At 51.6% G+C, this 273,277-nt stretch overlaps 13 protein-coding genes, 6 long non-coding RNA genes, 1 other non-coding gene and 2 pseudogenes across 69 annotated transcripts in view; 8 read left to right on the plus strand and 14 right to left on the minus strand.

The window, feature by feature from the left end:
- Positions 1-620: 620 nt before the first annotated feature.
- On the minus strand, positions 621-50,494 carry ACER1 (alkaline ceramidase 1). Of its 5 annotated transcripts, none has more exons than XM_077979616.1 (9): positions 50,251-50,387; positions 44,999-45,063; positions 43,533-43,630; positions 17,264-17,387; positions 7,674-7,788; positions 7,438-7,579; positions 4,305-4,442; positions 2,817-2,954; positions 621-1,936 (listed from the first exon to the last, which is right to left on the minus strand). In XM_077979616.1, the coding sequence occupies exons 5-9, from the start codon at positions 7,750-7,752 to the stop codon at positions 1,768-1,770; spliced, it is 666 nt and encodes a 221-aa protein (XP_077835742.1). In that variant the 5' UTR covers positions 7,753-7,788; positions 17,264-17,387; positions 43,533-43,630; positions 44,999-45,063; positions 50,251-50,387; the 3' UTR covers positions 621-1,767. The 5 variants fall into 5 exon arrangements, with proteins under 5 accessions (XP_077835742.1, XP_077835743.1, XP_028695697.2 ...); XM_077979617.1 differs by lacking the exon at positions 17,264-17,387 and adding an exon at positions 19,640-19,722; XM_028839864.2 differs by lacking the exon at positions 17,264-17,387 and having other exon boundaries at positions 50,251-50,494.
- Positions 49,668-58,788, plus strand: CLPP (caseinolytic mitochondrial matrix peptidase proteolytic subunit). Of its 4 annotated transcripts, none has more exons than XM_077979614.1 (6): positions 49,668-49,909; positions 50,007-50,078; positions 50,554-50,650; positions 53,477-53,664; positions 54,999-55,104; positions 58,422-58,788. In XM_077979614.1, the coding sequence occupies exons 1-6, from the start codon at positions 49,712-49,714 to the stop codon at positions 58,592-58,594; spliced, it is 834 nt and encodes a 277-aa protein (XP_077835740.1). In that variant the 5' UTR covers positions 49,668-49,711; the 3' UTR covers positions 58,595-58,788. The 4 variants fall into 4 exon arrangements, 3 of the variants coding, with proteins under 3 accessions (XP_077835740.1, XP_077835739.1, XP_077835741.1); XM_077979613.1 differs by lacking the exon at positions 58,422-58,788 and adding an exon at positions 56,543-57,022 and having other exon boundaries at positions 54,999-55,376; XR_013409629.1 differs by lacking the exons at positions 54,999-55,104; positions 58,422-58,788 and adding an exon at positions 54,318-54,573 and having other exon boundaries at positions 53,477-53,949.
- LOC144337036 (uncharacterized) lies at positions 58,037-62,784 on the minus strand. Its single transcript, XR_013409632.1, has 2 exons — positions 62,094-62,784; positions 58,037-59,062 (listed from the first exon to the last, which is right to left on the minus strand). It is a non-coding gene; the product is annotated as an uncharacterized LOC144337036 (long non-coding RNA).
- Positions 62,561-64,740, plus strand: ALKBH7 (alkB homolog 7). Its single transcript, XM_001087443.5, has 4 exons — positions 62,561-62,792; positions 63,943-64,116; positions 64,205-64,329; positions 64,523-64,740. The coding sequence occupies exons 1-4, from the start codon at positions 62,589-62,591 to the stop codon at positions 64,683-64,685; spliced, it is 666 nt and encodes a 221-aa protein (XP_001087443.3). The 5' UTR covers positions 62,561-62,588; the 3' UTR covers positions 64,686-64,740.
- Positions 64,741-64,859: 119 nt separating this feature from the next.
- Positions 64,860-66,481, minus strand: PSPN (persephin). Its single transcript, XM_001087562.5, has 2 exons — positions 65,414-66,481; positions 64,860-65,328 (listed from the first exon to the last, which is right to left on the minus strand). Exons 1-2 carry the CDS (start codon positions 65,706-65,708, stop codon positions 65,006-65,008), a joined length of 618 nt encoding a protein of 205 aa, XP_001087562.4. The 5' UTR covers positions 65,709-66,481; the 3' UTR covers positions 64,860-65,005.
- Positions 66,482-69,231: 2,750 nt separating this feature from the next.
- On the minus strand, positions 69,232-83,990 carry GTF2F1 (general transcription factor IIF subunit 1). Of its 18 annotated transcripts, none has more exons than XR_013408570.1 (13): positions 83,737-83,919; positions 83,606-83,652; positions 82,659-82,731; positions 79,316-79,509; positions 76,957-77,127; positions 72,936-73,111; positions 71,344-71,497; positions 71,201-71,259; positions 70,993-71,112; positions 70,758-70,831; positions 70,488-70,676; positions 70,214-70,351; positions 69,232-70,126 (listed from the first exon to the last, which is right to left on the minus strand). XR_013408570.1 is itself a non-coding variant. In XM_077976043.1 (13 exons), the coding sequence occupies exons 1-13, from the start codon at positions 83,746-83,748 to the stop codon at positions 69,922-69,924; spliced, it is 1,542 nt and encodes a 513-aa protein (XP_077832169.1). In that variant the 5' UTR covers positions 83,749-83,919; the 3' UTR covers positions 69,232-69,921.
- Positions 75,708-76,360, minus strand: LOC144337037 (uncharacterized). Its single transcript, XR_013409633.1, has 2 exons — positions 75,923-76,360; positions 75,708-75,787 (listed from the first exon to the last, which is right to left on the minus strand). It is a non-coding gene; the product is annotated as an uncharacterized LOC144337037 (long non-coding RNA).
- Positions 83,672-83,737, minus strand: MIR6790 (microRNA mir-6790). Its single transcript, NR_128350.1, has one exon. It is a non-coding gene; the product is annotated as a microRNA mir-6790 (primary transcript).
- Position 83,991: 1 nt separating the features above from the next.
- LOC114674141 (adenylate kinase isoenzyme 1) lies at positions 83,992-101,322 on the plus strand. Its single transcript, XM_077979894.1, has 5 exons — positions 83,992-84,057; positions 84,424-84,607; positions 86,966-87,165; positions 100,636-100,830; positions 101,188-101,322. Exons 1-5 carry the CDS (start codon positions 83,992-83,994, stop codon positions 101,254-101,256), a joined length of 714 nt encoding a protein of 237 aa, XP_077836020.1. The 3' UTR covers positions 101,257-101,322.
- A 702-nt stretch (positions 101,323-102,024) lies between these two features.
- KHSRP (KH-type splicing regulatory protein) lies at positions 102,025-113,707 on the minus strand. 5 transcript variants are annotated; one of them, XM_077979602.1, is made up of 20 exons: positions 113,349-113,707; positions 111,203-111,299; positions 110,512-110,550; positions 110,153-110,192; positions 109,298-109,347; positions 108,949-109,020; positions 108,083-108,140; positions 107,598-107,772; positions 107,385-107,483; positions 106,880-106,978; positions 106,650-106,752; positions 105,905-106,005; positions 105,661-105,805; positions 105,420-105,580; positions 105,228-105,337; positions 104,737-104,825; positions 104,539-104,664; positions 104,310-104,387; positions 104,071-104,231; positions 102,025-103,049 (listed from the first exon to the last, which is right to left on the minus strand). In XM_077979602.1, exons 1-20 carry the CDS (start codon positions 113,595-113,597, stop codon positions 103,041-103,043), a joined length of 2,061 nt encoding a protein of 686 aa, XP_077835728.1. In that variant the 5' UTR covers positions 113,598-113,707; the 3' UTR covers positions 102,025-103,040. The 5 variants fall into 5 exon arrangements, with proteins under 5 accessions (XP_077835728.1, XP_077835726.1, XP_077835727.1 ...); XM_077979600.1 differs by having other exon boundaries at positions 104,464-104,664; XM_077979601.1 differs by having other exon boundaries at positions 102,574-104,231; positions 104,464-104,664; positions 113,349-113,445; positions 113,578-113,707.
- A 1,218-nt stretch (positions 113,708-114,925) lies between these two features.
- On the minus strand, positions 114,926-126,183 carry SLC25A41 (solute carrier family 25 member 41). 3 transcript variants are annotated; one of them, XM_077979612.1, is made up of 8 exons: positions 122,447-122,723; positions 121,729-121,884; positions 120,194-120,291; positions 119,546-119,698; positions 119,264-119,371; positions 116,223-116,390; positions 115,991-116,138; positions 114,926-115,449 (listed from the first exon to the last, which is right to left on the minus strand). In XM_077979612.1, the coding sequence occupies exons 4-8, from the start codon at positions 119,645-119,647 to the stop codon at positions 115,277-115,279; spliced, it is 699 nt and encodes a 232-aa protein (XP_077835738.1). In that variant the 5' UTR covers positions 119,648-119,698; positions 120,194-120,291; positions 121,729-121,884; positions 122,447-122,723; the 3' UTR covers positions 114,926-115,276. The 3 variants fall into 3 exon arrangements, with proteins under 3 accessions (XP_077835738.1, XP_028695696.1, XP_001091089.2); XM_028839863.2 differs by lacking the exons at positions 120,194-120,291; positions 122,447-122,723 and adding an exon at positions 126,054-126,183; XM_001091089.5 differs by lacking the exon at positions 120,194-120,291 and having other exon boundaries at positions 122,447-122,784.
- Positions 119,317-122,325, plus strand: LOC144337038 (uncharacterized). The gene is made up of 3 exons (XR_013409634.1): positions 119,317-119,454; positions 121,843-121,922; positions 122,188-122,325. It is a non-coding gene; the product is annotated as an uncharacterized LOC144337038 (long non-coding RNA).
- Positions 125,955-151,672, minus strand: SLC25A23 (solute carrier family 25 member 23). 5 transcript variants are annotated; one of them, XM_015122625.3, is made up of 10 exons: positions 151,353-151,672; positions 150,073-150,199; positions 149,051-149,138; positions 147,964-148,075; positions 146,128-146,286; positions 145,892-146,044; positions 145,549-145,656; positions 143,566-143,733; positions 134,507-134,657; positions 125,955-126,342 (listed from the first exon to the last, which is right to left on the minus strand). In XM_015122625.3, exons 1-10 carry the CDS (start codon positions 151,506-151,508, stop codon positions 126,194-126,196), a joined length of 1,371 nt encoding a protein of 456 aa, XP_014978111.1. In that variant the 5' UTR covers positions 151,509-151,672; the 3' UTR covers positions 125,955-126,193.
- Positions 149,995-155,800, plus strand: LOC106994620 (uncharacterized). Of its 3 annotated transcripts, XR_003725139.2 has the most exons (6): positions 149,995-150,320; positions 151,985-152,202; positions 152,520-152,640; positions 153,661-153,700; positions 153,796-153,906; positions 154,284-155,289. It is a non-coding gene; the product is annotated as an uncharacterized LOC106994620 (long non-coding RNA). The 3 variants fall into 3 exon arrangements; XR_013409631.1 differs by lacking the exons at positions 149,995-150,320; positions 151,985-152,202; positions 154,284-155,289 and adding an exon at positions 155,672-155,800 and having other exon boundaries at positions 152,282-152,640; XR_013409630.1 differs by lacking the exons at positions 149,995-150,320; positions 151,985-152,202; positions 154,284-155,289 and having other exon boundaries at positions 152,282-152,640; positions 153,796-153,936.
- Positions 155,801-156,106: 306 nt separating this feature from the next.
- CRB3 (crumbs cell polarity complex component 3) lies at positions 156,107-158,682 on the plus strand. 2 transcript variants are annotated; one of them, XM_015122628.3, is made up of 4 exons: positions 156,113-156,228; positions 156,987-157,060; positions 157,906-158,049; positions 158,391-158,682. In XM_015122628.3, the coding sequence occupies exons 1-4, from the start codon at positions 156,147-156,149 to the stop codon at positions 158,460-158,462; spliced, it is 372 nt and encodes a 123-aa protein (XP_014978114.1). In that variant the 5' UTR covers positions 156,113-156,146; the 3' UTR covers positions 158,463-158,682.
- DENND1C (DENN domain containing 1C) lies at positions 158,649-174,707 on the minus strand. Of its 8 annotated transcripts, none has more exons than XM_077979593.1 (24): positions 174,553-174,665; positions 174,002-174,103; positions 172,973-173,037; positions 172,845-172,888; positions 172,655-172,704; positions 171,405-171,524; positions 171,248-171,317; positions 169,737-169,817; positions 169,577-169,642; positions 169,433-169,486; positions 169,209-169,319; positions 168,205-168,305; positions 168,074-168,119; positions 167,852-167,953; positions 167,642-167,767; positions 164,915-165,019; positions 163,440-163,530; positions 163,303-163,343; positions 162,334-162,405; positions 161,656-161,700; positions 160,593-160,700; positions 160,324-160,391; positions 159,978-160,185; positions 158,649-159,862 (listed from the first exon to the last, which is right to left on the minus strand). In XM_077979593.1, the coding sequence occupies exons 5-24, from the start codon at positions 172,696-172,698 to the stop codon at positions 159,248-159,250; spliced, it is 2,274 nt and encodes a 757-aa protein (XP_077835719.1). In that variant the 5' UTR covers positions 172,699-172,704; positions 172,845-172,888; positions 172,973-173,037; positions 174,002-174,103; positions 174,553-174,665; the 3' UTR covers positions 158,649-159,247. The 8 variants fall into 8 exon arrangements, with proteins under 8 accessions (XP_077835719.1, XP_077835720.1, XP_014978119.3 ...); XM_077979594.1 differs by having other exon boundaries at positions 174,002-174,066; positions 174,281-174,650; XM_015122633.3 differs by lacking the exon at positions 174,002-174,103 and having other exon boundaries at positions 174,553-174,707.
- A 9,108-nt stretch (positions 174,708-183,815) lies between these two features.
- Positions 183,816-192,131, minus strand: TUBB4A (tubulin beta 4A class IVa). 5 transcript variants are annotated; one of them, XM_077979665.1, is made up of 5 exons: positions 191,855-192,131; positions 191,333-191,509; positions 190,692-190,800; positions 190,464-190,574; positions 183,816-185,736 (listed from the first exon to the last, which is right to left on the minus strand). In XM_077979665.1, exons 1-5 carry the CDS (start codon positions 191,885-191,887, stop codon positions 184,679-184,681), a joined length of 1,488 nt encoding a protein of 495 aa, XP_077835791.1. In that variant the 5' UTR covers positions 191,888-192,131; the 3' UTR covers positions 183,816-184,678. The 5 variants fall into 5 exon arrangements, with proteins under 5 accessions (XP_077835791.1, XP_077835792.1, XP_077835795.1 ...); XM_077979666.1 differs by having other exon boundaries at positions 191,333-191,491; positions 191,855-192,020; XM_077979669.1 differs by lacking the exon at positions 191,855-192,131 and having other exon boundaries at positions 190,692-190,757; positions 191,366-191,486.
- Positions 192,132-206,163: 14,032 nt separating this feature from the next.
- Positions 206,164-219,357, plus strand: LOC144337039 (uncharacterized). The gene is made up of 3 exons (XR_013409649.1): positions 206,164-206,256; positions 216,722-216,788; positions 219,248-219,357. It is a non-coding gene; the product is annotated as an uncharacterized LOC144337039 (long non-coding RNA).
- Positions 219,358-220,742: 1,385 nt separating this feature from the next.
- TNFSF9 (TNF superfamily member 9) lies at positions 220,743-225,182 on the plus strand. Its single transcript, XM_001088828.5, has 3 exons — positions 220,743-221,101; positions 222,495-222,525; positions 224,577-225,182. Exons 1-3 carry the CDS (start codon positions 220,844-220,846, stop codon positions 225,041-225,043), a joined length of 756 nt encoding a protein of 251 aa, XP_001088828.3. The 5' UTR covers positions 220,743-220,843; the 3' UTR covers positions 225,044-225,182.
- A 2,208-nt stretch (positions 225,183-227,390) lies between these two features.
- Positions 227,391-237,991, minus strand: LOC703145 (LON peptidase N-terminal domain and RING finger protein 1 pseudogene; annotated as a pseudogene). Its single transcript, XR_013409642.1, has 2 exons — positions 236,222-237,991; positions 227,391-227,704 (listed from the first exon to the last, which is right to left on the minus strand). The product of XR_013409642.1 is annotated as an LON peptidase N-terminal domain and RING finger protein 1 pseudogene (transcript).
- Positions 237,992-257,033: 19,042 nt separating this feature from the next.
- LOC144337074 (chloride intracellular channel protein 4-like) lies at positions 257,034-264,450 on the minus strand (annotated as a pseudogene).
- A 6,021-nt stretch (positions 264,451-270,471) lies between these two features.
- The window catches only part of LOC144337040 (uncharacterized), a 3,787-nt gene continuing 981 nt past the window's right edge, over positions 270,472-273,277 (minus strand). Inside the window, exons 1-3 of the long non-coding RNA XR_013409650.1 lie at positions 273,156-273,277; positions 271,062-273,052; positions 270,472-270,822 (exon numbers count right to left, since the gene is read on the minus strand). The exon at positions 273,156-273,277 is cut by the window's right edge and continues 981 nt beyond it. This is a non-coding gene — a long non-coding RNA (uncharacterized LOC144337040). The remainder of the gene's footprint in view (positions 270,823-271,061; positions 273,053-273,155) is intronic.

Below are 273,277 nucleotides of genomic sequence, written 5' to 3' on the forward strand. Positions count from 1 at the left end.
GATGGATGATTCAATGGATGGATAGATACATTAATGAATGAATAGGTGGATTAAAGGATAGATAATAGGTGAAAGAATGGTTGGATAAATTATTGGATGGGCAAATTAAAGGATGGATAGATGGATAGTTCAATGGAGAGTTCAATAGATGAATGGATGGATGGATGGATGGATGGATAGATGGATAGATGGATAAATTAATGGTGGTTGGATGAATGGATAAAGTAATGGATGGGTGAATTAACGGATGGATGGAAGGATAGAGAAATTAATGTGTGCATGAATTAAAAGACAGGTAGATGGATAAACTAATGGGTAAATAAATTAAAAGATGGGTAGGTGGATGGATAGATGGATAAATTAATGGATGGATGAATCAAAGGATGGGTAGATGATGAATGGATAGATGGATAAATTAATGGGTAGATGAATTAAAGGGTGGGTGGATGAATGAATGAATAAATCAATGGTAGATGAATGAAAGAATGAATGGATGGATGGATGAATAAATTATGGGGCAGATGAATTAAAGATGAGTGGGTGGCTAGATGTTTGTCAAACTCTATGCTAAGCACTTCACACACATTCATTTGTTTTAACCACACAAAAACCCCCACAAGACAAGGAATATTATGTTTATTTTACAGACAATGTCCTTGAGCTTCCAAGGAAGGAAAAATCACTTCCCCAAGATTGTACAACTAGAAAATGGTGGAGCAGGAATTCTAACTTAGGTCTGCCTGACTCGAAGCCCTGTGCTCTTAACCATCATGAAAACTGCCCTTCCCCACCATCCCACCACTGCTTTAAAGACCATCTTCACTCGTCTCTCATGTCCACATGCCCCCAAAGCACACAGATTGCCCAGTCTGGGACTCTGCTTTCCTCAGCTGTGAACCTGAGGACCTCACAAGTACATGGGAGGAGGTGGGTGGGTCTGCGTGCAACGTCTCCACATGTATGTGCGGATGTAGAATGAGGTGACTGGAAGTCATGTTCATTCACTGGGGTGCCCCACAAGAACCAGGGACATTGCCATGGTCAAAGATAGATGAGGGAGTCTGGTAGTGACCACCAATATTTAGAAGCTAATATTTATTTATTTATTATTTTTTGAGATGGAGTCTCGCTCTTGTCGCCCAGGCTGGAGTGCAGTGGCGCAATCTCAGCTCACTGCAACCTCCATCTCCTGGATTCAAGCGATTCTCCTGCCTCAGCCTCCCAAGTAGCTGGGATTACAGACGTGCACCACCACGCCCGGGTAATTTTTGTATTTTTAGTAGAGATGGGGTTTTGCCATGTTGGCCAGGCTGGTCTTGAACTTCTGACCTCAGGTGATCCGCCCTCCTTGGCCTCCCAAAGTGCTGGGATTACAGGCGTGAGTCACCACGCCAGGCCTGGAAGCTAATATTTAGATGCCACATCCTTCAGTCACCCCAGTACCTGGTGACTCAGCCCCACTAGCTCGTGTGACAATGGTCACTGGGAGGCTGTGGACACAGAGGAGGAAATGAAAGAGGGTGTGGGGGATCATGGAAGGGAGATGCGCGAGACAGCCCCCCACAGTCACCAGGCTGCTGCTCAGAGATGTCACAAAGTCCATCCTCGGCCTCAAGGCAGGGCAGTGCAGGACAAGGAGGACACGGAAGGGGAAACAGAGGAAGGAACCATGAGTGTCCCTCAGGCGCAAGTCCTGACCGGGGCTCTCTTCTCAAGACACAGGCAAGTTGAAGGGTGGTGGTTGGATAGTCAAGAGGCTGGCAGGTCTCAGCAGTTCTTGTCATCACCCCGGATTTCCACATAGGGCAGCCCCACGGGCCAACTGTCCCGAGGCCAGTAGCGGACTTTGAGGGTTTCTCCTGGCATCTCATAGTTGGCATCCACCAAGGCCATGGTGACCATACCATAAGGGAAGGTGATGCTGATGAGCACGTGCCTGTGGAATGCAGAGCGAAGGTGGTGACGGCATAAGATGCCCATAGCCTCACACTGGCCCTCTTTTTATTTCTCATGGATCTTTTTTTTTTCTGAAACGGAGTCTCGCTCTGTCACCCAGGCTGGACTGCAGTGGCACACGGTCTCTGCTTACTGCAAGCTCCACCTCCCAGGTTCACGCCATTCTCCTGCCTCAGCCTCCCGAGTAGCTGGGACTACAGGCGCCCGCCACCATGCCCAGCTAATTTTTTGTATTATTTTTAGTAGAGATGGGGTTTCACTGTGTTAATCAGGATGGTCTCGATCTCCTGACCGCGTGATCTGCCCGCCTCGGCCTCCCAAAGTGCTGAGATTACAGTTGTGAGCCACCACACCCAGGCTTTTTTTTTTTTTTTTTTTTTTTTTGAAGCGAAGTCTGCTTCTGTCTCCCAGGCTGGAGTGCAGTGGCAGGATCTCCGTTCACTGCAAGCACCGCCTCCCGGGTTCACGCCATTCTCCTGCCTCAGCCTCCTGAGTAGCTGGGACTACAGGCACGCCTCACCACACCCAGCTAATTTTTGTATTTTTAGTAGAGACGGGGTTTCACCATATTGGTCAGGCTGGTCTGGAACTCCTGACGTCGTGATCCACCCGCCTCTGCCTCCCAAAGTGCTGGGATTACAGGCGTGAGCCACGGCGCCCGGCCTTTCATGGATCCTGACCATCCAAAGGGACCTTCTGGGTCTGGCCTTCTGACTGCAGCCTTCCCCTACTGCCAGGACCCAGTATCTGGCTCTCCTCCCTCTGCTCCTCGACCCCCAGCCCCCAGGCTCCTACTCCGAGCTCTGGCATCTAAGATTCTCTGACTCTGGGCCCCTCACAGCCTCAGAGCACGCGCTTACCAGATGCTGTGCAGATAGAAGAAATGAATCCTCTGCCAGAAGCTGCAGAGCAGACGGTCACTGATCCAGCTGGTCAGAGCAATAGCCCATAAAACCACGGAGACCTCAATCAGGTGCCGAAGCTCCTTATTGCTGGTCCTAGAGAGGGGAGAGGGGGATTAGAGAGTAGCACCTGAGGGGGCTGATGGGAAATTCCTCCTTCCACAGTGATGAGGCTCAGAAGCTGCGAGAAGGGCAAGAGCAGGAATTGAGGGTGCGAGCAGGGGGGGCCCAATCTCGTGCTTAGAACTAACACTGAGCATTGCCAGCACACCACGTGCAATTTCAAATGTCCTTCAAGCCAGGCAAAGTAGCTCATGCCTGTAATCCCAGCACTTTGGGAGGCTGAGGTTGGGAGGATCGCTTGAGCCCTGGAGTTTACAACCAGCCTGGGCAAAGTAGCAAGACCCCTAAAAAACCAAAAATTAGCCAGGCACGGTGGCATGCACCTGTCATCCCAGCTGCTCGGGAGGCTGAGGCAGGATAATTGCTTGAACCTGGGAGGCGGAGGTTGCAGTGAGCTGAGATTGCAACACTGCACTCCAGCCTGGAAGACAGAACAAGACTCTGTCTCAAAAAATAAATAAATAAATAAATAAAAATAAATAAATAGGCCGGGCGCGGTGGCTCAAGCCTGTAATCCCAGCACTTTGGGAGGCCGAGACGGGCGGATCACGAGGTCAGGAGATCGAGACCATCCTGGCTAACACGGTGAAACCCCGTCTCTACTAAAAATACAAGAAAATTAGCCGGGCGAGGTGGCGGGCGCCTGTAGTCCCAGCTACTCGGGAGGCTGAGGCAGGAGAATGGCGTGAACCCGGGGAGGCGGAGCTTGCAGTGAGCTGAGATCCGGCCACTGCACTCCAGCCTGGGGCACAGAGCAAGACTCCGTCTCAAAAAAAATAAAAATAAAAATAAAAAATAAAAAAAATAATAAAAAATAAAAATAAATAAATAAAAATAAATAAATAAATAAATATAATGTAGGGTGGATGCAGTGACTCACTCCTGTAATCCCAGCACTTTGGAAGGCTGAGGTGGGTGGATCGCTTGAGCCCAGGAGTTCAAGACCAGCTTGGGCAACATGACAAAATCCTGTTTCTACAAAAAAAAAAATAAATAAATATAAAAGTTATCCTGGCGTGATGGCATACGCCTCTAATCCCAGCTACTTAGGAGGCTAGAGTGGGAGGATCGCTTGAGCCCAGGAGGTAGAGGTTGCAGTGAGCCAAGATCACACCCCTGCACTCCAGCCTGGGCGACAGAGCGAGGCTCCATCTCAAGAAAAAAAAAAAGACAAGCTCTGCAGTCAGTCAAGTTCAAATTCTGGCCCTGCCACTTGTTAGTGGATGATCTTGGGGAAGGGACGTCCCCTCCGTGAGCCTGGAGTCAGGGGTGCCAGGAGGGGGATGGCAGCCCCCTGCCCAGGCACCTGCAGTGTTCACTCACTTCCTGTACTCCTGGCACACGATGTAGACAATGTGTAGGGCAATGCTGTTGAGGACGTAGGCGTTGACCGTGGGCCGCAGGAAGGACAGGGGGGTGCTGACCACGGTGGTGACGAAGACCAGGCGGATGAACTGGGACCTGGGGAGGAAGGGCCTCAGCTGTAGGTGGGAAGCAACGTCGTGGGGTTGTAGGCAAGGTCACTTGGAGATCTCGTGGCCCAGGTGGGTGAGGAAAGGAAAGGATTCTGGGGGGCCCAAATAGGCTCAGCAAAGGGTCCTAGCCAGGCAGGGCACAGTGGCTCATGTCTGTAATCCCAGCACTTTGGGAGGCTGAGGTGGGAGGATCACCTGAGGTTAGGAGTTCGAGACCAGCCTGGCCAACATGGTGAAACCCCATTTCTATTAAAAATACAAAATTTAGCCAGGTGTGGTGGCAGATGCCTGTAATCCCAGCTACTCAGGAGGCTGAGACACAAGAGTCGCTTGAACTCAGGAGGCAGAGGTTTCAGTGGGCCAAGATCATGCCACGGCACTCCAGCCTGGGTGACAGAGGGAGATTCTGTCTCAAAAACAACAATTAAAAAAGGGTCCTAGCCAGGCACAGTGGCTCATGACTGTAATCCCAGCACTTTTGGAGGCTGAAGCAGGAGGATCGCTTGAGCTCAGGAGTTCGAGACCAGCCTGGGCAACATAACAAAACTCTGTCTCTACCAAAAATACAAAAAAAATTAGCTGGGTGTGGCGGCATGTGGCTGTAATGTCAGCTACTAAAGAGGCTGAGGCAGGCATCGCTTGAGCCTGGTAATTGGAGGTTGCAGTGAACTAAGATTGTGCCACTGCACTCCAGCCTGGGAGACAGAGTGAGATCTCATCTCAAAAAAAAAAGAAAGAAAAGAAAACAGGTAGAAGAAGAAGAAGAAGAGGAGGAAGAGGAAGAAGAGGAAGAAGAAGGAGAAGAAGGGGAAGAAGAAGAAGGGGAAGGAAGAAGAAGGTGAAGAAGAGGAAGAAGGAGAAGGAGAAGGAGAGGAAGGAGAAAGGGAAGGAGAAGGGGAAGGAGAAGGGGAAGGAGAAGGGGAAGAAGAAGGGGAAGAAGAAGAAGAAGAAAGAAGGAAGAAGTAAAAAAAGAAGGAGGAGGAGAAGAAGAAGGAGGAGGAGAAGGAGAAGAGGGAGGAAAAGGAGGAAGGAAGGAAGAAGAAAAAGAAAGAAGGAAGAAGAAAAAGAAGGAGGAGGAGGAGAAGAAGGAGGAGGAGCAGGAGGAGGAAGAAAGAAGGAAGAAGAGGAAGAAGAAAAAGAAGGAAGAAAAAAAGAAGGAGGAGAAGAAGGAGGAGGAGAAGGAGGGGAGGGGGAGAGGGAGGAGGAGGAGGAAGAAGCAGAAGGAGGAGGAAGGAAAAAGAAAAAGAAGGAGGAGGAGGAGAAGAAGAAGGAGGAGGAGGAGAAGGAGGTGGAAGGGGAGGGGGAGAAGAAGAAGAAGGAGGAGGAGAAGGAGGACGAGGGGGAGGAGGAGAAGGAGAAGAAGAAAAAGAAGAAGAAGAAAAAAAGAAGAAGAGGAGGAAGAAGGAGAAGGAGGAGAAGGAGGAGGAGGAGAAGGGGGAGGGGGAGGAGGAGAAGAAAAAGGAGGAGGAGAAGAAGGAGGAGGAGGAGGGGGAGGGGGAGGAGGAGAAGAAAAAGGAGGAGAAGAAGAAGGAGGAGGAGGAGGGGGAGGAGGAGAAGAAAAAGGAGGAGAAGAACGAGGAGGAGGAGGAGGGGGAGGGGGAGGAGGAGAAGAAAAAGGAGGAGAAGAACGAGGAGGAGGAGGAGGGGGAGGAGGAGAGGAAAAAGGAGGAGGAGAAGGAGGAGGAGGAGGGGGAGGGGGAGGAGGAGAAGAAAAAGGAGGAGAAGAAGAAGGAGGAGGAGGGGGAGGGGGAGGAGGAGAAGAAAAAGGAGGAGGAGAAGGAGGAGGAGGAGGGGGAGGGGGGGGAGGAGAAGAAAAAGGAGAAGAAGAAGGAGGAGGAGGAGGGGGAGGGGGAGGAGGAGAAGAAAAAGGAGGAGAAGAACGAGGAGGAGGAGGGGGAGGGGGAGGAGGAGAAGAAGGAGGAGGAGGAGAAGGAGGGGAGGGGGAGAGGAAGGAGGAGGAGGAGGAGAAGAAGAAGGAGGAGGAGGAGGAGGAAGAAGCAGAAGGAGGAGGAAGGAAGAAGAAAAAGAAGGAGGAGGAGGAGGAGAAGGAGGAGGAGGAGGAGGGGGAGGGGGAGGAGGAGAAGAAGAAGAAGGAGGAGGAGAAGGAGGGAGAGGGGGAGGAGGAGGAGAAGAAGAAGGAGGAGGAGGAGGAGGAAGAAGCAGAAGGAGGAGGAAGGAAGAAGAAAAAGAAGAAGGAGGAGGAGGAGAAGGAGGGGGAGGGGAGGAGGAGAAGAAGAAGGAGGAGGAGAAGGAGGGAGAGGGGGAGGAGGAGGAGAAGAAGAAGAAGAAAAAGAAGAAGAAGAAAAGAAGAAGAAGAGGAGAAAGAAGGAGGAGGAGGAGAAGGAGGGGGAGGGGGAGGAGGAGGAGGAGAAGAAGAAGAAAAAAAGAAGAAGAGGAGGAAGAAGGAGGAGGAGGAGAAGGAGGGGGAGGGGGAGGAGGAGAAGAAGCAGCAGGAGGAGAAGGAGGGGGAGGGGGAGGAGGAGAAGAAGGAGGAGGAGAAGGAGGGGGAGGAGGAAGAGGAGGAGAAGAAGAAGAGGAGGAGGAGGAGGATTTCACAGAGGTCAAGTGTGGGTGTGGGGATCAATTAGATCAAGAGAGGGACCCAGGGGTCTAAGAAGATCAGATGAAAGATGCCAGGGGCCCAGGTGAGAGGCTCAGGGAGCAGTCCCTTGGGGCGAGGTAAGTGTAGACATGAGGTCCTGGAACTCCTATTGGATGCAACAGAGTCTGAAGAAAGTTCCAGGTTGTACAGGTAGGATCAGGGGAGGGATTCCAAAAAACCAGGTAAGCTCAGGAGTGGGGTCTCCAAAAGCCCACGTGAGTCAGGCAGGGTCAGGAGAGAACCCGAAGTGGTCAGGGGAGGAATTCCAAGGGCCCCAAAAGGGGTCAGGGGTGGGGACCCAGGGGACTCAGGTGAGCTCAGGTAGAGTCACCTGAAGACTCAGACCCCACCCAGTCCAGATGGCCAGCCCCTGACCCACCTGTTGCCCCCCAGGAAGGAGGGGAAGTAGCAGCGGGGCATCCATATGCTATAGCCACTGCCCAGGAGCCACAGGATGGCAATCTCATCCAGCAGCTGGCCCAGGAAGCTGAGTGTCATGTGGAAGTACATGGAGAACAGACCTGCAGCGACAAGGGCAGGCGGTCAGTGGGGTCTGCCACCTCCTGCACCCCCACTGCCTCCCGACTATCACAGACCTGAACCACACCTCCCTACCTATGATCATGAAGAGGACCCAGAAAACGTAGATGTAGCGGGAGCGCTTCTGGGCATAGGGGTGCATCAGGAGCATCATCAGTGGCCCGAAGATGAAGAAGGGGATATTGGTGAACTGGAGCAGAGACAGTCATAGGGAGGAGCTTGTCAGATAGAGGAGGCGGAGGAGGCTGCCCTCTGTCCAGACCCTCAGTCACCAGCCAGTCGGTTACCTGCTGCATTTCAGGCAATTCATCAACCCAGGATTTGTCAATCACTCACCTGTCAACCTTTCAGCCGACCTCTTTTTTTTTTTTTTTTTTTTTTTTAGATGGAGTCTTGCTATGTTACTCAGGCTGGAATGCAGTGGTGCCATCTCGGCTCACCGCAACCTCCACCTCCCAGGTTCAAGTGATTCTCCTGTCTCAGACTCCTGAGTAGCTGGGATTACAGGCACACGCCATCATGCCCAGCTAATTTTTTATATTTGTGGTAGAAACAGGGTTTCACCATGTTGGCCAGGCTGCTCTTGAACTCCTGACCTCAGGTGATCCACCTGCCTTGGCCTTCGCAAGGGATTACAGGTGTGAGCCACTGCACCTAGCCACTTTTCAGCTGATCTTGACCATCAGTTGGTCATCCACAGATCAATTTCTCAACCTGTTATTGGTTCATTCATTCATTCAATGAGTGTGGCAAAGACTATCCACTAAACTTCCATATATATTCTCCTTCTTCTCTTTTACTTTTTCTACTTATTTATTTTACAGGCAGGGTCTTGCTCTCTGCTGCCAGGCTGGAGTGCAGTGGTGCGATCACAGCTCATTGCAGCCTCAATCAGGTGAGCTCAGAGGATCCTCCTGCCTCAGCCTCCCAAGTAGCTGGGACTACAGATGCCCGCCACCCCACCTGGCTAATTTTCTTTTATTTTTTGTAAAGAAGGGGTCTCATTATGTCACCCAGGCTGGTTGCAAGCTCGCAGCCTCAAGCGATCCTCCCACCACAGCCTAAAGTGTTGAGATTACAGGTATGAACCACTGCACCCAGTCCCTTTTCCTGTAGAAATAGTATCTCCCAAGTTTCAGCTGGGCACACAGCTTACCCAATGAAAGACTACATTTCCCAGCCTTCACTGCAGCTCACTGTGGCCCTGTGACCTCCTCTGGCCAATGAGATAAGAATGTAAATGATATCTACTACTTCCAGGTCAGTCCTTTCAAAAACCACTTAAGGAAAGCTTGCCCCCTTTCCTCTTCCTGTGGACTGAAATGTGGATATGGGAGTCATGAGTTGACCTTGCCCTTGCAGACAAGGAAAGATGATGCAGTACCCTTTTGATAAACAGCATGAAGCAGAAATGATACTGTGTGACTTCTGAGGTTAGGTCATAAAAGGAACTGTGGCTTCCACCTTTCTCCATCTCATAGGACAAGACGTCAGGCCCTAGGCCACCATGCAAGAAGACTGGCTACCCTTGAAGCCACCATGCTAGAGAAACCATGTGTAGAGACTACACTGAGATGGAGGGAGATGCCAGAGGAGGGCCAGTGGTTCAATTCTTCCCCATACAGTCATCAGACACATGAGTGAATGAAACTTCAGGTGATGGCTGGACGTGGTGGCTCATGCCTGTAATCCCAGCACTTTGGGAGGTTGAGGCAGGTAGATCACCTGAGGTCAGGAGTTTGAGGCCAGCCCAAACAACATAGTGAAATGCTACAAAACAGTATGTGAATATATATATAATATGTGAATATATATTTCACAATAATGTTAAACAATACAAAAATTGGCCAGGTGCAGTGGATCACACCTGTAATCCTAGCACTTTGGGAGGCTGAGGCAGGCAGATCACTTGAGGTCAGGATTTTGAGACCAGCCCAGGCAACATGGTGAAATCCCATCTCTACTAAAATACAAAAAATTAGCTGGGTGTGGTGGTGGATGCATGTAATCCCAGCTACTGAGATTTGGGAGGCTGAGGTGGGAGAACTGCTTGAACTCAGGAGGTGGAAGTTGTAGTGAGCTGAGATCGCACCATTGCACTCCAGACTGGGCAACAGACTGAGACTCCCTCTCAAAAAAAAAAAAAAAAGTCACAAGAACATTTGCACCAAAATTAAATGGCTCAAGACCCTGACGTGCTGACACCAGACTTCGACTCCCCACAAAGTCTCTCCCTGATATGTCTGAGCCACAGCAAGTCTCTCACATGACAAATACTTATATAGTATTGGTGGAAATGTAAATTGGTACAACCTCTATGGAAAACAATATGCAGAATTTTTTTGGTTTTTTTTTTTTTTTTTTTTTTTTTTGAGACAGAGTCTCCCTCTGTCACCCAGACTGGAGTCCAATGGCGTGATCTCGGCTCACTGCAAGCTCCACCTCCTGGGTTCGCGCCATTCTCCTGCCTTAGGCTCCCGAGTAGCTGGGACTACAGGTGCCCACCACCATACCCGGCTAATTTTTCTGTATTTTTAGTAGAGATGGGGTTTCACCGTGTTAGCCAGGATGGTCTCCTGACCTCGTGATCCGCCCACCTCGGCCTCCCAAAGTGCTGGGATTACAGGCATGAGCCACTGCGCCCAGCCCCAGTTATTCCTTTAGAGCAACACAAACTGAACTAAGACAGATATAGAAAGAAAACCAAGCGATTGATATGAAATGGACAACGTCAGTAAATAGATTACTACAACAATTCTGGACTGTAAGCCCTTCTTGTCAGTGGTCCAAGAACAGATGGGACAGGGCCATGCCAACGTCTCCATGGGCCTCTTCTCAGCCCGTGACCCTAGCTCAGTTACCTCCATTTGTGCTGATGCACACATACTCCCAAACAAACCCAATGTTCCCTCTGCCTCGAGCCAAATACCAGCCCTTGGATATCAATGCATGCCTGAAGATACTGACCCAACCACTTTCCCAGATTCAAAAGCATCCATTAAAACATGTCTGGGCCTTCCATAAATAAAGTCTAAACTCTTAAACTTGCCTTATAAATTCCTTCCATAACTCATCTCCAACTTTTTCTGTCGTTGTTTTGTTTTTTGTTTGTTTGTTTTGTTTTTGTGTTTTTGTGTTCTTTTTTTTTGAGACAGAGTCTTGCTCTGTCACCCAGGCTGGAGTCCAGTGGTGTAATCTCAGCTCACTGTAACCTCCGCCTCCCAGGTTCAAGCAGTTCTCCTGCCTCAGCCTCCCAAGTAGCAGGGATTACAGGTGCTCGCCACCATGTCTGGTTAATTTTTGTATTTTTAGTAGAGGCGGGGTTTCACCATATTGCCCAGGCTGGTCTCGGACTCCTGAACAAAGTGGATCCACTCACCTCAGCCTCTAAAAATCTCCATTTAAAAAGTGTTCAAACTGGGCGTGGTGGCTCACGCCTGTAATCCCAGCACTTTAGGAGGCCAAGATGGGCTGATCACCTGAGGTCGGGAGTTCGAGACCAGCGTGGCCAACATGGAGAAACCCTGTCTCTACTAAAAATACACAATTAGCTGGGTGTGGTGGCACATGCCTGTAATCCCAGCTACTCGGGAGGCTGAGGCAGGAAAATGCTTGAACATGGGAGGCAGGAGTTGCAGTGAGCTGAGATCACATGATTACATTCCAGCCTGTGTGACACAGTGAGACGCTGTCCCCCAAAAAATAAATAAAAAATAAAAAATAGGCCAGGCACGGTGGCTCACACCTGTAATTCCAGCACTTTGGGAGGCTGTGGCGGGCGGATCACGAGGTCAAGAGATCGAGACCATCTTGGCTAATACAGTGAAACCCCATCTCTATTAAAAATACAAAAAAAAAATTTTTTTTTAATTTAAAAAAAATTAGCTGGCTGTGGTGGCGGGCACCTGTAGTCCCAGTAGTCCCAGCTACTCGGGAGGCTGAGGCAGGAGAATGGCGTGAACCCAGGAGGCAGAGCTTGCAGGGAGCCTAAATCGCGCCACTGCACTTCAGCCTGGGCGACAGACGGAGACTCCGTCTCGAAATAAATAAATAAATAAATAAATAAATAAATAACAACCACCAAAAAAAAAACATGTTCATGCCTCCTGTAAATAAAATCTAAACTCTTTTTTTTTTTGAGCTGGAGTCTCACTCTGTTGCCCAGGCTCTAGTGCAGTGGCACAATCTCCGCTCACTGCAAGCTCCGCCTCCCGGGTTCACGCCATTCTCCTGCCTCAGCCTCCTGAGTAGCTGGGACTACAGGTGCCCGCCACCTCACCTGGCTAATTTTTTGTATTTTTTTTAGTAGAGACGGGGTTTCACCGTGGTCTCGATCTCCTGACCTCGTGATTCGCCCGCCTCAGCCTCCCAAAGTGCTGGGATTACAGGCCTGAGCCACCGCGCCCAGCCAAAATCTAAACTCTTAGACATGCCATATAAAATTATTCCTAAGTCATCTCTCCCCGACTCAAAAAAAGAAAAAGAAAAAAAAAAAAACAAAGGTGGAAAGACTAGATGGGTGGTGGTGATTAAGAGGGCGCTCCCCTGCTGCCTGACCCTGTGACTAATGCCTCTTGGTTTCTCTTTGCTTGTATCAGTAAAAGCAGAGTACATCAATGGTACCTTGCAGGCTGATGCGGGGCATGCACAAGACAAGGCATTGCCCAGGATGTGATATGAGCTCAAAAAATAGCTGGGGTTGCTGCTGTTGTTATTGTTGAGGGAGAAAATAATAACAACAGGCCTGTTATGGGTATCATTATTCCAAGTTTAGGGGCCAGCAGAGTCCAGCCAGGGATTATCAACAGTGCTCCCAAGCGCTCAGAAGGAGGACAGAGCTGTGGGTGGAGAAACTGACTAAAGGAGGGCCCCAACTGGCTCTGGAGTCTCTGAAAACATCAGAAACTGCCCGGATGCCAGGGCCTCCCTCCCTGTCCTCTGGGGCTCAGCCCCCACATTCCCTGCTTCTCACCCCACCCAGGCCCTGCCAGGCAGAGGAGACACCTGTCTGGGATCCCATCCGAAGCCAGCCCAGTCCTGAACTCTGGACACAAGTGAGCTGGACCTTCTGGGTCCCAGCTCCAGCAGGTGACATCACCTCCCTCCCTTCATTCATTCATTCATTCATTCATTCATTCATTCATTCATTCATTCGTTCAAGCATCCCTTGAGTACCTACTATGTATGTGCTCAAGGACCATACCAGTGTCTGAAAACAAAGTCCCTGCATTCTCGGGGTGCATATGGTCAGGACAGCAGGACACGTCCTGTGCCTGATTTTCCGGCTCCTACTTCCAGAGGCTGCTATGAGGATTACAGAGTTAAGTGCCACGGGACCAGGGAGCTCTGTGTGTTTTGCCCCCTCCCCACCCTGTATCTAGAACAGTGTCTGGCACACAGTAGGTGCTCAATACATTTTTGTAGAAAAGAATGCACGTAAATAATACAAATGGGGCCAGGCGTAGTGGCTCATGCCTGTAATCCCAGCACTTTGGGAGGCTGAGATGGGCAAATCACTTGAGGTCAGGAGTTCAAGACCAGCCTGACCGACATGGAGAAACCCTGTCTTTACTAAAAATACAAAAATCAGCCAGGTGTGGTGGTGGACACCTGTAGTCCCAGCTACTCAAGAGGCTGAAGCAGGAGAATTGCTTGAAAGTGGGGGCTGCAGTGAGCCGAGATCGCACCACTGCACTCCAGCCCCCGTGAGAGAGCGAGATTCTGTCCCAAAAAGAAAAAAGGAAGGAAAGAAAATTTGTTGAATACATCTCTAACATCTCCTCATTCTTTGTCCTCGTTACCAAAGCTCAAACTCTCTCCCACCACCCACACCTGGCCTCTGTCACCAGTTGGGGACAGCCACCTGAGTTCATTCCAAATGTGCCTGCTAATGTTGGAGGGATGAAGCGTGCACCGGCCATAGCACAAGACTTAATTGCATGAATTAAAATGCACATATCTCGCTCTGTCGCCTAGGCTGGAGTGCAGTGGCGTGATCTCGGCTCACCCACCACAACCTCTGTCTCCCGGGTTCAAGCAATTCTCCTGCCTCAGCCTTCTGAGTAGCTGGGACTACAGGTGTGCGCCACCACACCTGGCTAATTTTTGTATTTTTAGTAGAGACGGGGTTTTGCTATATTGGCCGGGCTGGTCTCGAACTCCTGACCTCAGGTGATCCGCCTGCCTCGGCCTCCCAAAGTGCTGGGATTACAAGTGTGAGCCGCTGCACCATCCAAAATGCACACAATTAATTCCTAATCACCCAGTAATTAAGTGGTCTCACCCCGCACTGTAGTTAAGGGAGAGACTCTTAGGACCAGGCTCTTGGAGAAGCTGTAACTTTTGCACAACTGTAATTTGCATACTGTGTGGCTCTGGGAAATAAATATACCCTCTTCTGAGCCTTGATTTCCCCATCTGAAAAATGGGGAGCATAATTGTACTTACTTCATAGGATTTTATGAGGATTATAGTCGGTGCTAATTATTCAATGAAAGGAATAAATACGTAATAAAATTAATGAATGTTACTTTCACATCTCTGGGTGCTGTATTCACTTGTAATAATAATAGCTACAATGTATTCAGTGCTTAGGATGTGCCAAGAGCTGTGGGCTGTGGGTTTTTTTTAAAACATCCCTATTTTTAAAATCTAGACATAAATCACATACTATAAAATTCGCTCTTTTAAACTATGCAATTCAGTGGGTTTTAGTATATTCATAAGGCTTGCAACCATCACACTAGCTAATTCCAGAACATTTTCTTTTTCTTTTTTTTTTTTTTTTTTGAGACCAAGTCTGGCTCTGTCACCCAGGTGGGAGTGCAGTGGCGTGATCTTGGCTCACTGCAGCCTCCGCCTCTTGGGTTCAAGTGATTCTCCTGCCTCAGCCACCTCAGGAGTTGGGACTACAGGTGCCCATCACCATGCTTGTTTGTTTGTTTGTATTTTTAGTAGAGATGGGGTTTTGCCATGTTGGCAAGACTGGTCTTGAACTCCTGTGCTCAAGTGATCCACCTGCCTCAGCCTCCCAAAGTGTTGGGATTACAGGTGTGAGCCACCGCATCCGGCCAAAATACATTTTTCAAAAAAAGAGGGTGAGAGGCTGGGCACAGTGGCTCACGCCTGGAATCCTAGCACTTTGGGAGGCCGAGGCGGGCGGATCATGAGGTCAGGAGATCGAGACCATCCTGGCTAACACGGTGAAACCCCATCTCTACTAAAAATACAAAAATGAGGTGGGCGTGGTGGTGTGCACCTGTAGTCCCAGCTACTCGGGAGGCTGAGGCAGGAAGATGGTGTGAACCTGGGAGGCGGAGCTTGCAGTGAGCCGAGATCGCACCACTGCATTCCAGCATGGGCGACAGAGCAAGACTCTGTCTCAAAGAAACAAAAACAAAAACAAAAAACAAGAAGAAATTAGCTAGCCATGGTGGCAGGTGCTGTAATCCCGTCTACTCAGGAGGCTAAGGCAGGAGAATGGCTTGAACCCAGGAGGCGGAGCTTGCAGTCAGTCAAGATCGCGCCACTGCACTCCAGCCTGGGCGACAAAGCCAGATTCCACCTCAAGACAACAAGAACAACAACAACAAAAACCTTTACATATGCTATTCCCTTTGCCCCCAAAGCCTTGAGCTGGGCATGGTGGCTCATGCCTGTAATCCCAGCTACTCCCAGGACTGAGGCAGGAGGATCACTGGAGCCCAAGAGTTCAAGGCTGCAGTAAGCTATGATCACACTGCTGTACTCCAGGCAGGGCAACAGAGCAAGACCCTATCACTAAAACAAACAAAATTCAAAGCCTTAGAGGACATCTACTCATTCTTTTTAGACTTGGTTTCAACGGTACTGTTTGTTTTCTGTTGTTGAGCCTGTTTTTGTTTTGTTTTGAGGCAGGGTCTGGTTCTGTCACTCAGGCTGGAGTGCAGTGGTGCAATCATAGCTCACTGCAGCCTTGCACTCCTGGGCTCAAGCAATCCTTCTGCCTCAGGCTCCAGAGTAGCTGGGACCACAAGTGTGAGCCACCATGCTCAGCGTTTTGGTTTTTTTTTAGAGACAGATTCTTACTCTGTCGCCCAGGCTGGAGTGCAGTGGCGCGATCTTGACTGACTGCAAGCTCCGCCTCCTGGGTTCACCTGCCATTCTCCTGCCTCAGCCTCCCAAGTAGCTGGGACCACAGGTGCCTGCCACCACACCCGGCTAATTTTTGTATTTTTTTTTTTTTTTTTTGAGACGGAGTCTCGCTCTGTCGCCCAGGCTGGAGTACAGTGGCCGGATCTCAGCTCACTGCAAGCTCCGCCTCCCAGGTTCACGCCATTCTCCTGCCTCAGCCTCCTGAGTAGCTGGGACTACAGGCGCCCGCCACCTCGCCCGGCTAATTTTTTTTGTATTTTTTAGTAGAGACGGGGTTTCACTGTGCTAGCCAGGATGGTCTCGATCTCCTGACCTCGTGATCCGCCCGTCTCGACCTCCCAAAGTGCTGGGATTACAGGCGTGAGACACCGCGCCCAGCCAATTTTTGTATTTTTAGTAGAGATGGGTTTCACCATGTTAGCCAGGATGGTCTCAATCTCCTGACCTCGTGATCCGCCCGCCTCGGCCTCCCAAAGTGCTGGGATTACAGGCGTGAGCCACCGTGCCCAGCCTTTTTATTATTATTATTATTATTAAATTTTTTGTAGTGATGGAGTCTCACTATATTGCTCAGGCTGGTCTGAAACTCCAGCCACACCCATTTATCATACAGCCACACCCAATTATTGTCATATAGCCACACCCATTTATTTATCTATTATCTATGGCTGGTTTTCAGCTACAGTGGCATAGTTGTGTAGTTGAGACAGAGTCTGGATGGCCCACAAAGCCAAAAATGTTGACCGGGTGCAGTGGCTCTTGGCTGTAATCCCAGCACTTTGGGAAGCCAAGAAGGGTGGATCACCTGAGGTCAGGAGTTCAAGACCAGCCTGAGCAACATGGTGAAACCCCGTCTCTACTAAAAATACCAAAGTTAGCCAGGCGTGGTGTCAGGTGCCTGTAGTTCCAGCTACTCGGGAGGCTGAGACAGGAAAATTGCTTAAACCAGGGAGACGGAGGTTGCAATGAACCAAGATAGAGATTGCACCACTGCACTCCAGCCTGGGCAACAGAGTGAGACTCTATCTCAAAAGAAAAGCCAAAAATATTTACTAGCTAGCCCTGTACAGAAAAGGTTGGCACTGGGTGCAGTGGCTCATGTCTGTAATCCTATCACTTTGGGAAATGAAGGCACAAGGATTACTTGAGCCCAGCCTGGGCAGCATAGCAAGACCCCATCTCTATACAAAACAGTTTTTTTTAGACAGGGTCTCACTCCGTCACACAGGCTGCAGTGCAGTGGCACCATCGCCACTCACTGTGACCTCCACTTCCCAGGTTCAAGCAATTCTCCTGCCTCGGTCTTCCGAGTAGCTGGGACTACGGATGCGTGCCACCATGCCCAGTTAATTTTTTTTTTTTTTTATAGAAATGGGGTTTCATCATGCTGTACAGGCTGGTCTTGAACTCCTGAGCTCAAGTGATTGAACCACCTCGGCCTTCCAAAGTGCTGGGATTACATGTGTGAGCCACTGTGCCCAGCACCCATCTGTATAAAAATTTAAAAATTAGCTGTGTTTGGTGGCACGCACCTGTGGTTGCAGCTATTTTGAAGGCTGAGGCAGGAAGATCACTTAAGCCCAGGAGGTCAAGGCTGCAGTCAGCTATGATGGCACCACTGCATTCCAGGCTGGGCAATAGAGTGAGACAGTGTCTCTAAAAACAGTAAAATAAAAATAAAATAAAATAAACATGAAAAGAAAAATTTTGCCACCCACCCGACCCTTTTGAACTGTATGATTTATTAGCTATAGGTTTGGGATACTCAGAAGTGTATTGGAGGAGAAGGTCTTGGGAAAGCCCTTTCTCACATAACTCTGATTCTATTCCTCATCCCCTGACCTGTTTGGATAGAGGCTTTTTTATTAGAATAGAATAGAATAGAATAGAATAGAATAGAATAGAATAGAATAGATCCGGGTGTGTTTGTACCAGGGAAAGGTAAGTCTCGTTTTGTGCAACTTTTGTTTCTGTATGATACACATCTGGAAAGGCAGGTATGGGATGATGATGATGTAAAATCTCTTTCCTAATAGGTGTCATGATCAGAGGAGTTTGACACCTGCAGCCTTACCAGGTAGCTACAGGTGGCTCAATTTATTTTATTTGGGGACAGGCTACAGGAGAATCCAGTGGAGGACAATTTCGCATGCAATAAGAACACACAGCTATACTCGGGCTCAGCACACACCTGAATCAGCCCTTTCTAGGTGCCTTTTATTTTTTAGAGACAGGATCTCACTCTGTTGCCCAGGCTGGAATACGGTGATGCAATAACAGAGTACTGCAGCTTCAAACTCCTGGACTCAAGCAATCCTCCTGCCTCAGCCTACCAGATAGTTTTTATTTTATTTTTAATTTTTTAATTTGTAATTTTTGGCTGGGTGCGGTGGCTCACGCCTCTAATCCCAGCACTTTGGGAGGCCGAGACGGGTGGATCACGAGGTCAGGAGATTGAGACCATCCTGGATAACGCGGTGAAACCCCGTCTCTACTAAAAGCACAAAACAATTAGGCAGGCGTGGTGGCGGGCGCCTGTAGTCCCAGCTACTTGGGAGGCTGTGGCAGGAGAATGGCGTGAACTTGGGAAGCGGAGCTTGCAGTGAGCTGAGATCAGGCCACACCTGCCTGGTTGAGCAAGACTCCATCTCAAAAAACAAAAACAAAAAATTTTTTTTTTATTTTTTTATTTTTTTTTATTTTTTTTATTTTTATTTATTTATTTTTTTTTTGAGACGGAGTCTCACTCTGTCACCCAGGCTGGAGTGCTGTGGCCGGATCTCAGCTCACTGCAAGCTCCGCCTCCCGGGTTCCCGCCATTCTCCTGCCTCAGCCTCCCGAGTAGCTGGGACTACAGGCGCCCACCACCTCGCCCAGCTAGTTTTTTTTTGTATTTTTTAGTAGAGACGGGGTTTCACCGTGTTAGCCAGGATGGTCTCGATCTCCTGACCTCGTGATCCGCCCGTCTCAGCCTCCCAAAGTGCTGGGATTACAGGCTTGAGCCACCGCGCCCGGCCAAAAAATTTTTTTTAATTTTTAATTTTTTGAGATGGAGTCTTGCTCTGTCACCCAGGCTGGAGTGTAATGCTGTGATCTCAGCTCACTGCAACCACCACCTCCCAGATTCAAGTGATTCTCGTGCCTAAACCTCCCCAGTAGCAGGGATTATAGGCATGCGCCACCATGCCCAGCTAATTTTTGTATTTTTAGTAGAGATGCGGTTTCACCATGTTGACCAGGCTGGTCTCAAACTCCTGACTTCAAGTGATATACCCGCCTTGACCTCCGAAAGTGCTGGGATTACAGGCATGAGCCAGCGATGCCCAGCCCACAGCTAGTTTTTAAATTTTGTGTAGGGACCGGATCTTGCTATGTTGCCCAGGGTAGTCTTTTTTTTTTTTTTTTTTTTTTTTTTTTTTTTTTTTGAGACGGAGTCTTGCTCTGTCGCCCAGGCTGGAGTGCAGTGACCAGATCTCAGTTCACTGCAAGCTCCGCCCCCGGGTTCACGCCATTCTCCTGCCTCAGCCTCCCGAGTAGCTGGGACCACAGGCGCCCGCCACCTCACCCGGCTAGTTTTTTGTATTTTTTAGTAGAGACGGGGTTTCACCTTGTTAGCCAGGATGGTCTCGATCTCCTGACCTCGTGATCCGCCTGTCTTGGCCTCCCAAAGTGCTGGGATTACAGGCTTGAGCTACCGCGCCTGGCTGCCCAGGGTAGTCTTGAACTTCTGGCCTCAAGTGATCCTCCTGTCCTGACCTTCCAAAGTACTAGGATTAAAGGTGAGAGCCACCACAGCCGGCCTCCCAGTGCCTTCTGCAGGGGGTCTCATCTGGAGGTGGGATGAAAAAAGAACACTGTACCGCGGTGGATGCTGGGGACTCCAGAGAGAAGAGCTCTAGAGCCCTTACCCATCATCTCAGCCTCCGAGGACCAATCATTCAGCTCCCTCCCACGTTACAGGTGGAACTACTGAGGACCGGAAACTATATCTCTGGCCAAGGAAGAGAAAAAATCAGTGAGACCATGAGGATCCCGGAGTCTCATAATCCCACTTCCCAGATATGGGAAACCCCGGGGTCAAAGGTAACAGGATCAGAGCAACCTGAGCATCCTGGAACTAAGCCTCCGACCCTCCTCCCAAAAAAGTCTCCTGGACTCACCAAGTTTTAAGTCCTGGCTCTAATAACCAGGGTGACCCTGAGCACAGCCTTCAAACTCCTTGAACACCTGTTTCATCACCCGGAAAATGGGAAGAAGTCTATATCATATAGATTGCGTCTAACTCCCAACGTCACTGTGCACATTAAAGGAGGTGTTTCATGTAAAATGTTTAGGGCCATGCCTGGTACACAGCAAGCACTCTTTTTTTTTTTTTTTTTTTGAGATGAAGTCTCACTCTGTCGCCAGGCTGGAGCGCAGTGATGCAATCTTGGCTCACTGCAAGCTCCGCCTCCTTGGTTCAAGTGATTCTCCTGCCTCAGCCTCCTGAGTAGCTGGGACTACAGGCACCCGGTACCACGCCTGGCTAATTTTTTGTATTTTTAGTACAGACGGCATTTCACCATGTTGTCCAGGATGGTCTTGATCTCTTGACCTCATGATCCACTCCCCTCGGCCTCCCAAAGTGCTGGGATTACAGGTGTGAGCAATTGCACCCGGCCAGCAAGCACTCTTTTGCTCACCGAGCAGGGGCTATGTGCAGGGCATAGAACTAAGCACTACGAGGCCAGGCATGGTGGCTCATGCCTGTAATCCCAGCACTTTGGGCGGCTGAGGTGGGCGGATCACCTGAGGTTGGGAGCTCGAGACCAGCCTGGCCAACATGGTGAAACCCTGTCTCTACTAAAAATACAAAAATTAGCCAGGCGTGGTGGTGGGCACCTGTAATCCCAGGTTGGAGTGCAGTGACGCAATCTTGGCTCACTGCAAGCTCCGCCTCCCGCTCACTGCAAGCTCCGCCTCCCGGGTTCAAGTGATTCTCCTGCCTCAGCCTCCTGAGTAGCTGGGACTACAGGCACCTGCCACCATGCCCGGCTAATTTTTGTATTTTTAGTAGAGACGGGGTTTCACCATGTTGGCCAGGCTGGTCTCAAACTCCTGACCTCAGGTGATCAGCCTGCCTCAGCCTCCCAAAGTGCTGGGATTACAGGCATGAGCCACCGTGCCTGGCCTTTTCCTTTTTTTTTTTTTTTTTGAGATGGAGTCTCGCTCTGTCGCCCGGGTTGGAGTGCAGTGGCCGGATCTCAGCTCACTGCAAGCTCCGCCTCCTGGGTTCACGCCATTCTCCTGCCTCAGCCTCCCGAGTAGCTGGGACTACAGGCGCCCGCCACCTCGCTCGGCTAGTTTTTTGTATTTTTTTAGTAGAGACGAGGTTTCACCGTATTAGCCAGGATGGTCTTGATCTCCTGACCTCGTGATCCGCCCGTCTCGGCCTCCCAGAGTGCTGGGATTACAGGCTTGAGCCACCGCGCCCGGCCTTTTTTTTTTTTTTTTTTTTGAGACAGGGTCTCCCTCTGTCGCCCAGACTGGAGTGCAGCAGTATGACCTCAGCTCACTGCAGCCTCCACTTCTTGGGTTCAAGAAATCCTCCCACCTCAGCCTCCCAAGTAGCTGGACTACAAGCACGCACCACCACTCCCAGCTAATTTTTAAGAACTTTTTGTAGAGACACAGTCTTGTTATGTTGCCCAGGCTAGTCTGGAACTCCTGGGCTCAAGCGATCCTCCTGCCTCGGCCTTCCAAATTGCTGGGGTTACAGGCATGAGCCATGGCGGTAGGTACATCCATGATTTTTTAGCACTTCCCGTGTGGTGTTTTAACAGGGAAAAAGAAGACCACCGAGAATGCCCAGAACTGAGGGGTTTCCTAGGAGGTGGGATTTTTTTTTTTTCTTTGTGAGACAGAGTCTCACTCTTTCACCCAGGCTGGAGTACAGTGGCACAATCTCAGCTCACCGCAACCTCTGCCTCCTGGGTTTAAGCGATTCTCATGCCTTAGCCTCCTGAGTAGCTTGGACTACAGATGCCTGACACCGTACCCAGCTAATTTTTTATTTTAGTAGAGATGGGCTTTCACCACGTTGCCCAGGGTGATCTCGAACTCCTGAGCTCAGGCAATCCACCCACCTTGGCCTCCCAAAGTGCTAGGATTACAGACGTGTGCCACTGCGCCCAGCCAAGAGGTAGAACTTTTTAAATACAGAAACCAGGATAGTCCCGGGCACACCGGGACAAGTTGATCAGAGGGTACAGCTACAAACAAGACAGACACAGTCACCTCTTCCAGGAAACCTTTCCTGATTGGCCCATTCCCTCTGGCTCAAGGGCGCCCTCTGCTTCCCCCAACCACAGCTGCCTCTTTGCCCCCCAAGAAGACACCATCCATCCCGGTTGCAAATGCCTGCAGTCACATCAGCGTTAGCTTAGGCAAGACAGAAACCGGCTCTTTTCCTGGCCACCGATGTGTCTCTAAAACCTACCACAGAGCCTGGCATCAAGTAAAGACGAGTAAATGAATGAAAGCTGGGACTCTTTGGCTAACAGATGAGAAAACTAGGGCTCAGACAGGGGAACCACTCCAGCAAGATTCCCCAGTAAGGATGTATGGGGAGGAACCAGGACTCGAACCGGCAACTGGAGAGAGTCCTTCACACACCCGCGCACTCACCGTGTTGTAGAACTCAGCCACCAGCTCCGAGTACTGGAAGTTGCTCTCACACCAGTCCACCTCGGAGCTCTGATAGGCGAAGATGCTAGGCATCTTGTCTCAGTGGCCACCGCCAGCCGGCTGTGCCCGGCAGAGAGGAGAAGGCAAGTTTGGGAAGGCCGGGCCCTGGTGAGGCGGGGAGAGGACAGCCCGGTGCCCCGCGGCAGGCAGACTGAGAGGAAAAACCTGCTGGGCCGCTCCCCAGTTGCACCAGGGCAGCCTGGCTGTGCAGTGAGAGCAGCCCTGGGCATAAGCCATGGCGCTAGCACTGTCCAGGCAGGGCAGGGGGCAGGAGTATGCAGGGAAGAGGGCTCCCATCCAGACTCCCCAGGAATAGGAATTGGGGTGGGGGGCAGTGGAGGGAACTGTTTTTATCTTTTATGTACTTATTTATTTATTAGAGTTAGGGTCTTGCTCTGTTGCTCAGGCTGGAGTACAGTGGCATCATCATAGCTCACCGCAGCCTCAAACTCCTGGGCTCAAACAATACTCCTGCCTCAGCCTCCTACGTAGCCAGGACTACAGGCACATGCTGCGACCACGCCTGGCTAATTTTTTTGTTTGTTTGTTTTATTTCGTTTTGTTTTTGTTTTTGTTTTGAGATGGTGTCTCACTCTGTTGCCCAGGCTGGAGTGCAATGGCGCAGTCTCCCAGCTCACTGCAACCTCCGCCTCCCGGGTTCAAGCAATTCTACTGCCTCAGCCTCCCAAGTAACTGGGATGACAGGCACCCACCACCACACCCAGCTAATTTTTGTATTTTTAGTAGAGGCAGGATTTCACCATGTTGCCTAGGCTGGTCTCCAACTACTGACCTCAAGCAATCCGCCTGCCTCAGCCTCCCACAGTGCGAGGATTACAAGCGTGAGCCACCACATCTGTACTATTTTTTATATACTTATTTGTTAGAGTCAGGGTCTTGCTCTGTCAGCCAGGCTGGAGTGCAGTAGCACAGTCATAGCTCACCGCAACCTCAAACAACTGGGCTCCAGCAACGTTCCTGCTTTAGCCTCCCAAGCAGCTGGGACCACAGGCACAGTCTGCCACCATGCCTAGCTAATTTTTTATTTTTTTTATTTTATATTTTGTAAAGTCGTGATCTTGCCATGTTGCCAAGGCTGGTCTCGAACTCCTGGGCTCAAGTGATCCTCACGCCTCAGCCTCCCAAGATGCTGGGATTGAAGGGAGGGGACTGTTTTTAGAACTGTCATTCAAAAATAATAACGTAGAGTCCATTGAGATGAGTAGCATGGCTATCCCAAGTTTACAGACGAGTAAACAGAGACACGGAGCACAGTCATTTGAGAGGGCACACAGATGGTAACCCTAGGCTGGCTCTGAACTCAGGTTTTACTGTCCTGGCACCATCCAAAGCCACACGTTGCTGCTGCCTAGGTTGGGGCAGCAGCTGGACACCTACCCCAGTGGGCTCAGCTCAGCTCCCCTGAAATCCTTGTCTCTGTAACCTTGACATTCATTTCGCCTTTAAGGACCTCTGTCTTCCTGTTTCGGCTAGGGAAAGTTGGGCTGGATTGAGGCCCCCAACTCTTAGAGTGAAGACCTCATCTGCTCAGAATGTCCCATCTTCCACCAGAAGCCACTTCAAAGCCTCTGTGAGGAGAGGAAACCTTTGGGGTTTCAGGTCTAGGATCCGCAGTCCTGGCTTCCAAGGGTTGCGGAAAGCTCTGAGTGACATAGGCTTGGGTTTGAATGCTGAGTTCCTCTACTTGCCTTTTTTTTTTTTTTTTTTTTAATTGAGATGGAGTCTGGCTCTGTCACACAGGCTGGAGTGCAGTGGCACAATCTCAGCTCGCTGCAATCTCCGCCTCCTGGGTTCAAGCGATTCTCCTACCTCAGCCTCCCAAGTAGCTGGGATGACAGGCACCCGCCACCACATATAGCTAATTTTTTTGTATTTTAGTAGAGATAGGATTTCACCATGTTGGTCAAGCTGGTCTCAAACTCCTGACCTCAGGTCATCTGCCCGCCTCAGCCTCCCAAAGTGCCGGGATTATATACGCATGACCCAACTCACCTGGCCTGAGTTCCTCTGCTTTAAGCTGTGTGACCTTGGGCGAGTGAATTTACCTCTCTGATCCTCTTTTTGCTCACCTGTCATACGGAGAGGATGGTGACAGAACCAACCTCAACAAAGGAAGACGGAGATAAAGCATGTCAAAGGCTTAGCCCACTGCCTATGTCAGAGTAGGCGCTCGATGGATGGTAGTGAGTTTTCTTACTGAAGCTGGCCTTGAACTTTAAGTCAACTTTGTGGGAATAATAACAATTATTATTATTATAATTAAAAGAGCCTGGCCTTAGCAAGGAGTTAGCAAAAGTGTGAATAACAATACTATTATGTAATTACTTATTATATAATAGCAATATTATATCAAAATATAAAATTACCATATTAAAAATAATATTTTATATAATATATTAAATATTTTAGTGTGTTATTTTTAATATAATAATGTTATATAATAATTAATTAACATATAATTTAATAACTAATTAATTATATTACTTATTATTTTTCTTTAAGTGCTTGATGTTCAGTATCATCTCATTTAATGTTCTTTTTTTTTTTTGAAATGGATTCTAGCTCTGTCGCCCAGGCTGGAGTGTAGCGGCACGATCTCCGCTCACTGCAAGCTCTGCCTCCCGGGTTCACGCCATTCCCCTGCCTCAGCCTCAGCCTCCCGAGTAGCTGGGACTACAGGCACCCGCCACCACACTCAGCTAACTTTTGTATTTTATTAGAGATGGGGTTTCACCATATTGACCAGGCTGACCTCGAACTCCTGACCTTGTGATCTGTTTCAACTTCCCAAAGTGCTGGGATTACAAGCGTGAGCCACCGTGCCCAGCCTTCATTTAATGTTCTTAACAATTCTTGGCCGGGCGCGGTGGCTCAAGCCTGTAATCCCAGCACTTTGGGAGGCCGAGACGGGCGGATCACGAGGTCGGGAGATCGAGACCATCCTGGCTAACACGTGAAACCCCGTCTCTACTAAAAAAATACAAAAAACTAGCCGGGCGAGGTGGTGGGCGCCTGTAGTCCCAGCTACTCGGGAGGCTGAGCCAGGAGAATGACGTGAACCCGGGAGGCGGAGCTTGCAGTGAGCTGAGATCCGGCCACTGCACTCCAGCCTGGGCGACAGAGCGAGACTCCGTCTCAAAAAAAAAAAAAAAAAAAAACAATCCTACCCCAGACGTGGTGGCTCACGCCTGTAATCCCAGCACTTTGGGAGGCTGAGGTGGGTGGATCATGAGGTCGGGAGATCCAGACCATCCTGGCTAACACGGTGAAACCCCGTCTCTACTAAAAATACAAAAAATTAGCTGGGCATGTTGGCGGGTGCCTGTAGTCCCAGCTACTTGGGAGGCTGAGACAGGAGAATGGCATGAGCCCGGGAGAAGGAGCTTGCAGTGAGCCAAAATCGTGTCACTGCACTCCAGCCTGGGTGACAGAGCAAGACTCTGTCTCAAAAAAAAAAAAAAAAAAAAAAAAAAAAAAAAAAAAAAAAAAAATCCTAAGCGCCAGGAACTATTGTTATCCCTTTTCTTTTTTTTTCTTTCTTTCTTTCTTTCTTTTTTTTTTTTTTTTGAGACAGAGTTTTGCTCTTGTGGACCAGGCTGGTGTGCAATGGCATGATCTCAGTGCACTGCAACCTCCGCCTCCCGGGTTCAAGCAATTCCCCTGCCTCAGCTTCCCGAGTAGCTGGATTTACAGGCACCCACCAGCACATCCGGCCAATTTTTGTATTTTTAGTAGAGACGGGGTTTCACCATGTTGGCCAGGCTGGTCTCGAACTCCACCCGTCTCGGCTTCCTAAAGTGATGGGATTACAGGCGTGAGCCACTGCACCTGGCCTCTTTTTCTCTTTTGAGACAGGGTTTTGCTCTGTTGCCCAGGCTGAAGTGCAGTGGTGCAATCATAGTTCACTGCAGCCTTGAAATCCTGAGCTCATGCGATCCTATCTCTTGCTAGTAATCACTAGCAAGGAAACTAAAGCCCAGAGAAGTTAGGGAACTTACCATAAATCACACAATTAGGAAATGATAGAGACAGGCAAGCCACACCACCTGTCTGACGCCTCAGTTTCCTCACCTATAAGGTGGTGAAAATAATGATGGTACTGCCCTCTCGGGCCTGTTGTGAAGATTTAGTGAGCTGACACGATGTTTCCATAGAAAGATAAACTGTGGGCCGGGCGCGGTGGCTCACACCTGTAATCCCAGCACTTTAGGAAGCCAAGGCGGGCGGATCACGAGGTCAGGAGATCGAGACCATCCTGGCTAACACAGTGAAACCCCATCTCTACTAAAAATATAAAAAATTAGCCAGGCGTGGTGGCGGGTGCCTGTAGTCCCAGCTACTCAGGAGGCTGAGGCAGGAAAATCGCTTGAACCTGGGAGGCGGAGGTTGTAGTGAGCCGAGATCATGCCACTGCACTTCAGCCCGGGTGACAGAGCGAGGCTCTGACTCAAGAAAAAAGAAAAGAACAGAACAGACAAAGAAAAAGAAAGAAAGATAAATTGTGGTGCTATGTTGCCCTGCATTCCAATCACTGAACTGGGCCAGGCGCGGTGGCTCGTGCCTGTAATCCCAGCACTCTGGGAGGCTGAGACAGGTGGATCACTTGAGGTCAGGAGTTCAAGACTAGCCTGGACAACTTGGTGAAATGCCGTCTCTACTAAAAATACAAAAATTAGCCTGGTGTCGTGGCACACACCTATAATCTCAGCTACTCAGGAGGCTGAGGCAGGAGAATTGCTTAAACCCAGAAAGCAGAGGTTGCAGTGAGCCAAGACTGTACCACTGCACTCCAGCCTGGGTGACAGAGCGAGACTCCCTCTCAAAAAAAAAAAAGAATAATAATAATAGTAATACTAATAATAATAATGGCCGGGCGCGGTGGCTCAAGCCTGTAATCCCAGCACTTTGGGAGGCCGAGACGGGTGGATCACGAGGTCAAGAGATCGAGACCATCCTGGCTAACACGGTGAAACCCCGTCTCTACTAAAAAATACAAAAAACTAGCTGGGCGCCGTGGCGGGCGCCTGTAGTCCCAGCTACTCGGGAGGCTGAGGCAGGAGAATGGCGTGAACCCGGGAGGCGGAGCTTGCAGTGAGCTGAGATCCGGCCACTGCACTCCAGTCTGGGCGGCAGAGTGAGACTCCGTCTCAAAATAAATAAATAAATAAATAAAAATAATAATAATAATCCCTGAACTGTCTGAAAGTAATCAACTTTTTCAATTTCCAATTCTTGGAAGAGAGAGGCTCAGTCAGTGCTAATATGTTTTATGTCTCTTAACACTTAATGACTTTGACAAAAAAGAAAATAAAACCCTTCATTAAGCAACAGTACTCACTTGGAATTTAGTAACATGATTTGTTTATATTGTATTTATTTTTTGATAAGCTTGTATTCATGGTAAGCCATATCTACTTTCCATTCACAGTAGGGTTACAAAGTTTCCTTTATTTATTTATTTTTTTTGAGATGGTGTTTGCTCTGTTTCCCAGGCTGGAGTGCAGTAGCATGATCTCGGCTCACTGCAACCTCTCTGTCTCCCAGGTTCAAGCGATTCTCTTGCCTGAGCCTTCTGAGTAGTTGGGATTACAGGCATGAGCCACCCAGCCCGGCCAAAGTTTTCTTTTTCTTTTCTTTTTTTCTTTTTTTTTGTGATGGAGTCTTGCTCTGTTGCCCTGACTGGAGTGCAGTGGCATGATCTTGGCTCACTGCAAGCTCTGCCTCCCGGGTTCACACCATTCTTCTGCCTCAGCCTCCCGAGTAGCTGGGACTACAGGCACCCACTACCATGCCCGGCTAATTTTTTTGTATTTTTAGTAGAGGCGGGGTTTCACTGTGTTAGCCAGGATGGTCTCGATCTCCTGACCTCGTGATCCACCCACCTTGGCCTCCCAAAGTGCTGGGATTACAGGCGTGAGCCACCGCGCCCAGCCCCAAAGTTTTCTTTTTAAAATAATAATATTTTGGCCCAGTGCAGTGGCTCATGCCTCTAATCCCACCGCTGCACTCCAGCTTGGGCAAAAAGAACGAAACTCTGTCTCAAAAAAAAATTAATTAAATAAAATAAAAATAAAATAATAAATATATATATGTATTTTTAAGAGATGGAGTCTTGCTCCATTGCCTAGGCTGGAGTGCAGTGGTACAATCCTAGCTCACAGCAGTGTCAATCTCCTGGGCTCAAGCAATCTTCTCACCTTTGCCTCCCCAGTTGCTGGAATTACAGGTATGAGCTACTGTGCCCTGGCCAAAATAAATTTAAGTTTTACAATTGTGGTTCGTCCGGGCGCGGTGGCTCACTCCTGTAATCCCAGCACTTTGGGAGGCCAAGGCGGGCGGATCATAAGTTCAGGAGATCAAGACCATCCTGGCTAACATGGTGAAACCCCGTCTCTACTAAAAATACAAAAATTAGCCCGGCGTAGTGGGTGCCTGTAGTCCCAGCTACTTGGGAGGCTGAGGCAGGAGAATGGCGTGAACCTGAGAGGCGGAGCTTGCAGTGAGCCGAGATCGCACCACTGCACACCAGCCTGGGCGACAGAGCGAGACTCCATCTCGAGAAAAAAAAAAATTGTGGTTGTGTTTGCACAAATCTATACATGTGATAGTATTGCATAGATTTGCTCCCATTTTTCTGAGAATATGAAAAGAAAATTGCCTAACACATGAATGCATGGGAAAAGCTGTTGAAATCTGAATATGGCCTATAGGTCATATTTATGTCACCGTTCTGGTTGTGAAATTGTATAGTCATAAAAGAGGTACCACTGGGAGAAACTTAGTGAAGGTTACCTGGGATTGTTCTATACTATTATTGCAGGTTCCTGAAAGTTTATAATTATTCCAATTTTTTAAAATGTTTTTGATAGACGGTCTCACTCTGTTGCCAGGCTTGAGTACAGTGGTGCAATCACAGGCCACCGCAGCTTCAAACTCCTGGGCTCAAGTGATCCTCACACCTTCGCCTCCCAAGTAGCTGGGACTACAGGCCAGGCAAATGTTTTCTATTTTTTTGTAGAGACGGGTTCTCACTATGTCTCCCAGGCTGGTCTCTAATTCCTGAGCTCAAGCGATCCTTCCACCTCAGCCTTCCAAACTGCTAGGATTACATGTATGAGCCACTGCACCTGGCCTAAAAATCTTTTTTTTTTTTCTTTTGTTAAGACCGAGTCTCTCCCTGTCATCCAGGCTAGAGTGCAATGGCGCAATCTCGGCTCACTGCAACCTCCGCCTCCCGGGTTCAAGTGATTCTCCTGCTTCAGCCTCCCGATAGCTGGGATTACAGGCGCCCACCACCATGTCCAGCTAACTTCTACATTTTTAGTAGAGATGGGATTTCACCACGTTGCCCAGGCTGGTCTGGATCTCATGACCTCAGGTGATCCTCCCGCCTCAGCCTCCCAAAGTGCTGATTACAGGCGTGAGCCACCGTGCCCAGCCTAAAAATCTTTTTTTTGTTTTGTTTTGTTAAAGGGATTGAGTTAGAGTTTTAATTAGTACATGAATGGATAAACACAATGTGTGTGGTTCATCCATACCATGGAATATTATTCAGCCCTGAAAAAGGAAGGAAGTTCTGACACAGGCAACAACATGGATAAACTTTGAGGACATCAAGCTGGGTGAAATAAGCCAGATACAAAAGGACAAATCCTATGTGATCCCACTCCTAGGAAGTCCCTAAAGTCCTCAGAGTCACAGAGACAGGAAGTAGAATGGGGGGTATGAGGGGCTGGGGAGGGGGATGTGGAGTGTTTCTTGGGGACAGAGTTTCAGTTTGGGAAGATGAGAAAGTTCCAGAGGGGACGGTGGTGACGGTTGCACAGACATGTGAATGTGCTTAATGCTGCTGAACTGTGCACTTGATGATTAAAATGATCAGTTTCCTGTTATGTATCTTTTACCATAATTTTACAAAGTATTGATTTAGGTTTTTAAAAGAGGGGTTTGGGGCTGGGCATGGTGGCTCACACCTGTAATCCCAGCATTTTGGGAGGCCGAGGCTGGCGGATCACTTGAGGTCAGGAGTTCAAGACCAGCCTGGCCAACATGGTGAGACCCTGTCTCTAATAAAAATAAAAATAATAACAGCGTGTGGTGGCGCGTGCTTGTAGTCCCAGCTACTCGGGAGGCTGAGGTACGACGATCGCTTGAACCTGGGAGGTGGAGGTTGCGGTGAGCCAAGACCGTGCCACTGTACTGCAGCCTGGGGGACAGAGCAAGACTCTGTCTCCAAGGAACGGCAAGTCAAGGCAAGGCAAGGCGGAAAGAAGAAAGGAAGGAAGGAAGGAAGGAAGGAAGGAAGGAAGGAAGGAAGGAAGGAAGGAAGGAAGGAAGGAAGGAGGGAGGGAGGGAAGGAGGGAGGGAGGGAGGGAGGGAGGGAGGGGGAGGGGAGGGGAAGGGGGAGGGGAGGGAGGGAGGAAGGGAGGGAGGGAGGGAAAGGAACTAAAGCTTGACCTGGCTCTGTATAGCACCCCTCCACAAACATACACCATTTAGCCACAGCCCTAGCCCCCAAATCCCCTCCCCAGGTGGACCACGAGGGCAGACAGACACCACCCACCACTGCCACCCCGGCTCCCTAGTAGCGACCCTGACTCCTTCCCCATGGAGTAATTTTGAAACAGTCTCCGCTCTGTGTGTAGGTGGAGCAGATGGTCTCTGAGGCCCCTTTCTGCTCATAGCTGGAACAGGACCCAGCTGCTGAGATCCTGAATCTTGGCGAGGGTTTAATAGCAGGCAGTAAGGTAGTGACTGACGCCCACGCCCAGCCCAGACTGGAGAACTTGGGCAATCATGGTGCTGACTGGGGAGGACAGAGCAGCCAGGCAGGTGGGTGGGAGCCCAGAGAGAACTCTGCCTCTGCTAGGAGGAGAGGAGGGGCTAGAGAGAGGGTGACAAACAGAGGCGTGTGAGCTCTCAGTGGTTATTGTAACAGATGCCACATATTTAATGACTTAGAACAACACACACTTACCATCTTACCTTTCTACAGGTCAGGACCCTGAAATGAGTCTTACAGGCTAAAGATGTCATCACAGCTATGTTCCTGGTCGAGGCTCCAGGAGAGAACCCATTTCCTGCCCTATCCAGTGTCTAGAGGCCACCCATGTCCCTCAACTCGGGGTCCTGTCCTCCACCTTCACAGCCACAGTGCACTCTCTTCCAGTCTCTCTCTGACTTTCTTTTTTTTCTTTTGAGACAGAGTCTTGCTCTGTTGCCCAGGCTGGAGAGCAATGGTGTGATCTCGGCTCACTGCAACCTCCACCTCCAGGGTTCAAGCAATTCTTTTTTTTTTTTTTTTTTTTTTTTTTTTTGAGACGGAGTCTCACGCTGTTGCCCAGGCTGGAGTGCAGTGGCGCGATCTCGGCTCACTGCAAGCTCCGCCTCCCGGGTTCCCGCCATTCTCCTGCCTCAGCCTCCTGAGTAGCTGGGACTACAGGCGCCCGCCACCGCGCCCGGCTAATTTTTTGTATTTTTAGTAGAGACGGGGTTTCACTGTGGTCTCGATCTCCTGACCTTGTGATCCGCCCGCCTCGGCCTCCCAAAGTGCTGGGATTACAGGCTTGAGCCACCGCGCCCGGCTCAATTCTTGTGGCAGGAGAATCCCTTGAACCCAGGAGGTGGAGGTTGCAGTGAGCCAAGATTTCGCCACTGCAATCCAGCCTGGGCAACAGAGCGAGACTTCATCTCAAAACAAAACAACAACAACAACAACAACAAAAAACAGTCTAGGCAACATGGGGACCCTATTTCTATAAAATATTAAAAAGTTGGCCAGTGGGGGTACACACATGTGGTCTTAACTTCTTAGGAAGTTGAAGTGGGAAGATTGCTTGAGCCTAGAAGGTCAAAGTTGCAGTGAGTTATGTGTGCACCACTGCACTCCAACCTGGGCCACAGAGTAACACCTTGTCTCAAAAAAAAAAAAAAAAAAAAAAAGGAGTTATACCCATCTTAGCATTGGGCTTTTTTTGTTTTTTTTTTTTTTGTTTTTTTTTTTTTTGTTTTTTTTTTTTTTGAGACGGAGTCTCGCTCTGTAGCCCGGGCTGGAGTGCAGTGGCCGGATCTCAGCTCACTGTAAGCTCCGCCTCCCAGGTTTACGCCATTCTCCTGCCTCAGCCTCCCGAGTAGCTGGGACTACAGGCGCCCGCCACCTCGCCCGGCTAGTTTTTTGTATTTTTTAGTAGAGACGGGGTTTCACGGTGTTAGCCAGAATGGTCTCGATCTCCTGACCTCGTGATGCACCTGTCTCAGCCTCCCAAAGTGCTGGGATTACAGGCTTGAGCCACCGCGCCCGGCCTCTTTCTTTTTTTTTTTAATTTTTTTTTTTTAGGATGGAGTCTTGCTCTGTCACCTAGGCTGGAGTACAATGGTGTGGCCTCCACTTACCACAACCTCTGCCTCCTGGGTTTAAGCGATTCTCCTATCCCAGCCTCCCAAATAGCTGGGATTACAGGCACCTGCCACCACACCTGGCTAATTTTTTTAATTTTTAGTAGTGACAAGGTTTCACCATGTTGGCCAGGCTGGTCTCGAACTCCTGACCTCATGATCAGCCCGCCTTGGCCTCCCAAAGTGCTGGGATTATAGGCGTGAGCCACCACACCCGGCAGTATTGGTCTTTATACCTGCTTTCTATTTATTTAGTAGCTTTCCATGTAGTGGAGCAATATAAAATTTCCTTTTGAAGTAAAGGTATGCGTTAATGTTTTTGGAAAGTGAACTTGTTTAAAGACAATGTTTAAGTCAATAATGGTTACCGTACAGATTGGCAAAATTTTAGTCTGACAATGCCCAAAGTCACAAAGAACATTATTGGGTAATTGGTGAAATTTGAATATGGAATATAAAGTAGATAATAGTATTGTGTCCGTGTTCGTTTTCTGAAGTAGATAAATGAATTCTGGTTGTGTAAGAGAGTTTCTTAGTTTTTGTTTTTGTTTTTGTTTTTGTTTTTGAGATGGAGTTTCCCTCTGTCGCCCAGGCTGGAGTGCAGTGGCTTGATCCCGGCTCACTGCAATTTCTGCCTCTGGAGTTCAAGAAATTCTCCTGCCTCAGCCTCCTGAGTAGCTGGGATTACAGGTGCCTGCCACCACACCCAGCTAATTTTTATATTTATAGTAGAGACAGGGTTTTGATATATTGGCCAGGCTGGTCTTGAATTCCTGGCCTCAAATGATCTGCCCGCCTCGGCTTCCCAAAGTCCTGAGATTACAGTCATGAGCCACTGTGCCCAGCTCTTTTTTTGCAACCTCTGCCTCCCGGGTTCAAACGATTTTCATGCCGCAGCCTCTGGAGTAGCTGAGATGACAGGTGCCTGCCACCACACCCGGCTAATTTTTTTTTTTTTTTTTTTTTTTTTTTTTGAGATGGAGTCTCGCTCTGCCGCCCAGGCTGGAGTGCAGTGGCCGGATCTCAGCTCACTGCAAGCTCCGCCTCCCGGGTTCACGCCATTCTCCTGCCTCAGCCTCCTGAGTAGCTGGGACTACAGGCGCCCGCCACTGCGCCCGGCTAGTTTTTTGTATTTTTTAGTAGAGACGGGGTTTCACCGTGTTAGCCAGGATGGTCTCGATCTCCTGACCTCGTGATCCGCCCATCTCGGCCTCCCAAAGTGCTGGGATTACAGGCTTGAGCCACCGTGCCCGGCCCCGGCTAATTTTTGTATTTTTTTTTTTTTTTAGTAGAGACAGGGTTTCCCCATATTGGTCAGGCTGGTCTTGAACTCCTGACCTCAGATGATCCACCTGCCTCGGCCTCCCAAAGTGCTGGGATTACAGGCATGAGTCACCGCACCAGGCCAAAAGATTTTTCTTTATTTTTTGAGACGAAGTCTCGCTCTGTCGCCCAGGCTGGAGTGCAGTGGCATGATCATGGCTCACTGCAAGCTCCGCCTCCTGGGTTCACACCATTCTCCTGCCTCAGCTTCTCGAGCAGCTGGGACTACAGGCGCCCACCACCGCGCCCGGCTAATTTTTTGTATTTTTAGTAGAGACGGGGTTTCACCTTGTTAACCAGGATGGTCTCGATCTCCTGACCTCGTGTTCCCCCGCCTCTGCCTTCCAAAGTGCTGGGATTGAAAGTTTTTTCTTTAAGTTGCTGATGCCGAGTACTGGTGAGGATGGGAAGTGGGGGAGTGGTAGAAACGTGAGAGGCCAACCACTTTGGAAAACTGTTAGAACAAGACAATTCAACAAATATCTGTGTCCTGAGAGTTATATCTCACATAAGCAAAGAGCATGGAGGGTGAAGTCATTCCAGAAGGCTCAGGCAAGTGAGAATTTAGCAATCCAGGCCCCTTCCTTCCTTCTCATGATGCTTCCATCCCAGCCTGTGGCCTCCATCCCAACACGTGACCTCCACTCACAAAATGTGGGCCTCCTCCCAACCTGTGGCTCTCAATCCCAACATGTGCCCTTTGCTCCCAACATGTGGCCTCCATACCCATCATGTGGCCCCCATCTCAACATGTGGCCTCCACTAACAAAACGTGAGCTTCCTCCCCAACTTGTGGCTCTCAATCCCAATATGGCTTTGGTGTACCTCCTATTGGTCAGAACTAGTCACATGACCTCCACTAGATGAAAGGGTTGCTGGGAAATGTAATCTCTAGCACAGCAGCCACTTCCTGGTACCCACTTTACCCTGTGGGAAAGGAGTCTGAATCTATAAACTACAACAGGCTGCCTCCATCACATTTAGTAAAGGTGAAAATGAACATGTCCTACAACCAGGAACTCACTTCCTGGATTTATATCCCCCTGAGAAACTCCCACAAATGGACCCAGGATTCCGGTACAAGATTATTCAGAGCAGCCCTGCCTGCAATAGCAAAACCATGGAACTATTCACAAACATGACTGAGTTAAAGAATTGATAAGTAGGCCAGGCATGGCGGCTCACGCCTGTAATCCCAGGAGCCCAAGATGGGTGGATCACCTGACATCCAGAGTTCAAGACCAGCCGGGTCAACATGGTGAAACCTTGTCTCTACTAAAAATACAAAATATTAGCCAGGCAATGGGAGGCAGAAGAATGGCGTGAACCCGGGAGGTGGAGCTTGCAGTGAGCTGAGATTGCGCCACTGCACTCTAGCCTGGGTGACAGAGCGAGACTCCATCTCAAAAAAAGAAGAAAAGAAATATTAGTCAGGCGTGGTGGGGTGCCTTTAATCCCAGCTACTCGGGAGGCTGAGGCATGAGAAGCGCTTGAACCCAGGAGGCAGAAGTTGCAGAGAGCCAAGATCACGCCATTGCCATTGCACTCCATCCTGGGCATCAAGAGCAAAACTCCATCTCAATTAATTAATTTATTTATTTATTAAAGACTCGTTAAGTAAATAGTGGATTCTCCTGCCTTGGCCTCCTTAGTAGCTAGGACTACTGGCGCCCACAATCATGCCTGGCTAATTTTTTTGTATTTTTAGTAGAGACAGGGTCTCACCATGTTGGCCAGGCTGGTCCTGAACTCCTGACCCCAAGTGATCCTCTTGCCTCAGCCTCCTAAAGTGCTGGGATTGCATGCGTGAGCCACCGTGCCCGGCCTGTGCAGATATAAGTTTTCAACGCATCTGGGTAAATACCAGGGGGCACAATTGTTGGATTATTTTGTTGTTTTTTTCTTTAAACCACATATGTTTGTTATATATCCTCTTGTGAAGGTATATTTCACAACAATCAATTTATTTTAATTTTATTTATTATTATTATTATTATTATTATTTTGAGATGGAGTCTCGTTCTGTCATCCAGGCTGGAGTGCAGTAGCGCAATCTCAGCTCACTACAAGCTCCGCCTCCTGGGTTCACGCCATTCTTCTGCCTCAGCCTCCCGAGTAGCTGGGACTACAGGCACCCGCCACTGTGCCCAGCTAATTTTTATATTTTTAGTAGAGATGGGATTTCACCGTGTTAGCCAGGATGGTCTCGATCTCCTGATCTCATGATCCTCCTGCCTCAACCTCCCAAAGTGCTGGGACTACAGGTGTGAGCCACCGCGCCTGGCCTTTTTATTTTATTTTTGAGATAGAGTCTTGCTTTTTTGCACAGGTTGGAGTGCAGTGGTACGATCAGCTTATGCAGCCTCCAACTCCTGGGCTCAAGCCATCATCCTGTTTCAACTACTCCCAAGTATTTTCAACTACTAGTACTCCAAGTAGTTGAAACTACGAAAGTGTGCTACCACTTCTGGCTAAGTTTTGTATTTTTGTGGGGTAGGGATGAGGTTCCACCATGTTGCCCAGGCAGGTCTCCAACTCCTGGGCTCAAGTCCACCCACCTCAGCCTCCCAAAGTGCTGGGATTACAGGCCTGAACCACCATGTCTGAACAACAATCAATTTAAAAATTAGAAGTGTGAGCTGGGCGTGGTGGCTCACACCTGTAATCCCAACACCTTGGGAGGCCAAGGCAGGCAGATCACGAGGTCAGGAGATCGAGACCATCCTGGCTAACATGGTGAAACCTCATCTCTACTAAAAATACAAAAAAATTAGCCGGGCGTGGTGGCGGGCGCCTGTAGTCCCAGCTACTCAGAGAGGCTGAGGCAGGAGAATGGCGTAAACCCGGGAGGCGGAGCTTACAGTGAGCCAAGAGCGCGCCATTGCACTCCAGCCTGGGCGACAGAGTGAGATTCCGTCTCAAAAAAATCAAAACAAAAAAACCAGACGACTTATAAACAAATGGATGTGGCTGTGTGCCAATAAAAATTTATTCAAACACAACTTCATTTACAAACAATACGCTGAGGCCAGGCGCGGTGACTCATGCCTGTAATCCCAGCACTAGCACTTTGGGGGGCCGAGGTGGGTGGATCACCTGAGGTCAGAAGTTCGAGACCAGCCTGACCAATATGGTGAAACCCCCATCTCTACTAAAAATACAAAAATTAGCCAGGCGTGGTAGCGGGTGCCTGTAGTCCCAGCTACTCAGAGAGGAGGCTGAGGCAGGAGAACTGCTTGAATCCAGGAGGCAGAGGTTGCAGTGAGCCGAGATTGCGCCACAGAAACTCCAGCCTGGGTGACAGAGCGAGACTCTGTCTATAAATAAATAAATAAATATAAAACAAAATAAAACCCAAACAATACACTGGTTGTAGTTGCCAACGCCTGGCCTAGATTCTACAATTAACATTTTGTTCTATTTGTTCAATCACATAGCTGTTAATATATCCATATTTTCATCTCGTCATCCCTCCATTTTATTTATTTATTTATTTTAATGATTTAATTATTATTATTATTGGAAATGGGGTCTCCCTGTATTGCCCAGGCTGCTTTCAAACTCCCAGGCTCAAGTGATCCTCCCACCTCAGCCTCCCAAGCTGCTGGGATTCCAGGCGTGAGCCACTGAGCCTGGCCATCACATTATCTTCCGAGGTGGGTTAACTCCATGACTTACCAGAAGAAGGGTTGCCACATAAAATACAGGACACCCAGTTAAATCAGAATTTCAGATAAATGAGGGATAAGTGTTTAGCATAAATATGTTCCAAATATTGCATAAGATCGGATTATCCTCAAAATTATTCTTCATGTATCTGAAATTCAAATTTAAATGAGCCTCCTGTATTTTTAGGTGCTAAATCTGGAAGCTCTAATCTGGAAGTATCTCTTCAACTGAGTCTGTCTCATTCCTTCCTCCAAAAAAGAGTTTGAAAAAAGTTTTCATTAAGTGGCATTATGTCATTTCTATTGCCTCCTCTACCAAAATCCAATAACCTCAAATGGGTACTCTGAGGTTAACCTTTTATTTCACTCATTCTTTCCTCCTCCTCCTCCTCCTCCTCCTCCTCCTCCTCCTCCTCCTCCTCCTCCTCCTCCCCCTCCTCCTCCTCCTCCTCCTCCCCCTCCTCCTCCTCCTCCTCCTCCTCCCCCTCCTCCTCCTCCTCCTCCGTGACAGAGCGAGATTTCGTCTGGAAAAAAAAAAAGATGATTAAAGACTGAGCCCTGGAGCTCTCCAAGACAGAAGGGTCTCTTAAAGGACCAATCTGATGAGAGGGAAAAAATCTTTCATCACAAAGAAAACATCCATTTACAGGGGACTAGTTAACTAAATTATGGGTTTTGATATCATGGACATGGAATGCTCCACAGGCATTTAAAAAAAAAAAAAAAAGATGACAAAAGTTCTGAGTCACCATTTGGATTCTCCAGAACAGATCCTGAGAAATAATTTGGGGTGTGAGATTTTTATTGGGACTCACAGTTGTCAAAGAAAGAAGCAGAGCAGGCCGGGCACGGTGGCTCACGCCTGTAATCCCAGCACTTTGGGAGGCTGAGGCGACTGGATCATGAGGTCAGGAGTTTGACACCAGTCTGGCCAATGTGGTGAAAACCCATCTCTACTAAAAATACAAAAATTAGCTGGGCATGGTGACGGGCGCCTGCAGTCCCAGCTACTCTGGAGGATGAGGCAGAAAAATCGCTTGAACCTGGGAGGTGGAGGTTGCAGTGAGCTGAGATAGCACCACAGCACTCCAGCCTGAGCAACAGAGTGAGACGCTATCTCAAAAAAAAAAAAAAAAAAAGAAGCAGCAGCAGGGCTGGGTTTGGTGGCTCACGCCTGTAATCCCAGCGCTTTGGGAAGCAGAGGCAGGTGGATAGCTTGAGCCTAGAGTTTGAGATCAGCCTGGGCAACATACGGAGCCCCAATCTCTTCAAAATAAAAGAAAGAGAGAGAGAGAAGAAAGGAAAGGAGGGAGGGAAGGAAGGAGGGAGGGAGGGAGGGAAGGAAGGTAGCGAGGGAGGGAGGGAGTGAGACAGGGAGGGAGGCCAGACAGGACTGGGCAAAGGGAGAAGTTAAAGTGGTGTTGAGCATGGACAAAGCCTTGGCTAATCAGCGAGGGACTCTAGAGCCAGTGTGCCTCATCAGAGCATCCCACGTGAAGTCAGAATACCCAGACCTTTATTCTTCTGCCTTGCCCAGTCACTGGCTGTGGGCTGCCCTGGGACAGATGGGGCTTTGAGGGAAGTGGCTCTCTGCACCTGAAGGTGACCCTAACCATGGAAGCCGGAGGTTTCTGCTCACAATACATCCCTTGGCTGGTCAGCAACTCCCTCCTTGAAAGGGGATCTGGGCCCGGGCATGGTGGCTCATGCCTGTAATCCCAATACTTTGGGAAACTGAGGTGGAACAAACACTTGACCCCAGGAGTTCAAGACCAGCTCAGGCAACATAGCAAGACCTCGTTTCTACCAAAAATACAAAAAGTAGCCCACTGTGGTGGCGCATGCCTGTGGTCCCAGCTACTCCGGAGGCTAAGGCAGGAGGATCGCTTGAGCCCAGGAGGTTGAGGCTGCAATGAGCCATGATTGCACTACTGCACTCCAGCCTAGGCGACAAAGTAAGACCCTGCCCTGTGTCAAAAGAAAAAGGAAAGAAGGGAAAGGAAGGAGAGGGGAGGGGAAGGGAGGGGAGGAGAGGGGCGGGGAGGGAAGGGGCCAGGCAGTGGCTCACGCCCATATTCCCAGCATTTTGGGAAGCCGAGGCGGGTGGATCACAAGGTCAAGAGATCGAGATCATCTTGGCCAACATGGTGAAATCTTGTCTCTACTAAACATACAAAAATTAGCTGGGCATGGTGGCACACGCCTGTAATCCCAGGTACTTGGGAGGCTGAGGCAGGAGAATCGCTTGAACTCGGGAGGCGGAGGTTGCACTGAGCCGAGATCGTGCCATTGCACTCCAGCCTGGGCGACAGAGCAAGACTCCGTCTCAAAACAAAGACATAAAATAAAATAAAAGAAGAGAAAAGGAAGAAGGAAGGAAGGAAGGAAGGAAGGAAGGAAGGAAGGAAGGAAGGAAGGAAGGCGAGAAAAAGGAAAACTCCGTGAAAGCAGGGATTGTTGTCTGTTTTTCCTTGCATTTGCTTGCTTTGTTTTATAGGAATAAAAACATCAGGAGCTAGGCCGGGCGCAGTGGCTCAAGCCTGTAATCCCAGCACTTTGGGAGGCCGAGACGGGCGGATCACAAGGTCAGGAGATCGACACCATCCTGACTAACATGGTGTGAAACCCCGTCTCTACTAAAAAATACAAAAAACTAGCCGGGCGAGGTGGCGGGCGCCTGTAGTCCCAGCTACTCGGGAGGCTGAGGCAGGAGAATGGCGTGAACCCGGGAGGCAGAGCTTGCAGTGAGCTGAGATCCGACCACTGCACTCCAGCCTGGGCGACAGAGTGAGACTCCGTCTCAAAAAAAATAAAACAAACAAAAAAACCTCAGGAGCTCTACCCCAATGCTGTGTACATAGTAAATGCTCAGTAAATATCAATGGAATAAATAAACAAATTTCCCAGCTCCTCTGCAGCCAGGTGTGGCCATGTGAATAGATCCTAGCCAATAGAAACTTTGTGTGACACAATCACCCTACCAACTCTGGATGCCAACCTCAACTGTGACTGGGAGAGAAAGACATGTCTATCTTATCTAAGTCTTTGGTATTTCTCTCCCTCACAGTCATATCTAACCATATAATTAAACCAGTGAAGGCACTCCATAAATATGAGTTACGGGCCAGGCGTGGTGGCTCACGCCTGTAATCCCAGCACTTTGGGAGGCCGAGGCGGGCGGATCATGAGGTCAAGAGATCGAGACCATCCTGGCCAACACGGTGAAACCCTGTCTCTACTAAAAATACGAAAAATTAGCCGGGCATGATGGTGGGCACTTGTAGTTCCAGCTACTCGGGAGGCTGAGGCAGGAGAATTGCTTGAACCTGGGAGGCGGGGGTTGCAGTGAGCCGAGATTGCGCCATTGCACTCCAGCCTGGGCAAAAAGAACGAAACTCCATCTCAAAAATAATAATAAATAAATAAGAGTTATATTCCATACTATGGATGCTTGATAATTTGGTTTAAAATTTGGCCAGGCACAGTGGCTCATGCCTGTAATCCCAGCACTTTGAGAGGCCGAGGCAGGAGGATCGTTTGAGACCAGGAGTTTGAGTTCTGCCTGGACAACATAGCAAGACCCTGCCCTTACCCCCCCAAAAAAAATTAGCCGGGTGTATCGGCGTGCACCTGTGGTCCCAGCTACTCAAGAGGCTGATGCAGGAGGAACACTTGAGCCTGGGAGGTCAAGGCTGCAGTGAGCCATGATTGGGCTACTGCACTCCAGCCTGGGTGACAGAGTGAGATGCTGTCTCCAAAAATTAAATAATAAACTAATTTTAAAATTCAAGCCATTCAAGTCGTCCCCTCTTACAAGGCATTTATTTGCAATTCTTTGCTAATATGGGTATGATAGACTATCTCCAGAGACACTCGCCATCACTTTCCATCCTGTTATGCCCCTGCCACTCCTCCCCCGAGTCTATTTCATCTCCTCTTCCCCTTGAATTTGGGTTGGGCCATGTGACTTGCTCTGACCAATGGAATGCGGCGGAAGAGCTACCATGTGGCTTCCAAGCCGATCATTTAAGAAGACAAGTAGCGGCCGGGCACGGTGGCTCAAGCCTGTAATCCCAGCACTTTGGGAGGCCGAGACGGGCGGATCACGAGGTCAGGAGATCAAGACCATCCTGGCTAGCACGGTGAAACCCCATCTCTACTAAAAAATACAAAAAAAAAGGCCGGGCGCGGTGGCTCAAGCTTGTAATCCCAGCACTTTGGGAGGCCGAGACGGGCGGATCATGAGGTCAGGAGATCGAGACCATCCTGGCTAACACGGTGAAACCCCGTCTCTACTAAAAAATACAAAAAACTAGCCGGGTGAGGTGGCGGGCACCTGTAGTCCCAGCTACTCGGGAGGCTGAGGCAGGAGAATGGCGTAAACCTGGGAGGCGGAGCTTGCAGTGAGCTGAGATCCGGCCACTGCACCCCAGCCTGGGCGGCAGAGCAAGACTCCGTCTCAAAAAAAAAAAAAAAAAAAAAAAAAAAAACTAGCCGGGCGAGGTAGCGGGCGCCTGTAGTCCCAGCTACTCGGGAGGCTGAGGCAGGAGAATGGCGTAAACCCGGGAGGTGGAGCTTGCAGTGAGCTGAGATCTGGCCACTGCACTCCAGCCTGGGCGACAGAGCCAGACTCCCTCTCAAAAAAAAAAAAAAAAAAAAAAAAAGAAGACAAGTAGCTTTTGCTAACTCTCTCTGAAGTCGGTTGCCATATGGGGAACAAAGACCACCATACCGTGAGGGAGCCCAAGCAGCCACGTGGAGAGAGAGAGGACTCACTGGGGCTCCAGATATGTGAGTGGAGAATGTTCCTTGTGGATGTTCCAGCCCCAGGAAATCCTAGCTGAGCCCAGTCCAGATTCTCAAATTATGAGAAATGATAAACTGTGGTTGTTTCAAACTCCTAAGTTTAGGAGTGGTTTGTTACACAGCATTAACCAACTGAAACACAGGTGATGAACAACTCTGCCATAAGCAACTCTGTGGTCAAATCTTAGCGCACAGGTGCACACCTTTGATCATTTCCTAAAAACAAATGACTAGAAGTGGGTTCTGTGAATTTGAAATTTGGTGTCAACTTGATTCCCAGAGAAGCTGTAGCAAAGTCCATGAGCCATTTATTGACGCATCCATTCATCCACAGCCTCTTCAGCACTGAGAGTTTCCTTTTCTTTTCCTAATTTTCCATTTCTGTCATTTCAATAGGCCCATTTGCATTCATTCCAGAGAAGGTAACAGCGATGACAGCTTCTCTCTGATCATGGAGTGATAACCAAAAACCAGTAGGGCAGGTTGATTTGCAGCCAAGAGCCAAAATACTCATTCATTCAGAACTTACTGAGCAAGGTTTAGAGGAACAAAAACATTAAATATTTATGGAGTCCAGGTGTGCTAGCTCACGCCTGTAATCCCAGCACTGAGAGGCCAAGGCATGGGGATCATTTGAGGTCATGAGTTCAATATCAGCTTGGACAACAACATAAGAGAAATTCTGTCTCTACAAAAACAAAAACAAAAATTAGCTGGGCGTGCTGGCTTGCACCTGTAGTCTCAGCGACTTAGCAAGCTAAGGTGGGAGGATTGCTTGAACCCCGGAGGTCAAGGCTGCAGTGAGCCATGTTCACGCCACTGTACTCTAGTCTGAGTGACAAAGCAAGGGAGACAAACTCACCTTCAACTCCTTCCCTGTGTTGACATCCCAGCGCTTTGGGAGGCCGAGGTAAGAGGGTTGCTTGAGACCAGCCTGGACAGCATAGTGAGGCTCTGCCTCTACAAAATAAAAATCAATAAATAAAGTTGCTTTTTTTTTCCATCTATTTCAGATCACTATCCACTTTCATCTAAATCGTGGTTCTTGGCCAGGTACAGTGGCTCACACCTGTATTCCCAGCACTTTGGGAGGCAGAGGCAGGTGGATCACCTGAGGTCAGGACTTCGAGACCAGCCTGACCAACATGGTGAAACTCCGTCTCTACTAAAAACACAAAATTAGCTGGGCGTGGTGGCATGTGCATCTATTCTCAGCTACTTGGGAGGCTGAGGCAGGAGAATCGCTTGAACCGGCAAGGGGGAGGCTGCAGTGAGCTCAGATCATACCATTGCACAACGGCCTGGGCAACAAGAGTGAAACCCTGTCTCATAAAATAAAATAAAATAAAATAAAATAAAATAAAATAAAATAAATCATGGTTCTCAGGCCAGCTGTGATGGCTCACACCTGTAATCTCAGCACTTTGGGAGGCTGAGGCAGGTGGATCACCTGAGGTCAGGAGTTTGAGAACAGCCTGTCCAACATGGTGAAACCCCATCTCTAATAAAAATACAAAAATTAGCCAGGCACGGTGGTGCGTGCCTGTAGTCCCAACTGCTTGGGAGTGTCAGGCAGGAGAATCGCTTGAACCCAAGAGATGGAGGTTGCAGTGAGCCAAGATCACACCACTGCACCCTAGCCTGGATGACAGAGCGAGAAACCGTCTCAAAAAAAATAAATAAGTAAATAAATAAATAAATAGTGATTCTCAGATGGGAGCGACTCTGCCCCCTGGGGGATACTTGGCAAATGTCTGAGACACTTTTTATTGTTAGGGGAGCATTTTTTTTTAATTGATGGGGGTAGGGGTGGGGTGCTCCTGCTATCCAGTGGGTGAAGGCCAGGGATAATGCTCAGCACCCTACAGTGGCCTGGGTGGCCTTTTGTCCTCTCAAAGTATTCTCCAACTCAGATTTTCAATCGTGCCAAGGTTGAAAAACCCTACTTTAAGTGAAATGCAATAGAATAGGATCAAATAGAATAGAAAATATCAAAGGACATTGCTCAAATAATAAGTTTCATTTCATAAGACTTTTGTATTTTTGTATACTCAGACACTATATCAGATACGTTTCTCCTTGTGAGCCCGAATCAAAAAGCTTTAATTGACTGAGTGCAGCAGTACACGCCTGTAATCCTAGCACTTTGGGAGGCCGAGGCAGGAGGATTGCTTGAGCTCAGGAATTTGAGACCAGCCTGAGCAACATATTGATACCTTGTCTCTGCAAAAAAAAAAAAAAAAAAAAAACTTTAAAAACATTAGCAGGCCCTGTTGGCGTGTGCCTGTGGTCCCAGCTACTTGGTAGGCTGAGGTTGGGAGGATTTACCTGAGTCCAGAAGTTTGAGGCAGCCGTGAGCTATGCACCAGAGCCAAACAAGATAGCAGAATGTTCTGCAAATAGAAAAAGAAACAAATGAATTAATGCAATTGTTTATGATGGCAGTCACACCAAAATGAAAATTAAACAAGGCAAATGTTCTAGAGTGCCTGGGATATTAGCAAAGGTGTTCAGGGAAGGCTTCTCTCGGGGATGACATTTGAACTGAGATTTTTTTCTTTTTTTTTTTTTTTTGAGATGGAGTCTCACTTTGTCGCCCAGGCTGGAGTGCAATGGCGTAATCTTGGCTCACTGCAACTTCTGCCTCCCGGGATCAAGCAATACTCCTGCCTCGGTCTCCCAAGTAGCTGGGACTACAGGCACGGGCCACCATGCCTGGCTAATTTTTGTGTTTTTAGTAGAGACAGGGTTTCACCCTGTTGGTCAGGTTGGTCTCAAACTCCTGACCTCAGGTTATCTGCCTGCCTTGGCTTCCCAAAGTGCTGGGATTACAGGCATGAGCCACTGTGCCCGGCTTTGAGTTGAGATTTACATGTTGGAAGAAGCCGGGACTCCAAGCAGAGTAAAGCAAAGGCTTTGTGGCTGGACTGAGCTTGGTGTGTTTGGGGCATGAAAAGCGGACCAGGGTAGGGAAGGAGATATGGGGAGTCGGCAGGGGGGATGGGAAACCGTGGTTCAATTCAGCTTTCTCAGCTGAGCTCGGTGGCTCACACCCGTGATCCGAGGACTTTGGGAGGCCGAGGCGGGGGGATCACTTGAGGTCAGGAGTTGCAGACCAGTCTGGCCAACATGGTCAAACCCTGTCTCTACTAAAAACACAAAAGTTAGCTGGGCGTGATGGTGGGTGCTACTCAGGAGGCCAAGGCCTGAGAATCGCTTGAACTCGAGAGGCGGAGGCTGCAGTAAGCCAAGATCGTGAGCGAGAGACCCCCGTCTTAAAAAAAAAAAAAACAAAAATTGGCTTTCTCGGGGATCTCTTAGAGTGAAGAATGAAGAAGAGACAGTGTGTCACAGTGACATGGGCGAAACTGGAGTACCTGTTAGGGAGCTATTAACAATGAAGAATGTGAAAAGCAGTTGCAATGCAGAGAAATGAAGCTGATTAAACAAAGGGAGACAGGGAGGGCATCTAAGAGGACCTCGCCACCCCACGTCAGAGGTTGGGCAGACAGGGGGTGCAGGGCAGCGTCTGGAGGAGTGGAGGAGTGGCTGCAGGGATGATGGCAGCTGCTGTCCTGGCCCTTCTCCCCAGGGCGGGGGCAGGAGCTGGGGCCCTGGGGGAACCGGCCCGGCAGGGCCACCCACCTGACTCACAGTAGAAACTGGGACAGCGGCTGTAATCCCAGCTACTTGGGAGGGTGAGTCAGGAGAATCACTTGAACCCAGGAGGCAGAGGATGCAGCAAGCCGAGATCACGCCACTGCACTCCAGCCTGGGCATTAAGAGCAAAAGTCCATCTCAAAAACAAAACAAAACAAAACAAAACAAACAAAAAAACGAATCACAGCAGACTCCTGAAGTGGATTTTGATGTATAAGAAGGAGTTTACCAAGCAGTAAGTGGTAGACTCTTTTTTTTTTTTTGGTGACAGAGCGAGACCCTGACTCAAAACAGAAAAAGAGTCTACCGGCCGGGTGCAGTGGCTCACGCCTGTAATCCCAGCACTTTGGGAGGCAGAGGCAGGTAGATCCTGAGGTCAAGAGATCGAGATCATCCTGGCCAACATGGTGAAATCCCATCTCCACTAAAAATACAAATATGAGCTGGGCAGGCCGGGTGCGGTGGCTCACGCCTGTAATCCCAGCACTTTGGGAGGCCGAGGCGGGTGGATCACGAGGTCAGGAGATTGAGACCATCCTGGCTAACACAGTGAAACCCTGTCTCTACTAAAAATACAAAAAATTAGCCGGGCGTGGTGGCGGGCGCCTGTAGTCCCAGTTACTTGGGAGGGCTGAGGCAGGAGAATGGTGTGAACCCGGGAGTCGGAGCTAGGAATGAGCCGAGATTGTACCATTGCACTCCAGCCTGGACAAGACTCCGTCTCAAAAAAAAAAAAAGAGTCTACCACTTACTGCTTGGTAAACTCCTTCTTATACATCAAAATCCACTTCAGGAGTCTGCTGTGATTCTTTTTTGTTTGTTTGTTTGTTTGTTTTGTTTTGTTTTTGAGACGGAGTTTTGCTCTTATTCCCCAGGCTGGAGTGCAGTGGCGCGATCTCGGCTCGCTGCATCCTCTGCCCCCTGGGTTCAAGTGATTCTCCTGACTCACCCTCCCAAGTAGCTGGGATTACAGGCATGCGCCACCATGTCCAGATTATTTTGTATTTTTAATAGAGATGGAGTTTCACTGTGTTGGTCAGGCTGGTCTCGAACTCCTGTCCTTAGGTGATCCACCCGCCTTGGGACCCCAAAGTGCTGGGATTACAGGCGTGAGCCATTACAACATCTTGCCTGAACCTGCTGTGATTGGAAGGACTGCCCGGGGAAAAAAACAAAACAAAACAAAACAAAAAAAAAAAACCCACTTCAAATAGACCCCCATGTGGGAGGACTTGAGACTTCCATGGTCCCTGATCTAAGACATCAATAAATAATTCAGACTGGGTACTTTTTACACATTTTTGGACCCTTTCTGAGGACCTTCTGCACAAACCTAGGAGGTAGGTTATCATTATCCCCACTCTGCAGATGCCTCCAAAGCCCTCTGCCTTTTACCTATCTCCTTTATCACCTCTTCATCTCTTGGTTCAATGTGTATTTAATGAGCACCTACTGTGTGTCAGGCACCATTTTAGACTTTGGGGATGAAGTAGTGACACTGGCTTTCTCGGGGATCTCTTAGAGTGAAGAGTGAAGAAGAGACAGTGTGTCACAGTGACATGGGCGAAACTGGAGTACCCGTTAGGGAGCTGTTAACAATGAAGAACGTGAAAAGCAGTTGCCATGTGGAGAAATGAAGCTGATTAAACAAAGGGAGACAGGGAGGGCATCTAAGAGGACCCCGCCACCCCACATCAGAGGCTGGGCAGGCAGGAGGTGCAGGGCAGCGTCCGGAGGAGTGGAGGAGTGAAGTCGTGACACTATCTTAGATAGTGACATTGAACTGAATGATGCAAAAAAATCTGCCTTGAGAAGGTGTGGCAAAAAACCAGAAGTCCCAACATTACCAGGAATCTTCCTACTTCCACCCTTTTGCCCATTCTTTTTCCTCTGCTGGAAATGCCTTTCCCCAGCTAACAAACTCCTACTTATCCTTCAAAGCCCAATTCCAATACCCGCTTCTCCTAGGAAAGCTTTCCAGTCTGATCTCCAGGCAGAATCCGCAACACCCTTCTCTGGGCTCCCACAGACTGGGGTCCCTCGCTCTACTCCACAGGTGGCCAAAAAATGAATGAGGAGGTCGGCCACAGCAGGCTGGAAGCTCTTCAAGGCCAAGATCCAGGCTAAGTCCTCTCTGGGACCCCTCTTCCAAGATGAGCTGTGGGAACACTGCAGCTTTTTTTTTTTTTCTTTTTTTTTGAGACAGAGTCTCGCTCTGCCGCCCAGGCTGGAGTGCAGGGGCACGATCTCGGCTCACTGCAAGCTCCACCTCCGGGGTTTACACCATTCTCCTGCCTCCGCCTCCTGAGTAGCTGGGACTACAGGTGCCCATCACCTTGCCTGGATAATTTTTTGTATTTTTAGTAGAGACGGGGTTTCACCGGGTTAGCCAGGATGGTTTTGATCTCATGACCTCGTGATCCTCCCGCCTCGGCCTCCCCAAGTGCTAGGATTACAGGCGTGAGCCACCGTGCCCAACCCTGCAGCTATTTTTAAAATAAGGAATAAGTGGGGTGTGGTGGCTTACGCCTGTAGTCCCAGCACTTTGGGAGGCCAAGGTGGGAGGATCACTTGAGGCCAGGAGTTTGAGACCAGCCTGGGTGACATAGTAACACTCTATCTCTAATATATATATATTTGCCAGATGTGGTAGTGCACAGCTGTAGTCCCAGCTACTCTGGAGAGCAAGGTGGGAGGGAGGGTCACTTGGGCCCAGAAATTTGAGGCTGCATTGAGCTAGGATGGCGCCACTGCACTCCAGCCTGGGCCACAGAGTGAGACTCTCTCTCAAAAAAAATAAAAATAAATAAAATAAAGCAGAAACAGTAGAAAACGAGGCCAGGCGCAGTGGCTCATGCCTGTAACCCCAGCACTTTGGGAGGCCAAGGTGGGAGGATCACAAGCTCAGGAGTTCAAGACCAGCCTGGCCAACATGGTGAAACCCCGTCTCTACTAAAAATACAAAAATTAGCCGGGTGTGGTGGTGTGTGCCTATAATCCCAGCTATTGGGGCAGCTGAGCCAGGAGAATGGCTTGAATCCAGCAGGCAGAGGTTGCAGTGAGCCAAGATCGTGCCACCGCACTCCAGCCCGGGTGACAGAGCAAGACTTCGTCTCAAAAAAAGAGAAAAAAGAAAACGAAGACGAATTCGTCGGTAAGGGGACTCGAACTGTAGACTCTAAAGCTTCTCCAGCCCCGCCCACTCTATTTACTTCACTGGCTCCTCCCTTTCAGGTTCCGATCCTAGCCCCGCCCCATCCTTAACGGCGCCCGCCCACACTCCCGGAAGTGGGCGGCCTAGCGAGCGCGCTCCTAGACGCAAAGCACGCCGGAAGTTGTAGTTCCGCCATCGGACGGAAGCCGACCGGGACGTGTGGAGGGATGTGGCCCGCAATATTAGTGGGGGGGGCCCGGGTGGCGGCATGCAGGTACCCCGCGCTGGGGCCTCGCCTCGCCGCTCACTTTCCAGCGCAGCGACCGCCGCAGCGGACACCCCAAAACGGCCTGGCCCTGCAGCGGAGCCTGCACGCGACGGCGGCCCGGGCTCTCCCGCTCATTCCCATCGTGGTGGAGCAGACGGTACGGCGGCCGGGCGGGGACACGGCCCGGGGGCTCCGGGCTGGGTGAGGATCGGGGGGCTGCCCGCGACCCCTCACCTACATCTTTCTACCCTCAGGGTCGCGGCGAGCGCGCCTATGACATCTACTCGCGGCTGCTGCGGGAGCGCATCGTGTGCGTCATGGGCCCGGTGAGCGCGCCGGGACCCTCCCCAGGACTCTCCCAAGCGCCTGCCCAGACCCCCTGCGCCCCTCCTTCCCTGGCCCCAGACTTTCTTTCCCCAGGCTCCGCTCCCCTTCCAACCCCCTTCCCTCTCCTTCTGACTCCCCTCTTGGCTCCCGGTCTCCCCACCCGCTCCTCACCTCTTCCCCTCTGCTCCTCGCCTCTTGAGCTCCCACTGCCTTCCTGACACCTGGCACCGCTCTCCTCAATCCTAGGCGCAAGACTCTTCGCAGGTGTTCTGACCCTTTCCTTTCCTGTGTCCTGAGCCCCGCCTGGGTCCTAGCCACTACTCTCTCCCCATCCGCTTCTGGGTCCTAAATTCTTCCCCACCCCTTTTATTTGGGCCCTGGTCCCCCTTCCTGGTTCTCTGACCCATCCCCCGCAGCCTTAAAACTCTCTCCCCACCCCGAATCTGGGAACACCCCTGCCCTCTCCACCTGCAGATCGATGACAGCGTTGCCAGCCTTGTTATCGCACAGCTCCTCTTCCTGCAGTCCGAGAGCAACAAGAAGCCCATCCACATGTACATCAACAGCCCTGGTGAGCAAGCAGGGGCTTTCCTAGGTGCCAGGGGCGCTCGTCAGGGCGCACGGGTGACTCAGGGGACCAGAATCCCGGGTCAGGGATGTTCTCTCTCTGGGAAAGGGTGCAGAGCGTCAGAGTTCCAGAAGTGGCTTGAAACCGCCAAAAGGTGCCTGTTGCTGGCTTTTGAGCCTCGGTTCACAAGTCAGGATGTGGCCTCTTTGATCCTGCACATACTGTTCTGCCAACCTGACCCGGCTAACATTTAAAAATTGTAGATTTAAAAAAAAAAAGGCCGGGCGCGGTGGCTCAAGCCTGTAATCCCAGCACTTTGGGAGGCCGAGACCGGCGGATCACGAGGTCAGGAGATCGAGACCATCCTGGCTAACACGGTGAAACCCCGTCTCTACTAAAAAATACAAAAAACTAGCCGGGTATGGTGGCGGGTGCCTGTAGTCCCAGCTACTTGGGAGGCTGAGGCAGGAGAATGGCGTGAACCCGGGAGGCGGAGCTTGCAGTGAGCTGAGATCCGGCCACTGCACTCCAGCCCGGGCGGCAGAGCGAGACTCCGTCTCAAAAAAAAAAAAAAGGCCGGGCGCGGTGGCTCAAGCCTGTAATCCCAGCACTTTGGGAGGCCGAGACGGGCGGATCACGAGGTCAGGAGATCAAGATCATCTTGGCTAACACGGTGAAACCCCGTCTCTACTAAAAAATACAAAAAACTAGCCGGGCGAGGTGGCTGGCGCCTGTAGTCCCAGCTACTCGGGAGGCTGAGGCAGGAGAATGGCGGGAACCCGGGAGGCAGAGCTTGCAGTGAGCCGAGATCCGGCCACTGCACTCCAACCTTGGCGACATAGCGAGACTCTGTCTCAAAAAAAAAAAAAAAAAAAAAAATGTAGATTTTAGCCCGGGCACGATAGCTCTCACCCGTAATCCCAACACTTTGGGAGGCTGAGGTGGGCGAATTGCTTGAGCTCAGGAGTTCAAGACCAGCCTGAGTAACATAGTGAGACCCCATCTCTACAAAAAAAGTACAAAGATGTGGCGCATGCCTGTAGTCCCAGCAGCTCGGGAGGCTGAGTGAGAAGGATCACTTGAGCCCAGGAGGTCGGGGGCTGTAGTGAGCCCGTCTCAAATATAATAATAATAATTGGTAGATTTTTCCCCTCCCCCAAAAAAGTGGTCAGTTTGGATTGACCACTTACAATTGAGGCTTTTTTTTTTTTTTTTTTTTTTTGAGATGGAGTCTCGCTCTGTCACCGAGGCTGGAGTGCAGTGTCGCAGTCTCAGCTCACTGCAACCTCTGCCTCCTGGGTTCAAGCGATTCTCCAGCTTCAGCCTCCCAAGTAGCTGGGAATTACAGGCATGTGTCACCATGCCCATCAAATTTTTTGTATTTAGTAGAGATGAGGTTTCACCATGTTGGTCAGGCTGGTCTCGAACTCCTGAGCTCAAGTGATCCACCCACCTCAGCCTCCCAAAGTGCTGGGATTACAGGCATGAGCCACTACGCCTGGCCTGATTTCTAGTTTCTCTTGGAAATTTAGTAGATCTGGTCCCGTGGGTCCACTGGCACATGTGGCAAGAGTCAGTACACTGTAAAGCAAGCACTCTCCCTTTTGCCTGCACCTGGCCTGTGTCACCTGTTTTTGTCACCTGCCAACCCCTGGAAGCATTTGTGTTGGTGAACCCTGCTTTAAAGAGCTGCTTCTAGGCCGGGTGCGGTGGCTCACGCTTGTAATTCCAGCACTTTGGGAGGCCAAAGAGGGCTGATCACTTGAGGTTAGGAGTTTGAGAGCAGCCTGGCCAACATGGTGAAATCCCATCTCTACTAAAAATACAAAAATTGGCCGGGCACAGTGGCTCACGCCTGTAATCCCAGCACTTTGGGAGGCCGAGGCAGGCAGATCACGAGGTCAGGAGATCAAGACCATCCTGGTTGACATGGTGAAACCCCGTCTCTACTAAAAATACAAAAAAATTAGCCGGGCATGGTGGTGGGTACCTGTAGTCCCGGCTACTTGGGAGGCTGAGGCAGGAGAATGGAATGAATCCGGGAGGCAGAGCTTGCAGTGAGCCGAGATCGCGCCACTGCACTCCAGCCTGGGCAACACAGCCAGACTCCGTCTCAAAAAGAAAAAAAAATTAGCCGAGCGTGGTGGCGTACTTGTAATCCAGCTACTCGGGAGGCTAAGGCGGGAGAATTGCATGAACCCGGGAGGCGGAGATTGCAGTGAGCCGAGATTGCACCACTGCACTCCAGCCTGGGTGACAGAGTGAGACCCTGTCTCGAAATATATATATATATAGCTGCTTCTGGCTAGGCGTGGTGGCTCACATCTGTAATCCCAACACTTTGGGAGGATCGCTTGAGCCCAGGAGTTCGAGACCAGCCTAGGCAACATAGTGAAACCCAGTCTTAATTTTATTTTATTTTTTTTGAGACAAGAGTCTCACTCTGTCGCCCAGGCTGGAGTGCAGTGGCGCGATCTGGGCTCACTGCAAGCTCCGCCTCCCGGGTTCACGCCATTTTCCTGCCTCAGCCTCCCGAGTAGCTGGGACTACAGGCACCCGCAACCACGCCCGGCTAATTTTTTGTATTTTTAGTAGAGACGGGGTTTCACCGTGTTAGCCCGGATGGTCTGGATCTCCCGACCTCGTGATCCACCTGCCTCAGCCTCCCAAAGTGCTGGGATTATAGGCAGGAGCCACCGTGCCCGGCGGTCTTAATTTTTAAAAAAGGAAGGGGGCTGCATCTGTTCCACTCTCCCCAGGGTTAGGAGATGAAATAGGAAAAGGGTTGGGGGAGCTGGTCCAGCCCCTCACTTGCTCCCCCACTCACAGGTGGTGTGGTGACTGCGGGCTTGGCCATCTACGACACGATGCAGTACATCCTCAACCCTATTTGCACCTGGTGCGTGGGCCAGGCCGCCAGCATGGGCTCCCTGCTTCTCGCCGCCGGCAGCCCGGGCATGCGCCACTCGCTCCCCAACTCCCGTATCATGATCCACCAGCCCTCAGGAGGCGCCCGGGTGAGTGCCAGACACACAAGCTGCTGTCAGGATTCAGGACAAGGTCTAGACAGAAGGACTGACTGGGCGGAAGTCAGGTGTGGGAGTGGATGTCTTAAAATGTGCAGGCTGGGCTGGGTGTGGTGGCTTAGGCCTGTAATCCTAGCACTTTGGGAGACAGAAGTGGGAGGATCATGTGAGCTCAGGAGTTCGAGGCCAGCCAGGGGAACATAATGAGACCTCGTCTCTATTTAAAAAAAAAAAAAAGAAGGCCCAGCATGGTGGCTCACGCCTGTAAATCTCAGCGTGATTTGGGAATCCAAAGCAGAAGCCAGAGCAGGTGGATCATTTGAGGTCAGGAGATTGAGACCAGCCTGGCCAACATGGTGAAATCCCGTCTCTACTAAAAATACAAAAATTAGCTGGGCGTGGTGGTGCGCACCTGTAATCCCAGCTAATTCGGGAGGCTGAGGCGGGAGAATCGCTTGAACCCAGGAGGTGGAAGTTGCAGTGAACGGAGATGGCACCACTGCACTCCAGCCTGGATGGCAGAGCAAGACTCTGTCTCAAAACAATAAAGAAAAGAAAAGAAAAGAAAGTACACTCGGGAGTTGTTTGCTATCTGTTAAGAATTAGCTTCCGCCGGGTGCAGTGGCTCACATCTGTAATCCCAGCACTTTGGGAGGCCAAGGCAGGAGGATCACTTGAGGCCAAGAATTTAAGACCAGCCTGGGCAGTGGTGAGACCCCATCTCTACCAAAAATTTTCACATGACTCAGGCGTGGTTATGCTTGCCTCTGGTCCCAGCTACTCAGGAGGCTGAGGTGGGAGGATTGAGCCTGAGAGGTCAGGGCTACGATGAGCTATCTTGCACCGCTGCAGTCCAGCCCTAGGAACAGAGCAAGACCCTGTCTCAAAAAAAAAAAAAAAGCAGGATTACAATTGGGCATGACGGCTCATGTCTTTAATCGCAGCACTTTGGGAGGCCGAGATGGGAGGATCACTTGAGGCCAGGAGTTTGAGACCAGTCTGGGCAACCTAGCAAGACCTCATCTCTTAAAAAAAAAAAAAAAGGTTTAGCTAATGCAAGACAGAGAGACACTGTTCCTCCCAGTCTGCAAGGCTTCAGATGCAGAAAATAAGAAAACATACTTAATCCAGTCAGAAAGCTTTCCTGGTGGTGGGTGGCAAGATTGAAGCAGGATATCAGGGGATTTACACAACCCCAACCCACCAACCTCAAACCAAAAGCCCAAAGCCCAGGGAGGGCTCCTGAGTACCACCTCCGACCTCCCTGTGAGGGGCTGACACTGATGCCAACCTTTACCCCCTCGCTCCCCTTGGACGTCCCTCAGGGCCAAGCCACAGACATTGCCATCCAGGCAGAGGAGATCATGAAGCTGAAGAAGCAGCTCTATAACATCTATGCCAAGCACACCAAACAGAGCCTGCAGGTGATCGGTGAGCACCCTCCTTTATTTCATCCTGGTCCGTGCACAGGCGGACTAGGTGTTATTCTAAGCCAGGGCTTCTCCACCTGGGCCCTGTGGACTTTCAGGGCTGGATCATTCTCTGGGATGGGACCATCCCAGGCACTGCAGGATGTGTGGCAGCGTCCCTGGCCTCCAGCCACTCCACGCCAGTACCCTCCTCCAACTGTGACAACCAGAAATGTCTCCAGACATCACCAAGTGTTCCCTGGTGGGCAGAATTGCCTGCAGCCAAGAGACACTGTTCTAAGCCCTTTAAAAATATCCTTGGGCGTGGTGGCTCACGCCTGTAATCCCAGAACTTTAGGATGCCAAGGCAGGTGGATCACTTGAGGCCAAGAGTTCAACACCAGCCTGGGCAACATAGCGAAACCCCATCTGTACTACAAATATAAAAATTAGCTGACCATGGTGGTGGGGACCTGTAATCCCCACTGCTCTGGAGGCTGAGGCACGAGAATCACTCGAACCCGGGAGGTGGAGGTTTCAGTGAGCTGAGTTCGCACCACTGCATTCCAGCCTGGGTGACGGAGCAAGACTGTCTCAAAAAATAAAAGAAAAAAATCAGCTTAGCCAGGTACGGTGGTACACATTTGTAATCCTAGCACTTTGGGAAGCCAAGGTAGGAGGATCACTTGAGCCCAGGAGTTCAAGTCCAGCCTGGGCAACATAGGGAGACCCCATTTCCGTAGAAAATTTAAAAATTGGGCACAGTGGCTCACGCCTGTAATCCCAGCACTTTGGGAGGCCGAGGCGGGTTGGATCACCTGAGATCAGGAGTTCTAGACCAGCCTGGCCAACATGGTGAAACCCCATCTCAACTAAAAGTATAAAAATTAGCCTGGTCTGGTGGCAGGCGCCTGTAATCCCAGCTACTCGGGGGGGCTGAGGTAGGAAAATTGCTTGAGCTCGGGAGGCGGAGGTTGCAGCGAGTCAAGATTGCCCCATCGCACCCCAGCCTGGGGGACAAGAGCGAGACTTCGTCTCAAAAAAAAAAAAAAAAATTTTTTTTTAAATTAGCCAGGCATAGTGGCTCATGCCTTTAGTCCCCAGCTACTCAGGAGGCTGAGGCAGGAGGATCTGTGGAATATGAGAGTTTGAGGTTACAGTGAGCTAATTATTATTATTATTATTATTTTTTGAGACAAGGTGTGGCTCTGTTGCTCAGGCTGGAATGCAGTGGCATGATCTCGGCTCATTGCAACCTCTGCCACCTGGGCTCAAGCAATTCTCCTGACTCAGCCTCCTCAGTAACTGAGACTACAGGTATGCACCACCATGCCTGGCTAATTTTTTGTATTTTTTGTAAAGACGGGGTTTCACCATGTTGCCCAGGCTGGTCTCAAACTCGTGAGCTCAAGTGATCCAACTGCCTCAGCCTCCCAAAGTTCTGGGATTACAAGTGTGAGTCACCACGCCCAGCCATAATTTTATGAAAATCAAAAAATGAAGCCAGGTGCGGTGGCTCACACCTGCAATCCCAGCACTTTGGGAGGCTGAAGTGGGAGGATCACTTCAGTTCAGGAGTTCAAGACCAGCCTGGGCAATATAGTGAAACCCCCATCTCATTAAAAAAATAGGCCGGGCACAGTGCCTCACGCCTGTAATCCCAGCACTTTGGGAGGCTGAGGCAGGCGGATCACCAGGTCAGGAGATTGAGACCATCCTGGCTAACATGGTGAAACCCCTTCTCTACTGAAAATACAAAAAATTAGCCGGGCATGGTGGTGGGCACCTGTAGTCCGAGCTACTCGGGAGGCTGAGGCAGGAGAATGGTGTGAACCCGGGAGGCGGAGCTTGCAGTGAGCAGAGATCATGCCACTGCACTCCAACCTCGGCGAGAGAGCGAGACTCCGGAGTGTCTCAAAAAAAAAAAAGAAAAAAAAAATTTTGCGGGGCGCCATGGCTCATGCCTGTAATATCAGCACTTTCGGAGGCCGAGGCGGGTGGATCATGAGGTCAGGAGTTCGAGACCAGCCTGACCAACATGGTGAAACCGTGTCTCTACTAAAAATACAAAAATTAGACGGGCATGGTGGCGCGCACCTGTAATCCCAACTACTCAGGAGGCTGAGGCATGAGAATCGCCTGAACCTGAGAGGCGGAGGTTGCAGTGAGCCGAGATCACACCACTGCACTGCAGCCTGGGCAACAGAGTAAGACCCTATCTCAAAAAAAAAAAACAAAAAATGTGAATGTACCACAGCATCACGTATGAATCTTGCAAATATAATGTTGCATGAAAGAAGAATAAACACTCTGTGATTCCATTTATTTAAACCATAAAAACAAGCAGAGCTAATTTATGCTGTTAGAGGAGTGGTTGCTTTGGGGCATGGGGAGGGAGTGGCAAGGATTTGTGACCGTTGTGGGCCCAAGTAGGGTTTCAGGGGTGCTGGCAATGTTCCATCTCTTGGTCTGGGTGCTGGTCCTGTAGGGTATGTTCAGTCCAAAACTCCATCCCACCAGACATTTACGAATCATGTCCTTTCCTGGGTGTATATAATACATCAATAACAATTTTTTTTTTTTTTTTTTTTTGAGATGGAGTCTCACTTTGTTACCCAGGCTGGAGGGTAGTGGTGCAGTCTCAGCACACTGCAACCTCCACCTCCCAGGTTGAAGTGATTCTCGTACCTCAGCCTCCCTAGTAGCTGGGATTACAGGTGTTTGCCACCACACCTGGCTCATTTTTGTATTTTAAGTAGAGACAGAGTTTCACCATGTTGGCCATGCCTCCCAAAGTGCTGGGATTACAAGTGTGAGCTGCCGTGCCTGGCCCAGAAACAATTTTTTAAAAAACAAAATTGAAATTGGTATTTTACTGCTACCTAGGGGAAACAGAGGCACTGCAGAATGAGGACATATCTCAGTCAGCTTGAGCTGCTTAACACAACACCACAGACCTCCACAGAGATTTATTTCTTACAGTTCTGGGGGCTGAGAAGTCCAAGGTCAGGGTGCTGGCTGATGTGGTTCTCGGTGAGGGCTCTCTTCCTGGCTTGCAGACAGCCGCCTTCTCCCTGTGTCTTCACATGGTGGAGAGAGAGCAAGTGCACTCGTGTCTCCTCTTACAAGGCCACTAATCCCATCAGGGGGCCCTGACCCCATCTCTCCCTAAAGACCTCCCAAGGACCCCGTCTCCAAATCCCATCCCACTGGGGGTTGGAGCTTCAACATACGAACTTGGGGTGATGGGCACAAACATTCAGGCCAAAACACGAACCAGACCTGGCCCCGGGTCTCTGCTATTACCCTAATGTGTATCACCTCCTGCTTCCCCACCAGAGTCTGCCATGGAGAGGGACCGCTACATGAGCCCCATGGAGGCCCAGGAGTTCGGCATCTTAGACAAGGTTCTGGTCCACCCTCCCCAGGATGGTGAGGATGAGCCCACACTGGTGCAGAAGGAGCCTGTAGAAGCAACGCCAGCAGCAGAACCTGTCCCAGCTAGCACCTGAGAGCTGGTCCTCCTCTCCAGAATCACATGAAGGGGCCAGAGGCCAGCCAGACCCCCAGCTGGGCCCTGTTCACCCCTTGCTGCTGGGCCCGGAGGGGCCCCTTGAGGAACTTTTAATTTGCAAGGGTGCCCCCTATGGATGGGGCATTCCAGCTGAGACACTGTGATTTTAAATTAAATCTTTGTGGTCTTTGCTCTGCGTCTGGGACACCCTCCCTCTCTGCACGACGACAGCGTGTACACATCTGTATTTCACAGGCCCCTTGTGTTTTTGTCCTGACCCCAAGAGGTAAGCCATGTTTCCCTTCAGCAGATTCTCCTGATCATATCCTATATTCTAGGCAGTGTTCTTTTGTGAAGAAGACACAAGCAACCATCCTCAAAAGAGCTCCATTCTTGTGGCAGTAGACAGTTATTTAAAAAAAAAAAAACAAAAAAGGCCTGGCGGCTCATGCCTGTAATCCCAGCACTTTGGGAGGCCGAGGCGGGTGAATCACAAGGTCAGGAGATCAAGACCATCCTGGCTAACATGGTGAAACCCCGTCTCTACTAAAAATACAGAAATTAGCCAGGCATGGTGCACCTGTAATACCAGCTACTCCAGAGGCTGAGGCAGGAGAATTACTTGAACTTAGGAGGCGGAGGTTGCAGTGAGCAGGATCACGCCACTGCACTCCAGCCTGGGCAACAAAGCAAGACTCTGTCTCAAAAAAAACAAAAAACACAGGAAAGGTGGCATGCAAGTGTGAGGGTGAGTGTGTTACAGTTTTCTATGGGGTAATCAGGGAAGCCCTCACTGAGAAGGTGGTGTTTGAGCAAAGCCTCAAAGGAGGGGAGGGATGGAGCCTGTGTCCAGGCAGAGGACACAGCCAGTGCAAAGGCCCTGTGGCAGGACGGTACCTGGCATGTGAGAGGACCTACGAGGAGGCCCGTGGTTGAGGGAAGGTGGAAGAGATGAGATCAGAAAGTAGAGGTGAAAATTAGCCAGGCATGGTGGTGTGCTTGAACCCAGGAGGCAGAGGTTGCAGTGAGCCAAGATCACACCACTACACTCCAGCCTGGGCAACAGAGTGAGATTCTGTCCAAAAAAAAAAAAAAAGTGGAGGTGATTGAGGAGACTAGATCATAAAAGGCCTGACATCTAAAAGGAGGGAGGTGAACCATGGCGAGTTTTTAGAAGAGGAAGGAAAATAAGGATGACTGTGACTCCTGAGGAGTGCACCCTGGACGGAAACTGGAGAGCAGTTAGGAGAGCTGGAGTAATCCAGATGAAAGCTGATGGCAGGCCTGGCCGAGGGGTGAGACAAAGTCAGATTCTAGCTAGGTGGGATGTGACAGAGAGCAGTTTCCAGAAACTCCGAGCTGATGGCCCAAAGCAGGAAGATGGAGACCTGTCACCTGAGATGGGAAGTGTAGGGAAAGGAACAGGCTTGGGGAGGGATCGGGACTTGATTTTGGATATATTATACCTGGTGTTTGTTATGTCCCTCGACATCAGGGTCAAGAGGTTGAAATAAAAATGTAGGCAGCATTAGCATGTAGGTTAATTACCAGTCAGACTGAGAGATGGCTATTGGATTCGGTGCTGTGGATGTCACTGGTGGCCTTAAATCAGGGCATTTCTGGTACTGTGGGAGCCAAAAGCCAGGCTGGAGTGGATCCAGAAAGAATAGGAGGAAATATCAGACATAGACAAGTCTTTCGAGGAATTACACTATCTCCTCGATAGTGTAATGATTACTACACTAAGCGGAGCAGGGAGTTGGGGGACGGATGTAGCCGGAGGGAGAAATGGGGTCAATAGTTTTCAAAATTCAAGCATTCAGGCCGGGCGCGGTGGCTCACGCCTGTAATCCCAGCACTTTGGGAGGCCGAGGCGGGCGGATCACAAGGTCAGGAGATCGAGACCACGGTGAAACCCCGTCTCTACTAAAAATACAAAAAATTAGCCGGGCGCGGTGGCAGGCGCCTGTAGTCCCAGCTACTCAGGAGGCTGAGGCAGGAGAATGGCGTAAGCCCAGGAGGCGGAGCTTGCAGTGAGCCGAGATCGCGCCACTGCACTCCAGCCTGGGCGACAGAGCGAGACTCCGTCTCAAAAAAACAAAACAAAACAAAACAAAACAAAAACAAAAAACAAAATTCAAGCATTCGGGAGGGGGGCGGGCTATGCTTAGCAGTTACAGTGTTGCACTTTGCATTATGGACATTAAAAATATGTAGAAAAGTACCCTGAGCTTTGAGAGGCTGAGGGAAGAGGATCTACCTGAACCCAAGTGTTCGAGGCTGCAGTGAGCTACGATCCTGCCCTTGCACTCCAGCCTGGGCAATAGAGGGAGAAAATAATAAAACATTTTATTATTATTCTGTAAAAAAATAATAAAAAAATATAGGCCGGGCATGGTGGCTCACTCCTGTAATCCCAGCACTTTGGGAGGCCAAGGCAGGCGGATCACCTGAGGTCAGGAGTTTGAGGCCAGCCTGGCCAATGTGGTGAAACCCCATCTCTACTAAAAATACAAAAATTAGCCAGGCGTGGTGGCAGCTGCCCATAATCTCAGCTACATGGGACGCTAAGGCAGGGGAATAGCTTGAACCTGGAAGGCTGAGGTTGCAGTGAGCCAAGACCGCACCACTGCACTCCAGCCTGGGTGGCAAGAGGGAAATTTGGTCTGAAAAACAAAACAAAAAAAGCTGGGCATGGTGGTTTGGTGCCTGTAATCCCAGCTATTTGGGAGGCTGAGGCATGAGAATCACTTAAACCCAGGAGGCAGAGGTTGCAAATCTCCAGGGCCCAAGATCGTGCCACTGTGCTCCAGCCTGGGCAACAGAGTGAGACTGTCTCAAAAATAAATAAAAATAAATATAAACAAAAGTAGAGAAAACAGGGTAATGAGACGCCACGTACTTATCACACCAGTTCCACAATTAATTCACGGTCAAATGTGATTCTTCCCTACCCGACCCCATCCCTGCCTCCATAGCCTGGATTTATGTGGAAGCAAATCCCAGAGATCTTTTCATCTGTAAATTTTTTTTTTCAGTTTGCATTTGTAAAATACGAGGACTTTTTTTTCCTTTTTTTTTGATACAGAGTTTTGCTGTGTCACCCAGGCTGGAGTGCAGTGGTTGGATCTTGGTTCACTGCAACCTCCGCCTCCTGGGTTCAAGCAATTCTCCTGCCTCAGCCTCCTGAGTAGTTGGGATTACAGGCGCGCGCGCCACCACGCTCGGCTCATTTTTTGTATTTTTAATAGAGACGGGTTTTCACCATGTTGGCCAGGCTGGTCTCGAACTCCTGACCTCAGGTGATCCACCCACCTCGGCCTCCCAAAGTGCTGGGATTACAGGCATGAGCCACCACGCCCGGCCAAGGAATAAAAAAGACAACCATAATGCCATTTTCAAACCTAAAGCAAAGTAATACGGAGACAGGGAAATGAATGAAGAAGCCTTGCTTTGACCTTTGACCATAAGCCCTAACTCTGAATAGCTGGCCCCACCACACACCTAATCGTGGCCTTGACGTCAGTCCCCTAACCCCGGACCCTTATCTCGGCCTCACTGTACTCTGCCCTTAACCTCTAGCCCTAGTCGACTCTATAACTGTGGCCTTAGCCCCAGTCCCCGTGACCTCCGGACTTCAGACCAGATACTGCCCATATCCGCTTGTGAGGTCTTGGTCAAGCAACACCTGGGTTGTACGTTTTCTCTTTCATCATTAAAAAGGCGGTGCTAAGCTGCAGACGGACTTCTGACTCAGCCAATGGTGTAAGCCAGTCCGGAGGTGGCGTCCAATAAGCTCAAGAGAGGAGGCGGGTTCTGGAAGGAAGCCAATAGCTTGTGAAGGCGAGTCTAGCAGCAACCAATAGACATGAGGGAGAGGCAGGACTCCGAGGGAGGTCAATCGCTGGAGGCGTCTGGCGCAGCTACAGCCAATGATTTTTGGCGGAGGCGTTCCCCAACCCTGGCCTCTCCCATGACCCCGCTCCGGGGCTATGGCCGCGACTGGGCTGCTGGCGCTGCGGACGCTGCCAGGGCCCAGCTGGGTGCGAGGCTCGGGCCCTTCCGTGCTGAGCCGCCTGCGGGACGCGGCCGTGGTGCGGCCTGGCTTCCTGAGCACGGCCGAGGAGGAGACGCTGAACCAAGAACTGGAGCCCGAGCTGCGCCGCCGCCGCTACGAATACGATCACTGGGACGCGGTGAGACTGGCAGCGCGGGGGGCGAGGGGCGGGGACTCGTCGTGGGCGCGGCCTGGGGACGTGGAGCACCGGATGGGGCGAGAACACGCTGGGGGCGGTACCTAGAGCGGGGATTTGGAGCGGGGACAGAGGATACGAGCGCCGGGATGGGCCAGGGTTACACTGGGGGCGGTTACAGTGCAGTCTAGCGTTGGGGCGGGGCTACAGTGCTGGGTGGGGCGGGGCAGGGAGTCGGGCGCAGGGATGGGGCGGGGCCACTCTGGGGGCGGGGACAGGAGTCTAGCGTACGGACGGGGCGTGGCCACGCTGGGGGCGAGGACAGTGGGGACCTGTGCTGGGATGGGGCGTGGTCACGCTGGGGGGCGGTTACAGCTCAGTCGAGCGTGGGGGCGTGGCTAGGTGGGGGTGGGGCCAGGGAGTCGGGAGTGGGATTGGGGTGCGATTATACGCTGGCAGCAGTTACAGGGCGGTAGAGCGTGGCAGTTGGGATTGGGGCGTGGTCAGGTCGTCGTGCGCATGGATGGGGCGGGACCAAGCTTGGGGCGGGGTCCGAGGAGTCAAGAGCATAGATGGGTTGGGGCCGTGCTGGGGCTGGGGGCCGGGAAAGTCGTTTAGAGACGGCAGAACCAGGCTGTGAGCGGAGATAGTGGAGACACACATGCTGGGATGGGGCAGGGCCTTGTTGGGGTCGGTAGCTAGAGCAGGGATTTGGGAGCCGGGCTATGGTGGGAGCTGGGCTGAAACTCAGGCTGTAGGAGGGGTGGGACCTGGGGGATGAGGACATTGGGGTCAGGGAGAGCACTTTTGCGATCTGGGACCAAGGTTAGGATCAGAAACGGATGTGGAACCAGATGATGAGAGACAGAGACACGACACTTGGGTGGGGTCAAGTTGTAGGGAGACTCAGCCAATTGAATATTGCTGCCGGGCCAGCATTGGGGACCTGAAATTGTAGCCTCAGGGTGAGTACTAAGGGCTGAGGTCACACCTAGGTAGGGCCATGGTTGGGGGGCTAGGGGAGTTTGAGTTGAGGGCAGGGTCGAGAGTCACATTAGGGAAACCAGCCCCTTGCCCTGTTTTCTGCCCCTCCATGCCTCCATTTGCTTGTTCCCTCTGGGAGCTCCCAGGCTTGACCAAGCTCTCTGTGCAGGCCATCCACGGCTTCCGAGAGACAGAGAAGTGGCGCTGGTCAGAAGCCAGCCGGGCCATCCTGCAGCGCGTGCAGGCGGCCGCCTTTGGCCCCGGCCAGACCCTGCTCTCCTCCGTGCACGTGCTGGACCTGGAAGCCCGCGGCTACATCAAGCCCCACGTGGACAGCATCAAGGTGGGCAGAGGCCTACGCCTTGGCACTCGCAGCCAGGGGGTAGGCAGGCCAGACCAGAGCCTGACCCATCCCCACGCCCCTTTTGCAGTTCTGCGGGGCCACCATCGCCGGCCTGTCTCTCCTATCCCCCAGCGTTATGCGGCTGGTGCACACCCAGGACCCGGGGGAGTGGCTGGAACTCTTGCTGGAGCCGGGCTCCCTCTACATCCTTAGGTACCTCCAGCCAGGCAGCTGATTGTGCCATCCACCCCCCCAGTGCCCTGGGTACCTTCCCTCACTCCAGCCCTCCCCAAAGAAGCCCTTACCCCAGGGCCTGTGTGGGAGGCAGCAGGGGGCTGGAATCCAGGTCTGCCTGGAGCAGGGGCTGCCCTCCTTGCACCCAGTCACAGCCTGTTTCCTCCTGCAGGGGCTCAGCCCGTTATGACTTCTCCCACGAGATCCTTCGGGACGAAGAGTCCTTCTTTGGGGAGCGCCGGATTCCCCGGGGCCGGCGCATCTCCGTGATCTGCCGCTCCCTCCCTGAGGGCATGGGGCCAGGGGAGTCTGGACAGCCGCCCCCAGCCTGCTGACCGCCAGCTTTCTACAGACACTGGATTTGTGAATAAAGCTGGGGAATGGACAGCCTCACTGGAATATTGCAGTGGCTGCTTGCTGGGGCCGGGATCTGCAGGGGAACCCAGGACTGCACTGGCCCACAGGGAGCTCCAGGTGTGGCTGGCTGGACACACGGTCAAGGTCACAAGGCCGGGAGAGTGGTGTCCTTTATTGCATTCATTGCTGGTCACCCCAGCCCACTCCCCTCCTTGTTGTCTGTGCATCCAGGTCTCCAATAAATAAGTCAGCCGAGCTCCCCCAGCACTGCAGCTCCTGGCTGCCAGGCCGGGCACTCTCAGCCGCCACAGCCGCAGGCAGCCGCCGAGAGCTGGGGCAGCCGCTGCCAGCGGTGGCGGTCGTCAAGAAAGGCCACGTCGGTGTAGCGAGTGGGCCAGCAGCAGGGCCCGCCGTGGGCTCGGCCCTGGCCCTGCAGCCGGGCCAGCGCCAGGCCGTGCTGGGTGCGGGCACCACGGGGGCAGCTGCCGGCGCAGTAGCGGAAGATGACCTTCTCCTCTGAGGCGTAGCCCAGGCCCAGCTCTGCCACCGATAGGGTCAGGCTCCACAGCTGGCATGGACCGGACGGGGCTCGGCGCAGGCGGGCGAGGGGGCGGTGGGTGCCTGTGGGAGAGAAGGGTGCTGACAGTGAGCAGGGTCAGGGCTGGGGGAAGTTGGGAAGTCACAGAGGGTCCCTGGGGCTTCTTACCCAGCCAGGTCCCTCCAGCCTTTGCCACCTGCTCAGACGAGAACTCTCCATCGGCCACCGGAGCCCCACGGGCATCAGGGCCCCAGCCCTGTCCCAGCTGCAGGGACAGAAGCAGCAGAGAGCCCAGCAGGACCTTCCCCACAGCCATTGTGATGGGCAGGTCCTGAGGGTGGGAGCTGTGCCCCGAATTTATGCCCTGCCTGGGCTGGGAGCTAACCTCTTCACTGCCGGCCCCTGCAGCCAGGAGGCCCCACGTCTGCACCAGCCCATCTCCCGCACCCTGGGATCCAGGCATCTCCTACCCCACACCCCACCCTTCTAAGAGTTAAGGGCTCACCCCCAGCCTACCCCACCCCGACATTCCACACACCCATTTCCTACGCCCCAGACACCCCCTGATTTACGAGTGCTGTGCTGGCGGCCAGGGCAGGCAACTGGTGTTCCCCCGACCTGCTGCCTGGAGCAGAAGTCGGGGGGCTTCGTGGGACCCCATTGGGGTCCCTCCCCACTAAGTCAGGGTGCTGGGGCTCAGGAGCCCCCACATGTATCATGTGCCAGGTGGGGCGTATGTGAGTGCTGGGAAAGGTGGGTTGGCAGGGGACCGGGTTGGCAGGGGACCGAGGCCACGGGAACTCTCCATGGTGGCTCCCGCCTGGAGGATTAGGACATCATGCCCCTGTCTCCGGGCCTGGCTGAGCCAGCATCAAAACAGGAAAAGGGAGAGGCCTGGGGACAGCCAAGGGTGGGGACATAAGGGGACAGGGACGCCTGTCTCGGGAAGGCCAACCTAAGACCCCCATAACTGCAGCCCCATCCTGGGATCTGAGCGTGTCAGAGCCCCTGGGGTGATGGAGGCCGTCCAGGTCATGGTAATGTCTAGCATGATGCAGCCAGTGAGGATAAGGGCTCTCCAGGCTTCCATACCCAGCCCTGTGTGAGCCCAGTCCCCTTCCCAGTACAGGGGAGCTCCTCAGGACCCGTCCTACTCAGCTTGGTGAGGAAATAAATGGGTACTTATAGAGTGTAACGCAGTACCCGTAGCTTTGAATGCAAAAACAAGCAAACAGCTTGTGATTGTCCGAAGGGGTACTTGACCCTAATCACCCACAAGATTGGTGAAAATCAGAAAACCCTCACAGCCCGTGTGTGACCCAGGCGCGCCCCCGTGCTGTTGGTGGGGGTGTAAAATGCTAGCAGCTCTTTGGATGAACAGCTGCTACTGGGGAATTGTAAATTACACCCTCTGCCCCAGGAGCCCTGTTTGTGGGGTTCCTCCCACACAGGCCAGTGAAACAGCTGGCACAGGGACGTCTGATGCCTTCTTCATATTAGGAAAGACTGGAAGTGACTGCAACTCCATCCACGGGGGATTGCGTCGATGATGATGATGTGGTTTTTCTTCCTGAAGTGCTTATTGAGATAATTTTCAGATGGAAAGAAAAGCCTGGGCTTGGCATGGTGGCTCACTCCTCGGGAGGCTGAGGCGGATGAATCACCTGAGATTGGGAGTTTGAGACCAGCTTGACCAACATGGTGAAACCATCTCTACTAAAAATACAAAAATTAGCCGGGCATGGTGGTGGGCGCTTGTAATTCCAGCTACTTGGGAGGCAGAGGCAGGAGAATTGCTTGAACCTGAGAGGTGGAGGTTGCAGTGAGTTGAGATTGTGCCATTGCACTCAAGCCTGTTCAACAGAGTGAGACTCTGTCTCAAAGAAGCCTGGCCGGGCCCAGTGGCTCACACCTGTAATCCCAGCACTTTGGGAGGTTGAGGTGGGAGGATCATTTGAGGTCGGGAGTTCGAGACCAGCCAGGCCAACATGGTGAATCCCCATCTCTAATGAAAATACAAAAATTAGGCCGGGCGCAGTAGTTCACGCCTGTAATCCCAGCACTTTGGGAGGCCAAGGTGAGCAGATCACCCGAGGTCAGCAGTTCAAGACCAGCCTGGTCAACGTGGCAAAACCCCATCTCTATTAAAAAATTAGCTGGGCGTAGTCCCAGCTACTCAGGAGGCTGAGGCAGGAGAATCACTTGGAACCCAGAAGGCAGAGGTTGCAGTGAGCCAAGATTGCACCACTGCACTCCAGCCTGGGCAACAGAGTGAAACTCCATCTCAGAAATAAACCCAAAAAACAAAATTAGCTGGACATGGTGGGGCGTGCCTGTCATCCCAGCTACTCAGGAGGCTGAGGTAGGAGAACTGCTTGAACCCAGGAGGCGGAGGCTGCAGTGAGCCGAGATTAGGCCACTGCACTCCAACCTGGGCGACAGAGTGAGACTCCATCTCAAAAAAAAAAAAAAAAAAGAAGCCTGAAGTTACCCAGAATTAAGCAACGGACCTGGCATTTGAACCCAGGCAGGTCCTACCTGAATGCAAAGCCCCTGCTCCTAACCACGGGGCCACACCACCCAGCCTCCTTAGATGAAGGTCCATGAAGTGGGGATGGCTGGGGTGAAACTGCTGAGGCAGCAGCTCCCTCTAGAGCTGCCTCTGCTGCCCAAGAAGGCCTGGTGGGAGAAGCGGGGGAGGGGGGGAGGTTGGCCTGAACTGGGACATTCCGAGGAATTAGCCGGACATCTCAGGCATTCCTGCTCGGCAGCCAAGGGCTGCAGAACTGGGTGGGGAAGACTTCCACCTGCAAGTTTCCAACCACCAGGAAGACGGAAGGGATCGCCCGGAAGATGGGTTCAAAAGTAGTGGCTGCAGCCAAATTCCATTTCCAGCTACATTACTGACCAGGAACTGGAAAAGCCCTACCTTACAGAACGCCTGGCAATGCCAGATCAAATATATGCACGACCAAGCTTGTAAGAAGGGAAGGAAGCCCCCCAAAACATCACTGGGAACCTGAAACATAGGGACCCACAACTGTGGGGGAGGGGGGTTGGCTTTGGTGGCCACCTAGGGACAAAGTCTGCAAGCCGAGAACCACACACAAAATGAGCTGGGTAGCTAGCGAAAACCAAGGCGGAACCATCTGGAAGGACTGCCTGCTAAGTAGGCCACCCCGGATTCCCACAGAGCCCCCAGCTGGCCATGAGCATCCGATCCCAAGTCACAAGAAAATCTATCACCAAGGGTAGTCACAAGAATCAGAAGGCTGCCTGGGAACTTCAGCTTCTAGGTTTATCAGACTACAAAGTCAGGATGCGTAAAATAAAAACATCAGCCAGGCGTGGCTGGGTGCGGTGGCTCACGCCTGTAGTACCAATACTTTGGGAGGCCAAGGCAGGCAGATCACCTGCGGTCAGGAGTTCGAGACCAGCCTGGCCAACATGGTGAAACACCATCTCTACTAAAAATACAAAAATTAGCCGGGCGTGGTGGCGGGTGCCTGTAATCCCAGCTACTCGGGAGGCTGAGGCAGAATTGCATGAGCCAGGGAACTGGAGGTTGTGGTAAGCCGAGATTGCACCACTGTACTCCAGCCTGAGCAACAAGAGTGAAACTGTCTCAAACAAAACAAAACAAAAACACATTAGCCAGGCATAATCGTACATGCCTGGCTGAGCCATGAGTTCAAGGCTGGCCAGGGCAATACAGTGAGACCTCACCTCTACAAAAAATTAAAAACTTAGCTGGGCGTGGTGGTGTGCACTACTTGAAAGGCTAAGCGGGGAGGATGGCTTAAGCCCGGGAGGTGGAGGGTGCAGGGAGCTGAGACAGTGGACACTGCAGTCCAGCCTGGGCAACAGAGCAAGACCCTGTCTCAAAAACTAAAAAATAAAAATAAAACCATGAAAGTTGGGACCAAAACATAAGGAACAAGACATTTATCCCCAGCAGAATAGCAGATCTAAAAAGGAAACAAATCTCAGCAATTTGTTTTTTTATTTACTGAGACAGAGTCTCACTCTGTTATCCCGGTTGGAGTGCAGTGGCGTGGTCTCGGCTCACAGCAACCTCCACCTCCCAGGTTCAAGTGATTCTCGTGCTTCAGCCTACAGAGTAGCTGGGACCACAGGTGCCTGCCACTATGTCTGGCTACTTTTTCGTGTGTGTGTGTGCCAGGATCTCGTTCTGTCACCCGGGCTGGAGTGCAGCGGCACCATCAAAGTTCACTGCAGCCTTGAACTGGGCTAAGAATCCCAGGTAGCGGGGACTGCAGGCGCGTATCATCACACCCAGCCCAAACTGAAGACTTCCTGGGCTGTGCGGTGGACAAGTCACGGCTATAGAGAGAACTAGGGGAGTGGAAGGGAGAACTGTGGAAGTGGGGAGCACGGGCCCTTGGTCAGTGTGAGGGAGGCTGAGCCAGGAGAAGGAGGACAGTAAGGTCTAACAGGCATCTGAAGATTCCAGGAGGGGCCAGAGGAGGAGATGGCGTAACCTTTCCAGAATTGCTAACTATGGGGCCCTGGGAGTCAGGGAGCAGGATAGTGAAGGGCAGTGAGAGCCTGAGTTCTGGGGGCAGGGCTGTGTGCCAGACAGCGCCTCACTCTAGGATGGCGAAGGGGCAGTGAGAGGCTGAGTTCGGGGGCAGGGCCGTGTGCCGGACGGCGCCTCACTCCTTGAGGGAGAAGTGCATTTTGTCGTTGACCATCTTGCGCTCGGGGTTGAGGCGCTTGAGGATCTGGGCCAGCACGTTCACCGTCTGCTCGCTGCTCAGCCCTGTCTTCTTGGTCTGGAACTTTTTCAGCAGGTCCTTAGTGGTCATGGGCTTCCGTGTCAGGTAGCGGCGCACGGCATCCTCAGTCACCTGCACGTCGCTGAGGATGGGAGGGCGGGGAAGGTGGCATCAGTGAGCTTGTCCCCGGTAGCCCTTGCCCTGCCCCCTGCCGTCCTCATCAGCTTACCCGCTACTGGGTGTTGACTTGCCCGATGGCGGCTGGGGGGTCGACTTCCCGGACAGGCTCTGGGGCCCCGCGTCCAGCCGCAACCGCTTGGCTGCAGGCATCTCACTCACCCGCTTCCCTGTGGGAGTGGGGTCAGGGCTGAGTCTTGGGGGCAGGAGGCCGAACCCCTGAGCAGGACCCCGGGCTGGGCAGTGCCAGGATGAGGGTTCAGGGGGATTGGGGACAGACAGGCCTCCACCCCCATCTCCATCTCCTCTCTGTCTTAAGCCCCAACAGAGGTCGGGAGGCCGTGGCTGTGGGAGTGGGGAGGCCACAGGCGCTCACCTTGCTCGAGCTTGCTGGCAGCCGCCCGCAGGGTGGAGGAGGTGCTGCCGCCCTCTGCGCTGGGCGTGCCTGGGCGGCTGTTGCCCCTCGAGCTCCCTCCCGACGGCTTCCGCTCTCTCTTGGGTGGCGTCTTCTTCTTCTGCGGAGGTCAGGGTGGGGTGAGGGGTGTGAGTCTGGAAACAGACGCCCAGGCCTCCCCTGTCACCGGGCTGGGCCTTACCGCCATGAAGAGGGCCGAGGAGGCCTCGCTGTCAATGTCGCTCTCCTCTGAGCTGTCCGACTCCTCGCTGCTGTCTGCGGGGCACAGGAAAGGGGTCAGGGCCAGAGCAACCCTGGGACCCGGCATCCACCGGTACCTCCACTGCAGATGAGGGAGGCCTGCAGGGGAGAGGGGAGGAGGCAGCAGAGCACCAGGCCCTGACCCGAGCCTCCAACATGGGCCACACCGGGCGCACCTTTCCTGCGCTTCTTCTCCTGCGGGGTGGGCGCCTTCTTCTCCTCCTCCTCCTCCTTGTCCTCCTCGGGTGGCTTCTCCTCCTCACTCTCCTCGCTACTGTCACTCTGCTCATCAACACCTGGGGGGACAGGGTATGAGCAAGAGCAGAGACGCACTGCCCGCATCTCCCCCCGCATCTCCCCGGGGCCCGCCCAGCCGCCGCCTACCCTTGGGCCCCTCCTCCTGCTGGGGCGGCTTGGCCTTGCTCTCAGGCTCGTCCTGGGAGCTGCTGTGAGACAGGGACGGCAGAGGGTGAGTGCGCGCCCGCAAGGCCGCACGGGGTCTCGCAGCCGCCTCGCGTCGGCCTCACCTGGAGCCATCCGACATGTAGTCCACCTCCTGGCCCTCGAAGTCCCCATCGTCGCTGTCCTCGAAGGCCTCGTCGTCAGAGCCCTTCTTCTTCTTCTTCTTCCTGCCACCCTTGGCCAGCGGCACCTTCTTCTTGGCCTTGGGGGCTCTGCCGCCTGGGAAGGGAGGAAAGGAAGGAAAAGGAGGGGGAGGCAGTGGGTATTTTGTGCAGTTTTGACATCCTGGGGGCCTCACTGACTGGGGAGACTGCCCCACCAAGGCCAGCCCAGGAGCTCAGCTCTCCTAAACAAACTCCTGGTCCAGACCCCACACCCCAACCCACGTTCTCTAACGCTCACAGACCACTCCCCACTCCCAGACCACCCCAGGCGAGGCACCTGATAACCAGGGACAGCCCCTACAGCCCAGAGCGCACAGGAATTATTGAAACTGGCCAACCCAGAGTTGCAGTTTCTCATAGGAACCCCCGTAAAGACCTCAGCCAGGCCAGGCGCGGTGGCTCATGCCTGTCATCCCAGCACTTTGGCAGGCAGAGGCGGGAGGATGGCTTGAGCCCAGGAGTTTTCAGACCATCCTAGGCAACATAGTGAGTGAGACCCCAGTCTCTACAAAAAATACAAAAATTAGGCCAGGTGCTGTGGCTCACACCTGTAATCGCAGCACTTTGGGAGGCCAAGACAGGCAGATTACCTGAGCTCGGGAGTTTAAGACCAGCCTGGCCAACATGGTGAAACCCCGTCTCTGCTAAAAACACAAAAATTAGCCAGGCGTGGTGGCGCATGCCTGTAATCCCAGCTACTTGGGAGGCTGAGGCAGGAGAATCACTTGAACCTGGGAGGCAGAGGTTGCAGTGAGCTGAGATCGCACCACTGAATTCCAGCCTGGGCAACAGGGCAAGACTCTGTCTCCAAAAGAAAAAAACAAAACTTAGCCGGGCATGGTGGTGCATGCCTGTAGTCCTGTAGCTACTCAGGAGGCTGAGGTGGGAGGATTGCTGGACCCTGGGAGGTCAAGGCTGCAGTGAGCTGTGATTGTACCACTGCACTCCAGCCCTGGTGAGAGAGAGAGATCCTGTCTCAAGAAAAAAAAAGAAAGAAGGGCCACAGCTCAGTTCTCCCGGGCTCTGGCTTTGCCTCTTGACTGACATCACTGCTCCTCCAGGCAGCCTCGCCTGACTCTCATTCTTTTTTTTCTGAGACGGAGTCCCTCTCTGTCGCCCAGCCTGGAGTGCAGTGGCGCGATCTCGGCTCACTACAACCTCCATCTCCCAGGTTCAAGCGATTCTCCTGCATCAGCCTCCCGAGTAGCTGGAACTAGAGGCATGCACCACCATGCCCAGCTGATTTTTGTGTTTTCAGTAGAGACAGGGTCTCACTGTGTTGGCCAGGCTGGTCTCGAACTCCTGATCTCAGGTGATCTGCCTGCCTCAGCCTCTCAAAGTGCTGGACGACAGGCGTGAGCCACCGCACCTGGCCCCAGGTGCCTCGAATTCTAGGGCCACTGTGAGCGACGGTAGACTGTGCCTTCACTGGCACCGCCTGGGCAGGTACCTCTGTAGCCTAATGCCCGGGCCCCCGTGCTCACCCTCCTCACCGCTGGCGTCACTGGCATCAGACGACATCTCCAGGTCATCCTCCAGGTCGTGGATGCGTAGCTCGCTTGCCTTCCTGCGGCCGCGTTTCTCCTTCTCCTCCTCGTCCTCATCCTGGTCCTGATCCTTGAGCCGCCGCTGCTGCATGATGCTGAAGTGGTTCAGCACCTTGTTCCTCCTGGGGGCCAGGCACAGGGTGGCTCATGCTGGGCCTGGCACCACCCTGCCCCTGCGCTTGCAGGGGGCGAGCCCTAGGGCACCACCCACACAGCCTTCAATGTGATGTGGACCCCGGGGACTTGGGCTGTGGCCCAGGACTCCCTGAAACCACACGGATAGAACCGGCCCTTCCTACCTTCCCTTTCCGCCCCGAGTCCCTCAAAGACAGGGTCCCCACGTGCTGCTGGAGTCTCAGCACCTCCCTTGGACTCAGAGTCTGGCCCCAATCCAGTCACACTGGTTTCTTGCTATTTTTTTTTTTTTTTTTTGAGACAGACTCTCGCTCTGTCGCCCAGGCTGGTGTGCAATGGTGCAATCTTGGCTCACTGCAACCTCCGCCTCCCAGGTTCACACCATTCTCCTGCCTCAGCCTCCTGAGTAGCCGGGACTACAGGCACACACCACCACGCCCAGCTAATTTTTGTAGTTTTCATAAGGACGAGGTTTCACCATGTTGTTCAGGCTGGTCTCAAACTCCTGACCTCAGGTGATCCACCTGCCTCGGCCTCCCAAAGTGCTGGGATTATAGGCATGAGCCACTGCACCTGGCCAGATCTCTTGTTATCTTAATTTATAGATGTCTTTTTCTTTAATGACAAAACCTACTGTTTCCACTGGAACAATGTAACGTTGTCTCATTGCTCATGGAAGCTTCAAAAAACAGGACTGCAGGCCGGGCTTGGTGCAGTGGCTCACGCCTATAATCGCAGAAATTTGGGAGGCCGAGGCAGGTGGATCACCTGAGGTCAGGAGTTTGAGACCAGCCTGAACAACATGGTGAAACCTCGCCCCTACGAAAACTACAAAAATAAGCCGGGCGTGGTGGTGGGTGCCTGTAGTCCCGGCTACTTGGGAGGCTGAGGCAGGAGAATTGCTTGAAGCTGGGAGGTGGAGGTTGCAGTGAGCTAAGATTGCACCACTGCACTCCAGCCTGGGTGACAGAGTAAGACTCTGTCTCCAAAAAACAAACAAACAAAAAAGACTGCATGTAATGAGAAGTGTTAGGAATACATGTAACACGGGCAAAGCCCAGGCTGGTGTGAAAGATAATGAAACTGCTGCATAACACTGTGAGCGGCTTTACCCCACTGAGCGGTGCACCAAAAAAGTGACAGTTGGATGCAGTGGCTTAAGCCTGTCATCCCAGCACTTTGGGAGGGGAGGCCGAGGCTGGATACTCGCTTGAACCCAGGAGTTTGAGACCAGCCTGAGCAACATAGCAAGACCCCATCACCATTTTTAATTTTTTTCTTGTTTTTTTTTTTGAGTCGGAGTCTTGATCTGTCACCCATGCTGGAGTGCAGTGGTGTGATCTCGGCTCACTGCAACCTCTGCCTCCCGGGTTCAAGTCATTCTCCTGCCTCAGCCTCCCCAGTAGCTGAGATTACAGGTGCCCGCCACCATGCCCGGCTAATTTCTGTATTTTTAGTAGAGATGGGGTTTCACCAAATTGGCCAGGCTGGTCTCTTGGCCAGGATGGTCTTGAACGCCTGGCCTTGTGATCCGCTCTCCACGTGCCCAGCCTGAACAGTTCTTAGCTAAGTAGATTTAACATCTGATCAAGAGATGGCATTCTGGCCGGGCACCGTGACTCACACCTGTAATCCCAGCATATTGGGAGGCCAAGGCGGGCAGATCACTTGAGGCCAGGAGTTCGAGACCAGCCTGGGCAACACGGTGAAACCCCTTCTCTACTAAAAGTACAAAAATTAACCGGGTGTGGAGGCGCACGTTTGTAGTCCCAGCTACTCGCGAGGCTAAGGCAGGAGAATTGCTTAAACCCGGGAGGTGGAGGTTGCAGTGAGCCAGGGAGCTGAGATGGCACAACTGCACTCCAGCCTGGGTGACAGAGTGAGACTCTGTCTCAAAAAAATAAAAATAAAAAAAAGGCCGGACACGGTGGCTCACGCCTGTAATCCCAGCACTTTGGGAGGCTGAGGCAGATCACAAGGTCAGGAGATCGAGACCATCCTGGCTTACACAATGAAACCCCATCTCTAGTAAAAATGCAAAAAAATTAGCCGGGCGTAGTGGTGCATGGCTGTAGTCCCAGCTACTCGGGAGGCTGAAGCAGGAGAATGGCGTGAACCTGGGAAGCGGAGCTTGCCATGAACTGAGATCGCGCCACTGCACTCCAGCCTGGGCAACAGAGCGAGACTCCATCTCAAAAAAGAGATGGCATTTCTCCTTTGGTTAACATCCAGGTTTTACACAATTCTATAAAATGCCAAATTCTTCTCCCTAAAACTTTCAAAGCAGATTCTAAGGAAAATGCAGCAAAAGGGAACCTGCCCTCCCAGCAAAGACTGATCAATGGATTTTACAATGGAGCCCCAGGAACTCAACCAACGTGGAGCAGGCAGGAATACTGGGGGATGCTGTTCCAGGGTTCAGGGGCACAGAAACTGCCCCACAGGCTCGGAGGCTCATTACCTGGAGAGAAGGATGCTCTGACTGCGTGCCATTTATGGGGTTGCTTTTGGAGCTGAGCCAACCTACGACTCCAGAAATTTTAAAACCAAAGAAAATGACTAAAAACTAAAGCAGGCCGGGCGTGGTGCCTCATGGATGTAATCCCAGTACTGGCTCATGGATGTAATCCCAGTACTTCGGGAGGCCGAGGCAGGCAGATCACCTCAGGTCAGGAGTTTGAGACCACCTGGCCAACATGGGGAAACCCTGTCTCTACAAAAAAATACAAAATTAGGCTGGGCGCGCTGACTCACGCCTGTAATCCCAGCACTTTGGGAGGCTGAGGTGGGCAGATCACAAGGTCAGGAGATGGAGACCATCCTGGCTAACACGGTGAAACCCCGTCTCTACTAAAAATACAAAAAATTAGCCAGGTGTGGTGGCGGGCGCCTGTAGTCCCAGCTACACGGGAGGCTGAGGCAGGAGAATGGCGTGAACCCGGCAGGTGGAGCTTGCAGTGAGCTGAGATCGCGCTACTGCACTCCAGCCTGGGTGACAGAGCGAGACTCCGTCTCAAAAAAAAAAAAAAAAAAAAAAATTACAAAATTAGCTGGGCGTGGTGGTGGCCAACTATAATCCCAGCTACTCGGGAGGCTGAGGCAGGAGAATGGCATGAACCCGGGAGGCAGAGGTTGCAATAAGCTGAGGTTGCGCCACTGCACTCCAGCCTGGGCAACAAGAATGAAACTCAAGTCTCAAAAAAAAAAAAAAAAAAAAACCACTAAAGCAAAGAGAAAAAGGTGTTTTTTTAACCCTTTGTGAGCCATCAACTCTTTGAGCATCTGCTCATCTGTGACCTGTGCAAATGCCATTTTGCAGATGCATCCAAAGTGCCCTCCCCACCATCTGCAAGCACCCTAGGGCAGTGGTGGCCCTAAGGTCTCATCCAAAGCCGTAACATCCAAGACCAAGTGCTCTGGGCCCCCAGCCTCGTACCCCTGCCCACAGTCACTCTGCACTGGCCTCATGCACTGTGTCTCTCCACAGCCCTTAACTGTACCCGCCTCACCTGTGAGGCCAATGACACTGCTAGAGAAACCCTCCCAGGATGCCCTGCCTGGAGCTGTTGCCCTGCAGTGGATCAGGCTGTGTGACCTGCGGCCTGTGGAAGCCAAGGGGACAGTTAGATCCCATTCTGCTCTGCCAATTTGAGCTCCAGGTCACCCCCTCCTATCTGTTTCCCCCTGAACTGACAGCTCCGAGATGGCTGAGTGGGGTCTGCCCTGGTTACCCCTGAGTCCCCAGCTCCCAGCACAGGGCCTGGTGATATACCCACAGCAAGGCACCCCATTTCCCTCACTTCTGTCCCCAGCAGCCACACAGTCCACTCACCTCTCCCACTCCTCCTCGGCCTCCTCGGCAGTGAGCGTGCGGTGCCGGGCCAGTGGCGTGAAATTGTACCAGTTGTGCACAGGGAAGGCCTCGAAGGCCCCGTCGGGGCACTGGGTGAAGATGTAGTAGGACGTGTTCTCTGTCACGCCTCCCTTCTTGATGCCCTTGAACCTGCAGGGAGCCACGATCATGGCCTGGCCCACAGGGACCAGCCCAGACCTGCCTGTGTCCCCCAGGCCTGCCTCCTTTATGGCACTTGCCATAAGAGGAAGACCAAGGAATGCCCATGAGGCCTTCAACCAGCTGGGCCTCGTCAATTCTCACATCTGGGGAACAGCGCCGGCACACCTACACTGCAAAGGGTTAGGCATGTGCGCATCGGGATCATTTCTGGAAAGACCGTGTGAGATTATCTCAGAAGAGCCCAACCCTGCAGTCAGACCGTCTACATTTGCCTCCAGCTCTGCTACTTGTGGGCCATACCCAGGAAAATGAGGAGCCAAGTGAGAGGATGGGGTGGGAAGGCATGGCCAGATATTTTTTTTTGAGATGGAGTCTCGTTCTGTCACCCGGGCTGGAGTGCAGTGGCACAATCTCAGCTCACTGCAACCTTCGCCTCCCGGCTTCAAGCGATTCTCGTGCCTCAGCCTCCCGAGTAGCTGGTGTCCGCCACCACGCCCAGCTAATTTTTGCAGTTTTAGTAGGGACGGGGTTTCACCATGTTGGCCAGGCTAATTTTGAACTCCTGATCTCAAGTAATCTGCCCGCCTCGGCCTCCCAAAGGGCTGGGATTACAGGCGTGAACCACCATGCCCAGCCATGGCATGGCCAAATCTGAAGTGGACACCTGGCCCAGGCCACCATTCCCTCAAGCCTAAACAACTGCCCAGCCTCCTAAGGCCTCCACTTCATTCTCTTCTACCCTAAAGGTCCAGGCAATCTGGGTGAGCGCCCCTTCCCTGCCTACAGCTTTCCAAGGCTCCACTGGGTCCAGCACATCCTGGCACCTACTGCCCTGTGTGAGCTGCTGCCTGTGTCTCTCACTATCACCCAACTGCTGTGCCTGGAGCACCCTTGATCAACCTAACCTGGACCCCTCCCGTTCTGGCCTCAGTCTGCCCCCTCTAAGAGGTCATCTCAAGTGTCATGAGCCCCCAGCGCTGGCCACCCAAGCTTCCTGCATTGTGTACTCAGAGCTGCCTCAGAGCCAGGCACAAGCACCAACTCAGTGAACTATCTTCAAAAATACAACCCCAGGGCCTGGGCGGTGGCTCACGCCTGTAATCTCAGCACTTTAGGAGGCCAAGTTAGGAGGATCGCTTGACCCCAGAAGTTCAAGACCAGCCTGAGCAATGCAGCAAGACCCCATCTCTACCAAAAATACAAAAATGAGCCAGGCATGGTGGGGCACGCCTGTAGTCCCAGCTACTCAGGAGGCTGAGGTGGGAAGATCTCTTGAGCCCAGGAGTTGGGGCCTGCAGTGAGCTACGATCACACCACTGCGCTCCAGCCTGGGTGACAGAGTGAGACCCTGTCTCAAAATAAATAAGTAGGCTGGGTGGCTGGGCACGGTGGCTCACGCCTGTAATCCCAGCACTTTAGGAGGCCGAGGCGGGCAGATCACAAGCTCAGGAGATCGAGACCATCCTGGCTGACACGGTGAAATCCCATCTCTACCGAAAATACAAAAAAATTAGTCGGGCGTGTTGGCAGGCGCCTGTAGTCCCAGCTACTCGGGAAGTTGAGGCAGGAGAATGGCATGAACCTGGGAGGCGGAGCTTGCAGTGAGCCAAGATCGAGCCACTGCACTCCAGCCTGGGTGACAGAGTGAGACTCCATCTCAAAATAAATAAATAAATAAATAAATAAATAAATAAATAAAGTAGGCTGGGTGGGGTGGCTCACGTCTGTAATCCCAGCACTTTGGGAGGCAGAGGCAGGAGGATCACAAGGTCAGGAGTTCGAGACCAGCCTGACCAATATGGTGAAACCCCATCTCTACTAAAAATACAAAAATTAGCCAGGCCTGGTGGTGGTGGGCACCTGTAATCCCAGCTACTCAGGAGGCTAAGGCAACAGAATCGCTTGAAACCGGGAGGTGGAGGTTGCAGTGAGCCAGGATCGTGCCACTGCACCCCAGCCTAGGCGACAGAGCAAGACTCCATCTCAAAAAAATAAATAAGTAAAATAAGATAACATAAATAAATAAAAAATAAAACCCTACAGGGATGGAAGTGCCAGCACCTCCATCGCAGCAGTGGGAATCCGAGGTTCAGAGAGGGTACCCCACAAAGTTTGTAAGTGGAGGGGGGATGTGGACTGGTCGCTAAGCCAGCACCGCCACCGCCCCACCACTTACTTCCTGCCAGATTTGCCGTTGACCCGGAGCAGCCAGGGCTGGTCCTCGGGCCGGAACTCCTTGAGGACGATGCCATACTTCTTCCTCCGAGCCTCCTCCCGAAGCTTGCGGTTGAACTCACTGCCTGCGCCCGATTCGGGCATCTCCTCCTCTTGGTAGATTTTCTTGTTGCTCAAGTCCCGCTCCAGCCGAGCCTAGGGGAGCAGGAAGCAAAGCCTCTCAGGGTCCCTGGCTTTGCTTGGGCGGTGCCCCGCTCTAGGAATGCCCTTCCTCACCCTAGGCCAAGCTCTAGACGCTCAAAACCAACTTACCACTTGGCAACAAGGGAGGAGAATGGTAGCCTTTGATAAATCTGGGTAAGGGGAATTTGAGCGAGCCTTGTGTTCTATTTTTGCAACTTAAAAGCTTGAAATTACTTCCAAATTAAAATTAAAGAGAAAAAGAGCACCTGGTGGCCATCGAGCAGGCCCTCGAAGGCAACATTCCTTATCTGAGGAATGTAGAAGTAGTGAAGATTTCCCTATTCTGTACGGCAGGCATCTGGTTCCAGGCTTCTTTTCCAAAAATTCATAAGTAACCAGAATGGCTACACATCTCCAGAATGCATGCGTGTCGAAACTCATTGTGTGGTAGCTCACGCCTGTACTCCCAGAACTTTGGGAGGCCAAGGCAGAAGGATCGCTTGAGCTCAAGAGTTTAAGACCGGCCGGGCGCGGTGGCTCAAGCCTGTAATCCCAGCACTTTGGGAGGCCGAGACGGGCGGATCATGAGGTCAGGAGATCGAGACCATCCTGGCTAACATGGTGAAACCCCGTCTCTACTAAAAAATACAAAAAACTAGGCGGGCGAGGTGGCGGGCGCCTGTAGTCCCAGCTACTCGGGAGGCTGAGGCGGGAGAATGGCGTGAACCCGGGAGGCGGAGCTTGCAGTAAGCCGAGATCGCGCCACTGCACTCCAGCCTGGGTAACAGAGCGAGACTCCGTCTCAAAAAAAAAAAAAAAAAAAAAAAGAGTTTAAGACCAGCCTGGCATCAGAATGGCTTGAACCTGGGAGGCAAAGGCTGCAGTAAGCCGAGATCACGCCACTGCACTCCAGCCTGGGTGACAGAGTGACACTCTGTCTTATTAAAAAAAAAAAAAGGCCGGATGTGGTGGCTCATACCTGTAATCCCAGCACTTTGGGAGGCTGAGGCAGGCGGATCACCTGAGGTCAGGAGTTCGAGATGAGCCTGACCAACATGGGGAAACCCGATCTCTACTGAAAATACAAAATTAGCAGGGTGTGATGGTGCATGCCTGTAATCCCAACTACTCGGGAGGCTGAGGCAGGATAATTGCTTGAACCCGGGAGGCAGAGGTTGCGATGAGCCAAGATCACACCACTGCACTCCAGCCTGGGCAACAAGAGTGAAACTTTGTCTCAAAAAAAAAAAAAGGCTGGGCGCGGTGGCTCAAGCCTGTAATCCCAGCACTTCGGGAAGCCGAGACAGGCGGATCACAAGGTCAGGAGATCGAGACCATCCTGGCTAACACGGTGAAACTCCGTCTCTACTAAAAAAATACAAAAAAACTAGCCGGACAAGGTGGCGGGTGCCTATAGTCCCAGCTACTCAGGAGGCTGAGGCAGGAGAATGGTGTAAACCCGGGAGGCGGAGCTTGCAGTGAGCCGAAATCCGGCCACTACACCCCAGCCTGGGCGACAGAGCGAGACTCCGTCTCAAAAAAAAAAAAAAAAGAAAAAGAAAAGACCAGCCTAGGCAACATAGTGAGACTCTATATCTATTTTTAAAAAATAAAAAGGCCGGGCACGGTGGGAGGCTGAGGCAGGTGGATTACTTGAGGTCAGGAGATCAAGACCAGCCTGACCAACATGGCGAAACTTCATAAAAAGACAAAAATTAGCTGGGCGTGGTGGCAGGCACCTGTACTTGGGAGGCTGAGGCAGAAGAATGGCTTGAACCTGGGAGGTGGAGATTGCAGTGAGCCCAGGTCGTGCCATTGCACTCCAGCCTGGACAACAAGAGACTCCATCACAAAAAATAAATAAATAAAATAAATAAAAAGAATCTCATTGTGCAACATTTGCTGACATTAAGGCACCAAAATCTCTACAAATGTTACCATTTATCGTGACCTATGTGGCTAATATGATCCAAATTACCCTTAAGCTCTTGATTTAAGGTCCATATATACCATTTCCAAAACACTCTAGAATCAGCCACATCTCATAACCTCCACTGCCCCCAGTGCCCACCAGGACTCACCTAGACCAGACCAGTTGCTTCTACCCGGTCTCCCTTTAACTGCCCTCAAACCCACAGTCTGTCTCCCCACAACAGCCAGATCACACTACAACCTCCCAGTTGAAAACACTTTAATGGCTCCCAAACTCCTTTCTAGAGCCTCTGATGGCAGGGGCTCTGGGAAAGCCCCCAGCCCAGTCCCCTCCCTTGCCCAGATAAACCCTGGTCAAAAATGCCCATCGGTGGGCACAACTTCTGAATGTTCTCCTTTAAGGAGAGGCCTCCGGTGGGCCTACCAAACCTAACTTACAGGGACACCCAGGAGCTTGACCTGGGCCTTTGTCATTCTTTTTTTTTTTTTTTTGAGATGGAGTCTCGCCCTGTCCCCCAGGCTGGAGTGCAGTGGCCGGATCTCAGCTCACTGCAAGCTCCGCCTCCCAGGTTCACGCCATTCTCCTGCCTCAGCCTCCCAAGTAGCTGGGACTACAGGCGCCCGCCACCTCGCCCGGCTACTTTTTTGTATTTTTTTAGTAAAGACGGGGTTTCACCATGTTAGCCAAGATGGTCTCGATCTCCGGACCTCGTGATCCACCCGCCTCGACCTCCCAAAGTGCTGGGATTACAGGCTTGAGCCATGGCACCCGGACTTTTTTTTTTTTTTTTTTTTTTTGAGACAGGGTCTTGCTCTATTATCCAGGCTGGAGTGCAGTGATGCAATCATAGCTCACTGCAGCCTTGAACCCCTGGGCTCCAGCGATCCTCCTACCTCAGCCTCCTATGTAGGCCTACAGACCCACACTACCAGCCCCAGCTAATTTTTTAATTTTTTTGTAGAGTTGGGGTCTTGCTATTACATTGCCCAGGCTGGTTTTGAACTCCTAGCCTTAAGCAAGCTTCCTGCCTCGGCCTCCTAAAGTGCTGAGATCAGGGGTGTGAACTACTGCACCCAATCCTTTGTCATCTATCTTTTCTTCATTTTGAGAAAAGTGAGAAAATTAAGACTTAGTTACTATGACAGTTAAGCAACTATTACAATCACCAAGGTCAGGGTCATGTTCTCCCACCACCCCAGCTCCCAACCCCCAGGACCCAGGGACTTACCTGATTCCACGTAGCAAAGTTGACTTTATCGGCTGCATTAAAAGCCATGATATTATATTTTTTGGTTGTATTCCTGGAGTGGATTAGAAAGAGGTGGTGTCAATCCAATACAGCAGTTCAATCATTAATTTAATGAATTAATGCGATTGAACCATTAATTCAATCAGCCATCCAACTGGATCATTAATTCAATCAAATCATTAATTCAATCGCTCAATCCAATTGAACCATCAATTCAATTCAATCATTCCATTCAATTGAATCATTTATTCAATTCAATCACTCAACAAACCCACCCCGATTCGATTCATTCAGCCTGTTTTGCCTGGCAACACTGGATACAGAAGACTCCAAGGATTCCCAGTCTGCCAGAGAAGCTAGACCCATCCCCTCTTGACCCCAGGCAGAAGAAGAGCAGATGGAGGGACAAAGATTTGAGGGAACCCAAGATGTGGAGATTATTGTGAACTCAGCCTTGGGGAGGAGGGAGGACAGGCATGGAGGGCTTCCTGGAGGAGGAAGATACTGGAGCTGAGCTTTGTAGAATCAACAAGAATTCACCCAGCAGAGTCACAGTTTAGGGGTTGAGGGGAGGCACTCATGGCAGAGGGAACAGGATGTACAAAAGCCTAGAAAGGAAAGATAGCCCGACCATTTTGAAACAGGACGAGGAATATGTTCTTTACAGCTGGCCTGAGCATCATGGGATCGAAGGTTAGGCCAGGGGGCTGGATCGCCGTGTTATTAATGCACTCATTCATTCATTCGTTTAAAAAAGCAGGGTTGTCTCCAGGGAAGCCTCAGCTTAATCCCAGCCCTGCCCTCCAAGTCTCTCCCAGTCTGGAGGGAGAATCACAGACAGGGCCAGAAACGCCTGGCTAAGAAGACCGTGAAGGTTTTCATTTTTGGAGGGTGGAGAGGAGGGGGAGATGGGGCTGGACACTTACTTGGGAACTCGAACGACGTATTCAGTGACATTCTGGCTGCTAGGGCCCTGCGGAAAGAGGAACCGGACGGTGAGTGAGGAGTTGCCGAGGTCGCCGTCGGGACCCCGGAACCCCGCCAAATCCACACTCACTAGGGCCGCCATGGGCTATGGTCAGTGGTTCCGATCTGGTCCGACCCGGGTTCCTTTCGTCTCCTCTGGCGTGCGCGTCCCTCGATCCCGGGCAAGCCGCCGCTCGCTGTCGGGTCTCTGTCCCTGAGCGAAGACCCCAACCCCAGGCGCCTCCGGCACTGGGAAAAGGTAACCGGAAGAGGCGCTGCAGCTACTCCGTCTACGCTTCTGCGGCCGCTTAACCCGGAAGCGAAACCCTCCAGCGGCCGCGTCGCGATGGCAACCTTCTTAGCCACTGTGGCCGCCTCAATGCGCAGTCACTTATGCTCCTCGGCGGCTATGGTCACCTCAAAAGGGCCACCACGGTCCCTTCTTAGACTCAGCAAACCCAGGCCGAGTCTGAGATAAACTAACCGGCCTCTGTCGCTGGCGCTCTTTTATACAACACAGTTAACTTCATCAAATGGGGGGCCGCCCTCCCTCGTGACGTCACACCCAAGGACCGCGGGGCATCCTGGGTGGGGAGAGGGAGAAGAGTCCTCCTTGCGGGCCCCCAGGCACTTTGCGCATGCGCCATATCGCTCTGGACCGGGGTTGGGGAGGGCCAAGAAGGCCGCGTCACCATAGCAACCGAGGCCTACTCCGGTTGGGTCGAACCGCTGCTTGGCTCCCCATGGGCCTGTTTGGGGTTCATTTCCTCCCCCGAAGGAATGGACCCCGTCATTGTCGCAAAATGACCGGGGCGGGGACCCTTGTGACGTTGTGCGGAGCCAGGAGGGGTCAGAGCCTGGGCGGGGTCGGGGAGCGACCACCCCAAGGCCTGCTGGCTGGATGGGTCTCTGCAAGTCCAAGCTGCCCGAGATGGGCAGGGCTCTGAGGCCCCAGGAGAAGGGTAACGTCGCGGGGGCGGCTGGCTGGCTTCCTGGGGGGAAGGGAAGGAGGCTGCAGAGAACAGTAGGGAGATGCAGGATCCCCTACCCCGTTCCAGGCATGCACACACGCCCCAGTCATGGCAGTAACACAACTGCGCATGCTCACGGCGCAACCATTCATTGCTCCACTTCGGAAATACTCGAGCACCTCCTGGGTTCGGGGCCCCGCAAGGTGAATCTGTCAAACCAGCTCCCAACGGAGGGTTACAGTGTCCTCTCGAGGGTTACAGTGTCCTCTCGAGGGTTACAGTGTCCTCTCGAGGGTTACAGTGTCGTGGGGGAGACAGACTCATAACATGGGAATCTACAACCCAGGAAGGAGCAGGAGAAGCACAGTGGGCTCTGAGGGCTCAGAGAAGAGGGGAGGTTTCAGTTGGGCACTGAGGGATGCATAGGAGTTGGCTAAGCAAAGGGAAGGGGAGCAAGACACAAAAATTGGGCCATGAACTACAGACACTGTCGATGTGTCTGGTTTCATTTATTCCTCATCCACCACTAAATGTCAGGAACTGCCAACTCCTAGGAATATAGGAATGAGGGAGGCAGAAATAGTCCTTGCCCTCATGGAGTCGAGTCTGGCATGGAGGAGACAAGAACGAGTAAACGGCCGGGCACGGTGGCTCACGCCTGTAATCCTAGCACTTTGGGAGGCCGAGGCAGGTAGATCACCTGAGGTTGGGAGTTTGAGACCAGCCTGACCGACATGGAGAAACTCCGTTTCTACTAAAAATACAAAATTAGCCGGTCGTGGTGGCTCATGCCTATAATCCCAGCTACTCGGGAGGCTGAGGCAGGAGAATCACTTGGACCTGGGAGGCGGAGGTTGTGGTGAGCAGAGATCGCGCCATTGCACTCCAGTCTGGGCAACAAGAGTGAAACGCCATCTCAAAAAAAAAAGCAGGAAGAAGAAAGAAGAAGAAGAAAAATATAAAAAGAACAAGTAAACAGGGAAGATCATGACTGACTGTGGCCATTGCTGTGGAGGAAATAGGTGTCTGAGACAAGGAGTGATGGGGGGAATCTCTAGACAGAGGCTAGAGAAGGCCAGATGGAAGTTGTGGCCAGAAGGAACTGGGGCAGGCAGGGATTTTCCAGGCAGAGGAAACAGCAAAGGAGAAATGAGTTTCAAATTCAAAGAACTGAAGCTCCCTGGGGCTGGGACAGAGGAAAGGGGAGTATGGGATGGGGCTGGGACAGAGGGAAGGGGAGTATGGGATGGGGCTGGGACAGAGAGAAGGGGAGTATGGGATGAGACTGGGACAGAGGGAAGGGGAGGGGCTGGGACAGAGGGAAGGGGAGTATGGGATGAGACTGGGACGGAGGAAAGGGGAGTATGGGATGGGGCTGGGACAGAGGGAAAGGGAGTATGGGATGGGGCTGGGACAGAGGAAAGGGGAGTATGGGATGGGGCTGGGACAGAGGAAAGGGGAGTATGGGATGGGGCTGGGACAGAGGGAGGGGGAGTATGGGATGGGGCTGGGACAGAGGGAGGGGGAGTATGGGATGGGGCTGGGACAGAGGGAGGGGGAGTATGGGATGGGGCTGGGACAGAGGGAGGGGGAGTATGGGATGGGGCTGGGACAGAGGGAGGGGGAGTATGGGATGGGGCTGGGACAGAGGGAGGGGGAGTATGGGATGGGGCTGGGACAGAGGGAGGGGGAGTATGGGATGATGCTGGGAGCATGGGTAATTCCCTGCCTCTCTCTGAACCTCAGTTCCCTCCACTGTAAAATGGGATGATAGAGTTCTCAGGATGCTTTAAGGAGATGCCATGTGCGAAGGGCCTGTCCTGCTCAAGTTCACATCATTTTTTTTTTCTTCTTTTTTTTTTTTTTGAGACAGAGCCCTGCTCTGTTGCCCAGCCTGGAGTGCAGTGGCACAATCTCGGCTTACTGCAACCTTCGGCTCCTGGGTTCAAGCGATTCTCCTGCTTCAGCCTCACAAGTAGTTGGGATCACAGGCGTGCGCCACTACACAAGCTAATTTTTTTTTGTATTTTTAGTAGAGACAGGGTTTCACCATGTTGGCCAGGCTGGTCTCAAACTCCTGACATCAAGGGATCCACCCCCACCTCAGCCTCCCAAAGTGCAGGGACTATAGGTGTGAGCCACCGAACCTAGCCTCAAGTTCACATCTTCATCCAAGCGGTACAAACACACAACGTGCCTGGCTATACCCTTGAGAACAGAAACATACCTCCAAGATGCCACCCTACAGCAAAAGAGAGTATGCCAAGAGACTTTGTCCAGTGTCACCCAGGGACACCTGTGCCCCTACAGGCACTAACCCATCTCCTTCCCTCTTCCTGGGTGCCACAGACATCCTCAAGTCCCCTCTGATCATCTTCGTGATGGGCGGCCCAGGCTGTGGCAAAGGGACGCAGTGCAAGAATATGGTGACCAAGTATGGCTTCTGCCACGTAGGGCTGGGCCAGGTACTGCGACAGGAGGCTCAAAGGAGCACGCAGCAGGGCCGGCAGATCTGTGACATCATGCTGCAGGGGCTCCTGGTGCCCCCGGTAGGAGCTGATGGGAGGGGGTAGGAAGGAAGGGGGTACGTTGGGACAGCCACCCACCAGGAGGGCTCACAGGACCCAGAAGGTTGCAACTTCCCACGTGGCTATTGCCTTGCTGCACTAAGCTTTCATTTCCTTATCTGTGAAGAGGGGAGATCCCATCAAAAGGCTGTAGGGGTCTGGCCCAGTGGCTCACGCCTGTAATCCCAACACTTTGGGAGGCCAAGGCGGGTGGGTCACCTGAGGTTAGGAGTTCAAAACCAGCCTGACCAACATGGAGAAACCCTGTCTCTACTAAAAATACAAAATTAACTGGGCGTGATGGCGCATGCCTGTAATCCCAGCTACTCGGGAGGCTGACGCAGGAGAATAACTTGAACCCGGGAGGCGGAGGTTGTGGTGAGCCGAGACTGTGCTATTGCACTCCAGCCTGGGCAACAAGAGCAAAACCCCATCTCAAAAAAAAAAAAAAAGAATCACTCACTAGGGAAGCTCTCGCTGTTTGGTGAAGTGGAGGGTGCCCCATTCGTGAATTGCAAATAAAAGTCAATTTGAGCTAAACAAAAAATCACTCAAGGACAGGCACAGTGGCTCATGCCTGTATTCCCAACACTTTGGGAGGCCAAGGAGTTTGAGACCACCCTGGGCAACATAGCAAGCCCTATCTCTTTTTTTATTTTATTTTTTTTTTTGAGGCAGAGTCTCGCTCTGTCACCCGGGCTGGAGTGCAATGGCGTGATCTCGGCTCACTGCAAGCTCCGCCTCCCAGGTTCACGCCATTCTCCTGCCTCAGCCTCCCGAGTAGCTGGGATTACAGGTGCCTGCGACCACGCCCGGCTAATTTTTTTGTATTTTTAGTAGAGACAGGGTTTCATTGTGTTAGCCAGGATGGTCTCGATCTCCTGACTTTGTGATCCGCCCACCTTGGCCTCCCAAAGTGCTGGGACTGCCCCCGGCCCAAAACAATACATTTTAAAAAGTTAGCTGGCACTGCAGGGAAAAGGTATATACTGAAAATGAACCAAAAAAAAAAAAAAAAATTTAAAAAAGAAAAAATTCAGCTGGGCATGGTGGCATGAATCTATAGTTCCAACTACCTGGAGTCTGCAGTGAGAAGATTCCTTGAGCCCAGGAAGTGGAGTGCAGTGAGCCATGACTGCACAACTGCTCTCCAGCCTGGGCGACAGAGCAAGACCCTGTCTCAGGAAAAAAAAAAAAGAAAAAGAAAAGAAAAGAAAAAAAAGTTCCAGGCGTGGTGACTCATACCTGTAATCCCAGCACTTTGGAGGCCAAGGCAGGTGGATCACAAGGTCAGGAGTTCAAGACAAGCCTGGCCAACGTGGTGAAACCCCTTCTCTACTAAAAATACAGAAATTATCCAGGCGTGGTGGTGGGTGCTTGTAATTCCAGCTGCTCAGGAGGCTGAGGCAGGAGAATCGCTTGAACCCGGGAGGTGGAGGTTGTGGTGAGCCGAGATCGTGCTACTGCACTGCAGCCTGGGTGATAGACCCAGACTCAGTAAAAAAAAAAAAAAAAAAAAAAAAAAAAAACGCCGGGTGCGGTGGCTCATGCCTGTAATCCCAACAGTTTGGGAGGCCAAGGCGGGTGAATCACTTGAGGTGAGGAGTTCAAGACCAGCCTGGCCAACATGATGAAACCCCATTTCTACTAAAAGTACAACAACAACAAAAAAATCAAAATTAGCCGGGCATGGTGGCACACACCTGAAATCCCCAGCTACTCAGGAGGCTGAGGCAGGAGAATCTCTTGGACCCGGGAGGTAGAGGTTGCAGTGGGCCGAGCTCATACCATTGCACTGAGGTCTGGGCAACAAAGTGAGACTCTGTCTCAAGAAAAAAAAAAAAAAAAAAAAATTGGCTAGGTGTGATGGCTCACGCCTGTAATCCCAGCACTTTGGGAGGCCAGATCACCTGAGATCAGGAATTCAAGAACACCCTGGCCAACATATTAGTGAAACCCCATCTCTTTTTTTTTTTTTTTTTTTTGTTTTCTTTTTTGAGATGGAGTCTGGCTCTGTCGCCCAGGCTGGAGTGCAGTGGCCGGATCTCAGCTCACTGCAAGCTCCGCCTCCTGGGTTTACACCATTCTCCTGCCTCAGCCTCCCGAGTAGCTGGGACTACAGGCGCCCGCCATCTCGCCCGGCTAGTTTTTTTTTTGTATTTTTTAGTAGAGACGGGGTTTCACCGTGTTCGCCAGGATGGTCTCGATCTCCTGACCTCGTGATCCGCCCGTCTCGGCCTCCCAAAGTGCTGGGATTACAGGCTTGAGCCACCGCACCCGGCGTGAAACACCATCTCTACTAAAAAATACAAAAATTAGCTGGGCATGGTGGTGTACACCTGCAATCCCAGCTACCTGGGAGCTGAGGCAAGAGAATGGCGTGAACCCGGGAGGCAGAGGTTGCAGTGAGCTGAGATTGCGCCACTGCATTCCAGCCTGGGCGACAGAGTGAGACTCTATCTCTTTAAAAAACAAAACAAACAAACAAAATCACTCAACAGAATTAGCTAGTATTTATTTCCTTTGTCACCCCGTGAAGCCGCTTCCTCAACCGGAAAAGGAAGGGAACCCCAGTACCTGCCTCACGACATGGTGATGATTAAGGTACGGCCGGGCGTGGTGGCTCACGCCTGTAATCCCAGCACTTTGGGAGGCCGAGGCTCCCAATCTGACCTCAAGTGATTTGCCCGCCTCAGCCTCCTAAAGTACTGAGATTACAAGCCTGAGCCACCACGCCGGCCTGTTTTTTTTGGATGGTAAAGACAGGGTCTCACTCTGTTGCCTAGTCCGGAGTGCTGTGGTGCGATCATAGCTCACTGCAGTGTTGACCTCCTCCCACTTCAGCCCCCCAAGTACTTAATTTCTTTTTTTTCTTTAAGACGGAGTCTCTCTCTGTTGCCCAGGCTGGAGTTCTCTGTTGCCCAGGCTGGAGTGCCATGGTGTGATCTCGGTTCACTGCAACCTCTGCCTCCCGGGTTCCAGTGATTCTCCTGCCTTAACCCACTGAGTAGTTGGGATTACAGGCGCCTGCCACCATACCGGGCTAATTTTTTTTTTTTTTTTTTTTGGTATTTTTAGTAGAGATGGGGGTTTCTCCATGTTGGCCAGGCTGGTCTCGAACTCCTGACCTCGGGTGATCCACCCACCTCGGTTGGCCTCCCAGAGTGCTGGGATTATAGGCATGAGTCACCGCGCCTGGCCAAGTATCATTTTTTTTTTTTTTAATTGTTTGTAGACATAGGTTTCCTCTATGTTGCTCAGGCTGGTGTCTAACTCCTGGCCTCAAGCAATCCCCCCCTTCAACCTCCCAGTGTGCCGGGAGTACAGGCATGAGACCCTGCACCTTCCTGGGAAACGGAGTGTTCTATTATCAAGGGAAGGTCAGGGTGTGGGAAGTTTCTGGAACTCTGAAAACGAGTTAAGGAGCTCTCTGAGGGCAGGGAGGAAGTCATTTCAGTATCTTCCTGCCCAGCTCCTGGTATGTGGTGGGTGAACCATTTGCCCACTGAATAGCGTGTGGGTTTAGCTCCTCCCTAGGCCACACAGAGGGATTCGTGTTGTTCATTCAACTGTTTACGCAACCACCTGTCCCCGAAGTGTTCTTAGAGCAAGCCCTGCCCTCGGGGCTGGGGTTACAGAGTTTACAGGATGCTGACATCAGAGTGGGAAAGAGAGGCACGGAGTCATGCCAAACAAAGACATTTCTGGGCCGGGCACGGTGGCTCACGCCTGTAATTCCAGCACTTTGGGAGGCCAAGGTGGGCGGATCACCTGAGGTCGGGAGTTTGAGACCAGCCTGACCAACAGGGTGAAACCCCCTCTCTACTAAAAATACAAAAAAAAAAAAAATTTAGTCAGGCATGGTGGTTCACGCCTGTAATCCCAGCTACTTGGAAGGCTGAGGTACGAGGATCACTTGAACCCGGGAGGCGGAGGTTGCAGTGAGCTGAGATCGCGCCACTGTATTCCAGCTTGGGTGACAGATCGAGACTCTGTCTCAAAACAAACAAACAACAACAACAACAACAAAAACCCACAAAGGCATTTATGATAGCAGTTAAGTGCGGTGAGGAATAGAAAACAGAGTGACATTTGGGAGGAACGAGTGTGCTCTTTCGGGCAGGGTGGGCTGGATGGTAGCCTCCCTGACGTGGATACACTGGGGCCCTGAGTGGAGGATGAGGAACTGGTGCTGGGAAGGTTGGAGTAAATTTCTTCAGGTGATTTTCACACTTCAGCGTGGTTTTTGTGCAAGCAGCTGTCTGAACACATGAACAGTGATGATACTGCGGCCCGAACAAGAAGGAATCTTTTTGATTCCATTTGGAAACAGTTGAGCAGGAAAAGAGAGGCCGGGTGCAGTGGCTCATGCCTGGAATCCCAGGACTTTGGGAGGCCAAGGAGGACAGATGGCTTGAGCCCAGGAGTTCAAGTCCAGCCTGGGCAACATAACAAGACCTCTGTCTCTACAAAAAAATTTTAAAAATTAGCCAGGCGTGGTGGTGCATGCCTGGAGCCCCAGCTATTCAGGAGGCTGAGGTGGGAGAATTACTTGAGCCCAGAAGGTGAAGGTCACAGTGAGATATAATTACACCATTGCCCTCCAGCCTGGGTGACAGAGCGAGACCCTGTCTCCAAACAAACAAAAACAAAAAACAGGAAGGAAAAGAGAAGAGAAACTGTCCGTCAGGCTACAGACCTTGAAGCTTCTCTGAGGATTGCTGGATTCCAGTTAAAATACCTTTCGATTCGAGACCAGCCTGACCAACATGGAGAAATCCCATCTCTACTAAAAATAGAAAATTAGCCGAGTGTGGTGGTGCGTGCCTGTCATCCCAGCTACTCAGGAGGCTGAGGCAGGAGAATGGCTTGAACCCAGGAGGCAGAGGTTGCAGTGAGCTGAGATCATGCCACTGTACGCCAGCCTGGGCAACAAGAGTGAAACTCAGTATCAAAAAAAAAAAAAGGGCCGGGCGCGGTGGCTCACGCCTGTAATCCCAGCACTTTGGGAGGCCGAGGCGGGCGGATCACAAGGTCAGGAGATCGAGACCACGGTGAAACCCCGTCTCTACTAAAAATACAAAAAAAAATTAGCCGGGCGCGGTTGTGGGCGCCTGTAGTCCCAGCTACTCGGGAGGCTGAGGCAGGAGAATGGCGTGAACCCGGGAGGCGGAGCTTGCAGTGAGCCGAGATCGCGCCACTGCACTCCAGCCTGGGCGACAGAGCGAGACTCCGTCTCAAAAAAAAAAAAAAAAAAAAAAAAAAAAAAAAAAAAAAAAAAACCTTTTGAAGAAGCACTTTGATGGAATCAAAGGTCATGGGGGCCAGGGCAGCTGTCCCCACCTGCAGGTGGGGGCCCTGCCCTTTGTTCACACCTACAAGCAAGGAATTCTGTTGGGCTCATAATTCTCGTTGTGATGGGGTTAAAGGGCAAATCTCAGGCCCTCGCCTCAAGACTGGGAGTTCTCCGAGGGCAAAGGCTGGGCTCATTCATTTCTATGCCCGCCCCAGCCTCAGGCCAGTGCCCGGAAGAAAGCAGGTCCCCAGCTCCACCAGTGTCTTCTAAATCTCAGAACAGAGGCTCCAGACCGTGGCGTGGGCCCCTTTGGGTCCACCAAAGTGTTCGGTTTGGACTTTACAGCATTTCGCATTTTCCTTTTTGGATTCACGGCCAACATTCGACAACAGGGAGCTTCCACATCAAAACTCCCAGCTTCTCTTGAAAACCGACTGACTTGGCAACGCAGGGCCTGCACGTCCCCATGGCAACAGCTGCGTGAACGCTTCCTGAGCTTTTATTGAGCCCAGCTCTGTTCTCAACACTCTGCACGGATGAACTCATCTTCTGGAACGTTCCAGGCATTAGCATCCCGATGTTTTGCAGAGTGATCAGGGAACTGCAACAGGGTCACACAACGTAGGTGGGGGAGGCAAGGCGGAAGCCCAGGCAGCCCCACTCCTTGGGCCCATATTTTTTAACTTTTTATTTTATTATAGATATGGGGGCCAGGCCCGGTGGCTCACACCTGTAATCCCAGCACTTTGGGAGGCTGAGGTGGGTGGATCACCTGAGGTCAGGAGTTTTGAGACCACCCTTGTGTGATGGCCAACATGGTGAAACCCCGTCTCTACTAAAAATACAAAAATTGGCCGGGCGTGGTGGCTCATGCCTGTAATCCTAGCACTTTGGGAGGCCAAGGCAGGTGGATCACTTGAGGTCAGGAGTTCAAGACCAGCCTGGCCAACATGATGAAACCCCATCTTTACTAAAATACAAAATTAGCCAGGCATGGTGGTGAGTGCCTGTAATCCCAGCTACTCGGGAGGCTGAGGCAGGAGAATCACTTGAACCAGGAGGCACATGTTGCAGTGAGCTGAGATCGTGGCACTGTGCTCCAGGCTGGGCAACAGAGCCAGACTCCCTCTCAAAAAAAAAAAAAAAAAAAAAAAATAGCTGGGCTTGGTGATGTGAGCCTGTAATTCCAGCTACTCAGGAGGCTGAAGTAGGAGAATCTCTTGAACCTGGGAGGCAGAGCTTGCAGTGAGCAGAGATTGCACCACTGCACTTCAGCCTGGGTGACAGAGCAAGATTCTGTCTCAAAAAAAGGGGGGGTCTTGCTGTGCTGCCCAGGCTGGTCCTGAACTCCTGGCCTCAAGCTCCCACCTTGGCCTCCCAAAGTGCTGGGATTACAGGCGTGAGCCACCACGCCCAGCCACCAAGGCCCCAATTTTATTTCCTCTGCTGTGCAACTGACTTTGCCACAGTCACTGCCACAGGCATTTGAGTCTGCAGTGGCCTTGCCTTAGAGTCTGTCCATTAGTTCCTAGTAGCACAGCATCCCTGGAGCCTGAAACACAGACCATGCCTAGCCCCATCTGGGACCCCAGCTGGCTCATGCGTCTTTGTTTGATGCATTTTGGTGCAGCAGGTCTGGCTTGATGATGGATCCCCAGGACGGAGATCTCCGTGCACAAGAACACGATGTGCAGGAAGCGTGTGTTGATTCCCGTTACGATTCCCACTGTCCTGTATACTCCAGACACCACGGGGGGCCGTCCCGGATCAACCCACTGAAATCCACGGGAAGTCAAGGCTGCACACAGCCTCAGCATTCCAGGGAAACTCTCGCCCCTATTTTACAGATGCAGAAACCAAGCCCTAAGGAGGAAGGGTTGCCTCCTCTTAATTAAAAGTTGTAGGGCCAGATGAGGTGGCTCATGCCTGTAATCCCAGCATTTTGGGAGGCTGAGGCAGGTGGATCGCTTGAACCCAGGAGTTCCAGACCAGCCTGGGCAACATGGCAAAACCCCATCTGTACAACAACAAAAAAAAAAAACAAAAAAAATTAGCCAGGTGTGATGGCGAGCACCTGTGGTCCCAGCTACTAGGGAAGCTGAGGTGGGAGAATTGCTTGAGCCCAGGAGAGTTTAGTGAGCTGAGATTGTACCACAGCACTCCAGCCAGGGTGGCAGGAGTGAAACCCTGTTTCAGAATAAATAAATAAATAAAATACGTGTTTTTGTTTGTTTTTCTTTCTTTCTTTTTTTTTTTTTTTTGTTGAGAGAAGTCTCGCTCTTGTCCCCCAGGTTTGAGTGCAATGGCTTGATCTTGGCTCACTGCAACCTCTGCTTCCCAGGTTCAAATGATTCTCCTACCTCTGCCTCCCAAGTAGCTGGGATTAAGGTGCCTGCCACCGCGCCTGGTTAATTTTTATATTTTTTTTATAGAGATGGGGTTTCACCATGTTGGGCAGGCTGTTCTCGAACTCCTGACCTCAAGCGATCCCCCCATCTCGGCCTCTCAAAGTGCTGTGATTATAGGCGTGAGCCACCTCGCCCAGCCATGATGTCTGAATTGATGGAACTGATGGTCATGTAACATCAAAACCAGCCAATTGACATTGATATATATTTGTTTATACAGTTACCTGCATGTGGAGATACCATTGTCTTTTTTAAAAAAAAAAGGTTGCCAGGCATGGTGGCCCACACCTGTAGTTCTCGATACTTGGGAGGCTTAGGTGAGATGATGGCTTGAGCCCAGGAGGTTGAGGCTGCAGTGAGCTGTGATTGAGCCACTGCACTTCAGCGGAAGTGACAGAGTGAGACCCTGTCTCACAAAACGAAACAAAACAAAACAAAAAACGGATCACGCGAGGTCAGGAGTTCAAGACCAGCTTGGCTAACATGGTGAAACCACATCTCTATGAAAAATACAAAAATTACCTGGGCGTGATGGTGGGCGCCTATAATCCCAGCTACTCGGGAGGCTGAGGCAGGAGAATCGCTTGAACCGGAAGGTGGAGATTGCAGTGAGCCAAGATTGCATCATTGCACTCCGTCCAGCCTGGACGACAGGGTGAGACTCTATCTAAAAAAAAAAAAAAAAAAAAGAGAGAGAGAGAGAGAGAGAGAGAGATACAGGGTCTTAAGAAAAGATCTGGGCCGGGCGTGGTGGCTCAAGCCTGTAATCCCAGCACTTTGGGAGGCCAAGACGGGCGGATCACAAGGTCAGGAGATCGAGACCATCCTGGCTAACACGGGGAAACCCCGTCTCTACTGAAAAATACAAAAAAAACTAGCCGGGCGAGGTGATGGGCGCCTGTAGTCCCAGCTACTTGGGAGGCTGAGGCAGGAGAATGGCGTAAACCCGGGAGGCGGAGCTTGCAGTGAGCTGAGATCCGGCCACTGCACTCCAGCCTGGACGGCAGAGCGGGACTCCGTCTCAAAAAAAAAAAAAAAAAAAAAAAAGAAAAGATCTGTCACTGGGGGGAGGGAGGAGGGATAGCATTAGGAGATATACCTAATGTAAATGACGAGTTAATGGGTGCAGCACACCAACATGGCACATGTATACATATGTAACAAAGCTGCACGTTGTGCACATGTACCCTAGAACTTAAAGTATAATTAAAAAAAATAACAACAACAGCAACAAAAAATATATATACAAAAAGCAAGAAAGAAAAGACCTTGCCGGGCGCGGTGGCTCACGCCTGTAATCCCAGCACTTTGGGAGGCCGAGGCGGGCGGATCACAAGGTCAGGAGATCGAGACCACGGTGAAACCCTGTCTCTACTAAAAATACAAAAAATTAGCCGGGCGCGGTTGTGGGCGCCTGTAGTCCCAGCTACTCGGGAGGCTGAGGCAGGAGAATGGCGTGAACCCGGGAGGCGGAGCTTGCAGTGAGCCGAGATCGCGCCACTGCACTCCAGCCTGGGCGACAGAGCGAGACTCCGTCTCAAAAAAAAAAAAAAAAAAAAAAAAAAGAAAAGACCTGTCACCCCGGCTGGAGTGCAGTAGCGGAATCACGACTCACTGCAGGCTTGAACTCCCTGGCTCAAGTGATCCTTCTGTCTCAGCCTCCTGGGTAGCTGGGACCATAGGCCACCTCTGTTTTTCTTTCTGATGCTAGAGTGGTCACATCTTGGGCTACCAGGAGCAATTTCATGTTGATGCTGGTGTCCTTTTGGGTTGAATGCTGCTTTTTTTTTTTTCTTCAAAACAGAGTTTCACTCTCTGCTCACTGCAAGCTCCGCCTCCTGGCTTCACGCCATTCTCCTGGCTCAGCCTCCTGAGTAGCTGGGACTACAGGCGCCCACCTCTGCGCCCAGCCAATTTTTTGTACTTTTTTAGTAGAGACGGGGTTTCACTGTGGTCTCGATCTCCTGACCTCATGATCCTCCTGCCTCGGCCTCCCAAAGTGCTGGGATTACAGGCGTGAGCCACCGCGCCTGGCTCCATTTTTTGTATTTTTACTAGAGATGGTTTCACTGTGTTAGCCAGGATGGTCTCGATCTCCTGACCTCATGATCCACCTACCTTGGCCTCCCAAAGTGCTGGGATTACAGGTGTGAGCCACCGTGCCTGGCTGTGGTTGAATGATTCTTGTTTTCTGGTACAAGACTTTAAACTCCTACTTTTTTTTTTTTTTTTTTTTTTGAGACAGAGTTTCATTCTTGTCACTCAGGCTGGAGTGCAATGGCACGATCTCAGCTCATTGCAACTTCTGCCTCTCAGGTTCAAGCAATTCTCTCGCCTCAGCCTCCTGAGTAGCTGAGATTACAGGCGCCCGCCACCACACCTGGTTAAATTTTGTATCTTTAGTAGAGATGGGGTTTCACCATGCTGGCCAGGCTGGTCTCAAACTCCTGACCTCAGGTGATCCATCCACCTCGGCCTCCCAAAGTGCTGGGATTACAGGCATGAGCCACCATGCTCAACCTCGTTTTCCTTTAATATGTAGGCCCTCTGTATCTATGGGGGTTTGGTTCCAGGACCTGTCTCAGATACCAAAATCCATGGATGCTGAAGTTTTTTTGTTTGTGTGTTTTTGAGATGGAGTTTCGCTCTGTCGCCAGGCTGGAGTGCAGTGGTGCAATCTCGGCTCACTACAACCTTCGCCTCCCTGGTTCAAGCGATTCTCCTGCCTCAGCCTCCCGAGCAGCTGGGATTACAGGTGTGCACCACCACGCCCGGCTAATTTTTTGCATTTTTAGTAGAGACGGGGTTTCGGAAACCACGTTGGCCAGGCTGGTCTCAAACTCCTGATCTCGTAATCTGCCCACCTCGGCTTCCCAAAGTGCTGGGATTACAGACGTGAACCACCACACCTGGCTGCTCACGTTTCTGATATAAAATAACATAGTAGTGGCCAGGTGTGGTAATCACACCTGTAATCCCAGCACTTTGGGAGGCCAAGGTGGGAGCCCAGGAGTTTGAGGCCAGCCTGGGCAACATAGTGAGATCCCATCTCTAAACAAATTACATATTCAGACAGGGCGCGGTGGCTCATGCCTATAATCCCAGCACTTTGGGAGGCTGAGGCGGGTGGATCATGAGGTCAGGAGATCCAGACCATCCTGGCTAACACAGTGAAACCCCGTCTCTACTAAAAATACAAAAAATTAGCCGAGCGTGGTGGTGGGCGCCTGTAGTCCCAGCTACTCAGGAGGCTGAGGCAGGAGAATGGTGTGAACCCGGGAGGCAGAGACTGCAGAGAGCTGAGATAGTGCCACTATACTCCAGCCTGGGTGACAGAGTGAGACTCCGTCTCAAAAAAAAAAAAAAAAATTACATATTCGAAGAGCTAAATAATAAAATACCGTGGTATTTGCCTAGAACCTATTATCACCCTCCCATATACTGTAAGTCATCTGTAGATGACTTGTAATACCTAAAACAATGTAAACGTTATGTAAATAGTTGTTATAATGTATTGCTTAGGGGATAATGACAAGGAAAAAATTCTGGGCTGGGCGAGGTGGCCCACGCCTGTGGTCCCAGCTGCTTAGAAGAGTGAGGTGAGATCGCTTGATCCCAGGGGTTCGAGGCTGCAGTGAGCTATGATTGCGCCACTGTACTCCAGCAAGACCCTGTCTCAAATTAAAAAAAGAATTTTAATTTGGACATTATGAGGTATGGGGAAAAAACCAGACCCTGTCTTTAAAAAAAAAAAAAAAAAAGTCTATACATGTTCAATACAGGGGCAACTTGTTTTCCAAATATTTTCTTTTTTTTTTTTTTTTTTTTTAATTTTCTGAGACAGTTTCCCTTTTGTTGCCCAGGCTGGAGTGCAATGGGGCCATCTCGGCTCACTACAACCTCTGCCTCCCGGGTTCAAGCGATTCTCCTGCCTTAGCCTCCCAAGTAGCTGAGATTACAGGCGCCCGCCACCACGCCTGGCTAATTTTTTGTATTTTTAGTAGAGACTGGGTTTCACCATGTTGGCCAGGCTGGTCTCAAACTCCTGACCTCAAATGATCCGCCCGCCTCGGCCTCCCAAAGTGCTGGAGTTACAGGCCTGAGCCACCATGCCAGCCCTTTTGTTGTTGTAGTTGTTGAACTTTGCCATATATCCAGAAGATCTCACATTAGTGTAAAGAGATCTTCCTTGTTCCTTTTTTTACAGCTGTGTAGTATTCCATTGTTTGGCCACGCCATTGTATATTCAGCCAATCTCCTATGGGCCATAAATTACTTTCAATCCTTTGCCACTACAGACAATGACACATTAAATAATAACCTTTGCATGTCATTTCACCTTTTTGCTAGTATCCTTGAAATAGATTAAGGGTGCAATAGCTGGATTAAAGAGAAATGCATAATTTTGCTAGCCATCGCCAAATTCCTCTTCATTTTACATTTACAGCAAGACCTACAAAACATGCTGCCAAGGTTTTGGATTTTTGTCAACCTGTGTAGGTGAGAAGTGGTATTTCAGTGTGGTTGTAATGAGCATTTCTCTGGCTACAATTGAGTGTTAATATCTTTTGCAAAGTTTAAGGGCCACACTGGGCACAGGGGCACATACCTGTAGTGCTAGCTATTCAGAAGGCTGAGGTGGGAGATCGCTTGAGCCCAGGAGTTCAGGGCTGCCGTGAGCTATGATCTTGCCACTGCGTTCCAGCCCAGGCAAGGGTGAGACTCTGTCTCTAAAAATACAAAAAACTTGAAAAGTGTTTTGTTGTCTTCTTCAGTGAACTCTTTATATCTCTATAACAGGTTGTTGACTTTTTCCTTCTTCTGTTTGTTTGTTTTGTTTTTGTTTGTTTTTTTGAGGCAGAGTCTTGCTCTGTTGCCCAGGCTGGAGTGCAGTGGTATGTAATCTCTGCTCACTGCAACCTCCGCCTCCCGGGTTCAAGCGATTCTCCTGCTTCGGCCTCTCCCGAGTTGCTGAGACTACAGGTGTGCACCACTATGCCTGGCTAATTTTCCTGTTTTTAGTAGAGATGGGGTTTCACCATGTTGGCCAGGTTGGGCTGGAACTCCTCACCTCAAGTGATCCACCTGCCTTGGCCTCCCAAAGTGCTGTCATTACAGGCTGAGCCACCATGCTTGGCCATTGCATCACATTTGGATCACATTACAATTGTAAACTAGTTTGGGAAGACTCAGCTCCTTTATAATGTTGAGTCTTTCTATCCAAGAATATATATCTGATCCTTTTGTGCAAGTATCTTTTTGAGTCACTTAAGAATATTTTACTTTCTAGGCGCAGTGGCTCACACCTATAATCCCAGCAATCTGGGAGGCCAAGACGGGAAGATCACCTGAGGTTAGGAGTTCGAGACTAGCCTGACCAACATGGCAAAACTGCGTCTCTACTAAAAGTAGAAAAATTAGCTGGGTGTGGTGGTGTGCACCTGTAATCCCAGCTACTTGGGAGGCTGAGGCAGGAGAATGGCTGGAACCTGGGAGGAGGTGGTTGCTGTGAGCGGAGATCTTGCCATTGCACTCCAGCCTGTGGGACAGAGTGGGTCTCCCCATCCATCCCTCCGTCCCGTCCGTCCCGTCCGTCCTGTCCCGTCCCGTCCGTCCATCACCAGGGCGTCCTGATTATTTCTTATACCTGCCCATGTAATCCTAGATACCAGGTTTCCAGGGAAACCAGGGTTCTGGGACCACCGTGCCTGGAACCTCCTCATCCAGCCCCCTTGTTTGGGTTCCCAGGTGGGCCGGACCCCCAATGTCGTCATTATATTTCACTGCTCCATGGAGACGATGGTCCGACGAGTGCTACACTGGGGCCAGATGAAGCACCGGGCAGACGACTCGGAGCTGGCCATCTGCCAGCGCCTGGACACGCACTACACCTTGTGTGAGCCAGTCTTGACCTTCTACCAGCAGAAGACCCTGCTCCGAAATGTCGGTGCTCCCCGCTTCTGGCTCACTACACCCCAACCCCTAGGGAACAAGTCCTGCTTCAACAGCCCAGGGTCACCTGGGCCTGGTCCTCGCTTTCCTACCAGGTAACCTGGGGGATTCCCATTCCCCCAGGAAATGCCCTGGGAACCCAGCCTCAGCTCACGTGGGCAGGCGATGGGACGCTGGTGGGGCCTCCCTGCACGCCCTCACACAGCAGTCAGCAACACAAGCTTTCCTGACCGTGTCCCCACTCTCTTCACGTGCCTGCCTCTGGGATTTTCCCAGGATCTGAGCGGGAGAGGGTGACGTCCCTGCCGTGGGGCCCAGACCTGACCCCTGCGGCTCCCCCTTCTCTAGATCCTGGCAGAGGAAGCACCAGAGAACATCTTTGCCAAGCGCTGCTCTGTCATTGAGAGTCTGCAGTGAGATGGAGGAGCTGGGGGCGGGCCTTGCCCCTCACCAGAACCCGTGCAGGACGTGGGAGGGGTGCGTGCCTAGGAGATGAGACCTCCAGAAATGAGGGATGATGCCCCCTGTGATTCCAGAGCAACAGCTTCCCCTTCCCTGGGTCTGCTTCCCCATCAGGCAGGTTGGCCAGGGGCCACCAAGGAACACGCCCCACCAGGCCAGGTGCCTGGCACACCTGCATGGGTTGGGGGGCTGTAAACAGCCCACCCTAGAGACCACATCTGTTACTGGAACCTGCTGGGGCTCTCACCGGGCCTGTGAGCACAGGACATTTGAGATGAAGCCAGTTTTAAATGCTGGCATTCAGCCACAACCTCAGAGACCCCGCAGCTGCATGGGGAGTTACAAGATGCCCGCCCAGGTCCAAACAGCTCAGGTGGACCCTCGGTGCCCTCTCCCACCTCACATCCGGTCCCATCACCCACCGAGCATTGGCACGGACCTGGCTCCTACCTCAGGGCTCTGAACGTTAACAGGCCAGAGGACTTCCTGTGGCAACAGCCCATCCATGGGAACACTGGTCCCTGAGGCCCTCCTGAGCGCCTTGCTCCCCAAGGTGCTGGAAGGAAACTGGGTTGGGGAAGACAGCAGTGCTGGGCTTGGCCAGCCTCCCCTTCCCACATCGGAATGGGAAAGTCTTGGGGGGCCACACCCCACTCTAATCGGCCGAGACTTGCTCCTCAACTTGTTTCCTCTCACAAACACAACTGCGGCCGGCACGCAGTCTTTTTTTTTAAACAAAAAACACTTTATTTAACAAAAAAAAAGGTGGGGGGCAGGGTTAGGAAAGCACATTGCGCCTGAAGAAAACTATTTTCTATTTTTCTTAAAAAAAAAAAAAAAAAACACAAAGTTTGTAATTTTCAATCACCATTATCAGGCTTTTTAAACAACATCTATAAAGAACAAACATCTGCTTCAAAACTACAGGGAGGGAGGGAGGGAGGGAGCGGGGGAGACAGACAGCACCCGCAGACGGGGAGGTTTTGTTATCATTTATTTGTGAAGTTAAAAACGAGCGATAAAAAGTAAAAACTGCCATACAATTTTTTTTGTTGTTCTCATTTTGTTTTCAGTTTCAATCTCCTCTTGAACAGATGAAAAGACAACAGACCAGTCCTGGGAGGGGGGACGGGCGGGGCCGCAGGAGCTGAGCCAGGGCGGGAGGAGAGGAGAAGAGGGGGCTTGGCTGCTGGGGGAAGGGGTCCTGCAATACAACACCTGGTCCAAGGAATGTTCCACCTCTAACTAAAAAAAAGAAATAGCAAGAGTGACTTTTTTTTTTCCTTTTTAAAAGTTTATTTTAAAAACAAGAAGAGGGCCGAGGGTGGGAGAAAATGAATTGCTTTATCCTCAGAGAGGCAGGTTCAGGAAGGCTGGGGGGTGAAGAATAGAGACTTTTTAATATATATATATATAATTTTCTAAGTTCTGCTTTGCTCTTTGTGTTTTAATGTTTAAGGTGTTTTTGGCAGAGATCGAGATCTCGCTATCTTCTCTGGCTGGCTCAACATGAAGAATCCCAATTTTGAAAGAAAAAGCATGTGAGACACAGAACAGGCGAGAGAGTGAGGGCCCAGCAAGCCCCCAAGCCCCCTCCCACCGCTTGCCGCGAGGGCTCCCCGATACTCCCCACGGCAGCCATCGCTCTCTCGCCAAACAAAACAGAAGCCCCCAAACAGAACAAAATGGAAAAAAAAATAAAGATTTTTCACAGATGAAGAAGTTCACATTCATTCGATTCATTGAGCCTGCGGAGAGGGAAGAGATAGGAATTGGTCACTACGGGGAGGGGAGGGTGGGAGACTAGGGGGCGGAAGAGAGGAGGGGCTGGAACACCGTTGTGGGGGGGGCAGGAAGCCCCCTCCCAAACCTGCGCTGGCTCAGGCTGGAAGGACGTGCTTGTTAACTGTCTAGCCAGGTGCTCGCGGGACTCGCTGAAGTCACGCTGCTCCCTGATGGAGAAGGAGGGACAGAGCAGGAAGAGAGGAACGGGGGCCGCGGAGGGTGGAGGCGCTAGGGTCGGAGGGGAGCTGCCCTGTCTCCGGAGGGCGGCGACTCCCGGCGCAGCACAACAACATGAACAATCCAGAGATCATGGTGTCCCCACAACACCCCTGTGAGGTAGGTTGGAAGGTGGCAACGATCTTCACGCCCACTTCACAGACAAGCCCGGGACACAGGCAAGCGCGAGCGCATGGGAGGCTAAGCCCGGCGGGGCAGGGGCCTGGGCCGCTCCCCGCGTCCCCACCAGTCCCTGCCAGAGCCGGGCCGCCTGCAACACAGTCACTTGGACACGGGAAAAAAGATCACGGGTTAAAAAAAATAAAAGAATAAAAAGAACAAAAACCAAAAAAGTGATGCAGAGAAGGGGAAAAAATAGACGTTTTCTTCCCAAGTGGCCAGATTGTGAGCAAGGTGGCGGCCGGGCCGGTGCCCACCGTCCGCGCTGTCTGCCTGCCCCCCGACTCCCCAGCAGTTCAGAAGTCCCGCCTGCGAGTCTCAGCGCTCCCCAGCATCACGACAGCGGCACACAGGAACGAGCAGCCGGCGCAGGGAGGCCTCTTCGTTTAACCTCTGGACCCAGCGAATGCTTCCCTGGTGGTGCGTGGGGACTCCCGGAGACCTCCAGCCACACGGCCCCCGCTGCAGGCATCAAGGGCACACCCCGCAGGGGAAGGGGTTTCCGGCGCTACCCACTAAGGCAGGATGGACGGTGGCCGGGGGTTGGAAGGAGAAAGGAGGAGGAGGAGGGTGGCAATTCCCACTTGCCTGCTGCTGTCCCTGCTGCGTGGGCGGTGGCTGGGGGCCGCCAGGACCTGGGGTCTGTCCGTAGTAAGCGGCCTGCTGTCTGTAATATTCCGCCCAAGCGGCACTGTAGTCTGGCTGGGAGCCTGGAGGAGCTCCTGGACCCCCTCCGGTGGCCACTTGCGCTGTGGGTGGACAGACACAGGTGAGAGGCTGTGGGTGAGGGCTGCCCCTGCCCCTGTCCCCAGTCGGTGGCCACTCACCTTGCTTCTTGTAGTACTCCTCCCAGGCCTTCGTGTAGTCCTGCTGTGGGGGCGCTCCGGGCTGCTGGGGCTGCTGGCCTGTGAGGGCGCCAAGACAGGTCAGAAACCACTCCCCCGGCAGGGCTGGAGCCCCCCCGCCGCCCTGCAGACTCACCGATCTTTTTGTAATACTCTTCCCAGGCCTTAGTGTAGTCCGACTGGCCGGTGGGTGGGGGCTGAGGGGGCTCACCCTGAGCCGGTGGGGCCGCAGGGGCCGGCGCAGGGCCTGGGACGGGGCCCGGGGGCTGCTGGTAGTAGTGTGAGTAGTAGGCGGCCCACGCGGCATTGGGGTCCGCGGCCGCTGCAGCTGCTTTGCCTGCAGGAGATACCCCGGGTGAGACATGGGCACAGAACAGGGCCCGCCCTCCCCAGGCGGCCCATCACTTACTTGGGTCGTGAGGAGCAGGCGGTTGCCACTGGGGGTAGGTATTGCCCCAGCCCTGGGGTGGGTACTGATGAGGAGGGGGCCCCCCGGCACTGCAGGAGAGAAGAAAGGGATGTTTGAGCAGTGGTGCGGGGGTGGCCGCAGTCGGCCCACCTGGGGTGGGGACGTTTTTCAGTGGGGGGGGAACAAGAGACCCAGACCACCAGGCTCAACAGGGCGCCTGGGAAAAGCCTAGACAAGAGGCAACTTGAAGGACATGCACTGTCAGCTCGAAGACACGAAATAAGCCCCTGAAACTTCCACGTGGGCAGAGAGATGCTGAAAGGCATATGTGCTGTAGCAGTGGACAGGAGAGGGCCTGTTGATGGTATCCACGAAAACGGGCTGGATGAGGCCCCCCACCTGCACTTCTAGGGAAATGGGGTCTGTTATTCTTCTTGCCAGCTCAATGAACCCCCGCCCCCAAAGCCCAGGAGGCAGAGAAGGATACTCACTGTGGGGGAGCCCCGGGTGGCCCCTGGTTGAAGGGTCCAGGATTGAAGGGCCCCATTGGGCCAGCAGGGCCTGGGCCACCTGGGCCTGGTCCAACTGGACAGAGAGGACCCTGGAAGGAAGGAGAGTAGCCGAGGTGAGTGGGCTGGGATCTGGGCTGCGAGCCCAAACCCCCAGAGCCCGCCCCAACCCACCTCGATCTTCTCCTCGATAAGCTGCTTGGCGTGGTCAATCTGCTGGGGCGAACCCCGGATGATGAACAACTTGAAGTTGGGGTCCCCGTTGGGTGGCAGCTGCCGGGAGATCTCTACGAAGGCTCCCGTCTGCTGGTTTATGGCTTTCACATTCTCGCCACCTGCAAAAATGCAGAAGGTGAAGGTGGCCTGCAGTGGTGGCCCAGGAAAGGGGGGACAAGGGGCAGGGGGCCACACTCACCTCGGCCGATGACCAGCCCACACTTGTGAGTGGGGATGGAGAAGGTCATCTCCCCACCAGGGGGACCCCAATTGCCTTGGCCTCTTCCTCGGCCTCGCCCCCCTGGGGGCATGCCTGGACCCCCTGGAGGACCTGGGGGACCACTCTGCAAGACAAGAGGAAGAAGATGAACCCTAGAAGCCGATCTGGTCTCCACACTCCCCTGGAGGCCCTGCCAGGCCCTTCAGCACCCGGGGCCACCTACCCTGAGGCTCTGGAGGAGGTCGTTGATGATCCGGGCTGCGTGCTCGCACCTGTCTGGGGGCCCCATTATATGAGCAATCTTCTCGGGCCCTGTCCCGTCATCTGAGGCCAGCACCAAGAGAGCAGAGAGACAAGTTTAAAAGAGCCCACCCCAGAGCCCTGCAACGCCGCCTCCAGCGCAGACACCACGCTGGCCTGAGATCTCAGACACGCTGCGCCGCTCCCAGCTTCCACCCGCTCAGGGATCGAGGGGGAGGCGGCCCACATTCCCAGAGAAGGAAACCCACGGCCAAGCCAGGGGGTGGCTCAAGCTTCTTCCAGCACACAGCACCCCCAGCACTGTGAGATTTTACAGAACAGTAAATATCTGAAAAGCCAGAGGGGCCCTTCTCCCCACGGCAGGCAGCTCAGAGACTGGCTGAGGACTGGCAAGAGTCCAGAGCTGAGGTGGAATAACCTGATCCAGCCTGTGGGACACCCAGGGCTGTCCTGTCAGAATGGGCTCCATCATGGGGGGAGGAAGAGATCTGACAGGGACAGGGACACACGGTCCCCCTGGATGTGGAAAGCCCATGTCACCCCCTCATGCAGCCGTCCCAGAGGAGAGAAGGGACTGGGCATGTTCTGACGGCTGGACTAGGAGCCATGAGGTGCTATGGAGGCCACCTGGCTGACCACGGTGCCCAGCTCCCTCAGAGCCTGCCTCCTGAAGAGGGTGGGGGGAGGGGCGCTGGCCAGGCCCTGACCTTGCTTGAACTGTATCCGCACGCCAGCATCATTCTGGATCTTCTTGATCATCTCTCCGCTCCGGCCAATGACCACGCCAACAGAATGCCTGGGCACTGGCACCTGAGGAAGGAGGCGGCAGGGTCGGCTCGGCCCGCAGCTCTGCTGCCCTCTGCTGTCCACTGGCCACGAGGAGCACTCACCCCGGCCCCTCCCTCCACCGGGGGGTGAAGGCAAGGCCCACACTCACATCAATGCCTCCGCCAATCCGAGATCCGTACTCATTCCGGTCCCCAAAGCCGCCTTGGTCACGTTCCCGGAGGATGTCCATCACCATCTCGCAGGCTTGCTGCAAACACACAGGAGAGGCAGCCCTCACGGGTGAGTCTTGCTGCCCCACACACCCCCTACCTTCTCAGGGGATGTGGGCCTCAGCAAAGGACCCATGAACCCTGGCTGAGCCCAGCATGGCACCCTACTAAGCTTTCTACCTGCCACTTGAATGGGGAGGCACTGACAACAGTCCCATTTCCAGATAAGAAAGCAGAAGGTCAGAGGTGAGGCCGGTGCCTCACACACACAAAGCTGGGAGTTAGTTCAGGGCCGCCCTCTGAGCTAGCACTCTTGCAAGCCTCTTGGTGTTATGACCGACTGTTCATGTATCTCTCCGGCGGAATGCAGACCTGAGGCTGCTGGCCCTGCCCACCTGCCCATGCTGCTCCAAAGCCCCGTCCACCACCCCAGGGTGTGCTCACCTGCACTTTGTAAGGATCCCCAATGATTCGGAGAGGTTTGTCCACATTCGTATTCTGAGATCCGTCCTGAATTAAGATCATCTTCACTCCAGCACGTTCCTTTACAACCAAGGTTAACTGTTAGTGCTGGGCTCTCCCAGGACTTCCTGGGCTGCTGTGGTGGTGGGGGGTGGTGCACAGATGCGGAGGAAGCTGCCCAGGTGCTGCCCTCACCTGCAGCTGCTTAATGGTCTCCCCGCCCTTGCCGATGACCAGGCCAGCCTTGCCCGCAGGGATCATGATCTCCTGCACGGTGCCATTCTGGCCCCCGTTGGCGTTGTCGTGGAACTGTCCTGGGGGGCCCCCACGACCCCGAGACACAATGTCGTCCAGCATCATCTTCGCTTTCCTGGGAAGGGGAGGAGTGGGTGCCACCACTGGAGAAAGGTACTGGTCTGGTGGCCCACCCAGCTCAAAGGGAAGGCGACCCCAACATGTGCAAGGATGACAGGGAAGAGAGGCCAGTCACTGGAGCTGTTCAGGCTCCAGATTCCCCAGGTCTTGGGCTGCTAGGGAATCAGCCTAATGTTAACATGGCTCTCTGGAGAAGGGGGCAAGAGTGGAGCATATGCGAGTTGCTCCCAACTTTCAATTCAAAGGGACAGAGCAGGCTTCTGCTTGTCCCCCACATCACAATGAAAGGTCCTGCGGGGACTTACTGGACAGATTCTGGGGCTCCTGTCAAGGACACGCTGCGCTCAGGTAGGCCACCGCTGTCTGGAAAGAGGAAATAGGGTCAGTGCCCTCCCTGGCCCACAGGCAGAGAAAGGCCTGCCTTGGACATGAGGAAACTTTCAGAATGATCAAGAGCCACTTCTGTCCCATTCAGCAGCTTGACAAATCAGTTTACTTCCCCTAAACACCTGAGAGGCTGCTTGAGGCAAGGCCAAGGTTGGGAAGGGATCCCAGAAGAGAGGCAGGACTTTTAGGGAAAAGGATGAGGTGGAGGGAATGGCAGATTCCAGAAGGTCCAGGACCTGGCCACCCCCACTACTAGCGGTGACCACCAGAGCCTCTTCTACAGACAGCACGTGCTACACACCCACATGAAGCCTCAGAGCCCCCTACCGAGCAAGCTTTCTGTACCTCAGGACTCTGAGATTCAAAGAGGTAACTATATTGCCTAAGAGCAGATGTACAGTCAGAACTGGGATCTGCACCTGGGCCTGACCTCAGAGGGATCCCTCTTTCCAAGGCACCACCTGCCTCATGCAGTCTTGCCGGGGTGCTTTCACTCACGCGGCAGGTCAGTGCAGTGCTGCGGAGCTTGGTGTCTGCAACCAGGCCCCTGTGTGAAATGCTAGCCCTGCCACCTCAGGCCATCCCTACCCACTGAAAATAAGTCACAGCTGCACCCCGTGGGCAGTACCAGTGCAGTGAGATACTGCACTGAGCCCAGGCCATAGTAACCACCACCAAGCGCCAGCTCGCTTCCTGTCCACAGTCCCCGTGAAAATTAATTAAAGGAAAGTGCAAAGGGCCCAACCCCGGCCCCCTTTCTGGCAGGAATCTGACGCTCTTGTACCTGGAGAAATCTGTACTTTGCAGCCTGAATCCTGTTGGATTTTGTTAATTTGTTCACCTCCTCTGCCAATAACTGGATGGAGAAAGAAGGAGAAAAGCAAAGCGTGATGAGGGAAGGGAACCCGGGCCTCAGGAGACTGCGTGGCCAGGGCCCCAGCCCCTCTGATGTTCAGGAGGGCAGCAGTCCTCTAGAGGGCTCCTATCCTCTGCCCAGAGGGGATGAAGGAGGGACAAATGAGAACAGCACACAGGAGCTCTCTCAGACCAGGGCTTCTGGGCTGGCAGGAGCTCACAGGACACTTCCTCCTGGGGAAGAGTGGGCCTCCCCACCCAAGATAACCCACACTCACTCAGGCCCACCATGCCGTCTGGGACCCTGTACTCTTCTGTCATTGAAGTCCTGTAGAGAGACATGCCCAAGGTCAGTTCTCAAGTGGGAAGGGAGGAGAACAGAAGTTCTGGAAGGTCTACTTGAAACCTCTGCCACCGTAGGCCTAAGCAGAATCTGACCAGACAGGCCACCAAACCTCTGGAGGCCTCAGTTTCCCCATCTGTGCCCTGAGAGATTTGGTCTGGGCATTGTGGGCTGTGGCCTGGTGCCGTCCCATTGATTCAGGGCGAGAGCGAGCACTGAGACTCACAGCAAACTGACAGTCACTCTACATTGCTGAGCTCTAAAAAGCCAGCTGTATGTCCTTTTCATCTTATTTTCCTAGTATTTTATGAAACTACCAGCCCATTAAAAAACAAACAAACAAAAAACTGGCCCCCGACAACTGCCCTGTGTCAGGTTCACTTCAGTCCATTTGATCGGGCAAAGAGCCCTGAGCGCCACAGCACGGAGTGGGATGGGCACTTGCAGATGTGGGAGGGAGGGAGGCAAGGCCCTCCCAGCCTCTTCCAGGACGACAATATTTGTTCTGCTCAGAGTCCCCACCCCAGCGGAGGAAGCCATAGGGTGCGGAGACCACCCTGTCTCTACAGTGACTGCCACGACCCTCTCCTCCCACAGCCCTACAGACAAGGGGTACGAGGAACGGACACAGCTCCTCTGTCTCGTTCCCATCTGAGCACTCTCTGGTCAACTGGCACTGGGGGATAAAACCTGAGAGAGGCGCCCCCAGTCAGAGCCCTCCCAAGTCAGAAGAAAGGCCAGTCTGCTGGCCAACAGACAAGAAAGCAGTGTGGGCCCCACCGTGGCTTACCTTGGAGGAGGATGGATGGGTCCAAGTTGAGAACTGATTGCTGTAGAGAGAAAACCCAAAGCAAAGACTGGCTTAGCTCCTCCTTGGGCACTTGGCACTGCCTGCCCCGGGGCAGTGGGAGCTGAGCTTGGCACCATGGTCCCCAGCCTGCTCCAGTGCCTGATGGATGCTGTGGATCCCCTCCCCATAAAAGCAGAGTTCATCTGCCTCAATTTCAGGGGTCCTGGGATCCCTCAAATGTATGGGCCCCAGAATGAAAGCACCAGGCACCTCTGTAAAGAGCTGCCACCTCCTCACTGACTCCTGAAAACCTCAACCCATTGAAGCCACGTATCTGCCTGCAGACCCCCTGGACTTACAGTCTCCCTGGGAAGCCAGCTTCTTGCTCTCCGGTTGATCTGGGAAAGAGAGAGGGTGGCAGATGCAGCACCCGCCCACCCACGGCCACCTCGAACCTGATGCTGGTGCCACATGTCCAAGGTAACCAGTGCCCCTCAGCCCGCACCCTTAACAAGAGCTGAGACAGGAGCCTAGGAGAGACCGGCCCCTGACGGGGCCAGACTCCGCCAATCCCGCCACCAACGCCCAGAGTAAAAAAGCCTTCGGAACACGCAAACACCACCAGGCACCTGAGTCCTCCCGGTTTAGGACAGCACCCGCCTCTAGCAGGGAGGGGTGTCATGGATAACAGTGGAGTTGGTCAGGAGATGATCACCCACTACTTGCGGTCACACGACGCACCCCAGGGCTGGGCCAACTTCACATCAAGACTCACTAACTGCTCCTGGTTGCCTCAGCCTCCCAGAAGGGGAGGAATCATCTTGGGAACTTACAACTTCGACCCAGTCACAATCAATCTGCCCTCCTCTCTGCCACCTGATACCTCAGGATGGCACACGGAACAAAAAGAATTAACAAAGCCGGGACTGCTGAAGTTTAAAAAGACCAAACAGCAGCAACACCCACCCCCTCTGAACCACACTCAAACAAAAGCACCCCTTTAGGCCCCCAGCCCTTCCTCCTAAGCTAAAGACGGCAGCAGGGAGTTACCTCCATCTTCCAACTGTCTCTTTTGGCCCCCAAAACCAAAATCAGGAGTGCTGTTATTCACTGTTGTGGCAGCATCGCCTCCAATTTTGGCTGCAATCTAGAATAAAGTAGTAAGCACAGAAGAATTACCACCAGAAACAACCCTCCATGGCACCCAGGTCAACTTCTCAGAACATTTCCTGGATATGAAAGCCCGTCAGGTCTTGGTGTCTGGCCCTCCAATTTAGGGAAGAGTCAGCTGGTTAAGACATCCTAGAACGAGTTTTGAACCTAGGCCTCAAGGTTCTCACCAGTTATCCGGGATTATCAAAATTCCTCTCTTCCCTTCTGCTGTGATTTGTGTCTTAATTGTGGCCAGCCCATAATCCACACTGACTTCATTCTACGGCTGACGGGAACACAGGCTCAGGTGCCAGGGAGGGTCCCCAGGTCATCTCCAGGAGCTTTCAGACACTTCCTTCTGCCAGTGGCCCCAGCTCACACAACCAGAAAGTGTGTGTTTTTTTAGCCCAGTTTTCCTGGGATGCTGAAGAGTTCAACTTTCCCTTATCTCCCCCACTCTCAAAATCCTTTTTTCAATTTACTGAATAAATTTGATCAGAGTGATCACTTCAAGGGATATGAAATCCTCATTTGACCAAAATAGAAAACAGAAGATTCTTTGGATGGCTGGACGCGGTGGCTCACGCCTGGAATCCCAGCACTTTGGGAGGCCAAGGCTGGCAGATCACTTCAAGTGAGGAGTTCGAGATAACCTGGCCAACATGGTGAAATCCCACCTCTACTAAAAATACAAAGATTAGCTGGGTGTGGCGGTACACACTTGTAATCCCAGCTACTCGGGAGGCTGAGGCAGGAGGAGCACTTCAACTGGAGAGGTGGAGGCTGTGGTGAGCTGAGGTCGCGCCACTGCACCCCTGCCTGGATGAGAGTGCGACTCGGTCTCAAAAAACGAAACAAAACAAAAAACGAAAACAGGACTCTATGGGACACAAGTTCCATCTCAGACACGTGAAGAGCAACTTTAAAGAAACCTCAACCCAGCAAACTTAGGATCAGAGTCCAGGTTTAGAAACCTAAATCATATTAAGAATCTTCCTTTCTACCAGTCTCCATTTTTCTATGTTGCCCTAGAGCCAAAGTTCATGGGACGCCCACAGGGGGCCTGTCCCCACCAACTGACAGCACCAGCTCCCTCCCTTCAAGCTGCCCCAGAATCAAGACGGTTCCATGGGCAATAAGACCAAGTGCACGCTAGAACCCACCCAACTCCAAGGGTGAGTTAGTCAGAGACCACAGAGGGCCAGAACACAGGCGTTCACCTAACGGGACCTCCCACCTTGGGAGGAGCCAGTCTCTAGCCCCGGAGGCATTGGGACAGCCCAGGAGCCGGTCGGTTTCCCGAAAGGCTGCAAAGTCCTCCCATTCTACAGACCACCAACCCTCCAGGCCATGAGGAGGCTGCAAATGGAGCTGGAGAGGTCAGTCCTAGTAGCATGTGACACTTCCTTGTTGTCATCACGCCTTAATACACGGTGGTGGGAGACCCTCCCTTCTTTCCCCCAGAGAGACAGACCACGCTTTCAAGCCACCAAAGCATCCAAAAGCCAGTCCCCATGCTCGTCTTCCCCATTTCGCACAAGTGCTCAGTCCTAGACAGGTCCCCATCCACTTTCCCGACTCAAGAGCAAGGACTGTCCCTCCCACCCCCACAATGTCCCTTCCTTCTAGGGAGGGAACAGAAATGGGATAGAGTTGGGGGCAAACACTGCCCTTTGCCCTGATATGGAGAGGAGAGTAAAGACTCTCCACCCGGGAAGGTGGACCCCTGCCTCCAGGCATGTCCTAAGGCGGGGGGCTAACGGGGGCTCCCAAAAGTGCGTCCCGGAGCTCAGGGGCACCTGCATACCCAGGGGCCGCTCCTGGTGACCCCCAGTGCGCCCCTACCCCCTGCAGGGGGGTCACCCGCAGGGAGCCCACTCGAGGCGCAGCGGGAGGGCCAGGCCCCCGCCTACCGCCCACGTGACCCCGCGACGGCCCGGGCCCCCCCTCCGCGACCCCGCGCGCGCGCGCGCACGTGACCCCCGCCCCCTCCCCCGCCTGCGCGCGCGCGCGAGCGCGCCCCTCAGGCCCTCGGCCTCCTCACCTGGCGGGCCCGCTGCACGGCGTCGGCGAAGGCGTCCTTGCGGATTCCCGGGCCGCCTCCGCCGGGTGGCTGAGAGGGGCCCCCGGCCGACCCCCCGCCCGGGCCGCCGCCGCCAGGGCCGCCGCCGCCCCGGTCCCCCGCGCCTGGCGGGCCCGGCGGAGGGCCTCCCCCGGCGCCCCCGGCTCCCCCGCCCCCGCCGGCGGGTGGCGGCGGCCCGGGCGGGGGTCCTCCCGTGCTGTAGTCCGACATGGCGCGGCGGGGCCGGGCCTGGCGCGGAGGCTGAAGCTGAGGAGGCGGCGGCGGCGGCGGCGGCTCAACGCGGGAACAAGGCCTCGCTCCACACGGCCGCGGAGCACTCTGGGAACCCAGCCGCTGGGAAGACGACGAGGGGGGAGAGGGTGGCCCCCTCCCGCCGCCGGCGTGACGGACGGCTCCTGCGGGCCAATGGGAGGCAGACGCCGCACCCCGGACGCCAATCGCGAGCTCTGAAGGAGGTGGCCAATCGGAATGCAACGAGGGGCAGTGGGCGGGAGGCTCAGAGTGACTGACAGCTCTCAGAGGCAATAGCTGCGAGCTGCCGGTGCTGGGCGGGCAAATGAAGGCGATCTGAGAAAGCAGGAGGCCCAATGAAACGCGAGTGCCAGATTCGCGGGGCGGCTTCAGAATTAGATTGACGGTTCTGAAGAGTCACGTGGACTGTAAGGCAGGGCCTAGTGAAAGACTCCTATGGACTGGCTGGGTGGGCGTTCGGCTTGATAGTCGTGGACAGAAGCCAATGAATGCACGTGAGAGGTGGTGCTTGTAAAGATGGGCAGTGAATTTAATCCAATCCCTGACGAGTTCTGGGTGATGAGGTTGGCTTTGGACTTTAATTGCTTCCCTTGTTAACCAGAATCCCTTTCTAGCCCTGACTTCTAAACCAATGGCTGAGCGACATGGGTGGGTGTTCGGTGACTGACACTGGTCTGGACAAATGGGAATGAAGGAAATCAAGGCGCCCAGTTTTGGTGGGAGCCAGTGGAAGTGCCGCTGCATTGGGGCGGGGTCGGCCACCAGACAGCGAGAGGGGATTAGCGGGAGCTGTAGTGAATGGCAGCCGACGTGGGCGGTGGCAACCGGCTGCCCGAACTCAGGCCTGACGTCTGGGTTAGCTCCCTGGGAGCCTGGCTGGGTAGGCCAGGCACGTGGCCCGCTTGAAGCGTTAGAGATCGACCGCTTCTGGGGGTGGGGAGGCCGGAAAGCAGGAAACCTGGGATCCCCTGGGCCCTCTTCTTTCTCGACCCCCCATCTAGAGCGTCCAGTTCTCTTGCAGGACTCAAGGAACCAGCCCCCCTACCGAGTCCAGAGCCGTTCCAACAACCGGGATCCAGGGATCACAGCCCCTCACTTCACACCCCTCACTCCCTTCGCATAATGCCCTGGGAATAGAGCCTCAAGCTCCTATCCTGGGTCCTCACCTCCTCTCCTGGACACAAATTCCCATTCAGTACCCAGAGGCGCAAGGTCCCCAGCTCCCCTACTGGGTCCAGGGATCTCATGCACCCAGTTCCACTCCTAGGCCCAGGTATCCAGACACGTTCAACAAAAACCATCTCTTTATTCCTCGTTGTGTGACATGTTCACCATTTCGCCCTGGAGCCAGGACGACCCACAAGGAGCCAGACTGGAGTCCACGTTTCTTGTCTCAGGCTGCACCGTGGGGAGGGAGCCCCGGGAATCTTCTGACGCAGCATCACCCCCCACCCACCAACCCCAGCCTCAGGAATCTTCTGACCCAGCGCCCCACCCCCACCCCACCCCCAGCCTGCTTTTGCCACCAACAACTGCTCCAGGGCCTGAGCCTTGAGGCCTTGAGGGCTCTTTGAGGCCAGGGGTCATCAGGTCCTCCTGTCCCATTTCTGCCTAGGCTGTGTCGTCCAGCTCACAGCCTATACGCCCAGGGTTTTCTTCATGGCTTCGTACACCACATAGCTGATGCCACCTGCTGGTAAGACCTTCAGTAGCGTGGGGGTCATGCCTCGGTACAGCCCTAGCCAGCCCTGCTGGGCCAGGATCCGCTGGAGGACTCCGCGCATGGTGGGATTTGAGCCCTCCACGGTATCTGCAGGGACACAGACAAGATCAGAACTAGGCCAGAGATGACCCGGCCTCCTAGGAGTCTGGAATGTTGCAGACAGGTGCTGAAGCCACCGGTAGGGAGGGGCCCCAGGGGTCAGTAGGAAAGGAATTTCGAAGTCTTAGAGGAAATTGGTCAGTTTTAGGAAGAGTGGGGGAGTGTTTGAGTAGGAGTTTTCAGGATTAATTTTAGGAAATTTTCTTCGAGGGTGGCAGTGGGGATAGGATCTGGCTCTGTCACTCAGGCTGGAGTGCAGAGGCACGATCATAGCTCACTGCAGCCTCGATCTCCAGAGCTCAAGGGATCCTCCAGGCTCAGCCTCCCAAGTCGCTGGGACCACAGGTCTGTATCACCATGCCTGGCTACTTTATATGTATATATTGAGATGGAGTCTCAAAAGCCATCAAAAGTGGGCTGGGATCAGACATGGAGGGTGCCGGACTCAGTTTTGGGGAATGAGAAAATTAAGACAACCAGGGCCTTGCGGGGAATGGGCATGCGTGGTGGCCGCTGGGGGCAGGCTGACCTTGGGCCTGCATCCTGGTGCGCACCAGAGTCAGTGGGTAGCTGGCCATCTGGCCACAGGTCGTGGATAGCGTCACAGATGACAGACTGACCAGGCCACTGGGGTCCCCCATATCCCTGCCTGACTTCAGCCAGAAGCACTGGAGCATCTGCAAGAGAAGGGGGGCCAGGAGAAAGCTCACTAGCAGCCTGGGCTCCGGCCAGCCCTGCTACCCCCTCTGGAGGACCCATACCTCATAGACAGCCAGGTCGGTGCAGGCGTAGGGGATGATGCCGAGCATATTGGGCAGGTAGCCGCGGTAAAGGGCGCGGGTGCCCTCCCGCTGCAAGATCTGCCTGGCGCAGTCCAGCAGCCCCTTGTACTGGCCCGTCCGTCGCAAGGTCAGCCGTGTCTTCAGCACCTGGGGATGGCGGGGAACAAGGCAGCTCATTCAATTGAATCCTGTCAATGATTCTCAGGGGTAGCCATTGTCCCCACCCTACAAACAAGGAAAATGAGGCTCAGGAAGGCAAAGAGCTGGGTTTCAGACCCAGATCTGTCAGAGTCCCTGGGATGCTCTCTGAATTTTGAGTTCTGAAGCACAAATCCTGGCAAAGGCCAAGAGAGTGAGGGAAGAAGGCTCACGTCTGTCATCCCAGCCCTTTGGGAGGCTGAGGTGGGAGGATCGCTTGAGGCCAGGAGTTTGAGACCAGACTGGGCAACAAAGCGAGACCCCATCTCTACAAAAAAAAATCAATAAAATAAAAATAAGATATATATGGAAACATCAACATAGGAGAACGGCCTGGAAAATTGATTAAGAATAACAGGGAAGGGAGGCAAGAAAACATACCATCAAGCCTCGAAAATTGAAGACAGCTCGCAAAACTTTACGGCAAAAAGATCAAGCATTGGGGGGAAAGAAAGGGAGTGAATAAGTAGAGAACAGGGCCTTCCTAGGGCAGTGAAACTACTCCATAAGATACTACAATGGTGGATACAAGTCATTATACATTCCTCAAAAGCCACAGAACTGTTACTTTAAGAGTGAACCCTAGGTCGGGTGCGGTGGCTCACGCCTGTAATCCCAGCACTTCGAGAGGCCAAGACAGGTGGATCACTTGAGGTCAGGAGTTCGAGACCATCCTGGGCAACATGGTGAAACCCTGTCTCTACTAAAAATACAAAAATTAGCTGGGTGTGGTGGCAGGCACCTGTAATCCCAGCTCCTCGGGAGGCTGAGGCAGGAGAATCGCTTGAACCCGGGAACTGGAGGTTGCAGTGAGCAGTGAGTCAAGATCGCTCCACTGAAACTCCAGCCTGGGTGACAGAGTGAGACTCTCAAAAAAAAAAAAAAAAAAAAAAAAAAAAAAAAAAAAAAGGAAGGGTTCCTGATTCTCAGATGAGGAATGAAAATATATACGTCGGCCAGGCGCGGTGGCTCACGCCTGTAATCCCTGCACTTTGGGAGGCCGAGGCGGGCGGATCACGAGGTCAGGAGATCAAGACCATCCTGGCTAACACGGTGAAACCCCGTCTCTACTAAAATACAAAAAATTAGCCGGGCGCGGTGGCGGGCGCCTGTAGTCCCAGCTACTCGGGAGGCTGAGGCAGGAGAATGGCGTGAACCCGGGAGGCAGAGCTTGCAGTGAGCCGAGATGGTGCCACTGCACTCCAGCCTGGGCGACAGAGTGAAGACTCCGCCTCAAAAAAAAAAAAAAAAAAAGAAAATATATACGTCTACATATATATGGTATATATACATATTATATACATATTATATATGTTGCATATATTATATATAACATGCATATATATTATCTATTTTTATATTACATATTATATAATAAATGTAATTATATAATTACATACATTCAATTTATATATAATATATACATGTTATATGCACAATATATAACTAATATAATAAGTAATGTATATATGTGCATATTATATATAAAACATATATATATATTTTTGAGACAGGGTCTCCATCTGTCACTCAGGCTGGAGTGCAGTTGCGTGCCATCACAGCTCGCTGCAGCCTCCACCTTCTGGGCTCAAGTGATCCTCCCACCTCAGCCTTCTCAGTATCTGGGACTACAGGCGTACGCGCCACCACACCTGGCTGATTTTTTTTTTTTTCATTAGAGATGGGGTCTTGGTGTATTGCCCAGGCTGGTCTCAAACTCCTGGGCTCAAGCAAGCAGTCCTCCCTGCTCAGTCTCCCAAAGTGTTGGGATTACAGGCCTGAGCCATGGTGTCTGGCCTGAAAACGTTTTATATATACATACATACACACATATGTACATATACATATATAAATACATATGTATATATTGTATATATGTTATATATAATATATACATATATAAATTTAGAGAAAGGAAGAGGAGATTGGAGCGGAGGAGGAGAGAAAGAGGTAAAGGGGGAGGAGGGAGAGGAGGGAGAAAGGAGGAGGAGGGAGAAAGGAGGAAGGGAAGTGGAGGGAGAAAAGAGGAGGAGGACGAGGTGAAGGGGGAGAAGGGAGAATAGAGGAGGAGAAAGAGGAGAGGAGCAGGAAGGAGAAAGATGAGGGGAGGGGGAGGGAGAAAGGGGAGGAGGAGGAAAAGGTGAAAGGGAGGAGGGAGAGGGGAGAAAGGGAGGAGGAAGGGGAGGAGGGAGAAGTGGGAGAAAAGAAAGGAGGAGGGAAGGAGGAAGAGAGGAAGGAGGAGGGGAGGAGGAGGGAGAAAGGAGGAAGGGAGGAGTAGGGGAGGAGGAGGGAGAAAGGAGGAGGGGAGGAGGCGGGGAGGAGGAGGGAGAAAGGAGGAGGAGAGGAGGAGGGAGAAAGGAGAAAGGGAGAAAGGAGAAGGGGAGGAGGAGGAGAGAGAGAGAGGAGGTGGGGAGGAGGAGGGAGAAAGGAGGAGGGGAGGAGGAGGGAGAAAGGAGAGGGGAGGTGCAAGAAGAAAGGAGGAGGGAGAAAGGAGGGGAGGAGAAGGAGAAGAAAGTGAAGGGGAGGAGGAGGGAGAAAAGAGGAGGGGAGGAGGGAGAAAGGAGGAGGGGAGGAGGGAGAAAGGACGAGGGGAGGAGAGAGAAAGCAGGAGGGGAGGAGGAGGGAAAAAGGAGGAGGGGAGGACAAGGGGAGAAAGGAGGAGGAGGAAGAGGTGAAGGGGGAGGAGGGACAAGTGGGAGAAAAAAGGAGGAGAAAGGGGGAGGGGAGGAGGAGGGGAAAAAGGAGGAAGAGGAAGTAGCCCAGCAACGTGGGTAACTAATTTACACAGCGTTTCCTCACCTGTGGGGCAGATGTTCTCTTACCTCCATGGGGTTGATGAGGGTCTGGGAGATGGCCACAGCCAGGGAACCAGCGAGGAGACGCTCCTGGAAGGGCGGGGACCCATGTATTCCACAGAAGTAATTCTTGCACTGGGAGAGGAGAGAGGAGGAGAGAGAAGTCAGCCACCCTCCGACACAAAACCCACGCGGGGAAGAGGCCTGGGGTCTGCAGGGTGAGCGTGTGTCTTGAACAAGGGCCTGGAGTTTTGGGGTGTGGGAGGGGTTTGGGCTTGAGCTGGGGGAAGCAGACCCCTCATTCCCCACCTGCTCGAATACGGAGAACTTGATGGCATACTCGGGAGCAATCTTGAGCACGTTGATGCCGTTGCCCCGCCACAGGGAGCGGAAGCCTCCCTCCTGGACCATGCTCTGTAGCCCCCCCAGCAGGTTGGTGAAGGTCGTCTTGGAGGAGTAGACCTGGGTGGAGGGAGGACCCTGGAGGAGCCCCTCCTTACCTCTGTCTTGTCTCCATCCCCACCCCAAGCGCAGCCCCACCGGGAACTCCCCAGCCACCCAACCCCAACCCATCCCCATCCCATCCCCATTCCTTCTTCAGCCCCTTCCCCAGCCCCTTCCCCAGCCAGTTCTAGAATCGCACACAACACGGACCCAAAGCCAACATCGACCCACATTCCTGCCTCATCCCTCTTCTTCATCTTCTCCTCAGTTCTTTTCTCTTTCTTTCTTCCTTCCATCCTTTCCTTTCTTTCTCCCTTTCTCCTTCCTTCCTTCCCTCCTTCCTTCCTTCCTTCCGTCCTTCCTTCCTTCCTTCCTTCCTTCCTTCCTTCCGTCCTTCCTTCCTTCCTTGCTTCCGTCCGTCCTTCCTTCCTTCCTTCCTTCCTTCCTTCCTTCCTTCCTTCCTTCCTTCCTTATTTTATTTTATTTTATTTTATTTTTTTGACGGGGTCTCACTCTGTCGCCCAGGCTGGAGTGCAGTGGGGGGATCTCAGCTCATTGCAACCTCTGCTTCCCTGGTTCAGGCAATTCTCCTGCCTCAGCCTCCCGAGTAGCTGGGATTACAGGCTCACATCACCACACCTGGCTAATTTTTGTATTTTTAGTAGAGACGGGGGTTTGCCATGTTGGCCAGGCTGGTCTGGAACTCCTGACCTCAGGTGATCCGCCCACCTTGGCCTCCCAAATTGCTGGGATTACAGGCGTCAGCCACCATGTCTGGCCTTGTTTTTCTTTTCTTTCTTGTTTTTTTTGTTTGTTTATGTTTTTGAGACAGGGTCTTGTTCTGTTGCCCAGGCTGGAATGCAGTGATGCAATCACAGCTCACTGCAGCCTGAGACTCCTGGGTTCAAGTGATCCTCCCACCTCAGCCTCCCAAGTAGCTGGGACTACAGGTGCATGCTACCATGGCAGGCTAATTTTGTAAAATGTTTTGTATAGATGGGGTCTTACTAGGTTGCCCAGGCTGGTCTCAAACTCTCGGGCTCAAGCGATCTTCCCACTTTGGCCTCCCAAAGTGCTAAGATTATTATAGGTGTGAGTCACCATGCCCAACTCCTTTTTAAATTTTTATTTATTTAATTAATTTATTATCATTTTGTAGAGATGTGGTCTCACTATACTGCCCAGCTGGTCTCAAACTCCTAAGCTCAAGCAACCCTCCCTCCTTGGCCTCCCAAAGTGTTAGGATTATATACGTGAGCCACTGCACCCATTTATTTTTTTAGTCAGGGATCTCGCTCTGTCACCCCGGCTAGAGTTTGGGGCCTGATCATGGCTCACTGCAGCCTCCAACTCCTGGGCTCAAGCGATCCTCCTGCCTCAACCTCCCGAGCAGCTGAGACTATAGGTGTGAGATATCCTGCTTGAGATAGCTCCAGTCCTACGCTGCCTTTTTCTTTTTTGAGACAGAGTCTCACTCTGTTGCCCATGCTGGAGTGCAGTGGCGCGATCTCAGCTCACCACAATCTCCATCTCCTGGGTTCAAGCAATTCTCCTGCCTTAGCCTCCTGTGTAGCTGGGACTACAGGCACATGCCACCACGCCCGGCTAATTTTTTTGTATTTAGTAGAGACAGGGTTTCGCCATGTTGGCCAGGCTGGTCTCAAACTCCTGACCTCAGGTGATCTGCCTCCCCTGGGCCTCCCAAAGTGCTGGCATTAGAGGCATGAGCCACCACGCCTGGCCCCTACCCTGTTTTAAACTCATCCAAAGACCCCACCCCCAATTCCCTGACCTCCAACCCCTACCTTGGCCCAGCGTTGGCCCCTGTCCCTGGTTAGTTCTCTCAACTCCTCTAACTCGACTCCAAGCCAGGTCCACACCAGCTCCATCACCACCCACAACCTCAATCTCAACCAGTCCAGGAGAGCCCAACTCCAACCAGCACTCCCATCCTGAACTCCATCTACGTCAACTCTATCTGTTCTCACCCCATGTTCTCCCCAGTGGCTCCAGCACTGTGTCCCGTCCTCCCTCCAACCCATACACACCTGCATGTACACTTTGGCTCTGTCCAGAGGTGCCGTGCCTGTGCGAGACACCGCCCCAGCCATTGCTCCTGAGACCAGAAACTTCCACAAGGCCCCCTCGTTATCTACTTCCAGGACTTCCACAGGGACCATCAGCTGCTCTCCTGTGTCCAGCACCTGCAGGGAAGACCCGGCCCTCCCTCATCCTCAGCCAGGTTGGGGCACCTTCCCCAGACACACGTCTAGGGCACCCTCCTGGTGAAAGACCCACCAGGTTCCCCTGAGTCTGCATTTTTTTTTTTTTTTGAGACGGAGTCTTGCTCTGCTGCCCAGGTTGCAGTGCATTGGCATGATCTCAGCTCCTTGCAGCCTCCACCTCCCAGGTTCAAGCAATTCCTGCCTCAGCCTCCTGAGTAGCTGGGATTATAGGTGTGCACCACCACACCTGACTGATTTTTGTATATATATATTTTTTATTAGAGACAGGTTTCACTATGTTGGCCAGGCTGGTCTCTAACTCTTGACCTCAAGTGATTCGCCCACCTCTGCCTCCCAAAGTGCTGGGATTACATGCGTGAGTCATTGCGCCCTGCCTCCCTGCCTCCCTGCCCTGCCCTGTTTCAAGGTGGAATTCTAGGTCTGCTAGCAGGGGAGTGGGCCCATAGAGAGTGGGGGTAGCCTGGCCTCTCCCTGCAGTCCCGACCAGAGGCGCTCGGACACCGGTGTTTCCTGAACTCACCTGCTGTGACGGGAGATGGTCAAGGTTGTTGTCATGCATGTGTCCAAACACGTATCCATACACGTGTGTACAGCCAGGGTTCCAGGATGGGGGTGGGGGTGGAGGTGGCGGGGGAGGCGGGGCTTTGATGAGTAAGTTCTTGACCCTCCTAAAGAGCGTCTGGATCCTAGAGCAAGGGTTCTGAGGTTCTCCAGGCTGAGCGCCCATGGAGGAAGTTAGGACACCTGGCTTCAAATCTCTAAGCAGTAGTTTGCCGCTCCAGCTACCATGCGGGAGTGTCTAGTGGGAGGGTTGTGTGGGGGACCAAGAGGGGGATGAAGTCACAACCGCCCCTGTGACCTCGCTGGATGTGGTGGGCAGCTTGATGGCCCCTTTCCCCCAAATGTCCACCTCCTGATCCTCCCAACCAATAAATGTGTTATCATTATAAATTGAATTGTGTCCCATCAAAATTATTATTTTTATTTATTTATTTATTTATTTGAGACGGAGTCTCACTGTGTCGCCCAGGCTGGAGTGCAGTGGCTTGATCTCGGCTCATTGCAAGCTCCGCCTCCCAGGTTCACAACATTCTCATGCCTCAGACTCCTGAGTAACTGGGACTACGGGCGCCTGTCGCCACGCCCAGCTAATTTTTTAAATTTGTAGTAGAGACGGTGTTTCACCGTGTTAGCCAGGATGGTCTCGATCTCCTGATCTCGTGATCCGCCCGCCTCGGCCTCCCAAAGTGCTGGGATTACAGGTGTGAGCCACCGCGCTCGACCCCAAAATTATTATTATTACTGTTGTTGTTGTTTTGATACGGAATCTTGCTCTGTCGCCCAGACTGGTGTGCAGTGACTGGATCTTGGCTCACTGCAACCTCTGCCTCCTGGGTTCAAGTGATTCTCGTGTCTCAGCCTCCCAAGTAGCTGGAATTACCAGCATCTGCCACCACACCTGGATAATTTTTGTAATTTTAGTAGAGATGGGGTTTCGCCATGTTGGCCAGGCTAGTCTTGAATTTCTGACCTCAAGTGATCCACCTGCCTCAGCCTCCCAAAGTGTTGGGGTTATAGGCGTGAGCCAGCACGCCCAGCTCAAAATTAATTTTTTGTTAATTTTTTTTTCAGGGAAGGGGTCTTTCTCTATTGTCCAGGCTGGGCTGGAGTGCAGGGGTGCAATCATGGCTCACTGCAGCTTCAATCTCCTGGGCTCAAGTGATTCTCCCACCTCAGCCTCCTGAGTGGCTGGGACTACACAAGCACACGCCACCAGCCTGGCTACTTTTGGTTTTCGTTTCTGTAGGGGGTCTTGCTATGTTGCCCAGGCTGGTCTTGAACTCCTGGCCTCAAGTGATCCTCCTGCCTCATCCAAAGTGTTGGGATTATAGGCATGAGACACCACACTGGGCCCTATCAAAACTCTTTATGTTGAAGCCCTGTCTCCCAGTGGGCTGGAATTTGGAGGTAGGGCCTTTGGGAGCTCATTAGGGTTAGATGAACTCATAACGATGGCCCCTGCAAGATGGAATTAGTTCCATAAGAAATAGACAAACCTGAGCTCTTTCTCTCTCATTTTACCATAGGAGTACACAGCAAGAAGGCATGGTAGGAAGAAATCCCTCAGCAGGAACTGAGCTAGCCAGTCACCTTATCCTTGGATTTCCCAGCCTCCAGAAATAAATGTCTGCAGTTTAAGATCCCACTCTGTAGTGTTTCCTTATAGCAGCCTGGGCTGACTTACATTTGTTACATGGCAAAGGGGAATTAAGTTTGCAGATACAATTGAGGTTGCTAGGCCAGATGTGCTGGCTCGTGCCTGTAATCCCAGCACATTGGGAAGCTGAGGCCGGTGGATCATCTGAGGTTAGGAGTTCGAGACCAGCCTGACCAACATGATGAAACCCAGTCTCTCCTAAAAATACAAAAATTAGCCAGGCTTGATGGCGGGCCCCTGTAATCTCAGCTACTCTGGAGGCTGAGACAGGAGAATTGCTTGAACCCAGGAGATGGAGGTTGCAGTGAGCCGAGATTGGGCCATTGCACTCCAGCCTGGGCAATAGAGCAAGACCCCATCTCAAACAAACAAACAATGACAACAACAACAACAACAAAAAAAACCTTGCTAGGCTGGGCGCAGTGGCTCACGCCTATAATACCAGCACTTTGGGAGGTTGAGGCAGGTGGATCACATGAGCCCAGGAGTTCGAGACCGGCCTGGGCAACGTGGCCAGACTCCTGTCTCTATAAAAAATACAAAAATTAGCTGGGCATGGTGGTCCATGCCTGTAGTCCCAGCTACCGAGGAGGCTGACACCTCAGGATTGCTTGAGCCTGGGAGGTGGAGGCTGCAGTGAGCTGAGATCTTGCCACTGAACCCCAGCCTGGGTGACAGAGCGAGAACCCTGTCTCCAAAAAAAGAAATGAATTAAGGTTGCTAAACAGCTGATGGGAAGATGGTCTCACTCTGTCACCCAGGCTGGAGTACAGTGGCACAATTAAGATCAATCCCCTTGACCTCTCTGCTCAGGTGGTTCTCCCACCTCAGCCACCTGAGTGGCTAGGAACACAGGCGCGGACACCATACCCGGCTAATTTTTTTTTTTTTTTTTTGAGACAGAGTCTCGCTGTGTCACCCAGGCTGGACCCAGGCTGGAGTGCAGTGGCGCGATCTCGGCTCACTGCAAGCTCCGTTTCCCAGGTTCACGCCATTCTTCCGCCTCAGCCTCCAGAGTAGCTGGGACTACAGGCGCCCACCACCACGCCTGGCTAATTTTTTGTATTTTTAGTAGAGATGGGGGTTTCACCATGTTAGGCAGGATGGTCTCGATCTCCTGACCTCGTGATCCGCCCACCTCGGCCTCCCAAAGTGACGCCCGGCTAATTTTTAAAAATTATTTTTGGCTGGGTGTGGTGGCTCACACCTGTAATTCCAGCACTTTGGGAGGCCAAGGTAGGTGGATCACCTGAGGTCAGGAGTTTGAGACCAGCCTGGCCAACATGATAAAACCCCGTGTCTACTAAAAATGACAAAAATTAGCTGAGTGTGGTGGTGCACGCCTGTAATCCCAGCTACTTAGGAGGCTGAGGCAGGAGGATCACTTGAGTCCAGGAATTCAAGACCAGCCTGGGCAGCAAAGCAAGAAATTTTTCTACAGAAAATTTAAAAAATTAGCCAGGTGTGGTCCTATGCACCTGTAGTCCCAGCTACGCGGGAGGCTGAAGGGGGAGGCTCCCTTGAGCACAAGAATTAGAGGCTGCAGTGAGCTATGATTGTGCCACTACACTCCAGCCTGGGTGACAGAGTAAGATCCAGTCTCTAAAAAAAAAAAAGTAGTCAGGCATGGTGGTGTGCGCTTGTGGTCCCAGCTACTCCGGAGGCTGAGGTGGCAGGATCGCCTGAGGCTGGGAGTTTGAAGCTGCAGTGAGCCATGACTGCACCCCTGCACTCCAGCCTGGGGAGGGGACAGAGTGAGATCCTGTTTCAAAAACCAAAACCAAAACCAAAAAAATGTGACAAAATCATATACATGCAGGTGCATATATATTAGCCAGCTATTGCTATGGGACGAATTACCCCCCACCAAAGCTTGGCAGCTTAACACAACAAACGTTTATCATCTCACCCATGTTCTGAGCATTAGGAACTCAGGAGCTGCTGAGCCAGCTGTTCCTGTGGTTCAGTGTTTGAAGTATAAGAGTCTAAGATTCAGGATTCAGGTACTGGGATCCAGTTATTCTGGTGGAGGGATCCCCAAAGCTTGGACTATCCAGGGCATGCAACTGGTAGAATTGCAGTGAGATGTTGGCCAGGACAGCAAGATCCTCTTCCAAGTTCAGTTACATGGCTATTGGCTGAGTTCCTCACCACATGGTCCTCTCCATAAGGCTGCTCATGGCATGACCACCGGCTTCCTTCAGAGCAAATGTTATGAGAAAGGGAGAGAGAGCAAGAGAGAGCATATAACCAATAACCAAGATGGTAGCTACAGTGTCTTTTTTTTTTTTCTTTCTTTGAGACGTAGTTTCCCTCTTTCGCCCAGGCTAGAGTACAGTGGCGCAATCTCGGCTGACTGCAACCTCTGCCACCCGGGTTCAAGCAATTCTCCTGCCTCAGCCTCCTGAGTAGCTGGGATTATAGGTGCCCGCCACCACGCCTGGCTAATTTTTGTATTTTTAGTAGAGACAGGGTTTTGCAATATTGGCCAGGCTGGTCTCGAACTTCTGACCTCAGGTGGTTCACCCGCCTCAGCCTCCCAAAATGCTAGGATTATAGGCATGAGCCAGCACCCAGACTTTTTTTTCATTTTTTTGAGATGGAATCTCACTCTGTCGCCCAGGCTGGAGTGCAGTGGTGCAATCTTGGCTCACAGAAACCTCCGCCTCCCGGGTTCAAGTGATTCTCCTGCCTCAGCCTCCTGAGCAGCTGGGATTACAGGCATGTGACACCACGCCCGGCTAATTTTTCTATTTTTAGTAGAGATGGGGTTTCACCATGTTGCCCAGGCTGGTCTGGAACTCCTGACCTCAAGTGATCTGCCCGCCTTGGCCTCCCAAAGTGTTGCGGTTACAGGCATGAGCCACCGTGCCTGGCCTACAGTGTCTTTTATAACAGAATCTTGGAAGTGATATAGGATCATTTTTATTGTATTCTCTTAGTCAGAGAAGCCCACCCTGGTACAACATGAGAGGGGCTACACAAAAGTGTGAATTCTATTAAAAACATTTTTTTAACACCTCTACTGGCAGGAAGAGAGTGTGAATTCTTTTTTAATTTGAGACGGATCTTGGCTCTCTGCAACCTCTGCCTCCTGGGTTCAAGCGATTCTCCTGCCTCAGCTTCCCTAGTAGCTGGGATTACAGGCGTGCTCCACCACACCCAGCTAGTTTTAATATTTTTAGTAGAAACAGGGTTTTGCCATGTTTCCCAGGCTGGTCTCAAACTCCTGGGATCAAGTGACCTTGAACTCCTGAGCTCAAGTCATCCTCCCATCTCAGCCTCCTGAGCCGCTGGAACTACAGGTGTATGCCATCATGCCCAGCTAATTGAAAATTTTTTTGCAGAAATGGGGTCTCACTGTGTTGCCCAGGCTGGTCTCAAACTTCTGGTCTCAAGCGATCGTCCTGCCCCGACCTCCCAAAGTGCTGGGTTTACAGGCATGAGCCTGAATTTTCTATTTTTTTCTACAGTGAATTTGAATTACTCGTTTTGGGTTGAACTGTGTCCCCTAAAAAGATGTGTTCAAGCCCTAACCCCTGTAACCTGCGAATGTGACCTTATTTGGAAATAGGGTCTTTGCAGATATAATCGAGTTAAAATGAGGTCACACTGCATTGGAGGGGTGTCCTAATCTGATGACTGCTGTCCTTCAAGACATGGAATCGGCCGGGCACGGTGGCTCATGGCTGTAATCCCAGCACTTCGGGAGGCCGAGGCGGGCGGATCACGAGATCAGGAGATCAAGACCATCCTGGCTAACATGGTGAAACCCCGTCTCTACTAAAAATACAAAAAAAAAAAAAAAAAAATAGCCGGGCGTGGTGGTGGGCACCTGTAGTCCCAGCTACTGAGGAGGCTGAAGAAGGAGAATGGTGTGAACCCAAGAGGTAGAACTTGCAGTGAGCTGAGATCGCGCCACTGCACTCCAGCCTGGGCGACAGAGCAAGACTCCATCTCAAAAAAAAAAAAAAAAAAGATACGGAATTTGCACTTTGGGAGGCCGAGGCGGGTGGATCACTTGAGGTCAGGAGTTTGAGACCAGCCTGGCCAACATAGCGAAACCTGTCTCTACTAAAAATACAAAAATTAGCCAGGTGTGGTGGTGTGCACCTGTAATCCCAGCTATTCTGGAGGTTGAGGCATGAGGGTCACTTGAATCCAGGAGGCAGAGGTTGTAGTGATCCGAGATCACATCATCATCGCACTCCAGCCTGGGCAACAGAGCAAAACTCTGTCTCAGAAAAGGGGGCCGGGTGCGGTGGCTCACGCCTGTAATCCCAGCACTTTGGGAGGCTGAGGTGGGTGGATCACAAGGTCAGGAGATCGAGACCATCCTGGTCAACACGGTGAAACCCCATCTCTACTAAAAAAAAATACAAAAAATTAGCCGGGCGTGGTGGCGGGCGCCTGTAGTCTCAGCTACTCGGGAGGCTGAGGCAGGAGAATGGCGTGAACCTGGGAGGTGGAGCTTGCAGTGAGTGAGATCGCGCCACTGCACTCCGGCCTGGGCGACAGAGCGAGACTCTGTCTCAAAAAAAAAAAAAAAAAAAGAAAAAGGATGGAAATTTGGGCAGAGAGACACAGACACACAGAAGGCAGCATACAGCATGAGGATAGGCAGGCAATGGAGTGATGGATCCATCATAAGCCAAGGAATACCAAGGACCAAGTGCGATGGCTCACACCTATAATCCTATCACTCTGGGAGGCTGAAGGTTGACGAATTGCTTGACCCCACAAGTTCAAGATGGGCCTGGGTAACGTGATGATATCCTATTTCCACAAAAAAGAAGTAATAATAATTAGGCCAGGCACGGTGGCTCACACCTTGAATCCCAGCACTTTGGGAGGCTGAGGTGGGCAGATCACCTGAGGTCAGGAGTTCGAGACCAGCCTGGCCAACATGAGAAAACCTGGTCTCTACTAAAAATACAAAAATTAGCTGGGTGTGGTGGTGCACGCCTGTAATACCAGCTATTCTGGAGGCTGAGGCAGGAGAATCGCTTGAACTCGGGAGGCAGAGGTTGCAGTGAGCCGAAAGCAAGCCACCGTACTCCAGCCTGGGAAACAAGAGCGAGACTCCGTCTCAAAAAAAAAAAAAAAAAATTAGCCAGGCATGGTGGCATACGCCTGTGGTTCTAGCTGCTTGGGAGGCTGAGGTGGGAGAATCACTTGAACCTGGGAGGCACAGGTGGCAGTGAGCCAAGATCGTGTCACTGCACTCCAGCCTGAGTGACAGAGCAAGGCTGCATCACAAACAAACAAGCAAAGAAATAAACAGAAAGTTAGCTGGGCATGGTGACGGTTGCCTATAGTCCTAGCTACTTGGAAGGCTGAGGTGAGAGGATCACTTGAGCCCAGGAGGTGTAAGCTGTAGTGAGTCGAGATCGCACCACTGCACTCCAGCCTGGGCGACAGAGCGGGATCTCTGTTTCAAAAAAAAAAAAAAAAAAAAAAAAATAGCTGGACACAGCAGTGCATGTGCCTGTCGTCCCTGTGGTCCCAGATACTCAGGAGGCTGAGGTGGGAGGATTGCTTGAGCCCAGGAATTCGAGGCTGCAGTCAGCTATGAGTGTACCACTGCACTCTAACCTGGGCTGCAGAGTGAGATCCCATCACACACACACACACACACACACACACACACACACACAAATTGTTTTAAGCCATCCCGTTTGTGATAATTTGGTCTGGCAGCCCTAGGAAACGGATAATTTGAAAAAAATTTGAAATTTCTAATTTTTAAAAAAATACAGGGCCGGGCATAGTGGCTCACGCCTGTAATCCCAGCACTTTGGGAGGCTGAGGCGGGCGGATCACGAGGTCAGGAGTTCGAGACCAGCCTGGCCAACATGGGGACGCGCTGTCTCTCCTAAAAATACAAAAAATTAGCCAGGTGTGGTGGTGGGCGCCTATAATCCCAGCTACTCAGGAGGCTGAGGCAGGAGAATCACTTGAACCCGGGAGGCGGAGGTTGCAGTGAGCTGAGACCGTGCCACTGTACTCCAGCCTGGGCAACAGAATGAGACTCTGTCTCAAAAACAAAAAACAAAAAACAAAACACCAGAACATTTAGAAGGGGTTATAAACATGGATTCCCTAACCCTGCTCCCATTTTATAGATGTGTAAACTGAGGCTCAAAGAGGGAATCGTTTCCTGGCTCTTGGAACTGTGGGTGTTGGGAAGCAGCCCCTTATCCCTTCCCTAGGGGTAGGCTAAGATGGTCCCATAGCCACCCACCCCCTTTTCAGCAAAAACCACAATAAAAGAGCTTAGAAAATTTATTCCTTTTGTTCTTTTCCTTTGAAATAACACACACAGGCAGGGAGGTGGGGCGCAGTGGAGGTGGAAGCGTGAGGAAGTCCCTCCCCGAATCCCCATTCCCCTTTCCAAGTCCCTCCATGGGGTCTCCCGATGATCCTAAGCTCAGAATCCAGCTATGAAGTGCAGAATGTATGGAGGTAGGGGAGGGGGACTTTGCTCCTCTCTCTCGTAGAAAAATAGATCCGGAATGAATTTGGGGATTTGGCGTTTTTCTGTTTTGTTCTTTGCATCATTGGGTGCTTGGGTTCAGGGAAGGGTGGTCTTTGCCGAGTTTCTCCTGGCTTTCAACTCTGGAAGCCTGGGGAGGGGCTGGCAGTGCTGGGGTGGGGACATCCCTTCATGTGTCCCTGGCCTCAGACTGTCTCCTTGCCAGCCGCCAGGAGTGAGTGATTCCTCGGACCCCTTGGAGGGACACAGCTCTGGGGACTATTCGCCTAGAAGGTGGGAGGCGGATGGAAGATGCTGTAAAGTGGGGGGGATGCAGGGAGTGGGGTGGTTCCAGGGAACAGTTTCCCCACAGGGCTGGGAGGGGGTGGCCATGCAGAGGAGGTGAGGTGAGGAGGAATCCAGCATCCGTGCAGGTCGCAGGAGATTCATCTGTGCCCTTGCTGCCTGGTGATGAGCTGTATCAGGACCTGGGACCAATCCCCCAGGGTTTTCTGCAGCCAGGACCTGGGCTCCCTTTCCCACAGGCTCCCTCCACCATGCAATTTCATGTCACGAGAAGCCTGCTCTGGGCATCAGTGTGTGTGGGATACTGTGTAATTGGGCTGCCAGGATCTAGACTTGGGGCCTGAACATGTGAGACCTGGCGCCTGGAAGATTCAGACCAGAAACCAGGGTTTAAGGGCTTGGGATTCAGTGCCTTGGAATATCAGGGTCTGCCTTTAAGAGATGAGGTTTCAACATCGAGGGACTGGGCAGAAGGATTGGGGATCTAGAATGTGGAATCCAGCAGCTGCAGTTGCCAGGATCCACTTGCTGTACTGTTGGGGCCTCCACACTTGTTTTAGGAGCCATAATCTGGTGGCTGAGGGCTTGGGGGATCTGGGATCCAGTGGCTGGGGGTGGAAGGCGTAGTGCTTGAAATGTAGGGATCTGGCAGTCAGAGTAGAAGGATGTGAGACCCAGTGTCAAGGTTAAAAAACAAACAAACAAATAAAAAACCAATGCAGGAATCCAGTGGATGGAGTGAGGGGATCTGGGATCCAGTGATGAGGGCCCCAGGATCTAGGCATTGCGATTGTCAGGATCCGGTGGTGAGGTCTGTTGACATCCAGAATCCAGCAGCTGAGCATGAAGATCCAGGGCTCGAGGCATGGGGATCTGGGGTTGGGGATCTAGGATCCAGTGTTTCACAAGGACACTGGATCTGGTGCTCGAGGGAGGTGGGGTCTGGGTGTTGAGGTACACAGGGAATTCGTGCTCCTGTGGTTGGGGTGTTGGGATCCATTCACTGATTTGTGTGGGATCCAGTGGTTAAGACATGGAGGTCCAGGATCCAGTAGGGGGGACAGGGAAGCGTGGGATCCACCTTGGGATGTAGGGCTGCAGGATCCAGTGATTTGGGGATGGGGATTAAGGGCTGGGGTGTGGATAATCTTGGATCTTGTAGTTAGGGTAGCAGACTTGAGTTGCTGAAGTAAGGGATCCACAGTTATGGTTACAGGGGATCTGGGATCTAGAGATAGGGTACTGGGATCTAGTGGCTGAAGGGTGGGGATCCCATGACCCAGTGGTTGGGGCATAGGAGTCTAGGATCCAGGATCTGGGTGCTGGGATCCCATAACTCAATGGTTGAGGCATAGGAGCCTAGAATCCAGGATCTGGGTACTGATTTCTCGTGGCCAAAGAGTAGGGATCCTGTGGTTGGATCATCAGTCTCCAGTGGCTGAGGTGTGGGGGACGTCATGCCTGGGGTGAGGGATTGGGGGGACAGGCTCCGGGTCCCTCACCTGGACGTGACCCCCAAGGCCTGCTTCATGTTCTCGTAGACCACATAGGAGATGCTCACAGCTGGAATAACCTTCATGAAGTTGGGGGCAATGCCCCGGTAGAGGCCCCGCATGCCCTCCTGGGACAGGATGTGACGTAGCAGACCCAGCATGGACAGCTGGGGGCCACCCTCGATGGAGGCTGGGAGGGGGCGGGGGGCACCAGGTAAGGCCAATGTTCCCCTTTCACTTTCCCCTCCTACCCCCCAGGGTTGGGCCAGGTGGTGTCATTGCAGCAGGAGGGAAGGAGGTTAGACTAACAGTGGGACCTACCACTCAGAGGCGAGACTTGTATTGACCTTGGAACTGGCTGCTCACCTTTTTGCCCCAAGTTGGGGGACAATTAGAAATGGAGCAGGTATGGGTGTGCAAGGTGGGAGAGGACAGAAATGTCCTCCTCCTGGAGCCAGGTCCCCTTCCTCCTTTCCCAGCTGACTCCTACTCATCCTCCTAACCCCTATCCCAGAGCCAACTCCCCAGGGGAGTCCTCCTTGGTGCTCCAGTCTAAGTCAGGCTCCTCCCTGCACTCCACCCACTTTTTTCTTCCCCCAGAGATGGAGTTTCGCTCCTGTTGCTCAGGCTGGAGTGCAGTGGTGCGATCTCGGCTCACTGCAACCTCCGCCTCCCGAGTTCAAGTGATTCTCCTGCCTCAGCCTCCCAAGTAGCTGGGATTACAGGCATAAGCCACCACACCTGGCTAATTTTTTTGTACTTAGTAGAGATGGGGTTTCACCATGTTGGTCAGGCAGGTCTTGAACTCTTGACCTCAGGTGATCCACCTGCCAGGGCTCCCAAAGTGCTGGGATTACAGGCATGTGCCACTGTGCCCGGCCCTTTTTTTTTGAGCCTGTTGCCCAGGCTGGAGTGCAATGGCACGATCTCGGCTCACTGCAACTTACACCTCCTGGGTTCAAGCGATTCTCCTGCCTCAGCTTCTTGAGTAGCTCAGATTACAGGTGCCCGCTACCACGCCCAGTTAATTTTTGTATTTTTAGTAGAGACAGGGTTTAGCCACGTTGGTCAGGCTAGTCTCGAACTCCTGACCTCAGGTGATCCACCCGCCTAGGCCTCCCAAGGTGCTGGGATGGCAGGTGTGAGCCACTGCCCCTGGCTCCCACCCACTTTTTTGAGACAGGGTCTCACTCTGTCACCCAGGCTGGAGTGTGGCGGCATAATCATAGCTCACTGCAGCCTTGAACTCCTGGGCTCAAGTGATCCTCTGGCCTCAGCCTCCCAAGTAGTTGGGACTATAGGCACCTGCCACCACGCCTGGCTAATTTATTTCATTTTTTTTAAAAAAAGATGGGGTCTTGCTATGTTGCCTGGGCTGGTCTCAAACTCCTGGCCTCAAACGATCCTTCCTCTTTGGCCTCCTAAAGTCCTGGGATTACAGATGTAAGCCACTGTGCCCGGCCTCCTTCTCCCCTTTATACAACCCTAAATCAATACTTAATTCCAGAATGATTTATTTTGCATCTTCCTTCCTCTCCAGCCTGTGAGCTCTATGAGGGTGGGGACCGTATCCATCTTGTGCACTGACACATCCCCAGTGAAAATCACAATACACAAGCACTAAAATTCCCAAGAAAATTCTCAAAACAGATTCAGAAAGAATGGGAGGGTAGTGGTGGAGGGGAAAGGGGGGAAATAATTCATAAAAGAAAAATACAGACAAAAACAATAACCAGTCTGGCCCTGACTGCTCCCTACCCTTGCTCCTAGCCTCCCACTCACGATAACCCAGGCTTGCAAATTAGAGTTCAAGTTACCAGCCTGGAAATGCTAGATATTTGCCAGCAGTGACATCCCAGCTAAGTCTGCAAGGGATCTCTTCCTGTACTCACTGCATCTGTTTTCCTAGTTAATCCTCAGCTCCATGAAAGTAAAGGACTCTCATTTCAATGTCACAAGTGGGGAAACTGAGGCCCAGAGAAACCCATCCAAATCCAGGAGGGGATCCCAGCCCAGGGCTTTACCTGGGAGAAGCTGGGGCCCAAGCGATGAGACTCTCCCTGCCCCATCCTCCCGCCCAGGCCTCACCTTGTGCCTGCATGCGGGTCCGGACCAGGGCCAGGGGGTAACTGGCTATCTGGCCGCAGGTGCTGGATATGGTACCGCAGGCCAGGAGCACGAGGATGCCTGGGTCTGCCGAGTCGTGGCTGTACTGCTGAAGCCACCAGTTCTTCAGAGTCTGGAGTGGAGAAGGGAGTAGGGAAGGTTGGGGTGGGTGACCCCAGGACCCTGGCTTCAAAGGCCTTGCTGGCCGGTTCTGTATCCCATGACAGCTGCTACTAGCTGAGCACTTAGTACCTCCTAGGGGCTGAGCCAGCCCTTTCCCTGCATCCCCTCACCCAGTTCTCATCTGGACCCTCTCTGGTAGGTGGAATAAGGGTCCCCTGTACTGACTATGCCCTAATCTCTGGAACCTCTGCATATGTTACCCAAGATGACACAAAGGGCTTTGTAGATGGGATTCAGTTAAGGATCTTGAGATGAGATTATTTTGCATTGTTGGAGTGGCCCAATGCCATCACAAGGGTCCTTCTTTTTTTTTTTTTAATTATTATTATTATTCTGAGATGAAGTCTTGCTCTATCATCTAGGCTGGAGTGCAGTAGCATGATCTCAGCTCACTCCAACCTCCGCCTCCTGGGCTCAAGTGATTCTCTTGTCTCAGCCTCCCAGGTAGCTGGGACTACAGGTGTGTGCTACCATACCCGGCTAATTTTTGTATTTTTAGTAGAGACGGGGTTTCTACCGTGTTGGCCAGGATGGTCTCAATCTCCTGACCTTGTCATCTGCCTGGCTTGGCCTCCCAAACTGCTGGGATTACAGATGTGAGCCACTGTGCTCGGCCTCATTATTTTTCTTTTTATACAGATGGAGTCTCATTATGTTGCCCAGGCTGGTCTCAAACTCCTGGGCTCAAGCGATCCTCCCTCCTCAGCCTCCCAAAGTGCTGGGATGACAAGCCACCATGCCTGGCACAGGGCCCTTCTTCTTTTTTCCCCCCGGAGATGGAGTTTCGCTCTTGTTGCCCAGGCAGGAGTGCAATGGTGCAATCTCGGTTTATTGCAACGTCCGCCTCCCGGGTTCAAGCGATTCTCCTGCCTCAGCCTCTCAAATAGCTGGGATTACAAGTGTGTGCCATCATGCCCGGCTAATTTTTGTATTATTAGTAGAGACGGGGTTTCACCATGTTGGCCAGAGTGGTCTCAAACTCTTGACCTCAGGTGATCCACCTGCCCCGGCGGCTCAAAGTGCTGGGATTATAGGCGTGAGTTACCGTGCCTGGCACAAGGGCCCTTCTAAGAGCTAGAAAAGTAGGTTTAAAGACAGAAGAAGAAGCAAGAGAGAGATTGGAAGATGCTATGTTGCTGGCTTTGAAGATGGAAGGGACCACAAGCCAAGGAGTGCAGGCGGCCTCTAGAAGCTTTGTCAAGGCAAGGAAACAGATTTTCTCCTGGAGCCTCCAGAAGGAACACAGCCCTGCCAACATCTCGATTTTATAAAGCCCAGTAAGACCCCCATTTTGGATTTCTGACCTCCAGAACTGTAAGGTAATACATTTGTGTTGTTTTAAGACACTAAGTTTATAACTTGATCGCTTGCAAGAAGGGTAAAGAATAAATTAAAAACGGCCGGGTGCGGTGGCTCACGCCTGTAATCCCAGCACTTTGGGAGGCCGAGGCGGGTGGATCACGAGGTCAGGAGATTGAGACCATCCTGGCTCACACGGTGAAACCCCGTCTCTACCGAAAATACAAAAAATTAGCCGGCGTGGTGGTGGGTGCCTGTAGTTCCAGCTACTCGGGAGGCTGAGGCAGGAGAATGGCGTGAACCCGGGAGGTGGAGCTTCCAGTGAGCCAAGATTGCGCCACTGCACTCCAGCCTGGGTGACAGAGCAAGACTCTGTCTCAAAAAAAAAAAAAAAAAAAAAAAGAATAAATTAAAAACAACAACAGCAACAAAAGGCTGGGCATGGTGACTCACGCCTTTAATCCCAGCACTTTGGGAGGCCGAGTCAAGAGGATCGTTTGAGCCCAGCAGCCAGAGACCAGCCTCAACAACATAGCGAGACTCTGTCTCTACAAAAACAAACAAACAAACAAACAAAAAAACTGGATGTGATGGTGCATGCCTGTGGTCCCAGCTACTCAGGAGGCTGAGGTGGGAGGATTGCTTGAATCCAGGAATTTCTAGTGAGCTGGAATGCATTCCAGCCTGGGCGACAAGAGTAAGACTCAGTATCAAAAAAAAAAAAAAAAAAAAAAAAAAAAGTTGGGCCTGGTGTCTCACGCCTATAATTCCAGTGCTTTGGGAGGCTGAGGTGGGCGGATTTCTTGAGGTTAGGAGTTCGAGACCAGCCTGGCCAACATGGCAAAACTCCATCTCTCCTAAAAATACAAAAATAAACTGGTATGGTGGCAGGCACCTGTAATCCTAGCCACTCAGGAAGCTGAGGCAGGAGAATCGCCTGAACTGGGGAGGCGGAGGTTGCATCAAGGCAAGATCACACTACTGCACTCCAGCCTGGGCAATAAGAGCAAGACTCTATCTCAAAAACAAACAAACACTCTCCAAAGACAGTCCTGTGGCAGATGCTGTGAGTATACCACCTTCATCCCTTCCCACTCCAATTCAGACCTGCCGACTTCTTACTGCCAGCATCTACCCAAAGACTTTGCTTGTGGACTTTCTCTGAACCCAGGCCAGCCTGCTCTGACCACTTAGGAATGGGCAGGAAGCACTGGGAAATTAGCATCTTCAGATGCAACCTTCAAAAGACTGGCTTGGTGTATCAATACCCCAGCTCCCTCACCTCTCTGATGCAGAATGTCCTATGTTGCCTCCCACAGGTTTCTAGAGGGCTGGAACTCCATTTGCTAGGAATGGTAACTTGCTTGATAACATACTGTTATGGGTTGAATCATGTCCCCACTTTGGGGGGGAACATGTTGATGTCCTGACCCCCAGTACCTTAGAAGGTGACGTTCTTTGGAAATAGGGTCTTTGCAGATCTAATTCGTTAAGATGAGTAGGGTAGTAGGGTAGACCTTAGGCCAGTATGACTGGTGTCCATAGAGGAGAAAGACAGAGACACACAAAGACAGAGACACACATGGAGAAAGACAGCCAGGTGACAGCAGAGGCAGAGATTTGAGTGAATGTATCTACAAGCCAAAGAATGTCCAGGGTTGCTGGGAACAAGTAGAAACTGAAAGAAGGAAGGAAGGATTCTCTCCTACAAGTTTGAGAGGGAGTATGGCTCTGCTGACACCTTGATTTTGCACTTCTGGCCTCCAGAACTGTGAGACAGTAACTTTCTGTTGTTTTAAGCCAACCAGTTTGTGATACTTTGTTACAGCAGTCCTAGGAAACTAACATACTCATACTGCATGCATTGACTCCCTGTCTCATTACCTCCCCAATAAATCACTCACGTCCAATAAATCCCCTCACGTCCCAGTTTCAGGGTCTGTTTTGGAAGGATCTCAAACTAAGACCAAAACTATTATTATTATTGAGACAGGGTCTTGCTCTGTCACCCAGGCTGGAGTGCAGTGGTACAATCTCAGCTCACTGCAACCTCTGCCTCCTGGGCTCAGGTGATCCTCCCATCTCAACCTCCTGAGTAGCCAGGATTACGGCTGTGCACCACCACACCTGGCTAATTATCTTTATTTTTATTTTATTATTATTTTTTGAGACAGAGTCTCACTCTGTCACCTGGGTTGGAGTGCAATGGCACCATCTCGGCTCACTGCAACCCCACCTCCCAGGTTTAAGTTATTCTCCTGTATCAGCCTCCCAAGTAGCTGGGATTACAGGCATGTGCCACCAGGCTTGGCTAATTTTTTGCATTTTTTTTTTTTTTTTGAGACGGAGTCTTGCTCTGTTGCCCAGGCTGGAGCACAATCTCGGCTCGCTGCAACCTCCACCTCCCAAGTTCAAGCAATTCTCCTGTCTCAGCCTCCCAGGTAGCTGGGATTGCAGGCACACACCACCACAACCAGCTGATTTTTGTATTTTTAGCAGAGACGGGGTTTTACCATGTTGGCCAGGATGGTCTCCAACTCCTGACCGCAAGTGATCCGCCTGCCTCTGCCTCCCAAAGTGCTGGGATTACAGGAGTGAGCCACCACACCCCTTCCCTATTATCTCTATTTTATAGAAAAGAAACTGAAGCTCAGGGAAAGTTACTTGCCCAAAGCTACAAAATAAAGGTGAGAACTACCATTCACAGCCACATGTGAATCTAGAACTGTACGCCTGAAGGCTTTAGGGTGGCTAATCCCTTCTGAAGCCTTCTGCCAAGGTGACTGTAAGAACAAGACCTTCTTTGCCTTGTGGCTGGGAGAAGCTTGTAAGTTTCATTTCCTATGCCAATTCTAATCCACCAGAAATTGCTGCCTGAAACTGGAATTGTGTTGAGGGGGACTCAGTGCTGTGATGGATTAGTAATGCCTAGCCCAGGCACAGACTGGGTAAAACAGGCAAGTAGTTAACATTATTGCCTTTGCAACTTTAGAAGCCTTCTGTTGGGTCTAGAACAGCACTTGCCAAATAGATGTTTAATGGGTTATTATTAAGATTAATCTATTGAAAAGAAGTTCTAAAGATGGCTGGGTGCAGTGGCTCATGCCTATAATCCCAGCACTTGTTTTTTTCTTTTTTTTTTTTTTAGAGATGCAATCTTGCTCTCTTGCCCAGGCTGGAGTGCAGTGGCGCGATCTCGGCTCACGGCAACCTCTGCCTCCCAGGTTCAAGCAATTCTCCTGTCTCAGCTTCCTGAGTAGCTGGGATTACAGGTGCCCACCACCACACCCAGCTATTTTTTGTATTTTTAGTAGAGACGGGGTTTCACCATGTTGATCAGGATGGTCTTGATCTCATGACCTTGTGATCAACCTGCCTCGGCCTCCGAAAGTGCTGGGATTACAGGTGTGAGCCACCGCGTCTGGCAACCCCAGCATTTTGGGAAGATGAGGTGGGCGGATCACTTGAGGTCAGGAGTTCAAGACTAGCCTGGCCAACATGGTGAAACCCTGTCTCTACTAAAAATACAAAAATTAGCCTGGCGTGGTGGCGCACACCTGTAATCCCAGCTACTTGGGAGGCTGAGGCAGCAGAATTGCTTGAATCCAGGAGGCAGAGGTTGGAGTGAGCTGAGATCGTACCACTGCACTCCAGCCTGGGTGAGAGAGAGAGAGACTTTGTCTCAAAAAAAAAAAGAAAAAAAAAGTTCTAAAGACTAGATTAATATGGAAAGCACTGGGTTAAAAACAAAAACATTAAATCACTTTATTAAGAGACTTCTTGGAGCCTTTAAGGGACAAACACAGATTTTGAAACTCCAAGAGGGTCCAGGTTTCTAAAACCTCTTAGACTTCTAAAGTCCCTTTTTGGGCAAAGAATGCATTAAATAAGATTTTGCCTCCTTTCTTTTTCTTTCTTTCTTTTTTTTTTTTGGAGACAGGGTCTTGCTCTGTTGCTGAAGCTTGAGTTCATTGGCATGATCACAGCTCACTGCAACCTCTGCCTACTGGGCTCAAGCAGTTCTCCCATCTCACCCTCCTGAGTAGTTGGGACTACAGGTGTGCACCACCACACCTGGCTCTTTTTTTTTTTTTTTCCCTGAGACGGAGTCTCGCTCTGTCGCCCAGGCTGGAGTGCAGTGGCGCGATCTTGCTCACTGCAAGCTCTGCCTCCCGGGTTCACGCCATTCTCCTGCCTCAGCCTCCCGAGCAGCTGGGACTATAGGTGCCCGCCACCACATCCAGCTAATTTTTTGTATTTTTAGTAGAGACTGGGTTTCACCATGTTGGCCAGGATGGTCTCGATCTCCTGACCTCGTGATTCGCTCGCCTTGGCCTCCCAAAGTACTGTGATTACAGGTGTGAGTCATGCGCTCGGCCACCTGGCTAATTTTTAAATTGTTTTGTAGAGACTGGTCTCGAACTCCTCGGCTCAAGCAATCCTCCCACCTCGGCTTCCCAAAGTGCTGGAATTACAGGCACAAGTCACTGCCCCTGGCTGCATCTTATTTCTACTCACAACTCTTTTTTTGTTTTCGAGATGGAGTTTCACTCTGTCACCTGTGCAGTGGCGAGATCTTGGCTCACTGCAACCCCCACGCCCTGCCCCAGGTTCAAGCGATTCTCCTGCCTCAGCTTCCTGAGTAGCTGGGATTATAGGTGCCCGCCACCACGCCTGGCTAATTTTTGTATTTTTAGCAGAGACGGGGTTTCACCATGTTGGCCAGGATGGTCTTGAACTCCTGACCTCAAGTGATCCACCGGCCTTGGCTTCCCAAAGTGCTGGGATTATAGGCGTGAACCACCGCGCCTGGCCTCTCCTCACACTTCTTTTTTTTTTTTTTTTTTTTTTTTTGAGATGGAGTCTCGCTGTGTCTCCCAGGCTGGAGTGCAGTGGCGTGATCTCGGCTCACTGCAAGCTCCGCCTCCCGGGTTCACGCCATTCTCCCGCCTCAGCCTCCCAAGTAGCTGAGACTACAGGCGCCCTCCACCACGCCCGGCTAGTTTTTTGTAATTTTAGTAGAGACGGGGTTTCACCATGTTAGCCAGGATAGTCTCGATCTCCTGACCTCGTGATCCACCCGCCTCGGCCTCCCAAAGTGCTGGGATTACAGGCTTGAGCCACCGCGCCCGGCCTCCTCACACTTCTTAATGGCTTCTTATTGCACTTAGAAGAACCTGTCTCCTGCCTTGATCAGTTCCCCCCAGCCACCTGAGACTTCCACTCCTCCAAAAGGCCATATTTGTTCTTGCTTCCGGACCTGGGTACTAGATTTGTGCACACTCCCTTGTGATAATACGCCCAACCCATGGCTTCAATGTCACCTTCTTGGAGGTGTTCCTCAACCCCCCTCCCGCCCACTGTTACTGAAGATGACAAATCCTGGCTCGTGATCTTCTGAGAGCTTTTCTAGGAGCTGAAACTATCTTATTTGCTGGTTGATTGCCTGCCTTGTTTATGGAAATGGGCATTCTAGGATGGCAGGGACCGTGCTGGTCTCAATCAACACGACATCCGCAACAATCTGCACAGGGCCTAGCACAGAGTAGATGCTCAGTAAATAGTCACTAAGCGAATGAGTGAACAATAAAATGAAGGAACAAATGAATGAGTGAGCAACGGTCTTGTCTCATTTGGTTGTCTAGATGCCAGGTGCTGGGGCGGGCAGGTAAAGATGGCAGGAACAGTGTCTATTAGATCAGAATCAGCTACATAATTTGCAGGATCCAGTGCAAAATGTAAAAGGGTGAGGGTCCCTTGTTCAAAAATTATTGACCAGGTGTGGTGGCTCATACCTGTCATCCCAGCACTTTGGGAGGTTGAGGTAGGGGGGATCACCTAAGGTCAGGAGTTTGAGACCAGCCTGCGCAACACGGTGAAACCCTGTCTACTAAACATACAAAAATTAGCCAGGCATGGTGGCAGGCACCTGTAATCGCAGCTACTGGGGAGGCTGAGGCAGGAGAATTCCTTGAACCTGGTAGGTGGAGGCTGCAGTGGGCCCAGATCGTGCCACTGCACTCCAGCCTGGGCAACAGAGTGCGACTCTGTCTGAGAAAAAAAAAAAAAATTAAGAATTTCAGGCCTGGCACGGTGGTTCACACCTGTAATCCTGGCACTCTGGGAGGCCGAGGTGGGTGGATCACTTAAAGTCAGGAGTTTGAGACCAGCCTGGCCAACATGGAGAAACCCCATCTGTACTAAAAATACAAAAATTAGGCTGGGCACGGTGGCTCACGCCTGTAATTCCAGCACTTTGGGAGGCCGAGGTGGGTGGATCATGAGGTCAGGAGATCGAGACCATCCTGGTTAACACAGTGAAACCTTGCCTCTACTAAAAATACAAAACAATTAGCTGGGCATGGTGGCAGGCACCTGTAGTCCCAGCTACACAGGAGGCTGAGGCAGGAGAATGGCGTGAACCCGAGAGGCAGAGCTTGCAGTGAGCTGAGATCACACCACTGCACTCCAGCCTGGGAGACAGAGTGAGACTCTGTCTCAAAAAAGAAAAAAAAAAAAAAAAATTAGCCAGGCATGGTGGTGCATGCCTGTAATCCCAGCTATTCGGGAGACTGAGGCAAGAGAATTGCTTGAACCCAGGAGGTGTAGGTTGCAGTGAGCCGAGATTGCGCCTGGGCGGCAAAAGCGAGACTCCATCTCAAAAATAAATAAATAAATAAAAATAATTTCAAGACAGCAGCAGCAGAGCGTTGCATCAAGCACAGGGCCCTTCTGAGCATGGGGCCCTTTGCGACTTCACAGGTCACATGCCCGTGAAGCAGGCCCTGTCTTGCATACAAAGATTTTGGAGGGAACGCTTGGGGACATCCAGGACCATGCTAATTGGGAAGACCTGGCGATCCCACTAGGAGAAGGTAAAAACTACAGATAAGGCCCCTGGAAGAAAAAGAGCAAGAACTGTCTGGACCTGCCTGCGTTGATAAAGGTCTCAAGATGCTGGTGATTGGGTGTGGTTCTTGTGGTAACAGCAGATGCTCAAATGGGCAGGCCCTGAAGATGACCTTGACTTAGAGACAGAGGCCGGGTCTGACACGTGCTTTGGGGAAGTTGGGTGTCTTTGAGACTCATCTTTGCCTGCTTTTTCTTTTTCTTTTTTTTTTGAAAAGGAGTCTTGCTGTGTCGCCCAGGCTGGAGTGCAGTAGCGGGATGTTGGCTTACCGCAACCTCTGCCTCCCGGGCTCAAGCAATTCTCATGCCTCAGCCTCTTGGAGTAGCTGGGATTATAAACACACACCACCATGCCCGGCTAATTTTTGTAATCTTTGCCAGCTCTTATGGTTCTGTCAGCTAGAGTGGTCCCTGACTTTCAGGTGACCTGGGAAGGCTGAACTGCTAATCAAAATTAAGTGGAGAAGTGGGAGAGTCGAATACCTGCAAGGGTTCCCCAGGATTCCCAGGTCCAAAGTGCTCCTCACTTCATAAATGCCTTTCTCTAGCTATAGAAGGTCAACCGAGCCAGCCCCAGGGGAAGGGGAAGGGGTGTCCTGTGGGCAAATCCCAGAGGGGAGCAGGGAGGGAGGGGCGGGCTGCCCACAGACCTCATAGACGGCCAGGTCGATGCCCGCATAGGGGATGATGCCCAGCACGTTGGGCAGGTAGCCGCGGTAGAAGGCACGGGGCCCCTCCCTCTCCAGGATCCGCCTGGCGCAGTCCAGCAGCCCCTTGTACTGGCCCGTCCGGCGCAAGGTCAGCCGTGTCTTCAGCACCTGGGGAGAACCTGGTTATCCCTGGAAAAGCTGCCCCCACCAAATCACTACATCCAGGAATGAAGACACCTAGAAATAGCTACTCTTGAAAACAGATGCCCTGAGAACAACCGAATTTTAAAAACCACCTACTCCAGAATCTTCTGCTATCCCCAAATCTCTATACCTAGAAATAGTTACACCTACCAAAGTGCACGCATGTGGCACCACCAGTAACTGTGTCCTGATATCTTTATTTTATTTTTTGGTCATTTCTGTAGAGATGAGGACTTGCTACGTTGCCCATGCTGGTCTCGAAATCCTGGGCTTAAGCGATTCTCCTGCTTCCACCTCCCAAAGGACTGGGATTACAGGCATGAGCCATCATTCCCAGACCTCCAGTATCTTGTTCCCTTCTGCTTTCATACAGAAACTGTAACTTTCAGCAAGCACACAGCCACTAGAAAGAAAGATGACATTTCCCAGATGCCCTGGGTATGTGGCTATGTCACTATGTCCTAGCCAAAGAAATAGAAGGAAGAGAAAGAGGTACACATGAGGTTCAGAAAGCATCCTTAGAGGTGGGGAGGTGTTTCCTCTTTTGTCTCTTCTTCCTTCCTGGCTGGACTGTGGAATGTGATGAACAGAGCACAAGCAGCCACATTAGTCCACGAGGTTGTGTAACAACAAGATAGACAGAAAGAACCTGCATCTCTGACACTCTGAAGCTACCATCCCAGCCTGAAATGCTCATCTGTAGACTTTGTTGACGTGATTGAAGTTTTTCTTTCTTTTTTTTTTTTTGAGATAGAGTCTTGCTCTGTTGCCCAGGCTGAGTGCAGTGACACGATCTTGGTTCACTGCAACCACTACCTCCCAGGTTCAAGTCATTCTCCTGCCTCAGCTTCCCGAGTATCTGGGATTACAGGCGCCCACCACCATCCCCAGCTAATTTTTTTTTTTTTTTTTTTTTGAGACGGAGTCTCGCTCTGTCGCCCAGGCTGGAGTGCAGTGGCGCTATCTCGGCTCACTGCAAGCTCTGCCTCCCGGGTTTACGCCATTCTCCTGCCTCAGCCTCCCGAATAGCTGGGACTACAGGCGCCCGCCACCTCGCCCGGCTAATTTTTTTGTATTTTTAGTAGAGACGGGGTTTCATTGTGTTAGCCAGGATGGTCTCGATCTCCTGACCTCGTGATCCGCCCGTCTCGGCCTCCCAAAGTGCTGGGATTACAGGCTTGAGCCACCGCGCCCGGCCCCCAGCTAATTTTTGTATTTTTAGGAAAGACGGTATTTCACCATGTTCATCAAGCTGGTCTTGAACTCCTGACCTCAGGGAATCCACCTGCCTCGGCCTCCCAAAGTGCTGGGATTACAGGCGCTAGACATCATGCCCAGTTGACATGATTTAAGTTTTCTGTCACTTTCAGAATCTGAACAATACACTGCATAACCTGAAACCTGAAATAATTTATCTGAAAACATGTAGCTAGGACAGTCTATCCTTAGAAGAGGCATAATCATAAACAGTTGGTGACACCTAGATACAACGTCCCTGGGAACATGCACCCTATCCTTAGAGGACGCATATTTATAAACAGCTGGCTCCTGCAACTACCGTCCAAACAAGGATAACCAACACTACCTTCCCCAGAAATTATATCTCAGTTGTAACACCCAGACAGGCTACATATGAAATAGCATTACTGTGATGAGCTATACTCCAAATCAGAGAGACAAAGGTATAATCCCAATGGATATGATGAAATGCGGAGTGAGATGGGTACAGCAGGCCCCCCACCCTGCCATGGGGCCTCCACCGGGGTCCCTCCTTCTCACCTCCATGGGGTAAATGATGGTTTGGGCTGTGGCACCAGCCAGGGAGCCAGCCACGAAGCGCTCCTGCACATGCAGTGTCTCCTGCTGCCCCAGGATGGCCCTCTTGATCTGAGGCGGGGAGACACAGGGATGGGTAGGACCATGGGGGTTGAACCTTCCTTGCACTCCACTGTTCTCCTGGCTTCCACAGAACTGGCCTGCTGTGGGCATTCATGCAGAGGAGCAGATGCCTGATCCTGGGGAACTGTGTTCACCACCCACCCCCCAAGCCAATTCCATAAATCTTTATGTACAGCCCCGTCTTTCCTGTGGCAAGTACATTCCTCCCTGTACCTGCCCTCACCTGCTCATAGGCCATGAACTTGATAGCTGACTCAGGGGCAATCTTGAGTACATTAATACCATTGCCGCGCCACAGGGAGCGGATGCCCCCCTCGAGGACCATGCTTCGAAGCCCCCCCAGGATGTTCAGCCGGTTGGTCTTTGAGGCATGGACCTGAATGGGGAGACAACAGCTTGGAGGTCCCCTCCCAGATGTCAGGTCTTGGGGAGGGGGCAGATCTCTCCAGGGTCCCTCACCTGCATGAAGACCTTGAGGCGGTCCAGAGGGGCCGTGCCTGTCCGTGACACGGCGCCTGCCACTGCGCCGGCCACCAGCTGCTTCCACCACATGCCCGTCAGTTTTTCCTGCTTTGAGAACTCATCCGGCACTGTCAGGCATTCGCCAATGTCCAGGACCTGAAGATACAGGTGCTGGGGGTGTCATGCCATGGTAGGGACAGGGAGATGTGACTCAGTCCTAAATAGGGGAGTTTCCTCCATGAATCCTAGGATACCCTAGAGTCTGCCAATGACTCTTGCTTGGAGATCCCAGAAGAGTCCTGTTGGATCCTACCAGGTGTCACCAAAGCATCTAACCTAGCAGCCTCCTTAGAAGATCCCAATATCCTACTACCAAATCCGACCATAGGATGTGCCAAATCCCACTAAAGAATCCTATTCAAGTATCTGCCACATAAAGATCCCTCCAGGCTGGGCGTGGTGGCTCACATCTGTAGTCTCAGCACTTTGGGAGGCCAAGGTGGGAGAATTCCTTGGGGGCAGGAGTTCAAGACCAGCCTGGGCAACAGAGCAAGATCCCATCTCTACAAAAATTGGCCAGGCATGTGCCTGTAGTGCCAGCTACTCAGGAGGCCAAGGCGGGAGGATTGCTTGAGCCCAGGAGTTCGAGGCTACAATGAGCTATGATCATACAACTGCATTCCAGCCTGGGCAACAGAGTAAGACCCTGTCTCTAATAGCAAAAAAAAAATCCCTCCAGGGCAAATGAGATTCTACTGAAAGATCCCACTCAAGGGTATTCCATATAATGATTCCAGAAGATCCCTCCAGGGCCATACAAGATCTTACCAGGCACCTCCCATATAAGGACCCCAGCAGATCCTTCTCAGGGATCCACCAGATCTCATAGGGATCTCCTCCACAGGGAATCCCTGTGCAAGAATTATCTCCTGTCTAGAATTTCCAACCAAAGTCCCCATGAATCCTCTGGGGTGGGAGTCTCTGGATCTCCAAAGAGGTTCTCACCGGATCCCACAGATGGATCCCCCTCCGGATGCTACAGGACACATTGCTCATAGATACTTCACCCAGGAACTAGGGTGAAGCAAATCCCCACTACCCTCTCTAGTGGCTCCCACTGGATCCTCTGAAGACTGTGTTTTTTTTTTTGAGATGGAGTCTGGCTTTGTCGCCCAGGCTGGAGTGCAGTGACATGATCTTGGCTCACTGAAAGCTCTGCCTCCCGGGTTCACGCCATTCTCCTGCCTCTGCCTCTCTAGTAGCTGGGACTACAGGCGCCCGCCACTACGCCTGGCTAATTTTTTTTGGTATTTTTAGTAGAGATGGGGTTTCACCATGTTAGCCAGGATGGTCTCAATCTCCTGATCTCGTGATCTGCCTGCCTCGGCCTCCCAAAGTGCTGGGATTCCAGGCGTGAGCCACCGCGCCCAGCGAAGACTGTGGTTTTTGAACGATTCCGTTCAGTGGTAGAATCCTTTATCCAGGCAGAGAACCCAGCAGAAGGGAGCTGTGTGGGTGGAAGGTGGGAGGCCTGGTGCCCCATCTGGTGAGCTCTTTCTTTCCTGCACCCGCAACCCCCGCACGCTGTCCCCAGAGGCCCCGATGTAAGTCTCAAGGACTGCGCTTCAATCAGACAGCAGAGATGTCCCAAATGGGACCCTTGAACCCCAAGTGGAGAAAGAGGAACAGACCCTCATTCCTCAGCTGCTGCCAGTGCCTTCTCCTTCTGGAAAGTCCTGGCCCAGCCCGTCCAAGCCCAGGGGAGATCGGAGCAACGCCCCCCCTGGGGAAGAGGGCACAGCCTTCAGCCAGGGAAAACCACCCCCACCTCACCGTGGAATGCTTCCAGAAATACAGCACGTCTTCCACATTTTCCAGCGAATGCAACAGGAAGTGGTCGCGCCATTCTTGCCAGTCAATGGTCATTGTGCCGTCTCGGTCCATGCTGAGGGAAGAGTGAGGGTGGAGGGCAGGCTCAGTGCCTGGGGGTGGGCTAGGCTTGGGTGAAGTTCTGCTAGGTTTTGCAGTTTGGGAGGTTCAAGTCCTCATATCAACCCTATTGGAGACGTAGCAGTATTGCCATCATTTTCTTTTTTTTTTTCTTCTTTTTTTTTCTTTTGTTTTGAGACAGAGTCTCGCTCTGTCGCCCAGGCTGGAGTGCAATGGTGCAATCTCGGCTCACTGCAACCTCCGCCTCCCGGGTTCAAGAGATTCTCCTGCCTCAGCCTCCCATGTAGCTGGGACTACAGGTGCACACCACCACGCCCAGCTAATTTTTGTATTTTTAGTAGAGTCGGGGTTTCACCATGTTGGCCAGGATGGTCTCGATCTCTTGACCTCGTGATCCACCTGCCTCAGCCTCCCAAAATGCCAGGATCATAGGGGTGAGCCACCATGCCCAGCCACATTACCCTCATTTTCTAGAGGGGGAAACTGAGGCTAAGAAAGGCAACTGGTCCCAGATCTGTCTGGCTTCAATTTGAATTTTTCTTTTTTTTTTTCCAGACAGAATCTCATTCCGTCACCCTGGTTAGAGTGCCCTGGCATGATCATGACTCACTGCAACCTCTGCCCTTTGGGTTTAAGGGATTCCCGTGTCTCAGCCTCCCAAATAGCTGGAATTACAGGCATGTGCCACCACACCCGGCCAATGTTTGTATTTTTAGTAGAGATGGGGCTTTACCATGTTGACCAGGCTGGTCTCAAACTCCTGACCTCAGGTGATCCACCTGCCTCCATCTCCCAATGTGCTGGGATTGCAGATGCGAGCCACCGCACCTGGCCAGATCTGTCTGACTTCAAAGCCCCAACATCTCAGCTGTATCCTCCTTGGGACTGGGTCTGGAGCCCAGAAGACAGAGATGGCCAAGGGGTCACTGCGTCCTGAGTTACTTTGGATTCCAGACCCCCAGTGACTCACCTGTGCAGAATTTTCTCCGCCTGCTCCAGCGTGATGGAAATGCCCAGAGCTCGGAAACTCTGTTGGATCTCAGAGACGTCAATGTGACCTGGGGAGGGGGCCGGAGGTGGGGAAGGATGTGCGTGTGAGGACACCTGGGGAGCCCCAGAACCAAGGATCAGAACAGCTTGGAATGGAGGTGGTCTAGCAAGATCAGGGGCTCCAGAAACCCAGGACGAGGTTTGCAGCAGGGCTCTGGGGGGATCCCTGACTCACTGGGGTCAGAGAGGTGGAACCGGGAAATACTGGGGCGGCTTCTCTGTTCTGTGAATGAATGAAGGAATCCAGGGGTAACTGGGGGTCTCTATGCCATGGGGAATTGAGAGGCAATATCCGCAATCCAGATGCTGCTATGAGGGGATCTCTGTCCTACGGGGTACCCAGGAACAGCATAGGGTATCTTTGCCCCGTAGAAAAACCTAAGGGTGCCGGGCGCGGTGGCTCACGCCTGTAATCCCAGCACTTTGGGAGGCCGAGACGGGCGGATGACGAGGTCAGGAGATTGAGACCATCCTGGCTAACACTGTGAAACCCTGTCTCTACTAAAAAATACAAAAAAGTAGCTGGGCGAGGTGGCGGGCGCCTGTAGTCCCAGCTACTCCGGAGGCTGAGGCAGGAGAATGGCGTGAACCCGGGAGGCGGAGCTTGTAGTGAGCCGAGATTGTGACACTGCACTCCAGCCTGGGCCATAGAGCGAGACTCCGTCTCAAAAAAAAAAGAAAAAAAAAAAAAAGAAAAAAAAGAAAAACCTAAGGGTAATTATCAGGGTTCTGCCCCAGAAGGGAAAAGAGGTGGGATGGGCTGGCTGGGCCTCGAACCACCTAGCTGGGGGGTGAGGAGCGCTCCTGAAATAGCCTGTGAGTCATCGGGGAGAAGCGGCCCTCCCCCTCTCCTCCTAGGCTGCCAGTTCTAGCCCCATTGATGTCTCTAGGGCCCCCACAGCCCTATCCCTGGGGGCCTGCAGGCAGGCGGCCCCACCTTACCGTCCTGGTTCCGGTCAAGACTGTGAAACATGAGCAGCAGACGCTGTTCCCGCTCCTGGAGGTAGCGGGAAAATTCCTCCAGGTCAAGCCCGCCATCTGGGTCAGCGTCACCCTCAGAGGAGATACCCTGGCAGAGGAAAAGGGGACAGAGGTGACTCCAGCAACCTGCTCCTGATCTGGAGGGGACGCACGTCACCTTATGCCTTAGGAGCCCAGAGCCCCCAGTGCCTTGAGGAAGGGGACAGAAGGTATCACCCCACTTCTCCCTCAGTCGGCTAGCTTCTCAGTCAGATCCCTACAGCCACCACAGGTCTGTGCCGTGGGTGTGAGTGGTCTAGTTTTCCTGGTGAGCAAACTGAGGCTCTGCAAGGTCAAGCCACCAGTTCAAGGTCACAGAACCAGGAAATGGTAACCTTGGGTTCTCGTCTCTAAAGCCTGTCCTCCCAGCCGTCTCTTGTTTTTAGTTTTTATTTTTTTTTTAGGTACCTCATTCCTGTTGAACCCAACTGCCTCTTTAAAAAACCCTGTCCACATGGGGGTCCTAGGAGTTCCCTTTGGAGGCAGCCCTGGGTGACGTGGGGTAGGAGAGAACCAAGCGGAGTGGCTGAGGCCTTGGTTTTTCCCAGTTGGGAAGTGGGAGGTTGGACTGGTCTCGGGGACACTGTGGTTGTTTTAGGGCGATCTGGGGCTACAGGTGTGGGAAGGGCCTGCAAGGTGGAGGTGGGGGTGGCGGGGGGGCAAATCCTTGTGATAGGTGCATTTTCAGCTGCTGGTGACCGCAGATAGGATTGGGTCCCTGGCTGGGGCAGCCCGGGACAGTGAGCCAGGCCCGTGAACAGCCCATGAAAGGGCAGGCCAGGGAATGTAAACACAGGGACGGGGGGTAGCTGCAGGCCAGGGCAGTAGGTGCCCAGAGGATGGAGGGTGTGTCTCCTGGAGGTGGGAGCAGGGCACGTCTTGGGCTGTGCAGTCCGGAGGAGGGTGTGTCCCGGGCAGTGGGCAGGAAAGCGCCCCCATCTCTTCCCAGGCAGACGCCCCCTGCTCCCAGGGAGGGGGATCGGGTGTTGGTCGCGGAACTGCAGACTTGGGGCCTCGGCAGCCCTGTCTTGAGCGATTCCGTTAGGCCAAACACGAGTGGGTAGGGGGAAGGAGATAGAGACACAGACCCTGGAGTCTAGCCACAGGTAGTCCCTGGTGGCTCCGGCCGCCCCATTCCGGGGCTTAGGTGACCGCGAGCGGGCGGGGCCGGGAGGGGAGGAGGTCCCCGGGAGTGGGGGTACCTGTTGGGCGCCGGGGTCTGGGTTGCCCCCGCCCAGCCTGGCCAGCCCCTGGCGCAACTCGTGCACGTCCACGCGGCCATCCTTGTTACTGTCCAGCTCCTCGAACAGGCGACCCCAGCGCTGCCGCCGCTCCGCGTCACCCGGGCTCCCCCGCATGGCGCCCGCCCGGGGGGGAGGGGAGGCCCGGCAGCGGCGGCCTCAGCGGGGGCTTCTCGGCTCCCCCTCCCCCCCGGGACCCCGCAGGGTCAGCTCCCGCGGCCGCCGGCTCCGCAGCCTCCGTGCAGCCCGCTGGGCTCTGGCACTTGCGGGAGGTGGTGACTGCTAGCCGTCGCCGCCCGCGCCAGAACTTGCGTCTCCTCCCCCGACCCGCATTGGGGGGAGGGGACCGAGGGCGGAGCTGGGGGCGTGGGGAGGGAATGTCTGGGATGGTCTGGTATTGCACAGCCGAGGGAACACAAGAGTTCTTTCTGGGAAGAGGGGCTAGGGAGCTCAGTGGTCTCAGAGTTCCGCCTCTGCGTGCCTCAGTTTACCCTTTTCCCCTTTGCCCAAGGGGGCAAGGTAGAGAGCTGTCGGGGATTGGGTTTCATAATCCCCTTCCACTTGACCTCCCCGCCACACCCACTAATCTTCAGGAACTCAAGTTCTCGCTTCTGCCAGACGCACGCAAGAACCCTGCAACATCTCGCTCTCTCTCTGCCCGCCCACGCCGGACACCTTCTCCTCTCGGCCGCAGAAACAGAAGATCCAGGCGCTATGCGCTCCCACTGTCCTTTCCTCCCGCCCGCGCGCCTCCTTTCTCTGTCCCACTCCGACCGGGAAACAGAAAATCAACACGCGGCGCGGCTGCAAGGTCGGTTTCCTATTGGTCAGCGCCGCCTGGGCTGAGCCCGCCCGCCCCGCCTCTTCTCCCACCTGGGCGGGGCCTCTCCGCGGACCCCCGGCTGCCGCCTGCCCGCAGTCCAACCACCTGCCAGGCGATCTTAAAGAGGCCGCGGCCGCATTGAGACGCTGCGCGGCATGGGGAGGGGGTGGCTCAATGTCCCGGGCGCGGGGTTGAGGATCCCAGTGTTCGAGCGCTGGAGGCGGGGCCCCAGCCTGTAGCACTCGCTGCACCTGCGGAATGTCCCTACTACTAGTTTCAGGCGCAGTTTCTCTATTCACCATTAGGGGGAAGGCAGCCCAGACCACTTGACAGCGAATAATAACAAAAGCTCACTTTGATTCAGTGCGTTGCACATGCCAGGGCTTTTACTCACCTCTCGCGTCGTCGTTGCCGAAACCCTATAAGGTAGGTGGTACTGGCGTTCGCACTTTGCAGATAAGGAAACGGAGGTTAACTCATTCTCCCCAGTCCTGATGCCCACTAAGGGGCAAAGTAGGGGTTTAAAGAGATCTGGGATCCTTAACCATCACTCTATCCCCTAGAAGAAATTAATCCTTTTTTTTTTTTTTTGAAACGGAGTTTCTCTGTTGTTGCTTAGGCTGGAGTGCAATGTCGCGACCTCGGCTCACTGCAACCTCCGCCTCCCGGGTTCAAACGATTCTCCTGCCTCAACCTCCCGAGTAGCTGGGATTACAGGCGCCCGCCACCAGCCCCAGCTAATTTTTTTAATTTTTAGTGGAGACAGGGTTTCACCATGTTGGCCAGGCTGGTCTCGAACTGTTCACCTCGTGATCCATCCGCCTCGGCCTCCCAAAGTGCTGGGATTATAGACATGAGCCACCGCACCCAGCCGTGAGTTTTGTATTTTTAGTAGAGATGGAGGTTTCACCATGGGGGCCAGGCTGGTCTTGAACTCCTGATCTCAGGTGATCCTCCTGCTTCAGCCTCCCAAAGTGCTGGGATTACAGGCGTGGGTCACCAGGCCCGGCCTGGCCTAATTATTCTTTAATCATCACTCGTCACCCAAGGGTCCTCAGGAGGGGGTCTTGTTATTATCATCATCGTTTATCCAAAGATACAGCATTGGCCAGGCTCAGTGGCTTAGGCCTCTAATTCTAGCACTTTGGGAGGCTGAGATGGGAGGATCGTTTAGGGTCAGGAGTTCGAGACCAGCCTGGGCAATATAGCAAGATACCCATCTCTACCAAAAATAAATAAATAATTTAAAAAAAAAAAAAGAAGAAGAAAAGAAAAGAGACAGAGAGAGAGAGAGAAAGAAAACAAAGATACAGCCGTGAGGGCACATTTGGTTCACTCCCAGCCTCTGCCTAGACAGGTGTGCCGGAACAGGTGTGCCCCAGACAAATGAGTCTCTTCTAAGAGACGCCCCTAGCAGAGGTTTTTATTCACGGTTGTTCCTTGCAGGTGCCATACAGCATGGAGTGATACAGAGGTTTTTTTCCGTGTAAGTGCCCCCAAATAGGTGTTTTCTCACAGATGCATCCTTGACAGGTAGGCCTCAGTATATGTGAGCCCCTGCCCTGATGGTTTTACCCACAGATGTGCGTCAATGTGAGTGTGCCCCATGCAGAAGTTCCAAGTTCTTCCCCTCACTTGAGCTCAATCTCATACAGGTGTTCCTCCTACAAGGTGCTTTCCCTTACCTCACAGGTATGTTTCTGAACAGGTTTCCCTCCACCCATGAATGCATTCTACAGTCTCCCACCCCATAGGTGTGTTTCAGTTAAGTATACACCCATCTGGGTATGTTTCCATATAACCAAGTCCCATATAGGTCTACGTAAATGCAGGTATGTCTCATACAGGTATTTACAAGACACTGACACCCCAGTAATTCCCCAATACAAGTGCTGTACATTTCATAGGTGAGCCTGCAGATGTGTTCCTAAAACAGGTCTATTCCACATCAGAGTGCCTTAGCTGTTTGTGATGATAATGCAGGCGTGTTCTGTGGAGATATTGTCCACCCTGGTGGTATGTATCCATTTGGTCATATTTCTTTTCTTTTCTCTCTTTTTTTTTGACAGAGTCTTGCTCTGTCACCCAGGCTAGAGTGCAGTGGCATGACCTCGGCTCACTGCAACCTCCGCCTCCAGGGTTCAAGCGATTCTCCTGCCTCAGCCTCCCAAGTAGCTAGGATTACAGGCACCCACCACTACGCCAGCTAATTTTTGTATTTGTTTTAGTAGACACAGGGATTTCACCATCTTGGCCAGGCTGGTCTTGAACTCATGACCTTGTGATCCACCTGCCTCGGCCTCCCAAAGTGCTAGGATTACAGGCATGGGCCACCATGCCCAGCCTTGGTTATATTTCATATAGCTGTGATTCAATGCAGATTTTTTTTTCTTTTTATGGGATGGAATTTCACTCTTGTTACCCAGGGTGGAGTGCAATGGCCCAGTCTCGGCTCACTGCAACCTTTGTCTCCTGAGTTCAAGCAATTCTCCTGCCTCAGCCCCCGAGTAGCTGAGATTACTGGTGCCTGCCACCACACTCAGCTAATTTTTGTATTTTTAGTAAAGCCAAGAGTTTCACCATGTTGGCCAAGCTGATCTGGTCTCGAACTCCTGACGTTAGGTGATCCTCCCGCCTAGACGTCCCAAAGTGCTGGGATTACAGGCATGAGCCGCCGCACCTGGCCAGATGTTTTCTATGTGTTCTTATATGTGAATGCCTGTACAGGTTTGATTCCACACAGATGTTAACTGTACAGGTGTTTTATCTTTTTAAAATTTTTTTAGAGACAGGGTCTCACTTTGTCACCCAGGCTGGAGTACAGTGGTACAGTCATAGCTCACTCACTGTAACCTCCACTCCTGGGCTCAATCCATCCTCCCACCTAACCTCCCAAGTAGCTGGGACTACAGGTGGGTGCCATCACATCCGGCTAATTTTCTTATTGTTTTGTAAAGATGGGGCTCCCTATGTGGGCCAGGCGGATCTCGATCTCCTGGCCTCAAGTGATTCTCTTGCTTTGGTCTTTCAAAGCGCTGGGATTACAGGATCACGCCAGAGCCCCCGGCTTATTTTCTTCTTCTTCTTTTTTTTTTTTTTGGTAGAGAATCAGGCCTCGCTGTGTTGCCCAGGCTGGTCTCGGACTCCTGGCATCAAGCGATCCTCTTGCCTCAGCCTCTCAAAGTGTTGGGATTACAGGCGTGAGCCATTGCGCCTGGGCGGGTGTTTTTTCTCATTGAGCGCTCCCCATCGAAGTCTGCCCTAGGCAGGAGTGCCTCGTGCACGGGTACATACATACCCCGTGCGTCTCCACACCTGTGCACTCCTACACATGGCTCGCAATGCAGGTGTAAGGGTCCCGTTACAGGTGCGTCCGCAGCGCGGCCCCGCCCCCCTCTTGGCTCCGCCCTCTTATCGAGGCTCAGGTGCACAAGCCGGAAGTGCGCTCTCCTCCCAGGTGAGTGACTAAACTTTCCGGGTCACGTGAGCGGGCGGAGCCGGTGGGATCGGACCCAAAGACCGACCGACGGACCGAGGGTTCGAGGGAGGGGCACGGACCAGGAACCTGAGCTAGGTCAAAGACGCCCGGGCCAGGTAGGAAAGCAGGACGCACCGCTAGGCCTGCGCCCTCGCCCGTCCACCCTACCCGTCCCGTCGCCTTCCTTTCCCCAGCCCAGGAACGCGCTCCTAGGAGTTAATCTTTAATCGCTGACCTCTGGCGGCTGGGGCGGGGCGGGACTCATGGGTGCCCTGGCGCCAGTTGTTTCTCCTGTGGGCCTGCGCCCGGGTCCAGACCCCGATCCCAATGCCCGGGCCTCTCTCCTTCTCCTGCCCCCAGGTGCCCCGTCGCAGGTGCCCCTGGCCGGAGATGCGGTAGGAGGGGCGCGCGCGAGAAGCCCCTTCCTCGGCGCTGCCAACCCGCCACCCAGCCCATGGCGAACCCCGGGCTGGGGCTGCTCCTGGTGCTGGGCCTGCCGTTCGTGCTGGCCCGCTGGGGCCGAGTCTGGGGGCAAAGTAGGTACCAGCTGAGAGCTCTGGGGGGAGGGGTCCGGATTCCTGGATCTCTGCTGGGGACGTGGCTTAGAAGCGCTGGGTATCTGGGGCACAGAGAGGGTCAAGAATTGGGAAGCGGGCAAGAAATACCTTGGGGAGGGGTCTACAGGGTTAGGGCTCAGGGAGATTAAGATTTCTAGTTTCTTCCTTGGACCCTGGGAGGTGGTCTAGGAGACCTGAGTTCCTGAGCCAGGTGGAATTGTGTGTTGTAGTGGGGGCTCCTAAGTAGGACTTGGTGGGAGGTAAGGGCTGTGTACCTGAGTCCTGGCATAGTGCAGGTGTTTTGGGTGAACTGGGAGCTGGGAGGAGGCCTGCCGAGCCCGGTCGACCCGGTTGGCTGAAGGTGTAGACCCCAGCCATTCAGTCTTAGATTTGTTTTGGGAGCCTGGGGGGAGGTGTGAGTCAGACACTCCAGGGAAAAGCTAGGCCCGCCCAGATCCTTAAGGGCCCAGGGCCGGGTGGTGAGTGGGGGAGGGTTGGACTTCCGGACACCCTACTGGGCTCTGCTGGGCTGGGTGGGGGGGGGTGTCCGGAGGAGCAAACACCCGAGGGACAGGTCCTGCCTGCAAGGCGCCCACTGTCTCTGTGCGAATGAAAGGCAGAGTTTGAATTGGGACTTGCTGGGAGGAGGTGAAGGGGAATGACCAAAGCAGGTGCCCATGGCGGGGATGGGAGAGAAAGATGGAGACTGATTTAGTCTCTGCCTTCAACCTCCACAGGATTGGCCTCTTCTGCATATGACAGTAGCACTGTTGTGCCTTCACCCACCAGCTCCAGCTCCAATGGCAACTTGGTGAGTTGGAGGTATATGTGGGAAGATGGCAGCAAGGATGTTATCCAGGGGCCACACATACAGCATGTAGAGAGGACTAGACACCCCCTTCCCCCAGAGGTGGCAGGTCAGGGTGGCTTTGGAGAGCTCTAAGTAGGAGAGACCTGAAGTCTTAGACCAGGAAGACTAGGAGACCCTAGAGGGAGTGGGCAGGAACACTGTAGCTGTCAGATGTGGGGGCTCAGGAACTCCACATGCCTCTCAGGTGGGTGAGGAAGCAAGGAGCCCAGACTTGGTAGACATGATGAAAGCAGGAGTCCCGGCTGGGTGCGGTGGCTCACATATGTAATCCTAGCACCTTGGGAGGCTGAGGCAGGCAGATCATGAGGTCAGGAGTTTGAGACCAGCCTGGCCAACATGGTGAAACCCCATCTCTACTAAAAATACAAAAAATTAGCCAGGCAGGGTGGCACACGTGTGTAATCCCAGCTACTCAGGAGGCTGAGGCAGGGATAATCACTTGAGCCTAGGAGGGGGAGGTTGCAGGGAGCTGAGATCGTGACACTGCACTCCAGCCTGGGCGACAGAGCAAGACTCTGTCTCAAAAAAAAAAAAAAAAAAGCCCAAGTCCCAGACATGGCAGGTGCTTGCAAGGGGTGTCCCAGACATGGCAGGTGGTGGGGAGCCTTAGCACCCCAGATAAGGTAGGTAGGGATTCAGGAAGCCCCAGTGTGGGGATCAGATCACCAAAAGTGGCAGATATGTGTGTGTGTTGTGGGTTGGGGGTTGTTGAGGGGGGTGCAATTCAGGTGGAGGTGGACAGGCTACCCAGGCTCAGGTGATTCACCCCTGTCCCCTCTCTGAAGTCTCAGGAGGCCATCACTGCTATCATTGTGGTCTTCTCCATCCTGGCCATCTTGCTCCTGGCTGTGGGGCTGGCACTGTTGGTGTGGAAGCTTCGGGAGAAGCGGCAGACGGAGGGCACCTACCGGCCCAGCAGCGAGGAGCAGGTGGGTGCCCGTGTGCCACCGACCCCCAACCTCAAGTTGCCGCCGGAAGAGCGGCTCATCTGAACGCTGGGGCCTGCTGCAGTCACCAACACTGCCCAGGACTGCGGGGTGCTGGCTTGTACACTGCAGCTGCCATGGAGACACCAGCCTCTGATGGCTCAGGAGGACTTGTGGGGAGAGGCTGGGGGCACCCACCTGGTGGGCTCTGTGCAGCATGTTGCCTCTGCTTGGCTGTGCCTGCAGCTCAGGGTGCTGGGGCTCGGGACCCACCTCCCTGCTTGCGGAACCAACTTTTCTCTGTGTGTCCTGCAGGCTCCACAGCCCCCTCTCCTTTCTTTCAGTTCTCCCATGCAGCTGAGGCCCGGGCCCCTCAGGACTCCAAGGAGACGGTGCGGGGCTGCCTGCCCATCTAGGTCCCCTCTCCTGCATCTGTCTCCCTTCATTGCTGTATGACCTTGGGGAAAGGCAGTGCCCTCTCTGGGCAGTCAGATCCACCCAGTGCTTAAGAATAGCAGGGAAGAAGGTACTTGAAGACTCTGCCCCTGAGGTCAGGAGAGGATGGGGCTATTCACTTTTATATATGTATATAAAATTAGAAGTAAGATGTAATAAAAGCTTTATTGGTGTGTTTGAGCTGGTGGGAGCATTAGCTGAGATGGAAGTGACGAATGCCGAGAGGAATTGTAAGGTTGCTGGGATTCTAGAGGACCAGGAGGCTTCCTGGAATTCCCCGCTACGACTCAGTTAGAGAGGCTGCCCTTGGAGGGACAGAGGTGGGTGGGATGGATTTCTGAGCAGAATGAGGGCACCAGAGAAATTCACCAGGAAAAAACCAGCTTTGGGCTCCTGTGGCTTTACTGAGGGACTGGGGTCTCTCCTGGACCCCTGATTCTTTTTTTTTTTTTTTTTTTTTTTTGAGACGGAGTCTCGCTCTGTCGCCCAGGCTGGAGTGCAGTGGCACAATCTCGGCTCACTGCAAGCTCCGCCTCCCGGGTTCACGCCATTCTCCTGCCTCAGCCTCCCGAGTAGCTGGGACTACAGGCACCCACAACCGCGCCCGGCTAATTTTTTGTATTTTTAGTAGAGACGGGGTTTCACCGTGGTCTCGATCTCCTGACCTTGTGATCCGCCCACCTCGGCCTCCCAAAGTGCTGGGATTACAGGCGTGAGCCACCGCGCCCGGCCGGACCCCTGATTCTTAACCCTCAAAGCACTTCTTAAGATCAGCGACTCTGGGCCGGCTGCTGGGCTGGAGCTTTTGCCAGTTGCTGGTGGGTGTAGCAGGGGAATTCGGGGCTCCTGGTTCCTTGAGTGGCTGGAGGTGAGCGTGCTCTGCTAGCAGGGCCTTGGGAGACTGGGCTCTGGGGTCCTCCAGAGAACTGGGGTCTGAGGAAGGATCAAGGGGCTGGGACGTCCAGGCTATATCAAAGTTGGGCTTTGTGGGGGCCAGAATTTGGGGGCTTTCTGGAGGGCTGGGCTCAGTGGGTGCAGTGGACAGCCAGGAAGCGGGGTTTTCCTGGGTTCTAGAATCTTCAGCTGCCTTGTGGGAAGGGGCGAGATGAAGAATTAGGGGCTCTGTGAGAGGAGAGGGTTCGGGGTCCCCTCGGCTGCTTGCGTCTGCAGAAGCTGTTGAGGACTGGGATGGAGAGATGATTTCTTGGTCGGACTCTGAGGGTATTAGCTGGGACCTAGGGTCCTTTGAAGAGCTGGTGGCATCCAAAGATGAGGTGCTTTGCAGGGATGGCAGGGACAGGGGCTGGGGCTCTGGCTCTGGTAGTTTCGTATCGTCTGGTTGCCATCTTGGTATGTTAGGCTAGGTGGGATGGATGGGGAAGTTGTGGCTTTTAGATGGCAGAGGGGCTGGCAAGTTGGATGGACCATTAGGGGAAGACTTGGGGCGGGGTTGGGGGAGTGGGCGAGGCTCTCACCAGGCTGAAGCAGCTGTCCAGGTCTCCTCTGTGACAGCAGTCTAAACTCTGGCTCGGTCTCAGGCTGCCTGCACTCTTGGCTCCCACGCTAAGGCTGTCCAGAATCTCGCTCAACAAATCCAGTTCTTCTCCAGACCCTAAGAAGCTGCCGTCCAGAGCTTCTTCTGCCCACGGGCACCCCTCATCCTCAGGACTCAGAGGGGGTGTCCTGGGTGAGGATGGGCAGCCTCAGATATTTGCCCGAGACCCCCCCAGCCCTGGTCAGGCTGCTCTGGAGTTTGGGGACCCTCTTCCCCATCAGTCCTGTCCTCCCACTTTCAACACCGCTGTTCCCTTTTAGCCTTACCCCACCCCTGGGGGCTCGGAAGGTCCCTCTTCCAGCTGGCGTCTCCTGCTGGGGCGAAGGGGCCGGTTCTGCAAAGGGTGGGGGTGATAGGACCTCAGGAGACTGCAGAATCAGGGGGCTGAGGCTTGCTAAAGGAGGGTGAGTGTGAAGTGGGTGCCACATATTAGGGAAGCTGAAGAAGGAGGTGAGATGTCTGGATGGGGACTGGGATGGGTGGAGGATTCAGTGATAATTCCAGGTGTGTGCATGGCGGGAGGGGGTGCTCTCACCTGTCCAAAGTGCCGAGTGATTGGGAGGCGTTGCTGCAGGCGGTCTGAGCGGCTGGTAAGGGCTGGGGCCCTCAGAGAGCCCCCCCTCTGCAGGATGGAGTCCCCATCCTAGGAAGAGAATGCATGAACTGGGAACCTCTGCCACGAAGTCTCCCCATCACCCCCTACCATTGGTCTTTAGTTAGTCTTTTTTTTTTTTTTTTTAAATGAAGCTTCACTCATGTTGCCCAGGGTGGAGTGCATGGTGCAATCTTGGCTCACTGCAACCTCTGCCTCCCTGGTTCAAGCGATTCTCGTGCCTCAGCTTCCCAAGTAGCTGGAATTACAGGCATACGCCACCATGCCCAGCTAATTCTGTATTTTTAGTAGAGATGGGGTTTCACCATGTTGGTCAGGCTGGTCTCAAACTGCTGATCTCAAGTGATCCACCTGCCTCGGCCTCCCAAAGTGGTGGGATTACAGGCGTGAGCCACCGCGCCCAGCCAGTCGTCATCTTCTTTTTTTTTTTTTTTTGAGACAGAGTCTCCCTCTATCACCCAGGCTGGAGTGCAGTGGCATGATCCCGGTTCACTGCCCTCTACCTCCTGGGTTCCAGCAATACTCGTGCCTCAGCCTCCCAAGTAGCTAGGATTACAGGTGCCCACCACCACGGCTGGCTAATTTTTGTATTTTTTAAAGTAGAGACAGGATTTCTCTATATTGGCCAGGTTGGTCTCAAACTCCTGACCTTAAGTGATCGGCTCTCCTTGGCCTCCCAAAGTGCTGGGGTTACAGGAGTGAGCCACTGCGCCCAGCCACGGTCTTCTTTTTTTTTGAGACAGGGTCTCTCTCTGTCACCCAGTCTGGTGTGCAGTGGTGCTATCTCAGCTTACTGCAACCTCCGCCTTCTGGACTCAAGCAATCCATACTCAGCTAATTTTAAAATGTTTTTTTGTAGAGACAAGGTCCCACTATATTACCCAAGCTGGTCTCAAACTCCTGGACTCAAGCGGTCCTCCTGCCTCGGCCTCCCAAAGTGCCAGGATTACAGGGGTGAGCCACTGCACCCGGCTGTTGGTCTTACCTTATACATTAGAAGGCTCTGCACCCCCTTCAAGCCACTCTTGGCCTATAAAGCAGTGGAGAGAGAATTACCCGAGGGTGGTGGGATCCTGGGCATTTGAGAGCTCAGCCTTCTGTCCCCTAAGATAGCTTTATTTTGCCATCTGCGTGTCTCAAATATGTTCACCACCCGCCATACACCACCTAAGAAGTCAATGCAAACTTTCACCCCGTTGACTAATATAAAATTAGTATTCCCGGAGGAAGGCATCCCCAAATAAAATGGGGAATGGCGAAGCAACAGGGCAAGGTGTTCCTGTCTCAAAGCTGTGAAGAATAAAATCGCATGGACAATTTTGAGCTGCAAGAACTGGCCCCAGGAAACTTCTGAGCTTGGGAGAAAAAAGGCAGAACCTGGAACTGTGGCATCCAAGGACAAAGAATGTTTGCCGGTGAATCTTGGCTGTCAATTTTACAGGGGGGTGGGGGGTAGGATTCCAACAAAAATGAGTATAGTAAATAAAAAAATAAAAGGGGGAAGAGCTGTTAAGGGTTTAACTGCTGGTTCAGTTCTGATTAAATCATTTGTGTTTAAAGTGTCTGCCAGGGTCAAAATACTCCATCCTTGGGAGGTCAACATGTCCTCTGTCCCCTCCCCCTCATCACCCCAGCGAGAGTGGCCTGTCCAGCTCAGCCTCACCGAGCGATACATGTTCTTGACTGCTGGTTGGGTCTTGGCCTTGACTGAGTGCAGGAGAGCACCACCGCCTTTCTGCAGGAGAGGAAACACCAAGGGGGAGGGGCTAGGGCCAGATCCCACCTCCCCATCCCAGGTTGTGTGATGCTGATCAAGCCCCTTTCCCTCTCTGAATCTCCATTTTTTCACCTCTATAAATGAACACGATCGTAGTCATGACCCTACCTGCTGACTGTTGTGGAATTAAATTAATCCATTGAGACACACTTAAGTGTTTTTTGTTTGTTTGTTTTTGTTTCTTGAGATGGAGTCTCAAAGAACAGAGGTTTTTTTTGTTTGTTCGTTTTTGATGAAATGCAGTCTCACTCTGTCACCCAGGCTGGAGTGCAGTGGCGCCATCTCGGCTCACTGCAACCTCCGCGTCCTGGGTTCAAGCGATTCTCCTGCCTCCGCTTCCCGAGTAGCTGGGACTACAGTCGCCTGCCACCATGCCCGGCTAATTTTTGTAATTTTAGTAGAGATAGCATTTCACTATGTTGGTAGGATGGTCTCGATCTCCTGACCTTGTGATCTGCCCGTGTCAGCCTCAAACTCCTGACCTCAGGCAATTCGCCTGCCTTGGCCTCTCAAAGTGCTGGGATTACAGGCGCGAGCCACCGCGCCCAGCCAACAAGCGGTTTTTGAGACAGGGTCTTGCTCTGTCACCCAGGCTGGAGTGCAGTGGCACGATCTCGGCTCACTACAACCTCCACCTCCTGGGGCTCAAGCCATCCTTCTACCTTAGCCTCCCGAGTAGCTGGGACTACAGCCACACCTAGTTAATTTTTTTTTTTTTTTTAATTTAGTAGAGATGGGGTTTCGCCGTGTTGTCCTGGCTGGTCTCAAACTTCTGGTCTCAGCAATCCTGTCTCCACCTCCCAATGTGTTGGGTTTACAGGCCTAAGCCAAAGCCTATTGTTTTGGTGATCTTACCTTTAGATTGTCTGCCCAGAGCTGATAGGATCGAATGGTCCCTGGGGTAAGGAGAGAGTGTGGTGGTCACCAAAGTCTGGCTGAGGCTGGGGGTGCTGGTGGGTGGGGGGGACCCAGGGGCTGGACTCAGGGCTCACCTGAGGAGGCCCCGCAGCCGGTGATCTCCTGCTCGAATTGATCTGAGAAGCCCTCCCCATTGTTGAGCTTCTCCAGTCGGGCTTCGATGAACTGGGGTGGGGGACAGTAAATCAGAAGCAGCAGGAGACACATCGGAATGCCAGCACTTTGCAGCCTGCCTGCTATCAAGATGTAGAAGCCATCTCTGGCCTCCAGCCTGCCCACCCCCAAGCACCTGGGAAACTGGAGCCCACTTTATTTTTTATTATTATTTTTTGAGACGGAGTCTCACTCTGTCACCCAGGCTGGAGTGCAGTGGCAAGATCTCAGCTCACTGCAAGCTCTGCCTCCCCGGTTTAAGTGATTCTCCTGCCTCAACCTCCCAAGTAACTGGGATTACAGGGGTGCACCACCATGCCCAGCTAACTTTTATATTGTTTGTAGAGACATGGTTTCCCCATGTTGGCCAGGCTGGTTTTGAACTCCTGACCTCAGGTGATCTGCCTGCCCTGGGCTCCCAAAGTGCTGAGATTATAGGCGTGAGCCACTGCCCCCAGACCAGAGCCCACTTTAGGAACCAGAGATCCCACCTTCTCCTCTCTCCCCAAGTCAGGACCTGTCCCCAGGGACCAAGCCCCGCCTCTTTCAGGGACCCAGAAATTGATTTCTGCCTCCTCTAGACCTACCCACCTGCTCTCAGTGAGCCAAGAGTAGGTTGACCCCATCTTTAGGGATCTTGTGGTCCAAGCTACCTTCTCCCAGGGGCCTAGAAGTCCAGTCCCACCTGCCACCCCTCCCCCCATATCCCTAGGACTCAGGAAATCCTGGGATTTCACAGTCAGGACCTGTCCCCTCTGGAGTCCAGCTCGGGCCACCACCCCAGTCCCAGAAAGTTACCTGCTTAGGGACCTGGGATTTGGTTCCACCCTGATTTCTCTCACGGACCTAGGAGTAGGTGTTGTCCTCCAGGAACCCAGGAGTTGGGGGCTCCCATGTTTTTGTTTTGTTTTGTTTTATTTGAGACAGAGTCTCGCTCTGTCATCCAGGCTGGAGTGCAGTGGCATGATCTCGGCTCACTGCAACCTCTGCCTCCCGGGTTCATGTGATTCTCCTGCCTCAGCCTCCTGAGCTGGAATTACAGGCGCACCCCATCACGCCCAGCTAATTTTTTAATTTTTAGTAGAGACAGGGTTTCACCATGTTGGTCAGGCTGGTCTCGAACTCCTGACCTTGTGATCTGCCTGCCTTGGCCTCCCAAAGTGCTGGGATTACAGGCATGAGCCACCGTGCCCGGCCGGGGCTCCTATCTTTAGGAATCCAGGAGTTCAGTCCTTCCCCACTTGGGAACCCTGGAGTAGGGGATCCTGCTGGACTGTCTACAGCGATACCCTCAGGGACCCAGGAGTCTGCCCTCAACCCTGCCAGTTCAGACAAGCCCTCGGAGTCTCAGCAGTCCACCTCCAGCCCCAGCTGGACCCTCAGGGCTCTGGCATACCTGTTTGAACAGCTGCAGGTGCACAGCCCGCCGGTGGAAGGCCTGCAGAGGTGCCCCAGGCTTCTGGGCCAAGAAGGCTTCCTCACTGAAGGTCACTGGCTGGCCCTGGAAGAAGCGTTGGAGTTCTGAGCTCCCTGCGGTGTTCCTGGCCCTCCCTCATTCTACTATATATTTAGGTAGCAAACATTGATTAGGCACCTGCTGTGTGTCTGACCCTGTGTGGGGCCTCGTGGATGGCAGGGAGGACTTAAGCTGTTTTGTTGTTGTTGTTTGTTTTGTTTGTTTGTTTTGTTTTTTGAGACAGAGTCTCACTCTCTCGCCTGGCTGGGATGCAGTGGCGCAATCTCAGCTCACTGCAACCTCCGCCTCCAGGGTTCAAGCGATTCTCCTGCCTCAGCCTCCTGAGTAGCTGGGACTACAGGCACGTGCCACCACTCCCAGCTAATTTTTGTATTTTTAGTCGAGATGGGGTTTCACCATGTTGGCCAGGATGGTCTCGATCTCTAGACCTTGTGATCCACCCGCCTCAGCCTCCCAAAGTGCTGGGATTACAGGTGTGAGCCACCGTGCCTGGCCCTGTTTTTTTTTTTTCATTTCTTTTTTTGAGTCAGGGTCTCACTCTGTCACCCACGCTGGAGTGCAGTGGTGTGATCTTGGTTCACTGCAACATCTACCTCCTGAGCTCAAGCGATCCTCCCACCTCAGCCTCTCAAGTCGCTGGGACTATAGGTGCACGCCACTATGCCCGGCTAATTTTTGCAGTTTTTGTAGAGACGGGGTCTCACTATGTTTCCCACACTGGTCCGAACTCCTGGGCTCAAGCAATCCACCCACCTTGGCCTCTCAAAGTGCAGGGATTACAGGGTGAGTCACCCACCCGGCTGATTTAAGTGTTTATCTTGAGTAAGGTGGAAGACCTGCAGGGCTGTGGGCAGGGGAGGGAAATGATCTGACTCAGGTGTTCACAGGTGACCTCTGGTCACTTCGGGGAGGACAGACTCTGGGAGATAAAGCAGAAAGCTGCTTGCAGGGGGCCGGGCACGGTGGATCACACCTGTAATTCCAGCACTCTGGGAGGATGAGGTGGGTGGGTCACCTGAGGTCTGGAGTTTGAGACCAGCCTGGCTAACATGGTGAAACCCCATCTGTACTAAAAATACAAAAATTAGCCAGCGTGGTGGCACATGCCTGTAATCTCAGCTATTCGGGAGGCTGAGGCAGGAGAATTGCTTGAACCTGGGAGGCGGAGGTTGCAGTGAGCTGAGATTGTGCCACTGCACTCCAGCCTGGGCAAGAGAGCAAGACTCTGTCTCAAAAAGAAAAGAAAGAAAGAAGGCGGCTGCTTGTGGAGGAGTCCCAGGGGAGAGATCAGTGCATTAATTTTAGGCAAACAACGACAGGGTCCCGGCCAGGGTGGAGACAGAGGAAGTGGGTGGTCTGTGTGCAGATTTGGGATGCAGCGATGACGAGAACGTCAGATGCTCAAGTGATACTGGACCCCCCGCCCCGCCCCAGCAATTTTATAGCTTGGTTGTGCAAAACAGGGGAGGGCGCTTCAGAGATCGAGGCCCTGGCTTCAACATTCACCCACTGTGGGACTTCTCCAAAGCCTTGGTTTCCTCATATGGAAAATGGGACTATTGCAGTATCCATCTCAAAATGTCATGAGCATTAAATGAGATAATAGCAGCAGTAGGAGCTAGCATTTATTGAGTGCTTGCTGTATGCCAGGTATGATTCAAAGTGCTGGGAAGATGCTGATTCACTGATTCTAATATCCTTTTGGGTGGTACTATCGGGGTCCCATTTTACAGAGGGGCAAACAGAGGTACAAAGTAAGCACTCCATTAATGCTACCTATCATTATTATTATTATTATTGTTTTTTTGTTGTTTTTTTTTTTGAGACGGAGTCTCGCTCTGTCGCCCAGGCTGGAGTGCAGTGGCCAGATCTCAGCTCACTGCAAGCTCCCCCTCCCGGGTTTACGCCATTCTCCTGCCTCAGCCTCCCGAGTATCTGGGACTACAGGCCCCCGCCACCACGCCCGGGTAGTTTTTTGTATTTTTTTTTTTTTTTAGTAGAGACGGGGTTTCACCGTGTTACCCAGGATGGTCTCAATCTCCTGACCTCGTGATCCGCCCGTCTCGGCCTCCCAAAGTGCTGGGATTACAGGCTTGAGCCACTGCGCCCGGCCTCATTATTTTTTTAATTAAAAAAATAGAGATGGTGGCCGGGCATGGTGGTTCACACCTGTAATTCCAGAACTTTGGGAGCCCGATGTGGGCAGATCACCTGAGGTCAGGAGTTCGAGACCAGCCTGGCCAACACGGAGAAACTCCGTTTTTACTAAAATTACAAAAATTAGCTGGGCGTGGTGGTGCGCACCTGTAGTCCCAGTTATTGGGGAGTCTGAGGCGGGAGAATCGCTTGAACCCCAGAGGTGGAGGTTGCAATGAGCCGAGATCATGCCACTGCACTCCAGCCTGGGCGACAGAGTGAAACTCCGTCTCAAAAACAAACAAACAAACAACAGATTGGGGGGGTCTCACTGTGTTGCTCAGGCTGGTCTTGAACTTCTGGGCTCAAGCAATTCTCCCATCTCGGCCTCCCAAAGTGTTGGGATTACAGGCGTGAGCCACTGCGTCCGGCCATCTACCGTACCTATCATTATATTACGATTCATTCAGGAACCCACGAGCTCTCTCCCGCAACGGCCCCGCTGCTCACCGGGCTGCAGACGAGTGCATCGCGGTACCCTCCGAAGAGCAGGGCCTGGGCTTTGAGGAAGAGACGAGACACCCCTTCCCCGGGGGCCAGGGCGACCTTCCTGAGTCGGAGCCTCAGCAGGGACACCTGAAGCACAAGGGAGTGGCCCTGAGTGGGCAGGTGTGGGGCCCTCGCCTCCCGGGGCAGGAAGGTGGGAGGGGCGACACTGACCACGTCTGGAGGCAGCGCCTGCACATCGTTAAATGTTGTCTCCAAAGTATTGGCGTCGACGTTCAGCACCACGACGTCCTCCAGAGCTTTTTCTCGTACTCTCTGCGGAAAAGCGGGGCCGGCGGCTCAGAGTCCGAGAGTCCTTGGCAGAGGAGGGCATCTGGGGATGTAGAGGGAGGGGGAACCCTCACATCCCCGCCGTCTGGGTGGATACGCGCTCACCTCGGCGAGACTGGCGTGCACTCCAATGAGGTAGGGCATGGGCGCGCTGCGGACCAAGGGGACGGGGTCATGCAGGCACCGCCTCCAGGGCCTGCCCCCAGGCCCGGCCCCTCCCAGCTTCCCTCGCTCACCAGCAGTAGTCCAGCAGGTGTGGGGGTAGCGTGGGGATCAGCACGTGCTCCCAGCGCATGGGGTACAGGAGCGCGCAGGACGCGTGGACGCACGAGGTCAGCTGGGGGGCAATGGCGGGGCGTGAAGTCATGGCCTGGACCCTCTAGCGCGGGGGTCTCTTCCAGCTGCATTTCCCACGTCCCCAGTCTCCTGTTCCCCCTTCCCATCCACTGCTGGGTAATGAGTGACAACTCGAACCCCTTTAGAAATCATGTGGAGACCAGGAATTTGGCCACTTAACAGTGCTTTAAGCAGGTGAAGCCAGGACTCATCCCGTCCTGATCCCTCTCTCTAAGAGGCGCAGTTAATAGGCAACAGCCCTGAGTCTTCCCGCACACAGGTGGAGCAAGGACTGAGCCTCCACGCACTCCACCCCGAAATAGGTGGAGCTATGATGTAGCCCGCCCTTGTCCCGCCCCTAGGGGTGGAGCCACCACCTAACCCCACCCGAAGAGGTGGAGCTGGAATGCAATCATTCGGCCCCACCCCTAGGGGTGGAGCCAGTCTCCGCCTCTGCCTTTGACCCTGGGTCTCGGGGTCCCTGGCAGTATGGGTCTCTAGTTGTTATCTGAGTCCCTGTGTTCCTAGGTCCCTGGGTATTCGGGTCCCTGGGTTCCTGGATCTCTGAGTCCCTGAGTCCCTGGGTCCCTGGGTCCCCATGTGTATAGGTCCCTAGTTCTCAGTGTACCTGAGGGTCCGGAGGGGTGGAGCCAGACCTGTTGTGGCCCATAGTAGGTGGAGCCTGAGCGCGCAGTACTCCCAAAAAAGAGGAGCTGAAAGCAGCCCCCTCCCACGAGGGCGGGGCCAGAATTCAACTCTCCGAGACCGTCGAAGGGGCGGGGCCAGGGCTTCGCCCTCAGGTCTCGCGCAGTTGGGTTAGAGCCAGGAATCAGCCCCCGTTGTCCCGCCCCCAGGGGCGGAGCCAGACCCTGCTCCCACCCCGGCCCGGCGGGCCCCGCCTCACTGTGCTGAGTTTGCTGGCGGTGAGCAGGACTCTTCTCTCCGCCAGGAGCGCCGCGAACAGCGCCACGATGTTCTCGTCAGTCACGGCCACCACCAGCTCCGTTAGGTTCCTCTGAGGATCAGAGAGGTGCGCTGGGCGTGGACTGGCCCCTGGATCTTGCATCCCCGGTCCGGGTTTGGGGACCTGTTCCCATCCCCAGAGACCCCTCCCGGGTCCCCACTCACGTTCTCAGGGATGGAGGGCAGGCGGCCGGAGTCCGGGGCCACGAAGCAGGACAGCTGGTGGGGGTATTGGCAGGGGGATCAGTCAGTCAGGAGGCTGGCCTCACCTGGACCCCCGACCTTCTAGGGTCCCGGAGCCCCGCTCACCGGCTTGCTAGTTCCCGGGATAGGGGGCAGGATACCCTGCCCGCTGGAGACGGTCACTCCGCTGCCCTGGGAAAGAGGCACGATTCTGTGGTCATCAGGGCTGGGGCGCAGCCTTCCCATCCACCTAAGGTCCGGCGCCCAGGGAATGGGAGCTACTCACCAGCTCCAGCCCCACTGAGGCCTGGGGCCCAGACAGGGACTGCTGAAACAGATTTTGAAGAAGTTCCTCTGCCTCGGAGACCTGGGTGGGACGTGGAGGGGCGGGGGTGGCTGAGCCAGATGTGGGGATTGGGGATTCCGAGGGCTCTGAGTAAGCTTGAGTGGTCTGGCAGGAGCCAAGGGCTCAGGTCAGGCCTGGGAGGTTTTTTTTTTAAATTTCTTTAAAAGAAATTTAACCATCCTGGCTAACCCGGTGAAACCCCGTCTCTACTAAAAAATGCAAAAAAACTAGCCGGGCGAGGTGGCGGGCGCCTGTAGTCCCAGCTACTTCGGAGGCTGAGGCAGGAGAATGGCGTGAACACGGGAGGCGGAGCTTGCAGTGAGCTGAGATCCGGCCACTGCACTCCAGCCTGGGTGACAGGGCGAGACTCCGTCTCAAAAAAAAAAATAAAATAAAATAAAATAAATAAATAAATAAAAGAAATATAATAATAATAATAATAATAATAATAGAGACAAGGTCTAATAGAGACCAGCCCAGGCTGGTCTTGAACTCCTGGGCTCAAGGGATCCTCCTGCTTCGGCCTCCCAAAGGGCTACAATTACAGGCGTGAGCCACCGCTTCCGGCTTTTAAAATTTTTTAATTTAAATGTTTTCTTGTAGGCTGGGCGTGGTGGCTCACGCCCGTAATCCCAACCCTTTGGGAGGCTGAGGTGTGTAGATCACCTGAGGCCAGGAGCCCATGACCAGCCTGGCCAACATGGTGAAACCACGTCTCTATTAAAAGTACAAAAAAAAAAAAAAATTAGCTCGGCTGGTGGGCCAGGGTCATGCTCTGTGTCCCAGGCTGGAGTGCAGTGCTGTGATCATAGCTCACCACAGCTTCAAACTCCTGGGCTCAGGCGATCCTCCCACCTTGCTCTCCTGAGTAGCTGGGACCACAGGTGCGCGCCACCACGTGTGGCTAATTTTTCTTTTTCTTTTTTTTTTTTTTTTGAGATGGAGTTTCGCTCTTGTTGCCCAAGCTGGAGTGCAATGGCGTGATCTCGGCTCACTGCAACTTCTGCCCCCCGGGTTCAAGCGATTCTCCTGCCTCAGTCTACGAGCAGCTGGGATTACGGGCATGTGCCACCACACCCGGCTAATTTTTTTTTTTTGGTATTTTTAGTAGAGACGGGGTTTTACCATCTTGGTTAGGCCGGTCTCGAACTCCTGACCTCAGGTTATCTGCTCACCTCTTCCTCCCAAAGTGCTGGGATTACAGGTGTGAGCCACCGAACTCGGCCAATTTTTTAAAAGATTTTGTAGAGGCAGGGTTCTCACTATGTTGCCCAGCTGGTCTCAAACTCCTGGGCTCAAGCGATTCTCCCACCTCAGCCTCCCAAAATGCTGGGACTGCAGGTGTGACACAGTGTGCCCTGCCAGGCCTGGGAGATCTGAAAGGGAGGGGTTGGGAGGTTGGGGGGTGGGGGCTGGGGCTCCCACAGGAGTGAGAGAGGGGCTGGTCTCACCTGGTCCTGGGCTAGGAGGTCTCCCACCGTGTTCAGTAGCTTGTAAAACACCTCGAACCAGGGCAAGTGGCTGTGGAGAGGGGAGACACGTTCCACGAAGTGTCCCTAGGCCTCGGCCTTTCCCATCCCCCCCGCATCCAACCCCCATATCCCGCACCTGAGGATGCAGAGACAGCTCTGGGTACCCGCCCGCAGGCGGCAGAAACCAAATCTGCGGTTGCCGGCAAGGTCTGTGAGGGCGAAGGTGAAATGCTGCACGACGGGGCTGGGGGGCTCCCTGGAGTGGGAAGGGCTGTTAGAGAGACCTGGACATCCCAGCTGTCTGAGGATGTCCCCCCTCCCCCACAAAGTTCCTGGGATCCTGAGTGTATGGGTCTCTAATTGTCAGGATCCCTGCAAGCCTGGGTCCCTGGGTCTCAGAATCCCTGGGTCCCTGAATCTCTGGGTCCCTAGATCTCTGGGTCCCTAGGTCCCTGGATCTCTGCGTCCCTGGATCTTCTTGGTCCCTGGATCTCTGGGTCCCTGAGTCCCTGGGTCCTTGAGTCCCTAGGTCCTTGGGTTCCTGAGTCCCTGGATCTCTGGGTTTCTGGATCTCTGGGTCCCTGGGTCCCTGGGTCCCTGGGTCCCTGGGTCCTTGGGTCCCTGGGTCCCTGGGTCCCTGGGTCCTTGGGTCCCTGGGTCCCTGGGTCCCTGGGTCCTTGGGTCCCTGAGTCCCTGGGTCCCTGGGTTCCTGAGTCCCTGGGTCCCTGAGTTTCTGAGTCTTTGGGTTCCTGAGTCCTTGGATCCCTTAATCCCTGAGTCCCCGAGTCCCTGAATCCTTGAGTCCCCGAGTCCCTGAGTCTCTGGGTCCCTGGGTTCCTGAGTCCCTGAATCTGTGTGTCCCTGAGTCCCTGGGTCCCTGAGTCCCTGAGTCCTTGCATTCCTGAGTCCCTGAATCTCTATGTCTCTGAGTCCCTGGGTCCCTGGGTCCCTGAGCCCCTGAGTCCCTGGATTCCTGAGTCCCTAAATCTGTATGTCCCTGAGCCCCTGAGTCCCTGGATTCCTGAGTCCCTAAATCTGTATGTCCCTGAGCCCCTGAGTCCCTGGATTCCTGAGTAAATCTCTGTGTTCCTGAGTCCCTGGGTCCCTGGGTTCCTGAGCTCCTGGGTCCCTGGGTTCCTAGGTTCTTGAGTCCCTGGGTCCCTGGGTTCCTGAGTACCTGGATCTCTGGGTCCCTGAGTGTCTGAATCCCTGGATGCTAATGCATATAGGTCCCTAGTTCTCAGGGCTCCTGAGCACCTGAGTCTTTGAGTCTCAGGGTCCTCTGGTGTATGGGTTTCCAGATGTCTGAGTCTCTAGGTGTTGAGTCCTTGGGGCCCCTGAGAGATCTGAGTCCCTGAGTCCTTGGATCTCCCCGCCCTTCCGTACCTTTCCACATCAAAAGGGAAGCAGAATTTAGGCACCATCTGCATAGCTTCCTGGAGATGAAGAAAAGTGCAGACTGCTTGGCCACTGAGGTTGGGCACCGCCTCCCTAGGCTCCAGGTCCAAGAAACAGAGTCCCCTCCCCCTGGGGGACCGGCCCTGGCCCTGGGGGAGCAAGGAGCCAGCTTGAATACCTGGTCCCTGAAGTCTGGAGGGAACTGCCGCAGGATGGGGGGATCTGTAGAAGAGAGCAGGCCTCTAAGTTCAGTGACCCAGGCCCACCCTCCCCTCCCACTCCCTCACTCCCAGGCTCCCAACTCACCCTCCTGCAGGGAGGCGGGGCAGGCCGCTTCGAAGAACCAATCAAACACGGCAGGGGAGCCCCCTCTGTGGGATGCAGAAGGGATCCAGAGACTTGCTTCTAGGCATGTGTGGTTGTGTCTGCCGCTTTGCACACAAGCGTGGTTGTGTGTGCCTGTGCCACAAGGTGCATCGGCATGTGCATGACTCTGGGGCTCTGTGGCTGTGAGTGTGTGGTTGTGTGAGGCTGTGTGTGCAGCAGTGTTAATGGTGCACACAAGTACGGGATGGAGTGAGAAAGTGTGGCTGTGTGCGTGTGGCTGTGTGTGATTGTGTGTGGCTGAGTGCGTGGCTTGTGTGAGCAGGCAGTGAGTGTGTGTGTGATCCTGTCTGCTGTCTGCCTGAAAAGACAAGACTGTCCCCTATATCTGTGGGGTGGGACTGCATGGATATAAAGGACAGCCTGTGCAGTCTAAAGCTAAGTGAATGACATCTATCTATCTATCTATCTATCTATCTATCTATCTATCTATCTATCTAATTTTTTTGAGATGGAGTTTTGCTCTTGTCACCCAGACTGGGGTGCAGTGGCACAATCTTGGCTCACTGCAACCTCCACCCCACCCAGGAGGTTCAAGCGATTCTCCTGCCTCAGCCTCCCTGTAGCTGGGATTACAGGTGCCTACCATTATGCCCAGCTAATTTTTGTATTTTTAGTAGAGACAGGGTTTCACCATGTTGGCCAGGCTGGTCTCGAACTCCTGACCTCAGGCGATCTGCCCACCTTGACCTCCCAAAGTGCTGGGATTACAGGCATGAGCCACTGCATCTAGCCACGACATCTGTATTTTCTTGTATAGATGTGAGTGTGTGTGCCGGAGCAAGTGAATGACGTCTATATTTTCCTGTACAGCTATGAATGTCGCTGGGTAACTGCGTGGGATCCTTGTGGGCTGTCTGTGTGTCTCTGTGTGAGAGACCCCATAGAACCCTGGTGGCTGATCCCACATGTCTCATCAGAGGAAGGAGGGCAGGATACCTAGGTACTTACTGTAAGCCCTGCAATCTCTGCTTTCCTCCTCTGCCCCCATATCAAGCAGAAGATGCAGCCTTGGGCTCAAGGAGAGAGACAGGAGATCTGGAGGGAGATCAGCTACAGACACACTGTCCTGCCCAGTTGCACACACAGTCTCTGCCATGGGGCACCCCAGCACTTCACCCTCATGCTGACACAAGTCACACACGATCACCCACTCATACGAACACCCAGCCTCCCCTCTGCCCTGATCGCCCCCCGTGGGACCCCCCTGAAGCCATCACTCAGACATACCAAGGACAAAGCTCAGAGGGGTACATGCATCCACAGAGCTACAGACATAATCACAGGAGCTGAATATAGAGAGAGAGACAGGAGGGGACCGAGAGTGGCCCGTCCCAGAGTGGAGGTCATAGCGGAGGCCCGCGGAGTATCTGATTCCAGCCACCTGCCCCTCCAGGTCACTGCACCTCCCTGGCCTGCTCCAGCCCCAGCTCCCCTCTGCGCTGGCTCAGGCCTGGCCTGGGAATCTTGTACCAGAGAATGAGGGATGGGGAGACTCTTACTCAGCTCTGGATTCCATGGTCCCTGCAGGGCCAGCCCAGCGGGGCCCTCTCCCCAGGGGTCCTGGGGGCCTGTGTTTGCTGGGCCCCAAGCCGGCTCAGCTTCCTGTGTGGCTGAGAGAGGAAGTTTAACGGGTGACGTCCCCGGACAGAGGCCCTGCCCCCACCCCCTGTGAGAAACCCAGGCATCCTGCCTGCTGATTATGTTGGGGATGGGTGGGCAATAAGTAGTCAGCCTGGGAAGGCAGACCCCCAGGTCCGTCCCCGCCAGGCTGGACTGTGTCTGGTCCCCCGTATCGTGCCTCGGCCCTCGTCTCTCCTTCCCCGCTCCGCAGCAGCCAAGATTCACAATCTGTCTATTAATAAAATGCCTCCCCGTCTCTTAACTCTTTTTTCCTTGGTCCATTTGGCCTGGATGGTCACTGGTGGACCACCAGAGGGAGCCACCTGTAAAGTGGATGGTGGGGGTACCAGGGACGGCGACAAAGAGCACAAAGTACAGGCACAAGGACAGACAGACAGACACGGACAGTTACACACTGAGGAAGTCACCAGCACAGACAGACCGAGTCCAGAACAGCCAGAGACGACAGACATGGAGAGATAGGGAGTCCTATAGCTGGATCATGGTCCCAGGCTGGGCACAGTGGCTCATGTCTGTAATCCCAGCACTTTGAGAGGCTGAGGTGGGAGGATCACTTGAGCTCAGGAATTCGAGACCAGACTGGGAAACATGGCGAAACTCCGTGTCAACCAAAAACTACAAAAATTATAGCTGGGTGTGGTGGCACATACCTGTAGTCCCAGCTTACTCAGGAGTAAGGCCGGGTGCGGTGGCTCACACCTGTAATCCCAGCACTTTGGGAGGCCGAGGCGGGCAGATCACCTGAGGTCAGGAGAGCGAGACCATCCTGGCTAACACGGTGAAACCCCGTCTCTACTAAAAATACAAAAAATTAGCCGGGTGTGGTGGCGGGCGCCTGTAGTCCCAGCTGCTCTGGAGGCTGAGTTAGGAGAATGGCATGAACCCGGGAGGCAGAGCTTGCAGTGAGCCGAGATTGTGCCACTGCACTCCAGCCTGGGCGACAGAGTGAGACTCTACCTCGAAAGAAAAAAAAAACATTTTTTTGTAGAGATGGGGTTTCGCTTTATTTCCTGGTCTGGTCTTGAACTTCTGGCCTCCAGCAATCCCCTGGCCTCGGTCTTCCAAAGTGAATGGGATTACAAGTGTGAGCTACTGTGCCCAGCCGGTTTTTATTTTTTATTTTTAATTATTATTTTAGGGCCGGGCGTGGTGGCTCAAGCCTGTAATCCCAGCACTTTGGGAGGCTGAGACGGGCGGATCACAAGGTCAGGAGATCGAGACCAGCCTGGCTAATACGGTGAAACCCCGTCTCTACTAAAAAATACAAAAAACTAGCCGGGTGAGGTGGCGGGCGCCTGTAGTCCCAGCTACTCGGGAGGCTGAGGCAGGAGAATGGCGTGAGCCCGGGAGGTGGAGCTTGCAGTGAGCTGAGATGCGACCACTGCACTCCAGCCTGGGCGACAGAGCGAGACTCCGTCTCAAAAAAAAAAAAAAAAAAATTATTATTTTAAGAGATAGGGTCTCCCTCTCTCTGTCTCCTAGACTGGAGAGCAGTGGTACCATTATAGCTCAATGCAACTTCTAACTCCTTAGCTCAAATGAGCCTCCCACTTCAGCCTCTTGAGCAACTAGGATTATAGACACAGCCACCACACATGGTTAATTTTGTTGTTGTTTTTTGAGACGGAGTTTCGCTCTTGTTGCCCAGGCTGCAGTGCAATGGCATGATCTTGGCTCACTGCAACCTCCGCCTCCCTGGTTCAAGCGATTCTCCTGCCTCAGCCTCCCTAGTAGCTGAGATTATAGGCACCCATAACCATGTCCGGCTTATTTTTGTATTTTTAGTAGAGACAGAGTTTCACCACGTGGCCAGGCTGGTCTGGAACTCCTGATCTGAGGTGGTCCACCCACCTCAGCCTCCCGAAGTGCTGGGATTACAGGTGTGAGCCACGGCACCTAGCTTTTTTATTTTTATTTTTTATTTTTTTTTTAGAGACAGGGTCTCCATCTGTTGCCCTGGCTGGAGTGCAGTGGTGCGATCATAGCTCACTGTCGTCTGGAACTCCTGGGCTCATGTTATCCTCCCATCCCAGCCTTCCAGGGAGCTAGGACTACAGCAACGTGCCATGACACCCAGCTAACTTCTTAGAACAATTTTCATAGAGACAGCGTCTTGCTATGTTGCCTAGGGTGGTCTCAAACTCCTGGCCTCAAGTGATCTTCGTGCTTCAGCCTCCCAAAGTCCTGGGATTACAGGTGTGAGCTACAGTACCTGGCTGAGTCAGTAGCATTAATCTTCAAATCTCTCACTTGCTGGGACTCCTGCTTTTGTCCTCACTTCTTCTCTGACTCTGATCCTCTGTCTCCCTCTTATAAAGACGCTTGTAGGCCGGGCGCGGTGGCTCAAGCCTGTAATCCCAGCACTTTGGGAGGCCGAGACGGGTGGATCACGAGGTCAGGAGATCGAGACCATCCTGGCTAACACGGTGAAACCCCGTCTCTACTAAAAATACAAAAAACTAGCCGGGCGAGGTGGCGGCGCCTGTAGTCCCAGCTGCTCGGGAGGCTGAGGCAGGAAAATGGCGTGAACCCGGGAGGCGGAGCTTGCAGTGAGCTGAGATACGGCCACTGCACTCCAGCCCGGGCGACAGAGCCAGACTCCGTCTCAAAAAAAAAAAAAAAAAAAAAAAAGACCCTTGTGATTATATTGGACCCACCCAAATAATTTGCCATAATCCTCTTATCTTAAAATCCTTTACTTTTCCTGGCATGGTGGCTCATGCCTGTAATCCCGGCACTTAGCGAGGCTGAGGCTTGAGGTCAGAAGTTCAAGACCAGCCTGGGCAATATATCAAGATCCCGTCTCTACAAAAAAAATCTAAAAAATATCTGGGTGCAGGCCAGGTGCGGCGGCTCACGCCTGTAATCCCAACACTTTGGGAGGCTGAGGTGGGTGGATCACCTGAGGCCAGCAGTTCAAGACCAGTCTGGCCAACATAGTGAAACCCTGTCTCTATTAAAAATACAGAGATTAGCCAGGTGTGGTGGCGCATGCCTATAATCGCAGCTACTTGGGAGGTTGAGGCAGGAGAATCACTTGAACCTGGGAGGTGGAGGTTGCAGTGAGCCGAGATCATGCCATGGCACTTCAGCCTGGGCGACAGAGTCAGACTCAACCTCAAAAAAAATAAAAATAAAAATAAAAAAAATAAAAATAAAAAAATTAGCTGGGTGTGGTGGTGCACGCCTGTAGTTCCAGCTACTCAGCAGGCTGAGGTGGGAGGATTACTTGAGTCCAAAAGGTCAAGGCTGCAACTGAATTGTGATCATGCCACTGCTCTCCTGGCAATTGAGTGAGACTGTCTCAAAAACAAACAGACAAAAACTTACACTTGGCCGGACGTGGTTGCTTGCTCTTGTAATCCCGTCACTTTGGGAGGCCGAGGCTGGTGGATTGCTTGAGCTCAGGGATCCTCCCACCTCAGCCTCTGGAGACCAGCCTGGGCATCATGGTGAAATGCCATCTCTGCAGAAACACTAGCTGGCATGGTGACACATGCCTGTGGTCCCAGCTACTTGGGAGGCTGAAGTGGGAGGATCACTTGAGTCCAGGAGGTCGAGGCTGCAGTGAGCCGTGATTGTGCCACTGCGCTCCAGCTTAGGTAACAGGAGACTCAAAAAACAAAACAAAACAAAACAAAACAAAAACAGTTGAACCCCCCCCCCCCACAAAGCAACTGCCTCATCAAAGTTTGGGGAAATACTATTTAAAACAACAAAACAAACAAACAAAAAACCAGGCTGGGTGTGGTGGTTCACACCTAATCTCAGCACTTTGGGAGGCTAAGGCGGGCTGATCACCTGAGGTCAGGAGTTCGAGACCAGCCCCTGGCCAACATGGTGAAACCCCGTCTCTACTAAAAATACAGAAAAATTAGCCAGGTGTGGCGGTGGGTGTAATCCCAGCTACTTGGGAGGCTGAGGCAGGAGAATCGTTTGAACCTGGGAGGTGGAGATTGCAGTGAGCCAAGATTGCACCACTGCACTCCAGCCTGGGCAACAAGGGCGAAACTCTGTCTCAAAAATAAATAAATAAATAAATAATAAAAGAAAAGAGAAAAAAAAGGCAAATAAAAAGTCTATATACGGCCAGGCGCAGTGGCTCAAGCCTGTAATCCCAGCACTTTGGGAGGCTGAGACGGGTGGATCACGAGGTCAGGAGATCGAGACCATCCTGGCTAACATGGTGAAACCCCGTCTCTACTAAAAAATACAAAAACTGGCCGGGCGAGGTGGCGGGTGCCTGTGGTCCCAGCTACTCGGGAGGCTGAGGCAGGAGAATGGCGTGGACCCGGGAGGCGGAGCTTGCAGTGAGCTGAGATCTGGCCACTGCACTCCAGCCTGGGCGACAGAGCTAGACTCCGTCTCAAAAAAAAAAAAAAAAAAAAGTCTATATACTTCTGAGTAGTTAAGTGCCTTGTGCAAAGAAGGAGGAGGAACCCAACCCAGATCTATTCACTATGCTGCTACCTAAGTCCTTTGTATTGCTGGTCTACCACCCAGTGCTGTGCTGTGCTGGGCCTGCTGAAGTTGCTGTGGGCTAATGTCCATGCTGCTTGCCTCATGCCTCTCCTTACTCCTGGCTGCAGGGCCTAGCAAGAAGACTGGGGCTCCAGCCTGGGTCTGGTGGTCTAGCACAGAGTAGTGGACATTACTGCTTGGCTCTCCACGTGTCCCCGCTCACCTACCCTTGCCCCTGGCTTGTCTTCCTAATGCAGAGGCTGCAAAAAAACTCCTCCAAACCCTACATTTCCCAGATGCCTTTGCAGCTCCGTTTTTGGATGCAGAATGGGTTCTACCAATGAGAAATGCTCATGAGAGATTTAGAAAGTGGAAGCGAGGCAGTGTGGGCGTGTGCATATGTCTTGCCGAGAAGCAGGATTGTGGAGCTATACATTTTATTTTCATGAATTTGTGTGCTTTGTTGGACCCATTTCCAGGTCATAGTTCTGGTAACTGCCTCTTTTTTCTCCACCTTTCTCCCTATACAGGGGAGCTGCTCCTTGGTGACCCATTTCCATGGTGTCACAAGGGTCCTACCTACTCCGGGGCTGCTCAATCTGTGGTCTTATTCACACATCTTTAGCATCTCCTGAGAGCTTGTTAAAAATGCGGAGTTTTGGGCCCCACCCTGGACCTACTTACTGAATCTGAAACTGTGAGGGGGTGGGACTGAAGAAGCTGTGCTTTAGCAAGTTGTTCTACCGATTCTTTTGCACAGTAAAATTTGAGAAGCCTACGGCCCACTCTCTCAGCGTCTTCCAGTGATTTCGCAAGCACCATCAATTCTTGTATTAAGTTCTTTTCTGCTTAATATACCTAGAATGGTCCCCATATGGAACTCTGGCTGCCCGTGTCAGGGTTCTAGAGTTCAACTAGTAGGGTTTGAATTCTAGCTCACTGTTTAATAGCCATGTGACCATGGGCAAGTGACTTTGTGTGGTAAATTATAATTTTTTCCTACCTTCCTTTTTTCCTTCCTTCTTCCCTTCCTCCCTTCCTCCTTCCCTCCCTTCCTCCTTCCTTCCTTCCTTCCTTCTTTCCTTCCTTCCATCTTGCTTTCCTGTCTTCCTGCCTTCTTCTTTCCTTCCTTCTTTCTTTCCTTCCCTCCTTTCTTTTCTATCTTTCTTTTCTTTCTTTTCTTCTTTTCTTTTTCTTAAGACAGAGTGTCACTCTGTTACCCAGGCTGGAGTGCAATGGCACGATCTCAGCTCACTGCAACCTCCACCTCCCAGGTTCAAGCGATTCTCCTGCTTCAGCCTCCCGAGTAGCTGGGATTACAGGTGTGTGCCACCATGCTCAGCTAATTTTTTGTACCTGTAGTAGAGATAGGGTTTCACCATGTTGGCCAGGCTGGTCTTGAACTCCTGAACTTGTGATCTGCCCGCCTTGGCCTCCCAAAGTGTTGGGATTATAGGCGTGAGCCACCGTGCCCAGCCCACTTCCCTTCCCTTTCCTTCCCTTTTCTCCCACAGTGTCTCACTCTGTCACCCAGGCTGTAGTGCAGTGGTGCAATTACAGCTCAGCCACTGCAGCCTTGACCTCCTGGGCCTGAGTGATTCTCCCACCTTGGCCTTCTGAGTAGCTGGGGCTACAGGTGTGCACCACCATAGCCAGTTATTATTATTATTTTGTATTTTTTGCAGAGATAGGGTTTTGCCATGTTGCCCAAGCTGGACTCAAACTCCTGGACTCAAGTAATCTGCCCGCCTTGGCCTCCCCAAATTTTGGGATTACAGGAGTGAGCCACCACACCTGGCCAAAAATTTGTAATTTCTAAAGATGGCCATGGCTCTATTGCTCTCCCTACACGCTCTTCTAGAATCTTGCCACTCTACCATCAAGAGCTGAAGTGTGGGTCGGGCATGGTGAAACATGCCTGTAATCCCAGCACTTTGGGAGGCCAAGGTGGGTGGATCACCTGAGGTCAGGAGTTTGAGACCAGCCTGGTCAACATGGTGAAACCCCATCTCTACTAAAAATACAAAAATTAGCTGGATGTGGTGGCGGGTGCCTGTAATCCCTGCTACTCAGGAGGCTGAGGCTAGATAATTTCTTGAGCCCAGGAGGCGGAGATTGCAGTGAACCAAGATTACACCATTGCATTCCAGCCTGGGCGACAAAGGTGAAACTCTAACAAAACAAAACAAAAAACAAAACAAAACAAAACAGCTGGAGTATAGACCAGGTGTGGTGGCTCATGCCTGTAATCCCAGCACTTTGGGAGGCTGAGGCAGGAGACTAGCCTGGACGACATAGTAAGACCCTATCTCTAATCTCTACTAACAATAAGAAAAAGCCAGATGCGGTGGCACATGTCTGTAGTCCTAGCTACTCTGGAGGCTGAGGTGGGAGGATCGCTTGAGCCCAGGTGCTTGAGGTTTCAGTGAGCCATGATCATACCACTGCACTCTAGCCTGGGTGACAGAGTGAGATCCTGTCTCAAAAAGAAAAGAGTTGGAGTCTGTACCTCATCCCCTTGAACATGAACAAGCCTTAGTGAGTTCCTTGATGGTGAGTCCTGAATAAGTGACACTGTATGACTTCTGAAGCTAGGTCATAAAGATGCAATCTACTTTTCTTTTGCATTTACTTCTATCCTGCTCTCGGGATGTTTGCTGTGGGGGAACCCAGTGGCCATGTTGTAAGGAAGCTCAAGCAGACTATGGAGAGACCTACATGGAGAGACACTAAGGCCTTTGTTCTCCTTACTCCTGCTGAGCCCCCAGCTGATAATTGGCACTACGTGGCCAGTCAGTTGTGAGCCACCTTGGAAATAGATCCCTCTACCTCCAGCTAAGATGCTCTGGCTGATGTCACGGGGAGCCTAAATGAACTGCCTCACCAATCCTTGCTCAAATTACAGATATGAGAGCAAAATAAATACCTGTTTTTGTCTTAAGCCACTAAGTTTTGGGGGATTGTTTGTTACACAGCAAAAGCTAACTGATACGCTTTTCTCTCTCTAAACCTTGGCTTGGAAGGGATAGAAGCTCAGGCCTTCCAGGGTTGGTGTGAGGCTTGCATGAAATGAGGCATGAGTCAGGCACACGAAAGAGCTTCATGTGGGTGAGCTGTGTTGTTACTCTGGCAGGATTGCCACTTGGGTGCCAGCTGAGGCTGCCATCTTCCTGGCACCCTTCCCTAGAGATTCCCCTTCCTGCCTTCCATATTTGCAAGGTGCTGCACAGAGAACAGCAATACCTCTGCCACCAAGCACCCGCTCTGTGCCCCTGAGATCTCCTCAAATCCTCAGGAACAATTCTGAGGTGGGTGTGTCAGAGACGTGTGAACCAGAACAACTCCATCTTGAATAGGAGTTTGGTAAAATGAGGCTGAGACCTGAGACCTACTGGGCTGCATTCCCAGATTGTTAAGGCATTCTAAGTCACAGCATGAGATTGGCGTAAGATACAGGTCATAAAGACCTTGCTGATAAAACAAGTTGCAATAAAGAAGTTGGCCAAAACCCACCAAAATCAAGATGGCTGTGAGAGTGACCTCTGGTTGTCCTCACTGCTGCACTCCCACCAGTGCCAGGACAGTTTACAGATGCCATGGCAACGCCCTCTATGGTCTAAAAAGGGAGACATGAATAATCCACCCCTCGTTTAGCATATCATCAAGAAATAACCATAAAAATGGGCAACCAGCAGCTCTCGGGGCTGCTCTGTTTATGGAGTGGCCGTTGTTTTTTCCTTTTTTTTTTTGAGAGTCTTGCTCTGTCCCCCAGGCTGGAGTGCAGTGGTGTGATCTCGGCTCACTGCAACCTCTGCCCCCCAGGTTCAAGTGATTTTCCTGCTTCAGCCTCCCACGTAGCTGGAACTATAGGTGCCCGCCACCACGCCCAGCTAATTTTTGTATTTTTAGTAGAGATGGAGTTTCACCGTGTTGGTCAGGCTGGTCTCTCCTGGCCTCAGGTGATCCGCCCACCTCGGCCTCCCAAAGTGTTGGGGTTACAGGCGTGAGCCACCGCACCTGGCTCCTTTACTATTTTTGAGATGGAGTGTCACTCTGTTGCCAGGCAGGAGTGCAGTGGCGTGATCTTGGCTCACTGCAACCCCTCTGCCTCCCAGGTTCAAGCGATTCTCCTGCCTCAGCCTCTGGAGTACCTGAGACTACAAGCGCCCACCACCACGCCTGGCGAATTTTTTTATTTTTAGTAGAGATGGGATTTTGCCATGTTGATCAGGCTGGTCTCCCCTGTCCTCAGGTGATCTGCCTGCTTCGGCCTCCCAAAGTGTTGGATTACAGGTGTGAGCCACTGTGCCCGGCTCCTTTACTTTCTTAATAAATGTGCTTTTACTTTATGGACTTGCCCTGAATTCTTTCTTGTGTAAGATCCAAGAACCCTCTCTGGGGGTCTGGATCGGGACCGTATTCCTGTAACAGTTGTGAGAGGATCCTGGCGGAAAACACATGATCCCATTTTACAGGTGGGAAGACTGAGGCTCAGAGAGGGCAAATGGCTTAGTCAACACCTCAGCACTAGTGGGTGGCCTAGCCTGGCCTGTCTGATCCCTCCCCACCCAGAGATGAGATGTCATTGGTACCCTCCTCCATCCTGTAGAGAAAAGCTGGCATTTGCTCTAAGAGAGGAAAGAGGAATTCGGCAGAAACATCCAGGACAACAATCAATTTATTTATTGAGGGCAAGGCAGGGATGCGGGAAGGGAGGGCAGGGGCAACCTCTCCTCCTCACAGGAACCGGGCCTTGTTTCTCTCCCAGATAAGCTAAGGTCGGCAGGGGCTGAGGGGAGTGAGGCAGGGAGGACGCATATGGGGCCTGTGGGAGCCAGGAGAAGCAGGGGTCAGAGGTAGGAGCTGGGGCTGTGGGGAGTGGAAGGTGAGGCAAGTTCAAAGGTGAACTGCAGCTCAGAGGGAGGGGTCCAGTGCAAACCAGGACTTACAGGTGTAGAGGTAAAATGGGACTCATGGGGGTGAAAGAGAAGTTGGGGTCAGAGGGGATTCAGAGGTCAAAGAGAAGTTGAGGTCAGAGGTAGGAGCTGGGGCTCAGGTGATGGGGTTAAAGGTGAGGCAAGGTCAGAGGTGAAGTGCAGCTCAGAGGGAGGGGTCAAACATAAACCAGAACTTCTAGGTCTAGAGGTAAAATGGGATTCATGGGGGGCAGGGGTCAAAGGTGAAGCAGAGGTCAGGGGTGAAGGAGGACCCGCAAAGTTAAAGGCGCGTTCCCAGAGTCAGAAGGGTGAAGCGGGGCTCCTCCTGGGAATGTCAAGGTTGGAAGAGCTCAAGAGGGTCAAAGATAAATTGGGGCTCAAGGGTCAAAGGGGAGCCAGGGTTGGAGATGAAGTAGCCAGAGGTAAAGCGAGCTCCAAAGGTATTGTTAGGGTCAGGGCCAAGTCTTACGGTTGCAGGGAAGTCAGGCTTGGAGGGAAAGTGGGGCTCCAGGGGTCAGAGATGGGGGGCCTAGGGGGTCAAAGGTCAGAAGCCTCAAGGGGAAAGATGGGAAGCGATGGGAGCAGCCTAGGCCACCTCCTCCTCCGCCTCCTCCTCGAACTCGCCCTCCTCGGCAGTGGCATCCTGGTACTGCTGGTACTCAGATACCAGATCATTCATGTTGCTCTCGGCCTCGGTGAACTCCATCTCGTCCATGCCCTCGCCCGTGTACCAGTGCAGGAAGGCCTTGCGCCGGAACATGGCCGTGAACTGCTCGGAGATGCGCTTGAACAGCTCCTGGATGGCCGTGCTGTTGCCGATGAAGGTTGCAGCCATCTTCAGGCCGCGGGGCGGGATGTCGCACACAGCCGTCTTCACGTTGTTGGGGATCCACTCCACGAAGTAGCTGCTGTTCTTGCTCTGCACGCTCAGCATCTGCTCGTCCACCTCCTTCATGGACATGCGGCCCCGGAACACGGCGGCCACGGTCAGGTAGCGGCCGTGGCGCGGGTCGCACGCGGCCATCATGTTCTTGGCGTCGAACATCTGCTGGGTGAGCTCAGGCACCGTCAGGGCCCGGTACTGCTGGCTGCCCCGGCTGGTCAGGGGCGCGAAGCCAGGCATGAAGAAGTGCAGGCGAGGAAAGGGGACCATGTTGACTGCCAGCTTGCGCAGGTCGGCGTTCAGCTGGCCCGGGAAGCGCAGGCAGGTGGTGACCCCGCTCATGGTGGCCGACACCAGGTGGTTGAGGTCCCCGTAGGTGGGGGTGGTCAGCTTGAGGGTGCGGAAGCAGATGTCGTAGAGCGCCTCGTTGTCGATGCAGTAGGTCTCATCCGTATTCTCCACCAGCTGGTGCACGGACAGCGTGGCGTTGTAGGGCTCCACCACCGTATCCGACACTTTGGGCGAGGGCACCACGCTGAAGGTGTTCATGATGCGGTCCGGGAACTCCTCGCGGATCTTACTAATGAGCAGCGTGCCCATCCCAGACCCCGTGCCACCTCCCAGCGAGTGGGTCAGCTGGAAGCCCTGAAGGCAGTCGCAGCTCTCGGCCTCCTTCCGGACTACATCCAGGACGGCGTCCACCAGCTCCGCGCCCTCCGTGTAGTGCCCTTTTGCCCAGTTGTTGCCGGCTCCGGATTGGCCTGGAGAAGGAAGGGGAGGGGACAAAGCGCAGGCAGTTATGGGGAGCCCCCACCCTCGACCCTGTCTCTCCACCACCTGGAGGAATACTAGTAGCTATCAAAAATAATAACAATTAGCCAGGTGTTGTGGCAGGCACCTGTAGTCCCAGCTACTCGGGAGGCTGAGGCAAGAGAAACGCTTGAACCTGGGAGGAGGCTGCGGTGAGCCGAGATCGAGCCACTGCACTCCAGCCTGGGCAATGGAGTGAGACTCTATCTCAAACACACACACACACACACACACACACACAAAACACCCTCCTGCCCCCACCACCAAAAAAACAAAAAACAAAACAAAAAACCAGCCGGGCGCGGTGGCTCACGCCTGTAATCCCAGCACTTTGGGAGGCCGAGGCGGGCGGATCACAAGGTCAGGAGATCGAGACCACGGTGAAACCCCGTCTCTACTAAAAATACAAAAAATTAGCCGGGCGCGGTTGTGGGCGCCTGTAGTCCCAGCTACTCGGGAGGCTGAGGCAGGAGAATGGCGTGAACCCGGGAGGCGGAGCTTGCAGTGAGCCGAGATCGCGCCACTGCACTCCAGCCTGGGCGACAGAGCGAGACTCCGTCTCAAAAAAAAAAAAACCAAGACTGGGCATGGTGGCTCTCAAGCCTATAATCCCAACACTTTGGGAGGCCGGGGCGGGAGGATTGCTTTGCTTGAGTTCAGCAGTTCAAGACCAGCCTGGGCAACATAGTGAGACCCTGTCTCTAAATATATATATATACATATATATATATATATTAGCCAGTCATGGTGGTGGCATGCCTATAGTACCAGTTACTAGGGAGGCTGAGGTGGGAGACTGCTTGAGCCCAGGAGTTGGAGGCTGCAGTGAGCTATGATCACACCACTGCACTCCAGCCTGGGAGCCAGAGCAAGACCCTGTCTCTAAAATAAATAAACAACAATAAAAAGATTAATAATTAACATTATTATTATCATTTCCAGGCAAGGTTTTGGTATGTTGCCCAGGCTGGAGTACAGTGGTGCAATCATGGCTCATGGCAGCCTTGACCTCCTAGGTTCAAGTGATCTCCTGCCTCAGTCTTCTGAGTAGCTGGGACTACAGGCTTATGCTACCAGATCTGGCTAATTTTTTTATTTTTATTTTTTTGTAGAGGTGGGGTTTCATCATGTTGCCCAGGCTGGTCTTGAACTCCTAAGCTGGAGCAATCCACCTGCCATGGCCTCCCAAAGTGCTGGGATTACAGGTGTGAGCCACCATACTTGGCCTGTGTTTTCTTGTTAATCATGTTGTCTGTAAGCTCACTTGGAATGCAAGCTCCATGAGGAAAAGAATCAGTATTAGAATATTGGCCGGGTATGGTGGCTCACGCCTATAATCCCAGCACTTTGGGAGGCCGAGGCTGGCGGATCGTGAGGTCAGGAGATCGAGACCATCCTGGCTAACATGTGAAACTGTGTCTCTCTACTAACAACAGAAAAAAATTAGTCGGATGTGGTGGTGGGCGCCTGTAGTCCCAGCTACTCGGGAGGCTGAGGCAGGAGAATGGCGTGAACTTGGAAGGTGAAGCTTGCAGTGAGCCGAGATAGCGCCATTGCACTCCAGCCTGGGCGACAGAGGGAGACTCCATCTCGAAAGGAAAAAAAAGAATATTGGCCAGTATTACTGTGAACAGCTAACGTATTCTTTCACTCCTTGTCTGTTTCCACCTTGGTTCAGCTCCAGCATTGCCCTCCTGGATAAGTTCAGTTCCCTCTGTCCTGGTCCCCTGGCTCCTATCCTCATCCCCCAGTCTGTCCTTTCCACAGTACCCACAAGACGACACCTGAGAGCACCTGAGTTAAGTCCTGTCCCTCTTCTGCCTACAGCCCTCCAGGGCTCCCACCTGCCTTGGGGTCAAAGCCCAAATCCTCCCTGCAGGCGACAAGGCCCTGCCGGACCTGTCCCATCCTCTCCCTCACTCTGCTTCAGCCACAGTTGTTTCTTCAGCTTTCCAGGTGTGGTCCTGCCCTGGGGCCTTTGCACTAGTTGTTCCGGCTGCCTAGGCGGCTTTCCCACCAGGTATTCACACGACTTTTTCCTCACCTCCTTCAGGTCTCAGCTCAATGCCACATCCTCAGAGAAGCCATCTCTGGTCACCCCCACCCTCCTTCTCCCCAGCCTGGTGGTTTGGACTCCAGCTTCTCAGGACTGACAAGACAAACTGTGTGACCTTGGACGAGTGACTTCCCCTCTCTGATCTGTTGGAAGATTTCAAAACATAATGATGCCGTTCTGTGGCCGTGGCCCATAATAGGTCCTTGGGAAATGGCTGGGTGAAATCAACATGAAATGAGATTGGCCAAAGGATGTGAGTGATTTCAGGAGGACCACAGAGGGTTTGCAGTTGGGCCAAGAGAATCTGTGGTCTCTGGGTGGCCAGGGGGTGGGAGGAGCATTAAAAGTGTGGACTCAGACTGGGCGCGATTGCTCACGCCTGTAATCCCAGCACTTTGGGAAGCAGAGGCAGGCGGATCATCTGGGGTCAGGAGTTCGAGACTAGCCTGGCCAATATGGTGAAACTCCGTCTCTATTAAAAATACAAAAAATTAGCTAGGTGTGGTGGCTCGTGCCTGTAGTCCCAGCTACTCGGGAGGCAGGAGAATCGCTTGAATTGGGAAGGTGGAGGTTGCATCACTGCACTCCAGCCTGGGCAACGGAGACTCTGTCTCAAAAAACAAAACAAAACAAAATGTGGACCTAGTAGTCAGACCCTCTGGCTCCTGGCAGCCTCACCGGCTTGCGGTGTGACTTTCTGCATGTCACCTACTGTCTCTGTGCCTGTTTTCTCACCTGTAAAATGGAAGCAAGAGGCGAAGGGGAGGAAAAGATTCAGAGAGATAGGACAGGTCCTGCATTTAGCACATCTTAGATGCTGGGAGTATTGGAGGCGGGTGGAGCCAGGGCCTGAGGCCAGGGTGGGGACATGCAGCCAGCTGGAGCCAGGAAAGCTTCCCCGGAAGGATGGTCCCAGGGTGTGGACGCCTCACTATCTTCACATATGCTGTTCCCTCCGTCTTAAACATCTTTCCTCCCTTCAATGCCCTTTGGCTAGTCCAAATCCTACACACATTCTAGACTGCAGATAGTAATGAAAACAATGACAAATGCTTATTTACCTCTTTCTCTGTGTCAGGCATTGTTCTAAATTCTTTACATATATTAATGGCTTTAGGCCTCACTTTTTTTTTTTTTTTTTTTTTTTTTTTTGGAGACGGAGTTTCACTCTCGCCCAGGCTGGAGTGCAGTGTCGTGATCTTGGCTCACCACAACCTCTGCCTCCTGGGTTCAAGCAATTCTCCTACCTCAGCCTCCCGAGTAGCTGCGATTACAGGCATCTGCCACCATGCCTGGCTAATTTTGTATTTTTAGTAGAGACGGGGTTTCTCCATGTTGGTCAGGCTGGTCTCAAACTCCCGACCTCAGGTGATCCACCCATCTCGGCCTCCCAAAGTGCTGGGATTATAGGTGTGAGCCACTGTGCCCACCCTAAGCCTCACTATTCTAATAGTTAGCATTTTAGAATCCTTGTTTTATTTGATCTTTTTAAGAGGTAGGGTCTCACGCCATCGTTCAGGCTGGAGTGCAGTGGCACCATCATAGGTCACGGCAGCCTCGACCTCCCAGGCTCAAGTGCTCCTCCTACCTTAGCCTCACTAAGTAGCTGTGGTTGCAGGTGCATACCACCTCACTCAGCTAATTAGAATTTTTTTTCTTTTTGCAGAGACGGGGTCTCGCCATGGTGCCCAGGCTGGTCTCGAACTCCTGGCCTCAAGCTCTCCTCCTGACTTAGCCCAAAGTCCTGGGTTTACAGGCATGAGCCACCATGCCCAGTGAAATCCCTGTTTTAAAGACGAGGAGGCCGGGCAAAGTGGCTCATGCTTGTAATCCCAGCACAGCTGAGTTGAGTGGATCATTTGAGTCCAGGAGTTTGAGACTAGCCTGGGCAACACAGAGACCCACCTCTCTACAAAGACTAAAAAATTAGCTGGATGTGGTGGTGCACTGTAGTCCCAGTTACTTGGGAGACTGAGGCAAGAGGACCACGTGTGCCCGGAGGTGGAGGCGACAGTGAGCCGCGATCATGTCACTGCACTCCAGCCTGGGTGACAGCAGGACAGACAGACCTTGTCAGAAAAAAAAAAAAAGAGGATTTTGAGGCCCAGAAAGGCTGAGGAGCCCAACCTAAGTTATCCATCTGAATCAACCCCTGGCTGAGCTTTACTTATTTATCTCCTTTGTGGCCTATCAGCTCACATATCCACCAGAATGTGAGCTGCACTGGGGCAGACAGGGAGCTCTGTCTATTTGATTCTTCCCTGTATCTCCAACTTCTAGAACAGGGCCTGGTATGCAGTAAGTGCTCACCATTTGTTGAATGCATGAAGTGGCAGAATGGGGATGTGCACCCAGGCAGTCTGGTTCCGGTTCAGACTGTTGAATTAAAATGCCACCTCCTCCAGGAAGCCTTCCCTGAACCCCTCTCTCTGTATCCACCCTCCCCAGGGCTCTCACAGTGGCCCGAGCGACCCCCCCATCACAGCCCTGGATGCAGGGCTGGTGGCTGATGCCCTGTCCAACCTCTCTCTGGTCTGTGGGCTCCGGTGGTGGCTGTTGACTCAGTGGTGTTAGCAAGAATAAGGAGGTTTTCCAGCCTCTGCTCCCTGCTGGGGGACTCACCAAACACAAAGTTGTCGGGCCGAAAGATCTGACCGAAGGGGCCGGAACGGACAGAGTCCATGGTGCCGGGTTCCAGGTCCACCAGCACCGCTCTGGGGACATAATTCCCTCCTGCAGGGAAACAGATGGAGGGCAGTTTGGTGCGTGCCAGGAACCACAGGCGCCCGGTAGCATCCTGTTCCCTCCCAGCTGCCCCTCCCCACCTGGAAGGGGCCTCCTTCGCCCTACCTGTGGCCTCGTTGTAGTACACGTTGATCCTCTCCAGTTGCAGGTCACTGTCCCCATGGTATGTGCCTGTGGGGTCGATGCCATGTTCGTCACTGATAACCTCCCAAAACTAGAGAGAGAGGTGGTCGGAAGAGTTGAGAGAGGGGAAGCCGGTGGCCAGGCGGAAGAGTACCGCCAGCCCCCAACTACCTCCCCAGCTGCCACCTCTCCCCCAGCAAGGTGAACGGGGGACCTAGAGGCATGGTGTCGGGGCGAGGATGAGGCAGCAAGAAGGAACGGTGGGGGCGGGGTGCAGCCGAGTCAGCACCCAGCGGGGCCGGCTGGTGCCAGCGCACCCAGGCTGCAGCCCGGAGGAGGCATGGGGGTTCTTTGTGCGTGAGGATGGGACAGTGGCCCAGCTGTGGGCCCAGCTGTGACAGGCGGACAGAAGGCTGGCTCCCACTCTCCGCAGCCTCTTTGTTCCCAGCCTGGCCCTGCCACCCCCACCCCGCGACCCTTCCCCCACGGGCCCTGGGACGCGCTGGCCTCCTGGGGACCTCATTCCTCTCCAAAGGCTCCCAGGTTGGGGGGTGCTCCGGGGACCGACCCCGGGCCGCTCCTCGGGGTCGCTGCTTCCTCCCCGGGCCCCGTCCCTCTCGAACCTTGGCCCCGATCTGGTTGCCGCACTGGCCGGCCTGCAGGTGCACGATCTCCCGCATGGCGGTGGCGCTGAGGGTGGACGCGGCGGCGGTGGCGCGAGCGCGGGGAGCTGCGGCGGCGGCGCGGGTGGAAGATGCGGCGGAGACGGCGGAGCACGGTCCCTGCGCCCCCGGGAGCCGCTATATGAGCGGGCGGGGCACGCGTCACGGCCGGTCACCCTCCCGCTCCGCCCCTTGGTCCCGCCCCGGGATGATAGAGGGGGCTGGGGTGGGGGGAGGTGGTGCAGGGACCTGCCTCCCCAGCGGCCTCCTGGAGGTGTCCGGGACCCCACGTACTCCGACCCCTGCCTTGTGGGTGAGGCCCCTTAGGGCTCCACCAGTGCCTTCTCCACCGTCCCAGCCCCCAGCCAGGCTTGACCACCCGCAGAAATTGGGCGGAGGAAGGGAGGGGAGCGCCTGGTAAACAGGCATCTGAGAAGTCCTGCCCCTCCCCCTTAGCCTCCACCCTCCTGTCCCAGGCTTTGCCTCAGTTTCTCGGTCCGCAGCCCCTCTTCTCATTCTACTTAGACTGCATTCGCCAGAATCCTTGCATTAACCGCGAGCCCTCCCAGTGGGGCTGGGCTGGGGGCTCCGGAGCGGAGATATGGTTTGCAGGTTGGGTCCCGGAGGGCTTGTCCTGAAGCTGCATAGTAAAACCACGATTTTCCTCCCATAACTGGGTGCAGATGCTGGTGGGCTCCCCTGGTACACCTCTACTGGGCATTGAGCTCGTCCCAGGTGGGTCAGCCCCAGCCTGGCCCAAGGAGGAGAGTGGAGGAGTAAGACAGCTGGGTTACATATTGGGAGGGGATAGTGAGTCGCCAGGGCTGCCTCGCTCTCCCAAAATAACGCCACTCCTCTCCAGTATTATAATATATCTATATCTGTATCTATATCTATATATCTATATCTATATCTGTATCTATATATCTATATCTGTATCTGTATCTGTATCTATATATATATATCTATATCTGTATCTATATATCTATATCTGTATCTATATATCTGTATCTATATCTATATCTGTATCTGTATCTATATATCTATATCTATATCTATATCTGTATCTGTATCTATATATCTATATCCATATCTATATCTGTATCTATCTATATCTATATTTATATCTGTATCTATATATCTATATCTATATCTATATCTGTATCTATATATCTATATCTATGTATCTATCTGTATCTATATCTATATCTATATATCTGTATCTGTATCTGTATCTATATCTGTATCTATATCTATATCTATATGTCTGTATCTGTGTCTATATCTATATCTATATCTATATCTATGTCTATATCCATATCCTTTTGCCGTTTTTTTTCTTTGAGACGGAGTTTCACTCTTGGTGCCCAGGCTGGAGTGCGATGGCGCGATCTCGGCTCTCTGCAACCTCTGCCTCCCAGGTTCAAGTGATTCTCCTGCCTCAGTCTCCTGAGTAGCTGGGATTACAGGTGTGTGCCACCACGCCCTGCTAATTTTTTTGTATTTTTAGTAGAGGCAAGGTTTCTCCATGTTGGTCAGGCTGATCTCAAACTCCTGACCTCAGGCCATCTGCCCACCTCTGCCTCCCAAAGTGCTGGGATTACAGGTGTGAGCCACTGCGCCCAGCCTATATATATATTTTTTTTTTTTTTTTTTGAGACAGGGTCTTGCTCTGTCCCCTAGGCTGTGGTGCAGTGGCATGCTTAGAGCTCACTGCAGCCTCAATGTCCTGGACTCAAGCAATCCCCTCACCTCAGCCTCCCAAGTAGCTGGGACTGCAGGTGCACGCCATCACGCCTGGCTAATTTTCAAGACTTTTTGTAGAGATGGGGTCTTGCTATGTTGTCCAGGCTGGTCTCCGACTCCTGAGCTCAAGGGATCCTCCCACCTTGGCCTCCCAAAGTGCTGGGATTCCAGGCGTGAGCCTGGAATTGTATTTTATTCCAGTGTTCAGTATTATAATTTATTACACACCATATACCCTGCCTCTGTATTTCCTGTAACGTTAGGTATATGACCTTGCCCTCGTGCTCCTCTCTGTGTCTGAATTTCACATTTGCAAGCTGGGGTGGTGAAGAAGGCCCACCCTCCAGGGTCTGATGATGTGAGACCCAGTTAAGAACATGGTGCTAGTCTCCCCTTCCGCAGAGTCAACAATAAATTGTATCTTTCACGAGTCTAACTATTATCAGAGGCTGGACTGGACTTCCTGTGCTGCCTCTCATGTGAAGGTCAGGCCTCCTGGGGCTGCTTCCTTGGACAGCCTCCAGTCCCACCCTCCCAGGAAGTCTCCTCCTCACCTCCCGTCCTTGACTTCCGCACTCAAGGACTTTGGTGTATTGCTGGTGGGGGGTGGGGTAAGCCATCCTGGCCATGTGGTTGGGATGTCACATTTGCCATGGCCACTAATTTTTTTTTATTTTTTTTGAGACAGAGTCTTGTTCTGTCACCCAGGCTGGAGTGCAGTGGCGCCATCTCGGCTCACTGCAACCTCAGCCTCCTGGGTTCAAGCCATTCTCCTGGCTCAGCTGCCCCAGTAGCTGGGATTACAGGCGCACACCACCATGCCCAGCTAACTTTTGTATTTTTAGTAGAGACGGGGTTTCACCACGTTGGCCAGGCTGGTCTCGAACTCCTGACCTCGTGATCTGCCCACCTTGGCCTCCCAAAGTGCCGGGATTACAGGTGTGAGCCACTGCACCTGGCAAATTTTTTTTTTTTTTTTCTGAGACAGGGTCTTGCCCTGTCATCCAGGCTGGAGTGCAGTGGCATAGTCATGGCTCACTGCAGCTTCAAACTCCTGGACTCAAGTGTTTCTCCCACCTCAGCCTCCCAAGTAGCTGGGACTACAGGCATGCGCCACCATGCCTGGCTAATTTTTGTATTTTTTTGTAGAGATGGTGTCTTGCTGTGTTGCCCAGGCTGGTCTCCAACGCCTGAGCTCAAGCGATCCTCCCACCTCAGCCCCCCAAAGTGCTGGGGTTACACATGTGAGCCATTGTGCCCTGCCCAATGACCACTAAATTTGACTAGTGGTTCTCAACAGTGTGTTTGGGGGGGGGCGTGGGGGGGTGGTGAGGTTGCCCTCCCAGGGGACACTTGGCAATATCTGAAGATGTTTTTGGTTGCTGTACCCAGATGGGGGCGGGTGTGTGTGTGTGTGAGTCTGTGTGCACTACTGGCATCTAGTGGGTGGAGGCCAGAGGTGCTGCTGAAAGCCCTTCAGTGCACAGGATGGCCCCACCCCAGAGAATGACTCGGGGCCAATGTCAACAAGGTTGAGGCTGAGAAATCCTATGTTAATGATTTCGGGGGAAATTTGTGTTAGCCCCTTCGCTCACACTAGATGCCAGAATAAATTCCAGGGGGGCTAGACCTTATATGGGTTTGATGGGGTGATCTCTTAGCTTCTGTGACTTACATACTCTCTCTCCCCCAACTCAGTTAGTGTGTGTATGTATGTTTTTATTTCTTTTTTTTTTTTTTTTTGAGACGGAGTCTCACTCTGTCACCCAGGCTGGAGTGCAGTGGCGCGATCTCGGCTCACTGCAAGCTCCGCCTCCCGGGTTCACGCCATTCTCCTGCCTCAGCCTCCGAGTAGCTGGGACTACAGGCGCCCGCCACCGTGCCCGGCTAGTTTTTTGTATTTTTAGTAGAGACAGGGTTTCACCATGTTAGCCAGGATGGTCTCGATCTCCTGACCTCGTGATCCACCCGCCTCGGCCTCCCAAAGTGCTGGGATTACAGGCTTGAGCCACCGCGCCCGGCCTTGTTTTTATTTCTTTAGCAAGGCCATTTTTTTTTTTTTGAGATGGAGTTTCGCTCTTATTGCCCAGGCTGGAGTGCAGTGGTGCGATCTCTGCTTACCGCAAACTTCGCCTCCTGGGTTCAAGCAATCCTCCCGAGTAGCTGGGATTACAGGCATGCATCACCATGCCCGGCTAATTTTGTATTTTTAGTAGAGACAGGGTTTCTCCATGTTGGTCAGGCTGGTCTTGAACTCCCGACCTCAGGTGATCCCCCTGCCTCTGTCTCCCAGAGTGCTGAGATTACAGGCATGAGCCACCACACTCGGTCGCCATTTTTTTTTTTTTTTTGAGACAGTTTCACCCTGTTGCACAGGCTGGAGTACAATGGTGTGATCATATCTCACTGCAACCTTGACCTCCCAGGCTCTGGTGATCCTCCCACCTCAGCCTCCCGAGTAGCTGGGACTACAGGTGGGCACCACCATGTCTGGCTGATTTTTGCATTTTTTGTAGAGATGGGGTCTTGCTGAGTTGCCCAGGCTGGTCTCAAACTCCTGGGCTCAAGTGATCCTCCTGCCTGTCAGGCCTCTAAGCCCAAGCTAAGCCGTCATATCCCCAGGGACCTGCACTTATCCATCTAGATGGCCTGAAGCAACTGAAGATCCACAAAAAAAGTGAAAATAGCCTTAACTGATGACATTCCACCATTGTAATTTGTTTCTGCCCCACCCTAACTGATCCATGTACTTTGTCATCTCCCCCACCCTTAAGAAGGTTCTTTGTAAATCTCCCCACCCTTGAGAATGTACTTTGTGAGATCCACCCCCTGCCCCCAAAACATTGCTCTTAACTCCACCACCTATCCCAAACCTATAAGAACCAATGATAATCCACTATCCTTTGCTGACTCCTTTTTCGGACTCAGCCCGCCTGCACCCAGGTGAAATAAAAAGCCTTGTTGCTCACACAAAGCCTGTTTGGTGGTCTCTTCACACGGACACGTGAGACACTGCCTTGGCTTCCAAAGTGCTGGGATTATAGGTGTGAGCCACTGCGCCTGACCAGCAAATGATTTTTTATTTACTTGCATATTATAGCTCCAATAGGAAAGTAATTTGGCTTAGCACTCTTTACAACTCCAGTACAATCTTTTTTTTTTTTTTTTTGAGACGGAGTCCCGCTGTGTCACCCAGGCTGGAGTGCAGTGGCCGGATCTCAGCTCACTGCAAGCTCCGCCTCCCGGGTTCACGCCATTCTCCGGCCTCAGCCTCCCGAGTAGCTGGGACTACAGGCGCCTGCCACCTCGCCCGGCTAAGTTTTTGTATTTTTAGTAGAGACGGGGTTTCACTGTGTTAGCCAGGATGGTCTCGATCTCCTGACCTCGTGATCCGCCCATCTCGGCCTCCCAAAGTGCTGGGATTACAGGCTTGAGCCACCGCGCCCGGCCTCCAGTACAATCTTGAAGGCATTCTAAGGTTTCACTGACCCACACCTAACAGTGCCTTTAAAAAACCCTCCAAAACCCCTCCCCACCTATACTTCTTTTTTTTGGAGATGGAGTTTTGCTCTTGTCGCCCAGGCTGGAGCGCAGTGGCACGATCTCAGCTCACAGGAACCTCTGCCTCCCGGGTTCAAGCGATTCTCCTGCCTCAGCCTCCCGAATAGCTGAGATTACAGGTGTGCGCCACCAACCTCGGCAAGTTTTTGTATGATTAATGGGGACAGGGTTTCACCATGTTGGCCAGGCTGATCTCAAGCTTCTGACGTCAGGTGATCCACCCGCCTCGGCCTCCCAAAGTGTTGGGATTACAGGCGTCAGCCACCGCGCCTGGCCCCTGTGCTACTTAATTTTTTAATTTTTTATTTTTTTGAAACGGAGTTTTGCTCTTGTTGCCCAGGCTGGAGTGCAATGGTGCGATCTCCAGCTCACCGCAACCTCTGCCTCCCAGGCTCAAGCGATTCTCCTGCCTCAGCCTCCTGAGTAGCTGGGATTATAGGCTTGTGCTACCACACCTGGCTAATTTTGTATTTTTAGTAGAGACGGGGTTTCTCCATGTTGGTCAGGGTGGTTTCAAACTCCCAACCTCAGGTGATCCACTAGCCTCAGCCTCCCAAAGTGCTGGGATTACAGGTGTGAGCCACCGCGCTCGGCCGTGGCCCCTATGCTTCTTATCTTGCTCATGAATATCTGAAAGTTTGAAGATTCTTCCAGCTTTAAAAGCAGTGATGTGGGCTGGGCGTGGTGGCTCATGCCTGTAATCCCAGCACTTTGGGAGACTGAGGCGGGTGGATCACTGGAGACCAGGAGTTTAAGGCTGCCCTGGCCCACATGGCGAAACTCCTGTCTTTACTAAAAATACAAACATTAGCTGGGCGTGATGGTGCGCACACTTGTAGTCCCAGCTACTCAGCAGGCTGAGGCACGAGAATCACTTGAACCCAGAGGGCAGAGGTTACAGTGAGCCAAGATTGCACCACTGCACTCCAGCCTGGGTGACAGAGAGACCCTCTCTCTAAAAAGAAAAAAAAAAAAAATTGATCTCTTTTTCTGAGGTCCACAAAACCAGGAAAAGGCCTGCTTCCTAGTTGCTGTGCTCTGCCTGTCATCTGGGGCTGGGAGAATGTTTCCACCCTCAATGTGTCCACATCGAGACATTGTTGACATACACCCCAGCTCCTCATACACCCTGAGGGGACAGAGAGAGCCCACGCTGCCTATTATTAATAATAATAGGGCCGGGCGCGGTGGCTCAAGCCTGTAATCCCAGCACTTTGGGAGGCCGAGACGGGTGGATCACAAGGTCAGGAGATCGAGACCATCGTGGCTAACACGGTGAAACCCCGTCTCTACTAAAAAATACAAAAAACTAGCCGGGCAAGGTGGCGGGCGCCTGTAGTCCCAGCTACTCGGGAGGCTGAGGCAGGAGAATGGCGTGAACCCGGGAGGCGGAGCTTGCAGTGAGCCGAGATCCGGCCACTGCACTACAGCCTGGGCAACAGAGCAAGACTCCATCTCAAAAAAAAAAAAAAAATAATAATAATAATAGTGTTGTGCAGACCAGATCTATGGCCAGATCTTGTTTTCAAGTGCTTGCTGTGTATCAGCTTGTGTGTGTGTGTGTGTGTGTGTGTGTGTGTGTGTGTATAATTTTTTTTTAGGTAGAGTCTCACTCTGTCTCCCAGGCTGCAGTGCAGTGGCCCGATCTCAGCTCATCGCAACCTCCGCCTCGGCCTCCCTGTGCTGGGATTACAGGCATGAGCCATTGCACCTGGCCTTGTTTATATTTTACTTATTTATTAACTTTTTGAGACAGAGTCTCACTGTGTCGCCCAGGCTGGAGTGCAGTGGCCTGATCTCAGCTCATCACAACCTCCACCTCCTGGGTTCAAGTGGTTCTCCTGCCTCAGCCTCCTGAGTAGCTGGAACTACAGGCACCCACCACCACGCCCCGCTAATTTTTATATTTTTAGTAGAGATGGGGCTTTGCCACGTTGGCCAGGCTGGTCTCCCAATGTGCTGGGATTACAAGCATGAGCCGTGGCACCCAGCCAGCTTGTTTATATTTTTAGCTGATGAAACCACAACCTAGGGAGGTAGTTGCTGTTTTTGTGCCCATTCTACAGATGAGAAAATGGAGGCCCAAGGAAGTTGAGTATCTCATCCGAGTGTCCCATACTGTTGAGGCTGGGAATAGAGTCAAAAAAACCCCCGCATTCCAGGTCCAAAGACCCTGCTTTTATTTATTTATTTATTTATTTATTTATTTATTTATTTATTTATTTGAGATGGAGTCTCGCTCTTTTGCCCAGGCCGGAGTGCAGTGGTGCAATCTCAGCTCACTGAAAGCTCTGCCTTCCGGGTTCACGCCATTCTCCTGCCTCAGCCTCCTGAGTAGCTGGGACTACAGGCGCCCGCCACCACACCTGGCTAATTTTTATGTGTTTTTAGTAGAGTCGGGGTTTCACTGTGTTAGCCAGGATGGTCTCGATCTCCTGACCTCGTGATCTGCCTGCCTCGGCCTCCCAAAGTGCTGGGATTACAGGCCTGAGCCACGCGCCCGGCCGACCCTGCTCTTTATTGCCACAGGATGTTGGAGTTACTTTGTTATTTGATTTTTTTTTTTTTTTTTTTTTTGAGGCAGGGTCTTGCTCTGTGGCCCAGGCTGGAGTGCAGTGGTGCGATCTCGGCTCACTGCAACCTTTGCCTCTGGGTTCAAGTGATTCTCCTGCCTCAGCCTCCCGAGTAGCTGGGATTACAGGCGCACACCACCACATCCAGCTCATTTTTGTATTTTTAGTAGAGACGGGGTTTCGCTGTGTTGGCCAGGCTGGTCTCAAACTCCTGACCTCAGGAGATCCACCCAACTTGGCCTCCCAAATTACTGGGATTACAGGCATGAGCTACCGTGCCTGGCCTGTTATTTGATCTTAAAAAAAAAAAAAAAAAATTGGGGCGGGGTACAGTGGCTTATGCCTGTAATCCAAGCACTTTGGGAGGCCAAGGTAGGTGGATTGCTTGAGCTCAGGAGTTCGAGACCAGCCTCACCAACATGGTGAAATCCCGTCTGTACTAAAAATACAAGAATTAGCCGGGTGTGGTGGCAGGTGCCTGTAATCTCAGCTCCTAGGAAGGCTGAGGCAGGAGAATTGCTTGAACCTGTGAGGCGGAGGTTGCAGTGAGCTGAGATTACACCACTGCACTCCAGTCTGGGTGTCAGAGCGAGAGTCTGTGTCAAAAAAAAAAAAAAAAGCCTGGCAGTCCAGTGAGCTGTCTTTCAGGAGGAAAATGTCGCTGGTGTTGAGGCAGCCGTGTGACTGTCACGTGCTCCGTGGCCTGGGCCTCTCCGTGTCATGTGTCTGCCCACCACGGTGCCCGGTGTTCCCGGCTGGCTCCGATGTGTGCTGTCAGCTTCCAGCATCGGAATCTGTGCTGTCTTTGTGTACTTGGCCTGTGGGTCACTGGCCCTTTTCCCAAGGTCCTTGCTGCCCCCTCTCCCCGGCGCCTCCTTCCACCTTCCCACCCAGACGGTAGAGTCTGATCTCCTTTTCCTCTGCCCAGGTGGAGCCCAGCCCTGGACGTAGACACAGCCAGCACGGACCCTCTCCAGCTAGAGGCAGCAGAAGACAGAGGGTTGGAGCGGTTACTGTTCTGAGACAGGGATGCTGAATGAGTCGTAAGAGAAGCCCTTCCAACTCCAGGGGCACACACAAGCTCTGTGAAAGCCGTGCCTGGCACTGTCGGGACCAGTTATGGGGTGGGGGGTGGTGGAAGGGGTGGGGGGTGGTGGAAGGGGTGGGGAAGGGGACAATGGAGCATTCTCCGGCCTTGCTGGGCCTCCCGCCACCAGATACACAATGGAGTACATCCCAAAGAAGGCGTGTTCAGAATATAAGGATTTCCTAGTGGCTCACGCTGGTAATCCCAGCACTTTAAGAGGCCAAGCAGGGAAGATCGCTTGAGACCAGGAGTTCAAGACCAGCCTGGGCAACAAAGTTAGACTCTGTCTCTAATTTAAAATAATTAAATAAATAAACTAGAAGGATTTCCCGAGCCAGGCGTGGTGGCTCATGTCTGTAATCCCAGCACTTTGGGAGGGCGAGGTGGGTGGATCATCTGAGGTCAGGAGTTCGAGGCCAGCTTGGCCTACACAGTGAAACCCCGTCTCTACTAAAAATGCAAAAAATTAGCTGGGCATGGTGGCAGGCACCTGTAGTCCCAGCTACTCAGGAGGCTGAGGTGGGAGAGTAGTCTGAACCCGGGCAGGGGAAGTTGCAGTGAGCCAAGATTGTGCCACTGCACTCCAGCCTGAGAGACAGAGCAAGACTCCATCTCAAAAGAAAAAAAAAATAGCTGGGCGCGGTGGCTCACGCCTGTAATCTCAGCACTTTGGGAGGCCGAGACGGGCGGATCACAAGGTCAGGAGATCGAGACCATCCTTGCTAACACGGTGAAACCCCGTCTCTACTAAAAAATACAAAAAACTAGCCGGGCAAGGTGGCGGGCGCCTGTAGTCCCAGCTACTCGGGAGGCTGAGGCAGGAGAATGGCGTGAACCTGGGAGGCGGAGCTTGCAGTGAGCCGAGATCCGGCCACTGCACTACAGCCTGGGCGACAGAGCGAGACTCTGTCTCAAAAAAATCAAGAAGAAAAAACCACAAAAAACAAAAAACAAGAACAAAGTCCCCACTCTGCTCACTGAGATACATGCATATCTGATTGCCTCCTTTGGAGAGGCTCATCAGAAACTCAAAAGAATGCAACCTTTCGTCTCTTATCTACCTATGACCTGGAAGAGTCCCCTCCCGGCTTTGAGTTGTCCCGCCTTTCCAGACCCAACCAATGTTCATCTTGCATATGTGATTGATGTCTCATGTCTCCCTAAAACGTGTAAAACCAAACTGTGCTCTGACTACCTTGGGCACATGTGGTCAGGACCTCCTGAGGCTGTGCCACATACACGTGTCCTCAACCTTGGCAAAATAAACTTCCTAAATTAACTGATGGCTGGGTGTGGTAGGTCACGCCTGTAATCCCAGCACTTTGGGAGGCCGAGTCGGGTGGATCGCCTGAGGTCAGGAGTTCGAGACCATCCTGGCCAACATGGAGAAACCTCATCTCTACTAAAAATACAAAAATGAACTAGGCGTGGTGGCACATGCCTGTAATCTCAGCTACTCCGGAGGCTGAGGCAGGAGAATCACTCGAATCCAAGAGGCGGAGGTTGCAGTGAGCCGAGATCGCACCACTGCACTCCAGCCTGGGCAACAGAGTGAGACTCTGTCTCAAAAAAAAAAAAAAAAAGTAAAAACAAAAAACTAAATTAACTGAGACCTGCCTCTGATATTTGGGGTTCACATGGACATGAATCATCTCTCCCAGGCTGATGCGCAGGGGTTCTCTAACTGCCCAGTGGGTTCACTTTGTCCTCTGCCCAGATAGAACGAATGTATCAAGACAGGAACATTGCAACAAGAGTTTAATTCATGCCGAGCTGGATGAACAGGCTGGAGTTTTATTTGAATTAATTAATTAATGTATTTATCTATCTATCTTGAGTTAAGTTCTTGCTCTGTTGCCCAGGCTGGAGTGCAGTGGCAGGATCATAGGTTACTGCAGACTCCAACTCCCCGGCTCAAGTGATCCTCCCACCTCACTCTCCTAGATAGCGTGTGTGCCTCATGTCTGTGGTCTCGCTACTCGGGAGGCTGGGGCATGAGAATCACTCAAACTCAGGAGGCGGAGGTTGCAGCGAGTCGAGATGTTGCCACTGCACTCCAGTCTGAACGAGACTCCATTAAAAATTTTTTTTTTTTTTTTTTTTTAAAGAGAGAGCAACTGGGTGCAGTGGCTTATGCCTGTAATCCCAGCACTTTGGGAGGCCAAGGCAGGTGAATCACTTGAGCTCAGGAGTTCACGACCAGCCTGGCCAACAAGGTGAAACTCCATCTCTACTAATAATACAAAACACTTAGCCAGGCATGGTGGCGAGCGCCTGTAATGCCAGCTACTTGGGAGGCTGAGGCACTAGAATTGCTTGAACCCGGTAGGCAGAGGTTGCAGTGAGCTGAGATTGCACCACTGCACTCCAGCCTGGGCAACAGAATGAAACTATGTCTCAAAAAAAAAAAAAAAAAAAAAAAGAGGGTTGGCACCATGGCTCATGCCTGTAATCCCAGCACTTTGCGAGGCCGAGGCGAGCAGATCACAAGGTCAGGAGATCGAGACCATCCTGGCTAACATGGTGAAACCCCATCTCCACTAAAAATACAAAAAAAAAAAAAAAAAAAAAAATAGCTGGGTGTGGCAGCATGTGCCTGTAGTCCCAGCTGCTGGGGAGGCTGAGGCAGGAGAATGGCATGAACCCGGGGGGCGGAGCTTGCAGTGAGCCGACATCGCACTGCACTCCAGCCTGGGTGACAGAGCGAGACTCCATCTCAAAAAAAAAAAAAAAAAGACACACACACACGCACACACACACAAACACAATGAGATACACACAGATGCATAGGCCTAGATTCAGATCCTAGGACAGACATAGCCAGACTATCATACATGGTTAGAAACACAATACACGACAGGCGCGGTGGCTCACGACTGTAATCCCAGCACTTTGGGAGGCTGAGGTGAGTGGATCACCTGAGGTCAGGAGTTCTAGACCTGCCTGGCCAACATGGTGAAACCCTGTCTCTACTAAAAATACAAAAATTAGCCAGGGGTGGTTGTGTGCACCTGTAATCCCAGCTACTTGGGAGACTGAGGCAGGAGAATCACTTAAACCCAGGAAGCGGAGGTTGTAGTGAGCCAAGATTGTGCCATTGCACTCCAGCCTGGGCGACAGAGCAAGACTCCATCTCCATAAAAAACCCCAAAAAACAAAAAACACAGTACAGACTCGGGTACACACATACTACATACATGCAATCAAACATAACACAGAGATATGCAATGCACCCACACAGCCCTACAGACAGACCTGGATATGCAACTCAAAAAAAAAAAAAAAAAAAAAAAAAACAGAGCCAATACACAGACCCAGGGAGCTGGCAACACACAGGGGTGCTTTGGACACAAAAGCCACACTGTAGGGAGTTTTTTCTGTCATTCACTCAAACACACATTGACCCAGACGCCCCCCACACAGGGACACACACAGATGGACATACACACGACTGCAGTCCGCAAGCCAGGGAAGACTGCCTTCCCCCAAGCATCAGACAGAAAACGTCAGAAGCATCCAACATCGCCCGGCCTTTTTTTTTTTTTTTTTCTGAGATGGAGTTTCACTTTTGTTGCCCAGGCTGGAGTGCAATGGCGCGATCTTGGCTCACTGCATCCTCCACCTCAGCCTCCTGAGAGCTGGGAGTACAGGCGTGTGCCACCATTCCCGGCTAACTCTTTTGTAATTTTAGTAGAGACAGGTTTCACCACATTGGCCAGGCTGATCTGGAACTCCTGACCTCAGGTGATCCACACTCCTCGGACTTCCAAAGTGCTGGGATTACAGGCGTGAGTCACTGTGTCCAGTCGCATCCAATATCTTGGTGGTGCAGGAGCTCCAGTGGAGTGGCTGGGGGGGCGTCCTGTTCGAGTCCCCAGGTCTCAGGCGCTGAGAAAGGATTCCTGCTCGGGTGGGGCCATGATCCCATGTGGTGACCTTATCCACTTCGGGGGAGCAGAGGGCGTTGGGATGGGTTGGCCCACTCAGACTAGGCCTCATGGAGGAAGGGTGGGGTGGAGAAACTGAGGTCTCCATAGCTCCTGTTAGTGATTTAGGATACAGCCACCACCCCACACCAGGGGCGTGGCAGGTCTGGGGTGGGGTCTTGGTGGATGTACATGGGGATTATGGGTGAGGGCAGAGCCTGCATGTTTGGAGGGCAGAACGAAAGGGGTGAAGCCTAAAGGAATCAAGGGGCAGAGACCCGCAGGCGGCTGCAGGTCTCAGCGAAATTGGCGAGGGATGAGCATGGCTTGAAAACCTGGAAAGGGAAGAGGGTGCAGGGCTCCGGAAAGGCGGTATCCAGAAAAGGGGCGAGAGTCTGAGACAGGACAAACTCTCAAAGGGGTAGAGGGGCCGAGCCTGAGGAGAGGGTGGTATGGACTAAGAAAAGCAGCAAAGTGCCAGGTGCGGCGCCTCACGCCTGTAATCCCAGAATTTTAGGAGGCCGAGGTGAGCGAATCACCTGAGGTCAGGAGTTCGAGACCAGCCTGACCAACATGGTGAACCCCCTCTCTACTTATTCATAATACAAAAAAAATTTAGATCGGCGTGGTGGCGCATGCCTGTAATCCCAGCAACTTGAGAGGCTGAGGCAGAAGACTCACTTGAACCCGGGAGTCAGAGGTTGCAGTGAGCCGAGATCGCGCCATTGCACTGCAGCCTGGACGACAAGAGCGAAACTCCATCTCCGAAAAACAAACAAACAAACAAAAAAGCAAGAAACGGAATGGGGCAAGAAGAGTCTCCAGGCCCTATTCCCGGGCCACTAATGATTGGAAAATGGGCGGGGCCTGGGAGAATGACAGGGAGGTGTGAGAGACTGAGGAGTGGGCAGGGCCTAGGAGGCTGATGACAAGGGAAGTGGGCGGGGCCTGGAGATAATGTTGGGAGAAACTGTGGCTTGGAGAAGGCCTGGAGCGGACGGCAGGGGGAAGTGGGCGGGGCCTGGGGAGAATGACAGGTATGTGGGAGGGACTAAAGAGTGAGTAAGGGCTGGGAGACAAATGACAGATGAAGTGGGCGGAGTCTAGGGAGAATGACAGTAGGGTAGAGGAAGTGAGGGGTGGGCTGGGCCTGGGAGTCTGATTGCTGGGGAAGTGGGCGGTCCTCGAGAGAAAGTGGGAAGGACTGAGGAGGGGGCAGAGCCTGAGAGGCGAAAGGATGGGTACGCGGGCGGGGTCTAGGGAGAAGCTAAGGAGGTGGGAGGAGGATGACAGCGGAGTGGGGTTTCGGGAGACTGACAGGGGTCAGTCGTGGAAGGGGCGGGCACATCTTTCTCTTGGACCCGCGAGCCAAAGCCACGTTGGTGCTGGTGATCATCCAGGCTGAGCGCTGGGCGGTCTCGGGCGATTTCTTGGCGGTCACTTCCAGGCTGAGAGCCATGACTAGGAGACGGCCGTGGGACTGAAGACCTCTCGCCCTCAGCACTCCAGCCGCCCCGACCCTGCTCTCGCTGTACCTAGTTGGGAATGCGCCTCCGGGGTCTTCCGCGGTCCGGGAGCCGCACCTGCCGGGTGGAGACGCAGGGCTGGCTGGGGTGCGGGTGTGAGAGGTCTTCGGTTCCACGGCCTCCAACCCATTCCTGCTTCCCAGGTTCCGTTCCCGCGCTCAATGCCCTGCCCGATCCAGTTCCGGCCGCCCCTATCCCTGCTCCCGCTTCTCCACGCTCTTTCCTTCCCAGACTCTGCAGTGAATACACCCAGTCCGAAACCCCCCGCGCGCCTTGGCTCTGGGCCCCGGCTCCGTGCAGCCCTGGACTGGGGCTCCAGGTCCACCAGGGGGCGCCCGCCGCCCAAGCTGGGTACCGCTGCGGAGAAAAGGGGCCCAGAGTGGTTCCTCGGGGGAGGGAGGGGGCGGCCCCCAGACGGAAGGGCCTGGGTTTCCTCTGGGAGGATGGATCTTAGGTGATCTGAGGGGTGAGTCCTGGGTTCCCTGGCGGAGGTGGATCTTGGGTGGTCCTCTGTGGGTAGAGGGTGGAGCTTGGGTGTTCTGAGGAGTCGTCCCTGGGGACTCCTCTGGGAGGGGGGCAGACCTTGGATGGTCTTAGGGTTGGACCTGGACCTCTGTGTGTGTGGTTGTGTATGCCCATAACGTGTGTTCTTGCGTTATGTCTATGGCTAGCCATGGTGCCTGCCATGTGTATCTATGATTGTGTCTTTGGGGGTCTGTCTCAGTGTGTAACTGTGTATATGTGTGTGTTGTGTTTCTTCATGTCTGTTTTGGTATGCGTGTGATGGTGTGTCTGTGTTGGTGTGTTCTAGTCTTGCTGTGTTTGGTTATATGCCCTGAATATATGTATCTTTCCTCTGTCATTCAGGCTGGAGTGTAGCAGCACGATCTTGGCTCACTGCAACCCCTACCTCCGGGGTTCAAGTGATTCTCCCATCTTAGCCTCCTTAGTAGCTGGGACTACAGGCGCTCACCACCACGCCCAGCTAATTTTCTTTCTTTTTTTTTGTATTTTTGGTGGAGACGGGGTTTCACCATGTTGCCCAGGTTGGTCTCAGACTCCTGACCTCAAGTGACCCGCCTGCCTTGTCATCCCAAGGTGCTGGGATTACAGGCGTGAGCCACTGCACCCGGTCTGTGGCTAGCTTTGATGGTTGTTGTGTATCTATGATTGTGTGTCCAGGTGTGTGTGTGTGTGAGATTGTGTGTATGTCTGCATGGTGTGTCTGTGTGTCTGTCTCGGTTTGTGTGATTGTATATGTCCAGAATGGGGGTGCCCTTTGTGTTTTGGTGTCTGTGTGTGTCTAATTGTGCCCCTCCCCGAGGGGAGTTGGAAAGTCCTTTCCAGGTGGTTACCCTGCTGGGATTCCCTTTCTGAAGTTAGTTGACTTCCCAGCACCGTGAGCTGCCTCTTCACACTCTTTGAAGGGGTCCCTGGGTCTGCCCCAAGTCTGCCTGGGTCTTCCCCATCCCTGACTCCCCCTTCCACTGCCCTTAGCAGGGAAACACCATTTCCTGCCTTTGATGTCACCAAGTGCTAAAAGTTTCCTTCCTCCAAATGGCTCTGGCCACTGGTTTCTTTCTGCGTGTGTGAAAGCTGGCCACGATTCTGTGCTTAAAGTTAAAACAAAAAGAATAAAACAAAGCAAACAAAACTAACCCATGGAAAATGCAAGCATGCAAAATCATATACCATGAAACGTCCACATCTTCTCACCCCTAATACCCTCAATTTTTGCATATCTTTCTGAAAAAAAAAATTTTTTTCTTGCTCTGTCGCCCAGGCTGGAGTGCAGTGGCGTGATCTTGGCTTACTGCAAGCTCCGCCTCCCGGGTTCACGCCATTCTCCTGCCTCAGCCTCCCGAGTAGCTGGGATTACAGGCGCCTGCCACCATGCCCAGCTAATTTTTTGTATTTTTAGTAGAGATGGGGTTTCACCATGTTAGCCAGGATGGTCTCGATCTCCTGACCTCATGATCTGCCTGCCTTGGCCTCCCAAAGTGCTGGGATTACAGGCGTGAGCCACCGCCCCTGTCCGAAATGTTTTATACGAACCTATTTCTGCTCTGAAACCCAAAGCGTGCATTCGGTACATAGCAGCCTGCACCTTGCTTTCGTTTCTTTTTTTTCCTCACTTACTTATTCTTTTAAAGTTTTGTTTTCTTTTGTTTTGTTTCTGAGACAGAGTCTCATTCTGTCGCCTAGGCTGGAGTGCAGTGGCACGATGATCTCGACTCACTGCAACTTCCACCTCCTGGGTTCAAGTGATTCTCCTGCCTCAGCCTCCCGAGTAGCTGGGATTACAGGCATGCACCACCATGCCTGGCTAATTTTTGTATTTTTAGTAGAGACGGGGTTTCTCCATGTTGGCCAGGCTGGTCTCGAACTCCTGACCTCAAGTGATCCACCTGCCTCAACCTCCCAAAGTGCAGGGATTACAGGTGTGAGCCACCGTGCCCAGCTTCTTTTTTTTTTTGAGATGGAGTCTCACTCTGTAGTCAGGCTGGAGGGCAGTGGCATGATCTCGGCTCACTGCAACCTCCGCCTCCCGGGTTCAAGCGATTCTCCTGCCGCAACCTCCTGAGTAGCTGGGACTACAGGCACCCGACACCACGCCCAGCTAATTTTTGTATTTTTAGTGGAGATGGGGTTTCATTACGTTGGCCAGGATGGTCTCGATCTCTTGACTTCGTGATCTGCCCAGCTTGGCCTCCCAATGTGCTGGGATTACACGTGTGAACCACCATGCCCGGCCGCTCAGGCTCCTTTAAAGGTTTTGTAAGCGATCTGTCCAAAAAAGCAATTACATAAAATAATCAAGCCAAATGTTCAACCTAAAGTTCAAACAGGACAGAGACTCAACCTGATGGTTAAGGCCCATTTCACACTAAAAACCTTAATCTTTGAAAGCGTAGAGGAGGCCAAGTCTGAGTGCCTTGTTCTCTTAGCCCTTGGAGATCTCTATCAAGAGATGACTCAGACATGTTTACCGCTTAATTTTTAACTGATTCTGTGAGTAATAATCTGGCAGTTTTCCTTCTGATGACCATTGCAGTTATTTCCATCCTCAACAGTTTTGCACCATATGTTCCTGCCTGCCCGTTGTTTCTATTTTGTTTTTGTTTTGTTTTGTTTTGAGACTGAGTCTCTCTCTATTGCCCAGGTTGGAGTGCAGTGGCATGATCTCGGTTCACTGCAACCTCCGCCTCCTGGGTTCAAGCGATTCTCGTGCCTCAGCCTCCCGAGTAGCTGGGATTACAGGTGCCCACTACCACGCCCAGATAATTTTTGCATTTTTAGTAGAGACAAGGTTTCACCATGTTGGCCAGGCTGGCATAAGCTACCGCGCCTGGACTTTTTTTTTTTTTTTTTTTTTTTTTTTAAGATGGAGTCTTGCCCTGTCACCCAGGCTGGAGTGCAATGGCGTCATCTTGGCTCACTGCAACCTTTACCTTCCGGGTTTAAGTGATTCTCCTGCCTCAGACTCCCAAGTAGCTAGCATTACAGGTGTGGACCACCACGCCTAGCTAATTTTCGTATTTTTAGTAGAGACAGGCTTTCACCATGTTGGCCAGGCTGGTCTCGAACTCCTGACCTTGTGATCTGCCCGCCTCGGCCTCCCAAAGTGCTGGGATTACAGGCGTAAGCGACTGCGCCCAGTTTTTTTGTTTATTTGTTTTTTCTTTTTTTTTTTTTTTTTTTGAGACAGAATCTCTAGGCTGGAGTGCAGTGATATAATCTTGGCTCACTGCAACCTCGCTTCCCAGGTTCAAGCGATTCTTTTACCTCAGCTTCCTTAATAGCTGGGACTACAGGTACCTGCCACCACAGCTGGCTAATTTTTGTATTTTCAGTAGAGACAGGGTCTCGCTATACTACCCAGGCTGGTTTTGTACTCCTGAGCTCAGGTGATCCGCCCCCCTCAGCCTCCCAAAGTGCTGGGATTACAGGCGTGAGCCAGCACGCCCAGCCCTGCCTGCTTTTTTGCCCAGACAAGATCAACCCTGGTACACAGTCATGTGGAGGCACCGCACTCTCAGCCCACTGGCAGCAATGATGACGGGTCCTATTGGGCAACTGCTGTATGCCAGGCACTATTCTGGCTCCCTGATTCTGGACAACAGTCCCACAAGGTGGTGACTGGTGTTAGTCCCATTTCATATATGGGGAAACTGAGGCACAAAGAGATGGAGAGATTTCAAGGTCATGTAGCCAGCAGAGGCAGAGCTGGGATTTGAAGCCAAGTGAGTTAAATCCTACGCTATGGTGCTGTTCCACTGGAAACACACCCATGCCGGCATGCATCCTCCTGAGCACACAGCGGAGACACCGTGTATCATGTCGGAGACACTCGGTCCCAGAGTAGCAGGGTGTGTGCCCCAACTTCACAAAGCTCAACTGCTTTGCACAATCATACCTTGCAAGCTGGGAGTGGTGGTTCTTTCCCCTAATCCCAGCACTCTGGGAGGCTGAGACAGGAGGATCTCTTGAGGAAATGTTTTGGTCATTTCTTCAACTTCAGGAGTTCCAGACCAGTCTGAGCGACGTAGTGAGAATATACCTTGTGACTCTTTTTTTTTTTTTTGAGATGGAGTCTTGCTCTGATGCCGAGGCTGGAGTGTAGTGGCACAATCTCGGCTCACTGCAACCTCTGCCTCACGGGTTCAAGCGATTCTCCTGCCTCAGCCTCCCAAGTAGCTGGGATGACAGGCACCCGCCACCGCGCCCGGCTAATTTTTTGTATTTTTAGTAGAGACGGGGGTTTCACCATGTTGGCCAGGATGGTCTCCAACTCCTGACCTCAGGTGATCGGACTGCCTAGACCTCCCAAAGTGCTGGGATTACAGGCGTGAGCCACCATGCCTGGCCTGTACCTTGCAACTCTTACACAAAACCCCAGGTGCACACACTCGCGTGCCAATCCGTGTTTTCCAGAGACCTGGATGTAGCTTTTCCAGCAACTGGAACTCATTTGAACTATGTAATTCCCCTCTCCGTGTCTCTTTCCTCCTTCAACATGTGTAAACACTCCTTCATGACTCAAGATCAATCTCAGGCTGGGTGCTCATGCCGTAATCCCAGCATTTTGGGAGGCCAAGGCAGGAGGATCACTTGAGCTCAGGAGTTTGAGACCAGCCTGGGGAATATAGCGAGATCCCGTCTCTAAAAAAAAAAAAAAAAAAAAAAAAAGGTCCGGGCGGAGTGTAATCCCAGCACTTTGGGAGGCTGAGGTAGGAGGATCATGAGGTCAGGAGTTTGAGACCAGCCTGGCCAACATAGTGGAACCCCATCTCTACTAAAAATACAAAAAATTAGCTGGGCTTGGTGGCAGGCGCCTGTAATCCCAGCTGCTTGGGAGGCTGAGGCGGGAGAATCGCTTGAAGCCGGGAGGCAGAGGTTGCAGTGAGTTGAGATCGAGCCACTGTACTCCAGCCCGGGTTACAGTGCATGACTCCATCTCAATAAATAAATAAATAAAGCACGGTATGGTAGTGTGTACCTGTAGACCCAGCTATTAATACATGGGAGGCTGAGGCAGGAGGATCGCTTGAGCCCAGGAGTTCCAGATCAGCCTGGGCAACATAGTGAGACCCCATCTGTACAAGAAATAATAATAATAATAAAAGAGCTGGGTGTGGTGGCATGTGCCTTTAATCCCAGCTACTCAGGAGGCTGAGGTGGGAGGATCTGGGAGTTCAAGGTTGCAGTGAGCCATGATTATGCCACTGCACTGCAGCCTGGCCAACAGAGCAAGACCCTGTCTTTAAAAAAAAATAAGATCCACTTCACTTCATACTTTCCTTCCCTTTTTTCTTCAGTTCCATCTGGTCCCTAGCTTACTCTGTAACTGTCTGACTCATGCAAATTGCTCTGCTCACACCAGTAATGCTCTGTGAGGCTTCACCTCTGCCCCGGGGTAGACAGAGGACCCAGGCCAGGTAAAAGTTAACACTCAAAGAGGTCACTGGCAACATGATGGGAGACACACTACAGAGACCCTGAGAGGAGAGGATTTTTGCTAGGAAACAATCAAGGTGGACTTTATGGGGGAGGCGTCTGTTCACTCAACCTCAGAGGCAGAAGAAGGAGGGGCCCCCTGGCACAGCCTGGGGTGCTGTCCCTTCCAACTACTTCCTGTGCAATCCCTCCCTCAAGGCCTGTGATGGTGAGGGTGGAGAGTGGGGCCCTTCCCCAGTGGGTGAGGAAAACCAGAGCCCACGCTTACTTCGAGGAGACAGCTGAGCACAGAGGTGTGACTCCAGTAAACGTGAGGTGCTAAGAGGGTGACGTTGAGTCTCCATGGTGGGCGGGGCCGCCTGGCTCAGATGTCCCGACCACAGCACGTCACGGCGCTCCCTGACTGCGGCCTGAGCCTTCCCCAGGCGTTGAGGTCTTGTTTCCCTTCCCTGGGGTGCACCTTCAGAACTCCGCCAAGCCCCCCAGCACAGATAGGAGTTCAGACCAGTCACAGTGAGACTTTGGCCAAGAGACCTCACTTTCTGGAGTTTCAATTTCTGTGCCCACGTTTTAGGGACGATGGTGTACCACAGAACTGTAGAGAAAATTCAGTGACCATCACAATGACAGGTTGCCTTTATTGAACATTTACTATGTGCTCGGCACAGCGCTCAGAGCAAGCTTTCCACCATTCTTTGAGATCCACTATGATTTCCATTGAACACATCTGAACAATGAGCTGAATCAGAGAAGTGAAGCAGTTTGCCCAAGATCACACAGCAAAAACTCCCACACTCTCTCTCTCTCTTTTTTTCTTTTTCTTTTTTTTTTTTTTTTTGTTGAGACAGAGTCTCGCTTTGTCGCCCAGACTGGAGTACAGTGGCCGGATCTCAGCTCACTGCAAGCTCCGCCTCCCGGGTTCACGCCATTCTCCTGCCTCAGCCTCCCTAGTAGCTGGGACTACAGATGCCCGCCACCTCGCCCAGCTAGGTTTTTTTGTATTTTTTAGTAGAGACGGGGTTTCACCGTGTTAGCCAGGATGGTCTCGATCTCCTGACCTTGTGATCCGCCCGTCTCGGCCTCCCAAAGTGCTGGGATTACAGGCTTGAGCCACCGCGCCCGGCCCTCTTTTTCTTTTTTTGAGACAGAGTCTTGCTCTGTTGTCCAGGCTGGAGTGCAGCAGCACAATCTCTGCTCACTGCATACTCCGCCTCGCGCATTCAAGCGATTCTCCTACCTCAGTCCCCTGAGTAGCTGGGATTACAGGCATGTGCCACCATGCCCAACTAATTTTTTGTATTTTTAGTAGAGACGGGATTTCACCGTGTTAATCAGGCTGGTCTCAATCTCCCGACCTCAGGTGATCCACCTGCCTTGGCCTCCCAAAGTACTGGGATTATAGGCATTAGCCACCATGCCCAGCCTGTCTTTCTTTTTTTATTTTTGTTTTTATTTGAAAGACAAGGTCTTGCTCTTTTTTGCCCAGGCTGAAGTGCAGTGGTGTAACCATAGCTCACCGCAACCTGTGCCTCCCCAGGTCAAGCGATCCTCCCACCTCAGCCTCCCTGAGTAGCTGGGACCACAGGTGTGTGCCATGACACCTGGTTAATTCTTTTTCTTTTTTTTTTTTGAGATGGAGTCTCACTCTGTTGCCCAGGCTGAAGTGCAGTGGCTCGATCTTGGCTCACCACAACCTCCGCCTCCTGGGTTCAGGTGATTCGCCTGCCTCAGTCCCCCAAGTAGCTGGGACTACAGGCGTGTGCCATCATGCCTGGCTGATTTTTTTTTTTTTTTTTTTTTTTTTTTTTTTGAGACGGAGTCTCTTTCTGTCGCCCAGGCTGGAGTGCAGTGGCACGATCTCGGCTCACTGCGAGCTCCGCCTCCTGGGCTCACACCATTCTCCTGCCTCAGCCTCCCTAGTAACTGGGACTACAGGTGCCCGCCACCACGCCTGGAGAATTTTTTGTATTTTTAGTGCAGACGGAGTTTTACCGTGTTAGCCAGGATGGTCTCGATTTCCTGACCTCATGGTCTGCCCGCCTTGTCCTCCCAAAGTGCTGGGATTACAGGCATGAGCCGCCGCACCCGGCCTTTTGTATTTTTGGTAGAGACGGTGTTTCAGGATGTTGGCCTGGCCTTGTTTTTTGTTGGTTTGTTTGTTTTTTTAGAGATGGGGGTCTTGCTATATTGCCCAGGCTGGTCTTGAACTCCTGGGTTCAAGTGATCCTCCCACCTTGGATTCCCAAAGTGTTGGGATTACAGTCACGAGCCACTGCGCCCATCCCACACAGCAAGAACTCTGAAGAGCTGGAATTGAAGACTCCAGAGACAGCAAACATTGTTCTGAGAAGGACCAGACAGTAACTATTTTGGGCTTTGTGAGCTAGTCAGTCCCTCGTCACAACTCTTCAACTCCACCATAGTGTCAGCAAAGCCACCATAGACAATGAGGAATGAAGGGAGGATCACTTGAGCCTGGGAGTTCGAATGAATGAAGGCCGGGTGCAGTGGCTCAGGCCTGTAATCCCAGCACTTTGGGAGGCCAAAGAGGGTGGATCAGGAAATCAGGAGTGCAAAACCAGCCTGGCCAAGACGGTGAAACCCTGTCTCTACTAAAAATATAAAAATTAGTCGGGCGTGGATGCGGGTGCCTGTAATTCCAGCCACTCGGGAGGCTAAGGCAGAGAATTGCTTGAACCTGGGAGGCAGAGTTTTCAGTGAGCCGAGATCATGCCACTGCACTCCAGCCTGGGCGACAGGGTAAGACTCCATCCATCTCAAAAAAAAAAAGACAATACGGAATGAATGAGTGTGGCTGTGTGCCAGGCACACTTTATTTATGGACAGTAAATGGGAAATTCATATCATTTGCACGTGTCAGGAAATGTTATTTTTCTTTTTTTTTTTTTTTTGAGACGGAGTCTCACTCTGTAGCCCAGGCTGGAGTGCAGTGGCCGGATCTCACCTCACTGCAAGCTCCGCCTCCCGGGTTCACGCCATTCTCCGGCCTCAGCCTCTCGAGTAGCTGGGACTACAGGCGCTGCCACCTCGCCCGGCTATTTTTTGTATTTCTTAGTAGAGACGGGGTTTCACCGTGTTAGCCAGGACGGTCTCGATCTCCTGACCTCGTGATCCGCCCATCTCGGCCTCCCAAAGTGCTGGGATTACAGGCTTGAGCCACCGCGCCCGGCAGGAAATGTTATTTTTCTTTTGATATTTTTCCAGACATTCAAAAACAAAAACAATTAAGTGAAAGAATCTTCATTTGCAAGGCTGCTCAAAAACTGGCAGTGGGCCATATTCAGCTTTTGGCTGGAAGTTTGCTGATCCTGGCTCTAGAGTGCTCTTAACCTTTATGCTACAATTATTTCTCGTTTCCTTTTGTTTTGTTTTTGTTTTTGTTTTTAGAGGTAGCGTCTCACTCTGTCACCCAGGCTGGAGTGCAGTGGTGCGATCCTAGCTCACTGCAGCCTCAGCCTTCTGGGTTCAAGTGATCTTCCAACTCAGCCTCCTGAGTAGCTAGGACTACAGGCGTGAGCCACCATGTCCTGTGGCACCAGTATCTTTAAATCTTTTTAAAATTTATTAAATTTTATTTTTTTTTTTGAGACAGAGTCTTTCTCTGTTGCCCAGGCTGGGGAGCAGTGGCGTGATCGTGGCTCATTGCAACCTCTGCCTCCCAGGTTCAAGTGATTCTCCTGCCTCAGCCTCCAGAGTAGCTGAGATTACAGGCTCGCACCACCACTTCCATCTAATTTTTGTATTTTTAGTAAAGGTGGGGTTTCACCATGTTGGCCAGGCTGGTCTCAAACTCCTGGCCTCAAGTGATCCGCTTGCCTCAGCCTCCCAATATGTGGGGATTACAGGCGTGAGCCATCGTGCCCGGCCTAGAGTGCGCTTAACCTTTATGTTATATTTCTTTCTCTTTTCCTTATTTATTTATTTTATTTATTTTTTTAAAGATAGGGTCTCGCTCTGTTGCCCAGCCTGGAGTGTAGTGGTGCAATCATAGCTCACTGCAGCCTTCACCTCCTGGACTCAAGCAGTCCTCCCACCTCAGCCTCCTGAGTAGCTGGGACTACAGGCATGAGGCACCATGCCCAGCAGCATCAGTATCTTTTAATCTTTATTCCTGGCCTGGTGCGGTGGCTCATGTGTGTAGTCCCACCACTTTGGGAGGCTGGGGCGAGCGGATCACTTGAGGTCAGGGGTTCAAGACCAACCTGGCCAACATGGAGAAACCTTGTCTCTACTAAAAGGAGGCAGAGGTTGCAGTGAGCCGAGATGGTGCCACTACACTGTAGCCTAGATGACAGAGCAAGACTGTCTCAAAAAAAGGAAAAAAAAAAGTCTTATTCCTGGTTGGTCAGTTTCATTGGAGAGGAACCTTCTGCCTATCCATCTTCTGGATCCTGGATGCGGAGGGAGTAGAGGTAAGCGCTGAGGGCATGTGTGCGTCTTAATTTCACATTCACATTCCAGGTTCAATGAACACTCCTGTTTCCCACTACCCGCAATTTTTTTTCTCTTTCCAGAAACTCTGCCATTTCCCTTTCTCTCTCTCTCTTTTTTTTTTTTTTTTGAGACAGAGTTTCACTCTTGTCACCCAGGCTGGAGTGCAAAGGCGTGATCTCCGCTCACTGCAACCTCCGCCTCCCGGGTTCAAGCAATTCTCCTGTCTCAGCCTCCCAAGTAGCTGGGATTACAGGTGTGTGCCACCATGCCTGGCTGATTTTTTTTTGTATTTTTAGTAGAGGCGGGGTTTCACCATGTTGACCAGGTTGGTCTTGAACTCCTGACCTCAGGTGATTCACTCACCTAGGCCTCCCAAAGTGTTGGGATTACAGGCATGAGCCACGGTGCCCAGCCCATTTTCCTTTCTGTTTTTTTTTTTTTTTAAACGGAGTCTTGCTTTGTCGCCAGGCTGGAGTGCAGTGGTGCGATCTTGGCTTACTGCAATCTCCGCCTCCCAGGTTCCAGCAATTGTCCTGCTTCAGCCTCCCGAGTAGCTGGGACTACAGCGTGCGCCACCATGCTCAGGTAATTTTTTGTATTTTTTAGTAGAGATGGGGTTTCACCGTGTTAGCCAGGATGGTCTCAATCTCTTGACCTTGTGACCCACCTGCCTTGGCCTCCCAAAGTGCTGGGATTACAGTCGTGAGCCACTGCCCCCGGCCTTTCCTTTCTCTTAAGGAAAAAAAAAAACAAAAAAAACAAACAAAAAAACTGGACGCAGTGGCCCACACCTGTAATCCCAGTACTTTGGGAGGCTAGGGCAGGAGGATCCATTCAGCCCAGGAGTTAGAGATCAGCCTGGGCAACATGGAGAGACTCTGTCTCAATTAAAATATAAAATAAAATATCCTAGCCGGGCGCGGTGGCTCACGCCTGTAATACCAGCACTTTGGGAGGCTGAGGCGGGCGGATCACAAGGTCAGGAGATCGAGACCACGGTGAAACCCCATCTCTACTAAAAATACAAAAAAAAAAAAAAAAATTAGCCGGGCGCGGTTGTGGAGGCCTGTAGTCCCAGCTACTCGGGAGGCTGAGGCAGGAGAATGGCGTGAACCCGGGAGGCGGAGCTTGCAGTGAGCCGAGATCGCGCCACTGCACTCCAGCCTGGGCGACAGAGCGAGACTCCATCTCAAAAAAATAAAAAATAAAAAATAAAATAAAATAAAATATCCTGTGTGCATTCACTTAGGAAAAAATGCAATAAAATAAAATAAAAAATAAAAAAGAATAAAAAAGGGCCTGGCGGCCCAGCAGCCCACCAAGGTAGCTCACGCCTATGATCCCAGCACTTTGTGAGGTCGAGATGAGCGGATCAGTTGAGCCAAGGAGGTGGACTGAGCAATATGGTGAAATCCCATCTCTTCAAATAATACTAAATTAGCTGAGCATCGTGGTGCGTGCCTATAGTCCTAGCTACTTGGGAGGCTGAGGTGGGAGGATTGCTTTAGCCTGGCGGTTGAGGTTGCTGTGAGCTGTGATTACCCACTGCCTGGGTGACAGTGTGAAACCCTGTCTCAAAAAAATAAAAATGATTTAGAAAGGGCCAGGTGAGGTGGCTGTTACCTGTAGTCCCAGCACTTTGGGAGTCTGTGGCGGGAGGGTCACTTAAGCCGAGGAGTTCGAGGCTACAATGAGCCGTGATGACAGCACTGCACTCCAGCCTGGACAACAGAGTGAGATGCTATTATTTTTGAGACAGAGTCTTGCTCTGTCACCGAGGCTGGAGTGCAGTGGTGCAGGTCGGCTCACTGCGACCTCCACCTCCCGGGTTCAAGTGATTCTCCTGCCTCAGCCTCCCAAGTAGTTGGAACTACAAGCATGTGCCACCACACCCAGCTAATTTTTGTAGTTTTTTTTTTTTTTTTTTTTTTTTTTTTTTTTTTTTTTTTAGTAGAGACAGGGCTTCACCATGTTGCCCAGGCTGGTTTTGAACTCCTGAACTTAAGGGATCCACCCGCCTCAGCCTCCCAAAGTGCTGGGATTACAGGCGTGAGCCACCAGGTTGGGCCGAGAACCTATCTTAAAACAAAAAATTCCTTCTCTGATTCTGTCTTATGGAAAGTGGAGAGGAGCTCATGTCCCTTCCGCATTTTTTTTTTTTTTTTTTCTTTTTGAGATAAGAGTCTCACTTTGTCACCCAGGCTGGAGCGCAGTGGCACGATCTCCATCTCGGCTCACTGCAATCTCCGCCTCCCGGGTTCAAGCGATTCTCTTGCCTCAGCCTCCTGAGTAGCTGGGATTACAGGCACCTGCCATCACGCCTGGCTAATTTTAGTATTTTTAGTAGAGATGGGGTTTCACCATGTTGGTCAGGCTGGTCTTGAACTCCTGACCTCAGGTGATCCACCTGCCTCAGCCTCCCAAAGTGCTGGGATTACAGGCGTGAACCACCGTGCCCTGCCTTCTTCCGCAAATTTATCTATGGCAAACTTCTGTATTTTAGCCGCCATCCACCACGTTGTTCATGGTTGAGGGGATTCACCAACAAGTAAGTCTTGGGGGTGGTGGAAATCTAAGGAAACTCACCTTTCCATTCTGCTGGCTTGTAATTTTTTTTGGTTTACGAACAATTGCTTAAGTGTCACTACAGTGAAGTTTCAGGAGACAGTGAAAGCAGAGGCTGGTTCAGTTTGTCACCTTGACCCGGAAGGGATGGTATATAGGGAGACATGAGTGGTAAGAAGGTGTCTGGCAGTTGCAGGTCTGGGGAAAGAATGTTCCAGGCCCAGGAACAGCAGCTGCGAAGGAAAAACGTGGGCACAAGTGGCATTCTCAAACTTACGGGCCGTGAGAATCTTCTGGAGGACGCCCCCTCCAGAGAGTTTCCAGGTGCTAGAATTTGCATAGCTAATTGATAGTGGCCCTGTTGCTGGGTTGGGCCTCACACGTGGAGAACCCAAACCGTATATAGGAAGTGTTTAGCATTTGGTAATGTTCCTTCAACACTAGCCAGTATCATTATTGTTTTCTCTGTAATCCCCCAGGGAGGCCCAATACAGGATCAGACACAGTGCTGACATCGGAAGATACTTGTTTTGTTGCATGAGAAGTCTCCCTTATGACTGGGCACGGAATGCATGCCTGCACTCACAGCGCTGAGAGGCCAAGAGAGGAGCAACGCTTGAGTCCGGGAGTTTGAGACCGGCTGAGCAACATAGCAAGATCCTGTCTCTATAAAAAAGTAAAAAATTAAAAAAAATTGGTAGGCATGGTGGTATGTGCCTGTAGTTCCAGCTATTCAGGAGGCTAAGACAGGAGGATGGCTTGAACCCAGGATTGGAGGCTGCAGTGAGCTATGATCGTGCCACTGCACTCCAGCCTGGGCAACAGAGCTGGTATCTGAAAACAAAACAAGTCCCTTTATTTCATGGGCTGTTGACTCCTGCTAGCAGAGGGATAAAAGGTGTGGTCTACCTCCCATCTCCCGTGGGGCTGGGAGACGGGAAGGGAGTTGGCTAGTGTGGACCCACACTGGTCTGGGCAGACCAGGACTTCAACACCAACCAAGGGCTTTCCCCGGGTCACCTCCCTCTCCATCTAGGAGTACTTCCTCTTTTGGGGCTAAGTTTTCACTGCTTTTTGGCCCATCCTCCCAGCCCCGGATTGGCCGCCTCCAGCAAGCCAGAGCAGATGGGAAATGTGAGTTTCCTCCAACTGGCTCCACACTGTCTCTTTCTCGCAAGGGGAATTTCTCCACCTGGACTCTCCGAGCTTCTGCTTATAGGGTCCCGAGGGGCTCCTGCCGGGAAGCATCCAGTGGGTGGGTGGGGGCAGGCCAGGGAAGGCCCAGGGATCCTGGGGAAGGTGGGCAGGAGGGCTGAGCATGACACTCAGGGTTCCACTGGGGGGGTTGGGGCTTGGGGGCAGGTGCTCCAGGAGTGGGGGTGGTTGAGGCCTGGCTGAAGCCTGACCCTTCTTAGGAAGTGCTGGATGTGGGGGAACCTGGGGGAGTCCTAGTGATGGGAGGCTAGGGGGTGCTGAGAGGAGGGGAAGGAGACAGAGACTAACAAGGAAAAGGAGAGAGACAGGGAGAGATAGAGAGTCAGAGACAGAGGGAATCAGAGACAGAGAGAAACAGGCAGAGAGACAGAAAGAGTGAGAGCCAGAGACATACAGAGACAGGGAGAGACACAGAGATGCATAAAGAGAGGGAGCCAGAGGCAGAGACAGAGACAGAGATAACATAGCCAGAGATAGGGAGAGAGAGAGAGAAAGACGTTAACGGGGAGACACACAGAGCAAAGGAGACTGAGTCAGCAAGAGACCCACAGAGATACCGGGAAAGAGCGGCAGAGAGGGAGAACCAGGGCAGTGGAGACCCAGCAGGCAGAAAAGAACCTGGGGCCGAGCTTGGAAGGCCGGAAACGCAAAGGAGAGCGAAAGGCGGAGAGAGATCCGAGTGGAGAAAATTTCGCAGAGTCACGGGGGCAAGGGGAAAGGCTCTGGGCTGGGAAGGGGCGTGGCCGCGGGCGGAGGGGCGTGGCCGTCGGCCGCGGGCGGAGGGACGTGACAGCGGTACCCTTTTTGAAGTCTATAAAAGGCTGCGCGCTGTGTCTGCCGGCAGTCTCCGGTCGCCGGTCATGGAATGCGCCTCTGACGCTGCCCTGGACCCCGAGGCCCCGTGGCCTCCCGCGCCCCGCTCCCGCGCCTGCCGCCTGCTGCCTTGGGTTCTGGTGGCCGTGCTGCTGCTGCTCGTTGCCGCCTGCACCGTCTTCCTCGCCCGCCCCTGGGCCGTGTCCGGGGCTCACGCCTCGCCTGGCTCCGCGGCTAGCCCGAGACTCCGCGAGGGTCCCGAGCTTTCGCCCGACAATCCCGCCGGCCTCTTGGAGCTGCGGCAGGTGAGACGTGCCCCGACCCTCGGTAGCTGGTCTCGCGGGAGACCCCTACCGTCCCTGTGGGACTCCCTTCTCCCTCCCGCACCCCCAGGGACACCTGTTCTACACTCCCGGCCTGGGAGAGGAGACTCACGGGGGCTCCCTTTCTCCATCTAGCACCGAGGCGGGGCGAGGGGGCACACCTTTCATCGCTCACCCCTACGAGACCTCATCAGTACCCCAGGCCGGGGGCGGGGAGGAGACTGCCCAACAGTTCTTTTTGGACCCCCCAAGGGTCTCCTTCTTCTTCTAGCCCGGGGGGCGCCCCTTTTATCCTGCGCCCGCTAGGAGACCCTATCTGTATCCCGCACGGGGGAGAGGGGACCCCGACAAGTTCTTTTTGGACCTCTAAGGGCTCTCCTTCTCCGTCTTGCACGGGAGAGCACCCCTTTCATTCCACATCCCCACGAGACCCCATCAGCACCCCAGGCCAAGAGGAGGAGACCCCCACCGTCCTCAACCCCCCAAGGACACGTCTTCTGCACCCCGGGTCGGAGAAAGGCTGGCTTCTCTCCTCCATGTGGCACTGGGTGGGGGCACCCCTCTTCATTCCGCATTCCCAAGGCACCCCATCTGCACCCTGGAAGGGAGACCCTCCGCGGTTCTCCAACCCTCGATAGCCTCCTTTCTCTATGTAGGACTTAGGACGGAGAGGGCACCTCTTTTTACGCGGCAACCTCACAAGATCCGCATCCCTGCGGGGGAAACTTTTCCATCCGCGATCCGAGGGGGGCACTTCCTCTTTATCTGGGACCACCAGGGAGACCCCCAGTTCCTTTGCTAACTCCCAAAGAGCCTTATCCCCAACCGTTGAGGTATCCCCCTCTCCCTTGCAAGACCCCCAGGGGAATCCCCGCAAGGGGCCTGGAAAGAAGAGGGATCTATTTTCCCTCCTGAAATCTCGGAGGTCTGTCCTTGGGGCAGGTTGAGCCACCAGTTTCTTGTGTGTGTGTGTGTGTGTTTGTGTGTGTGTTTGTGTGTGTTCGTGTGTGTGTGTTCCTGTGTGTGTGTGGTGTGTGTGTTCGTGTGTTTGTGTTTGTGGTATGTTTGTGTGTTTGTGTTTGTGGTGTGTTTGTGTGTGTTCGTGTTTGTGTGTGTTCGTGTGTGTGTTTGTGGTGTGTTTGTGTGTGTTCGTGTGTGTTTGTGTGTGTGTGTTCGTGTGTTTGTGGTGTGTTTGTGTGTGTTTGTGTGTGTATTCGTGTGTGTGTTCTCAGTGTTCTTTAGTTGGAAGTGAAGGGAAGCGTAGGCTTCAGGTCTGCACAGACCCTGGGGACCCTGACAACTGAAGTGAGTGGAGACAGAACCTCCATTTTCTCGGGGAACCCCCATCCACCTTCGTTCTTTCCACTTTTAACAGGGCATGTTTGCGCAGCTGGTGGCCCAAAATGGTGAGTGTCCTGCGCCACTTCCGGTCCCTGGCCCCTCCTGGGGATACTAAGAAGGGGGAACACCTGGAGAGTGGGGCTCTGCCGCCCACCCGCTCTGACCCTCGACCGCTGCCTTCTCTGAAAGCTGCCACTTCACCTCTTTGAACGCCACCGATCCCTCTTTCGTCCCTCTTTCTGACTTGCCCTGACTCTCTGGATACCATGGCCTCCCCATCAGACCCCCATCTGGGCCCACCTGGGACCCCTGCCCTCTCAGAGTTGGGGCTTGACATCTCCAACCCCCAGCCTGGTTTTGTGTCTCTGGCCTCCTTCTTTTTGAAATCTTCCTCCCTGTTGCTTTTCTTCCCTCTTTCCTGCCCCTTCCCCACTCCCCCAGCCTCTCTTCCCCACCTCTTCTCCTCCCCCAGAGCCTCCTCCCTCCTCCCATTCTCTCCCCCATCCCCAGGCCCTCCTCCTCTCCCCTTCCCCTCCCCTAGACCCTCCTCCCTGTCTCTTACCCTACCCCTTCCCCAAACCCTCCTCCCCAACGCCATCCTCTCCCTGTTTCCAAGACCCTCCTCCCCACACCTTCGCTCTCCGTCGAGAGACTCCCTTCCCTTCCCGTTGGAGACCTCTTCCCCCTTTCCCTCCCATTCTAGAGACCCTCTTCCCCCTTCCCCTCCCATTCTAGAGACCCCCTTCCCCCTTCCCCTCCCATTCTAGAGACCCCCTTCCCCCTTCCCCTCCCATTCTAGAGACCCCCTTCCCCCTTCCCCTCCCATTCTAGAGACCCCCTTCCCCCTTTCCCTCCCATTCTAGAGACCCCCTTCCCCCTTCCCCTCCCATTCTAGAGACCCCCTTCCCCCTTCCCCTCCCATTCTAGAGACCCCCTTCCCCCTTCCCCTCCTATTCTAGAGACCCCCTTCTCCCTTCCCCTCCCATTCTAGAGACCCCCTTCCCCCTTCCCCTCCCATTCTAGAGACCCCCTTCTCCCTTCCCCTCTCCCTCCAGAGACCCCTCCCCCTTCTCCTCCCCTCCAGAGACCCCTTCCCCCTTCTCCCTCTCCAGAGACCCCTTCCCCCTTCTCCCTCTCCAGAGACCCCACCCCCCTTCTTTCCCCCCTGCAGAGACCCCATCCCTCCCCCTCCAGAGACCTCTTCCCCCTTCCCTCCAGAGACCCCATCCCCGTTCCCTCCCCACTCCAGAGTTCCCCTTCCCCTCTTTCCCTCCCCCTGCCCAATACTCCTCCCTACCCCTTCCCCTCGCCGTCGAGAGACCCCCTCCCTGCCATCTTCTCTCCTTGGTGCTTCCTTCTCCCTAACCCCTCCTCTGCCCCTTCCTCCTCCCTTTTCCTTTCTTTGAAGTCCTCTCTTACTAGGTCCTCTGTCCACCCGTCTCAAAGTTCCCTTGATTCCCTGATGGATCCTTCCTCTAGAACTTCCCCCTTTCCTAAGGACCTTCCCTCTCCCTCCCAGCTCCCTCCCAGCCTCCCTCTCCACCTCTCCTCTCCCCTTTCCTGCCTTCTCTCCCTTCTCCCCCATCTCCATTCTGTCTGGAATCTGCTGCTCCCTCCAACCCCCTCACTGCCCTCTCCAGGAGTCCCCTTACCCCTCCCCGAGGCCTCTTCCAGCCAGACTCGCCCGGCCTTTTGCTTTTCACCCCGTCCTCCTCTTCCTGAAAGTCTCCCCCCGCAGCCGCATCGCTCCTTCCCCACCCAGCCTCCTGGAGTTCTGCCCTGTCCTGACTCTTGGCCTTCCCCCTGGATTCCCTTCCTCTGTTCTATCCCCTTCTTTCCCTTCCCCAGCCCTACCCCCGCTCAAAGTCCAGTCCCCTACGACCTCAGTCTCCTTCAATCAGCCGCCCCCCACCCTCAGCTCCTCCCCCCACGCTCCCCTGCCCCACTCCCCACCCCACAATTCCCCGTTTCCCTCCCCCGTCCCCCCCCACCCCGCCTCCCCTCGACCCCCCTCACCCTTTCATTTCTCCCAGAGCTGCGCTGTCCTGCTCCGTGGCCACGCCCAGCTGTGTTGGGACAAGCTCAGCGAAACTAAGTGCATCCTATCCTCCCACAGTTCTGCTGACCGATGGGCCCCTGAGCTGGTACAGCGACCCAGGCCTGGCAGGCGTGTCTCTGGCGGAGGGCCTGAGCTACAAGGAGGACACAAAGGAGCTGGTGGTGGCCAAGGCTGGCGTCTACTACGTCTTCCTGCAACTAATGCTGCAGCGCGTGGTGGCCGGCGAGGGCTCAGGCTCCGTTTCGCTTGCGCTGCACCTTCAGCCACTGCGCTCTGCTGCTGGGGCTGCCGCCCTGGCTTTGACTGTGGACCTGCCATCCGCCTCCTCCGAGGCTCGGAACTCGGCCTTCGGTTTCCAGGGCCGCCTGCTGCACCTGGGTGCTGGCCAGCGCCTGGGTGTCCATCTGCACACTGAGGCCAGGGCATGCCATGCCTGGCAGCTTACCCAGGGCGCCACAGTCTTGGGGCTCTTCCGGGTGACCCCCGAAGTCCCAGCCGGACTCCCCTCACCGAGGTCTGAATAATGCCCAGCCTGGGTGCAGCCCACCTGGACAGAGACTGAACCCTACTCCATCCTTCATGGAGACCCCTGGTGCTGGGTCCCTGGTAATTTCTCTACCTCAAGGGGCTTGGCAGGGACCCCTGCTGCTGACCTCCCCTTGAGGACTCTCCTCACCCACTCCTTCCTCAAGTTGGACCTTGATATTTATTCTGAGCCTGAGCTCAGATAATGTATTATATATATTATCTATATATCTATATATATATCTATATATCTATTTAAAGAGGTTCCTGAGTTTGTGGAATGGGCTTTTTTAGGGGAGTTGTTTGGGGGGGTGGGTCTTCGACCCTGCCGAAGCTAGTCTTGAACTCCTGGACTTAGACGATCCTCCTGCCTCAGCCTCCCAAGCAACTGGGATTCATCCTTTCTATTAATTCATTGTACTTATTTGCTTATTTGTGTGTATTGAGCATCTGTAATGTGCCAGCATTGTGCCAGGGCTAGGGGGCTAGAGAAACATCCAGAAACAGACTGAAAGAAAATCTGAGTTATGGTAATGTGTGAGGAATTTAAAGACTCATCTCCAGCCTCCACCTCCTGTGTGATACTTGGGGACTAGCTTTTTTCTTTCTTTCTTTCTTTCTTTTCTTTTTTTTTTTTTTTTGAGATGGAGTCTCGCTGTGTCTCCCAGGCTGGAGTGCAGTGGCGTGATCTCGGCTCACTGCAAGCTCCGCCTCCCGGGTTCACGCCATTCTCCCGCCTCAGCCTCCCAAGTAGCTGAGACTACAGGCGCCCGCCACCACGCCCGGCTAGTTTTTTATATTTTTAGTAGAGACGGGGTTTCACCATGTTAGCCAGGATAGTCTCGATCTCCTGACCTCGTGATCCACCCGCCTCGGCCTCCCAAAGTGCTGGGATTACAGGCTTGAGCCACCGCGCCCGGCCCTTTCTTTTTTTTTTTGAGATGGTCTTGTTCTGTTGACCAGACTGGAATGCAGCGGTGCAATCATGAGTCAATGCAGCCTCCAGCCTCGACCTCCCCAGGCTCGGGTGATCCTCCCATCTCAGCCTCTCGAGTAGCTGGGATCACAAGTGTGCGCCACCGCACTTGGCTAACTTTTTAATTTTTTTGCAGAGACAGGGAGGGTATCGCTATGTCTCCAAGGTTGTTTACATGCCAATACAATTTATAATAAACACTCATTTTTCCTCCCTCTGGAGAGTTGGTTGTTAACCATTTACCAGCACATCCTGTCCCTCTCTGCTCTACAGAGCTGGCCAGTTTCTTCAGCCCCATAATTTCCCCACCGTACAGATCTTTCACGACCACCCCTATAACTAGACGCATCCTCTGGCCCGCTAGGATAGCCCTGTGACCCTGCAACCCAGGCCTTAACATGGGATTTGTGGGGAGAGAAGGATGGTCCCCCCAACTCTGGTCCGGGAGCCAGTGCCAAATCTGATTGGTCAAACCTGATTGGTCACCGTCTGTCTGGCTACAGGGTGGTTTGCCTGTTTTGAATAACACTCCTGGCAACAGGTGACTCAATTCCTTCGTCCCAGTTGATTGGGTCAGGTTGGACCTGTGACTCAAGCTGGGCCAATCGGATCTCCTCCCCAGGAATGTGGGTGGTCTGGGCCACAGAGGCTAGATAGTGGAGAGAAGGAAGTTGTGCAAAGACTCAGATGCGACCACAGAGTTACAGGAGCTACTTTGATTTCCTTCTTGCCTCTTGCTGGTGACATGGGTTGCCATTTTAATGGCAAAACTGCAATTACTTTTGCATCAGCCTAATAGTTTTCTAGGGCTGCCATAAGAAGGTACCGTAAAATGGGTGGCTTAAAGCAAACGAGAGTTGTTATCGCTCGGTTCTGGAAGCCAGAGTCCAAAGTCAAGGTGTTGACAGGGCCATGCTCATTCTAAAGACTCCAGGGGAGAGGACTTCCTTGCCTCCTCCTAGGTTCTGGTGGTTACCAGCAATCCTCTAATCTCTGCCTCTGTTGGTCACATGGCTGTGTTCTTTCTGTGTGACTCCATCTCTCTCTCTTCTTCCTCTTTTTTTCTTTGAGATGGAAGGAGTCTCACTCTGTCACCCAGGCCAGAGTGCGGTGGCGCCATCTCGGCTCACTGCAACCTCCACCTCCTGGGTTCAAGCGATTCTCCTGCCTCAGTCTCCAGAGTAGCTGGGATTACAGGCGCGGGCCACCACACCCAACTAATTTTTGTATTCTTAGTAGAGACAGGGTTTCACCATGTTGGCCAGGCTGGTCTTGAAGTCTTGACCTCAAGTGATCCGCCTGCCTTGGCCTACCAAAGTGCTGGGGTTACAAGCATAAGCCTCTGTGCCTGCCTTCTTCTTCTTTATGTATTTTTTTTTTCTTTCTGTAGAGACAGGGTCTTGCTATGTTGCCTAGGCTCATCTTGAACTCGGAGCAACCCTCCTGCCTCAGACTCTCAAAGTGCCGGGATTACAGGTGTAAGGCACAAGGCCTGAACTCTCCCCTTTTTATAAGGACACTAGTCATACTGGATTCAGGGCCCACCCTCTTCCAATATGACCTCATCTTAATTTAAATAATTACATCTGCAAAGACCCTATTTCCAAAGAAGGTCATTAATATAGTTTGGCTCTGTGTACCCACCCACTTTTTTTTTTTTTTTTTTTTGAGGCGGAGTCTCGCTCTGTTGCCCAGGCTGGAGTGCGGTGGCTGGATCTCAGCTCACTGCAAGCTCCGCCTCCCGGGTTTACGCCATGCTCCTGCCTCAGCCTCCCAAGTAGCTGGGACTACAGGTGCCCGCCACCTTGCCCGGCTAGTTTTTTGTATTTTTTAGTAGAGACGGGGTTTCACCGTGTTAGCATCTCCTGACCTTGATCTCCTGACCTCATGATCCACCCGTCTCGGCCTCCCAAAGTGCTGGGATTACAGGCTTGAGCCACCGCGCCTGGCTCTTTTTTTTGGATAGAGTCTCATCTGTCGCCCAGGCTGGTGTGTAGTGGTGCAGTCTTGGCTCACTGCAACCTCTGCCTCTTGGGTTTAAGTGATTCTCCTGCCTCAGCCTCCTGAGTAGCTGGGATTACAGGAGCAGGCCACCACTCCTGGCTATTTTTTTTGTATTTTTTGTGGAGGGTTTTGCCATGTTGGCCAGGCTGGCCTCGTACTCCTGACTTCAAGTGATCCGCCCGCCTTGGCCTCCCAAAGTGCTGGGATTACAAGCGTGAGTCACCTTACCCAGCCCCCTTGGGGTTCTGAGCTCCCCTAAGCTAAAATCAAGGTGACTGAAGGTTTGCATTTCTTCTGGAGGCTCTAGAGGAGAATTGCTTTCCTTGTTTTCCCGGCGTCTAGAGGCTTTGTTTTTAATTTAATTTAATTCTATTTTGTAGAGACAGGGGTCTCCTCATGTTGCCCAGGCTGGTCTTGGACTCCTGACCTCAAGGGATCCTCCTGTCTTGGCCTCCCAAAGTGCTGGGATTACAGGTGTAAGCCACCACACCTGGAAGCTGATGGTTTTAAAGTGTGGCACTTCCCTGCTTGCTCTTTCCTTCTTGCTGCCTTGTAAGATGTGCCTTGCCTCCCCTTCATTTTCCTCTGTGATTGTAAGTTTCCTGAGGCCTCCCCAGCCATATGGAACTGTGAGTCCATTAAACCTCTTTTCTTTTTCTTTTTTTTTTGAGACAGAGTCTCACTCTGTCACCCAGGCTGGAGTGGAGAGGCACTATCTTGGCTCACTACAAGCTCCGCCTCCCGAGTTCACACCATTCTCCTGCCTCAGCCTCCCGAGTAGCTGGGACTACAGGTGCCTGCCACCACGCCTGGCTAATTTTTGTATTTTTAGTACAGACGGGGTTTCACTGTGTTAGCCAGGATGGTCTTGATCTCCTGACCTTGAGATCTGCCTGCCTCGGCCTGCCAAAGTGCTGGACAGGCATGAGTGACTGCGCCCAGTCAAACCTCTTTTCTTTATAAATTACCCAGTCTCAGGTAGTTCTTTATAGCAGTGTGAAAACAGACTAATACAGTCATACCCAGGAAGGGCAAAAATAGTGAGGGGCCACTGTTCAACTCAGCCTAGTATCAAGTGTTGAGGACCATGGAATGTCTGGTGTGTTCCCATGAATTTTCTTCTGGGGTGGATTTTGTTCCAAATTTGTAGCCAAATAACCTCTAAGACAAGAACCCCTAAGCATGCAGGCCTCCAGGTCCCTCACTGTCCCCTTGGGTGGCTTTGGCATTCAAATGATTGCCCTGCTTTTGGGGTTATGTGGGGCCTGGGTGTGCCTCACAGCAGGGATGCTTGGACCCCATAATGTTCTAGGATGTTCCCAAGACCCAAGACTATGCATGCAGCTGAAATTCTACAGTAGTAGCAATAACCACAGATGCATTTATTGATGTTTACTAGTCCCAGGCATTATGCATTTATTGCATCTGCAAAGATGCTATTTCCAAATAAGGTCATATTCTGAAATTTTAGGAAGGACATGAATTTTGTGGGGACACTCTTCAACTCACTATTCAACCCAGGTGCATTTACTTTATTTTTTTGTTTTTGAGACAGAATTTCCCTCTGTCACCCAGGCTGGAGTACAGTGGCACGATCTTGGCTCACTGCAACCTCCACCTCCTGGGTTCAAGCGATTCTTCTGCCTTAGCCTCCTTAGTAGCTGGGATTACAGGTGCCCACCACCACGCCCAGCTAATTTTTGTATATTTAGTAGAGGAGGGATTATGCCATGTTGGCCAGGCTGGTCTTGAACTCCTGACCTCAAGTGATCCTCCCGCCTTGGCCTCCCAAAGTCCTGGGATTACAGGTGTGAGCCACTGCGCCCAGCCCAGATGCATTTATTAATGTTTACTCGTCCCAGGCACTAATTACCTTATGACGACCCCTGTGTGAAGCTGCTATTCTATAATTATTCCCATTTTATAGACAAGGAAACTGAAGCCCAGGGAAGTGGGCTTAACACCACACAGTCTCAGTAACAGGCAGAGTGGTTGACAATGTGAGTTCTAGAGATGGACTTCCTGGAACCCTGGATCTTTTCCAAGTAACCCCATGGAATATGCAAGAGGGTAGCGTGTTTGAATTATGCTCCTTCCACCCTCAAATTCACATGTTGAAGTCTTAACCCCCAGAACTGCAGAATAAATAAAATTATTTATTTTTTTATTTTTTGTTCTAACATGATCTGTGTTTTGTTTTGTTTTGTTTTTGAGACAGGGTCTTGCTCTGTCACCCAGGCTGGAGAGCAGTGGTATGATCACAGTTCACTGCACCCTCAACCTCCCAGGCTCAAGTGATCCTCCCACCTAAGCCTCTGAGTAGCTGGCGCTACTGGTGTGCACTACCAAGCCTGGCTAATTTTGTTTATTTTTATTTTTATTATTATTTTTAAATTTATCGTTATTATTATTATTGTTGTTTTTCGAGATGGAGTCTTGGTCTGTCACCAGGCTGGAGTGCGGTGGCACGATCTCGGCTCACTGCAACCTCTGCCTCCTGGGTTCAAGCAATTCTCCTGCCTCAGCCTCCTGAGTAGCTGGGATTACAGGTGCCCGCCACCAAACCCGGCTAATTTTTGTATTTTTAGTACAGATGGGGTTTCACGATGTTGGCAGTATGGTCTCCAACTCTTGACCTCATGATCTGCCCACCTCAGCCTCCCAAAGTGTTGGGATTACAGGTGTGAGCCACTGTGCCTGGCAATTTTATTTGTTTTTTTGTAGAGACGAGGTCTTGCTATGTTGCCTAGGCTGGTCTCAAACTCCCGGGCTTGAGTTATCCTCCCGACTCTATAAGAATTAAAGAAAGAGGAAAGAAACAGGAAAGGTGGCTTAACAGTCAAGCCACCTTTCTCTCTTATTTTCAGAGAAAATAAACCTGAGAGGGGCTTCTGGCTGAGTTAGGTCAGAGGCACACTCTCTTACAGACTAGGAGTTTTTAGAGATTTATCAGAAGCTTGGACTGCTTCTGTGTTTCTTTCTTCTTTTTTTCTTAGTTGAAGTCTCGCTCTGTTGCCCAGGCTGGAGTGTGGTGGCACAATCTCAGATCACTGGAACCTCTACCTCCCCGTGCCCAGCCCTGTGTTTCTTTGTTGTGCTTATCTAGGAGGGAGAGTTGCATGTCTGTCCCCATGCACCTTCCTGCAGCTGCAGGCATTGCCCGCCGAGTCTGCCTTTAGCTTCCCCATGTTAGTGCATCTGAAGGGAAAGGAATGTGTTTATTAAGTAAGACCCCACTGTTTTACTGGGGCCCATTGATTGAGGGTGAAGTTTGGCAGTTACCCAAGAGACTTCCTCCTCGCCTCCCGCTGTGTCTGAGCTGCCTTATCTGTGTTTTACTGTCTGATCTTTCTGGCTGCTTGTAGTTAGAAGAGAAGTGATTTTCTTGAAATGCATGAGGCTAGAAAGGGAGCTGGAGGTCAGGTGCAGTGGCTCACGCCTGTAATCCCAGCACTTTGGGAGGCTGAGGCAGGTGAATCACTTGAGGTCAGGCGTTTGAGACCAGCCTGGCCAACATGGCAAAATGCTGTCTCTACTAAAAACACAAAAGTTAGCTGGACGCACTGGCATGCACCTGTAATCCCAGCTACTCAGGAGGCTGATGCAGGAGAATCGTTTGAATCCGGGAGGTGGAGGTTGCAGTGAGCCAAGATCACACCATTGCACTCCAGCCTGGGCGACAAGAGTGAAATCCTGTCTCAAAAAAAAAAAGAAAGAAAGAAAGGGAGCTGGAACTTGAAGTGGCGGGATTTGTCTGAGATGACGATGCTCTGACTCTGTCAGCCTTGGCCTCCCAAAGTGCTGGGATTACAGACATGAGTCACCGCACCTGGCCCACAAACAATTATAAATAAAGCTTAACTCTTATATAAAGACCTGACAATGCATACAATGGTCCTCTGTTGATTTGGAAGCAGGGACAGTTTTCTATTACAGTCTGTTGATTGTATTGTATAATTGTTAAGGGAAAAAAGGAAAATTATATTTCTGTTTTTTGTTTGTTTTGAGACGGAGTCTCGCTCTGTCACCCAGGTTGGAGTGCAGTGGTGCGATCTCAGTTCACTGCGACCTCCACCTCCCTGGTTCACAAACGATTCTCCTGCCTCAGCCTCTTGAGTGGCTGGGGTTACAGACACACACCACTACACCCAGCTAATTTTTGCATTTTTAGCAGAGACAGGGTTTGTTGGTCAGGCTGGTCTCCAACTTCAGGGCTCAAGTGATCCACCCACTTCAGCCTCCCAAAGTGCTGGGATTACAGGCATGAGCCACCAAGTCCGCCCTCCCCAGTATTTCTTATTGGAACTGTTTTTCTTGTTTGAGGCTTCTTTTCCACACCCTGAATCTACAATGACCCAACCACAAATTCGGGAACCTTGCTTCTGAGGCCCATTCTCTGATGAGTAAGTTTAGTCCCAAATGGGGAAAGTACCTAAGTTTCAGCCTTTTCAGCCTGACTGCATCTATTTAGAGATAGGGTCTTACAGGGGTGATCACGTTAAAATGAGGTCATTAGGGTAATCCCTGATCTAATATGACTGATGTTCTTATAAAATGGGGGCTTTGGCTAGATGTGGTAGGGTGGCTCATGCCTGTAATTCCAGCACTTTGGGAGGCCGAGTCACGTGGATTGCTTGAGCCCAGGGGCTTGAGACCAGTCATGGGCAACATAGCAAGACCCTGTCTCTACAAAAAATACAAAAATTAGCTGGGTGTGGTGGTGCACACCTGTAGTCCCAGCTGCTAGGGAGGCTGAGGTGGGAGATCACTTGAACCTTGAGGTCAAGGCTGCAGTGAGCTATGATTACCACTGCAATCCACCCTGTGTGACACAACAAGATCCTGTCTCCAAAAAAAGTGGGGATGAGGGGTGGAATTTGGAGGCCGACACACACAGGGAGAGCAGCATGTACAGAAGAAAATGGCATCTGTGGCCAGGCCCCAGTAGCTGACGCCTGTAATCCCAGCACTTTGGTGGATCACTTGAGATCAGGAGTTTGAGATCAGTCTGGCCCATATAGTGAAACCTCGTCTCTACTAAAAATACAAACGTTAACCGGGTGTGGAGGCGTGCACCTGTCATCCTGGCTACTCCATCTCAAAAAAACAAAAAAAAAAAACAAAAAAAAAAAGAAGAAAATGTCATCTATAAGCCAAGGAGAGAGGCCTGGAACAGAGCCTTCCCTTACAGCCCTCAGACGGAACCTTATCTGCCAATGCCTTGATTTTGGACTTCCAGCCTCCAGAACTGTTAGACAATAAATTTCTGCTGTTGAAGCCCCCAGTATGAGCTACTTTGTTATAACAGCCATATCAATTAAAAAAGAGAATTAAAGGAGTTGATAATTTTTTTTTTTTTTTTTTTGAGACGGAGTCTCGCTCTGTCGCCCAGGCTGGAGTGCAGTGGCGCGATCTCGGCTCACTGCAAGCTCCGCCTCCCGGGTTCACGCCATTCTCCTGCCTCAGCCTCCCGAGTAGCTGGGACTACAGGCGCCCACAACCGCGCCCGGCTAATTTTTTGTATTTTTAGTAGAGACGGGGTTTCACCGTGGTCTCGATCTCCTGACCTTGTGATCCGCCCGCCTCGGCCTCCCAAAGTGCTGGGATTACAGGCGTGGGCCACCGCGCCCGGCTTTTTTTTTCTTTTGAGATGGAGTCTCGCTCTGTCACCCAAGTGGAGTACAATGGCACCATCTCAGCTCACTGCAACCTCCGCCTCCCAGGCTCAAGTGATTCTCCTGCCTTAGCCTCTCGAGTAGCTGGAGCTACGGGCACATGCTAGCATGTCCAGCTGATTTTTGTATTTTTAGCAGAGATGGGGTTTTGCCATGGTGGCCAGGCTGGTCTCAAACTGCTGACCTCAAGTGACCCACCCGCCTCGGCCTCCCAAAGTGCAGGGATTACAGGCGTGAGCCACCGCACCCAGCCAGGAGTTGATAATTTAATACACTTTCAATGCACAGTGTCTGGCTCCTGGTTAGCAATTATTAAGGACACTCAAATGGACAGAAACGATGTTACAGAAACACAGTGGTACAATAGAGGGGTTGCGGCCAGGCACAGTGGCTCATGCCTGTAATCCCAGCACTTTGGGAGGCTGAGGCGGGTGGATCACGAGGTCAGGAGTTTGAGACCAGCCCGGCCAACATGGTGAAACCCCGCCTCTACTAAAAATACAAAAATTAGCTGGGCGTGGTGGTGGGCACCTGTAATCCCAGCTACCTAGAGGCTGAGACAGGAGAATTGCTTGAACCTGGGAGGCGGAGCTTGCAATGAGCTGAGATCGCGCCACTGCCCTCCAGCCTGGGTGAAACAGCGAGACTCTGTCTCAAAACAAACAAACAAACAAACAAACAAAAAAGGTTTGATTCAAAACTGGCAAGCAAGGCCAATAATAGAGAGAGTAAAAATACTATGAGAGATAGTGAAATAAGAGATAGTGAAAATACCATGAGAGATAGTGAAATAAGATAGTGAAAATACTGTACGTTGAACAGGACGCGTTGAGAGATATGACTAAGACAACACAAAGGCACATTTCTCAAGCAGTGACACACAGGTTTACAGATGACATCATACAACGACAGATGTGGGTATTAGAAAGAAGCAACAGCTCACAGAAGAGCCTTGCCGTGACACAGCTGTGATGTTACAGAGGTATCCTCAAGCTGGGCATGGTGGTACATACCTGTGGCTCCAGCTACTTGGGAGGCCGAGGCGGGAGGATCTCTTGAGCCCAGGAGGTTGAGGCTGCAGTGAGCTGTGATCACACCATTGCACTCTAGCCTGGGCGACAGAGAGACACCCTGTCTTTAAAAAAAGAACCGTCGGCCGGGCGCGGTGACTCAAGCCTGTAATCCCAGCACTTTGGGAGGCCGAGACGGGTGGATCACAAGGTCAGGAGATCGAGACCATCCTGGCTAACACGGTGAAACCCCGTCTCTACTAAAAAAAAAATACAAAAAACTAGCCGGGCGAGGTGGCGGGTGCCTGTAGTCCCAGCTACTCGGGAGGCTGAGGCAGGAGAATGGCGTAAACCTGGGAGGCGGAGCTTGCAGTGAGCTGAGATCCGGCCACTGCACTCCAGCCTGGGCAACAAAGCGAGACTCCGTCTCAAAAAAAAAAAAAAAAAAAGAACCCTCTTGCCAAGAAGGGAGTTACAAAGTCATAATTTCATAAAAGCAATTATGCAAGGATGGGATATTGTAAACCAACCACTCAAGCCTGTAATCCCAGCACTTTGGGAGGCCGAGACGGGCGGATCACGAGGTCAGGAGATCGAGACCATCCTGGATAACACGGTGAAACCCCGTCTCTACTAAGAAATACAAAAAACTAGCCGGGCGAGGTGGCGGGCGCCTGTAGTCCCAGCTACTTGGGAGGCTGAGGCCGGAGAATGGCGTGAACCCGGGAGGCGGAGCTTGCAGTGAGCTGAGATCTGGCCACTGCACTCCAGCCTGGGCTACAGAGCGAGACTCCATCTCAAAAAAAAAAAAAAAAAAAAAAAAAAAAAAAAAAGGTCAGTATATGCTGTATCTTTGTCAACCGTTCTTTCAAAGACTTCATTGACAAAACTGACAGCTGGTATCATGGATCTACAGGGAGAACTGCAAGAAGCCACCAACACCATGTGGGTCCATTAGGGATTGCCTGAAGGTTTTTCTCCCTCTCGGGCATTGATCCAAAGTGCTGAAGAATTTGGCTTCGAAATCTGTCTCTTAAATTCTGAAACCAGCTGCAGGCTTGAGAGTAAACCAAATCATGAAGCTCTCTGAGATTCTTACTCTCATCTTCATTCTCAACCTTAACATCTTCCAGATATTCAATGTCGGCAGTGCAATATCCATCTTTCATTCCTCTTTTTAAAACCCTAAACCGCTTTCCTCCAACTGTATCAACCACAGACCTTCCGTCAGGTAAGAAATGCACGTTTCTCATTTGCAACATACAACCATAATCTGCAAAACTATTTTGTGTATCACTGACACACAATGCCAAACCGTTTGGTTCCAGTCTGTATACTTCTTCGAATCATCAATCTATATCTTGGCTCAAATACACGGAGAGGGCAAGGCACAGTGGGGTAGGCCATAGTACAAACAAATATTGGAACATTCTTGGTCACGTGTGAGAGTTCAGCAGTTTCTTCATCATATATTTTTTTTCTCTCAGACAGTTCATCAGGCAGATACTTCACTATTAATTCTTGCAACAGCTGTGTGACACAGTACCTCCTATCTGCTAGATATTCTTTTAAGCTTTCTTTGCAAAGAGGACAATGTGGTGCATGATCTAAACAACGCTCAAGACAATTCTTACAGAATAAATGTCCGCAAGGGGTTGTTACTGGCTCAAAAAACCACCTCACGCAGACAGAACATTCGAAATCCGAGACATCGATTCATTCTTCTGGAATATCACCATAAGCTAAGGAAAACATACAGACTTCATTGGGAGTTTCTCCTTGTTTTTTAAGCTTATTTCTTCCACCTTCATTTACAATCACATCCTGTTCTAAAAGAGACAACTTTCTTTTCAGCAGAACACCTTTTTCTTGAACAGACAGAACAGGTTCTGAGGACACTCTTTTTAAACGGTCCTCTCTGGCAGGCGTTTCTGTTGAATGTATAGACTGTGCTGACTGAGCACGGTTTAAGCTTCCTTTGACGGGCTCTGAAGTGACCTCTGGTATTTCTTCACTCTGCTTTGGGCTAGGCTCACTGGGAGACTGAGACTCTTCCATCACTGAAGGAAAATCAAAAGGTCTGTTTTTAGTACACGGTAATGAATTCCAGGAAGATTCCTTCAGGCCTTCTCTTAAGGTTTCAGGTAATAATAAATCACATAAAATCTTTTGCACTTGCAGCTTTGCAGGTGCAACATCTTCATCAAGGGCTAAGCACTGAAGACAGAGTTGTAAGGCATCACCCAAAAAACCAGCATCATAGAGTACTTTTCCTTTCCTGAAGTAAGCCTCAGGCCAATCTGGAAGTTGAAAAAGAACTGCATTGAAATCTTCTATGGCTGCTTTAAACTCTTGGAGACCAGCATATGATTCCGCTCTGTACATTTTTACAATCAAGTCACTGGGCTCTGCTCGCAGCGCCTCGCAGGCGGCGGCCAAGGCCTCCCGGTAGCGCCCCTGGTGCAGCAGCTCCCCGAGTCTGCCGGCCGCCCGGGGCCGCTCGCGCTGGCCCGGGAACCACTTCTCCGCCAGGTGGTTGAGGACGACGCTGGTTCTGAAGTCTGAGGCGGCGATGGCGGCCGCCAGAGGCGGCGGCCGCGGGGCGGTCCCTTCAGCATCAGTGGCACTGGCGGTGGGGGGCGGCAGCCGATCCCAGCAGAGGCGGCAGCGGGCCCGGAGTTCCCTCCGCAGGCAGCGGCGGCAGTAGCTGTGGCCACAAGGCACGGCACTGGCTCGCTCAGGAAGCCCCGGCAGCCCAGGCAGCCCCGGCAGCCCAGGCATCTGAAGACCCCGCAGGCGCCGCCGTCCGCGCCCGCAGCCGGGGCCGCGCTCCAGCTCAGCCCGTGGCGGAGCCGGTAGTTGAACACCAGGCAGTCCCACCAGGGCGCCCAGGCACTCGGGCCTGGCCGGGGCCCCGCGGCGCAGCGCCGCCGCGAACGCCTCCGGCGCGCCCTTCAGGTGGCCGCCCAGCGCCAGCAGCTCCCCCCGGCGGAGCAGCAGGTCCCAGCGCTCCGACTCCGCGGGCGCGCGCTTCAGCCGAAGGCCGCTGCCGCCGCCCACTTCCCAGAACCGGCCTCCGCCCTGCGGCGCCGGGGCCACCTCCCGACTCCCTCCCGGGGGACTCCTCGCCACAGCCGGAGAGGACATGGCCCGCGGAGGGCTGAGCTGCCGCCGCCCGCCGCCACGGTCCCGGAGCCTCCCGGGCGCGCGGCTCCGCACGCGGCCCCTACAAAGGTATTTATTATCACTGAACTGAATCCTTAATAATGTTAAAAAAAAAAAAAAAAGGTAAACCATATATACACATTTTACACATATAATTTAAAATTATATTTATATATAATTTACATACATGGTATATTGATATACCTAAAGCTGGAAAAATGTTAATCTCCCAAGCAGAAACTTGCCTTTGTCATAACTACTTTGGCAGTCGAACTTGACTGTGCCCATGTAATTGTTTTGATGGTCTTTATTCATGGCATAACCTGCAATGAAACAGGGACGTTTACATCAATCAAGTATGCTTGATTATGGAGGGATGTCCTAGGAGCCCCCAGAGGGGATAATCCGTGCTACACACATCGTACTACCTTTCCAAATTCTAATTTTTTTTTTTTTTTGAGACAGAGTCTTGCTCTGTCACCCAGGCTGGAGTGCAATGGTGCAATCTCAGCTCGTTGCGACCTCCGCCTCCCGGGTTCAAGAGATTCTCCCGCTTCAGTCTTCCAAGTAGCTGGGATTATAGGCGTCCACCACCACGCCCGGCTAATTTTTTTTTTTTTTTTAATCTTTGCTAGAGATGGGGTTTCGCCGTGTTGGCCAGGCTGGTCTCGAACTCCTGACCTCAAGTGATCCACCCGCTTCGGTCTCCCAAAGTGCTGGGATTACAGGCGTGAGCCACCGTGTCTGGCCTCTAAATTCTAGATCTCCAAATCTGGCTTCTAGGGTTTGGGATCAGGGAGTGCGGATTTGTGGATTTGTCCGAGGGCATGGGGTGGGAACAAAGACCGCATGTTTACAAGAGGTCAGATGTCAGGAAGCGGAGGTACGCCCACACCACTGAGGTAGGTGCGCCCCTTTCAGGGGGGATTTCTGTTCAGGGGATCCCCATTCTGAGGTTTCCCAGCAGGGGATACTTTTCAAGTCGACTTTCCTGACCGTCGCATCTTGTCCGTGGTGCATCTCAGCTTTGTCTTGCGGCCCGCAATCTCTGGCGTGGTCTGCACAGGAAACCCCCTGTGCCCAAGATCCGGATGGAGATGAGGGCCTTAGTTGGGCTCGTCGCGGTATCTCAGGGGTGTGAGACACCTCGGTGGGGAAAGCAGAGTGGAAAACCCTCTGAGAATTCTCGCTCTTATCTCCCAGGCGCTAATCTCAGGTCACTGCAACCTCAGCCTCCTGGGTTCAAGCGATTCTCTTGCCTCAGCCTCCCGAGTAGCTGGGATTGCAGGCGCCCGCCACCACGGTCGGCTAATTTTTGTATTTTTTGATAGAGATGGTGTTTCACCATGTTTGCCAGGCTGGTCTCGAACTCCTGACCTCAGGTGATCCGCCCGCCTTGGCCTCCCAAAGTGCTGGGATTACAGGCGTGAGCCACCGTGCCCGGTGCTCTCGGGAGTTTTAAATGAGCTAACAGTTTCAATTGTACAGTGGCTGACATCGGATTTCATATGTGAAATCTGTTATTATTATTAACATCATCATTATCATTATTATTTGAAACAGGGTCTTGTGCTGTTGCTCAGGTTGGAGTGTGGTGGTGCGATCTTGGCTGACTGCAACCTCCACCTCCTGGCTTCAAGCGATTCTCCTGCCTGACTCTCCCAGGTAGCTGGGATTACAGGTGTGAGCCACCACACCTGGCTAATTTTTGTAATTTTAGCAGTGACAAGGTTTCACCCTGTTGGCCAGGCTGATCTCGAACTCCTGACCTCAGGTGACCTGCCTGTCTTGCCCAGGCTGTAGCACAGTGGCGTGATCTTAGCTCACTGCAACCTCCACCTCCTGGTTGAAGGAATTCTCCTGCCTCAGCCTCCTAAGTAGCTGGGATTACAGGCGCCCGCCACCATGCCTGGCTAATTTTTGTATTTTTAGTAGAGATGGGATTTCACCATGTTCGCCAGACTGGTCTTGAACTCCTGACCTCAAGTGATCCACCCGCCGTGGCCTCCCAAAGTACTGGGATGACAGGCGTGAGTCACTGAGCCCGCCTCAAACTGTATTTTTCCTCTGCTGTGACACCAAAACCACTACCACCACTACCACTGGAGTCATCAATACAGAAGACGACTACGGTGACCAAATGTGTGGGTTTTTTTTTTTTTTCCCCATACACCCAGCAGCTAACACCAGCTGGGTGTCTTCCAATTCAATTGCAACATCATCTACCTGGAGATGGTGTCAGATTGCACAGACTGGGGGCTCAGTCCCCAAGAGTGACCCCCACGTCCCCCAGACACCAGTTGCAAGTCTGGGCTTCTGGAAGGTTTTGTTTGTTTGTTTGTTTTTTTAGATGGAGTGTTGCTCTGTCACCAGGCTGGAGAGCAGTGGCACAATCTCGGCTCACTGCAAACTCTGCCTCCCAGATTCAAGCAATTCTCCTGCCTCAGTCTCCCACGTAGCTGGGACTACAGGCGCCTGCCACCATGCCCGGCTAATTTTTGTGTTTTTAGTAGAGATGGGGTTTCACCATGTTGGCCAGGATGGTCTTGATCTGTTGACCTTGTGATCCTCCCGCCTCGGCCTCCCAAAGTGCTGGGATTGCAGGCGTGAGCCACCACGCCCGGCCTGGAGCTTTTGATCGATTGGCTTCAAGTTGGGGTTCCCACGATCCCTTGTTTTGAGTTTGATCAATTGGCTGGAGCGGCTTACGGAACTCAGGGAAATACTTATGTTCACTGGTTTATTATAAATGATGTTCCCAGGGATATAGATGAAGAGATGCATAGGGTGAGGTATGGGGGAAGTGGGATGGATCTTTCATGCCCTCCCTGGATGTACCACCCTTTGGGATCCTCCCGTGTTCAGTTAAGTGGAAGGTCTCTGAACCCAGTCTTTTGGGGTTTCCATGGAGACTTCATTACATAGGCATGATTGATTAAACCATTGGCCATTGGTGAACAACTTGACTTTCAGCCCCTTTCTCCTCCCCCTGAAGACTGAGGGCTGGGACTGAAAGTCCTGACCCTCTAATCCTGCCTTGGTCCTTTCTGGTGACCAGCCCCACCTTGAACCCATCAGACAAACAGTACACAAAAGACAGCATTTTGGAGATCCCAAGGATTTTAGTAGTTCTGAACTGGGAACCGTGGACGAAAGCCTGTACATATAATAATGCCACAAGCAGGGTAGACGGTGGAGGCATTTATGGACTTGGGGAACCTGATCACAGGTCACTTTGAGTTGTGCGGGATTTCTAGATATCTTTGAGGGACTTTGACCTGGATGGCCAAGGGGGAGTGTTGAATCCATTCTGTAGCTATGCAAGCTGTTTGCCTGGAATGCACATCTGAGAGTTGTTGCTATATTTTATATAATGCAAGTTTTGGGGGCAGGATGAATCTCTTACACAGACAAAGGTGTAGAAGAGAGGAGGGTCTAAGCTCAACTGCCAAGAAACTCCGATATATATAACAAAGTGTGTGTGTGTGTGTATATATATATATGTGTGTGTATATATATATATGAGATGGGGTTTCACCATGTGCCAAGAAACTCAGATATACAACAGAAAGCCTATATATGTATATGTATATGAGATTGGGTTTCACTGTGTGTGTGTATATATATGTATACATATATACGTGTGTGCACATATATATATCCAGTGTCTGTAAATCAGGTGTTCAGCATATTTAGAGGTTTGGAGGAGTGACCAGACAGGAAAGAAAAAAATTAAGTTTCGAGAAATGTGTTTCAAGAAGGAAGTGGTGGTCAGTGGTGTCTGATTCAACTTCTGAGAGTCTGTTAGGATGAGAAGCTGAGGCAGGAAGGGAGGTAGGCACCATGTCCGGCCATGAAGTTGGCGAGAATCCCCTGAAACAGGCCAGGGAGATGAATGAAGAAGAAAGGGCTTTGAGGCAAAAACAATGTCCACATCTACACAGTATTTAGCTCCCATTTATGCCAAGACCAGCTCGGTCGGGGAGACCCACACCCAGCGGTGCTAGAGAAATTAAAGACACACACACAGAAATATAGAGGTGTGGAGTGGGAAATCAGGGGTCTCACAGCCTTCAGAGCTGAGAGCCTCGAACAGAGATTTACCCACGTATTTATTAACAGCAAGCCAGTGATAACCACTGTTCCTATAGATTATAGATTAACTAAGAGTATTCCTTATGGGAAACAAAGGGATGGGCCGAAAAAAAGGGATGGGTTTGGCTAGTTATCTGCAGCAGAAGCATGTCCTTAAGGCACAGATTGCTCATGCTATTGTTTGTGGTTTAAGAACGCCTTTAACACATCTATACATGCACCCTAGAACTTAAAGTATTAAAAAAAAAAAAAAAAAGAATGCCTTTAAGTGGTTTTCTGCCCTTAAAGTGGGCAGGTGTTCCTTGCCGTCATTCTGGTAAACCCACAACCTTCCAGTGTGGGCGTCATGGCCATCGTGAACATGTCACAGTGCTGCAGAGATTTTGTTTGGGGCCAGTTTTGAGGCCAGTTTATGGCCAGATTTTGGGGGGCCTGTGCCCAACACATTTATAAGTGGGAACATGCAGTATTTGACTTTCTGTTTATGAGTTGTTTCACTTAAAGATAACGGTCTCCAGCTTCACCTATGTTGCTGTAAAAGACAGGATTTCATTTTTTTTTTTTTTTCAGACAGAGTCTCATTTTGTTGCCCAGGCTGGAGTGGAGTGATGTGGTCACATAGCTCACTGCAGCCTCAAACTCCTGGGCTCAAGCGATCCTCCTGCCTCAGCCTCCTGTTTAGCTAGGGCTGCAGGAGCGAGCCACTGGGGCTGGCTAAATTTAAAATTAACTAATTACTTGATTTGTGAGATAGGGTGTTGCTATGTTGCCCAGGCTGGAGTGCAGAGGTGTGATCACGGCTCCCTGCAGCCTTGACCTGCTAGGCTCAAGGAATCCTCCTATCTTAGCCTTCTAGGTGACTGGTACTACGGGGGTGCACCACCATGCCTAACTAATACAGATTTTTTTTTTTTTTTTTGTAGAGACAGAGTCTTGCTATGTTGCCCAGGCTGGTTTAGAACTCCTGTGCTCAGGCGATCTGCCCGCCTTGCCCTCCCAAAGAGTTGGAATTACAGTTGTGAGACACTGCACCCAGGCTAAATTTATTTTTGTTTTATATTTCTATTTAATATTTGAGATTGAATACGATGAATAGAAATGCAAGTGAAATAAATAATTTTAAAGAATAAAGGCAGGGCATGGTAGCTCATGCCTGTAATACAGCACTTTGGGAGGCCAACGTGGGTGGATCACTTGAGGCCAGAAGTTCGAGACCAGCCTGGCCAACATGGTGAAATCTTATCTCTACCAAAAATATGAAAAATGAGCTGGGCATGGTGGCATGTGCTTGTAGTCCCAGCTACTCAGGAGGTTAAGGCATGAGAATCGCTTGAACCTGGGAAGTAGAGATTGAAGTGAGCCAAGATTGCACCACTGCACTCTAGCCTGGGTGATAGAGCCAGACTCTGTCTCCAAAAAGAAAGAATAACAATGTAAAAGGTAATATTTAATATTATATACATTTATATATACTATTTATATTTTATATTATATATATTTTATTTTATTTTTAACTTTTATTTTTCCAATATAACACTTTTAAAAAGTATGCCACTGTCACTTGGGAAAAAGTAATTTATTTGCATTGCTAATTTTTTTCTACTGCAGTATTTTTCTACTGCAGTGTTAGCACTTCATATAGGCACCACTCTTCCATTTCCTACTTACATTCATTTGGTCTATTGTTACAAATATAGTATGCAATTGAAAACACTAATGGGGGCCCAGTGTGGTGGCTCAGGCCCATAATCCCAGCACTTCTGGAGGCCGAGGTGGGCGATCACCTGAGGTCAGGAGTTGGAGACCAGCCCGGCCAACATGGTGAAACTCCGTCTCTAAAAAATACAAAACTTATCTGGGCATGGTGGTATGCGCCTGTAGTCCCAGCTACTCGGGAAGCTAAGGCACAATAATTGCTTGAACCTGAGAGGCAGAGGCTGCAGTGAGCCGAGATTGCACCACTGCACTCCAGCCTGGGTGACAGAGCCAGACCCTGTCTCAAAAAACAAACAAACAAACAAAATAAAAACAAACAAAAGAATCCAAAAAACAAACTAACAGGGAAATGAAGCTTTATAGATTTTTTTCCTCTTTACAGCTTCTCAATATCATGCCATTTAAGTGAAAATTTATATGGACATTTTCTGTACATATCTTTTTTTTTTTTTTTTTGAGACGGAGTCTTGCTCTGTCGCCCAGGCTGGAGTGCAGTGGCGCAATCTCGGCTCACTGCAACCTCCACCTCCCGGGTTCAAGCCATTCTCCTGCCTCAGCCTCCTGAGTAGCTGGGACTACAGGTGCCTGCCACCACGCCCGGCTAAATTTTAAAAAAATTTTTAGTAGAGAAGGGGTTTCAATGTGTTAGCCAGGATGGTCTCGATCTCCTGACCTTGTGATTCGCCCGCCTTGGCCTCTCAAAGTGCTGGGATTACAGGTGTGAGCCACCGCGCCCACCTCTGTACATATCTTGAAGGGCAGAGATTACACCGATAAAGCCAAAATAACTGTGCAAGGCCGGGTGCAGTGGCTCATGCCTGTTATCCCAACACTTTGGGAGGCTGAGGTGGGTGGATCACCTAAGGTCAGGAGTTTGAGACCAGCCTGGGCACCATGGCAAAACCCCGTCTCTACAAAAAATATAAAAATTAGCCAGGCGTTGGTGGTACACACTTGTAATCCCAGCTACTCAGAGGCTGAAGTAGGAGAATTACTTGAATCCAGGAGGCGGAGGTTGCAGTGAGCTAAGATTGTGCCACTGCACTCCAGCCTGGGCAACAGAGCGAGACTCTGTCTCAATTCCCGCCCCCCCCCCCCCACAAATACAATACAGAAAACAGAAACTACAGATGATGTGGCTGGGTACTGTGGCTCATGCCTATAATCCCCGCTCTTTGAGAGGCTGAGGTGGGAGGATTGCTTGAGCTCAGTTCAAGACCAACCTGGGCAACATAGTGCCCCACCTCTGGGACCCAGGTCTGCAAAATACTAAAAAATTACCAGGCATGGTGGTGCACACCTGTAGTCTCAGCTACTATGTAGGCTGAAGTGGGAGGCCCCACCTCTGCAAAATATTAAAAAATTACCAGGCATGGTGGTGCACGCCTGTAGTCTCAGCTACTGTGTAGGCTGAAGTGGGAGGATCACTTGAGCCTGGGAGGTCGAGGCTGAAATGAGCCATGATTGTGCCACTGTGCTCCAGCCTGGTCAACAGAGTGAGACCCTGTCTCAAACAAAAACCAAAAAACAAAAAAAAACCAAACAACAAAAAAAACCCCAAAAAACCAAAGCATTTAATTTGACTGAAAAGCTCTGTAAGTGGAGAAACTATACTCAGAATGTTCTTTAGTTACCTCTCTCTCAAATATCAAGGGTGCACTGAGTTCAAGGCAGAAATCACGTGTGAATTAGTTCCGGTGGTATACAAACAAATGGAAACGCTAAATGAAAAACTGCCTTCCTCAAAGTGTAGTGAGACCTCACAGCGGCTCTAACTGTAACCTCAGTCACCAAGACAGAGGACGCACTGTTACTTCTGCATTACAAATGTGGCTCTGGCACACCTGTTATCTATCCAAATCATTAACTTTCTTTGCCTTTCTAGAAAAAGGTCTATTATTGAACATTAACCATATTCTAATTTTAAATGTAATTCATTTCTTAAAAACCACTGTCTTTGAACAGATAAAAATGACTTACACAGACCAGATACGGTGGCTCACGACTGTAATCCCAGTACTTTGGGAGGCCAAGGTGAGTGGATTGCCTGAGCTCAGGAGTTTGAGACCAGCCTGGGCAACACAGTAAAACCCCATCTCTGCTAAAATACGAAAAGTCGGGCATGGCCGCGTGTGCCTGTAATCCCAGCTACTCGGGAGGCTGAGACAGGAGAATCGCTTGAATCTGGGAGGTGGAGGTTGCAGTGAGCCAAAATTGTGCCACTGCACTCTAGCCCAGGCAACAGAGCAAGACTCCCTCTCAAACAAACAAACAAACAAACAAACAAACAAAAAGGCTTACATAATACTGTTACAGAACCTTTAGGGTGTCACTTTTCTGGTCGGAAACGTCTGTGGTCCCTGGCGCCTTCGCCGGAGTTCTTGTCTTGCATCCAGGAAGAATGAGGTACATAGGCAAGTAGAGGGTGAACAAGATGAAGAGGAGTTTTATTGAGTGTTTGAGCAGCTCAGAGAAGATTCACAGTGGGCAGCTCCTCTCGGTAGGCAGGTCATCCCACTGAGTGTTCAGCTCTCAGCAGAGCGGAGACCCCAGAGAGGGTAGTTCCTCTCTGGTCCTCCTGATATCTGCAGGTCTCAGCAGAGAGGAGGCCCTGGAGAGGGTAGCTTCTCTTTGCGCAGCAGGTCATCCCATCCTCACTGCAGCTTTCAGCAGAGAGGGTAACTCCTTTCTGCAGCTGGTCATCAGGTCATCTCCAGCGATGAGCACAGAGGGAAGCTTCTCTCTGCAGCTGACTCGTCCCGATGTCCCTCTTTTTCTCTGCCCTGCTCTGGCTGAGCCTGGAGCTTTTATGGACTGCAGAGGGGATGCAGTGTGTGCCGACTGGTCCATCGACAGTCGTGGGTGGGCCTGGAAAAGGCATCAGAAGTCCCCACTCTGGTCCACAGGTCTGGCGGCCCTCAGCCTTCAGGCCCTCCCTGACCTGAACGTGGGGTCTTAGCGGGGACTTGCTCCCTTCTGCCAGGAATCAGTCTGACTCCTGCTGCTGTTCGTGGCCTCAGGTTGGGCCCTGACTTTGCTCCAAGATCAGAGCAGGTGCTGAGAGCAGGGAGAAACCAGGCAGTTGGAGCAGGTGCTTTGGAGCCTGCAAGGGCAGGGGCACCTCCCTGACCCCCCAAGAGCACAGGGAGGCTTGAATCTGTGGCTACAACTTGGGCGGCTGCAGAGGCCCAGGATGCAGCCTCAGGTGCGCCCCCTTGCAGACTGGGGTGGGGATTCCTGATCCTTGCTGGGCCTGGGCTGGCGTCCAGGGCAGGGCAATATCACCAGGAACTGCCCCTGTTGCCCCAGCACTCAGGCGCAGCCTCGGGAAGATCCTGGCCCCGGCCTGGCCATGGGGAGTGGCAGGCTTGACGGTTGCCCTGATGTGGGATGAACCTCAGGAACAGGGCTGGGAGGCCCTGCACAGAGCCTCCTCCTAAGGCCCAGGATCCCTGAACCCTCTGTGGGGTGGGTGCAGTGGCTGCACTGCTGGCTAGTCCCTAAAGAGGGCGCTGCTCCCTCTTCCTGCCACTGCCCGCAAAGCGCGGCCCCGGCTCCACATCCGGGCCCCTCTCTGCCGGACTGTGCTGCTCCAGTGCTGTGCTGAGGCCTGTGGACTGCAGGCTGCATGGTGGGGGAGCCGTCAGCCTCCTCCCTGGGCCCTCCCTACAGTAGCTGGTGTGATGCCAGCAGCCAGACAGCCCACTACAGCCATCAGTACCACACGAGTTTTCACAAGAAGCTGGTCAAACTTTCCCTTGTGGAAAAAATTAGTCTGTGGCCGGGCGTGGTGGGGCCCTGCCCTCCCAGGAGGTTATCACGACGTAACCTGCCAATTTGATAAATCTCTGCCTCATGGAGTCACAAACATTCTTCTCTAAGGGAGAAGTTCTCCATGATTCCATACATATAAATTTTAAAAAATTTAACTTGGGGCTGGGCGCGATGGCTCACGCCTGTAATCCCAGCACCTTGGGAGGCCGAGGCAGATGGATCACCTGAGGTCAGGAGTTTGAGACCAGCCTGGCCAACATGGTGAAACCCCGGTCTCTACTAAGAATACAAAAATTAGCTGGGCGTGGTGGCGTGTGCCTGTAATTTCAGCTACCCAGGAGGCTGAGGCAGCAGAATCACTGGAACCTGGGATACGGAGGTTGCAGTGAGCCAAGATCACGCCACAGCACTCCAGCCTGGGTGACAGAGCAAGACCTCAGATGGTGAAGGGTTTGGGGAGGAAGAGGATCAGGAAAAATAACTAATGGGTACTAGGCTTAGTACCTGGGTGTGGGAAGTAAGCCACCCAGGTGTTGAGGCAAGAACTGGAGGGCACGAGCTGTTCCAGTATAATAAAATATATAAAATAAGAATAGTTAAACTAGATATAGATCATAGATATGATTGTATATAACTATCATTAATCATTAGTCTGTAGCAATCACTCTTTATTCCAATATTATAATAATCCTCACTCTATAATCACAACCTAAGAAAAACCAGACCATACAGAGATAGGAGCTGAGGGGACACAGTGAGAAGTGATCAGAAGACAGGAGTGTGAGCCTTCTGTTATGCCCAGGCAGGGCCACCAGAGGGCTCCTTGGTCTAGCGGTAATGCCAGCATCTGGGAAGACGCCGCATGTTGCCAAGCAGACCGTGGTCTAGCGGTAGCGTCAGTGCCAAGGAAAAGCACCCGCTACTTAGCAGACCAGGAAAGGGAGTCCCCCTTTCCCCAGAGGAGTTCAGAGAAGACTCTACTCCTCCATCTCTTGTGGAGGGCCTGACATCAGTCACGCCTGCCCGCAGTTATCCGGAGGCCTAACCATCTCCATGTGATGCTGTGCTTCAGTGGTCACGCTCCTAGTCCGCCTTCATGTTCCATCCTGTACACCTGGCTCTGCCTTCTAGATAGCAGTAGCAAAATTAGTGAAAGTACCAAAAGTCTCTGATATGCAGAAATAATGGCATAAACGGTCTCCTCTCTCTCTGCCTTGGCTGCCAGGGAGGGAAGGGCCCCCTGTCCAGTGGACATGTGACCCACATGACCTTACCTATCATTGGAGATGGCTCACCCTCCTTACCCTGCCCCCTTGTCTTGTATCTAATAAATAACAGCACAGCCTGGCATTCGGGGCCACTACCGGTCTCTGCGTCTTGGTGGTAGAGGTCCCCTGGGCCCAGCTGTATTTTCTTTTATCTTTTTGTCTTGTGTCTTTATTTCTACAATCTCTCAACTCCACACACGGGAAGAAAAACCCACCGGCCTTGGGGGGCTGGGCCCTACACCTGGGTGAAATAATCTGTACAACAAACCCCCATATATGACACAGGTTTACCCATATGACAAATCTGCACATGTACCCCTGACCTTAAAGTTATTATTATTTTTTTTTGAGACAGAGTCTTCTTCTGTTGCCCAGGCTGGAGTGCAGTGGCATGATCCCAGCTCACTGTAACCTCCATCTCCTGGGTTCAAGCAATTCCCCTGTTTCAGCCTCCCAAGCAGCTGGAATTACAGGCTTGCATCACCACGCCCGGCTAATTTTTGTATTTTTAGTAGAGATGGGATTTCACCATGTTGGCCACCATGGTCTCGAACTCCTGAACTCAAGTGATCTGCCTGCCTCAGCCTCCCAAAGTGTTGGGATTACAGGCGTGAGCTACCGTGCCCAGGCAAGAAGGGAATACCTTAATGGCAACTTCTCCCCGCCACTTGCCTCGCCAAAATTCTTCACATCCACCTTTGCCAGTGCTTTCCTGTAACAACAAGAGTTTTTGCAATTGTTCTCTGAACAAGCAATGGTAGAACTGATCCAGAGCCTGATAATGTCGTATCGTAAATTAAATCTTTTAACGTAGTGCCCTCTGAAATAAAAGGTTGATCTAATGAAGAGTCCTCTTTATTTGGCACTCGATGGTGAGTGGCAGAAACAGATCATCAACATGAGTGAGATGTGGAGGAGGCAATGGCAGCTGCTAGTTCTATGAGACCTGGGCCAGGCGACGGCTTCATAGTAGTTGAGTGTTTTATTTTATTGCGATAGTCCTGATTGCAGCAACATATTGTGGTCACACACCCAGTTTATGTATTTATATTTTTTATCTTAAACACATTTTTTTTTTTTTTTTGAGGCAGTCTCACTCTGTCGCCCAGGCTGGAGTGCAGTGACGCGATCTCGGTTTACTGCAACCTCCGCCTCCTGGGTTCAAGCGATTCTCCTGCCTCAGTCTCCCGAGTAGCTGGGTTTACAAGTGCCTGCCACCATGCCTGGCTAACTTTCATATTTTTAGTAGAGATGGGGTTTCACCATGTTGGCCAGGTTGGTCTTGAACTCCTGGCCTCAAGTAATCTGCCCACCTGGGCCTCCCAAAGTGCTGGGATTATGGGTGTGAGCCACCACACCCAGTGAGACAATAGATTCTTGTAAACTTTAGACACCCAATTGAGCTAACAAACACTAGGTCTTATTTTATCAAACTGTGTGTTTGTACCCATTAATCAGCTTCTCTTCCTTCTCCCCCTCAAGAATAAACTTCTGTAAAAAAAAGAATCATAGAGAGGTTCATTCTCTCTTCAGTCGCTTTTGCTTAACCATTTCTACCTTAGCTATGAGTTTAAAGTAAACCCAGGCTGGGCGAGGTGGCTCATGCCTGAAATCCCAGCACTTTGGGAGGCTGAGGCGGACAGATCACTTGAGGTCAGGAGTTCGAGACCAGCCTGTCCAATATGGTGAAACCTCATTTCTACTAAAAATACAGAAAATTAGCCAGGCGTGGTGGTGGGTGCCTGTAATCCTAGCTACTCAGGAGGCTGAGACAGGAGAATCACTTGAACCTGGGAGGTGGAGTTTGCAGTGAGCTGAGATTTCATCACTGCACTCTAGCCTGGATGACAGAGTGAGACTCTGTCTCAAATGAAACAAAAGGAAACAAAAGTAAACCCAGCCCGGTAAATCTGGGCTGACCCTGTAGTTCAGTTTTTGTTCCACTCTAACATTTGGTCTCACGTGGAACCCACACATTCCCACACATTCAAAAAAAATTTAAAAGATAACTGAAAACATTTACTGGAGTTTGAACAACTGGAGTCACAAGGTGATTTTACAAGGGCAATTTTTAGTGATGGGAATGACTCTAGTTGCATGAGTGGCTTGAGAAATTAGTGACAAGGGAAGAATTTAAGATTGCCTATAGGAAGAGCTTCTTTTAGAAGACTATTTTTGGAAAATAACTTCAAATGTAAAGCAAAGTAGGCCGGGCATGGTGGCGCATGCCTGTCATGTTAGCACTTTGGGAGGCCGAGGCGGGAGGATTGCTTGAGCCTGGGAGTTTGAGATCAGCCTGGGCAACAGGGTGAGACCCTGCCTCTACAAAAATTAGAAGAAATTAGCCACACGTAGTGGTGCTTGCCTGTAGTGCTGGCACTTTGGAAGGCTGAGGTGGGAGGACTGCGTGAGCCCAGGATAGAGACTTTGCACTGCAGCCTGGCAACAGAGAAAGACTGTCTCAAAACAAAACAAAACAGAAAGTTACATGAATGAAAGGTGTACAAGGAACACCCATCGTGTCTTTTACCCAGGTTCCCCAGTTAATATTCAGGCCCGCTTGCATTATCATTTGCTCTCCTCCGCTCTCTCTGTCTCGTTCATTTTCTGTCTCCATCTCTGTCTCTCTCTGTTTCTCTATATCTATCTTCCTATCTCTATGTCTTTAAAATATGCTTAAATTTTGTTTTTTATTTTTTCTATTTTTGTTATTTTTTTTCTTCCTTTTTCCTATCTCTCTATCTCTCTTTTTTTTTTTTTTTTTTTTGAGACGGAGTCTCGCTCTGTCTCCCAGGCTGGAGTGCAGTGGCCAGATCTCAGCTCATTGCAAGCTCCGCCTCCCAGGTTTACACCATTCTCCTGCCTCAGCCTCCCGAGTAGCTGGGACTACAGGCGCCTGCCACCTCGCCCGGCTAGTTTTTTGTATTTTTTTTTAGTAGAGACGGGGTTTCACTGTGTTAGCCAGGATGGTCTCGATCTCCCGACCTCGTGATCTGCCCGTCTCGGCCTCCCAAAGTGCTGGGATTATAGGCTTGAGCCACCGCGCCCGGCCCTATCTCTCTATCTCTTCATCTCCATGTACTTCTCTATCTCAATCTCTCAATCTTTTCCTCTCTGTCTTTGTCTCTAGCCATCTCTATCTCTCTACCTCTATCTATCTCTTTCTCTGCCTATCTCTCTATCTCTACCTATCGCTCTCTTTCCATCTCTATCTCATCTCTTTTTGTCTCTACCTATCTCTGTATCTCTACCTATCTTTCTATCTCTGTCTCTATCTCTATCTCTATCCCTCCATCTCCATCTCTATCTCTATCTGTCTCTTTATCTCAATCTATCTCTTGATCTCTCTATATCTGACAAGACCGGGGTTAAGAATCAAAGCCAGAGGAAACCACAGCCTCAGAGGCCAGGGAAGTTCTGGGAAATTTCCCATGCAGTGTGAGAGGATTTGAGAAAACAGGAGGGAGTCTTGGGGCATTTGTGAAGGCGATTTCTTAGAAAGAAATACAGAACTGGTTGGGTGAGCTTTGCTCCGTCCTTTGGCCCATGTTTTAAGCAGATCAAATGATATCATTAGCCCCTGGGGGCATGAAATATCAGCTAATCAGCAGTCCTCTTTTTTTTTTGTTTTAACATTTTTATTACTTTTCTTTTTTTTTTTTTTTTAAACACAGTCTTACTGTGTCTTCCAGGTTGGAGTGCAGTGGCGTGATCATGGCTCACTGCAGCCTCAACCTCCTTCCTAGGTTCAAGCAATCCTCCCACCTCAGCCTTCCAAATAGCAGGACTAAAAGCACACACCACCATGCCCAGGTAATTTTTTTGTTTTAAACTTTTTGGTAGAGACAGGGGTCTCTCCATGTTGCCCAGGCTGGTCTCAAACTCCTGGGGTCAAGCAGTCCTCCCACCTTGACCTCCCAAAATGTTGGGATTACAGGTGTGAGCCACTGCCCCAGCTGTGCCCACATTTTTCAAGGTGCAATGATACAGAATAAAAAGAAAGAGAGACTAGTTTCTGCTCTCAAGCAGTTTACATTTTAGATCATGAGTCAAATCTAGATCAGGTGAAATCTAGTCCATGGTCTGTTTTGTTTCTGAGACATGCTGTCACTGTGTCACCCAGGCTGGAGTGCAGTGGCACCATCATGGCTCGCTGCAGCCTCAACCTCCCAGGCTCAAGCAATCCTCCTGTCTGAGTCCCCCAAGTAGCTGGGACTACAGGCATGTGTCACTACGCCCGGCTAGATTTTGATTTTTTTGTAGAGATGGAGTCTTGCCATGTTGCCCAGGCTGGTCTTGAACTCCTGAGCTCAAGCGATCCACCTGCCTTGGTTTCCCAATGTGCCGGGATTACAAGTGTGGGCCACTGTTCCCGGCCTCCTTGCCAGTTTTTGTAAGTTAAGTTTGATTGGAATGCAGCCATGATCATTTGTTTATGTAATGTCTATAATTGCCTTCACGCTACAGTAGCAGAGTTAAGTAGCTGCAACAGAGACTGTGTAACCTCTGTGGATATGCACATATGGGGGGGTTAGAGAAGGGAAGAGAGAGAGAGAGAGTTTTTTTTATTATTATTATACTTTAAGTTCTAGGGTACATGTGCATAATGTGTAGGTTTGTTACTTATGTATACTTGTGCCATGCTGGTGTGCTGCACCCATCAACTCGTCAGCACCCATCAATTCGTCATTTACATCAGGTATAACTCCCAATGCCATCCCTCCCCCCTCCACCCCCATGATAGGCCCTGGTGTGTGATGTTCCCCTTCCCGAGTCCAAGTGATCTCATTGTTCAGTTCCCACCTATGAGTGAGAACATGCGGTGTTTGGTTTTCTGTTCTTGCGATAGTTTGCTGAGAATGATGGTTTCCAGCTGCATCCATGTCCCTACAAAGGACACAAACTCATCCTTTTTGATGGCTGCATAGTATTCCATGGTGTATATGTGCCACACTTTCTTAATCCAGTCTGTCACTGATGGACATTTGGGTTGATTCCAAGTCTTTGCTATTGTGAATAGTGCCGCAATAAACATACATGTGCTTGTGCCTTTATAGCAGCATGATTTATAATCCTTTGGGTATATACCCAGTAATGGGATGGCTGGGTCATATGGTACTTCTAGTTCTAGATCCTTGAGGAATCGCCATACTGTTTTCCCTAATGGTTGAACTGGTTTACAATCTCACCAACAGTGTAAAAGTGTTCCTGTTTCTCCACATCCTCTCCAGCACCTGTTGTTTCCTGACTTTTTAATGATTGCCATTCTAACTGGTGTGAGATAGTATCTCATTGTGGTTTTGATTTGCATTTCTCTGATGGCCAGTGATGATGAGCATTTTTTCCTGTGTCTGTTGGCTGTATGAATGTCTTCTTTTGAGAAATGTCTGTTCATATCCTTTGCCCACTTTTTGATGGGGTTGTTTGTTTTTTTCTTGTAAATTTGTTTGAGTTCTTTGTAGGTTGAGAGAGAGATTTTAAGAAATTGTCTCACATGATTGATGAGGCTATCAAGTCTGAAATCTGCAGGGTAGGCTGGAGACCCTGGGGAGAGTTGTTGACTCTGAAGTCAGAGATTAGAGGCAGGACTCCTTCTTCCTGTGGTGGATTTCAGTCTTCTTCTCTTAAAGCCATCAACTGATTGGTTGAGGCCCACCCACATTATGGAGGGTCTCCCAGGGACTTTACTCAAAGTCTACTAATTTAAATGTTAGTCCCTAAGCCAGGCACCGTGGCTGTAATCCCAGCACTTTGGGAGGCTGAGGCGGGTGGGTCCCCTGAGGTCAGGAGTTTGAGACCAGCCTGAGCAACATGGTGAAATCCCGTCTCCACTAAAAATACAAAAATTAGCCGGGAGCGGTGGCGCATGCCTGTAATCCCAGCAACTAGGGAGGCTGAGACAGGGGAATCGTTTGAACCCAGCAGGCGGAGGTTGCAGTGAGCCAAGATTGCACCACTGCATTCCAGCCTAGGCGACAGAGGGAGACTCTGCCTCTAAATAAATACACAAATAAATAAAAGTTGAAATTATAAAAAAAAATCTCAGCAAAGTAGATTATGATGTAAGGCTGGAGTGTTGATATTCTCCTATGGCAGGACCGTGAAGGTATATTGCTGGCCTTGCCGGATGAATGCTAACTGTTTCTGGTCGTCTTTATTAACGTATGGAGTGAAAAACCATGGACCAGGCTGGATGCAGTGGCTCATGCCTGTAATCCCAGCCCTTTGGGAGGCCAAGGCGGGAGGATTGCTTGAGCTCAGGAATTTGAGACCAGCCTGGACAACATGGCGAAACTTCATCTCTATAAAAAATATAAAAATCAGCCTGGCATGACCAGGTATGGTGGCTGACACCTGTAATCCCAGCACTTTGGAAGGCTGAGGTGGGTGGATCATGAGGTCAGGAGTTCGAGAACAGCCTGGCCAATATGGTGAAACTCTGTCTCTACTAAAAATACAAAAACTAGCCGAGTGTGGTGGTGTGCACCTGTGGTCGCAGCTACTTGGGAGGCTGAGGCAGAAAAATAGCTTGAATCCTGGAGGCAGAAGTTGCAGTGAGCTGAGATCACACCACTGCACTCCAGCCTGGGCAACAGAGCAAGACTCCATATTAAAAAAAAAAAAATTAGCTGGGCGTAGTGGTGTGTGCCTGTAGTCCCAGCTACTTGGGAGGCTGAGGTGGGAGGATCAATTGAGCCTGGGAGGCAGAGGTTGCAGTGAGCTGCAGTTGTGTTACTGCACTCAAGCCTGGGTGATAGAGTGAGACCCCATTAAAAAAAAAAAAAGACAAAAGAGTATTAACCAGATTGCTGGGTACAGTGGCTCACGGCTGTAGTCCCAGCACTTTGGGAGGCCAAGGCGGGCAGATCACGAGGTCAGGAGATCGAGACCATCCTGGCTAACATGGTGAAACCCCATCTCTACTTAAAAAAAAAAAAAAAAAAAAAGAAATATTAGCGGGGCATGGTGGCAGGCTCTTGTAGTCCCAGCTACTCGGGAGGCTGAGGCAGGAGAATGGTGTGAACCTGAGAGGCAGAGCTTGCAGTGAGCTGAGATGGCACCACTGCACTCCAGCCTGGGCGACAGAGCGAGACTCCATCTAAAAAAATAATAAATAAAATAAAATAAAATAAAATAGCTACGCATAGTGATGTGTGCCTGTAGTCCCAGCTACTAGGGAAGCTTAGGTGGGAGGATCACGTGAGCACAGGAATTTGAGGTTGCCATGAGCTATGATTGTGCCACAGCACTCGAGCCTGGGCAACAGAATGAGACCCTGTCTCCAAAAAAATTTAAGAAAGTAGCAAAGGACTTGGCTGAACTGTGTTCTAGTGTTTTGCAGAAGGCAGATCTTAGAAGTGACAAAACTGGATACTTAGCTGAGGAAATGTCTAAGCAAGGTGTTGAAGGAGTGGCTTGGTTTCTTCTTATAATTTATAGCAAAATGCAAGAAGAGAAAGGTAAGTGGAAGGAATTGTTAAGCAAAAAGGAACCAGAACTTGAAGATTTGGAAACTTCTTGGTCTATGCATATTGCAAAAAATGACAAGGCTTGTTCTGAAGAGAACGCAAGCATAGATGTGAGCCATGGATTTAATCAGCCATCTCCCTAGAAGCTAGGAATACAGATGGGATTATACCAGCAGAGACACTGCCGGTTCAAACTAAAAGGAACAGAGACAGATCAACCTAAGGGAAGGATTTCAGACTTCTAGGATTCAACAGGATGGGGCGATGAAGTTATTTGGCTGTGAGTATGCATTAGCCTTTAAGAAAAGGGAGGAATGGGGGGCCGGGCGCAGTGGCTGAAGCCTGTAATCCCAGCACTTTGGGAGACCGAGGCGGGCGGATCACGAGGTCAGGAGATCGAGACCATCCTGGCTAACACGGTGAAACCCCGTCTCTACTAAAAAATACAAAAAAAACTAGCTGGGCGAGGTGGCGGGCGCCTGTAGTCCCAGCTACTCGGGAGGCTGAGGCAGGAGAATGGCGTGAACCCGGGAGGTGGAGCTTGCAGTGAGCTGAGATCCGGCCACTGCACTCCAGCCTGGGCTACAGAGCGAGACTCTGTCTCCAAAAAAAAAAAAAAAAAAAAGAGAAAAGGGAGGAATGACTTCAAAGGCAATTCAGAGATCATCAGGGCTGTCCCTTTCACAACAAAAGGAGTCTGGCTCCTCTTCATTTTCAGAGGGCAGGATTTCTTCCTCACTGTCAAAGGATCAGGGACCACCACAGACAGCCTCGGGATCCTGAGCCGAGGGGTGAATCTGTCCTGAGGATCTGAATTGATGATGCTTCCCTGGTGGTCTAGTGGTTAGGATTTGATGCGCTCTCTCCCAAAATGGTGATGCTGCCGCTGCAGTGGGCCTGGAGGCAGAGCATGGGAGCAAAGAGGATTATTCTCCAGCCTTAAGATCGAATAGAATTTGCCTTGCTAGATTTTGAACTTGCTTGGGACCCATCATCACTTTCTTCCTTCTGATTTTCTCCCCTTTTGGAAAGGGAATCCTATGCCTGGCCCAGCATTTATTTAATTTAGTATTATTATTTTTTATTATAGTTTAAATTCTGCGACACACGTGCAGAACGTGCAGGTTTGTTACACAGGTATACACGTGCCATGGTGGTTTGCTGCACCCATCGACCCGTCCTCTACATTAGGTATTTCTCCTAATGTTATCCCTCCCCTAGCCTCTCACCCCCCGACAGGCCCCGGTGTGTGATGTTCTGCTCCCTGGGTTCATGTGTTCTCATTGTTCAGCTCCTACTTATCAGTGAGAGCATTTGAGACAGAATCTTACTCTGTTACCCAGGCTGGAGTGCAGTGGCATCATCTTGGCTCACTGCAGCCTAGAACTCCTGGGCTCAAGTCATCCTCTCGCCTCAGCTTCCCCCCAGGCCTGAGCCACCATCCCTGACTATTTCTCTAATTTTTTTTTTTTTTGAGACGAAGTCTCGCTTTGTTGCCCAGGCTGGAGTGCAGTGGCGCGATCTCGGCTCACTGCAAGCTCCACCTCCCGGGTTATGCCATTCTCCTGCCTCAGCCTCTGAGTAGCTGGGACTACAGGCACGCACCACCATGCCTGGCTAATTTTTTGTATTTTTAGTAGAGACGGGGTTTCACCATGTTAGCCAGGGTGGTCTTGATCTCCTGACCTCGTGATCCGCCCACCTCGGCCTCCCGAAGTGCTGGGATTACAGGCGTGAGCCACCGCGCCCGGCCATTTTTTTTTTTTTTTAAGAGATGGGGTCTTACTATGTTGCCCTGGCTGGTCTCGAACTCCTGGACTCAAGCAATCCTCCCGACTTGGCCTCCCAAAGTGGAGGAATTATAGGTGGAATTATAGGAATTATAGCTGTGGCTGGGTAAGTCTCTGGTATTTCGTTATGGCTCGCAGACCAGGCTAATACAGTCCCCATTCCAATGTTCATAATCCCATATTCCTTCACAATCAATGGCCTTGCTTTAACTGCAGACACCACCTGAGACTGAAAATTCAATCTGTGTTGGAATCCAGTGAGGGATTTATGCAAAAATAGATTTTTTTTTTTCAAATGGTGTCAGGCAGGCAGAGACAGAGACGAGAGAAAAAAAAAAAAAAAGTCAACACCAGGTGATAAGGTTTGGCTGTGTCACCACCAAAATCTCATCTTGAATTTTAACAATCCCCACAAGTCAAGGGTGGGACCAGTCGGAGATAATTGAATCATTAGGGGTTTTCCACCATACTGTTCTCATGGTAGTGAAGTACTCTCAGGAAATCTGATGGTTTTACAAAGGAGAGTTTCCCTTCACAAGCTCTCTTGCCCGCTGCCACGTAAGACATCTCTTTGCTCTTTTTCATCTTCTGCCTTGATTGTGAGACCTCATTAGCCATGTGGAACTGTGAGTTCATTAAGCCTCTTTCCTTTATAAATTACCCAGTCTTGGGTATGCCTTTTTTTTTTTTTTTTTTTTTTTGAGTTGGAGTCTCACTCTGTCGCCCAGGCTGGAGTGCAGTGGCACGATCCTGGCTCACTGCAACCTCCACCTCCTGGTTCAAGCGATTCTCGTGCCTCAGCCTCCCGAGTAGCTGGGATTACAGGCAGCCATCACACCTGGCTAATTTTTGTATTTTTAGTAGACATGGGGTTTCACCATGTTGGCCAGGCTAGTCTCAAACTCCTGACCTCAAGTGATCCGTCCGCCTCAGCCTCCCAAAGTTCTGGAATTACAGCCATGAACCACTGTGCCTGGCCAGTCATTCCTTTTGGAATATCAAAGTTGTGATTTGTTTTTGACAATATGCAGTTTGGGCAGCAGATGGCCATCGGCTAATGCCATTTCATTGCCATCCAGAAATTTACGTGTAGAAAACTTAGTGTCCTCCATGATATTTTCATCAATTTCATCAGGGAGAGGATAATCCAGATATTCATAAGTTTTTGCAGGTTTTTTTTTTCTTCAACTTTTAAGTTCCAGGGTACATGTGCAGAGGATGTGGAGGTTTGTTACATAGGTAAATGTGTGCCATGGTGATTTGCTGCACAGATCAACCCATCACCTGTGTATTAAGGCCAGCATTCATTAGTTATTCTTCCTAATGCTCTTCTTCTCCTCACCCTGCTGACAGACCCCAGTGTGTGTTGTTCTCCTCTCTGTGTCCATGTGTTCTCATCATTCAGCTCATAGTTATAAATGAGAACATGCAATGTTTGATTTTCTATTCCTGTGTTAGTTTGCTGAGAATAGCTGCTCCAGCTCCATCCGTGTCCCTGCAAAAGACATAATATTGTTCCTTTTTATGGCTGCATAGTATTCCACGGTGTATATGTACCACATTTTCTTCATCCAGTCTATCACTGATGGGCATTTGGGTTGATTCCATGTCTTTGCTATTGTGGATAGTGGTGTAGTGATCACATGCATGCATGTATCTTTATAACAGAATGATGCATATTCCTTTAGGTATATATCCAGTAATGGGATTGCTGGGTCAAATGGTATTTCTACTTCTAGATCTTTGAGGAATCACCACGCTGTCTTCCACAATGGTTGAACTAATTTACACTACCACCAACAGTGTAAAAGCGTTTTTTTTTTTTTTCTCCACAACTCACCAGCATCTGTTGTTTCTTGACTTTTTAATAATCACCGTTTTCTGTAGGGTTTTTAAGAGATCCCTCACTCATGCTTCATTAACTTCTGGCCTTGAATTCTTGATCTATGTAGAGAATTTGGCAAAGATGTCAATTCCAGCAGTATTTGATTCTGGGTGTTTTGGTGAAAGCTTTAAGTACTTGGGAGGACATAAGACTTCTTCAGGAGATTCCTCAATCTTATTTGACTTCAATATTATTTGAAAATTATAAGTGGTGGGTTGTTCCCAGGAGCCTTGTTTTGCAGATCTGCAGGTTTCCATTTCAGATCAACAGTTGTGACACTAAACACAACTCCTTTGAACTAAGGAATCATGAGGAATCTCTGGGGAAAAAGGCAGATTTCTGTGCTTTCACCATCACTGACCACCTTGACACAGAGCTCAGTGAGGGGTGCTTTGTCTTCCTCCTTCAACCTGTTCAGTGTCATTGACAATGCCAAGGCCAGCTCAGCTGGGCTTTGCAAATGGTGGCAGCTGCTGTTTCTGCTCCAGGGCTGCTCTGGCTGATGACTTAGGCCATGCTGCTCACTGGACAGTCTGGCATTGAGGACTTGTGACTTGAGCCACTTCCTCAACTGGCTTTAAATTTATCAAAGGGAGATTGTCCAGGTGAGCCTGAGTTAATCATGCAAACTCTATAAATCTGAATGTAGAAGGCAAATATCAAGAAAGTAAGAAACCAGAGAGATTCAGACCTTGAGAAGGATTTGACCTGTCATTGCTGGCTTTAAAGATGGTAGGGGCCACATGACAAAAACCTGAGAACACTTTCTAGGAGCAGAGTGATCCTTGGCTAACAATGAGCTAAGAAAACAGGGGCCTCAGTTCTGCACTGCAAGGAACTGAATTCTGCCAACAACATTAATGAGTTTGAACACAATTTTTCCCCAGACTCCAGATGAAAACACGGCTTGGTCAACTCCTTGATTAAGTAACCCTGAGAATAGAATCCAGATAAATCTTGCCCAGATTCCTGATGCACAAACACCATGAAAATAATGAATGAGTATTGTTTCAGGCCACTAAGTTTGTGATGATTTGTTACACTGCAGTAGCTAACTAATACACTGGGTTATGCGGCCAACCTGTTGATTGGGATCCCCAGTCTTATTTCGCATAGATACTTCAGAACCATGGACAGTGGAACAAATGCCAGGGGAGAGCTGATTGGCTGGATTAGCTACCATCCAAACTGGAGAGATCCTATTGGACAATCTTTGACCTGGGCACTGATCCCTGGACCAGTCAGATTTTGTCAGGATCTACAGACTCAACTTTTCCTTGCCAACCATGAAAATGGTGCCTCAGGGGTCCTGCAAGGTCCTGAGTGAACAAGTCCCTGCCTAGTTCTTCAGAAGGATATTGCACCACCCTCTTCCTCATCCACATTAGCCTCCTTTGCCTTCTCCTTCCCATTTCCCAGCCATTGCCCAGTGGTGTTCCTGTGTTCAGGAACTCTGTTCTTTTCTCTCTTTGAAACTTTCTATCCTTTACCTAGCCAACTCTCTTTTTTTTTTTGAGACAGAGTCTCTCTCTGTCACCCAGGCTGGAGCGCATTGGCATGCTCTTGGCTCAGTGCAACCTCTGCCTCCCAGGTTCAAGCGATTCTCATGCCTCAGCCTCCCCAGAAGCTGGGAATATAGGTGCATGCCACCATGCCAGGCTATTTTTTTTTTTTTTTTTTTTTTTGAGATGGAGTCTCACTCTGTCACCTGGGCTGGAGTGCAGTGGTGTGATCTTGGCTCACTGCAACTTCTGCCTCCTAGCTTCAAGTTATTCTCCTGCCTTAGCCTCCTGAGTAGCAGGGATTACAGGTGCCTGACACTATGCCCAGCTAAGTTTTTGTGTTTTTAGTAGAGATGGGGTTTCACCATGTTGGCCAGGCAGGTCTTGAATTCCTGACCTCAAGTGATCCTCCCACCTTGGCCTTCTAATGTGCTGGGATTACAGGTGTGAGCCACCATGCCTGGCCTGATATCTCTGAAATTTAAAAACTATTTAGAATATCACTGGGACTTATGTGCTTTCATAGCCAATGGCCTGCTGCTAAAACTATATAAGCCCCTTCCCTCTAGGCCCAGGGACTGTCACAGAAGAGGTGGGCATGTGAGATGGTAAGGGCCAAATTTGAGGGATAGAATTATTTCAGACCCTCATACTCAAGAATGGGCACACAGATGCCCAAACATCTTCCAAAATAAAACTGCTTCTTGGGCTACTATGTGGCCTCTCTCCATCCATCCCAACCATAAAAAGTTTTGCTTGCCATAGAATTAAACAAAAATTATAGAGAGGATATCCAGATGCCTGGTGTATTAGTCTGTTTTCTTGCTGCTGGTAAAGATATACCTGAAGCTGGGTAATTTGTACAGGAAAAAGGATTCACAGTTCCACGTGTCTGGGGCAGCCTCATAATCATGAAGGAAGGCAAGGAGAAGCAAGTCACTTCTTACATGGATGGCAGCAGGCAACAAGAGAGCTTGTGCAGGGAAACTCCTGTTTTTAAAAGCATCAGATCTTATGAGACTTATTCACTGTCATGAGAACAGCATGGGAAAGACTTGCCCCCATGATTCAATTGCCTCCCACTAGGTCCCTCCCACAATGCATGGGAATTCAAGATGAGATTTGGGTGGTGACACAGCCAAACCATATCACCTGAGCCTTCTGGGTATAGTGCTGCCAGTAATAAAATTGTGCCAATTGTATAAACAATTTTATCAGCCACTTTAGGAGAAATTACTAAAAAGACTACAAAAAGCCTTGCAGCACATTGAAAGTCTCTAAATTCCTTAGCTTAAATGGTTTTAGGAAAATGCTTATATTTTGTATCACTAATTGCTACAAGTGTGTAACTACAACCAATATTACAGTAGCTCAGTGCATAGAACTTAAATAGATGTCAATTTTATAACCTCGCCTTTTGACATTTGATTTTTGGCTCTTATGTTACTTAAAGGGTTCCCAGGGTTAGTGAGAACCTGCCCACCACCATTCCCATCTGGCCTGGAACATTTAGTTGGCTGTAAATATTATGACTCCAAGACCTTTGGCCATAGGGGCCCCACCGAGGGACATGTTGGGCCTGGGTAGGCAGACACACCACCCCAGCAATAATATGGGACAAAATAAAAGTTTGGCCATTGATGCTGCGTCTGGTATATAATGACCAAATAAAGGGGGAATGTAAACTAATAATTAAATCCCAAGCTCCCCCTTCCCACTGCCACTGACAGAATGGATCCCTCCTTGGCCAAGGGAACCCCCTGTAAAAAAATCTTAAAAACTTAGTTCCCAGACATAATGAGATGGGAGGCCAGACATACCTTCCTTTTGTGGTTTAGACACAATAACTGACCAGCATTAATGGTCAAATAAAAATCACAAGACGAATGGAACAGACTTACTGTAACAATAAGATAGCAAATTAAGCCAGGTATGGTGGTATGCACCTGTAGTACCAGGTTGCCGGGTCTGACCTACGGACCCTGACCCAGTGACGGATGAAAGACATACACTGACACAGATATTTTGCCTGTCAGTGCGGCTAAGGGGCTCTGCTGCCTGAGTCAGCAGAATCGGCCTTGATAAGCCAGTGAAATTCACATTTATTTAGTACAGATTAAATGACAAAGGTCTCAAGTAAACACCACTGGGGGGTAATCAACATTGCCGACCTCCCAAGTAGAGAGCAATCATGCACCCGCAGATGACCAAAGGTCAGTCTTAGGACCACAGGAGTAAACAAGCTATTTAGATAAACTCCTCTACAGTCCCATATATCTATGCCCTAAGCTTTTAAGATAATTCAACTGCCTTCAGCCAAATCTTCTACGTAAGTTATACAAACTCCTGGCCTTCCAAGAAGATTTGTATCTATTTCCTGTAACTTTATAATTTCTCCCACCACCCTGACCGATCCCCTACATCTCCCCCTTCTCTGTTTTTCACATCAGTCCTTGTTGTTTGAAGAGTACAGACGTGTGCATCAACAGGTCTGTCAGGCGAGGCAGTCGTTGCTCTTATTCTGGCTTTGCATCCTAGAATTAGCAAATAACATGAGGTAAACATGAGTATAATCAGTAACATTCTTTTCCAGTCGAGGAGTGACCTGTAGTGTTACTTGGCGCTTCAGTTTGATGTGTGCTGTTACTAAGGATCCCCACTGGGGGTATGTTAGTTTCTTCTAGTGAAGCACTCACATTTTTAGAAGCTGGGAAGGGGTTGTTTGTCTAAGCAACAGGGCAGACAAAAGGCAGATTAGAAGATGGGCTTAGTAGAGTGTGGCAGGTACAGGTAGCAGGCAAAGTGAGAGAATGAAAAAGGAACAAATTATCTGGAGTGAATGGTGTTTGTGTTTGGAGTAGGATTTGCTTAGCCTTCGGAGTTGTCCTCTTCAGCCTCCTCCAGATAATGTCTGGGGCCTGTGTTGTCTGATGAAGTCACATCATCTGGGGCTGTGGATCCTGCCGGGTCATCTCCTTCATTTCTGGTATTGGGTTGGGTCCTAGCCATGCCATGGTAAGGTTTGATGCATCATGCTGGAATCCAAAGAGGACCTGAGGGGGTGTGAACACCAGCATATCCTCTTCCCCATGTTAGCAAATCATCTGGACCACACCATTCATTACTATTTATATCCTTCCATAAAACTGCAGGTTTTGTGTCTTGAGAAGTTTTAGCAAAGTGCCTTTCTATAGCTGGTGGAAATTTGTCACCTAAATTTTAAAAATGAAGGGTAAATGAGGTGTGTGCTAGTAGTGTTGCAGGGTGCTTATCCATACTTTCCCTCTTTTTGTTTTCTGAGCATATTTTTAAGGATGGAGTGGGCACGTTCTACTATGGCCTGTTCTTGGGGGTTATATGGAAAGCCTGTGGAATGTTGGATGTTCCATGTGTGACGAAATTGTTGAAGTTATGAGCTGGCTAAGTTGGACCATTATCAGTTTTAATTTTTGTGGACTGCCCCATAAACACAAAAGTTAAAAGAAGATGTTTAATGACATATTGAGTGGACTCTCCAGGAAGAGCATGTGCACTAATTAAATGAGTGTAGGTGTCAACAGTTACATGTACATATCATAGTTTTCCAAATTCAGGGATGTGTGTACATCTATTTGCCATAACTGATTAGGTTTTAGTCCTCTAGGGTTAACACTTGTAGAAGGAGGGGATGTGCCTGTGAGTTGGCAATCTGGACATTGTAGGATAATTTGTTTAGCTAGTCTCTGGGTAAGTTGAAATTGTTTAGATAAGTTTCTCCAGTTTCGGTGGAAAAATTAGATATATTTCTCCAGTTTTGGCAATTGGGTGGCTTGGTAAAGCAGTGATGTCATAATTTGTAAGTCTGTTTGATCATTGCCCTAAGCCAATGGGCCAGGCAGTGAGCTGTGGACTCGAATATGGGTAATAAAAATAGGGTGTGTACATTGATCTAGCAATTTCTGAAGTTGGAGAAAAGCAGTGCACAGGGTGGGCTCTGGAGTGAACTTAATGAGTGCTGTCTCAAGGTTCTACAATAAATAAACATAGTAAGCAGAGTCACTAACAATATTGATGCGCTGAGTGGAAAAAGTCTCCAAAGTCAATATTAAGGCTCCAACTTCAGCTCTTTCAGTGCTAGTAAACCCATATCAAGTGAGGGAATTATGTGGTCTCCACCAGACAGTTACTTTTCCATGTTTACCCGAGCCATCAGTACACAGTGTGAAAGCATTAGGTATAGGGGAGTGAACTATTTTTGTAGGTAAAATCACAGTAGTTCGAGATAAGAACGGAAGGAGTTTGTCAGCAGAAAGGGCATGCTCTATATGGCCTGTGTAATCAGAGAGGGCTATTTGTAGATCTAACGACAGGGGCAAAACTGCTTCAAATTGCTTTTTACTTAAAGGAATTTTTATGACATTAGGATCATAACCTAGCAACAGATTGCATCATTTGTGGCCTGAACAGATGACTTTACTGATTAACTGGATATAGGGAGAGAGTGATGTAGTCCCAGTATGTGAGCAAAAAACCCATTCTAGAAGGCGCAGCCCTGGGGCCATCTGTCCTATTAACTCTGTAGGGGAGTGTTTAGTGGGAAAAATAAACAATTGAATTGAATACCATGGATCAACGTAATCTAGTTGCCTTTGAGAGATAGCTTGCTCTATCTCTTCAATTTCCTTTTTCGCTGTGGGGGTTAAATACCTGGGAGAATCCAGGGCTGTATTGCTCTTTGAGATAGAAAACAGGTTTTGCAATTTACCATTAGTAATGCCCAAGTTGGGGCGAAGCCAGTTAATATTGCCTAGTAATTTCTGATAATCATTTAAGTTGCTAGTATTTGATTTAACCTTTTGAAGTCTTACTGACCAGGAAGTTAGTATGTACCCAAGATATTTCCAAGGAGAAGACATTCGTACTTTTTCAGGTGGGTGCTATGATTAAACCTCTTGACTTTACATTCTTTACAACAGAGGTATATAAACTTAAAAGCATTGGCTGCATTGGGGCTGCTAGTAATATATCATTCATAAAATGAATAATCTTGCACTTAGAAAATTCTTTTCTACTGGGGAGCAAAGCTTGATTTACATGATACTGACACATGGTAGGACTGTTCAGCATTCTTTGAGGAAGCACTTTCTAATGAAATTGGCAAGCTGACCTTTCATTATTGGTAGCTGATATGGTAAATGCAAATTTTTCTCTGTCCTGCTTTGCAAGGGGAATGATATAAAAGGAGTCTTTTAAGCCTATAATGATTATAGGCCAATCTCAAGGAATTGACATGGGGGAGGGGTTGATTGCCCGAGCTGAAGGGACCCTATAGGTTGCAAATTAGTATTAATAGCACATAGGTCATGCAAAAGTCTCATTTACCATACTTTTTGGGAACGACAAAAATAGGCAAATTTCAAGGGCTGTTAGATGGTTCTATATGGCTGGCTTTTAATTGCTCTTCAACTAATTCATGGTCTTTTTGCAATTTCTCTCCCTTCAGAGGCCACTGTTCTACCCAAATTGGATCTTGACGGAGCCACATCAGGGGTAGGGGAGGGATAATAACAGTGGCCATTATTAGAAAGGGATCTGCAGAGTGACCCCCCCATTGGGCTAAAAGGTCCCATCCCCATGTTGCAAATGACAGGATCTCACTCTTGTTTTATGGTTGAATAGTACTCTATTGTGTATATGTCCCATATTTTATGTATCCATTCATCTGTTGATAGAAATAGATTGCTTCTGAATCTTGCCTATTGTGAATAATGCTATGATAAACATGGGAGTGTAGCTATCTCTTTGATATACTGATTTCCTTTCTTTTGAGTATATACCTAGCAGTGGGATTGCTGGATTGTATGGATTTAGTTATTTGAGGAACTTCCATGATGTAGGGAGACCCCCTGAAACTATTGCTATGGAATAAAAGATGAAATGCTCCTGATTATTGTAAATACAAAATTGCATGCAGGATTGTGTAAAGATAATGCCAGGTTGGACTGCCAGAATGAGCCAACAGTGTGTGATGTGCTTCCCCCTGTGGAGAGCTTATGAATGGATACGCAGTCGGGGAGGTCACATCACCAAGATTCCTACCCCAGAAAAGCAGATGTTCATAGCTCTGGGAATGGAGTGCAACCTTTGTGAAGAGCCTATAAACAGATGCATGGCGGGGGGTGCCTGTCCATATGGATAAGATAGGGCTATAAACGCCTTCATCTTGTCATGACTCTTCTAGGCCTCTTTAGGGTTAAGGCATACTCCCTTCTGAGCATTTCTGGTCTAACCAGTTGTCTAGCTTCACGTCCTGTTACTATGGATTGTCTAGTTTCATTCTTCTGAATATGGATATCCAGTTTTCCCAGGGTCATTTATTAAAGAGACTATCCTTTTCTCAATGTTTGTTCTTGGCTTTTTTGTCAAAAATGTGTTTACTCTAGATGTATGGATTTGTTTCTGGGTTCCCTATTCTGTTCCATTGGTCTATGTGTCTGTTTTTATGCCAGTACCATGCTGTTTTGTTTACTATATCTCTGTAGTATAATTTGAAGTCAGGTAATGTGATTCCAGCAGTTTTGTTCTTTAGCTTAGGCCTGTTTCCCTTGCCTCCATAACTGTTGCGGGTATTGACAGTCAGGCTGCTAGATCCCTTAGAACTCCCCATCTCTGGTGCCAACTTGGACAACATTCTTTTATGCACACCTTTTTAGTTATCCCCACCTGCCCAGCTCCCTGATTAGGTCAAGAAGTTTTAACAAAATTATCCTCTACCTTGACTATTCCTGGACTACAGCCTCATCTCATTGCTGCCCTTCTCCCCAACCCAAAGCCTCTTTCACATCTTCCTTTTGTATCCCCTCCACCTTAACCCAAAACTATGGGACACCTCTGCTCCCTCCCTGGCAACCAATCACATGCCCATTACTATCCCATTAAAACCTAATCACCCTTACCCAGCTCAACGCCAGTATCCTATCCCACAACAGATTTTAAGGGAACTAAAGCTTGTTATCACTCACCTGCTATAGCATGGGCTTCTAAAGCCTATAAACTCCTTACAATTCCCCCATTTTACCTGTCCAAAAACTGGACAAGTCTTACAGGTTAGTTCAGGATCTGCACCTAATCGACCATATTGTTCTGCCTATCCACCCTGTGGAGACCAACCCATACACTCTTTTGTCCTCAATACCTTCCTCCACAACTCACTATTCCATTCTCGATCTTAAAGATGCCTTTTTGTTTTTCTATTCCCCTGCACCCTTTGTCCCAGCCTCTCTTTGCTTTTACCTGGACTGACCCTGACACCCATCAGTCCCAGCAGCTTATTTGGGCTGTGCTGCCGCAAGGCTTCAGGGACAGCCCTCGTTACTTCAGCCAAGCTCTTTCTCATGATTTACTTTCTTTCTACCCCTCTGCTTCTCACCTTATTCAATATTTTGATGACCTTCTATTTTATAGCCCCTCCTACAAATCTTCCCAACAGGACACCCTCCTGCTCCTCCAACATCTGTTCTCAAACGAATCACGTATCCCCCTCCAAAGCCCAAATTTCTTCCTCATCCATTACCTACCTTGGCATAATTCTTCATGAAAACACACGTGTTCTCCCTGCCAACTGTGTCCAGCTGATCTCTCAAACCCCAACCCCTTCTACAAAGCAACAACTCCTTTCCTTCCTGGGCATGGTTGGGTACTTTTGCCTTTGGATACCTGGTTTTGCCATCCTAACAAAACCATTATATAAACTCACAAAGGGAAACCTAGCTGATCCCATAGATCCTAAATCCTTTCCCCACTGCTCTTTCCATTCCTTGAAAACAGCTCTAGAGACTGCTCCCATACTAGCTCTCCCTGACTCATCCTGACCCTTTTTCATTACACAGAGCCTAAGTGCAGGGCTGTGCAGTAGGAATTCTTACACAAGAACCAAGACCGTGCCCTGTAGCCTTTCTGTCCAAACCAATTGACCTTACTGTTTTAGGCTGGCGCTCATGTGTGTATGCAGTGGCAGCTGCTGCTTTAATACATCTGAAAACCCTCAAAAAAACAGGCTATGCTCACTGACCCTCTACAGTTCTCACAACCTTCAAGCATTAATATCTTCCTCACACCTTTCACGCTTACTGTCTGGCCCTTGACTCCTCCAGCTCTATTCACTCTTTATTGAAACCCCAACAGTAACTATTGCCCGAGGGCCCGATTTCAACCCAGCTTCTCACTTAACATCCAATACAAGTCCTGAACCACATGACTGTGTTTCCCTAATACACATAGCATCTTCCCCCTTTCCTCAGATTTCTATTCTTTCAATTCCAAACCTAGACCACACTTGATTTATCAATTGTAGTTCTTCTAAACCCAATCAATTTTCACCAGCTAAAGCTGGATATGCTGTCATGTCACACACCTCCATTATCGAAGCTGCTGCTTCCTCCTTCCCCCACTTCCCAACAAGCTGAACTAATTGCTTTAACTTGTGTGCTCTCTCTCGCTAAAGGAATGCACATTAGCATTTATACTGACTCCAATATGCTTTCCACATCCTCCATAACCATGCTGCCATCTGGGCTGAAAGAGGCTGCCTTACCATACAAGGCTCTTCCATTATCAATGCCTCCCTAACAAAGGCCCTCCTTAAGGCTGCTCTCCTGCCAGCCAAGGCTGGAGTCATTCATTGTAAAAGACACCAGAAACCAACTGATCTTATTGCAAAAGGAAATGCCTATGCCGACAGGACAGCAAAACAAATAGCCAGTGCCTTCACACCTGCCAATATTCCAGCCCCAACTCCAGAGGGCCAGTATTTTTCTTTCTCTTCTATCACTCCCATCTACTGTTCTTCTGAAAACCTGCTCCACCAGTCTTTTCCAACTCAGGGCAAGTGGTTCTTAAATCATGGAAAATTCATTCTTCCTGCCTCACAAGCTCAGTCCATTCTTTTTTCCCTTCGTGACCACCTCCATGTGGGATACAAGCTTCTGGCTTGCCTCCTGCAGGCCCTCATCTCCTTCCCTCCATGGGAATCCATCCTTAAGACCATCACCTCTCAATGCTCTGTCTGCTATGCCACCAGCTCCCAAGGCTTTCTCAGGCCTCCTCCTTTTCCTACACATCAGGCTTGTGGATTTACTGTGACACAAGATTGGCAAATTGACTTTACTCATATGCTCCATGTCTGTAAATTTAAATATCTCTTGGTTTGGGTCGATACCTTCACCAGATGGGTCGAGGCTTTTCCCACTAGCTCCGAAAAGGCTACTGCAGTCATCTCTTCCCTTCTAACAGATATAATTCCCTGATTTGGCCTCCCTACTTCTATTCAATCTGACAATGGTCTGGCCTTTATTAGTCAAATCACCCAAGCAGTTTCTCAGGCTCTTGGTATTCAGTGGAAACTTCGTACCCCAAACCATCCTCAATCTTCAGGAAAGGTAGAACGGACGAATGGTCTTTTAAAAACACACCTCGGCCAGGCGTGGTGGCTCACGCCTGTAATCCCAGCACTTTGGGAGGCCGAGGTGGGCGGATCACAAGGTCAGGAGATCAAGACCATGGTGAAACCCCGTCTCTACTAAAAATAGAAAAAATTAGCCGGGCGCAGGGGCGGGCGCCTGTAGTCCCAGCTACTCGGGAGGCTGAGGCAGGAGAATGGCGTGAACCCGGGAGGCGGAGCTTGCAGTGAGCCGAGATTGCGCCACTGCACTCCAGCCTGGGCGGCAGAGCGAGACTCCGTCTCAAAAAAAAAAAAAAATAAAAAAAAAAAAAAATAAAAACACACCTCACCAAGCTCAGCCTCCAACTTAAAAATGACTGGACAGTACTTCTACCATTTGCCCTCCTCAGAATTAGGGCCTGTCCTCGAGAGACCACAGGGTACAGTTCATTTGAACTTTTATACAGACACACTTTCTTGCTTGGCCTCAACCTTGTTCCAGACACAAGCCTTCTGGGTGACTATCTTCCAGTCCTCCAGCAGGCTAGACAGGAAATTCTCCAGGCTGGTAATCTTCTCTTGCCTACTCCAGATTCCCAGCCACAGGAAGGTACCTCTTTTAGTACATCCTCTCATCTTTTCACTTTACATTTCCATTTTTACCTTACACAAGGCCTCTTCTTCCTCTGTGGCTCCTCCACCTACATGTGTCTACCTGTTAATTGGACAGGCACATGTACACTAGTTTTCCCTACCCCCAAAAATCAGTTTGCAAACGGGACCGAACAACTTCCCCTCATGACACCAACACTCCACTACTGTTTTGTTTTTCCTATTATTAATATAAGAAGACAGGAATAGGCCTCGACTTACTCACTACTGAAAAAGGAGGACTCTGTATATTTTTAAATGAAGAGTGTTGTTTTTACCTAAATCCATCTGGCCTGGTATATGACAACATAAAAGCACTCAAGGATAGAGCCCAAAAACTCGCCAACCAAGCAGATAATTATGCTGAACCACCTTGGACACTCTCTAGTTGGATATCCTGGGTCCTCCCAATTCTTAGTCCTTTAATACCTGTTTATTTCCTTCTCTTATTTGGACCTTCTATCTTCTGTTTGGTTTCTCAGTTCCTACAAAACCACATCCAGGCCACCAATCATTCTATATGACAGATGCTCCTTCCAACAACCCCACAGTATCACCCTTTACCCCAAAATCTTTCTTCAATTTAATCTCTCCCACTCTAGGTTCCCACGTCACCCCTAATCCCACTTGCAGCAGCCCTGAGAAACATCACCCATTATCTTTCCATACCATCCTCCCTAAAATTTTCACTGCCCCAACACTTCACCACTATTTTGTTTTGTTTTTCTTATTAATATAAGAAGACAGGAATGTCAGGCCTCTGAGCCCAAACTAAGCCATCATAACCCCTGTGACCTGCATCCAGATGGCCTGGAGCAACTGAAGAACCACAAAAGAGGACATTCTACCATTGTGATTTGTCCCTGCCCTACCCCAACTAAACAATCCACCTTGTGACATTCCTTCTCCTGAACAATGAGTCTCATGATCTCCCCACTGAGCACCTTGTGACCCCTGCCCCTGCCCGCAGGAGATAACCACCTTTAACTGTAACTTTCCACTACCTACCCAAATCCTATAAAAACTGCCCCACCCCCATCTCCCTTTGCTGACTCTCTTTTCAGACTCAGCCCACTTGCACCCAAGTGAAATAAACAACCTTGTTACTCACACAAAGTCTGTTGGTGGACTCTCTTCACATGGATGTGTGTGACAGGATAGTCCTATTCTACCCTCCTTGTAATAGTCTTTTTGAATAAAGTCTCTCCTGCTAAATTCGGATTTGTTTTTTATTTGACAGAGTAATGGTCTGTGCACATAAAAGACTAAGTGTGCACACTTTACCAAGGCCTGGGTGTGTGCACATGAGGAGGAGGCTGTGCTCGTGTGTGTGTGTGTATGGGTGCTGGGTAGGTGGTTTTTGACTTACATATGAATCTGAGAGTCCAGATAGTCTCTGAATGTAAAGAAAGTTTGGTTTTGTCTGGGCTTGTCTGGGCTTGCCTCCTGAGCGGATGAGGCACATCCGTCCCAGCCTATTTGAATAATGACAAAGTGTTAGAGTTAAGCCAATTCTCAGGGCAGAAACGATCTTGCAAGTACAATATGATCTTGGGGTTGGAGGAGAGAAGAATCTGCAACAAGTCTGCCAGTGGAAATGTTTGCCTTCTCTGGGTCTTGTGTGGTCCCATCGGGGAATCAGGGCATATAAGACAGACACCAGAGAACAGCTTCGCTAAGACCTGAAGACCCTAGTACCCTCTTCCAGAATGCCCTGGGTCTTGTGTGGCCCCCATGGGGAAACCAGGGTATATGAGAAAGACGTCAGAGAACGGTTTCACTAAGACTTGAAGACCTTAGTTCCCTCTTCCAGAATGCAGTATTTGGAGCAAGAG

This window comes from Macaca mulatta, chromosome 19 (assembly GCF_049350105.2).
Source record: "Macaca mulatta isolate MMU2019108-1 chromosome 19, T2T-MMU8v2.0, whole genome shotgun sequence".
NCBI classification, from domain to species: domain Eukaryota; kingdom Metazoa; phylum Chordata; class Mammalia; order Primates; family Cercopithecidae; genus Macaca; species Macaca mulatta.

What these genes read in the sequence shown, in the direction of transcription:
- DENND1C (XM_015122633.3), bottom strand. An exon ending in CTCCAGACTTCAGGGACCAG is followed by an intron (nt 172,705 to 172,844) that starts GTATTCAAGCTG and finishes CTTCATCTCCAG; the next exon opens with GAAGCTATGCAGATGGTGCC. An exon ending in TGCACGCCAGTCTCGCCGAG is followed by an intron (nt 167,954 to 168,073) that starts GTGAGCGCGTAT and finishes GCTTTTCCGCAG; the next exon opens with AGAGTACGAGAAAAAGCTCT.
- SLC25A41 (XM_001091089.5), bottom strand. Translation starts at nt 122,653, where the DNA reads ATGGGCGCTCAGCCTGGAGAACCTCAGAACCCTTGCTCTAGGATCCAG. An exon ending in CCCTCATCAACCCCATGGAG is followed by an intron (nt 116,391 to 119,263) that starts GTAAGAGAACAT and finishes CGCCATCCCCAG; the next exon opens with GTGCTGAAGACACGGCTGAC. An exon ending in CCGACCTGGCTGTCTATGAG is followed by an intron (nt 116,139 to 116,222) that starts GTATGGGTCCTC and finishes CTTCTCTTGCAG; the next exon opens with ATGCTCCAGTGCTTCTGGCT.
- GTF2F1 (XM_077976040.1), bottom strand. An exon ending in TGACGCCAGCGGTGAGGAGG is followed by an intron (nt 71,498 to 72,926) that starts GTGAGCACGGGG and finishes CTCCCTTCCCAG; the next exon opens with GCGGCAGAGCCCCCAAGGCC. An exon ending in CCTCGGCCCTCTTCATGGCG is followed by an intron (nt 70,677 to 70,757) that starts GTAAGGCCCAGC and finishes TGACCTCCGCAG; the next exon opens with AAGAAGAAGACGCCACCCAA.
- CRB3 (XM_015122628.3), top strand. Translation starts at nt 156,147, where the DNA reads ATGGCGAACCCCGGGCTGGGGCTGCTCCTGGTGCTGGGCCTGCCGTTC. An exon ending in GGGCCGAGTCTGGGGGCAAA is followed by an intron (nt 156,229 to 156,986) that starts GTAGGTACCAGC and finishes CAACCTCCACAG; the next exon opens with GATTGGCCTCTTCTGCATAT. An exon ending in GGCCCAGCAGCGAGGAGCAG is followed by an intron (nt 158,050 to 158,390) that starts GTGGGTGCCCGT and finishes CCTTTCTTTCAG; the next exon opens with TTCTCCCATGCAGCTGAGGC.
- SLC25A23 (XM_077976054.1), bottom strand. Translation starts at nt 151,508, where the DNA reads ATGCGGGGGAGCCCGGGTGACGCGGAGCGGCGGCAGCGCTGGGGTCGC. An exon ending in GCCTCAAGGTCTTCATGCAG is followed by an intron (nt 146,045 to 146,127) that starts GTGAGGGACCCT and finishes CTCCCCATTCAG; the next exon opens with GTCCATGCCTCAAAGACCAA. An exon ending in AGTTCATGGCCTATGAGCAG is followed by an intron (nt 145,657 to 145,891) that starts GTGAGGGCAGGT and finishes TCCCCGCCTCAG; the next exon opens with ATCAAGAGGGCCATCCTGGG.
- LOC114674141 (XM_077979894.1), top strand. Translation starts at nt 83,992, where the DNA reads ATGGCAACCTTCTTAGCCACTGTGGCCGCCTCAATGCGCAGTCACTTA. An exon ending in TCTGAGGCCCCAGGAGAAGG is followed by an intron (nt 84,608 to 86,965) that starts GTAACGTCGCGG and finishes TGGGTGCCACAG; the next exon opens with ACATCCTCAAGTCCCCTCTG. An exon ending in AGAAGACCCTGCTCCGAAAT is followed by an intron (nt 100,831 to 101,187) that starts GTCGGTGCTCCC and finishes CCCCTTCTCTAG; the next exon opens with ATCCTGGCAGAGGAAGCACC.
- KHSRP (XM_028839861.2), bottom strand. Translation starts at nt 113,597, where the DNA reads ATGTCGGACTACAGCACGGGAGGACCCCCGCCCGGGCCGCCGCCACCC. An exon ending in CAAAGTACAGATTTCTCCAG is followed by an intron (nt 108,141 to 108,948) that starts GTACAAGAGCGT and finishes TCCTCTTTCCAG; the next exon opens with ACAGCGGTGGCCTACCTGAG. An exon ending in TTATCGAGGAGAAGATCGAG is followed by an intron (nt 105,338 to 105,419) that starts GTGGGTTGGGGC and finishes CCTTCCTTCCAG; the next exon opens with GGTCCTCTCTGTCCAGTTGG.
- CLPP (XM_077979613.1), top strand. Translation starts at nt 49,712, where the DNA reads ATGTGGCCCGCAATATTAGTGGGGGGGGCCCGGGTGGCGGCATGCAGG. An exon ending in TCGTGTGCGTCATGGGCCCG is followed by an intron (nt 50,079 to 50,553) that starts GTGAGCGCGCCG and finishes CTCCACCTGCAG; the next exon opens with ATCGATGACAGCGTTGCCAG. An exon ending in CATGTACATCAACAGCCCTG is followed by an intron (nt 50,651 to 53,476) that starts GTGAGCAAGCAG and finishes CCCCACTCACAG; the next exon opens with GTGGTGTGGTGACTGCGGGC.
- ALKBH7 (XM_001087443.5), top strand. Translation starts at nt 62,589, where the DNA reads ATGGCCGCGACTGGGCTGCTGGCGCTGCGGACGCTGCCAGGGCCCAGC. An exon ending in CCCACGTGGACAGCATCAAG is followed by an intron (nt 64,117 to 64,204) that starts GTGGGCAGAGGC and finishes CCCCTTTTGCAG; the next exon opens with TTCTGCGGGGCCACCATCGC. An exon ending in GGCTCCCTCTACATCCTTAG is followed by an intron (nt 64,330 to 64,522) that starts GTACCTCCAGCC and finishes TTCCTCCTGCAG; the next exon opens with GGGCTCAGCCCGTTATGACT.
- TNFSF9 (XM_001088828.5), top strand. Translation starts at nt 220,844, where the DNA reads ATGGAATGCGCCTCTGACGCTGCCCTGGACCCCGAGGCCCCGTGGCCT. An exon ending in GCCTCTTGGAGCTGCGGCAG is followed by an intron (nt 221,102 to 222,494) that starts GTGAGACGTGCC and finishes CACTTTTAACAG; the next exon opens with GGCATGTTTGCGCAGCTGGT. An exon ending in GCAGCTGGTGGCCCAAAATG is followed by an intron (nt 222,526 to 224,576) that starts GTGAGTGTCCTG and finishes ATCCTCCCACAG; the next exon opens with TTCTGCTGACCGATGGGCCC.
- ACER1 (XM_001087211.5), bottom strand. Translation starts at nt 22,490, where the DNA reads ATGCCTAGCATCTTCGCCTATCAGAGCTCCGAGGTGGACTGGTGTGAG. An exon ending in TCCTTCCTGGGGGGCAACAG is followed by an intron (nt 4,443 to 7,437) that starts GTGGGTCAGGGG and finishes CTTCCTCCCCAG; the next exon opens with GTCCCAGTTCATCCGCCTGG. An exon ending in TTCTATCTGCACAGCATCTG is followed by an intron (nt 1,937 to 2,816) that starts GTAAGCGCGTGC and finishes TGCATTCCACAG; the next exon opens with GCACGTGCTCATCAGCATCA.
- PSPN (XM_001087562.5), bottom strand. Translation starts at nt 65,708, where the DNA reads ATGCCTGGATCCCAGGGTGCGGGAGATGGGCTGGTGCAGACGTGGGGC. An exon ending in GGCTGGAGGGACCTGGCTGG is followed by an intron (nt 65,329 to 65,413) that starts GTAAGAAGCCCC and finishes TCTCTCCCACAG; the next exon opens with GCACCCACCGCCCCCTCGCC.
- TUBB4A (XM_077979665.1), bottom strand. Translation starts at nt 191,887, where the DNA reads ATGAGAAGAGGGGCTGCGGACCGAGAAACTGAG. An exon ending in GCAACCAGATCGGGGCCAAG is followed by an intron (nt 190,801 to 191,332) that starts GTTCGAGAGGGA and finishes CTCTCTCTCTAG; the next exon opens with TTTTGGGAGGTTATCAGTGA. An exon ending in GCCCGACAACTTTGTGTTTG is followed by an intron (nt 185,737 to 190,463) that starts GTGAGTCCCCCA and finishes TTCCTTCTCCAG; the next exon opens with GCCAATCCGGAGCCGGCAAC.